The 288,358-nt window shown below is 44.6% G+C and overlaps 1 protein-coding gene across 1 annotated transcript; it reads right to left on the bottom strand.

The window, feature by feature from the left end:
* Nucleotides 1–59,289: 59,289 nt before the first annotated feature.
* Nucleotides 59,290–204,697, bottom strand: CHRM2 (cholinergic receptor muscarinic 2). Its single transcript, XM_035127737.3, has 4 exons — nucleotides 204,458–204,697; nucleotides 203,418–203,576; nucleotides 174,784–174,922; nucleotides 59,290–61,776 (listed from the first exon to the last, which is right to left on the bottom strand). The coding sequence occupies exon 4, from the start codon at nucleotides 61,734–61,736 to the stop codon at nucleotides 60,330–60,332; it is 1,407 nt and encodes a 468-aa protein (XP_034983628.3). The 5' UTR covers nucleotides 61,737–61,776; nucleotides 174,784–174,922; nucleotides 203,418–203,576; nucleotides 204,458–204,697; the 3' UTR covers nucleotides 59,290–60,329.
* Nucleotides 204,698–288,358: the final 83,661 nt, after the last annotated feature.

Raw genomic sequence — 288,358 nt, forward strand, 5'->3', positions numbered from 1 at the left:
GAACCAATTACACCTCGGGTTAAGTACGCTTCAAGTTGAGTACTCCGCGGACACGTCTGGAACAGATTAATCCACTTTCCATTACTTTCAGTGGGAAAGTTCGCTTCAGGTTAAGTGCGCTTCAGGTTAAGTACAGACTTCCGGAACCAATTGTGTACTTAAACCGAGGTACCACTGTAGTCTGTTTATACCCCACCCATCTGGCTGGGTTGACAGTGGGTGAGTGCTGATGTTGATCATCTTTGTCCTTAAGCAATATCTGCACCCAAATCCCTATGCCAGTCTTCCTCGACTTGCAGCCCTCCAGATGTTTTCGACTACAAGTCCCATCATCCCCAGGCAGCATGGTGAATGGTCAAGGCTGATGGCAGATGTAGTTAGCAGCATCTGGAAAACACCTGGTTGGGGAATGCTTCTCTATGCAAGGCAAGCTCCAGGACTTAAAAGGCATAGACACATTGCCTTGTTGCTTTTGGCCAAAAGTCCATTGAGCCCAGTTCACTGTCTCCGTTAGTGGTCAGCTAGCTACTCCCTGGGAGCTCACAAGCCGGACATGACTGGGGGCATTTGTCCCTTCTGTGACACGGCATGGCTTCCCTCTTATTGAAAGTAAATCTTGCCACAACTTCTCTGTGCTATATTGACTTCCGCAGACCTGTCAGTTTTCTTCTATTGAAATATTGATGATGGCTGGCATTTCAGAACAAAACAACAGAGTTCCACATAAGCAGACCTACCTTGCCTGAAATAAACTTCAGTGGATCTCCCCCCCCCCCCCGCTCTGCCACCAGAGTCTTTGAGAGGGTTTCTGGACGACACTTTCAAAGGAGGTGTCTCTCCTCTCAGATACTGAGTGTTATGAAGGTGGAGGGAGTACCTTTGTCCTTGAAAGCTACCCCAAAGATACCCTCAAAGGTTCTTAAGAATGCACAAATGTTCGCAATCCTTCTAGCTCGGTATATATTTCTTTGAAGCCTTTTTAACCTTACCTTTCAGCCACAAAGGGCTCTCATAGCAGTTAAGGAAGATCGGTGATAAGACAGCCCTTTACCTTGGGTTCACAAACTAAGAGGCACATGGCACAAAAGGAAAAGGGATTGGGAGGGATGAAGAAAAAAAAGAAGAAAATTCAGGCACCAGTTCTTACTTATGCTAGTTATTATGCTGCTATGGAAAACTGTTCAAGGAGAGGAAGAGACAAAAGGTGCTGTTCTCTCAGCAGAGCTGATTCCGTGGCCCAGCTTCCCTTCTCTCCCTCATCTTGCTCCAGCAATTGCCATCTTGAACCATATGATAGCAGTACTCAGTTCATGTTGCTAGTCCCCAGGGCCTGGTAAGTAATGGCACATTGTCTCTGAATAGAGAGCTATTGTGGAGAGTTGTTCTGACGGATATAGCATCTGTGTCGTTATTATTTTTCTCACAGAGTGCTACCGTAGTAGCCACCCCAAAATGTTGCAAACACCACAAGCATGAGTTTTCCTCCTGCACCCACAGTCTGGTTACAAAAGGCTTTCTTCACTTTTCATAAATTTAAGCAGGGCCGGCCCAGAAGATTTTGCCGCCTGAGGCAAAATGGAAAGTGTCATCTCTTGGTACCAGTGCTGCCTCCTTTGAAGCTTCCAGCCACGTCCTCTTCCCTCACAACAATACCTTTCTTAGGCTCTGGTTAGTGGCCCTGAGTTTTCAAATGTGCATTTAAAAATGGGTGTTTTTAAAATTATTTTTCCAGCCTCTTCACATTCCGTACTTACAGGTATCATTCTAAGGCAAATTTCTTCGACCTGCTGCCTTGGTCAATCTTGCTGGATTGCAACTCCCAACATCATTGAACTATGTCTATATGTCTCTGGGGCTGATGGGAGTTGTAGTCCATTGTGGGGGGAGCATCAGGTGGAGGAGACTTGTTCCCGATACTCATGTCATCAAATATCTTGCACTTTCCTCGTGCGACGACCCAAAACAAATCGATGCCAATGCATAATTTCAACAGCTTTTAGTGTTTGTTGATGGCTCTGTAAGTGCCCCCATGCTACTGGGCTTGTGCTCATGCTTAGACCGCGGAGAAATCTTTTAAGTGGCTGTCAAGGTGTGTTTCTGTTTACAAAAGCAACTCCCAGGGACATTTCGACATTACACAGGGCAAGCAAGCTGAGACTTTCACCACATCAATAAGTCATTGTCCCAAAGGATATTTGTGCCTCACATTGTTCTGTCTATAAGAAAGAAATCCTCTAACTTTAGCTTCATTGACACAATCCTGTTTTAAGCACTGACAACCACCCAACACACACACACACACACACACACACACACGGAGAGCATATAGTGCTGTACACAACTTCTGAGGAAAGATGATTTAACACAATCTAGAGAAACTTCGGAGGAAAGATGGTTTAACACAGTCTAGAGAAAGCTTTGCAAGGTAATTGGTTTGAGAACAACACATGTCTCTGGTGAGTCCCCATAATATGGAATATCTCATTGCATTGCAATGCAATCTCTGTGGCAACCCCCCTTTTTTTTCAGGGAATGGGCAGTGGTGGCGGAAAGCAGCTTCTATTTATATAAAAACGTTTGGTTTTTCTGACTGTCCCAAGTCATTTTGATGGCCCAAAGAGCTGTAATGTGTGATCTAAGGGTCAAATGAAATGTGATACTTAATGAGACTTTTTTTTAAAATGCAAATAGCATCTGCCTGGGGTGGGAACGATCACAGAGATTGCAGCAGGTGTTGCTGGGGGAGAGACCTCCCATCCTGCGATCCTGATGAAAACCGTTTCTCCAAAGCTGCTTTTTTGTATTGGGAGGGAACCTTCCATTAGTGCCAGTGGCAGCTTCCCTCCCAATGCAAATAGCAGCTTTCGATGAGTGATTTCATACCCTGATTGCAGCAGGACAGAAAAGGGTTAACCCCACCACCCCCACTACCACCTCTCTGCTGTAATCCCAGCAATTGCTGTCTCTTCTCCAGGAAGAACTATTTGCATTTAAAACCAAAATGAAATGATTATATTAAATCAAAATATTGATTTACGTACTTAGCATGGCTACTCTGGTCCTAAGGGGTGTCACCCAAAATCCCTTTACAGTGTTCCCAGGTGACACCTTTTGGGACCAAACTAGTTATGCTAGTAAATTCATTTCTTGATTTAATGTAACCAGGACTCCCCCCCCCCCCCAGCCAGAACTTGTCAGAACTCAGTTCTGGCACCTGTCAGATGGACACCATTCCCTTATAAGAGAACAAGAGAGGTATCTATGGTGAGTTCCAGCATCTCTTTTTCTAGAAAAATAGCATTGAATGTAACCATTCTGCTTTCCCAGAATCCCTTGCAGTGTTTCTAGGAAGGCTCCACCCTAGGTCTTTTTCAGACGTGAATTGGTTCTCAGATTTGGACTCAGAGAAGTCAAGTTGCAATGAATGTGTGGAAGGGGAATGTCTGCTCATTTTTGCTCCCAACCCTGGTATACAGGGCCGGCCCTATGGCCAGGCTGGGTGGTGCAGGGTGCCAGGGTACTGGACCGCCAGGGGGGGCGCCGCACTGGGAAACGAGGCGGGGGGCCACCGGAGGGATCTGTCGCACCACGGCGCCAGGTATGCTTAAGATGGCCCTGCCCTGGTACATCCATGTGATTGTCTGTACAGAGCCTGTTTCAGGCATTAGCTCACCCTGTGTGCATGGCTATGCACTGAGAGAGAGAGAGAAAGAAGACCCTGCCCCTTGTTTCCAAACACAATTATCATGCAATGCCCAGTTACACTCTCGTGGCTTTCCAAAGAGGGAACCATCCATCTGTACTCATGTAGGTTCTTTCATGTGATCGGGAGCCACAACCCTCAGCACTCCCAGTCACTTTATCTTCACAACAGCCCTGAGAGGTAGGTTGGGCTGAGAGTGAGCAGCTTGCCCAGGGTCACCCAGTGAACTTTGTGGCTGGGCGGGGATTTGAACACTCTAAGCATTAAACCACTCATTGGCTCTCAAACTCCAACAGCCTTTGCTTAACTCGCTTGTCATAATATACATTTCTGAACTGTAGGAGAACAAATTTCTCGATTGTCTCTGCAGAGACTACAGAGTCTTAAACATCTTCCATCTGCGCATATATCAATACACATACATAATCCTACTAATAAAGGAACACACAGCATGGTCTGTTTGCAGAGAGGGAGAGGGCGAGAAGAAAGAAACCTTTCCCAAAGGCAGCTGCTAGCAGATGTGCAACTAGATCCTATGCATGCATTCATTCAGAAGCAATTCTGCCATAGGTCCAAACTAGATTTGACATCAAATGTGTCTTCGCATTTGCATTTAGCATGCACATTTTGAATACATAAGTAAGTAAGTAAGTAAGTAGGTAGGTAGGTAAGCAACCACTGTGTGTGTGTGTGTGTGTGTGTGTGTGCTGGTAATTATTGGCATCTCAGTTCTTAGCAATGGGTGGGCAGAGTGGAGGTTTAACCCTTTCCTCCCTGCTGAAATCCTGACAAAAAAAATCTCTCCTCTGTAGATGCAATTTGCATCGGGACAGAATCTCCCACTGGCACCTATGGGAGCTTTCTTCTCAAGACAAACAGCAGGTTTGGAACAGCAGTTTTCTTTGAGGCTCTCAGCAGGGTTGGAAACAGTTGAACTTCACCTCCCCGCCTGCTGATTTCTTTCTAATGATCCGTTGCACCCACCAGTGACTGTCATTTGCATATATATATTTTTTTAAAAGGTGTGGACTTGAATTCATTGGGACTTACTTTCCTGTAAATGTATAGAGATATCGAGGAAGTCAAAACTTGAAGGAAGAGGAGGAGGAGGAGGAGAATAGCAGCCAAGTTCCCAGGTTTGCCCTCCTTGCCATTTGCCCCCAGAGGGGAAGTGATGGTGAAGGATCAGCTGTGCTGTCAACAGGACTTCTTTTTCTTCACTATCTCCTCCCTTCTGAGAGCAAATGGTAAGCAGAGCAAACCTGCCTGCCCTGAAAATACCTGCCTTTTGCAGTGACTGCTAGTAGAAGACAATCTTTGCTACCTTCTCCAGCATTTCAGAAGAGATGGAAGCAGATTCAGTTCTGTATGTTTCGCCATTCAGAAGCTAAGGAGTGAAGCTTACCTTCTGCACAGTCGAAGGTGTTTTAATCTTTACAAAGACCGTCACAGACATTTGCTCCTATAATTTAAGCAATTACAATATTAACCAGAGTATATTGATCGAAAACCTGCTCATGTTGTCTGGCTGGAATTTCTTTTTTTATTTTTAAGGCATGGTGCCTTAGCTTAGACTCCTACTGTGCCCCACGGGCGAGCTAACCTGCTTCTCAGCCTGAATGCTTGCAGGGTCCCAGGAAGAGCCCTGGTTTCCCAGTTTGCCTCTCTCCACTTGCTATCAGTGCTATGCGTCTTGCTGCCTGGCAGCCTTTAAGGGCAGAGTGAGGCAGGGGACACACACAAGCTTCTAATGATAAGGGCTGCTTTGTCTGTGGGCAGTTTAGTGGGTGGCCTGGTTGGGTGCCATTGCTGCTCTCTGCTTGCTTATCAGCTCTGCTTCTAATATAAGCAAGCCTTCTGGCCTCTCAACAGGAGAATAAAAGGCTCTGGAATAGTGGCTGTGACAGAAAACAGTCCGCAAGCACAGATCGAGATTGCTGAAGGGCAGAGAAAGCAAGGGGAGACGACTGGAAGAAAATTCTGCAGCACCAAGCATCAAACAAGGAGGTTGCTAGTTATGTATCACCCCAAAGAGGTCCTAGGTTTTCCAGTGGGGTGTAGTGGTTAAGAGCGGTAGACTCGTAATCTGGTGAACTGGGTTCGCTTCCCCGCTCCTCCACATGCAGCTGCTGGGTGACCTTGGGCTAGTCACACTTCTCTGAAGTCTCTCAGCCCCACTCACCTCACAGAGTGTTTGTTGTGGGGAAGGAAGGAAAAGGAGACCGTTAACCACTTTGAGACTCCTTAAGGGGAGTGAAAGGCTGGGTATCAAGTCCAAGCTCCTCCTCCTTCTCCTCCTTCTCCTCCTCCTCTTCTTCGTTTGCATCAAAATTGCACCTCCTTCTTTATATGATGCAAATTTTGAAATATTTACTATATGTTACATTGGTGCTTCCTAAAGTTGGTGGTACCACCACATTGAGCGGTGGGATTTCCTTGGATGACTACGAAGCAAGGAACACTGGATGTGTAAATGATTACCAGACTTTGAAAAGCTGGTAGCACTGGATCAAGTTCATTAATTTTGTTGAATTTTAACTGTATTTTGAATAAATGTGCAATAGTTACTGATTTTGAATTTTAAAGGGTTATTATCTCTTTACTGGGTCATGCAAACCACTACTCTGAATAATGCTTTTTATAGCATAGGAATCACTGGAGACAGGTTTATGGAACCATACATTATCTCATCAATGGTACATCAGTCCTATAAGGTAAGCCAATATTGTTATTTTCGTTTTTCAGCTGGCTGGATGTGTGTGCAAATAAAGGTAAGAGAGCAATGGGGTTTCCCCCTCCAAATTGTGCTTTGCATTCACCTGTGTCTCCTGCTTCCTTAATATTGGCGAAGCAGCAAAAGGATATCACTAAAGAAAATAAGCCTTAGCACACATTTGTGCAGGAAATACAATTTATTTCCAATGTGTGAATGTCACCTTCCTGCTGCAGCGCACACTGTTTTGACAATTCTGGCCTTTACAAATTACTAGTTGTGGTGAGAAGGAAAACTGTAGATCGTTCTTAAGTCAGAAAATTCTTCAAAAATCTTATACAAAACTGCAATGCAGCCAACATCATCATTAAAATAAAACTAAAGCGGGCAAAATGCCCTCCCAATTTGCCAAGGCCATTTGCAGCCTGCAAAATTGGGGTAACATTTTGGCTTTTGGGGAGGGGGGGAGTGAAATTAGCATTAAAGGGGATAAATGTTCCTTCCCACTTCCCACAGCCACACTTGCCTTTGCTGCTGGAGACACTTCCATACCTCTTCAATCAATCAATTAAATCTTTATTACGGTCATAGACCAGCGTAAGTAGGGTGGAGTACAATCATTTAGAATCTATAAAACATTTTGGAAAGGTATATATATATATGAATATGATGTCTACTATCCTCTCTGGTTTAAAACCAGAGCCAACACTATTCTCCACCATTCTCTCCTGCTCCTCCTTGTGCCTTCACTGCTGCAGTAGCATCATCCCATACTTGGGGAGGTGGGGAGCCTGGGAAATCAAATATTCCCATGGCACCTCAATCCTTAGTATGGAGTCAGTGTTGCATTTCCCAGGGTTCCTGCTACTTCCAGGACAGCATTGTGGGCACTAGGAAGGAAGGAAGCCTTACACAGAGGCCTCTTAGCAAGTTGACTCTATAACCCCGCCCCCCCGGCAGAGCTCCAGCCTGCCTTGCTACTAGGAAATATTTTTGGGGAATGAGATGGTGAGGCTGGGTTGAGGAGCTCACAGGGGGTCCACCCAGGCTATGGCATGGTGTGGAAAGAAGCGTTCACATCCTGCATTGTTCCCACTAGCAACTTCATTAGGAGTCTGGCAGTGTCTGAATTCAAAATTCGATCAAACTATTTTCCACTGTGGGGAAATAGAGTTTGCAGAGCCCAGCCAACTTCATTAGTGCAAAATAAGGCCGCTGCAGAGAGCTAGCGGAGAATCTAGGCTCCGCCTTGGAAAATGAACTCAGCAGGGCTTCAGGAAAAGGAACTCTGTGTTCTTTGGACCCCTTCATGCAGTTCTTTGGCCTGAATTTCTACAGCATGGGGATTACTTTTCACCAGCATGAGACAAAGGGTGGGGTGGCTATTTTTTTCTCCTTTTTGCTGGTTTGCCTCATGAACCATAGCCCATAAAATCCTGGACGGTCTTTGCTGCCAAGTAAAGATGAGCTTATAAATGAACAGGGAGGGGGGAAGATTGATGGGGAAAAGGCTGGAAACATTCAACCTGCACCATGAAATAAACTCTGCATTTTCAATTATTCTCTTGCATAAACATGCCACGACAGGCAAAGCAAGTCTGGCGGCCTTATCAAAGGGAATTTGGAATTTGAGTTTGCAGTCATCCTCCCTGTGATACCATCGCAAGAGGCCCCCAGACTGTCTTCGGCTATCAAGGAAATAAACATATACTTTAAATAAATGCTTCGGCTCTGTTCCGAGAAAGTCGCCTTCAGGAGATATGTGTGTTTTCTGCAGTCACTCAGTGCTGCCAATCGCTTCTCTGGCCTACCTGAGGAATGATGGGAAAACTTTCAAAAACATTATTTTCACCCATTCCTTCACAGTAGGGATAGAAATATTCTTGGACTTGCTTCTCTTTATTGCGTTTCTTAACAATTAATGTCTTCGCCATAAGGTCCCAGAGCAGATGACAACCTTATAAAAACACAACATTTAGCTCAGTATTGCCTCCACTGACTAGCAGCAGCTCTCCGGGTTTTTTTCAGGCAGGGAATGTTTCTAGTCCCATCTAGAGTTGCCGGGGATTGAACCTGGGACCTTCTGCGTGCAAAGCAGATGCTCTGCCACTGAGCTATGGCCCTTCCCCTTGGATGGGACAATCCTCATCTATACAGTGGTACCTCGACTTACAAAGACGATCCGCGGCTGTCTTCGTAAGTCAAGGTTTTCGGATGTTGAAGCGCGTGGTCAGCGCATGTGCGAAGCACGATTTCATGCTTCTGTGCATGCACCAACCGCGCGCGTGGTGAAAAGACTTCCAGGGTTGTCGACTTCGGAAGTCGAAACCTCCGGAAGCCGAAGCGTTCGGATGTCGAGGTATGACTGTACCACCCTGAGCTCCTTGGAAGAAGGGGGGAAATAATCACATTGCTGTTTACTCTGTCTGCCAGTGGCTCTCCAGTGCCTTTGGAATGTGAGTTGTCAAGAGTATGAAGCAGAGACCTTTTTGCAGTGGTGACTGGTGCTCCTTGGGACAGGTAGGGTGGAAGGCAAAGAAACCAATAGAAGATGGAGCCAGAGCCAATGACTAAGGACTCATCAACACTAAACATTTAAAATGGTATCCTACTACTTCAAACAGGGATCCAGGTGGCGCTGTGGGCTAAACCACTGAGCCTAGGGCTTGCTGATCAGAAGGTCGGCGGTTCGAATCCCTGGGACGGGGTGAGCTCCCGTTGCTTGGTCCCAGCTCCTGCCAACCTAGCAGTTCGAAAGCACGTCAAAATGTGGCTTCCGGTTGACCGCGCCATCTTTGCTCAGACGGGGGTCCGATCAGCGGAGCGGACCTCGGCGCTTCAGAGGTGGAGGGAATTGCTCCAGCGAAGCAAAACCTCCTTAAAAGCCCCAAATCGAGCTTTTTGGGGACGGATTTTGCCTGGCGGCGCCAAAAGCGGGCTCTCTCCTCCCCGGATCGGCTTTGTTTAAGCCCCCGAGAGCGAGGAGGTGAACCGCGGCGGACAGGCTGACACTGCTGCTCTGAGAGCGTGAAGCTGCGAGTCTGGGAAGTGGAGGCGGCCAATTCTTCCAAGAATAATTAGCAAATGAATAGACTGTGAGTAATTTGGATTGTTTGGAATTTAAATTAAGGCAATTTGGATTTGGGAGAGAGGGGGAAAAGAGGAAGCCACCCCCCCCCACGGTAACATAAGAGACAGTAAACAGAAACCCGAAGCCGTAAACAGAAGATCTTAACTTAAAAGGATCCCTCAAAGGCATCAAAGAGAATCTCCCCTAAATGCAGGGTGAAAGGGGAGAGAGACTGTGGTTGTGAGTGCCCTGCAGCAAGAGGTAAAGACTAAGAAAAACCTTTCTTTTCCTCGGGAGCCGGCAGCCCAGACAACCCAGTGAGTTGATCAGGATTTATAAGTCAATTTTTATTTCACTGTATTTCAGAACTTTGTGGAAATTCTTTTTTGGTTTAAATGTTTGTGAAATGTGAGTTCGAACTTTATTGTCAATAAGACTTGAAGAATGCAGCCAGCTTGTTAAAATGGAGTCGAGAAAATAAACTGTGATCATATTCCACCCCACGTGACAAGTTTTGACCTTGGCAGGATTGAACTATGTCAACAAAAAAGTGTTCCCCTGAGTTCCAGCGGTCTGTTTTGACCTTAATGTGGGAAACAAGAATAGAACTATGTCAAGAGGAGACAAAACGGCAAGAGTTACAGCAAAAATTTCAGATGGTGATGGCAGAATATGATTTTCTAGAAGATGAAGCTTTTGAAACTGAAAAAGATGAATGTGAGAATGACAATGATGGTGACTGTGATTTGGAAGAAAAAGATGAAGATGAGGACTGTGATGATTCAACACAAAATGAAGCACACCACGAAAAAAATGATGACTTTACTCTACAAAAAGTTGGATGGAGTGCCCTGCATTTGAGGGGGGCACGATTGGTATTACTGGAACTCCAGAACACCCACAGGGAAGAAGGAAAAAATATGCAGAGAAGAGAAGAAATTCAGGGGTCTTGTATGGTGGCCTGGATGGCAAAAGACTATAAACAGGGGGTGGGGTGAAGGGAAAGTGATGTTGTGATTATAAGGATGGATTAACAGGTTTATAACTGGTCTGCTGATTATGGAATTTGCTGGATTGGGGGGGTGGAGCCGGTAATCGGGGATGTAAGGTTAAATTGAGAATAGTTATAGTTTTAAAAGTGAATGGATTTTGGAAAAATGTGAAAATATGGAGGCTTATAGAGGGAGTAAAAATTAGGCACGGGAAGATAAAATGGGAGTTTGATTTTTCAGTGATTTGAACATTAGGTGAAAATGATAATAATTGATTTATAAGTTGTATAAGATATAAAGGTGTATTTTTATAAAGTAAGAAACTGTTAAAGATGATAAAAAAGGGATGAAAACCGGGGAAGGGGGGGGAGGGGAAGCCCACAAAATATGGTTTTACAATTATGAATGTAAGAAAAAAAAATTCTGTTTTGTACTGTTCTTTTTCTCTTTTTTTGCTCTTTCTTTTTTCTCTTTTTTCCTATTTTAATTTTTTTCTTTTTTTGGTATGACAATAGATGGTTGGATGGATGTCCTCCTGCGTACTGCCCTGGTTTGCTGGAGCTCCCTGGTGGCAGGGGGGGGGCTTTGGGGTCAGGGGAGGAGGACAGAAATCCAAGCATAAAATGGACCATCTCTGACTGTTCACCTACATGAGATACTTCTGTGGCAGGGGAGGATCCATGTGGGTGGGTGGGAAGGAGGTGGAAAAGGTGTTTATGTATGTACCGTTTCCTTTTTTTTGCTGTTTGTAAAATTAATAAAAAGTATGTTTTAAAAAAAAATGAAAGCACGTCAAAATGCAAGTAGATAAATAGGAACTGCTACAGCGGGAAGGAAAACGGCGTTTCCATGTGCTGCTCTGGTTTGCCAGAAGCGGCTTTGTCATGCTGGCCACATGACCTGGAAGCTGTACGCCGGCTCCCTCGGCCAATAATGCAAGATGAGCGTGCAACTCCAGAGTCGGTCACGACTGGACCTAATGGTCAGGGGTCCCTTTACCTTTACCTTTACCACTTCAAACAGTCATGACTTCCCCCAAAGAATAACAGGGGCCGTAGTTGGTTAAGGGTGCCGAGACCCCTGTTTCTCCTCACAGAGCTGCAATTCTCACAGTGGTTTAACAGTCAATGTCTCTTCCCAGTGCTTTTTCCCCCTGGGGGGATGCAGGGCTACTCCTAAACATTTTGTGAATCTAACAGGAGAAGAAACTATTTTATTATTATTATTATTTTAATTAGTTTCTTCTCTAGCACGGTGGATCGTCAGTTCTGTTAAGTAGCATGGTGAATGGTCAGCTCCATTGCTGCCCCTGATGGAGGCCACATTTTCTGTCACGGTGTTTCCTGAGTCTCAGACAGAAGTGAGCGTTTAATGTGTGAAATAGGAGTTGGAAGTTTAGCACTTCCAATGTGGAAGTTACTGTGAGCTGTCAGCTGTGTAATATGAGGTAATGCATGTTCTTCATACTTTTGTCCATTACTGTATTTATTTTTCATGATTTGAACAATAAAATAGTGATTTTATTGAGTCAAAATGAGAGTGCCCCTAGACATTTTTTTTAAAAGAAAAAAAGCAGTCTCTTCTCATGGAACTCTGCAAAATGTAAGCCGAGGGATACAAATGCAACAACACATCTAGTCCAATATCCTGCTCTCACAGTGGCCAGATGAGTTTGGGAAGCACAAATGTAGGGCCTGAGCTCAATAGCATCTCTCTCCACTTGTGATTCCCAGCAGCTAGCATTCAGAGACTTATTTCCTCTGATAGTGGAGGCAGAACATAGCCATTGTGGTTGGTTGCTCTTGTCTTCTCCTTCATGAACAAATTTGCCCAGTCCTCTTTTGAAGTCATCCAAGTCGATGAGCATTTTTCCTTATTGCAATAGCATATTCCATAGTTCATCAATGTGCTGTGTTCCAGCACTGATCTTCATTGGATGGCCCCAAATTCTTCTATTATGAGAGATGGAGAGGAAGCATCTCTATTGGTTTGTGCCATGGCTGCATTGAAAAGGACAAGAGCTGCAGAAGACCTTTGGGACAGAAAGGTCCCCAGCAGTGACTGCAAGAAGCAAGTATTTTCCTGCAAGCATGTTTTCCGAGCACTTGTGAATTGCCAGAGAGTATGCTTGTACTCGATTGTTAGGTTGCTTATAAATGTGTTCTATACCAGTCTTCAGTTAAATCTCTCAAGTCACTGTAGAAAAAAAATCATAGCAACAACAAATACACATATAACACACTGGAAAGTTAAAATTAAAATAAAACAGCAGGAGCACCAATTGAAAACAAAGCAGTAAAATTGAAAAATGGCAGCTGAAAACAGCCAAAAATAACAACAGAAGAGATAAAATTGTAATCAAGGCAACTTAGAACACAATCCTTTGGTCCCTGGGAGAATGTTCCATGGGACATGGGATTTTTCAGATCTTCCTCTCCAAGGGCGAGGAGAGAGAGAGAGGTCTGCTCTTCGGGATGGAGATCTGATACTGTAAGCCTCCCTATCTGTGAGTGCAGAAATGTCAGCAGCTAGTACTTCTGTCAGAATGTCAGAATTCAGACGTTGGAGGGGACAAATAGAAGGAGTCCCAAGGAAGCTTAGGGATCCACCTCTGATTCTGTGATGTACAGATGGGGGGAAATTCAGTTCAGTTCACATTTTAACTCAAAGCTTCCTAACATGCACTTTCTGAGACAATATGCACATCCTTTGGGGTATTAGTCCCATTGTCCTTGGTGAGAAAACAATGCTCATGTATATTGTTATTTGCACATTCCAAAATAATATGCCAATGGAGACACAGCTCTCTTTTCAAAGGGTTAGGGAAAAATGACACTCCTTCCTTTCCACTCTGCGGGAACAAGCCCTATCACACTTGGAATCGGGTGCTTTTACTACCTTCAATTCTGCCTTCCTTGACCTGGTAGGATTGCTCTGTTGCATCAGGGGTGGAGAACCTCTGGCCTGTGGATGAAACATGGCTTTGCCGTCTCCCCATTGGACTCATGAAGCTGTTTTCAGCAAGCCATGTCCACCTGCCACACACCTGATGTCACACATGTAAGGGGCACATCTGTGCTTTACAGAGGACTGCCCTCTGTTTGAAGGCTCTAGGATTCCTGATCACATGGAGATTCTAAATCCATACAGCTGGACACTTGCACTTCAGAGCTTCCTTTGAAGGACCATATCTCAGAGAGTTGAGCACCTGCTTTGCCTGTAGATGGTTCAATCCCTTCCATTTCCCAAGTAGGGCTAAGACCACTTTTTGAAACCCTGGAGAGTATCATGCAGCTTCCTAAGCTCATAACATGTGAAACTCAGGAATGGAGCTGGAAGCCATGGGGACACTGGGGGCAGGGTGCAAAAATAGCAAGTCTTGAGTCTGTTTTAGCTTTTGGAGCAAATCTGTACAAATATGGGGTACTTTGGGATCCAGTTTTAAGGTTTTGCCTGGTCCTCGCTCTACAGAAGTGCACAAGTAGTCTGAAAAACAAACTGTTCTTTACAACTGTGTGAGCCCAACAATAAAATTTTACTATGGCGCTCCTGTTTTATTGCCAAGGGAGTGATCATGAACTCTAGAGAAAGAGAAATAAAGAGAGAGAGAAAGATCAGCTGGCTCCTGGGCATTGGTGATGAGATGCAGTCAACCTCTCTACTTATTTTTGAAACAAATTCCAGTTCAGCTTGGCTGTAGGAGCAAAAGTTTCCAAGCTCGGGAGCAATTTTCAATAGTTAAGCTGGCTGAGCTATCGAGGACTTTAACAATTCAAGAAACACGAGGCATCTAGTGAACATAGAACACCTGTGTTTGTCGAAATGTGACCAACAGCCACCTGTCTCTGAATCACCACAACAGCTACTCACTTTGGGTTTTTGTAAAGCAAACAGTCTAATTTGTCAGTGCCTAAATGATATTGAGCGTCAGAACAACTTGGCCAGAATAATTTTTTTTTGCCCATGGTAGGACTATTTTCCACCTTCCCCTTTCGACTCTCTGGCACCCTAACTGCATAACCTAGCAATTCTAAAATATAGATACACTTTTACTCTCGCAAGATTTAATGTGTTGGCCTCGGCTGTACTTGAGGGACAATTCCAACAGATTCACATGGAAAACGCTTATGTCCCTGTGGAGATGGCAGTACCAAATCAGTGGCGCATGCCCTTCTGGCTTGCACTCTTTAAAAAGACTTGAAGAATGAGATTATCACCCCTCTTTTATTGTCCATTCCGGGTCACCCAACCACTGCCACAGTGTCCTTTCTCTTGGCAGATCAAGATGAGCAGATGACAGCAAAGGTTGCAAAGTTTCTAGCTGGGGCAATCAGAATAAGACCCACTATTTGACTATTGATTCAGAACCCTAAAATGTATTTTATATAATTGACTTTTTGTTTCTATTCTTTGTATATTGTACTGTTGTTTTATTGCTATGGCCGATGGCTGACGCAAATAAAGATTCATTCATTCATTCTCTGAAGACAATGGAGGAGTGCGCCTTTCTGGGTGAGGTGAGGGCAAGTTGTTGGAATGTATCCAAATGAAACTGCTGAACAGTCAAAAAAAAAAAAAAAAACCAACATTGAGCCACTGAGAAAACATTGCTGAGCTGGAGTTGTTATTAGATTACAGGGACAACCCCACTGTGCATTGAGAGACACCCCCCTTTTTTTTGAACCCTCTCAAACGCATGGCTTGTTCCTTGCTGAGGATAACTGTGTGGACTCACCTGATTGGAGAGTGGTGGGTCATGATCTGGATCAGATCATGAGTCCACTTCAGAACCCACAGTCCTGAAGATCCCTTTATGAGGTGGTTCAAGGGCTGCAGCACTGCCTCTCCTTTTAACCCGTTCCCTCTTTAAAAAAGCTCCAAAATGTGTCATCTGTCTGGCGAGGGCCTGGAGCAGCTATTGCATGAGAGTCCTTACCCCTGCACACTAGGGCTTAATAAAAGAGCAAGTCCTCCTGGCAGCAACAGCGATTGATGGTGTTCTGTCACTCTCAGAGAGAATTGGAAGAAGAAGAATAAATTTCTAGTTGCCTTTAAATGTCACCAAGATGCATGTCCCCTCCTGACTTCACCCACCTGAACTGGGTCAATGAAAAACCTCCCAAAACATCTAAAACCAAGTTTGCAATATAGTGGAGAGCATATGGCATAATAGGCTGTTGATATAATATGTTCCTGTTATGAGCCGATGTTTCTGCATAGCCATCAAAGGCATACATTGTGCCAATTTGCAGTCGCTTACAATGAGTTTCATCTATTCACTTTTCTGTGATGTGCCACCAATTGTTTTTTTAAGTAAAAAACAACAACTCTTTTTTATAATAATAATAAAAAAACCAGCCACAGAATGTTACGTTAGGAGATTCTGTTACAGTGCTTTGTCAGATGGCAAATAAATTATTTGTGCATACCCACTTTCATTATTCAGAAACGAGAGCAGTCTGCATCAATAGAGCAATTGGAAAGAATGGCTGCAGCCCTGTGGTTTTGACTGGGCAGAGAATCTGAGCAGGTGGGACCTAAGACTGGATTGGGCAGCATAATGGAACTTTATCCTTACAGCTAATCCACCTGGAAAAGAAATTGGAGGCACTGTCAGCAGGATTGCATTGTCGCTCCCAGCTGCGAACATAATTAACAGCTTAACTTCCCAGGCATCCTGGCATGTGTTGCTAGCGCTAAACTAATTTTAAAGGGCCTTATTCCATGGTGGGCACAGGAGCCTTAACAAAATAAAAAATTAAACATGATTCTTGCCTCTCCCAGCTCTACTCAACTTATTCCCTCTTGTCTCCTTTCTCAAGCTCTATTATTCTTACACATGCAGGAAGGGATAACGATAATGTTATTATTTATACCCCGCCCAATTATCTGGGTTTCCCCAGCCAGTCTGGGCAGTTCCCAGCAGAATAGTAAAAACACGATAAAACATCAAACATGAAATAACTTCCCTAAACAGGGCTGCTTTCCTAAACTGGACTGGCAAGTGTGGCGGCGATTCAAGGAGAATCAATACTATATTTTGGAAAGAATACATGTTCATATATAGCTGCATTGTTTAATACTTTCTGGATGTCCAATGGCCATATTATAAAGCAGTTGTGTATTCTATGTTGTAAATGTTATAAAACTTAAAAACTTCCAAGGAAGCAGAGTCTACAACTTCCCAAGGAAGTCTGTTCCATCTGTTAAAGTATTCTTGAATCCTGAGTCTATCTTCAGCGGCATCGGCTACCCCTCCCAGTTTGGTGTCACCTGCAAATTTGATGAGCATCCTCTCAATATCTTCATCCAAGTTGTTTATAAAGTTGTTGAGTGAATCACAACTCATTATGATTATTAGGTAATCAAAATAATGAGGGGTGTAGTTTTCTCCTTTCCTAGCTTAGAAAATGCAATGTGTCGAATCAAGACGCTGATTAAAAAGAAATAAATCTCACCAATACTTCAATTGATAATTTAGTTCTTTATATATTCAGTGTCAATAACTATCTAGGATGATGCAGAGTATGGCTTTCTGATTATTCACCAATGTATGGGCAATGGGTCCCCTTCATGGATCACTGCCTTGTCATGGTGAAGGGGCTTGAATAACTCCAAGAAGCTATGAGCTATGCTGCGCAGGGCCACCCAAGATGGACAGGTCATAGTGGAGAGTTTAGACTAAATGTGATCTACCTGGAGAAGGAACTGGCAAACCACTCCAGTATTTTGCCAAGAAAACTCCATGGACATAAAAAAGGAGAAGCTTTGAGAAGAAAGTGAGAGTTTCCAAGGCATGCTCTGGTTCATGGGGTCATGGAGAGTCGAACACGACTAAAATGGGCAATGGGTGCATATAACATTGATCCTAAAAAACACACTACACTGCCTGCCTATGTGTTATTGGCCCCAAATCAAAGCGCTGCTTGTAATATTTTAGTAGGGGTGGAGGAGAAATAGGATTTGGTTCACATTTTAACCAGAGACTATCTAATTCATACTTTTTGAACCAATATGCAAACTGAAACACAGCTACCCTTAAAAATCCACATTTCTCTAAATGTGCACTGCAGTTCTCCAGCCAAACAACAGGTACAAAAAAATCATATATATATTGGTGAAGAAAAATACTTTGTAATGGGGGAAATTGTTTGCAAAAAAAGTGTGTATTTGACAAAGCTGCATAAAAATGTATTCGTTAGGAGAAATTCACACTAAAATGTTGGTGAATTTTCAAGAGAACCCCTGCCCTCCACAAAAGAAAAACAAAATCTGCAGAAATGTGGAGAGGTGTGTAAAAGTTTGGAAAAATGAGAAATGCGGAGAACTGAAATTGACAGATTTCCCCATCGTTTTCCACATGGACAGCTTGAATCCCAAGTATCTTTCCAGAGTGCCCTCCTCCCAAAGTGGGCAATTTTATCCTCAAGACTGACAGCTGTATTTTATGTGTCCCACAGCTCTGGCACACTGGTTAACTCTTACCTTTTGATTCCTGGCTCACCTCTGACAGCTACATTCAGCTCAACCTTGACATTTAAGGACAGGCATGTAAGCAAGGCAACTCCCAGAATACTAATGAATTTAAGGAGTTTACAAAAACAATATCCCATCTGAAGCACATTTCCATTACAGTGGCCCCCCTCGCCCTTTTTTTTTTGCACTCTGCCTCTTACAGCTCATTCCTATTTAATCTGGAAATGGATTAGTTAATGAGGTGGTAGAATCAATTACAAAACACAGAGTGAGGCACATGAAGGTTCCTAGCAAATATTTGTTGAGCTCAGACTGTTTCCCAAGCGGTGAACAGAACAGTCAGCATTGCCACAGCCATTTCCTAGACTGGGGGCTTTCAAATCTGCCTCACCTTAGCCCAGGAAAGAACTGGCGAAGCCTTCTTATATGAGAATAAAATAGCGTAACTTGTGACTGCCACTGTTGGACTCTGCGTCGGGATAAACCAATCAAATGGGAGAGGATTTAATCAGTGGGAGAAAAATTACGTTCAGTTCACATTTAAAGGCAAATCCATGTCTATGTAAGCAGGCATAGTTTTCCATTCTGCCCTGTATTGATCCCACGCAGCACTGCTTCCATTACATTGCCGTTTGTCTTCTGCCATAAAACTGCATTATCCATCTGGCTGTTCTCTGTGGCAATATTAAGTTACTTACAAAAATTACTTTGTCGTTACATTTTTCCGTCCCATTCATTTCAATGCAAAAGAAATGCAAGGCAAACAGGGGCAGGAGGTGTAATCAAATGCATAACATTTGCGGACTGAAAGCAACAACAGCAAGTACTGATCACAGAGTCACTGGATTGATTTCCATTCCAGACATGGGACGAAGAAGCAAATTTCAATGATTTCCACTCCTGTTTTCTGCTTTCACTAGCATTCTCCAACATCCTTCATAGTCCTCTTCCCAGCAATATGGATCAAAACATGCCAACTGTAGTCTTCTGGCAAGTGCTTTGCTGAACAAGCGCCTGTGAGATGCCAACACAGTTTGAAAAGCTGGCGATAGACAGAGCCTAATGACCCTTTGGGGATAGGCTGTCAGGCCTCCAGAGAATTGCAAGCTGCTTCCATATCTTTGTTTCCATCTCCTGTGCTGGAGACCAATTGATCCTGTACCATACACCTTCACTTCAACCATTTGGGGGAATTCTGGGGCTTCATCAGAAATTGTTGAGACTGGGGCTTCATCAGAAAATGTTGAGACTGAAAACAATTCCAGGAGTTTCCAAGAAATGTGATTAGCCTTATAGAAGCTCTTTACTTTCTTCAACATTACCGGATGTTTTGCCTACAAAACAATCCAGTAACTATTTTTGAACACCATGTTGGGAAAACCTTTTGTGGCAACTGCACATGATTAACATTTGGAGGTGGAGAGACCTGGCTTAGTTTTTTCTCCTAGGAGATTAATTTAAGTGGTACCTATATTAATAAATACTAATGATTAGAAACCACCTCACCTCAAAGACTAAATCTGGAGGAGGAGCAGACACTAAAAACATCTCAAATATTGGAAGCTGCCTCCTCACTCCGAGTCAGACCATTGGTCCATCTAGCTAAATGTTACCCACACTGACTGGCAGTGGCTGTCCAGAGTTTCAGACATGGGGCATTCCCAGCCATGGGGCATTCCCAGCCATGGGGCATTCCCAGCCAGGGATTGAACCTGGGACCTTCTGCAGGAAAAGCAGAATCTCTGCCACTGGCTTACAGCCTTTCCCATAGAGCTGGAGTACTTGGTCGAAGGGGTTTGCTGGGAAGTAGGTGAGCTGCCTGCCTGCTGCTTCATAGGATCCTATCCCAGTTCCTTGTCAAGATTGAAAACTCTTAGCATTTATTTCTTCTGAGATTAAACCTCAGATCAAAAGGGATGCATGCTTACATATGGCATCTTGCTCTAACCATCTTGTGAGGGACGAGGGATACAGGGAAGTCCCTCCCATCTTAAGTTCCAGCCCATCACCAAGCGCTGGAGAGAGTAAGGAGAGCTCTGCCTCCAGCGGAGAGTCAGGAAGTGGTGTCCGAGGCTCAGGCAGGGTTGTGGAGCCCATGCCTCAGGTGGGACAGGAAGTTGGACGCACGGGGGGGAGGCCAATCCCCCCAACTCCCGAATTGCGACGCAAACGTAGGGGGAAGAGGTTGGGTCTGCCAAAGTTGTGGTGCTGGAAGAAAACGCGCCAATCGCCATTCGGGAGTTCTGACACCTCACCTTAAGGATGCATTTTTACTGCTCCGAACACTGTAAATAATCAGCACTTAATAAAAGCCTTAAAAGACCATGCTGGAGTCGTTACTCTAGAGTAGCCATACCAGGGCCTCTGACAGCAACTCCCGAATCTTTTTTTGGCTACTTTGGAGTGCAGCGATGAGCGCTCAAGAGGCTGAGCATTGGAGGCTGGAGGCCGAAGCAGCGAAGCAGGAGCTACAGAACCTCACAGCGCACGCACAGCAGCAATTGCATGCCGCTCAGGAGGAAGCGCGAGGGGCGCAGGAGGAGCTGAACAAGCTGGTGGACCAGGTGAGGACAAAAGAGGAGACTGAGAAACAGCTAAGGGTGATGGTATTAGACCTGCAGAAAAAGTTGGAAGAGGAGAAAGCCGCTAGGGGTGGGGGGGCACCCCAGCCGCAGCTAGTCCAAGTGAGAAGGGGACAGAGCCTAGTCACCAAGTTCAGCGGAGACCCGAGGGAGTACCTCGGATTCGAGACAGAAATAAATTATGCGCTGGAATTGCATGCAGCAGAATTCCCAGATGACGCGCACAGAGTCTACTTTATCATAGAGCATTTGACGGGGGCCGCCCGGGAATGGGTAAGACCGCTCATCGCGCAAAAAAATCCTTGCATGAAGAACGCAACTTTATTTCTAGAAGCTTTAAAATTAATGTACGCTAGCGACAGTGAAATGGAGGCCACTAAACAGGAGCTTCATGACCTAACACAAGGAAAATCGACAGTTAGGGACTACTGGGCGAAATTCACCATGCTGGTGCACAAACTGGGGTGGGATCTGAACAGTGAGCCAGTGAAATCAGCCTTCTACCTGGGTTTGCATGCAGACGTTAAGGATGAGCTGGCAAGAGGTCCTAGACCGCAGACTATGGATCAGCTCAGCAAAGCGGCGCTAGCGGTGGGGGTGAGACAGGAATCCAGATGGTATGACAAACAAGCGACGCGCGCAGCAAAGCCTTGGTTCCCACGCTCTCAGGACAGACCACATCACCAAACCCCACCCCAGGGACCGCCCCCAGACCCGCCCAGACCAAGCCCAGAGCCAGAACCGATGGAGATCGGGGGAGCGCGCGCGCGGGCTTTTCAAACCCCGGCGGCGCCAAGACGCAAGGAGGGAAGAGGCGGGAATTGCTTTCTCTGCAACTCACCCCGGCATCGCGTCAGAGACTGCCCTCATCGCAGAGAGTGGCAAGGAAAGGCGGGAACGGTTGTACCTCCCCCCACTGACGTAGCACCACAGCAGGGAAACGAGACAGCCTGGCTGCAGGAGACAAGGGGCAGCAGCCAGGCACAGTCAGCAGTGAACAGCCCCAGCCCGCCCACCCGCACAGAGAGGAGCAGAGCCAGCCCACCCCTCCCAGAGCAGGAGTGGTTCTAGAAGTCACGCTGACGCTCCCAAATGGCTATCCCCTGACAGTCCTCGCCTTAATTGACAGTGGTGCCTCAGCCAACTTCTTCTCGAGAAACTTTGCAGAAGAGCACCAGATCCAACTTTTGCAGCTGGATTTTCCCCTGCATGTGGCCACCATTGATGGCAGAGAGTTGCTGGGAGGGGCCATCACTCATCAACCCCCCCCCATGAGAATGACAGTGGGAAGGCACTCAGAGACACTGGCTTTCAACGTCACGACCATCTCAGACCCCCCCATCGTTTTGGGAATGAGCTGGCTGGCGCGCCACGACCCCTCCATAAGTTGGCACCAGAGATGCATCACGTTTGGGTCGGACTTTTGTCTGGAACATTGCATGCAGCACCAACCAGGGGAGGGGCCTCCGATAGCCACGGTGGCCACCATGCACGTCAAAGGGGGTGAGGCGATACCCAAGCCGTACTGGGACCTGCAGGAGGTCTTCAGCGAAGCGGAGTCCGACCACCTACCTCCACACAGGCCTTTTGACTGCCAGATCAACCTGGTGCCTGGGGCAACGATACCCCCAGCCAAGCTGTACGCCATGTCAGACCAGGAACTGGAGGATCTGCGCGCTTTCATCGACAAGAACCTCAAGCGGGGGTTCATCAGAGAAAGCAAGGCAGCAGGGGGCAGCCCGGTCTTCTGGGTGGACAAGAAAGACACGCAACAGCGCCGTCTGGTGGTGGATTTTAGACGGCTGAATTCAGTGACAGAGCCAGTGGCTTTCCCCATGCCCAGAGTGGATGATCTTCTGACAGCGGCACGCAGGGGCAAGATTTTCACCAAGCTAGACCTAAGAGGGGCGTACAACTTGATCAGGATCCGGGAGGGCGATGAATGGAAAACCACGATGTTCACGCCTCTGGGCTCTTTTGAATATCTGGTGATGCCCTTCGGGTTGCAAGGGGGCTCAGCCTGCTTCCAGGCCTTCATGCACCACGTCCTGGGGTCCCTCCTCTTCAAGAACTGCTTGGTCTTTCTGGATGACATCCTTATCTATTCCAATGACCCAGTGCAGCATGTGAAGGATGTCAGGGAGGTGTTGCAGCGCCTGAAGGACAACCACCTGTATGTGAAGCTGGAGAAGTGCAAGTTTCACACCAAGGAGGTGGACTTCCTGGGCTACAAGCTGTCAGACAAGGGGCTTGCGATGGACAAGGACAAGGTGCAGACCATCCTGGACTGGCACAGCCCCAGGACGCGCAAAGATGCCCAACGCCTACTAGGCTTCGCTAACTTCTACAGGAAGTTCATCAAGAACTTCTCTCGTGTCACGGCTCCCATCACCGACTGCCTGAGAGGCAAGCAGAAGTTCAGGTGGACACCAGAGGCACAAGCAGCGTTCGAAAGCCTCAAGAGGGTATTCGCTTCAGACCAGCACCTGTTCCACGTGGTGCAGGATGCGCCCCTACGCCTGGAGACAGATGCTTCTGATAAAGCTGTGGGAGCGATTCTGTTGCAACGGGACGCCAACAGAGAGTGGAGACCCTGTGCCTTCTTCTCCAGGAAGCTGACCCAGCCTGAACGCAACTACACAGTGTTTGATAGGGAACTTCTCGCGATCCACGCTGCATTCCAGCACTGGCGACACTTCCTGGTGGGCGCCAAGCACCCCATCCAGGTGTGCACAGACCACAAGAACCTGGAGTTCTGGAGAACGGCCAGGGTGCTCAACCAGCGGCAGATACGGTGGGCAGAGTTCTTCTCGAACTTCAACTTCTCCATCCACTACATCCCGGGGGAGCAGAACGTCAGGGCGGATGCCCTCTCCCGCAAGCCAGAGTATATGGAGGAGGAGTTGCCACCAGCACCCAGGCACGTTTTCCCCCCATCTGCATGGTCATGCGGTGCAGCAGTGGTGAGCGAGGCAGAACTCACAGCACTGACGGCAGCGGATGACTTTGCCACCCGCATCTTCAGAGACCTGAGAGGGGGGAGGGAGCAGGCCAAAGACTTTGAGGAAAGGAGGGGTTTGCTTTTTTACAGGGGAGCCCTGTACCTCCCAACCAAACAGCTGAGAGGTAAGGTTCTCAAGCAGATGCACGACAACCCAACGGCGGGTCATTTCGGAAGGGACAAAACCACTCACCTAGTCATGAGACACTTCTGGTGGCCAGGGGTGCGGGAGGATGTTCGGGATTATGTCAGGGGATGTGACACCTGCCAGCGAGCAAAGGTGGTCAAAGCGCCACCAGCAGGTTTGCTGGAGCCATTAGCCACACCGCACAGGCCGTGGGAAGTAGTGTCCATGGACTTCATCACAGACCTGCCGTCGTCCAGGGGCAAGACCGCAGTGTTGGTGGTGGTGGACCTCATGTCCAAAATGTGCCACTTTATACCGTGTGCCAGGGCGGTCTCGGCAGAAGAGACGGCCAAACGGTTTGTGGACCACGTATTCCGACTGCATGGATTGCCTTTAAGAGTTATTTCGGATCGTGGCCGCCAATTTGTTTCCAGGTTCTGGCGACGGCTAATGAACCTCCTGCAGGTGGAGGTCAGCTTGTCGACGGCTCGGCACCCGCAGACCAATGGACAGGCGGAGCGGGTCAACGCCATTCTGCAGCAGTACCTGAGATGTTACGTCAGCCAGAGGCAAACGGACTGGGTGGATCGCCTGCCACTAGCAGAATTTGCCTACAACAATGCGGTGCACGTCTCCACAGGGGTGTCGCCCTTTAAGGCCAACTACGGGCGCGACCTCAGATCTTTCCCGGAGAGGGAGGGGGAGGAGGAGGAAGAGGGCCCACAGGCAGAGGATTGGGCAGAGGACCTGGAGACGGTGCACCAGCAGCTCAGAGAACACTTGGAGAGGGCCAAGGAAGCGTACAAGAAGGGGGCAGATCGCCACAGGCGGCCGGGAGAGGTCATCAGGGTGGGGGACAAGGTTTGGTTATCCTCGGAAGGTCTTCCCACCAGGGGGCGATGCAAAAAGTTAGCACCCAGGAGGCTGGGCCCCTTCACGGTCACGCAACAGGTCAACCCGGTAGCCTTCAGGCTAGCACTGCCGGAGGACATGAGAGTGCACCCAGTGTTTCATAGATCACTGCTGTCGCCGTACAGGGAAAGTACCAGGTTCAGGGACAGCGATCAACCTCCAGAGGGAGGGGGGGAGACGGGAAACGCCCGACAGCTCAATGAGGCAACTGAGATTTTAGACTCAAGGAGAGGGGTGAGAGGGCTGGAGTACCTAATAGCATGGGAGGATACTCCGCCATCCCACAATGAGTGGATACCGGCCACGGAAGTACCTGAGGAATTTTTAGTGGAAGAGTTCCACGCCCTGTTCCCCCACAGGCCCAAGCCCTGGCACATGGAAAGGGAGGGAGAGGGGGAGGAGCAGGAGGAAGGGATAGCAGGCAGCAGCTCCCCATGGAGATGGGAAGCGGAATTTGAGGACACGGAAGAAGAGGTGTGGGTTTCACCGAGGTCGACGACGTCAGAGGCAGGAGAGGACTGGCAGAACATTTTTACTCCCACCAGCTCTGATGCCACTGACTTCTTGGGATTTCCGTCTTCTCAGGGGGAAGGAGAGAGATCGCAGGATTGGGGGGAAATTTTCACACCCACAGGCTCGGATGCCACTGACTTCTTGGGATTTCACTCGTCCCCAGCAAGCAGAGAGCCACTAGGGAGGGGGAGAGAGGAGCCTGGGAGGGGGGTGGATGTGAGGGACGAGGGATACAGGGAAGTCCCTCCCATCTTAAGTTCCAGCCCATCACCAAGCGCTGGAGAGAGTAAGGAGAGCTCTGCCTCCAGCGGAGAGTCAGGAAGTGGTGTCCGAGGCTCAGGCAGGGTTGTGGAGCCCATGCCTCAGGTGGGACAGGAAGTTGGACGCACGGGGGGGAGGCCAATCCCCCCAACTCCCGAATTGCGACGCAAACGTAGGGGGAAGAGGTTGGGTCTGCCAAAGTTGTGGTGCTGGAAGAAAACGCGCCAATCGCCATTCGGGAGTTCTGACACCTCACCTTAAGGATGCATTTTTATTGCTCTGAACACTGTAAATAATCAGCACTTAATAAAAGCCTTAAAAGACCATGCTGGAGTCGTTACTCTAGAGTAGCCATACCAGGGCCTCTGACACATCTCATACAACCTTAAAATGGTAATGTGACTATTTCATGATGATAAGCAGTTCTACCGAAATAGGACCAACCACCACACTTTCCAAACATGTTTTTCGATGCTGGTCCATGGCTGCTTATTTGTCCAATCTCTGTTAATTTTTCAGCTATAGGTCATTTGACTGAAAGCCTATCTGGATGCACTTGGCAGGCAGCTGTTCAGCTCTGCCCCCAAAGGGGAAAGCTGTTAACAAATATATGAGAGCCATAAATTGCCTAAGACTCTTTTGCACACCTCTGGCACAAAACAAGCATCAAAGAAACTCTCCACACAAAAGGGAAGAGTGAAAGAACTTCTCATCCACTCCTCCAGTTCCTCCTCAGATCAGTCCTTCATTGTCTGATAGAAAAGGGAGCAGAAGGAACTGTGAAAGATGGAGCATCCGGCATCTTAGATTACAAGGAACCTTGACATAGCTGCTTCCCTTATCACTGTACTGAACTGCCCTCAAGGCCCCAATTTGAATTAGCCTTTTCAGAAGCTGGGAGCAGGAAGCTAGCTAAACGTGGCAGCTTGACAGCATTGGCCCATTTTGTATTGTACAGCTATCTCTCTCCATTAAGGCTAGTGTCATTCTGTCTATTTTTCTGCTTTGACTGGCATTGTCTAGGGGTGGGGGAACAACACTCTCTTCCTTGTAGTCCATTTAAGTCTCCCGCTGGTAAATTTGGAACACTCCATGGAGAAAGATGATAGGCACTCGATGCCTGTATGTGTACACTGTGTTGCTGGAAACGGAATGTAATTGTCTGTCCAAACTTGATGCCCTTTCAGCTATTTTGGACTATGACTCTCAACATCACAGGCCATGCTGGCTAGAACTGATGGAAGTTGCAGTCCAAAACATCTGGAAAATACCAGGTTGGATAAGGGTGGTCTAGAGACTCACCTGAATCGGGATGCTGAAAATTTTGCTTGCTAAGTCAAAAATATGGCCAATGTTAAAAATGAGTTGGGAACAAATATGGAGATTTTTGAGGGCTCATTTGTGTTAGGATTCCTGCTCCGTGTTTGCAGTCGTGAGATTGTTGCCCAACACATGACGGTGTATGTTTTTATTCCAGAGAGTGGGAAGTGACGGAGACAGGATGTTTTGGTATTACTGTGTTCCATGAAGTCAGACTATTGTCCTTTGTTCTCTCTCTCTTTGCTGTCTGATGAGAAAGAGGAAGGAGCTAAGTCAGAATGCTCTGAGTGTATTTATGTAAATAAAAGTAGATTAGCCAAAATGCTGTGCTACTGAGTTCTGTTACGCAAACTGAATACTCTGCGAATCCCTAAGTGTGCTGATGTTTCCTGGTACCAGTTGCTGTGACGTTCAGGCTGAAGAAAGCTTTTGAAGCTCTCGAACGATTGACCAGGAGGGAGAGAACATGCCAGTCAGGCATGTGTCTCTACCAGAGTCCTACAAGAGTGTAGGACGATCCTGATAATTTGTAGCTTGAGTTATTTCCAAAATGGGTCAACACCATGGCAGTTCTAAGACTAAGATCTATATATGGGTCCAAGAAAGAGGAGGAACAGGTTATGGTCGGGTTGGACACACTAATGACATTTCTCCAGTTTGGGTGACATGAATTCCTGCCATCAGACCTTCAGCTCATGTATCTTGTATATTTTTCCAGGTTCTTATTTCCCCCACCCCAATATAGAAATCACTCTGACAATGGAGATGAGTCTTTCAAACGAATCCCTTTTGGTTTAGCAATGCCTGGTTTATTTCAAACAAAGCTGTGTAAGACGTCTTTGGAATCTGACAGGTCGTAACAACTGAGGCTCGGCAGAAAGGTTGAGAAGATATAAACATCTGGCTGTGTCAGCATTCTGCTTAGCACTCATTGGAAGCCAACCAAGTGAAGGGTTAAAGCTGTTCCTACTGAATTTTGCTTAAACTGAAAGCGTGGGTGGAAATTTAGTTGTCAATTTAGATTAAGGCAAAATCAAGAATTCTAAGGGAAGCTAAATGAGTTCTTATGAAACTAGTGAAAGTTCTTGGGAATGGGCCTTTTCCTAAAAACTAGTGATATAGGAAGATATGGAGGAACCACATTTGGAATACTGTGTTCTGGTCGCCTCAAACAAAAAGGTTATTGTAGAGTTGGGAAAGGTTCAGAAAAGGGCAACAAAAATGGTGAAGTGGATGGAGCTACTCCTCTGCAATGAAAGATTGTAGCATAGGCACCTGTTCCTTTGATATGGCTCTTCAGGTCTTTACGCTGAGGTCTTTCCCATCACTTGCCACATGATCCTTCCAGTCTTTGCTCTACCATTTAAGTACAATTAAGAACACAAGGCAAGCCTGCTGGATCAAGCCAAGAACTGACTAAGTGGCCAACCAGATGCCTATGGGAAGGCTGCAAGCAAGATTTGAGTGCAGCATCATTCTCCCTATTCCCAGCAAGGAAGTGTCCTGTTGGTATGCTGGTCTGATTTGCCTCCACTGGGGCTGTATGGCTGCTGACCGTTGACTGCATGATGGGGAGCAGGATGAACTTGTCTTGTTAGAGAGCTTCCGAGAGTCCTTCTTCTTCTTCTTTGGTGCCAAGTAAAATTGTCTTCCATTAACACGGTTTTAACAATGGGTCCGTAAGTGACTGTGGAGGCCAATTCTGGATCCACATGTCCTTCCACGGTTGGGACACTGGTTTCCGGGTGGGAGTTGATCACGGTGTGGATTTGCCAACCGTGCCTTCCTCTTAGCATGTTTCTCCCTTGCGTCATGAGTTCGAGTGTCTTCAAAGCCCATGGCACCTTTGGTAAAGCCTGTTCTCCAATTGGAGTCCTCAAAGGCAAGTGTTTTCCAATTGTTGGTTTTTACTATATTTTCAATCGTTTTTTATGACCGCTAGGTGGTGACCCTACTGGGCGCAGTAATCCAGTCAGGGGAAAAGGGAGGCAGACTATGTTTAGGGCAGCTTTTCTAGCCCCTCCTCCTTTCCAGGGTGAGCAGAGTGGATCCTAAAAAGGGCTGCTCAGTCATGGATACAGCTGCCGAGCTGCTCAAATGCCTCATTCCTTGAGTCAGAATGACTGATTTGTATCCACCGCCAAAGTGCCGGTTCATGACTAGGGGCTTCCAGATTTCACGATCATGCCCCCGTTACCATTTGCGATCGCCATGGGACTTTGGGGGTTTGGGGTGGGTTTTTGGAAGACGCCTGTGCATGAATTTGTTTTATGTGTGTAGATCAGTCCACGATGACCAACGCACAGTCTTCACAGTAAGACTCTGCTCCAATGGCATGAGTAGTCACAATAACCAGTATATTCTTATCTGCTGCAGCTTTCATCCGCCTTCACAGCCATTGTAACATACCGTTTGTTATCATCTGCCTGTTCTGCTGTTGAGGACTTCTTGGATCATTCTTTGTCTAGCTCCGACTCTTTGTCCTTACTGCTTTGGGTGACCCTATTGGGAGTATGAGATTCCCGACGGTTTCACTCACAAGTCTCATAGGAGCATGCAAACCCACTCACCATGACAAGGTGATGATCCAGCACAGAAGGTTGACAGAGCATTCTGCTTATGTTCTAGAACAGCTACACAAATTCACTTAAAAAGTTCAGTCAGTTCCTGATAGTAGAAGTATTCTGATGTGCTTCTGCATATAACTCAATTGAGAGAAGGCAAAATCTGATTACTGTCGTGATCTCATTTTCCCCAACTCCCCCTACATGGAAGAATATACCCTGGACACAATGGTAGCAGCTTGTTGATGATCCGTAACTCCGTGAACAAGCTGCAAAACACTGATTCATCACCAAAGAACTGGAGAGCATGGCCTCAGTCATTAACATTTCGTTTTGTTCCCTTTGCTGACACCATCTGATCGCAATCTTGGTGAAAAACTGACCTCTCCTAATGGTGCACCTGCAAGGAGATAAAACCCTTTTATGAGACCTCATAATTCTCACTAGAACATTATGGGCTTTTCTTTCGATTTTTTTTTAAAGCAAGCAAGGGTTGTACAAATTGCTCCCACAAAAAATAAATCAGGAGATAAGAACCAAAAGCAGATGTTTTAATAGTTGAGCCAGTGAATTTCCGTCCTGGTTTATGAGTCATTTGGGCAGACCAGGCACCCAAAAGTGTCCACCTATGGTGTTAATGAAATCCAAAAGTTGCAAACTCTTACAATAAATTATACATAATATACAATGGCTTATTTTCAAGACTACAAGACTGGGAGTTGATACCCTCCGCCAATGCCCAGGGGAAAATAGAGATGCTCCTGGGTATACACAGGATTACCCATTGGGCTCTCATCTTCACAAGTACACACTGCTGAACTTTGCTTTGGGGGATGTTGGGGACCTGGCTTGGGCCAATGCTCATAGGATACACGATATATAATTGAGGATGCCATGTGTCAGGGACCATGCTGAGGAGGGCTGCACTGAGGAAGAATGGTGGGAGCCACCCCCTCCTCCTGATCCTAAATCTTCCCAGAAGCAGGAGGACAGTATAGATTTGGCACAGTGGTTTGCAGAGGGGCTTAGTTCAGAAGGCAGAAGCTGGGAAATACTGGGTGGGGAACAGCTAGCAGAAGAAACCCTAGAAGAGAGAGAGAGAGTCAACAGATTCACAGTCTCCAGATAGCATCCACCACCACCCCTTCCCCAAAGTCAAAGAGAGCTCAGAAAGTGTCAGAACAGAAAGCACAGAGGCTACAAACTCAACACAGGAGTGTGATGTAGATTAATAAGGACGGAGGGGGGAGGGACCTTCATTCGGAGCACCACCACCCTGGGTAGACGCTTTCTGTTGTCTTGCACTGTGTTTATTAAAGAAACTAACTGGTTAAGAATTCCCTTTCGTTTGATCTGATAATAATAATAATAATAATAATAATAATAATAATAATAATAATATATTATTATTTATACCCCGTCCATCTGGCTGGGTTTCCCCAGCCACTCTGGGCGGCTTCCAACAGAAAATAAAATAAAATAATCTATTAAACATCGAAAGCCTCCCTAAACAGGGCTGCCTTCAGATATCAATGACGGCTAGGGGGGAAGTTCTCAAGGATAGGAGGTGGAGAACTTTCCTATCCCAGCATTCATTAGTGCATGAGATGAATGGAGGCAGAGAGGGAAGCCCATTGATCACACCACAATCCCTTTTTGCAACTTATTTATTTACTCAGAAGTGTAAACAAATCTGAGAAGCATCGTTAAGATAACAAATATAAATTAATCAGCCCTAGGACGTTATCCTCCTGCAGTCATTCCTTGCAACAGCATAGATAACACCAAGAGCATAGATAACTCCAGTAGAGAAGGCGATGGGCCACATTTGTCTCCTGACAAGCCATGGCTAGATCACCCTGGGAGTTCCATATATTGATTCACAGAAGATGTTCAGTCACTTCATTAATATCTTGTTAATATTGTGGTAGTTTACTGCTGAGGCGGGGCTTTTTTTTTACTTGTATAATTTTTACGAGCTCGTTTCAATTTTCTTGCAGGGCTTTCAGGCACTCATCAGAGTAATAGCCTAATCAATATTCATTCTTTTTACAATTATTAATATTAATTACCCAATTTGTGGGTTAATGGGGGGGAAATGTAGAAAGCAATTTCAAAAGATTCTCGGTGTATTTTTGCTTTGGTTTAGGGGATATTGAGAACAAGGTTCTTTTTCGGCTGAACTCCACATTTTTCTTCTTTGCTGCGCTCCGCTTGACTTTACATTTTAAACTAGGGGTTCCCAAGCTATGGTCCTTGGACCACCGATGGTCTAAAAGCTCCACTCAGGTGGTGCACAGCATGTCCGTGTGGAGAGTGGTGGAAGCAGTGGCTGTGAATGACAGTTGCTGTGGTGCTCTGTCGCTTTAACAAACTGGCAATTTGCCTCCAAGGTGAGAGGGATGGATTGTAGGTAGGGGCGGGGTGGGGGTGGGGGAAGAGGCAGGTCAAAGGAGCGGAAAGGATTAGGAGCCAGAAAGACAGAGTGAAAGGAAATGAATAAATAAAAGTAAACAAAAGAAGCAATGGAAATGCAATTCACTGAGATCCAGCACCGGGGGCCTTCTGGCAGTTGCCTCACTGCGAGAAGCAAAGCTACAGGAAACTGGGCAGAGGGCCTTCTCGGTAGTGGCACCCGCCCTGTGGAACGCCCTCCCATCGGAGGCCAAGGAGATAAACAACTACCTGACATTTAGAAAACATTTTTTCTTTCTTTATTCCTATGTGTATGAGTTAACACGGCCGTCTTAAGCATGCCCGGCGCCCTGGCGCCATGGTGCGACGGATCCCTCCGGTGCCCCGCCCCCCGTCTCCCAGCATGGCGGGCGGGCTGGCGCAGCTGCATTGCGCCACCCAGCCTGTCGTAGGGCCGACCTGCTGCCCCCTGTTGCAACGCCCCTGCTCGCGGCGGAGGCAGCCCCAGGCACAGCGGTGCCCCTGGTGGCCTGGCGCCCTGGAACCCCGCACCACCAGGGGCGGGCCTAGAGCCGGCCCTGTGAGTTAAAATGTATGTGAATTCTTTTAAAATACTTTTTTGTACTTTTGTATACTTTTAAATAATTTTCAATAAAGAATATTTTTTTTTAAAAAAAGACCTCAGCAATTTTCAAGTGCTCGGGGGGGGGGGGGGAGAGAGAGAGAGAGAGAGAGAGAGAGAGAGAGAGAGAGAGAGAGAGAGAGAGAGAGAGAAAGTTGGCATTACGGTAAAACATTGTTTGGGTTTTTTGTTTTGTTTTGTTTTAATTCATGTCAGTTGTGTTGCTTTATTTTTGTGTTGCCTTCTCGGTAGTGGCGCCCGCCCTGTGGAACGCCCTCCCGTCAGATGTCAAAGAGAAAAACAGCTACCAGATTTTTAGAAGACATCTGAAGGCAGCCCTGTTTAGAGAGACTTTTAATCTTTAATTGATTATTTTATTCTTCTGTTGGAAGCCGCCCAGAGTGGCTGGGGAAACCCAGCCAGATGGCTGGGGTATAAATAATAAATTATTATTATTATTATTATTATTTATTTCAAGGACTTCCAGGCAGCCTTTCAGCTGACACTTCCATGGTAGCTAAGAAAGGAATAATAAGATATTTTAAAGCAAATGAACGACAATTGTATGGATCCTGCACACCCTTCTTCACAACAACTCTGTGGTGTAGGTTATGCTGAGATCTAGATTTATATGCCACTTGATTATAAAGAGAACTTCTGAGTCGTTTACAAAAAAACAACAACATTAGTTAATGAGGATTTGAACTCAGATCTTCCAGTTTTAAATCTAATACTATAACCATGTTTGCATGATATTAATATATAAGAAATGGTATGTTGTGTGTGTTTGTGTGTGTACACACACACACACACACACACACACACACACACACACTTTCATTTGATGGATGTCTATTTTCAAAAATTGCTTTTTAACCTTATAATGATTTTTTTTACATGCTATTCATGAAGAGTTTCTTTATACGACATTCAGTTTTGCAATTATAAATATTTTTAAATGGTAGATTTTCCTGATGGTCAAACTGTACTGCATGAGAAATTACTCCATACCCCATGCGTTTTGCTCCTCTCCCAGTCATTTTCGGGGGGTTCCTCCCTTTTTTGTTTCCATACTCACTCTCTGTTCTTGGGAACCATTTGTCTGAAAGAAACATTCTGAATAAGTAAAATGTGCCTTGGATTTAGCAACATGCTTCCTTTAACATCCTGGTATGCCCTCCCATAAAGGAACAGCAGGAGAAACCTAACTTCCTCTGCTTCGTGATATCAAGCATTCCCCCTTGAGATGTTTGCCTTTGACATCATACACCAGTTTTATTTGCTTCTTGTACTCGAGTTTGCTTTGCTCCAACCTCAATGCCTTTTTCCCAGGAAGAAGAAGGAGAGTTTGGGAACTTTAACTTCTTTCTTTGTTTGATCTTCATCCAAGCTTTAATCTCTGGATCAATTATGAATTGCAGCAAGCCAGAAGCAGAATTAGTGCAATGGATGTGGGTTGCGGTGATGGAGAGGGCAGGGGGCACACAGAGATAGACAAAAAGAGAAAAATAATTTGGTTAAACATGCATAATTTCCTAGCACTCATTCACCCAGGCATTATATTGGAGTACTGTGTCCAGTTCTGGGCACCACAGTTCAAGAAGGATACTGACAAGCTGGAACGTGTCCAGAAGAGGGCAACCAAAATGGTCAAAGGCCTGGAAATGATGCCTTATGAGGAACGGCTTAAGGAGCTGGGTATGTTTAGCCTGGAGAAGAGAAGGTTAAGGGGTGATATGATAGCCATGTTCAAATATATAAAAGGATGTCATATAGAGGAGGGAGAAAGGTGGTTTTCTGCTGCTCCAGAGAAGCGGACACGGAGCAATGGATTCAAACTACAAGAAAGAAGATTCCACCTAAACATTAGGAAGAACTTCCTGACAGTAAGAGCTGTTCGGCAGTTGAATTTGCTACCAAGGCGTGTGGTGGAGTCTCCTTCTTTGGAGGTTTTTAAGCAGAGGCTTGACAGGCATATGTCAGGAATGCTTTGATGGTGTTTCCTGCTTGGCAGGGGGTTGGACTGGATGGCACTTGTGGTCTCTTCCAACTCTATGATTCTATGGTTCTATGATTCTATATTAAATTCATCTGTCCAAGGATTTCTCTTTCTAGTCAATGTAATTCAGATATAATTTAGTAGGTAAAGGTAAAAAGGTAAAGGACCCCCGGACGGTTAAGTCCAATCAAAGGCGACTATGGGATGTGACACTCAACTCACTTCAGGCTGAGGGAGCCGGCGTTTGTCCCCAGACAGCTTTCAAGGTCAAGTGGCCAGCATGACTAAACCACATCTGCTGCAACAGAACACTGTGATGGAAACCAGAGCACACAGGAACGCTGTTTACCTTCCCGCCACAGTGGTACCTATTTATCTACTTGCACTGGTGTGCTTTCGAACTGCTAGGTTGGCAGGAGCTAGGACAGAGCAACGGGAGCTCACCCCGTCATGGGGATTCAAACCTCCAACCTTCCCATCAGCAAACCCAAGAGGCTCAGTGGTTCAGACCACAGTGCCACCTCCGTCCCTCTATATAATTTGGTAAACAAAAGAAGGGAAAGTGAGGCATGTTGCAATGCTGTGAAAACAGAGGTGCATCTGGCAATTTCATAATATAACTCCTGGTGAATGGTAAAAACACACTTCTTTACCCTGGCTTTTGACATTTGAACTGTATATTTTTTAGGAGACACCTTATTTCTGTGATTGCGGGTTGTTTTATATGGTTTTTAATATTGTATTTTAGTGTTGTAACCCACCCGAGGAATTTAGGATAGATAATAACAATAACTGCCTATACTTCCAGCAAAATATACCCAACTTCTTCAAGTTTTCTCTGCAGGACGTGGTCTCCAGGTCACTATATTTTGCCTATCTTCTTTTCTAATATGTAGCTATCATTGAATGTAACTCCTTTTCTCCCAATAAAGGGTAGCCGGCAACTTTAGTTGTGCATCCAGGCATTCAACTCTGGCAGTTTCCATGGCAACCCATCAAACTGTCACGCCAGTTTTCTAACATGCCATCATATCACAAATTCTGGATAGGCTGCTATGCATAAAATTCATCTTGCCATGCTCTTTATATATATATTTTTTATTTCTCTCCAAAGTCCCCAAAGACGCACTGTTTGCAGAATGGAGACATAATACACTTATTCCATTGAACTCAAACTTCTATAGACAGAAAAATAAAAGCTGCTGCATTGTTATACAACATTATTCAGAGACACAGTGTCAGCAATTCAGCAAAGGCAAGTGACAGCTGCATGATGGGTAATTGCACCCAGATCCCATAAGTTCCCAGGAATGAGAATATGGCTCCTCCTTGTGGAGAGATTTTCGTTTCTGAGGAACATTGATGATTGTAGACTGGTAGCAGCCATTAATTTTTAACTGCAGGTTAAACATCTCAGGTTGTGGGCTGTTCAAAACTACAATTATCAGTATCATATCCTCAGGAAAGATATGAGTTTTCTGGTTAGGAAAAGTAGGGTTTTTTTTTCCCCCAGCCAGAGCTCACTAGAGCTCACCTCTGGCACCTCTCAGGTGGGTGCCATTGCCATTCTAAGAGAAAAAGGGAGAAGTTTGTGGTGAGCCCCAGCACCTATTACTATTATTTTTAGAAAAATACCACCGGGTATAAAGAGGCCTACTCAGACTTGCTGCTGAATACCACCTTAAAGCAAAAACTTTTCCTCAGACTGCAACATCTGACAGTATTTTGAGGAAAGTTTTAAAATTAAATAGTAATTAATTAATTAATTAATTAATTAATAATAATAATAGAAGATTAATAATAAAAGAATAATATTAGAAGATTAGGCCATTCAATTGCAGTGCATCTACCCAGAGTAGAACTTAGCCCCCATCTGCAGTAATCATTGAAAGCAGTATCATACCACTTTAAACAGGGATGGCTTTCCCCCCAAAGAAACTGGGAACTGTAGTTTCTAAAGGGTGTTGAGAGCTGTTAGGAGCGATTGTCTGAGCTCGAAGCACCCACTGAAGCAGGCAGGCAGCGGCAGGTCTGACCACCGGTTCAACACTTTATTGATCATGGCCTTCCTGGCTTAAGGTGGGCAATAGCTAACCAGCGAGACACGATGATCTCTCCCACCAACAAGGGCAACCTGTAGCACTCATGCCTTACAACAATCAGGTTGAACCTATAACTCACAACTGCTGCCTGTTGTTTTTGCTGCATTGCAATGCTAAAGTGACCTCTCTGGAGCACAAGCCTGGAAAGTGTGTATGAAGGTCCTGGGCTGCAGATGAGTGTTTGTGTGGCAGAATCCGATGGTCATAGAATTGTAGAGTTGGAAAGGATCTTGAAGGTTATCCAGCCCAACTCCCTGCAATGCAGGAAACTTTTGCCCAACGTGGAACTCGAACATACAACCCTGAGTTTGAGAGTCTCATGCTCTGCCAACTAAGCCATCTCAGTTCATCATGCACATAGAAAAGTATAAGTCAAGCATGGTGTAGTGGTTAAGAGTGGTGAACTTGTAATCTGGTGAACCGGGTTCGCTTCCCCGCTCCTCCACATGCAGCTGCCGGGTGACCTTTGGCTAGTCGCACTTCTTTGAAGTCTCTCAGCCCCCCTCACCTCACAGAGTGTTTGTTGTAGGGGAGGAAGGGAAAGGAGAATGTTAGCCGCTTTGAGACTCCTTAAGGGGAGTGAAAGGCGAAATATCAAGTCCAAACTCCTCCTCCTCCTCTCCTCTCCTCCTCTTCTTCTTCCTTAGTCTTCAGTCTGACATTTTAGATCTCTGTGTGTCTTTTCGTGGATGAGTTTTCCCTTCAGTCTAAAGCAGTACAAAGCCAGACACAGATTTATTCCTTTATATGAAGCCTTGTTCAGGTGTTTGCCAAGAACATGTGGAGGAAAGGGCAGTCTCACGATCCCGGAATAGAGCATCAATCCAGACACACAGTCGGAGGCTGCAGAAGCGCAAGTTAAGGAGCTGTACAAAGTTCAGGGTTCTGAGGCTGCACCTGGGGGTCACTGCACCTGAGGTCATCCAGCAGGAGCCACAGTAGGTCTGGAATTAATTTGGATTCAAGTGGCACATTATCCTGCAGTGATTGGGACACTTTCATAATGGCTTCCAGGGGGATCCCGTTTAGGCAGGGCAGGGCAGCTTTTCCTCAGTGGAAAAGTGTGTGCAAGGACATCACTCACATACCTTTAGATTGTGCTGAAGGGTGGATTTCAGCTGGTGGCAAAAACTGCAGCTGATTGAATCGGTGTGCACCTGCTGAAATCCCCTTCCCTCCAGCACACCTGTGGGATCCCTGTTCTCCTTTGCATTTGACCTGCTCCTTGCCACACCATGCCGTTCAGCGCTAATTTCGTGCTAATGGCGCCATTAAATTGCAATTGATATGAAAATGTTATCCACTTAATCTTAATTGAAAATCCACCGGAAATGTTGCCGGTTCTAAATAGCACTTGATGATCACAAATTGCATGTGGAGGGCATCAGCAGTAAATACTGCTGGTCACCCTCAAAGTGTGCATGAATTAGAACTTTTCTCAATTTATTTTACTGAATGGCATGGGCTGTAATCCTGACCCCACTTACCTGGCAGGAACTGCCAATGGATTCAGTACAATCATCTCATAAGAGTATAAGGAGAGCCTGCTGGATCCCATCAAGTCTAGCATCCTGTTCTCAAAGCATCCACAGGTTACCTATCTCTGAACTCATAATGGTCTCATGTCGTATGTTCAACATTACTCCTGTCAAAGGGATTGCCTGGATTCAATTTCAGTTATCTTGGCTTCAGAAACACCCCCCCCCCCAGTTATAATGGATAGTGGTTACTGAGAGCACAATCTGAGTTAAATAAAGTAGAGCAGTGTGTGATCAGCTTATAGATAGAAAATGATGATGATGATGATGATGATGATGATGATGATGATGATGATTTTATCATTTATATATAGATCTCATACATTTATCCGATCAAAATAGGGACGTCCCCTTTTGTAATGATAATTTTACTATTTATACACCGCACATATTACTGGGTTGCTCCAGCCATTCTTGGCGGCTTCCAGCACATATAAAAACATAATAAAACATCAGACATTAAAAACTATTTATTGATTGCTGAATTATGTCATTTAACCTTCAACCAGAGTAGGGACATTCTGGAAACTTGTAGAATGGTCCCAGGACCGGATTCAACACTTGGCATCATTGGGCAATATTTGGGACCTCAGCATGTTGGCAGGGTCCACCATTGAAGCTTGCTCTTTCATTATTTTTGCCTGGTCCAAGCATTTTCATGTCCCACAACTCCCCCCGATCTAGCATTGCTCCATGATATTTGGGGGGAATCAAAATAGGAGCTAGACATGGCTGTCCAGACCAGCCAGGCAACTCAGTCAGGGCTCCCAATGGAGGACAGTGCCCCCTAGGGCATGGAGTCAACCTTCGAACCGACCCTGGTAGGACTCTGCTGAGATATGACAGCTCGGTTATAAGAATGGACTTGTGTGTTCCTTGCTCAGTTGATTTCCGAAAGTGCAGTGCGCCAAGCCTGCTTCTGTTTGCCTTTAAATGCAGCCAAACAGCCTTAATTGCTTTCTGCCAGTCGACTTGAGCATGAGTGTTTTTAAAAACCCATTTCCCTCTGCCAGTGGAACGCCGTTCTGTTGGGAATATTTCTGCCTTGGTTTACGAAGCCTCTTGTATTTTTTTGCTCAGTAATAATTAATGGTGTTGATGTTCGCTTCCCTGTGTTGTCTCAACCTCTTAGAGAAATGAAAAACAAACTTGGAAGAGTAGGAAACTAAATTATGGCAGAATCTGTACTCTGTGGTGGGGAGCAAAGAAAGGGGGGATTGGAACAATCTGTCATTCTTCCCCATAGCAAGAAAGACCCGCAGGAGACTCTGGAGATGGTGAGATCTCAGTGACAGATGAGTGAAAAGCGTTTAAGGGTGAGTTCCTGCACTTCTGGGAAGCTTGTGAGAAGCTAAATTCTGTGATAGGCTCAGCACTTTTTTCCCTCCAGGGGGTACTCAAGGATACGCAGCACCAGCATCTTTTAGTTGTGGTTGTTGTGGCACTTACTGTAACAACTTCATGGTGAGTACTGGGCCCTATTTTTTCTAGAAAAAAGCACTACATATATTGTCACAGAAGGGTGTTGGCTACTCCCGAGTAAGCACTCCCCACATCCTCTGGATTTTCAGAGTTTTATTGTACATGCTATATACAGTGGTGAGATGTCTCAAACCATGTCTGCTCTGCATGGGGCAGAAGCCCGCAATGGCGTCTCGCAGGCTCTGACGCCCCTTTTAAGACTGGGCATCCACCCCCCCTCCTTGCTCTACGGGTCCTCCGTGGTCCCAAACCAGGCTCCTGAGGTGCCTTTCTACGTACCTCCTCCCTTCCAGCCCCTGCTGAAGCTAGCTCCGCCCCTGCTTCCCTGCTCCCAGCCTGGAGCTGAGCCTCCAGGACTCTGCAGAGCCCTGGACCCTTCTTTACCACTTCCTGTTCCTGGTTTTCCCTCCCAGACTTGCTGCTCTCGCTGCTGCTCTCCCAGCTGGTAGAAGTAAGCAGAGTGGGCTGCTCTCTGCAAGCCCTCTCTCTTACATATACTAATAGAGATTTTCTATTTTGAAGAGCTCACTGGAAGAGCATCTGCTTTGCATAAAGAAGGTGCCAAGTTCAACCCCTAGCCTCTCCAGGGCCACAGTCATGTCATACATTTAAAGCACGATGGCACTACTTAAAACAGTCATGGCTTCCCCCAAACAATCCTGGGAGTTGTAGTTGGTTAAAGGTGCTGAGAGTTGTTAGCAGATCCCACCTCTCCTCAAAGTTCCCTAGGAAAGGGAATGTTAAACCACTCTGGAACATATGCATTTTATGCATCTGTTTACGTGCTGGTGATATATTTGGGAAACCTGTATATCTTTATAATAGGTGTATTATATTATAGCTATAACAATACATGTAATAATGTGTGTTATAGGCATATGCTAAAGCATACAATAGGCAAGAATTGCTTTTATTTTCACCAAAGCTGGTTTTTAATAAAAACCACTTCTCATTGAGATCAAGGAACAATATGGAAATATGGGGGTGTCAAGGCTCTGGCAAGGCTTCGGGGAATTATGATCCCTCCCCCGGTAGCAGTAAAAAGGCAGATAACCAAAAGGAGTTCTTACCACGTCATTTATTCAGTATTCACAGAGAGCAACAAAGGAACGCTGTCTCTATAATGATGGTGTTGCTCCAAGTAAAGTCCCACCCCTTCAGTCTCTCCTAACGTACATCACCCCTGCACAGGCTGGTCAGTGCTTTCTGCCTCTGAGATTTCTGTTCTGCTATTCGCACAGTCAGTCTGGTTTTGGGGAGGGGGGGTCAGGAATGCTTTCAAGAGACACTGAGTCTGTTAACTGCCTCTCCCCTGATGCTTCTCCTTCCTCCTGCTCCCCCAATATTCCCCAGCTTTTTCCTTTGCCAGCCTCTGAACTATGCCCTTCAGCAAACCACTGTTCCAAATCTATACTGTCCTGCTCTTCCCGGGAAGGTGCAGAGAAAGGTGGGGGCGCCCACCATTCCCCCTCAGTCCAGCCCCTGATGGCGCGCGGGGGGGGGGGGATTATGCAGATAAGCTAGACATGGAGATTTTCAGATCATTCCTTCCATGCATTGGGTTTTGCATTTGTGGGACCTATTCGAGCAATTCTGTTCTTCGTGGACATCTGGGAATATTAGAAGGGCATACAAAAGATGCTCTCTCACCCTTCACCATCTTTAGAGAACAGATCTGCAAACAGGTAGGACCTGTTGTTCCCCTAGGTTGATAAATTTCTTAGTCACAAACAGGCACCTCACCTTCAAAGTAAAAGCAGCCTGTTGATATTCCAGCATTTCCGATTGATAATGGTAACACATCCCCGTGTCTCTGAGCAACTGACAACCATGACATTTTGAAGAGGCAAGAGATTGGACCTCACAATGTTTTATCTGACCTCTGCTTTGAAAGTCAATCTTGGAGAAATCTGTCTAGGTATGTTTTGCAAATGGTTCCAGGGGAAGTTGCTGCTGTTCTTGTTATATAAATTCATTATATATATATATACTCCTCCTTTTTTGAAAAGCACTAAAATGGTTCTTGTGTAATGCAACAATCAAGCGTGTTGGATTTGGATGTGGCAAACCAGAGAGGCCTTCCATCTTTCACTTCAGGCAGCAAAAGTCCTGAAGAATGTGTTTGACATGAAGCTATGTGTTTGACATGAAGCTATGTCAGGACATAGCTTAGCACCCGTATAATCCTTCACAAGACACAGCACACAGCACACACACACACATACCCCACTTGAATGGCAATGCTCATTAACTTGGGGAGGTGAGGTGGCCCCTCAAATATTTTATTGGGGGGGCCCCGAAGGAGTTGGCCCCTATGAGTTGGCTGCTATGCTCAGCACCCCTTAAGGTGAATAATTGTGGAGGAACATACAGACCTGCTAGGTTGACAGTAGCTGGTTCAATACTGTTTTGGGGGTGCACAGGAATATAAGAAGCATTGGTCCATCAAGCTAAGTACTGTCTGCCTGGGCAGTAGTTCCCAATGGTTTGCTTCCAGTCCTATCTAGAGATGACAGAGATTGCTGGGGATGGCAACCAGGGCCGGCTTTAGCATATGCACCCAGTGCCCCCAAATTTAGTTTAGCCGCCCCCAAATTAACTTCTATTGAGCTTTTTTTTAGGGAGGGTGAACTCAAAGTTGAGTTTTTTTGGGGGGGGCGGGAATCGCTCACCTGTAACAACGACGCAGCAGAAAAAAAGCTGCTTTTCCCGACTCATCGGGAATATTTTATGCTACGGAGTAACAGAGCGGTGGAGGAGGGGCGTGGGGACTTTGGCTCCATTGCTTTTCACTGCCGCCAATAGAGAGGAACCGGTTTACAGTAGGTATACATTTGCCACCCCCCCCCAGGATTCAGCACCCGGGTGCCCCACACCCCTTGCACCCCCAGGTAAAGATGGCCCTGATGGCAACACATCAAAGGTATAAACCAGGATGCCATCTTCCAGTTTTTGCTGTGCTCTCATGAGAAAAAAAAGGGGTACCCTAGTTTTTCCAGGGTGGTTGACAGGTATGGAATTGAACCTGAGACCTTCTGTGTATGCTGACCTCCCTGCCACCTCTCCCCCATGGTCAGCAATAGTGGCCCTCCTGCCAGAAAGCTAGTGCAGCAGCTATGCCCCACCTGGTGAGCCTCTTCTGCTCCTGACCCTATTCTGTGCCAGCCTTTCATGGTTTTGCCTGGCTGGAATGTGCTCTGGTAATGCTTCATGCCTGCCAAAATGAAGGAGGAAAAGTGTTTTCTCCCTCTCCCTCTCCCTCTCCCTCTCCCTCCCCCCCTCTCTCTCTCTCTGTGTGTGTGTGTGTGGACATCTGACTGCTGTGCATAGCTGCCAAGTTATCCCTTTTTTACAGGGATTTCCCCTTATGCTGAATAGGCTTCCTCGCGAGAAAAGGGAAAACTTGGCAGCTATGCTGCTGTGTGACTAGAATGCAGCCCACCGTGCACTATTAAAAGTCATTTTTGCTGCTGGGCCCCCTTTTGCCTCTGAGATGTGGCCACCAGAAGGTTGCTTATGAAGGAATGTGGCCCTCAGGCTGAAAAACTGATCCCCTATCTCTGCCCCAAATATGCTTCCAATAGTTTGCTCGACTGTCCCCATTCATAAGTTACTGGGCTTTGGAGGAGAAAATAGAATAAAGCACTGCTATTGCTATTTCAGCTTTCCCCGGAAGCGGTTCTTGTTGGTGGTGTCTTCTCCACAAGGGCACTGACGTATCGCCCTCTTCTTCAAGGACAGGCAGGGAAACCTGGGAACCCCCTTTGGGATTGCTTCCTGATTGTAATCTGCCAATTGCGGGGAAAGGAAGCATGTTGGCAAAGCAGAAAGCAGGCTAGCCGAAAGCTTTCCCAACTTATCCATTGTATTGGGAGGCAGATGCGTTCTGACAGCCGGTTTGCTGGAGGGAGGGAAAGACAGGCAGGAAACTATCGCAGCACCTAGCCAAGAGATTTTCAAAGAGTGGCAGAATTGCATTTGATGTTGTTTTGGGTTCTGGCATGTCCAGCTCCAGAAGAAAAGGTATAAGAATGTGGGGAGAGGCCTGCTGGATCAGGTGAAAGGTCCATTCTAGCATAGGCGCCTGGGTGGCATAGTGGTTAGAGTGTTGGACCTGGGAGACCAGGGTTCAAATCCCCACTCATTCATGAAACTCACTGGACGACCTTGAGTCAATCACAATTTCTCAGTCCAACCTGCTTCACAGGGTTGTTGTGAGGATAAAATGGGAAGGAAGAGAGCCATAGTTTCTTCACAATTTTGCAACATATGATCAAGCCATGTGGCTCTAATGTATGACCATTTCCCCTTTTGTCTAAATCAGGAAAGCATGGCCATTGACTTCAGAGCAATCCACAATATCAGACTATGGCTTGTTGTTGGCTTCAGAGTTGGTGGATGAAGAGAAAATGGCTTGGTGAGCCAGATCAGACCTCTCTGGTCAGGAGGTTAACTACTCTCTGTTTTAGAAGAATTTACTATTTACTATTCCTAATTTAGGGCATGAATTGGTTTCATAACAAATAAAAACGACACCCCTCTACAATGGATTTAAATGGAAACAAATGTGTCCAGTATGGACAACTAAGACTTAATAGGGAGGGTGTGTGTGTTATTGTTTTGTTGTTTCTGTTATTGTTATTGTTTTGTTGTTTCTGTTTTATCTGTGCATTTGTTCTTTCATCTCATGTTTTTATCTTGCGAACTGCTCTGGGATCTTTATATAAATCTCATAAGTAAAGAAATAAATTCATTTGGGTTCTCTTTTCAGCCTTCCAGTATTAGCTGTCGAACAAAATTTGTCCTTCTATAAATGTCTGCCTTTCCATAACTTCAGCAGTGGTCTTCGTTGAATATCAGTTTCCCATTCCTGAGACGTGTGCCACTTCTTCATTTCAGGAACTTATTTCATGATGTTTGGCAGAATTGCTGTAATTACTGGTGTATGTCACACGATATCATAAGATGCCACAACAGCTCTAGTATCTAATACAGTTATTAAGGGATGTGTCACAACATCATTCGTCTTTGTCTTTGAAACTTTCCCTCCTCCACTGGATCTACTGTAGCTTGAAATTGCATAAGTCCAAGCAACATATATGATATATGATATGCATTGCATAAATAGGGTGAGGGAATTCATAAAGCAGAACTTGGACATGATAAAATGAGTGCACAGCCATTGCAATGTGTTTGCTCATGTTGGCTTAGCCAATCTTAACGCCCTGCTTGGGGCTTAACACACTACTCAGCACTTGTGTGTGTTAATTGCATTCCCACAATTAACATCACATTGGGCCTGATGATTAGCTACACTTTTCTAGTTGCTCAGGTTTTTGCCGGGTGGCGCTGTGGTCTAAACCATGGGCTTGCTGATCGGAAGGTTGGCGGTTTGAATCCGCGTGACGGAGTGAGCTCCTGTTGCTCTGTCCCAGCTCCTGCCAACCTAGCAGTTCAAAAGACTGCCAGTGCAAGTAGATAAATAGGTACCACTGTGGCGGGAAGGTAAATGACATTTCCATGCGCTCTGGTTTCCGTCACGGTGTTCCGTTGTGCCAGAAACGGTTTAGTCATGCTGGCCACATGACCCGGAAAGCTGTCTGTGGACAAACGCCGGCTCCCTCAGTCTGAAAGTGAGATGAGCGCCGCAACCCATAGTCACCTTTGACTGGACGTAACTGTTGGGGGTCCTTTACCTTTTTACCTTACCTGCACATGGCCTTAGACACCTGCATTATGGGCATAATATCACTGGCATCCCTTACAAGGTTGTTGTGAGAATTACTGATACATGTTTCAAAAAGTCTTAACACTAAAAAAAAAAGTTATATAACTGATAAGCATTATGATGATATAGTTGAAACTATTGGAAAAATCTAACCCTCGCCCCCAACGTAAGCCATAAGTATTATTATGGCACAGCTGACAGTGTAAGAAAACTCTAACCAAATGCAGTGTCATAATTAATAAAGTGCTCATTAAATAAAGCTGAGCTTTTAAAGGTTTTATGATTGCTTAATGGAGGGTACTAAAGCAAAGCCAGTCAAAGGCATCAAGCAATTGAAATGTGAATATGCATGAATCTTCATCCATATTAATTCAGCAGCGTGCTCCTGTCAAGGCACACCTCGCGGATTCTGCACCAGCAGATTTTCAAGATAATCCGATGGCAACTTGTTTTATTATCGGATTGTCTGCTTAAGACAACAAAATTCCCGAGAGATTCCTAAGGGGACATATCTTTGGTTCTTTGTGGTATCTGAATAATTCAAAGTAAGATGTACAGAAGAGAGAAAGGGAAAGAATGTGTAATGTTTCTCAGGGCGTTGCTTGTCGGTAAGTATTAATTAAAGGAAATGATTTAAAGCAATGTGAAAAGAAATCAGGGCCCTTTGCCCCCCCCTTTCTGTTTATGGGAAAAAAGAATAAAACTCTGAAGAGAATGAAAATGTGTGTGTGTGTTTGTGTGCAAGCAAAGGCCGAAACTCAGTGGTAGAGCAATTGCTTTGCAGAAAGTCCCAGCTCAATCCCAGCTTCTCCGAAAATAAGACACTGTCTTATATTTATTTTTCCTTAAAAAAACAGCCACACAGTGGCTTATTTTCAGGGGATGTCTTATTTTTTATTACATGTCCAGCCTAGCCTCTTCCTTGGCAGCCTCCAGAACTGCGCCTATCACTATGTCTTATTTTGGGGGTATGGCTTATATTGCGCAAATGCTTAGAAATCCTGCTACGGCTTATATAATGGGTATGTGCTTCCAGCAGGAGAAGTAGAGCATAGCCATTGTGCCTAGTAACCATTAGAGGTGCCAGCACTTGTCGGTAAAGGGGCAGGACTCAGCTATACAGGGACAGATGCTCAGGAGTCATAGCTGTCAAGTTCTCCCTTTTTTAAGGGAAATTCCCTTATGCTGAATAGGCTCCCTTGCGAGAAAAGGGAAAACTTGACAGCTATGTCAGGAGTGCAGCTGTTAGAGGAATGAGACGCTGCAACTGATGGGTGGAATTTGGAGGGACCATCCTGTTCATGTGTAAGGGGGAGGGCTTATAGGGAACAGCTCCCCCCCCCTCATCAGGTCGAGTTCCTCTCAGAGCAGTAAGTCCAGTAGTGGATCAAAGAGCCTCAACACCGAGTAGAGAAGGAGGCAGGTGGGGAGGAAATGACGGGAGAGCAATCAGAAGGACGGCCCTCCCCCCCCGACGCCTGAATTGAGGCGCACGGCACCCCATAGGACGAGGGGGAGGCGCTTTGGGGTTCCCAAGCTGTTATGTTGGACACGAAACAGAAAGAAGCCATTGCGAGGTTCTGACTCAGACTGAGCAGACATGTTTTCCAGACACTTTGCACTGTAAATAGAATGCACAATTAAAAAACACCTTAAAGACAAGCAGGTGTGGAGCGTCGTTACTCAAGAGTAGACGCAAGAACCTCTGGCATCATGTAAATCGGCCTCCCTCATCCTGGCATCCTGCATCAACTCTGCTGAGTTTTCAGTGCCCCCAGGAAATGTATTTGCTCACCCAGGCCTTGTCTGGTGATTGATGCATCTGCCATTGAGAAACATCTGGTTGCTGTGGCTGTTGCTGCTTTAATGGGATTTATCAGATTTCAGCAGACTGTGTATTATGTGTTGCAAACCATCTTGGATATATATATATATATATATATATATATATATATATATATATGGGATTTGAATGAGTGGTGTGGGCTTTTCTCCTGCCATTCCAGAAGCTCTTTGATACATCCTCAAAATTTCTGTTTTCCTTTGAAAATGGCTTCATTCATTTCCCCTCTGCCTATACTGAAGAATCCATTCGGTTGAGGACCTTCCCATGATTATTTTTGATATCACATTCAAATGTGAATATTTCAGCTCTGCATCTCTGGAAAAGGCTCCTGAGTCTGTTGGCAACCTCGCCATCCTTTGAAGAGGTGCTCTGTTTGGGGAATAGTCTTTTCGTTCTTACCTTAGAAGCGTATGATAATAAAGACGAGCTCATCCTTGAAGAACTGCTCCTGGTTAAAATGAATCGTCCTCCCACATCTTTGAGAATGGCTTCTGGCAACAATGAGCAAGTTGAGGGTGGGCAGTCGAGGGTGGGGGAGGGAGGGGTGCACTCTGGAAATGTCAGAAATAGGCTCCGTCTTGTGATATTTTAATGAGGCCGAGGCTTATGGTAATCAAGAAATTCCCTGCTCTGGAAAGGAAAGGGGTTTTATGTTAATCTGTTTTGACACCAATTGTTTTTTCCAGTGTGAAGTGATGGATCTTTTGCAGAATTGTGTGAGGGCAGCTGCAGAGAGTGGCACTTTACTCACAAGACCTGGAGGCTTGCTAGATTTATTTGGGGGTGGGGGAGAGAAGGGAATATAATAACAGAGCAAATATATCTATTTCTATTAACTGCAGAATGATTTCACAGGCGCTTCCTTTTTCCTAATTAATTTCCTGCACTTCATTGCCTCAAGCTTGCTTTCTAGGAACTCCAACTCCCCTCAGCCCTTGTCAGCATGGCCAATGGTCAAGATAGTTTATCGACATCTGGAAGTCACCAAGCTGGAGAAGCTGGTTTTAGGGTGTGCCAGGGACGCAAGCTTTCTATGGGGTCATTTTTTTGGCAAAGCCTCTTATTTGCTCCTGAAGTAGCTCAGTTGGGTAGAGCATGGTGCTGATAATGCTAAGGTTCGATCCCTGTATGGGACAGCTACATAGCCCTGCATTGCAGAGGGTTGGACTAGATGATTCTCTGGGGTCATCCAACCCTATGATTCTATGAAATTTCAGAATGGTTACATCCTCCACTTACGTGTGTGTGCTTTCTGATTGGTTAACTTGACGAGTGACAATCTACATAAACCAGTAATAGATTGCATTGTTTTTAGGCACACCCTCCTTGGTGTCCTCCAGGCAAAGGAGCAGTTGCAACTTCAATTGTTGAGGAAACATATAAAGATATAGTCAACCATCTGGCTAGAATGCTTTTTGTTTCTTGTAGCAGAGCAGGTGGCAGGCAGCACGGATGGGCTGGTCTGTCCATTCCAGTTGCTGATTTCATAGCTGCCAAGTTATCCCTTTTTTAAGGGATTTTCCCTTATGCTGAATAGGCTTCCTCGCGAGAAAAGGGAAAACTTGGCAGCTATGTGATTTCCCTCCCAGTCTTCAAGTTCAGTTCTCCACATGTTTACAACACTTGGTAGTTTGTTTGTTTGTTTTAAAAAAAAGTTATCTTGAATTTTAGTGCAAATGCCTCTGTATAGACACATTTTTTGTGGGCAATTTTGTAAACCCCTTAGATGTTTTATCACAATCAAGCAATATATAGATTTTCTTAAATAAATAAAATAAACACATTTTGCCTAACACATTCATCTTTGTAAAACAATTTCCCCAAATACAATGCATTGGTTGTTTTCACTAATGGATGCATTATTATTATTATTATTATTATTATTATTATTATTATTATGCACACATTTAGACCAGTGTCTGCATTTTTAGCTGGAAAAGTGCATTGCAAAATTTGAAGAAGTGCAAATTTCAAAGATGGCTATGTTTCTGTTCACATATTGTTTTGGAGAGTGCAAACTAGGGAGGATTGCCTTTAAAAGGTCGGATTTCTTCTCCTTCCCTAATGGGTGGCAAACAAGTCTTGAAAGTTCCTGCTTCATAGGGGAAGGGAGTGACAGAGCTGGACTTGCCTCCTTGAATACGAATGATGGTCAGAGGCACTTCTCTGTGCAACAGGCAGAGGGAGCTCTTCCCTATCTCTGAGTCTTCTCGCCAAGGTTTAATTTGAGTTCAGCTGAGCTGGCAAAACCACCCAGAGGGGGAAAAAAGGTCTATTGGTCATTTTATCACTTTGCCATCCATTTTACCTCACATCAGGTGCCAATGTGCGGTAAAATGTATGGTAAAATGTAAACGAGGGTACACATGGTATGGATTGGAATGTCGTGATTAGTAGGGACCCAGGTTCAAATCCCCACTCCGCCAAGAAGTTCACCAGGTAACATTAATTCACATCCTAACCTACCTCACAAGCTTGTTGTGAAGATTAAAAGGAACTGAGAAGAGTCATGTGGGCCATCCTAAGACTACAACTCCCATCATCCCCGGCCATTGAACATGTTGGCCGAGGCTGATGGGAGTTGGAGACCAACAGCATTGAGAGGGCCACAGGCTCCCCCTCCCTGCCTTAGAACAACGAAAAGCTGATTGCTTTGCCCCCAAGCCTTTCTCCCTTGAAAACTCTGATGTGCGATGTATCTTTGCATATCCATTATTCTTTGTCACTCGTGTGAATAATGCAAAGCAGGGTCAGGAGGCGCCATGCATTGAAACCAGAGGCTGCCACTTATTCCCCCTTCAGGGCTCTGTCATATTAGCCAAGCCAATCAGATTAGCAGCCCCCCCTCCTTTGTATGGCTCATATCATTTCAGGTTAGTATTCATGAGCAGTAATATTATTGGAAAGTGACTTTCATAGCATATTAGCTAACGCGAATGCTAATGCAGACTGATGGAGGAGAGCTAATGTGAACGGGCTGTCAGGCTGCATTAGTACTGCTAATGCCATTCCTAACTCAGGTTAGATGGGCCATGAGTGATGAGCAACTGGCCACATTTCACTGTAAGCTTCACCTGTACAAAAAGGATGGTCAGGGAGGGTCAATGGTGAGTTCCCCTTCTCAAAGAAAAACCCATTGAGAATTCTCTGCTTGTTTCTCTCTCTTTTTTCCAGATCAGTACTTCAGAAGGAGGTGCTCTCTTCTCTTCACTGACTTCTGTGGTTTTCAGACTTTTTGCTTTCAGGGAATGCTTTCTGCTAGGGCTGTGTCAAGCCTCCAACCCCAGTACTACAAAATCCCTTTCTCTCCTCCACTTATGAACCAGACAGGCACTGCCTCGGTTGTCTTTTTGGCTCCTATAAAAAACAACAACTTCTTTTTCCAACAAGCCTTTTAAATGGAATTGTTTTAAATTGTTAAAGAAAAGGGTGCATACATCAAAAATAGAATTGCTACCAAATTTCGCTTGACTGGCAATTCAAGATGACTTTGGTGGGTGCTACTAAACACACACACACACACACACACAGAGAGAGAGAGAGAGAGAGAGAGAGAGAGAGAGAGAGAGAGAGAGAGAGAGATGAAGATTTTGAACGGAGCTAAAACAATCCCATTCAGATCAGAGCAAATTCTCAGGGGGCAGTGTTTGCATATCCCCAACTGAGCTAAATTTCACCTAAAGTGAACGAGTTTGTTGGATTTGCTTTGCCCGAAACATCAGTAGGGATTTCAAAGGAAGGGATTTTGTAGAGTGGATTGCTTAATCCAATCAAAATAAATGTAGCTTTTAAACCTTTTGAATCAAGCTTCCACGCTCAGTTGCTAATGTTACCCTTGGACAAAGGTTCTGCTTCCCTCCAATTTGTTCTGTGACCTTTTGCATCCATTTTTAAAAGAGCGAACAGCAAAGAATCTGTTGAAAGGACTGAGCAACGAAATAAATAAAACAGAGCAAATATATATATATTACCAGAGAGAAATGGCTCTTCTCCCTCCCTCTCCCCATTAGCTGCTGATCATATCACAGATCACGCACATACAACTTATGTGTGCCCTGATCCTGCACAAAAGTGAGAATGCATGTTTGACCATTCTCCTTCTGCCTCTCCATTAATTCACAGTTATCTTAGGCTGCATAAACCTTTAGAATAAGTGTGTGTCAACCTGTAGAATCCTTTTTGAGCTGAAAGCTGGCAAGATTGATAGGGAGAAAAGAAGCAAAGACCATCCCTGTTGCAGGCTAGTGGGATTCCTTCACTTTATATTGTACAGTAAAGTAGACTCAGAATGGATGGTTCTGTACACAATCAGTGTTCCTTTCCATTTTGCCAGGATAGTTCTCACATGTCATGAACCCAAGATAGTTACACTAAACTTTCCAACAATGGAAAGTTGGGCTTCCCCTGAAGTTCTAGTCTAGTAGTATACAGGCAGGAGACCATCCTCTGGTTGGAGAAGGTCCAGTAAGCTTTGCATCCCCTTCCTGGGGAGGTGTTTCCCATAATAACCATGTGACTTCAAGCATGCAAGAAGACAAGCCACAGACCCAGACCAGGGAGACAGCTGAGAACACGTGGCCCTCCAGATCTTGTAGGACTACAGCTCCCATCCTCTGTGATCAATGGCCATGATGGCTAGGACATATGGGAATTGGACACAAAGTATCCATCCCTATCCTTGAGTATGGCATACAACAGTTAAGTCATTGCAGAGATGTAGTTATAGCCACCAATGTGGATGAAGTGGAAAGAGGTTTAGACAAATCCATAGAGGGTATAAATGCCTATTGGCTGCGGTGATTATGTTATACCTCCATTGTCCAGGGCAGTATGCCTCTATCTCCCATGTGCTGGTGGGAATCACTAGTGGGGAGAGTGAGGTTGCTTATGTGGTGTGGCTCACTGTGGTCTGGTTTATGTAGGTTACTGTGGGAGGCTGGGGAACCGGTTGATAACCAAGTCTCTTAACCAAGAAGTTAGACTAGATAGCTGTCTGCTGCACCGCTTTCCAGCTCTGTGATTCTGTGGCCTCCCTGTAGTGCTCACAGAAGGAAACTCGGCCTCTTCTGCAGTGACTTATCTCTAAAATTGTTTGCACACATGGAGAACTGAGTCCAGTGCTGAATTACAGGAATGGCTTGTGAGCTCTCTTCTCCAGATAAAGTGTGTTATCATTTGAGTTGAGACTATGGATCTCATGCAGCAGAAGTAATTTCTCCAGGGACCATTGAGTTGGTACAAAGACAAGCTGTGCATTCTTTCTCTCTCTCTCTCTTAATTTTCAGAGTATACTGATTTCACATCTCACAATACAGTGGACAAATAAGCAGAGGTACCACATACAAAAACATTTTTATTAGTATATTTTGCTTCTTAATGCAATGCTCAAACTAGGAATACAACTTGGCAGAAGTACATACACATATATTGCATGTAGATTTTTGTGTGTGTGTCTCCAAAATATTTCAGATTCTCTTCGATTCAGCCCTACATGAGGTTTCTTATGTTGAAGCCCTGGCCTCTTAATGGGTCGCAGCTCCACATATCCTGCATAGTGCATCTTAACATCACTAATGCTGAGTCCTGTGATCTTCTCTCCCGTACCCTCCACCTTGGATGGATGGCAACATTATGTACAGATTCTCAGAGGTATCTCTCTCCATCATGCTTCACTTTCTCTGCATGAATACAGTGTAAATTATATGTATATCTATACAGATTATATAAATATATATCTATAATATATATATGTATATATGTATATTACGATGGTTGGGCTTTGCAAGGTCAACCATAACATTTGTGCTTATCTTATTTCTATGAGATCAAAGATATCGCATCATCAAGGATGCAGCCCGGACCCAGCAGCCTTGCCAATAATGGTCTTAATTCAGGTCATTATCTTCCTTGCCGTCAGTGTCCACACATCCTTTATGAGTAATGCACTCTCTCATTCTTACAGTAGTTTTTAAGACAAGAATTCTAGCCTTTGTAAAGGAACAGCAGGATTATTATTTTTTGGAAAAGAAAAGGAAAAGTGAAAACCCAAAACACAACCCAAAAGATCTCAGGAAGGATTGCACCGTTCCTCGTACATATAGTTTGAAGAGTAATCAGACATTCATTGTAGCTTTATTTACATTGTAACTCAAAAGTTCAACAATATTACAGGTGTTGTATTATATCTGTACATAGCCAAGTGATGGTTGGGTCATGTCAAAACACGTCACTGGTAGGTATTTACAGATGGTATTTAGCCTCTAGCGCAACACTGTCCTCCTCAATATGGCACCAGTAGTTACAGATAAATTGTTGAAAGTCCATTTATTAATGACCCTTGGCAGCCCCTTACTAACACTATTATGCAGTTCGGTACAGGATGGCCAATCTTTGGGGTGCAACTGTAAAGATGGCATGGAACCACCTGTGGCATCCAAACATCCTGTATCCTCCCAGACGATACGGTGGGGGGGCATAAAGGAATTTGCCTGCTGTCACTCTCGAGTTTTGTCCCTTTGGCAGGGCTGGGAAAACACAGTTGGATCCCCCATTTCTCAACTTTCTATTTCCAGTAATTAAACATCATTTGGTCAAAGTGTGAGTACATCAAACACATGATAAGGTACATTTCTCCACAATGGATACTGGGATCAGAACTTTCCCAACATGTAAGGTTTTTCATACCACATTCTTGCCTGTGATCATATGAAACAACATCCCTTTTTTGTCTTGAGGATGGTGAGCACCTGCAGTTACTTATTGCTGGCTATGGCGAGGGGTGGGGAGGGGAGGGAAGAGCCCACTCTGGAACATGGTTCTTCCCGTAACCAACAATGGGAAACCATGTGTTCACTCTGTTCATGCTTGTTTCATTATTCCACCAGGATATTGGCTGCCAGGAGGTGTGTCCCCCCCCCTCTCCCATGTGATTTGGAAGGCTGTCTCCATGATTAGGAGAGCATCTCACATTGTCCAACTGAGCCATAATCATGCCAGAAAAGCCTTTTACTATAGGGGGTACCATGGGAGCATCCCTTCATGTGAATCGTGCAGCATCCGGCTGCCCAGATGTTCTGTCTTCCCAATGCCCATCCCACCAACAGGATGACACAAAAACTAGGCCTTTGTCACATTGAATCCAGTAGAATTAAACTGCTTTAGGTAGAAGTGAATAATTTTGTACAAAAAGGCCTATTCTTTTAGCAACTTGAGGGGCATGCAAGATGTGGGTTTGGAATTGTATCTAGAGTAGATCCACTGAAATAACTGGGCCTAAGTTAGACATGTTCATTAATTTCAATGGGGCTATTCCGAATAGGCCCAGTATTGGAGACAATTTCTTTTCTTAAAGAGGTAGAGCAGGCATCCCCAAACTTCGGCCCTCCAGATGTTTTGGACTACAATTCCCATAATCCCCGACCACTGGTCCTGTTAGCTAGGGATCATGGGAGTTGTAGGCCAAAACATCTGGAGGGCCGCAGGTTGGGGATGCCTTCAAGAGCCTCCTCCCAATTCATACCCACCCAAGCCCCACCCTAGTGGCTGGTCACCCACCCACCAACACATAAAGTTTGTAGGGGTGGGACATGGTGCTGAGAAAAGGACTGGGCTGTGTGGCTGCAATGTTGCCCTCTTAATGCCCCCACAGTGCCTCTAGACCCTGTTGCAAGTGTGTTCACACATTACATTCAACAAGTGTACGGTCTGTACACAGATGTGTACACAGACCGTTTGGCTGTCACAACGCTCTTCACTTGTGATGTTTCATGAGTGTGTAGCCCGTGTACACAACCACTGAGCTGTACAAATCAAAAAGAGTGCACTCTCACACAAACACTTGGGCATGGGTAGAGACAGCTTATACGTGTGTTCATTGTATTGTCTGAACAAGCCTAGAGGAATGCTGTGTCAGGGACAGAATCCAAAGCCAATGAAAGGAAGATAATGGCTGCTATTATAGCCCTCAGCTGCAGTGGCCCCAGGCCTCGCCCAAACATGTTATGTGCCAATGCCAGCCCTGTGCTGGAGAAAAGAGTTTCTTCACATTTCTGCAATATGCTTTCTGCTTTAGAAATGGCAGCTATGTGAACACTCAGCCTGAAAAGGATTTTACTATCTTGCTACATATATAACTGAGTTCAGGTACAGTTGAAAGCTCTTGGCTTCTTGAATAGGGCCAACCTCAGAGGACCTTAGATGTGACACTGAAGTAGGCAAAGGGGCTGAGGACAAGAAGCACAATTGTGTCACATTTCACATTTCTACTTTTCTCTCTCTCCCTTTATAGCATCTGAATCAGAAACTTGCACATATATCCCTCAGGGGAAAGATGCATTGTTTTTGCATCTCCTCACAGATTTATATAGCTGTTGCCTGGGAGTTAAAAAGAAGAAAAATGGGACCAGGAGCTGCCGACTTTTGAATTTGCCTGTTGCCATTAATTAAACATCAGTTTGATCTGTAGAAGTTTACAGGTGACCCCATTTATCTCCATCCAATGAAAAGCTTCAGCTTGATTTCTGATATATGTCTTATGTGGCCACCTTGTCTCATTAATGCAGTTACTTTATCTCACAAAACACTTTTGATCTCCAAATAGAATCATCAGAGAAACAGATGGGTGGAAGGCATATGCTATAGGTAGGTGTTCTTCAACCTTGAGGCCCCAGGTGTTGTTGGACTTCAACTCCCATCACTCCCAGCCAGCTCAGCCAATAGTCAAGTATGATGGGACCTCTAGTCCAACAACACCTGAGGACCCAAGGTTGCGCACAATGCTATAGATCGGTACTGAATGGGAAGCATTCTTGCAAGTGACCCTTTCAGAGTGATTTAGGTGCTCACAAATTATTCCTGATATGATACTGTCTTGTTGGTGACAGCAGCAATAGGTGCAGTGGGAGCACTGATTTGACCTCCCACCACCAGTGTCACTGCCGTGTACTGGGAGAGAGAGGGAAGAGCTAGTGATGAGGTTAGTGCGATGCAAACACATCAGCAGGAAAGTCAAGTTGGATCTGTTGGTGTATCTGCAGCACACTGACCTCACCCCTACTCCTCTTGGTGACGGGAGGTCAGGTAAATTCCACCTTTCTACTGACCACAGCTGGTTGGTCACCATTCAAGAATGATTGGTAGAGAACATCAGTAGTACATCCTCTCTTGGCAACATAGCCTAGGAATAACCTACTTGTTTTCTCCATACAAATCTCATTTGGGAAAATCATAGGCCTGCCGATCCTTCCTTCTATGAGTAAGGATAATTGATAGCTTAACCTCTCAATTTTTGCCTTGTTTGCATGCATGGAAAAGGATGCAATGCAAAGGGGTGCAGGATCCTTTCTCATTGTGTGTGGTTCTGTTGATTCGGCAAACAGAGGTAGGGTTTATTATTGCTGTCAATGATTCTATCATCTCTCTTACTGCAGAGCCCAGTCAAAAGCTGCAGCAAATTGGAACACGTAATTGGCTTTGTCAATCTGCTAAGCAGAAAGGAGTCAGGTGACAAATGGGAAGCTCAAAGGCACCATTTTTTTATATAAAAAAAGAGAAGGAATTGCATTTATATCCAACAGAAGCAGACTTCAAAAGGGGAGATGTCATGATGTGAATGCCAAGGGACCATGTAGGTCTGAGACAACAAGGAAAGTCATGAGAAATTGAGCAATCCCCTTAGAGATTCCCAATGACTTAATCTTTACTTGAAAGGTGAAATCATTAAGTAGTCAGGAGGGATTTGTTTCAATGGTTCTGCTCTTATTGATTCCCAGCCCCACCCACCATAAGGAATTAAAAATCTATCAGTTTTCAAAGACAGAGGGAGAGAAGCATGAATCCTTAAAGGGTGAATAGTTTTGAGTGATAGACAAGGGAAGAGTATTGTATTGGATTAGTATTGTACAAATATATGATACACCCATTCATTGTGTATATCTGCAGTTTTTCTGTCTCATATGAGCAGTGTGTGATGGAGGGCGAATGCAGTTTCTACATGCTCAAAATTTAAAAGGTAATATGGCTAACTTAGGTCCATTGATTTTCAATGGGTCTACTCTGAGTATGGTTTAGTTAGAAACAACTCAATAGTCTTAAGTAAATCCATTGATTTCAGTGGGTCTACTCTCACTATGACTAAAGTTGGAGACAAACCTATGACTGACACGGATATGATGGGACACGTATGAAAATATAATTTATTTTCTGAATCACAGAAAATAACCTCCCTCTGATAATATATATCATAGGGATGTTGAGAACAAAGCAAGGGAAGAGAAAAATAAGGCAAAGTAAGAAGCTGATAGAACTTTAATTCAAAAATTTTCCTTGTAAAGATGAACCCCACAGTCCTTAGTTTCTTATCTTTTAGGCATCAGCTTCCAAGCGTTTTGATTCTTCCAGGCATCTGCATTGTTTGTACTTCAAAGCAGGATTGGGAAGAATTGAATTATTGAGGCATTTACTCTGTTGTTTTGATTGCTATTTCAGCAATTGCTAGGAGGAGGGATAAGGCAGTAGGGAGGTTGTTGCGGTGCAAACACGCTGGCAGAGCCAATCTGGTGCTCCTGCCAATACATTTGCACTACACCTACCTCACTGCTGCCTTGCTCCTCTCCCTGATGGTAAGCAATAGCAACCCACCTTCTGGGGAGGCGTAGCAGCTCTGTCACTCCTGGAATAGTTGCTTCTGCATTTGCTTATGTGCATATACCTTTGGGTAACCCCAGTAGCTAGGGTGATCAGTTAGGCATCCCCGAAGAAGAGGCAATGCATCATCAAAAAAGAATACAAAGGAGGACTCTAATCTACATAAAATTTGCATGTGTTAATTTATATCCATAGGTACAAATGTAGAAAGAATCACTATAAATAGAAATATACTACATCTCACCATAGCAGGGAAGACTAAAAACATGTGACTTGCGTGCCTGCTCAGTCTGCTGCCCCAGTGGCTACCTAGTGGCCTTTGCTGCTCTCAAATAGCAATTGATGCAAATGGAACTTCTGTGAATTTCACAGCACATTTTATAAGATGTGTGTAATAAATAAAAATCCTCTCTCTCTCTCTCTGGCTTGAAAAAAAATGAACCACTGCTGAGTGCTTGCAGAACAAACCTATCATAGCTTTACTGATCTGGTCCCCAAATATCACCCAGTGAATATGGAATTTTTGTGTTCCCTTTTCTCTTGCCTACTAAGCATTCTATAAGTCTTATTGCAATGCAACAGAGGCCTAGTTTTGGCTGAGGTGGTAAGTGTTGATTCAGGCTGCACTGTTTTAGATGTTTGGGGTTTATGTGATTGAATACTCCTCTGTTTAAAACTGAATTCCTTCTACTTATAACATCAGATAGAAGACAATGCTAGAATCCTTTTTGACATGTCAGTTTTCTACAACTGCATTCAGAAGTCACATCCAAATAATTGTTTGGAGGAAGAGGAGCAAGCCTTGTCTTCGTGTGTTCCCTCCTGCCTCCTTGTATGCCCACCTTTGTCAATTCACAGGATATCTGAAGCGATAAAATGTGGTTTGAATGATTCTTCCAAATCAGGATTTGCAAACAATGTTTTGAATATTGTCTGCAATCCTGGTATGGAGGAATCTTTCATACTACAGTTTGCTGTTTCAGATGACACAGGCAATGTTTGTTTCACAAAATCTATTAAGCGGTGAATGCGAGGGGAGCAGGTGGGAGTATGAACATAAGTGGCTAATTTCTAAGAGTCCAAACTAGATGTAGTCAATGTCGTACCTCCAGATGTTGCTGGACTCCATCATCCCCAGCCAGTATGATCAATGGTCAGGAATGATGGGAGTTGTAGTCCAACAATATCTAGAGGACACCATGATGGCTGGGTACATGGCTCCAAACCATGGTTTGGAGAATCAGTGAATGTTTCATCTGAACACAACCTATGTGTAGGGATCCCACCCCCCGAATGGATGACCTACCCACCCCACAACTTGGGATCTAAAGTGATACAGCACAGTGACAGGTATACCACATCGGTTATTGAAAACTTGGGCTTGTAAACAAAGCCTACAAGGTGTGGTGCCTCAATGAAAAAGCTACTATTTTGAAATCTTACTTTTGAAGACTATATACTGAGATAACCAATCAATTTATTTGTTTAGTGAACTTCAAACAGTTGGTGTTTCGTATCTCCCAAGTTTGGGGGTGGGCAGGGAGAGGAAGCTGCACAAAGGTAGTTTTTGGAAACAAAAAACTTACGAAGATTTATTTGCTTAATGAGCAGGAAACATAAAATTAAGAGGTGAGATGGATGGGCAAAACTCAATGGGGACCATTTTTCTTTCTGAAGTGCACAGCCTAAAGAGACTCATTGGGATGTTTTGCCATCTCACAGACCAAACTGACTGGGCTGCAAATACCCCAATGCTCCATTTTCAAAAGCCTTTGGCTAGTCACTGTGGTTCGCCAAATGACAAATGGGCCACTTGGTTCCATTTTCCCATTTCTTTTGACTGCCCATCAGTGCTATGTGAAGTCTGACCCAGTTCAAAAGGAAGAATCAATTACCATGTGGCACCCGTTAACCAATCACGGCTTCCAGTGGTTGCAACCTAGCCAAATCCCAGCACTTTTAAGATGGAGCAAGTGTAGCATGTGCTTTTAAAAGCCTGGCTGAAACCATGCCCTTTATGAGGTAATATACTAATTTTTTTTTTCTGATGCAGATTCAAGCAGCAGGAGAGAGGTAAATAATTAATAGTAACATCCATCAAATCCCACCACTTTTTAAAATTATGGAATCTGTTGAGCTGATTGGATTGTTCCGTGTCTCTCTCTTCCAGTCATTGAAACATTCCATATAGGAAGGGTATTGTTGAACGATTCCCCACCACCACCACCTCTGTTTTCAAATGAACATACACACAGACAAATAAAACTGGCAACTGCCAGGCCAGAAGAACTGACAAAGACACAACCCTCAGTGGGGTTGTCCTTCTCACTGAGCTGTCAGTGCTTTCGTACAGATCCCTTTCAGATGAAGCAAACCTAAACGGGCTTCACACAAGAGAACTCTTCCCCAAAGAAGAATGGATTCAAAAGCCCTTCTGCATGAGACTACCAGAGATCTGGGCATGTTGCCTCAAGTTCTTATCCTCAGCTGGCCTGCCCACCCTTTCCTGCCTCCTAGTGATTCACTGAGAGAAAAGTGGTGATCTCTGAAGTGTAGTTGTCGGAGATGGAGCACATGTCCCCCCACCCCCACCCCACCCCATCAGTATTATGTGCCCTATAGCCTTCTTGGTTTCATCCTAGAGCATAAAGTGCTGTGGCATAGTTTTATAAAACTTTGAACTTCCTTCTCCCTTCCCCACACCCCGCTTATCACTGTTTTACCTTGTAGCTCCTATGTTCTTGTAATGACACATAAGGAGGTGCTTAAAGGTTTTCTTGAAGGTAGCATTGCAGAGCGCATAGCAGGCAGGATTGATGGTGCTATTGATATAGCACAGCCAGTAACCAATTGTCCATACTGTGTTGGGGATGCAAGATGCACAGAAGCTGTTGATGAGGACCATGACATTGTATGGTGTCCAGGTAATGATGAAGGCCAGGAGAATAGCCAATATAGTCCTGGTCACCTTTTTCTCCCTGGAAGGAGGTGTCTTCTTTTTGGCAGGCTGCTTAGTCATCTTGACAATCTTACGTGCTACAATGTTCTGCTTCTCATCTCCATTTTGCCCATCGGGACCTACAATCTCCACGGTCGTGTTGGTAGAACCAGAACAGTCACCTTTCGGGGACTTTGTGAGTATCCTAATACATGTCAATTTGGAGTTCTCCACTTTGGCGTTGACTTGGGAGACAGAAGCCCTGGTCTCCTCTTTGATGGGTTCATCATCTTTCACATTGGAAGCCACAGCGCTGAGAGAGGTGGAGTCATTAGAACTTTCCTTCTCCTCTGCAGCAACACAATTTTCCATCCCTGATTCCCCAGTGGCTTTACCATTCTGAATTTTGCCATGTTCTACCCCATCTTCATTAGTTGGAACATTGTTATTGTTTGGTTTTACTATTTTACCTTGGACCAAGCTTGGAGAAACCGGATCCTGGTTTTGCCCACCCCCCTTTTTGTCTTTTTTAATCCTGCTCTTACTGGCGCGAGATATTTGCCAGTAAAGAATAGTCATGATGATAACAGGCAGGTAGAAAGCGGCAATCGCTGTGCCAAAGGTGACGGCTGCGTTGGACAGGAACTGAATATAGCATTCCCCGTCGGGGACAGTCCTTTCCCCTACAATGAACTGCCAAAAAAGAATTGCGGGTGCCCACAAGATGAAGGACAGCACCCAGGCCGCGGCGATCATCATACCTGCCATCTTAGTGGTCCGCTTGACAGGGTAAGTCAGAGGCTTGGTGACACAAAAATATCGGTCAAAACTGATAATGAGAAGGTTCATGACGGAGGCGTTGCTGACCACATAGTCAAGCGCCAACCACAAGTCACAAACCACAGGTCCAAGCGGCCAATAGCCAATCACAGTGTAAAGTGTGTACAGGTTCATGGAGAAGACACCGATGATCAAGTCCGCACATGCCAAGCTGAAAAGAAAGTAATTGTTGACAGTCTGCAGGTGCCTGTTGACTTTAATGGACACCATCACCAGGATGTTCCCAATGATGGTCACGAGACTGAGGGAGCCAGCCACTAGGATGATGAATACTACCTCAACTGTTTTATAAGGACTCCCCAGGGGCATCACATCCTCCAAATAGCTTATGTTCGTCGAGTTATTCATGTCTGCGTCTAGCAAACTGGTAGATAAATATCACTTAAGCCTGCAGAGGAAAGAAAAAGAAAACAAAGATGGTGAGACAGTTGATGGAATTTCTGGCAAATGGAGCTCAAGGAAAGGTGAGACGCAAAGGAAGGAAAATCCCAAGGGAAATTCAGGAGGCCTGAGTTTCATCAATCAATGCTCAAGTTAAATGTTTTATCTTACATTGATCATAATGGGACTCTGGACTGTTTACTTTCCCCTGGATTATGCCTAAAGATGCTAAATATGAATTAAGTTATTTAGGGGAAAGAACAAAAGGGATAATGTTAAAATGAACACACACACGGAAACGTATTATTAAAAGAATGTACATGTTTATTTCAAAACTCTGAAGTGTGGCCTCTTCCTTGTAATGGTGTAGCTGTAGGGGAAGTTTGGTAATGGCATGAGGAGGAAGGTGGCTCAGTTAAAGACCAAATTTAAGACACCTGCTGCCCTCTTAGTGTATCAGGTAAGACTCCTTCTGGAGATGTACAAAACTCTTGAGAGACATGTCGGAGGAAAATCCTTTTATCCCTCTGCAAATTTGCATTCAAATACCCTGAACTGTCCCTTGACCCTGCCTTGTTTTGCCGTTGCTGGCAGGCTCTCCTTCCATTGGGAACATGCTTTGGAAGATGTCACTTCTGCCTTGTACATGCAGACAGACAGTAGCCTGTCTGACCAAAATGTAGAAGCACTACTCTGCCAGTGCATCTGTGCAGCCGGTGTTACAAAAACACCAAATAAATGCGATTTTTCAGTTGACTTGCCTAGGATCCAGGACAAAGCACCACCTTTCAGAAATTCCTGGCAATGTCCAAGAAAACCAGCACATCTGGCAGCCCTACACTGTCTCAAGCCTTCTAGTGACACTGCTGCCAAAAGGCTGTTGCTGTGACTCCACCCTGCAGGGTGAGCTGCTCCTGATGAGAACTCTTCTTCTGTTCTATCCTTGTTGACTTCTGCCTGCCTTGCAGAAGGTAAAGATCCTCTTCTACATTAAAAAACAACAACAACCAATATAGCACCCTAGGGGACAGGCTAACCCAAGACATGTTGCTAATGATCACTCACCCCACTCCATCAAACATAGTACCCAAGAGTAGCTAAATTATTTTAACACCTGAAGTAGAAAATCTGGCAAGTACCTCTCCCACTCCCTGGCAGAAAGCATACAGTAATAATAAATCACATAGCCAATTGCTGCCCTTTCCACAACACTCAAAATCAACTGCCTGAGGTGGCCACCTCACTGTGCCTAATGATAGGGATGGCGCTGGAGAATGCAAGCGCTAAAAATGTCTCGCTGGAATATTTCCGTGAAGTAGCCATCCTTTGCTTCTGACCTGATTTCTCGCCAACCGCACTCCCATTCCTGACTAGTACATGACAAAAGGAAAGGGAAAACTCATCCGTCTGGGCGTAAGCACAGCAAAGTGACTTCATTTTGCATACCACGGGAGTGAGAAAATTGTCTTGTGCTCCTAACCTGATGACAAGCACATTCCATCTCTCGCCACATGAATCATACATTTTCACTGCCTATTTTGCCTTTTTGAGATAGTGGTAACAAAGGAGAAAGACAAAATGACACACACACACACAGAGAGAGGGGGGGCAAGGGGGAAATAATGTGTGTTTCTCAAGGATGTAGATGGATCAGATCAGGCCAATGGTTTATCTAGTCTAGCATCCTGCTTCTACAGTGACCAAGCAGGTGCCTCTGGGAAACCCAAAACCACAACAGCACTCTCCTGTCTTGCGATTTCCAGAAGCTATTATTCAAAGGCATACTTGCCTGTGAAAGTGGAGGTAGAAAATAGCCATCATGACAAATAGCCATTGACAGACTTCTCCTCCCTGAATTTGTCCCATCCTCTTTTAAGCCCATCCAAGTTGGTGGCCATCACTACTTCTCATGGCAGCAAATTCCATAGCTTAATTTTGCACTATGTGAAGAAGTCTTTTCTTTTGACTGTCCAGAACCATCCAGCATCCAGCTTCACTGGATCCCTCAAAGTTCCAGTGTTAGGAAGGGGAAATACCTTCCTGTGCAGATTGTTCAACATACAAGGCATGGGAAAATGTACTCCATGTCCCTATAAATTGCATGGAAAGTATGATATTAGAAATGTATATTTAGTGATGCTACCAGGGCAAGACTGGGGCAGATGTCCACAAAGCAGAATGAGCATTAGGGCTTACAAATGCAGCAGGGCTGGTTTATCCATTAGCATCTAAAAGATAAGGGAGTGTAAGTTCATTAAGTCTATAATAGGGATTGGGGAGAAATTTGGCACTTTTTGCCTTTTAACGAGTAACAAGCTTAATTTGTACTTCTCAAACCAATATGCAAAACTGAACTATTGCTGTACGTAGGTTTTATATTGTTTTTTTATCTTATATTTTGGAAATGTACACCCAGGTTTATTTGTTTTTCCTTTAATTTTTTTGCCCCCCCCCGAGAGTGGGACTCTAAGCTATAACTTGTACATAAATCCGGCACTGGACCTACCCCTAATCTGGGATCGAAATGGAGTGATCGCTCTGATCTCCTCTAAGGCCTGCAAGCAGGACGAAAGCACTACAGCACTTTCAGAAACATTACTGTCTCCAACATTCTGTATTTCTATGGATGGGTGTATAGCCGTAGCTACCCTTTGTGCTCCTTCAGGTTCCTACCCCGTTTTCCTAGCTTCCTGTCACCTAGAATTTCCTGCAGGATCCATAACATCGACGGCATTTTCTGACTACCCTAATGATAGGATTTTTTTTAAGAGCACAGCAAAGAAACTTTTGTGCATGCTTTGAAGCAGCAAATGATGATTCACAGTTGTGTAACATTAGCTGAACAAATGTACATTATGCCTCTGGTGAGAACGGAAATAATGCCAAATAAAAATATCCCCCTGAGAGCAGCAGAAGCTGGTTTATTAATGGATGGCTGTGGTCTGCCTCCCTGTTACCTGCCTTTATTCCAGCCTGAGGAATTGCACGGCACTTAATTACTGCTGGCTCACTGCTGTTCTAATTGTCTGGAACTGGTTAAATGAATGACTTAAGCACAAATTACTCTAGATCAAAGTTGCCCTTCTGAGCAATTTCAACACCGCTAGCCTGACAATCAGCTATTTATCCATATAGTAGTGGGAAATGTGTTTTGAAATATGGACTGAGGGTGCTCTGGTATTTGCTTAAGGGTTGTGGGATTGGTCGCTCACAACACCTCACAGTATATGCTAGGGCATTGTTTTCCAAACTTGGGTCTCCAGCTGTTGTTGGACTACAACTCCCATCATCTCCTAGCTAGCAGGACCAGTGGTCAGGGGTTATGGGAATTGTAGTCCAAAAACAGCTGGAGACACAAGTTTGGGGAACACTGTCTAGGGAAAGAGAGCATTAGGCCCAGGAGTTAAATGTAGCCATCTTGGCCTCTCCACCAGGACTTTGGGCCATGCCGCCTCTCCCAGTATACCATAGTAACTCACCTGCCAGCAGGCTATCCCAGTGACTCTGCTCTACCTGGTGAGCCATTTCTGATAATCACATCTTGTAAACCAGCACATTGGGGGAGAGAGAACTCTGTCTCTCTGGTAGTACAAATTTGTTTTAATGGAGCAATTCCTCTCCTGCAGTCTGATGTGATACAGGCCACATTCACACAATACATTTAAAGCACTAAGATATGAAATTAAACAGTCATGGTTTGCCCAAAGGATCCTGGGAGCTATAGTTCGTTAAGGGTGGTGTGAGTTGATAGGAGCAGTGCTTTTTTCCTAAAATAAATAAATAAAAATAAAAATGTTTAGGGGTACTCTCATTTTCCTACCCATATTGAAATATTGCCCCCCAATGAGGCCAAACTTAGATTCACAAAATGTTTAGGGGTATGCATACCCCTGTGTCCCTCCTAGAAAAAAAAGCACTGATTAGGACACCCCCAGAGTGTGTGATTTCTCGAGTTTCTTGGGAAGAGGGATCAAATGTTAAACCAGTGTGAGAACTGCAACCAGCGGCGGAGCTTCATGCTCTGCCACCGGGGGCAGAAAGCAGGTGGGCTGCCCCCAGGGACGTGGCGTGTGTTTTGGGGGCGGGGCGGGGCATGCGTTTTGGGGGCGGGCCGCGCCGCGCACAGGGGCGGGGTGGGCAGCTGCAATGGCGCCCCTGGGATCGCGCCGCCCGGGGCGCGCCACCCCCACCACCCCTAGCTTCCTATGCCCCTGACTGCAGCTGTGTAGGAGGTATAGGACTCTCCTAACAACTCTCAGCATCCTTAACAAACTTCAGTTCCCAGGATCCTTTGGGAGGAAGCCGTGCCTGTTTAATGTGGTATCATAGCACTTTCAATGCATGGCGGGAATGTGGCTATAGCCTGTGTCAGTCTGTATGTGTAAAACAGTTCAGCTGTTGGCAAGTGGGAAAGAGGCAAGTGACATATGCTGCTGGAAGTGACTAAATGCCAGAAGATTCAGGAGAGCTCCTTCCCATGGCACATGGTTAAACAATGGAATTTGCTTTCACAAGATGGCCCACCAACTTGGATGGCCTTGACAATATAGGGGAGACAATATAGGGGAGGTAGGTTTATCAATGGCTGATAGCCACAGGGGGCTAGGTTCTGTCTCTACTTTTGGAGGCAATATGCCTCTGAATACAAGTAGCTGGAAAACCCAACTGGGGAATAGCTATTGAACTCAGGTCCTGCTTGTGGGCTTCCCCGTGGGCATCTGTTTGGCCACTGTGAAAACAGGATGCTGAACTGGATCGACTCTTGGCCTGATCCAACAGGGCTGTTCTTATGTTAAATGAATGAGAATTCAGAAAATAAATGTTCCAAGAGGATCAGAATTCTGAAACAGGAGGAGGCTGTGCAATTGTAGAATTGTGATTATAAATCTGGAAGCCACCGGAGCTGTCACTTAAAACGGAAGGGAGAAGCCTTTGTTCTCCTCCTCATGTCCTCTGCTCATTTTCTGTGTAGCATTTCACCTGACACTTCCTTCAGCTGCTAAGGCAAGAGCCAGCAAAACGAAAGGGCAAGTGAACTGCTTTCCAAGAGAAGCTCTGTCCATTTCCCCATTTGCATCTCAAAGAGAAGAGTGACAGGGAAATGCTCAAGAAACGAATGATAAGAACAACCGAGAAGCAGAAAATGCTATTGTACCCGCTGGGATCATTTGAGGATAAATCCTGGATCAGAAAGTCTATAGTTATTGCTAGCCCAAGCTAGCTTGAACATGGAAGCATGGTTTACATATATTTTAAGTATAAGAACAATCAAGGCATTCTGTCACTAGGCTTGTTGGGAAGGCAGAAGGGATGGTGAGCATGGAGAACTTGAGGTTTAGTTTAGTTTGTTATTCCCAACTTTGAAGCTGGGACACAGCTGAACTTACTTCTGATATAGCATCCACTGGATTGGGCTGCTCTTCTGAATCAAACAGCGCTTTAAAACACCAGAGTGGAAGAGTGTAAAGTTCTAGGCAGCAGTTTGGAGGAAAGTGGACCAGAAAAAAAATCATAGAGTAGGGGTTACATGAGGTCATCCAGGCCTCTTTATCTGTCCCTTGGAAGTCTCTTTAGGCCACACCCTCTATCATCATCCTGCTGCATAAACTCATTGAATGCTTTTGCCTGGCTGGAAAGCGTATTTGAACCTCTTGCCTGCCTAGATGGAAAGATGTGGGTGTGGGTGGGTGAGTAGAAACCTCTGGCTTGTGTGTAGCAGGAGCACAGGGTATTGAACAAAGATCATCACATCAATTGCACATTTTTGCCTGTGACCCCACTTCCCATTGGCACGAAGCTCCCATAAGGTTGCCCATAGAAGGAAATGCAACCCTCAGGCTGAAAAACACCGTCTCCCTATTCCTTGTTACAGGTAGGTAGCCGTGTTGGTCTGGGTCGAAGTAAAATAAAAGGAATTTCCCTATTCCTTGCCATAGAGTCTTACAAATGAAACAGGCAAAATCATACAGTGGTTCCCTCAAAGTATGAAGTACTCGACTTACAAAATTTCGAGTTATGAATAAAAAAATGGCCTCACGCTTATGTTTTTTTCAACATCTGAAAGGAAAACCATTGCAGTTTAGCTGGGGTTTTTCCGACTTACAAATTTTAGATGCAGTTTACTTGACTTACGAATTTTTCTGTTTCCAATGTATTCCTAGGGGAAACCACTTTTTTCGACTTACAGACTTTTCGACCTACGAATGTGCATTCGGAACGGATTAAATTCGTAAGTCGAGGGACCACTGTATTTGATTGCCAGACCGGTGTGGATCAGCTCTCTGCGGGGGGCAAATGGTGAGGCAAATCAGGTGATTCAGGGAACTCCCTCCCTGCCAAAGTGCAATGTCAACAGTCCACACCCCAAGCAGCAGCCGATGGCCTGGTGAGGTTGCAGTGCTCACTTGACCTCTGTCCACCTGACCTCTGAGTCACTGCAGTCAATGTCAGGACTTTGAACAGGAGGGGCACAACAGTGGTGAGGCCAGGACACTGCAATGTGCTGGCAGGGGCCCCAGATTGCAAGGACTAGTGTCAGCCCCCATGTGCTGCTGCTGGGTGCACATGATGGGCTGTTTCTTGCTATGCTTCAAGGCACTATCTGCTTGTGTATGTGCATGTTTGTGTGTGTTGATGGGTGTTTCAGAGTTCCAGACTTAGGCTCTGAAATCCATCACCAACGGCATACTTTCCTTAAGCAGCCTTACCATGCATATGTGTGGTTAAATGAAGGTTCTCTGTAAGCACCCATCCCTGTAATGATCCAAAGCAACTGGCACTGTGGGTTAAACCACAGAGCCTAGGGCTTGCTGATCAGAAGGTCGGCGGTTCGAATCCCCGTGACGGGGTGAGCTCCTGTTGCTTGGTCCCAGCTCCTGTCAACCTAGCAGTTTGAAAGCACATCAAAGTGCAAGTAGATAAATAGGTGCCACTACAGCGGGAAGGTAAACGGCGTTTCCGTGCGCTGCTCTGGTTCGCCAGAAGCGGCTTTGTCATGCTGGCCACCTGACCTGGAAGCTGTACGCCGGCTCTCTCAGCCAATAAAGCGAGATGAGCACCGCAACCCCAGAGTTGGTCACGACTGGACCTAATGGTCAGGGGTCCCTCTATCTATCTATCTATCTATCTATCTATCTATCATCTATCTATCTATCCATACACACACACACACACACACAGAGAGAGAGAGAGAGAGAGAGAGAGAGAGAGAGAGAGAGAGAGAGAGAGAGAGATGGAACAATTCCAGATTCCAAGGATAGCATGCCTGAATAATCAGTCTCTTCATAGTCAACGTTCTTTTGCTGCCAAATAGGAAATTGATCCCAAACACCCCATTACCTCTGAGCTATTTATTCCTATGATTTAAGGAATAGGGAAATTATTTAAGCTACCCACAAACTCCCAGGGACAGGCTGAAAAGCAAAAATAAAAATAAAAAAATGCAAAAGCAAATTTGGATTGCTGACTCAAGCTGATAGCTATTTCAGTTTTCAATGCATGATGCATTCACACAATGGAAGGTATATTTAACAGCTGAAGGAGCTATAGATCACTGGTTATTTTCCTTGATTTTCTTTTAAGCACAACCTTTCAATGGCTTCAAGGCTGTTTTGCAAGAAATAGCTGTTCCAAGGAATGACAAACGAAGGCAAGTGAGAGTTACAACTAAATGCTGCATTGCAGAGTGCCCCTGTTTGGCTGTACCCTATTCCAGAAATTTGAGAGAAATTTGATTCAGTTCATTTAAAGCTGACTTTATCAAATTCACACGTTTTGAAACAATGTAAGAAGCAAATCACAGCCAGTCTTCAAACTTCACACTAATCTGAATTTTGTGAGGCCGTTCTCCAGCTAAGCTGTGCTTACAAGAATGCATATATTGCGTGGAAAGGTGCATAAAAAGAAACATATTAGTGAAAGTAGTATATAAAAATGCACCGTATGCTTGCAAGACATGCCTGCAAAATGAGTACTTTAGCCAAAAGTGCATACAAAATATGTGTTTATTAGGAGAAATTTGGACTAAAATGGTGAAGAATTTTCATGAGGATTTTTTGTTTAATCACAAACTGCTGCAGGAATGAGGAGAACTGAAGTGAAGGTAGGAAACATGAGAAACTGAGAAAAATAAAATTAACAGTTCCTTCCATCCCTCTTCCAGAATTTTCCTTTCCATACACCCCTCCTTTATGATTTTTCATCCTGCAGTCTATCAATGAATGAAACTGCATTTATCAAATGAGAGATAAAATTCCAGTGAAATTCTCATGGTTGGCCTATAGACTGAGTTCACCCTACCTTCAAGATGGCTGGGAGATTTTGCGAGTGCCCTTTCTTTCATCCTGTAAATCCTATTTCTGGTAATCTGCACTTTATAGCCTTCCTGGGTGTCCACACTTCCTGAATGACACACACAGTAGAGCTTTTCTGTAAGTTTAGGAAGCAGGGGAGGCTATCTCTCATGCTCTTGACAGCTGTTAGGGTTTTGTTTTGGTTTTTTTTTAAAGTCTTATTTTACTTTTACATACATCAAAGTGAGAATATTCGAAGAATCTCCTTTAACAACAAAATCTGCAGGTGCCCCAATCTCAGGTGCTTAGCCTTCAGCTTCATCCATTTCAGTTAAAGCTTAGGAGACCTAATGAAGTAGCAGAACATCCAAGTGTCCCTATTTTCCAGGGGCGGTTCTGGATTTACAGAAGCCGTCCCAGTTTCTCATTTGATCCCAAAATGTTCCCCCTTTCCTTAGGACATCCCTATTTTCATCAGAGAAATGTTGGAGGGTAATTCCTCCTAGGGGTCTTTTTGAGATCAAGAAAAGCAGACAGCGACAGAAGTTGCAGAGTGTTGAATAGGAAGAAAAATAAACCCATCACCCTCAATCATAAGGTCAGCTCTACCCTATGCCCACAGAAATTCTATAGTCTCTCCTGTAAACAAGGCAGAAAAGCAGAAGTGTCTTTTGCAGAGGAAGAAAACTTTCAAGAAACTGGAGATCGCGTGTTAGCCTAGTACTAGCTGGAACCTCGTGGCCATTACAACTGATACTTCCTCTAGCCAGTGCTTCCCCCCCCTAAAAAGATGTTTAGGGGTACTCTCATTTTCCTATTCATATTGAAATACCTCCCCCTCAATGAGGCCAAACTTAGGTTCACAAAATGTTTAGGGATATCCGTACCCCTGCGTCCCCTCAGAAAAAAGCACCACCTTTAGCAAACCTTTTCTAAAATGGTAGTCAAATTTGCCCACTCCCATCTCTACTGACGCCCTACACAATCTTCATTAGCTATCCCTAACACTCCACTCCACCCCGCCCCAGTCTCCCCTGTCTTGATTATGAAATGCAGGACTAATTCACACCTACACAATGTCTTATTACTTGATGGCTTACAGGGAAATAATATATGCAAGCTTCCTCTATTGCATAAATATTGTACCTGATTTGTCACTGGATGAAATGAAAGCTCTAGCTGTGAAGACTGATTCGCACATGCAAATCATTCCCCGACGCAACATTCAGTAAGTGAATATATGAGACACCCTGTCCGTTACAAATAATCTAGGCTAGGACTGTGTGATTTTGAGTGCTCTACAAAGCAGCAGTCATTGGAATAAATGTGCTTGAGAGTAGAAATGGGTAACAACTGTTTTAATTTCACCATGAATTTTCATCACTGACATCTCATCACTGGAAGACTTCTCGCTCAGCTTTGCTCAGATGGTTGTGTGAAATTACTCCATGAAAAAACTTGGCATTAGCCTATCTTTGCTCCATGTTGGTTTTACATGTGTGAATTTGGAACTCCGTTATGTTCCGTTTCCACATTAATATACAGTTAACTCACAACTTAAGCTTATTTAACATATGTGGTCACAGCTTTATGCATGTTGCGAAAAAAAATGTTAAATTTAAAATGATGCAAAAATGGTGTACACAGGGCGGGAGTGGTGGGAGAATAGGGGAGATTGGAGGAGGGGACAGCCAGCAGCCTTCATGAGAGTGCTTTGGTACAGAAGAGGCAGTTGGAGAAGGTAATTGGAGAATGGGCAAATCAGAAGAAGAAGAAGAAGAAGAAGAAGAAGAAGAAGAAGAAGAAGAAGAAGAAGAAGAAGAAGAAGAAGAAGAAGCATAAACACCAACAACTGGGAAACACTGGCCTGCAAGCACTCCAATTGGAGAATAGCAAAGGTGTTGTGGGCTTTGAAGAAGCACAAACTCCAGACAAAAGGGAGAAACAATATAAGAGGAATGCATGTTTGGCAAATCCTCACTGTGATCAACTCCCACCCAGTCCCCACTGTGGAAGGACGTGTGGATCCAGAATTGGCCTCCACAGTAGCTTACGGACACAACGGTTAAGACAGTATTTATGGAAGACAATCTTACTCAGCTATGCAAGGAGGAGGAGGAGGAGGAGGAGATGTGCAGAATAGTTTGGAGAGACATCAAAGGAGGTTGGAGCGTTGGAGAGGTGGTTATACCAGCAAGTGCTGTTTTTTATGGTTTATAGGGGATTTCTGGCTTTACGTGATTTTGCTTATATGTGCAATGACCAGGAACATAATCCCCATGTAAGTTGTGAGTTACTTATATTATTTTTTAAAAAATCCCAAACCAGAAATATTCATATTTGGAGACTATTAACATATGTATTTTGTCTCAATGCACACATTTCTAGATGTATTCTCCCCCCCCCAAAAAAAAACCCCCACAATTTTTAATGCATTTGGTAGATTGTTTTGATCCAAGAAATGCATTGCAAAATTCAGATAAATACAAAAACCTAAAGGATAATTACATTTCAATCCATGTTATTAGTTGAAGAGGTGCTTAGAAATGCAGACCCAAGAAAATCCTTCTCCGTCCCTAGCAAGAATTACTGGGTTGATATGAAGTCCTTGGGGTGGTTGATCTGGAATAGCCATGAATTTCACACACAAATCTTTGGTTGATGTTGCCTGTATTCCTTGAGTAAGAGAGCATATATGAGTGAATTAAGTCTTAATTTTTCTGATGACACCTTAGACTAGAAGGCTATTGGAGGCATGGCTTTGCCAATTTTTAAGAAAGACCCTCAGTGGGGTTTCTGAGTTTCATTAAAGGGCCTCTATCTTTTCCCCAAAATCTGAGCTACAGTTATGGAAAATCCATAACTACAGATCCTCCAGAATGAAACTTAGTACTTGCCCATTGGACCAGGAATAGGGAACCTGTGTCCTCCCAGATTTTGTTGGACTCCCAATTCTCATGAGTCCCAAGCAGCCTGGCCAATGACCTGCAATGGACCTTACTGAGACCCTATGCTCTTCTTCTGCTATAGATCTACATTTTCCTGGAATCGCTATAGTCTGAAACACCTCAGGCCCACAGAGACACATCAATATTCATATCACAATGTATCTGTGCATATAGTTTTTAAAATTCACAACAGTGACTCCATTATTAATAAAGCCTTAAAACACCATGGGTATGTCACATTTCATAAGCAATCTGTACCTGTTTTAATCACAGAGGCAGCGGCTGCAATCAAATTGAATTTTAACTTCACCACATATTTAAAACATCCCAGCAGGACTAATGCTAAGCATGACACAAGCATGGGATCATTAGCCTTTGGATTTGGGCTAGCAAGCGTAACGGTACTAGTGGTCTGCTGGTGACTCATTAAATATGTTTTCTCTATGAACCAGACAGTCACAGCTTTCCGAATAAAGTAGCTGTAGAGAATGAGATGGGTTGTTTCTGATCTCATACACAGCGGCATGCACAGGTATAAAAAGTCGAGACATTTCTCCCCATGAGCAGCTAGCCTCAGGCACTTCCTGCTACGGCTGTGTATATTTAAGAGAGGCATTCCAGGGGTTAGAAAAATCAATAATTGGCTGGCCCACCTTGTATCTTGTTTGTCTGCAGTAATAACTTGTATGTGCTTATTAGCACCGAGGAACGGGCTAGCAATGGCTCACTTGAGAATTGCTGCCAAAAAGAAATCCGATTTTTCCAATGGGTTTTTTCTCCAATCTGTTCCATCAAAATAGGCCAGCCATTCATTTCCCTTTTGACAGATCCCTCCCCCCTCCAATATTTAGCACATGTCTGCATTATTATTTTTTAAGTTCTTTGTTTTGTTTAATAGCATATAGCAGATGTCTTGGTTTAACATATGCAATGTTTGCGGATCTGAAACGCAAAGCACAAGACAGGACAGAGTTGGAAAATAGGCACCCTATGAAAAGGATCACCGGTGACCAGGGCGGCATTCACATGGCAGTTGTTGTTCCACTTCTCCAACATTTCCTTAACTGTTAATTTCCATATTATATTTGAGTTTTTACATGATATAAAAGCCGCTTCTGGAAACCTAACAGAATGTAGTAGAAGTGCCCGATTCTGTGTTAGTTTGTTCCAGAAATAACCTGTTTGCAACCCCATCAACCCAGAAAATTAGTGGAAATAAAATGACGGAATTTGGGGCAGTATACCAGCATGCAGTTCTTTCTTACCATTTTCACAGGTGTATCAAGGAAGAACAGAAGTACACTTGTGCAGGTGTGTGTGTGTGTGGGGGGAAGTAGGGACCTTTCCAATGACATTCACTGTTGTGCCCCACCACACAACCACTGGTGTGAATGAAATCTAGCGTGACCTGATGGTATATTGAACAAAAAGCCAAAGATCCATAATGCAAGCAGTTAACGCAGTGTGAAAGGAATGTCAGAAGATGAGACAGAAGTGCTAGCACTATAATCCACAATGCTCCCACAACACCTCTCCCACCCACATTTGAATACACACCCGCTGTGCATTATGGCCTCAGAGGTGATGGACAACCTTCCACATCATCATTTTTGCAGGAGGTTAACAGGACCTGGTCAGTGGTGGAATTCGGGCTTTCAAATTTCAGCGGTGCCCTGTGTGATGCTAAAATTTGGTGACCCTCCCCCCTCCCACTTCTTGCCTTCCACGCAGCAGTTCAAGATGCTCCATGTGGAAAGACTTGTCCAACTTATTTATTTTCCCTCGGGTGTCACTCTGCACATCCAGTTCTGTGCTAGGGCATCTAACTACATGGGGTGCAGCAAGCAACGTCTCTTTTTTTTTGGGGGGGGAGAGATAAAATTATGTGTTTCCCCATCCCCCAGAGAAAAATTAGATTGGGAGCGCAGCATGCAGGAATGGGGAGTTCAATATTTCCACTCCAGTGTGATCCAAAAGAATAATAACAATTTTAAAAATCTCCCCCAAGGCAAGTGGATCCAGTGAGGATCCACTACATCACTATTTGCATGGGGGGAGGGGAGTGATCATGGCAGGGTAAGGACTCATTGAACCACCCATCCTTTCCTGCATGCTACGGTCCCAATCCAAGTTACCCCTGAACTTGGACTTTATTTACACAAATAACCCGGATGTTGCTGTGTACGTGACACTGAATTTGGGCTTCCTCAAAGCCTCGGTCTGAGCATGTCCTTAAATGGTCTCTTTGAACTACTTTTACTTTTATAATGTAAAAAGACCCATTCATTATATGTAACTGTAGGCCTGCTGAGATAACATCCTCCACAGCTACATCTTGTTAAAAAGAGAGAGAGAAAAGCTCTGGCTCGAAAGAACAACAGTTGCTCCTCATTCATATTTAACCACTGCAATTCTCTTTTCAAAATGTGTTGGGAAGTTGTGCGGCTCCTTAAAACTGGAAGCATGCCAAGTAGTTAGGCAAAGCTTTGCTTTGTTTGGGAAAGATGCAAATGGCTTAAAATAAGAAGAAATCGCTTTGGAGATTCACATGGGTTGTAAAGCCAGTCTCTCTGTCTGTGGCTGAGTATACTCAATACATTTAAAGCACATGATCCCTTCCAAAGAATCCTGGGAACTGTAGCTTGTTGAGGGTGCTGGGAACTAAAGCTCTGTGAGAGGTAAAATAAAGACCCCAGGATTCTTTGGGGGAAGAAATGCACTTGAGATGTGCTTCTTATGTACAGTGTGTAGTAGCTGTTAGGGTTAGAAGCAATTGAGTTGCATCAGCAGGAGCTGGCTGAGGGACTTACACATAGAGTCATACCAAGACTTAAACAAATGCTTGGTTTAATGGAGAAAGTAAAAATAACAAAAATTAAATTAGGCTTACACAAAACACCCACACAACCAAACCACCCACCAAGAGCACACTGGGAAACCGCTCAGCACAGAGGCAACACACAACACCCCTGATATACCCTGCATCATCAGCTTCACAGCAACACCTGTCGAGCTGCTCCACAGCTGCAGAACTCCAATCACTAGATCTTTCCTGACTCTTAAAGGTACAGTGAAACAATAATGACACTTTTACACAATCATTCAACAGTAGCTTCACTCTCCTGTTTTTTCTTACCTTTCGGTGACCTCCAAATGAGACTGCAGAACTAATTCCTGATTTCTAGATGGAGTCGTTTGCTGAACTGCTAACTTATTTCCACCAGGAAGAAGAAGAAGAAGAAGAAGAAGAAGAAGAAGAAGAAGAAGAAGAAGAAGAAGAAGAAGAAGAAGAAGAAGAAGAAGAAGAAGAAGAAGAAGAAGAAGAGGAGGAGTTTGGATTTGATATCCCGCTTTATCACTACCCGAAGGAGTCTCAAAGCGGCTAACATTCTCCTTTCCCTTCCTCCCCCACAACAAACACTCTGTGAGGTGAGTGGGGCTGAGAGACTTCAGAGAAGTGTAACTAGCCCAAGGTCACCCAGCAGCTGCATGTGGAGGAGCGGAGATGCGAACCCAGTTCCCCAGATTACAAGTCTACCGCTCTTAACCACTACACCACACTGGAGATGATGATGATGATGATGATGATTGCTATTAAATTCATTTTAAAAAATACAAATAATACAATAAAACAAAAGAATAACAAAAAGGCAAAGGACAAAAGAGAAACAAACAAACAAAAGAATATAAATAAAATTACAGATATAATCCCACCACCCACTCTTGACTCTCCTCCACCACATCCCGATTTCTGTTATCTATTATATTAAATCTTAACACTGCATTCCTTATCTGAATTATCTTCATATCACATTTTAGACATCATTCTTCTTATAAATTCTACAGTCTTAATCTATACATATCAACATATTAATTTGTGAGCAGTCTTTATCCATATAATCTTCAAAGCATTTCCACTGTAGCCTTAACTTTTGGTTTGTCTGTAACCTTATGGCTGCTGTTAGTTTTGCCAATTGTATATAATCACTTATTTTACATATCCACTCCTCTTTGGAGGGAATTATTTCACTTTTCCATTTACTGGCTAATACTGTTCTGGTAGCTGCTGTAGCGTACAGAAAAATGACTTCCTTTTCTTGTGGAATCTCCCTCCCCAATAAACCCAATAGGTAAGCCTCGGGTTTCTTTTCTATGGGGCTCCTAAACATCTTTTTTATTTCTTCATGTATGATATCCCAGAATGGTTTCACCTTTCCGCAGCCCCACCAGACACGGAACATGGTCCCTTCCAATTCTTGACACTTCCAACATAGGTTGGATTTTAATTTGTAAATTTTAGCTAATTTAGATGGTGTCAAATACCATCTGAAAAAACATTTTCATGAAATTCTCTTTAATCGTATAACAGGCGGTAAACTTTATGTCCACCCACCAGAGTTTCCCCCACTGTTCCAGATATATCGTATGCCCAATGTCCTGAGCCCATCTGATCATAGTTTCCCCAGGAGAGATTATCTTAAGGGTGTAAATTCTATGGGGCACAAACCTGACTCTTTGGCCTTTGCAAAAGCATAAAGCACCAATCAACAGCAAACAGCCATGATGGAATGATGGCTGAAGCTACTGAGCTGATGACAAAATACTACTAGTATTCATTTTATTTTATGTATTTATAATTATCTAGGAAAACCAATTAGTTATGTAGTACCCCATCTGCCATTTGGTCCAGAATTTTGACACCTCTTTCTACATCTCATTCTGGACATGTAGAACATCTGTACACTCCAGATAGTTAGCTCTTGGGGTGGAGGGACCTTAGTTCAGTGGTAGACACCTATTTTGCATGCAAAAGGTTCCAGCTTCAATCCCTGGCATCTTCAGGTAAGTTACCTAAAACCTTGGACAGGTGCTGTCCATCAGCAACACTGAGCTATATGGATCAATGGCTCGACTTGGTTTATGGCAGCTTCCTTTGCTCCGAGAAGAGGCAGTGCCCCTTTTTAATGTCCAAAGTTGCACCACTGCCCAGGAGAAGAACATGGGCATATTTACTGTGATCTCACAACCCCTTGCATCTGAAACTGAACAAAGCCTTGGCAATGCTGCATCCATTTGCAAGCTGTCACAGACCTCGGCAAGGGGTGCAATGCCATTGATGAAGCCTAGCCTGTGACTGATGTTGCTGCTCAGCACTCTTGCCCTGCGCCGAGGACTTCAAAGAAGTGCTTGAAAAGAAAATATTTGCAAAAAGATAGCATGTGTGCTCCATTTCTTCCCTTCCTCTCATGATAAAATCAGCCTCCAAAACATTGGCATAAGAGAACCCCAGTGTGTTTCTTTTCTTGCCATTGGAAGAAAGTGAAAAAGAATTTGGCAGTGTGTGTGTGTGTGAGAGAGAAACCACTTTCAGACATCTTAAAATGATGTATTTTAAAAAGAGCTCCCAATCCGAATGTGCAGACATCCCTTTGCTACTCTGATGACCCACTGACACAGTAGTCTTCAACATTTTCAGGCCCTGATCCCCCTTTAACCTAAACATTTGAGGACCTATTCCTTTTTTTCTCTCCACCTTATATTTTCATGATACCTTAGATTGGACTGTGATTTGGTGATCTGCAGCAGCAAAACCTAACTCTTTCATCTGCCCCACCTGCAATAAAACATGTCTCTCCACAGCCACAGCAGGCACTCTGACCCTCCAATGGTTTGATTTTACCCCTGAAGGCACACTCTTCCATTGTCTCCCGAGACAGACGGATGCTGCAAATAGCAACAAATATTTAGGTTGTAGGGCCTATCTCACCAATTGAAAATCAATGCATTGATATACAGATACTGTGAAGTTTGGCTGATCATTTCCCCCTTTACTTTACTACATACCCAATATGTGAAGGGACAGCATGAGTGATCTTGTGACTCACAGGTAAGAGTGAGCTGCAGTTCTCACAATTGCAGAGACTGAAACAATGGACAATGTTGACATGCGAATTGCTGCTCACAAGATCCAGAATTTTTCACACGGTACGTTTCTCCCAAGTCTGAGGAACATTAGAGGGAAAACGGATTGTGTGAACGAGCCATAAGGAAAATGAGAATATGATTAAATGAACAATTTAATTTCGCTTGCTTTACAATTCGTCATTGTCAAAGCACAGAGAAGGTGGAGCCGGAGTTCCCACGGGGAAATGAATATACCAACTTAGTTGATTTTGTGTCTGCTCCCGGCAGTGCCAAGACATCACAGATGTTACAGAATTGTTATAGCAGCTCTTGCTTTGATTGAGAATTTTGTGGGGCCCCTTAAGCTTCTGGTATAAAGTGGCATAAAACAAAAATGCTAGAAAGTGACCAAAAGCCTTACCCCTAAGCCAGATGCAAACAAAAGCTAGTGTAAATATGGGAGATCGTTTCCTAGCAAGTAACCTCTAATAGAGATCTAAGGGGGTGGATGCTGACAGGATCTAAGCTAAGACAGGACAGATGCTGATACAAGGTGAATCTTGCGCCCAAGATGGTGGAGCGTATCCTAAGCTCAGAGTCATAGGGGAGCTGGAAGGAGCTGGTGCTTTTGCACTTAGGTTTTGCTTACGAGTATCACACAGGCAAGCAGTTGATCAGATGGTCCTTCGGCCTAATCCAGCAAGAATTTCTTATGCTTTTTAAACAAACAAACTTGTTCCCACTTTGGAAAAGTGCCTCCTTTCAGTGATTTTATTAGTTTTCTTGGGGGAGCAGTGCTACAGAGCCTAGGCACCAGGTCGCCCCCAAAGCTTTAGTCAGCAGCTCCATGTTGAGACTAATTTCAGCCTCAGTTGGTCTCATCTCCAGAGCCATTCCATTCCACCCTCCTCAAGAGATCCCTTCTCTTTCCTAGAAATACTGAAATGACAAGCTGAACACGAGCAGCTGCTTGCTAACATCACTTTTAGGGTTGTCGTCCTCCTGGTGGTTTCCTCACATTATTTATTGAAAAGCACTTCTATAAATAAATCAGCAATGACAACATGGTGGGTGGCGGTGCTCGCCTGACTGGAGTAGCTCCACCAAAGGTCAGGTGAGTACCATCACCCTACGCCACCATACATTAGGTAAAGGTAAATGGACCCCTGATCTTTAGGTCCAGTCGTGACTGACTCTGGGGTTGCGGCACTCATCTTGCATTATTGGCCGAGGGAGCCGGCGTACAGCTTCCAGGTCATATGGCCAGCATGACAAAGCCGCTTCTGGCGAACCAGAGCAGCACACGGAAATGCCGTTTACCTATTTATCTACTTGCACTTTGAAGTGCTTTCGAACTGCTAGGTTGGCAGGAGCTGGGACTAAGCAACGGGAGCTCACCCCGTCGTGGGGATTCGAACCGCTGACCTTCTGATCGGCAAGCCCTAGGCTCAGTGGCTTAAACCACACTGCCACCCGCATCCCCACCATACATTACTGCGCTCTCTCTCTCTCTCTCTCTCTCTCTCTCTCTCTCTCTCTCTCTCTCTCTCCCCACACACACACACACACACATACCTCGATTTAAGTACACTTCATTTGAGTACTTTCAGTTTAAGTACTCTGTGGACCCACCTGGAACGGATTAATCCACTTTCCATTACTTTCAATGCGAAAGTTCGCTTCAGGTTCAGTACGCTTCAGGTTAAGTACAAACTTCCGGAACCAATTGTGTACCTAAACTGAGGTACCACTGTGTGTGTGTGTGTGTGTGTGTGTGTGTGTGTGTGTTGTATCCCCAAACAATATAGCAAAATAACATAAAGAATTAGAATGGTATAATAAAAAGAGGAAGGGGCAAAAAGAAGAAAATACAAAAAACAGGGTCCTATCTTTATGTCAGAGAAAACAGCCTGGACATCTTTGCAAGGCACCTGAACCAATTAAGAGATGATGCCTCGGTCCAGTATAAATGGCCTCGGTCCAGTATACCTGAAGGAGCGTCTCCACCCCCATCGTTCTGCCCAGACACTGAGGTCCAGCACCGAGGGCCTTCTGACGGTTCCCTCGTTGCGAGAAGCCAAGTTGCAGGGAACCAGGCAGAGGGCCTTCACGGTGGTGGCGCCTGCCCTGTGGAACGCCCTCCCATCAGACGTCAAAGAGAAAAACAGCTACCAGATTTTTAGAAGACATCTGAAGGCAGCCCTATTTAGGGAGGCTTTTAATGTTTAATAGATTATTTTATTTCATTTTTCTGTTGTAAGCTGCCCAGAGTGGCTGGGGAAACCCAGCCAGATGGGCAGGGTATAAATAAATTATTATTATTATTATTATTATTATTATTATTATTATTATTCACATCTGTATGTAAAGGAAGTCCGCTCACCTTTTCCCCGTGGGCAGCCGGGTCCCAATAACATTCCAAATCAGGGGCTGCCTCCCCCTTGTCAGGCCAGCTGGGGGACTGGTCATGGGCTAGGACCATGTCACAGCCCCTACGGGGACCCCCTCGGGGTGCCCCTATTTGATGTAAGTCATAGGGCACCCCCTATCGGTGGTTTACCCTTAAGTGGACTTCCTGCAGATGGGCAGGAGTCAAGATATAGCATGGCTCCACCCCGATGCCTAAGCCAAACTGCTCACATCTGTAACCAATAAAGTTGTGGCCTATTTGTTCTCCTGGGAACTTTGGGGCACAGGTGCCTTGGCACGCAATTACTTTTTGAAGGTTGAGAAAATCAGTGTGGCCTATACCTTCCTTCCCCTAACTACCAGGATTTCTGAATGATGATTTCCACAGAGCTCCATTACAATGATCCAGAAACTCTGCAAGTGTTTGTAGGCATAAAATTCAAATTGACCAGCTGTGTTTTGATTGCCGACTCCCATTGTTTGAGGCTAGATGCTCAATGAAGTATCAGGAGGGGAGTTCTGTTCTATGACAGCACTACAAATTTGGGATTGGGGGTTTTCAATAGCCCATCTGGGTTTTTTGAACGAGATGGAGAGAATGCAGACTGAGAGAGGTGTGAGAATATGTAAGACTGCAGTCAAGAAAGAACTCACTGTTCTTGCTAGGTTTATAACCAGAAAAGTTTTCCAAGCAGCTGTTAGTGCCGAATTCAACGCAGCAGGGACGTGACAGCTAAATCCAAATCAAGTGGGAAGCAATATTTTTATCTTCTGTGTGAAGATTATATATAACACCTAACAAGGCCTGGTGATACTCACGCTAAACACTGTTCCCATATTAGTGTCTATCATGGCTGAAATGTCCATAACTTCTATTATGGAATAGTGATTGGATGTCCAGTTCCAACATAGGAACATGGGAAGTGAGTCAGATAAATGGTCTGTCTAGCTTAGTACTATCAAAACTCACTGACAGCAACCTGTTCTCATGTTGCCATCCTCTAGACCTCTCATAGGGCCTCAGAAGAAGGAAAGGCAAATCTGAGGAATCCTTAAGATGACTTGATAGCATCTTATACGACTCCTTCTGGCCACTCCTGCAGCCAAGCTGGTGTTAAATGTATTGCTCTGATTTCCTTTGGATCACATCAGTGAGGCCGAGAGGTGGGGGGGGGGTCTTGTCATCTGGGCAGCCTGGGACCTCCATGCACACTGCCCAGGCTTCCACCCCAGGGAGGTCACTTTGGTGCTGCTAACCCAGTAAAAAAAACAACACAGGAGGCAGCAGTTAGGAGTTACCGGTTTCTGCAGCCACAGCAGGCGCTGTGATTCTCCAGCAGTCTGACTTCACCCCTAGAGGCACACTCCATTGTCTCTCAAGACAGATGGATGCCAACAACACAATGGTGTGCACTTTTGTCTTTCCATATTGTAAACTGCCCTGTGATCCAAAGATGGAGGGTGGTATAGAAATTTAATTAATGACGAGGACAACAATAATAAAAGGTCCTGCAATTGTTTCTTTAGCATTGCCAAATAGAGGCCATAGAATTCAGTCTAGCTCTGTCAGATAAGTGGACCAGGTCAACATAGATGAGGAAATGAACATGTTAGCAACATAGGAAGCTATCTGCTATTGAATCCTTCTAGCTCAGTTTTCTCTGCACTGACTGGCAGTGGCTATCCAGGTTTTCAGACAGTGGCTCTCCCAGCTGTACCTGCAGAGGCTGAGAATTGAATCTGGGACCTTCTGCATGCCAAGCAGGTGTTCTCCCATAATATTATGCTTCATGACTGGGTCTCTCATGTGTTGCCTTCCTTCTTAGGCTGAGTTATATTAAGCAAGGGGTATAATAACCCACCCCCAAGAGGCACCCACATTCCAGCATAGCTGCCAAGTTATCCCTTTTTTTAAGGGAATTTCCCTTATGCTGAATAGGCTTCCTCGCGAGAAAAGGGAAAACTTGGCAGCTATGCATTCCAGTAATGGATGAGGCAATGTCTCTGTATGTATTTTGGGCAGCACATTTTACATTTGCAAAGTCATTTGCCATTCTCAGTGAAGAAAGGCACTAAATGAGTATCTTTGTAAATAATAAAGAACTGGATAATTAGACTGTAAACAATATTATTATTCACACACGCACGAGGAAGAGACGGAGCCAAGGATTAATACTCAGACATTTTAATTTGCCTAATATTACAAACTAGCATAGCACAATCACAGCAAGCCAGGAAGTTCCCGGTTCAGATTGGCACCAATTATATCCAAAGGCTTCACTTCGTCCATTAGATGCCTCTTGGGGGTGAGCTGTTATACCAGTTGCTTAATAACTCAGAGGCCGTAAGAATACGAATGAACTGGTCTTAAAGTGAAGCATATCTTCAGCCAGGTAGCATAATCTGATCTTGTCTTTGCCAACTGCTCTGGGAAGCTTGTAATACATAATATGAAGCTGCACCATTTGCATAAGGACTTCTGCTTGTGCAAAGGAACTTCCCCTTCCTCTCTTCCTTCACCCCCCCAAATCTGCTCTGGGTTCTCTCCCAGCCCTCTGGAGCAGATTTTTCTTCTTTTTGGGGTGGGGGTGGGGTAACAGGGAATGCCCAGGAAAAAGAGAAGGGAAGTTCCACTGCATCAGCAGTTTCTGAGATGCTCTACATATTGAAAAAATAATATATATACGATAAGAATAATATATGAGATAACTGGGTATTGAAACTTGCTTAATCTAAATCATATATCCCAGTTTTACAGCGGCCCTTTAAAGTACGCTTCACGCAGAGTATACGCAGTCAGAAGTTGACCTGGCTAAGAAAACACCTCCAAGAGCGTAGGGAATTATCTCCTTTATATGAAACCCCTTACTAGCTGCACACTTGTAAAAGTATGCAGATGAAAATACAAACTGTTGGGTTTCTTTAACTGAAAAACAAACTGAATCTAAAGAGACTTTAAACTAAAGATAAATGCTTTCTCTCTTAGCAATGTTATCTACCCACTTCCCAAACCTCCCACAAAACTCCCACAAAACTACCCAAGAATTAACAGCAAACTAGCATTATAACCAAGCAATTCTCATACTAAGATTCAACTTGGAATCTCTTAAACTGAGAACAACTGAGAGAGTGATCTACTTAGAGATGAATCAAACTGAAAGATCTAACTAAGAGATGCAGAAAGCTTTCTGGCAGAGCCTTTATATACAAGAAGCAGAGCCCACGCCTGTGGGCAATTAACAGAAATCATCTGCACCTGTTTCTCTTAAACAGACAGTATTTACATTAGACCGGCTCTAAAGTAACTTGACTATTCAAAAAATCCAACACTACGTCTTTCCAAATTGGCTCATTATTTGGGAAGGTATTAGATCTGTTAAAACAAGACTCTGTGTCATCCCTGTGCACTATAATGAGGAACTTTAAAACAGGACTAACTTTCCCCTTTGTGCAGAAGTGGGTGAAATTTGCAGGCATAGTATGGCTTAACAATATCAAAAGCAACACGATGGCCAGAAACAATTACAATTTTTTCCTGGACTTTACCCGGCAGAGAACAAGCTGTGAAGCTTTGTAACCAGCAATGTCCAATATCGATGTCCAACTCTGAACTCCGCTGAACAGGGTTTCCGGATAGCAACTACTGTATCGTTTAATTCTTCATCAGCCAGTTAGTTCAACAAACAGTCATAAGTACAACGATATGTAATTTCTTCATTAACCAATCTTTTTTTCCAAATAGATATAATCTACATGAGAATGAAAATTACTCTGGAACAGTGTTCATGTGATTATTCCCCCCCTGCACATGAACACACACACATACACATGCTGTGGGATATAAAACACAGGAGCAGTCAAGCACAACATCCCTAGAGAGAATATACAAAGGGGATGTGTGTGTCAGCCAATGAGAACTTCTTTTTAGCTCCTGAGCTGACACATGGCTTCCCATGTGCTCTTACTTGCAAAATGTGAGCACTAGGCCCGGCCACCATTTTCTGTTCCTCTTCTTCTTTTTCATCGAGTTTTTGAAGAAGCAACATCTTAGTTAGAAATCCTCTCTCAGCTTTCAGCCGAGAGAGGACAATGGAGCCCACTTCTTAAGAGTAGACTCCGCATGTATATATGTCTTTATAAGCTAATCTGCCTTTTCTGGGATCTGGTTGTGAACAGAAATGATTATGTGAGTAAACTGTGTTTATACTTTAAGATCACTGCGTCATGTCTTATTTTTAAGAGGGAGCAAGGGGGAAATATACCAGGAATATATATATTATCGTAGAGGTTCTAGTGAGCCTGATGCAAACGCTATTGCTGCTGCGTGTGTTTTAAAAGGGAATGTAAACTCGTAAAAAGTTTGTGAACTTGTTAACGCAAGTTGGGATAGGATATTATAAATAATATAACCTTTCCCGCATCTCTGAACATCCCCACACATGCACACACCCCTCCACTCTGGCTCAAGGTGTTTCCCTAGTCAGCTCAGATTCGTTGAAAGAAAGAAAGAAAGAAAGAAAGAGAAAGAAATCAGTGACTGCTTACCAAAAATACCATTTTTAAAAGCATTTAAGTCTGCAGCATGACTTGGGGCTTTAGAGAATCCACTGAGTCTAGACTAATCTCTTGGTGTTGTTTAGCTAATTTTAAAAACATTTTATTTTGGGTACCACCAGAAGGATCTCAAGGTGGGTGCAACTTTTGAGAATAATACAAAGGTCACTAATTAAACACGCTGTGTTCCAAAGCAGTGCCATATAAAGGATCCTGGAATATACATGCAAATTTGTCGCTCCAAAATCAATGAAGCCCTGCAGCGTCTCTATAGCATGTCGGCGTTATGAGTCTCTCCTTAAGAGCTGTGCAGCAGGAAAGAACTAATACAAAAAAAACCCGTGTTCCTATCAAAGCTTTGCTGAAGCCTGCCCAACTATCTAAGGCAGGGGTGGGAAATGCGGCCCTCCATGCCTCCCACCATTGGGACTTCCACCCCAGGCCACCCACCTCTCCCCAGGCCACACCCCTCACTGGTCCAGCTTCACAAGCTGGGTGGTTTTGCCTGGCTCAGAGTCTCCTGGAATTCTGACTATTCCTCTTCCTTTTCTGGATGGAGGATAAAGAGGGGTGCATGTAGAAACTGTACAAGACCCCTCCTAGTGGTGCAACAATAAACCGCCAGCACATCTGCAATGCCAAGCAGGTTGCGGTATGGTTTCAAATTGGAGGGGGTGGGGACAATGTTTTCAGATTTCTGCATTGCAGAAACCAGAAGACCTTTGAGGTCTCTTCCAATGCTATGATTCTATGAAAGATAAGATTTGCATTTGTTTCTCTGCCCACTTTTGCCTTTGGCCATGCAACTGGGGAGCATTTTCAGTTTAGGGCCACATTGGGCAACCTTCTGGGGGATGCACACTAATAGTAGGTATGGCCAGAGGCAAAAATGGGTGTGGGCAATGGATGTGATCCTATCTCAGTAGCCTATATTCCAGCCATATAAAAGCCAGAGGTATAAAAATACACACACCTTCATCTTCCCTCCAGGTAAGCCAGAGGCTTTATCTCTTTTCAAGGACACAATTCCATCCAGGCAAAAGCACTCGAGGAGGGTGCAGAGCAGGGCTGGTGAGTGGGGTGGCTTGGTGAGGGGGCATAGTCTGGGGAAACCCCAAGGGCCAAGCAGGGAGACACATCTGTTCCCTAGAGCAGAGGGTCCCCATCCCTGCATTCGACGTGGTCAATGAAACCAATCCAAGGTGGGCCATGAAGATCATGACCAGCACCTGTATTGTGCCAACCTCAGCATCTCTTGGTCCCTCTCCCTCTTGGGTAAGCAGCAGCCACTTCGCTGCCACCCGTTCCCACAAACCAGTCCTGAACATGACATAAGAATGCAAGTAAAGCCTTGCAGGGTTCATTTAGTCCAGCTCCTGTTCCCACTGCAGCCAAGCAGATGGACATGGGAAGCCAGCAAGCAGGAAATGATCACTCACACTTTACATTGTGGGTGCCCTTTGCAGGACCGCGCATGGTGCTACAGTTCCCAGGTAGCTTACTGGCAAACAGGGGCTGGCTTACCTCTCAGTGTTAATTTTTGGAGGTTCACGCCCAGCCTCAGTAATCAAGTTTCTTGCTGGGAGGTGGGGCCAGCCCCATTTATAAATAGAGGGTGGAACTGACAATAGCCAGGAAGTCGGCTCTGGAGATTCACCCTCCCTACCCTCCCTTTGTTTAATGTTTCTTGTTTGCAGGTTAACTTTTTTTCTTCCTGTTTAGCAGGCACTGCTACGGTCTTTGACTGGTTGCTGTTGAAGGACCGGGAATAAATTTCCCTGCATTGGCAGGTTTTGTCTTCCCCGTAGCAATTTGTCACAACTTTGGCAGTTATAGCCTTGGGTGGAATCCTTTAGTCTTTTCTTCCCTATCTGGGGTGTGTGTGATGTGTTGACACCCCCCCCCTGCAGCGGCGATTCCACGGTCCCCCTCTTAAAGAGGTTATATATATGGGTGTCACTGGCCATACACTGAACGGTCATCAGTGAACTACCCTGCATGCGAGGATATGGGCACCCCCATATCCTATTTGCCCTGATGAGCCCCAGTTCCCCCCGGCTGGGGGGCTGGGAGGGGTACACACCCAAGGCCCAAGCCAAGGTCTTCCTACATTCAGAAGTTTAATAAAGTTGTGGCCTAATTTTAATTCCATATAACGTCAGAGTCTTTATTCCTGGGGCTGTCGCCGCCTGGTCACGCAATCAATGCACATTACAGAGGCAGGAGGTTGTGGAAGGAGAATGCAAGCCTGAGAAATGGCCCGGTGGCCAAACTTGTGGCATCGGAACCTGGTCCTTGTGAAAGTGCAATTCCACACATTAACATTGCAATCCTATGCATGCTTCCTTGTAAATGTGTCCCATAGGACACAGCAGACTTGGGTCCCACATGAGTGTACAGCCAATTGGGTTGGGGGGGGATTAGGCCTGGCACCCTCAGCCTGCATTCCCCTGCCCAACCTGGTTACATGGAAGAGGCAGGACAGGGAAAGAGAACTGCCTCAGATTGCCTATGATCTTTTGGATTCTCTCTGCTAAGCGGAAATGGCAGCACTGTCAGGGCAGTAGGCCCTCTGCTGGTCTTGGGGTGCTGGCAAAAAATGCCCAACCTTGCTACCTTCTGCAAGTGTATCCTAGGTAGACAAATATTTAAGGGAAATACCCAGGCTTCTAAATGAGAAGTGCATGCCCTTTATTTTTAAATGGTGCTCCAGAACAAACCCGCTCCCAGGCCCCACCTCTAGATTTAGAAATGTGCAGCAATTCTGCAACAGCAATTGGCGTTTCGAAGCACACAGGGAGATACCATTTCTTAAAATGCATTAGGGCCATTCTGAAAGATAAAGGAGAAAACAGGCGCTGAGAAAGGCATAAGGAAAGATAAGAGGATTCATTTAATACAGCAGCACTGGGCTAAAACCCGGATCAAAGTCTTCAAGCTATACAGTAATGTCGGCATGAGCCTCATGGTACGGGGCCAAGGATGGCATTAAATAAAAGGTGATTCATTCCTAGCATCCCTCCTGTCTTTCATCTTTATGAGCCGAACAGTAAGGGACTCTTTATGCCCTGTATCTTTGTTCAATGAAACTGTAAATAAGCAGGAGCTAAACTCCAGCTGTAATAACAAAAGCTGGCAAGAATTTAACAAGCCAGCTCTGGCTTTTTGCTTTCTTTTTTGCTTTAAAACAAACAAACAAAATCAAGAACAGTTTGCTTTTTTATTATTTCTTGCAATAATCTAAATGCTCATTCTTTGTGTGGGTCTCATGCAAATGGTACAGGCCCTGGCTTCCACGTTTGGGTCTTTAAACACTGCCTTGGAAGGCAGCTTTGGGTAGCCATTCAGCCCATGACTGTGACTGTCCAGAAAGGGAAAAGGCTGCAGATGAATGGTAAGAGCACTGAATTTTTCTCTTCCCTTTGATAGTTTTCTCTCTCACACTAATTGATGGAAAGTGATCAGAACATTAAGCTGGTCCCAATCAAGGTCATTTAGTGAACTTCATGGTCATGCAGGGATGTGAATCAACATCTCCCCAGCTTGCTAATAGCTGCACCATTTTTTTTACATTTCACTATTTAAGGATTGTCAATAGGGACCCAGGTGGCGCTGTGGTTAAACCACTGAGCCTAGGGCTTGCTGATCAGAAGGTCGGCGGTTCGAATCCCTGTGACGGGGTGAGCTCCCGTTGCTTGGTCCCAGCTCCTGCCAACCTAGCAGTTCGAAAGCATGTCAAAATGCAAGTAGATAAATAGGTACCACTCTGGCGGGAAGGTAAACGGTGTTTCCATGTGCTGCTCTGGTTTGCCAGAAGCGGCTTTGTCATGCTGGCCACATGACCTGGAAGCTATACGCCGGCTCCCTCGGCCAATAATGCGAGATGAGCGTGCAACCCCAGAGTCGGTCATGACTGGACCTAATGGTCAGGGGTCCCTTTACCTTTTTAATTGGGTATTATGCAATGCAATGCTCCTCACTGTTGCATTTGTGTGTAATTATTATATTATATTATATTATTTAAAATATAGAGGCACTGCCTCTATTGGGCTGCACCAATGGGTTCTATTTGAAGCATTCCCACACTTCAGAATTTACTGCTATGCCAGTGGCATTTTATTATTACAATCTCTAAGCTGCTGCTTTGAGAACCATTGGATTGAAAGGCAAGTCATAAATCTTCCACATATGTACATACATAAGTAATATCTCCAGATATTGCCATTACACTTTACATTAGGGAGCAATTGAACTTTTGCTGTGGGAGCCTCCTTGCTGAAGTAGTTTAGTACCAATACTGACCTTCACTCCAACCTTCCTCATATTTTAAAATATAATCGGAAATTAACTTTCTAGTTCTCCACCAGGTTTTATTGGTTCCACTGTGAATAATCAAAGCATCAAACAAACAGAGGAAAATATAATCTACTCTTTTTTCTTTTTAGTTTTAAACAGTTTAAGTGTGATGGCACTGAACTGTATTATCCCAGATGAAAGAGGAAGCTACGTAAGTAAGGCTACTTCTAGATGACCTGTTTATTGAGCATTCATCCTGATAGGTTTGCACCAGGTTCGCAGCTGATGCAGTTAGATGGTGCTGGCTGTTTATTGAGCAGCCATTCAGAGACCCGGGAGAACTGCTGTCAGTCAGTGTCAGTAACACCAAACTAGTCCGACTCCCCTAGAAGGCAGCTCTTCGTGTTCCTGAGATCTACCAGAATGCACTTTCCCAAGGACCTCCTCCAACCTGGAACCTCTGAGAACGATTTAAGCAAGGGGCTCATGCAAAGTTATTCAGTCCCCTAATCCCTGAGAACAAATACCCTTTTCATTCTACTCATCTTAAGGGCTGCCCTTTGTCCACTTCCATTGCTCATTATGTAGAACTAGGGAGGGAGGGAGAGAGAAATGACAAACTAGCAAATCTTACACATACGTATATACAGAAATGAGTGGAATAAACTGCACGGTAATAGCATTTCATAAAGCTGCCCAGCCAGCCAGCTCCCCTGGTGAGATGCTTTTTATTATGTTCAGCTCCAAGTGTCATTTCCCTAATGCTGCCCATACATCTTGCGCTGGGTTACAATTCTAATCTATATTCACCTGCTCTCCTCTCCTCGGTAAAGAGGCACGGAGGTGGCGCAGCTACTTGCAAATGAAGTGTGTCATAAAACTGCATGGGCTCCTTTGCAATTTACTCTCCTGGCTTTTGTCCTGTTGTTCTCCGGGGCTGCGGTGGACAGCAGGCAGCTGCAATAATGCATCCTTCATCTCCGCTGCTTGCTTAGCTCCGTTCAGTGTTTGTGTGGTTTTGGCTTGCTGCTCCTAAATGTACCTGCGGGAAAGATGCCAGTCTTTGGAGATCCCACTGTGTGCCACTAGACAAGGTTTCCTTTCAGCAGAAAGTTGAGCGCTCCACTTTGTGGTGCACAAGCAGAGAAGGAAAAATAAGCAAATTGAGCCGGCCCACTCAAACGCCAAGGAATGTGGATGGCTAGGGTTTTGGTCACAGGGATGTCCCACAATGCAAGGTTGGCGCTAAAGGTTGTCACTGCAGTTTCTGGTGTCAGTGCGCTAGAAGTAAATAATAATAACAATTCTTATTCTTATTATACAGGTATAATGCCCTATACCTGTAGATCTCAGTGTTGGGATTTCATTCCTCCCGTTGCTGGATATGTGATTGTTTTCATCACATGTCTGTGTTGACATTCCATACTGTTGGAGTCATGAGAATGGAAGTTCAGTTACACTGTTCCGTTATGTTGTACCATTGCTTTTCTGTTCTCTTGGAGATGAAGAAGGAGAGAGGAGCCATGATTTCCTTTGTTCTGTTTTATACATAATAAAGTAGCTTAGAAACCCACACCTCCAATGCCTAGCTACTGCTTGGACTCTGTTTTTGTATTGCGTGCATATATCTTCAGATATATGTCGCAGGAGCGCATCAGGAAAGAAGAGTGGCGAATCATCCTGAGGGTCGCTTGTGGGGGAGAACGCAGCTGCCTGGTGTTTTCTAAGTTGGTGCAAGAAGCCAAGCGAGGTCCACCTCCATGTACCCAGGCACCAACACTCAGAGTGGTTCACAACATTAAAAATGCACATGTGTCATAGCTGCCAAGTTTTCCCTTTTCTCGCGAGGAAGCCTATTCAGCATAAGGGAAAATCCCTTAAAAAAAGGGATAACTTGGCAGCTATGACATGTGTATAGGATTACTTTGCCCAGGGATCATAATTGATGTTTTCTCCCCATGGAGTTCCAGATCATTTGCTGGCATTCAACCCCACAACAGCATAATCCTTCCAACACAAAGTGGAAAGCGGGTGGGTGGAACAGTCCATTATACTTCAGATCCCATGATGGGCAGAAGGAACAAGCCAGCCACCATGAAAATGCTTTAATTATAGACTTAATCTGAGAGATGGCACAGGTGATGAACAAAAACAAAAAGCATTTCTTCTTTTGCTGGATAAAATGATTAGAGACAGGGTGTGCCTAAATGTCAGCTGTCCAGGTGTCAGCATAAAGAGTGGTCTTCCAAGTATATCTTCAAACCCCAAACCAGACTAGATGCCATTTGTACAATTCATGAAATGGCGAGGGCTGCGTTTAGAAAGCCAATTTCAGGTGTGGTGTGTGCTCATCCAGACGGTAACCTTGTGGACTTTAAACACTTATCCCTCCTTCAGTTTCAGTATGGATCGGAGTTACTGCACCTGCCATTTGCACCTGAAGAAAAGGTCTCCATTGGTGCCCATGGAAGCTTTACTTCTAATGTAAATAGCAGGTGTGAGGGCCTCCATCTGGAATGGAACCACAGGGGCAGGGGGGAGGAAGTGAGGAAGTCACCCTGTTCCTTGATCTCTTTGTAGATCAGGTCCCCTGCGCCTGCTATTTACTTTTTAAAATCCACGCACACCAGTGTTTCTTGGCCCATGCATGAGCTTCCTTGTGATCACTGCCAGAAACAGAATGTTCAACCAGACACAGCATGATACCTGGTCTGCACAAATATTTCATCACAACCTGTATGGCTTTCAGAAGAGGACTGCAGTAGGTCCCCAGCCATGAAGACTATGCTCTCTCGCCACTGTGCCTCTGAACACCAGTTGCTGGGAATCACAAGTGCATCAACATCTTCCTGTGGGTTTTGCTTTTATTTTAGAGAAAGAAAAGAACCCAGGGGAATGCCTATGGAAACATGGAGGGGGTCACCCACCCACCAAAATAAACATCGTTCAAGTCTTAAGAAATAAAGTGATTAAAATGCATCCCACAGAAATGTTCTCATAAGCCTGGTTTGACAAATCCCAATACAGATAGTACAATAGGCTTTTTAAAAAAGATAATGCCCTGGCTGCTTAGTTTGCTAGCTGTTAGGTTATGGCAGCATAATCTCAAACTGTTGCCTTCCAGCTGTTTTGGACTATAACTCCCATCAGCCCCAGCCAACGTGGTTGAGGTGTCTGTGGCCAAGGCAGTTGTAGTCCAAAACAGCTGGAGAAGGCTTCCATAACCTGTGGCCCTTGAGATAGTGATGGACCACAAGTCCCACCATCCCTGCCACATTATTAATAATAGTGGTGGTGGTGATGATTTTATTTAAGGCAGCTAACCAGAAGATTATCGTGAAATCAGCAGGGTTATCAAACAAAACAATGGACCCACCTGCAGCAAGAATCCATCACAATGTCAGAAATGCATTCAGCATTAGCCCCATGTTATCTCAATATGGTTATTGATCCAAGAGGTCGCAAAAGCATAGATTAAGTGCTTACTCTCCAAAATAGGGAGCAGGCATATATAGTTATATCGTTTGCAAGACTAATCTAGAAAAGGGCTTCCACACCATGGCAGAACATTTTTGTAGATTAATCAAAAGTGTTTTAATAAATGCATTGAGTCTATCAGAAACAGTTGTGATGGAAACAATGGGCTGCATCTAGGTGAAGGAACTTGAAATTAGGTCCCACTGAAAATAATTTGGGCATTCGTCATAAATTAATTCCCACTGCAGTGTGTGTATCCAACTCAACTGTTTTGAAAAGGGTTTGTTTTGAGTTGGTGCAAGTATGGGCAAATTCACACCACAGATTTAAAGCATATTCAGTGCAAATTCTAAAAGCAACTGACTTTCCCCAACGAAGCACGGGATCTCTGGTTGGCTATTGTAGCTCTGTGAGGGAGAAACTACAGTTCCCAGGATTCTTTGGGGCAAGTCGTGTCCTTTAAAGGTGTGCTGGGTGTGCTTTTCAATCTATGGTCTGGATCTGCTTTCATAGCATGTGGCATTTCAGAAGAGGCATCCCCTTGTGCGAGAGAGTGAAACAGAGATGCCTCTTCTAAGATGGTGTTTGACATCTGCAGTATTTATAAGCTCTTTAATTTTTTTAAAAGGTTACCCTACGTGGGGATACTTAGTCAGTTTAAAGGGGTCTTAACCAATTAATAAAATAAAGGAAAAATACATTCTACTGTAGTTGGTTCTTTCTTTGCCATCTCCAAAAATCACTTTTCAATCTGCTGAGGGCTTTCACACTTATCAAGAAAGCTGGCCTATTTATGCTGATTGCTAGCACTGTCACAATTATAAGCAGAATCACTGGGCTGGTTGAACACAGGGGTCCTGCAGCTAGGGGATCGGAGGAGATGGGAAAGGGAATTTTTTTTTCGATTTGGTTTTCCAAATGCAACATTAAGATGTCAAGGCTGGATCAGTCAGGCTGCAAATGCCAGAACCACCAGTCTGGAGAGCACAATGACCTGTACTCAAAGATTTATTTTTTGATTAGGGTTTCAGCCAACATCCTTTCCTGATGTTATCGAGGCACATGGAGAAATAACCACACAGAGACATCTTCTTTTCTAAATTGGAATTGACCTTGCAATCAGCAATATGACCCCAAGCGCAGCAGTCTAGTGTATTAGCCGCTGCGAGCCAGTTTGGTGCAATGCCAGAAGGTGGACTTTGATGTGTGAATCCCTCGGGCAACTTGTTGCTCAGCGATGTAGCTTACTGGGGAGCTGCAAAAGGGATCAAGGGTCAGCATTGTTGGGAAGAGTGGGGATGAGAAAGAGCCTTTTTGGTGCTTGTGCATTGGAACTCCCCTCTCTGTATAGACACAACATTTTAGTCTAGAAACAAGGTATCATCTGCGGCTTGGATAGCTCACTTGGTTGGGATGTCCTGCTGGTAATGCCAAGGTTGCAGGTTCGATACCCGCATGGGGCAGCTGCATATTCCAACTCTATAATTCTGTGGTTCTATGGCAAGTGGTCCTGGTGGAACTTACACCTGCCCAATGACATTATGGGTTGGCATTTTTCAAGATCACAATCCTCGCTTCATCCTACACTCACCTGGGGCATATGAAGGGAGGCAAACATGTGACTAACTTAATCCTGGGTATGATTTCGAACTGTATATTAAGTAACCACACTCACTTTTGTGATCATCAGAATCTAGAATCAATCTCTAGACAGGAAGCTGTATGTTGAAGATGAGCATGAATGAATCCTGGTTGTAGCACCAAAATTGTCATTTTTAAATCAGACAAAGTAGTGTGTATGTTGCCTGAGATTCATTTGGCCCTCTCTTTATTGCTCTTCTGGTGCAAGGCAAAGACATTTTCATTCAGATAAGAATTCAGGCTCTCAGGAGAGTCATAAAAACCCACCTTTTTCACTGCATGGAATTGCTCTTTGCTTTGTAGGATCAGGGATAATTTTTTTGTCTGCATTTGAGCAATTTTATTTGGGTTCAGCTGAACATTCTTTTAAATTAACTAGCTTTTACTATAAGCATTTATTGTGATTACATTACACATGGACCATGCAAGCTGCCCTGAGAGGGCTTTTGCTCTGAAAGGTGGTCTTAATATATTTTAAATAATGAAATAATCCCATGTTCTTCTTCCCCAGATGAGGTTGAACTATGACTCCCATCATCTCTATTCAGTTTAAAGGTAAAGGTACCCCTGACTGTTAGGTCCAGTCGCGGACGACTCTGGGGTTGTGGTGCTCATCTCGCTTTAATGGCCGAGGGAGCCAGCATTTGTCCGCAGACAGCTTCCAGGTCATGTGGCCAGCATGACTATCCTGCTTCTGGTGAGCCAGAGCAGCGCACGGAAACACTGTTTACCTTCCCACCGGAGCGGTACCTATTTATCTACTTACACTTTGACGTGCTTTCGAACTGCTAGGTTGGCAGGAGCATGGACTGAGCAATGGGAGATCACCCCGTTGTGGGGATTCGAACCGCCGACCTTCTGATCGGCAAGCCCTAGGCTCAGTGGTTTAGACCACAGCGCCAGGTTCTATCCAGTTTAGCCAGATGTAATTCAACAACATCTGGGTACCCAAATCTGAAGATTAGGAAAGGATCAATAATGAATCTTGTTTCCTTGTGGCAGTCCTGGCATTTTCAGGGAAGTTGGTGATTATGCGATAGCCTTCCTGGCTACTGGTTCCCCACATTCCCAACAGCTCTCACCGCACGTCAGCCTATGGTAGCTGTCCCTCAACCTCTAAGCATCAGAGAATATGTATAAAAGTACTCAACTTAAGCAAGCTTTCCCGAGCATAACAGCTGGATCCAATATTCATTTCTCTGTGCACTCTAACCACTATGCCGCTAGTATATGAAAGGTATGCAGGTACCTAGTGCCTCTGAGAAACATTGCTGGCCAGATTCAGAACTGCTTTCGCCTCCATCAAAACTTCACTGTAGGCAAAATCAAGTCGCCGCTCAATTTACCCTAAATTTCAGCAGCTCAGAGGGCAAAGAAAAGACTGTCATCAATGTCCAGGGTATGCCACAGTCTTGAGCTCCTTTGCCCTCTGAGCTACCCAGATGCCCTAATTCATTCAGATGCCGACGTTACGCACCACTTCCAAAACTAATGGCCGAGGGAGGTGGGCTGTCAACCGAGAGTCATTAAACCTATACCGCCTCCTAATTGAATTGCTAAAAATCAAATTAGGGAGGCCTAGTCGATATACTTCATCTCACTTCAACCTTACTACCCATTCTCTGTGTTGTTGATCTTATTTTTTTGGTAAAGTGTTTTCATTTTCTCAGACGCACTTCTAATCTCTGACCCTATTAACATGGTTTCTCTTGAGCAGTTATTTGCATTAGACTGAAAATCAACCAAGTAAGTTTGATTAAAAAATATAAAAAAACACCCGCAGCTTAGCTTCTGAGCAACCCAATACATACTAAGCAGGAAAGGAACATGCAATAACACCCCCCACACCCCCATAAAGCTCTCTTCTTTTTCTGGAAGTAAAAGGGAAGGGACTTTCTTTGTTTGTTTGTTTTTTGTTAAACGCTCGGGCTGGTTAATTGTAATGTTATGTTATCACTCAACCTAAAATTTAAACGGGGGGGGGATTAATTTACTTTAAGTATAACAGGCGGGAAATCAGAATAGAAAAACCAAGGCTATTAGAGAGTACAAAATTTTACTGTGGATCCTTGCAGAACATTTCTGTAACTAGTGGAATAGTTAGGCATTTTTTGTTCGTTTGCTAAAAAGTTATAGATGGCTTTACATGAAACAAACAATCTAAGTGGTATGCAATAAAACCCATACAGCTTCCTAACTGAATTGCTAAAAATCAAATTAGGGAAGTCTGGTTGCTATACTTCATCTCACTTCAATTCTTTTACCCATTCTCCAGGGTTTTAGACAAGAATTTTCCCCAGACACCAGGATTTGACCCTGGGACCTTTTGCAATGAACCTGATGTTCCACCACTGAGCTATAGTTACCACTGGTACTTATTTCTGGGTGATAATTACTTCTGATTAATATGTAGGATTGCACTGTAAATCTCTATCGCTCTTGACACACACACCGATACAGTTCAGCCACATACATTTATTCCCTGCTGGTGTTACAAAATTTGCTTTATTTTAAGTCAAACCCAATTACACCACACACACACACGCATGCATATATCTATATCTATCTATATATAGATATATATTCACTGCAATAATTACAGGGCTGAGAATTTCAGGTGCTGTTCATTCAATTCGAAGGCTCCTGTTGCACCTGGGGAAACACTGGGAAGGCCAGCTTTAGTTTTTTAAAACAACCCTGACAAAAATCTTCCCGAGGAGTGGGCAGTGGAGAGTTAAATAATGTCAAACAAATTCTTAACTAAAAATAAAAATAAAAACCTTCCAGTAGCACCTTAGAGACCAACTAAGTTTGTCATTGGTGTGAGCTTTCGTGTGCATGCATACTTCTTCAGATACACAGATGCACACGAAAGCTCTTACCAATGACAAACTTAGTTGGTCTCTACGGTGTTACTGGAAGGATTTTTTTTATTTTGTTTCGACTACGGCAGACCAACACGGCTACCTACCTGTAAATAGTTAAATGACTTTTTTAAAAAAAAGAGCTAGGCATTGTCTGACGCTTTCAGCTATATTTTGCAGTCAGGTTTGTTTTTTAAAAAAATCAGATAGTGTAGGTGGGTGTTGCTATGACTAGTTTGATGGCCCACCCCTGCACTACGAACATGTTTCACTGATAGATGCTGGCATATAGTCAGGTGTTTAGACTGCTGGAATTTTTTCACATCACTGTTTCAATTAGAATGCACTAGCAGATCTTTAACTAGGCACAGAACACCATTACTTCCGCTAAGGGCAAATTTGGTGCCGCTCTCAGGACAGATGGAATATAGATGTATTATTGTTAGCGTTACTATTATTATCATTATCTAGGAGGAGGAGAAACGGAGTGTCACACAATGCTTCTTTGAATACATCCCCAGGGTTGATTTGTTGCATTAGTTCAGGCATCCCCAAACTGCGGCCCTCCAGATATTTTGGCCTACAACTCCCATGATCCCTAGCTAACAGGACCAGTGGTCAGGGATGATGGGAATTGTAGTCCAGAACATCTGGAGGGCCGAAGTTTGGGGATGCCTGCATTAGTTCTTCCGAGGAACCCCAAGAGGGGCAAGTTTGCAGAAGAAGTTTGCAACGTTATTTGGCCAAAAAAGGGTGAGCATTAGATTCAAGTAAATACGGTAAGTTAGGTGGGGAGAGTTACAAACAGACTAAAACTATATGGAGAGATATTGTTTAAAATCCAGGTGAATATTAATCTTGCTTCTCGTGGTAGGTTCCTCCCTTACATGGCTTCCTACAAATAGGAAAACAAAACCTTTGCTTAGGAAGGTTCCCCTATTAAGTGCTTCTAAATTTTGTTGGGGGGAAAGAACCAAATTTCATTAGCATTCCACCCCAAAACGGAATGAGTTCAGAGTCCTGCGAGTTTCAATTACTTTCCAGTAACTCGGTTCATGACCTCTCAACAGCTTTCAATGGAAAGGTTTTAACCTTGAGCTAGAGAACCATGGGAGGCTCTCATAGCAGATTTCTGCAGAAAGTCAAACAGGTGAATGGAGAAAGACAGGTGATGGTTTTACCTATAAGCCACCTGACTGTCTCAGGAAGGCTATTAACTTTTCGCCATCTGATAGGAAGCAACAAGGTGAGGACAGGCCAAATGATTGAGGAAGACAATATTAAACACATCATAAACCTGGACAGCTCTGAGCAGACAATGTGTGGAGATATGAAGAGTCATCCTGCCTCTCTGAATCTATCACAGTGATTTCCCCAAACTGCCGAGTTTTGTCATCCTGTTCTGCTCTGCATTTCATATCAATGGTCAGGGGCGAGGAAAAGAAAGGCAGGATTTTCACCTCTAGTGCTAAGTATTTGACCCAGCTTTAGTGGAGGGGGTACTTTCGAGGTTGTAGGGGAGGGGAGCCCTCCCCAAATATTGTATTATTTGGGGGTACTCTGGGGCAGGGGAAAGTGTAGCCTACTTGCTTTTTTACAAGGATTCTAAGGGTCCTTGAGGAGCTGGATGATGTAGGGAAGATCTCTGTGTGTGAGCTAACCTTTGCAGGAAGGAAGTCTGAGGAACTGAGGCAGATATCGGTGATGAAAGAGGAAGTTCCGGACCTAAAAGACAAAATAAAAATGGACAAATTGCCATGTTTGGAGGGCATCCACCTGTTGCTAGAAGGTTGACAACTCTGGGCAACCTGGGAGGGGGCACCGAGCGGAACTTTGCACCCCAGCGCCACTTATGCTTAAGACAGCCCTGAGAAAGAATGTGTGCAATCTATGGCTTTTATTATGTACTGACTCCTGAACCACCCTCCTAGTGACAAGAAATCAGTAGAATACGGACACTATGCTGCATCTTATTTACATGGCATCTCCACGGGAGCAACCTAACCAAGGAAGGTTGCTTCTTAAGGAAATGACAGAATATCACTTGGGTCCTCTGTGTATTCTCATGCAACTTCAAAGAAAACAACTAAGCTGGCTTTGGGTACAGTGAGCTGCTCCCTCCTGAGGCAGTGACGAAGAACATCCTAACTGTTTGAAACAAGGCAGCTGCCAGCCGCGCTCCAAGAAGCAATAAGCATTGCACTGTATCCATGACTGACTTAGTTTAATGTTCTAGGTCATAGCCTGCTTTCACAGGCAAGGTTGTGTGTTTGAAGATCTAATTATACTCTTTCTCTTGGAATATTTGCTCTAACCTGATAACAGAGCTCTAATTTGTTTCTAAAAGCTAGGGGTGGCTGTTCCAGCCAATTTATATTTGAGAAAGATTGTGAAATGGTTTTGTTGTGGTGGTGGTTTTTTAAAAAATGGGTACCCTTTTGAGGAGACCTGTGGTGTTGTCTTCTTGCTGGAGGCTGATGTGACTTGAGTGACAGTGTGGAGAACTAAACCAGAGGCAAGAACGAGGCTAAAACTTTGCGTCTACATTGTTCTAAGTTTATCTCAATCTACATTTGCCTTCACCAACCTGGCTCCCCTGTGACATTTTGCTCTATAATTACCATCAGCTCCACCCAACAGTGGAGCTTTCCACATTTACAAGAGACCTCTGGATCAGAAGGATGTGGTGTTTATTTCAGAGATCAGATGTGCTTTTGCATTAAATCCATATTATAGGGATCTGGTTCCCTCTTGTTCTTTGTCATCCAGTTGTTGCTAGTTTTACTTCCTGGATTTTCAAAACAATTCTGAGAAGGAGAATAATAGCAACACCGAATTCAAAATTTGTCATAAAATCAAAGAATTGTAGAGTTGGAAGGAACCACAATGATCACCTAGTCCAGCCCCCTACAATGCAGGAATCATTCACCCAATGTGGGGCTTTAACCCACAACCCTGAGATTAAGAGTCTCATGCTGGTTACTGAATACTTCACACATGGCAGAAGCTGCTAGACTTTCCATGCCTTAAGCAGGGCATTTTGACAGCCTACATGAAAGGCAAGCTGCTTCCCCACTTCTCTCCATTACATGTACAGAAGCTAAATGAACTGGAAATTAAATCTTACATCAATACTACCAGTGGGATAGAGTCCCTTGCCACACCTGAGGGCAGCAGAGTGGTTATGGGGAATGCATGACAGACTGCATAGCAAACATCCCTTATCTTCCCAACTGAAGGGCATGACTAGGAGACTCAAGAAGCATAGCTGGGGGGCTCCAATCACTGTCCACACCCAGCAGCTTTCACCTGTGGCTGTCTCCTCACTCTGCCTATGGGTAGAGCTGGCCATGCTTACACACATCACACACCTCCTGGTTTTTCTTTCTTGCCTTAAAATTCCATCCACTCCTTCAAGAACAGAAATAACAAAGTCAATGACAAGAACAATTCAACAGTGGCCTGAGGACAACGTTGGAATCACATCCCAGAGTGGCTATACGGCACCCCTCCGAAATCAAAGGTCACTGTTGAAAACCTTGCTCCACGGCTCCCCTGCCCGCTAACAAGGATACAACAGAGGATATTTCTAATCTAGACAGGCAACTCAATTAAAATCCTCTTCCCTTGATAAATGTACATGTGATTAGGGCTCGTTGGGAAAGCCGTCCTTCAGGCTGCACTAAAAGAGACGTTGTCTGGATATTGATGGGGAGGACACGCAGCATAGCTAATGAATGTCTTGTCTTTTCTCCTTTGGAAAGAGATCTGAAAGAGGGCTAAAAAGCAGGGAGGGAAGGCTTGCAGAGCTGGGATTTGGAAGCAACCTCAAAGTTAGTGGGCTATCCAGGCTCTGTTCAAAACCTGCTAATGAGAGAGAGTCCACCAATCTTCCAAGACAGTCTGCTCCATTGTGAAGCAGTTCCTTCTAGAGTTGAGTTCAAATTATCTCAGAATTCGAACCCGTCGCCTTGGGTTCTACCCTCTAGAGCAATAGAAAACAAATTCACTTCATCGCCCTTGATGATTCAGATTCAGATTTATTGCGGCTATAAGCCCACACAATCAAACATACATCGAATCATAAAACACAAACCATATATCAGAAAAAAACATAAACATAAAACATCTGTAAGAATTTACACCACAGCCATTTGGGTGCACACAGATATATATATATATATAATTGCTGAAAGAAAATAGAATAAAATAATATGTAGAACTTTCAATAATCATACAGCATTCCAGTCCGTCTCTTATGAGAGAGGACTGAGATTAATAACTTTGCTACCTGCAGAGTTCTATGGGGGTCATTATCTTGTAGGGTAAGTGCCCCTGGATTATTGGGTTCAGTATATTCGTCCCAGCCGCACTATACAAAGGGCAATTGAACATTATATGCCGGAGGGGTTCTGTCGACTTATTGTCGCAAACACATAAGGCGGAGGCTTGGCCTTTAGTAAATCTATGCCTCAAAACATTTGAGGGCTCCACCCACCCGATTGGCGAGGGAGTCTGGGGCGCACTCATAGGCTCCTGCGCCGGGCTCCCACAATTAATGGGGGGGAATAGGGGGAGGGGGGCAACCTCATGGTCCAGCCGCCGGTCACTCGGGCTCTCCCACCTCCCCAACAGCGAGGCCAGAGACTCCGGCACGCCAAGTGTTTTTAGGAGCTTCTCAGCAGCGTGCCAATCGCCATCTTTGCTCCGCCCATTGTCCACCCTTGATGATTAAATGGGATTCAAGGCATACCACCACCTGATTTGGTTTTTAGTTTAATTTTTGTTTTCTGATCTCATACAATGGCTCTTCCTGTGGCTTCCTTATTTGGGATGATGCAAAACAAGCTGAATCACCACCTGACACCCCCAGGACTTGCTGTGGGCTGGAGTCCTGACCTCATGACATCATTTTCAAAAGTTCTGCAGACAGAGCATTTTGAAACTGGTGGCCTTTATGCTTTCTAAAAAGACATAATTATTTTTTTAATACAAAAAAACACCACCCACCTTGTTTTTATTTCCTCCCGTACCTGTTACGAGGCAATCAATGTCTGTCAGCTGAAGTTGTCATCTTTCAGAGAGACAAACAGTGCAGCACAGCCAGGCATTCTTACAAGGCTTGACCTCATTCATCACACACCTTATTATGGCAGACCAATGGTCCTCCTTGCTAGCCGATGAATACAAATCAGTTTATACCGTTATAACATTCTCCTTGGGAAATCTTTGAGAGGCTGAGGGATGCCCAAAACCCATAACCTGATTGTGCTCTGCATAATGGTACCACTCCTTTTCTGCAGCTGCTATCTATTTGCAGGTAGCTCAGGCTATCCTTCTAGGCAGCATTTCGTTGAGCAGCCAAGTAAAATATTCTGGCACAGGTCTTTGAGTAAATGGAAGTATCAGCCAAATGTGCAAGCAGGAGGTCAAGAACCAGCAACCCCTGGCCAAAAGGAAGCTCTTTTCCACACAGCGTATAAATTATGGAATTGGTTCCAGCAAGATGTGGTGATGGCCACCAACTTGGATAGCATTAAAAGTGGGTTGGGCAAATTCATGGCAGATAAATTTATCAGTGGCTGCTACCCATGGTGGCTATGTTGCACCCTCACTGTTGGCAGGGCAAACTTTGGTAATAGGGCACCCTGATAAGGGCAAATTTTGGCACCCTCTCCAATATTTCTTATTTTCATGCCCTCCCCCCTCTCCCCTTCTGTTCTGTGCCCCCTCGGCTCAGTGCCCTGTGCAGGGGAACCACCTGCACTGCCCTCAATCTGGTGTTGCTGTCAGAGAGAGTTTGCCTCCGAACAACAGTTGCCATTCAACACAAGTAGGAAGAGTGCTGTTGCACTGATGTCCTGCTTGCTTGCTCCCCACAGGTTGGTCACTGTGAAAACAGTGATGGTTGAAGTGATGGACCTTTGGCTTAATCCAGTGGTTTCCTCTGTGTGTTCAAATGCACTCCTGTCAATTGGAAAACTGTATTGTGAAAGGAATAGGAGTTGTGGCTAATATGTGCATGGGCTGGGAAGGAGTGGGGTCATCCATCCCCTTCCCAAAAGTGGCCTCCAGCTAATGTGATTGCTGTCCAGGTAATGTAGAGTTAGACACATCTGCTATTCCCCAGGGTTAAAATGGAGTCGAGAAAATAAACTGTGATCATATTCCACCCCACATGACAAGTTTTGACCTTGGCAGGATTGAATTATGTCAACAAAAAAGTGTTCCCCTGAGTTCCAGCGGTCTGTTTTGACCTTAATGTGGGAAACAAGAATAGAGCTATGTCAAGAGGAGACACAACGGCAAGAGTTACAGGAAAAATTTCAGATGGTGATGGCAGAATATGATTTTTTAGGAGATGAAGCTTTTGACACTGAAAAAGATGAATGTGAGAATGACAATGATGATGACTGTGATTTGGAAGGAAAAGATGAAGATGAGGACTGTGATGATTCAACACAAAATGAAGCACACCACGAAAAAAATGATGACTTTACTCTACAAAAAGTTGGATGGAGTGCCCCGCTTTTGAGGGGGGCACGATTGGTATTATTGGAACTCCAGAACGCCCACAGGGAAGAAGGAAAAAATATGCAGAGAAGAGAAGAAATTCAGGGGCCCTGTATGGTGGCCTGGATGGCAAAAGACTGTAAACAGGGGGTGGGGTGAAGGGAAAGTGATGTTGTGATTACATGGATGGATTAACAGGTTTATAACTGGTCTGCTGATTATGGAATTTGCTGGATTGGGGGGGGGGTGGAGCCAGTAATCGGGGATGTAAGGTTAAATTGAGAATAGTTATAGTTTTAAAAGTGAATGGATTTTGGAAAATGTGAAAATATGGAGGCTTATAGAGGGAGAAAAAATTAGGCACGGGAAGATAAAATGGGAGTTTGATTTTTCAGTGATTTGAAGCTGTATAAGATACAAAGGTGTATTTCTATAAAGTAAGAAACTGTTGCAGATGATAAAAAAGGGATGAAAACCGGGGAAGGGGGGGGAGGGGAAGCCCACAAAATATGGTTTTACAATCATGAATGTAAGAAAAAATTTTCTGTTTTGTATTGTTTTTTTTCTCTTTTTTTGCCCTTTCTTTTTTTTCTTTTTTCCTATTTCTATTTTTCTCTTTTTTTTTGGTATGACAATAGATGGTTGGATGGATGGCCTCCTGCGTACTGCCCTGGTTTGCTGGAGCTCCCTGGTGGCAGGGGGGGGGGCTTTGGGGTCAGGGGAGGGGGAGGAGGACAGAAATCCAAGCATAAAATGGAACATCTCTGACTGTTCACATACATGGGATACTTCTGTGGCAGGGGAGGATCCATGTGGGTGGGTAGGAAGGAGGTGGAAAAGGTGTTTATGTATGTACCGTTTTTTTTGTTTTTTTTTGTATTCTGTAAAATTAATAAAAAGTATGTTTAAAAAAAACATCTGCTATTCCCCAGGATTTCTGTAAATCCCTGCCAGTGATGGGCCATAGCTTAGTGGCAGAGCATTCGCCTTGTACATAGAAGGTCCCAGGTTCAATCCCCAGCACCTCCAGGTATTTTTGTGAAAATACTCCTGTATGAAACACTGGACAGGTGCTGCCAGGCAGTGCAGACAACACTGCTATGGTCTGATCTGGTGTAAGACGTTTTCCTGTTCTCCAACATTTTGCTTACTTGATTGAGCAAAGGATGTAAAAAGACAAATATAACCAGATCTAGGAAAGTGTGTGTGTAAAGAGAGAGGGGAAGAGCAAACCTCAGCATGCATAGGTTAGTAAATAAGTTAACTAGCCCTGCAGACAAGCGAGAAATCTGCATCACTATGAGTCCTTGCAGCTGCATTTTTATTGGAACACTTTGTATTCCAGACACATCTCTGAATCTTTTCCCAACCAGAAAGACACAGCTTAAAAGCCTCTCCTTTAATGACATCTCATTTGGGGAGAGACAGGGACTTCTTCAACAGAGATGAAATCGCCCATGCATAAGGTCCAATAAAGTGCTGTTGGGTTTGTTTGTTTTGTTTTTTAAAAGTAACAATTTCCCCATAACAATATAATACAAAAGATTAACAGCAATGTTCTGTTAGCAAATACACGGCAACGAGCGCACTCAAGTATGCTGAATGCCAACTAGTGCATTATGGGTTCACTTGAATGTACAGACAGGGCCATCGTGGGGTGGTGGTGGTACATGAATTGAGCCCTGTGCTGTGAAAGGAGGAGCTGTGCACAGCCCTAGGCAACCGCAGTCAGCATTCTTGCTGCTTGGCCAGCCCTGACATCTCCTATGCAACCAGCATGACACTTCATCTCCAGCCTTCTTGGAAAGTGAAAGGCCTCTGCTGGTGCCACTGCTACAAAAGGAAAAAGAATTAGATAAGGGCCGAGACAGAGGCAGCTGAGACAATGAAAAAGGCAGGATGGTGGCGGCATCCTTGAGGTTTGCAGAGTGCAATACATAAACACTAAGCAAAAGCCTTATTAAAACATTTATTTTATGATGGAAGGAATATTCATTGCAATTTGCGAAATGCAATTTTCATCCAACTATTACATTTTGTATCAGCATAAGCAGATTACTCTAATGCTCACAACCACTTAGAAACAGTTAATGGCTCAGGGATGGGGCTGATCAGTTCCTGCCTGACCCTCTATGCTGTTTCTGCTCAGGTATTCAATCCCAGGTTTTTTCCGCAGATGGCATAAAACAGTGCTCTTCAGTCTTGGCTCCCCATATGTTGTTGGGCTACGGGTTCCATCATCCCCAACCAGCTGAACCAATGGTGAGGGATGGTGGGAGTTGTAGTATAATAACACTCTGGGACCAAGGTTGCAGAACAATGACATAAAACTATAGTCAAAATGCTTGTAAAGGAAACAATCATTTTCTCCTTAATACTTTCATTGTCCCAAATCCCTGCATCATTCATGTGACCTGCAAATGTTCTGACAGACCTCAGCAGACACCATCACAGCCATCATAATCTACAAGAATCATCTGAAAATATAGGTAGCAGGAGGCTAGAAGAAGCAGCCTTGGGAGGTGGATACAAAAAATGGGGTGGAATAGGGGAAGGGAGCAAAAGAAACAGAAGGGATTGAGAAAAATGTAGGTCCACCACCACATTAAAGCTTTTCCCCGAAGAGCTGCTCTAGTGATTATAACTGGCAAAATATCAAATCTTAAAAACTTCTGAAGTTTCAATTCACTTTTTGATTACGCTCTAGCCAGAAGCACCGTGGCTCCTTGCTTTTTTCATATTCAGGAAGAAAGACTGAGGTTGTTTTGCACTGAATGCGTGAGCAGAGAATCACTAATTATTCACCCCATCTGACTTTTTAAAAACTCCACCTTTTCATTGTTCATTTAAAGCTGATGAAAGTATAAAAGCAAGACATTGGATACTAAAAAGGACCGAGTTGAGTATAACAATGAAATGGAATAGAAGTTGGAATAATCTAATTCTGTTCTTCACCTAATTCTGAGAGCCAGTGTGTGCAGTGGTTAGAGTGTTGGAATAGGACCTGGGAGACCTGAGTTCCAATCCCCTCTCAGCTTTCTGCCAGTCACCAACTCTCAGCCTAGCCTACCTCACAAAGTTGTTGTGGGGATTATATAGAGAAGGGGAGAAACATGCATGGCACCTTGAAGTCCTTGAAAAAAGGTGGGGTAAAAAAATGTGATAAATAGATAAATAAACAATGTTCCCACTGGGCCATCATGAAAATCGATATGTGTGCATTCTCCCCCTGCCCGCCAGGTCTTGCTCATATATATATACAAACAAACAAACAAAAAAGACGAAAAGTAATATTGCCCACAATTTGGCAGCACAATTTGAATTTTGGTCCAGCAATAGTGATGGAGAAGTTCTGTTTTTGTTCCTATTTTAACCAGATCCTACCTAAACTGCACTTTCCAAAACAAAATGCATCTATCATTCCAAATTCGCTTTTGTCTGAATTTTGCAATGCCGTTCTCCAACTCAAATATATATACAAATGTGCGCGTAAAATGCATATTTAAACAAAAAATAGCGTTCAAAAATACATTTTATTCCTGAATAATGACTCTCAAAACTGTGTATATTAGAAGAAATCACACAAATTTCCAAGAAGACTTTTTAACTGCAAAAAATAAAAATAAAAAATCAAACTGATGCAGAAATGAGATAGACTGAAGATTTGGAAGCGGGGGGAGCAGAAATGGAGAGAACTAACAGATTTCTCTCTCCTACCTGAAACAATGGTGATTTGTGTGATATGGAGTGGGGGAGACTTAAAACTCACCTACATTCTGAATGTTCTCTGAAATGATTTTAAATTATAGAGAAACTTGATCTAAACTCTTTCCAGTTCACATTTCCACAAGTTAGCTTTCCGAAACGCATGACGAGAGGAGATCTGGAGCTAACCAAATACGATTCCATTTGCAAGATTAAGACTTCTGGGAAATATAATCAGAAGCAACCATTACTCAACTGGAAGCTTGAAAAGAGGCGAGGCAGAAAGGAGACCTGCAAGCAATAGTGGGCATTAATTGGATGCAGGTTTTTCTGTGTGCTAGAGTGGCATCGGAAGAAAGGCGTAATTGTCAACCACAATGCGGAGAAACATTTTATCATGGAGAAGAAAGGCGATCGCACATCTTGCCATAATCACACTGATGAGGCAACATAGAGAGAAGCACATTCATTTCGAGGTGCCTCACACAAAGGTGTAGACAAAGATACGGCATTTAAAAGAGACATTGGAGATAAGATAAATAGATGGCTGGATGATGGAGCCAAAAGGACATGGCGCACCATCTGCAATTACCAAATGTGGCAATATTAAGGAAGAAGGAGGGTTTGCTTTTGCCTGACAAAAAGGGCATACAAATGAGATGAAATTAAGATGGGGTAAATGTAGCTTGAGTGCCTACTTGCAGCTGTAGTAATAGCGAAGGTATTTTTCTCCAAGGGAAGGGAGGGAACTCCACTTCCCACAGACATTTAGAACCAGAGTATAAAGGAATGAATTGAGGGGGGGGGGAGAAATGTGCCAAAGAGACTCATGGTCTAATAAGTGTCTCCCCGCCTTTTTGTCATTATGATCCTCATAGGGGATTTTACAGCACTTTCATCAAATCATAGAGTTGAGGGTCATCTAGTCCAACCAAAAGATGGTTGTGCATCTTTTAAGCATGCAGAAGCTCCCTGGTTCAAGCCCCAGGAAGAGAAGATGAATACCCTGCCTCAGACCCTGGCGAGCCAGTGGCAGTCAGTGTAAACAATACTGAGATATATGGACCAATGATCTGACTTGGTATAAATCAGTTGTGGAGTCTGCTGTTTAGGACTTATTTTCTTCTTCTTCTTGAATATATTGTAAGGGAATTGGACAGGGACAGCAACCCTGTGACCGTACAGACAGTGTTGGACTGCAGCTCCTATCATGTCTGAGCAAGGCTGGCTGGGGTTGATGGGAATTGGAGTCCAATAACATCGGGAAAGCCACAGCAGGCTCCTCGCCCCTGGTCTCAGATGAGAATTTGTGCCAAGTGGTAGCTCAGTTTTAAGGGTTCAGTATCTGACTTCAATGTGGGACAAGAAGCTACAGTTAGAACTGGATATGGATCAACCGATTGGTTCAAAATTGGGAAAGGATTACGACAAGGTTGTATATTGTCTCCCTGCTTATTTAACTTATATGCAGAATTCATAATGCGAAAGGCTGGACTAGATGAATCCCAAGCTGTAATTAAGATTGCCGGAAGAAATATCAACAACCTCAGATATGCAGATGACACAACCTTGATGGCAGAAAGTGAGGAGGAATTAAAGAACCTTTTAATGAGGGTGAAAGAGGAGAGTGCAAAATATGGTCTGAAGCTCAACATCAAAAAAACCAAGATCATGGTCACTGGTCCCATCACCTCCTGGCAAATAGAAGGGGAAGAAATGGAGGAAGTGAGAGATTTTACTTTCTTGGGCTCCTTGATCACTGCAGATGGTGACAGCAGTCACGAAACTAAAAGACGCCTGCTTCTTGGGAGAAAAGCAATGACAAACCTAGACAGCATCTTAAAAAGCAGAGACATCACCTTGCCTACAAAGGTCCGTATAGTTAAAGCTATGGTTTTCCCAGTAGTGGTGTATGGAAGTGAGAGCTGGACCATAAAGAAGGCTGATCACCGAAGAATGGATGCTTTTGAATTTTGGTGCTGGAGGAGACTCTTGAGAGTCCCATGGACTGCAAGAAGATCAAACCTATCCATTCTGAAGGAAATCAGCCCTGAGTTCTCACTGGAAGGACAGATCCTGAAGCTGAGGCTCCAATACTTTGGCCACCTCATGAGAAGAGAAGACTCCCTGGAAAAGTCCCAGGTGTTGGGAAAGATTGAGGGCACAAGGAGAAGGGGACGACAGAGGACGAGATGGTTGGACAGTGTTCTCGAAGCTACGAACATGAGTTTGACCAAACTGCAGGAGGCAGTGGAAGACAGGAGTGCCTGGCGTGCTATGGTCCATGGGGTCACGAAGAGTCGGACACAACTAAATGACTAAACAACAACAAATCTGACTTCAATATGGGAGGATGAGCTATGCAGATTATTCTCTCTCTCTCTCTCTCTCTCTCTCTCTCTCTCTCTCTCTCTCTCTCTCTCCACACACACACACACACACACACACACACACACTTAAGTTAATAACATACGTAAACACACATATTCTGTCATATTCTTAGGCCATGTTCTTCAATCCAGCTCAGAGAAAGAGGAGGCAGTGCCTTCGAAACCATCACTTCCCAGTCCTAGACCATCCAGGCCAGAGGGTGTGCCTATGCCCAACTCTTCCAGCTCAGAGGACGCCTCACGTCAGAGTTATTTGAACTTTTCGTGTTGGTGGCACACTTTTTAGACATGCATCATCTCGCAACACAGTAATTCAGTTTTACTAGCAAACTGGAGGTTGAACTAACCCTTTTCCAGCCCTGGGAGGAGCGCAGGGAGAGTACATGCGACACACCCACGCACTGCAGTCAGCACGCTAACATGTTGCGACACACGGTTTGGAAAACTCTGCCTCGCCTAGACAGCTTTCACCACCTCCATGCTGTAAGAGCCAGCAGGTGCATAATAAGATAGCCCTTGAAAGAACAAATACTGTAGCTCCTTAAAGGCAGTGGGAGTAACAGGAAGTATCAGGTTGGCCAGGCTTTAAAAAACCTCAGAAGGCCTCAGCACCCTGCTTGCGGTGCCATTAAGGTTACATTGGGAGCAGGCTGCTGAGGCAACAGCACCATCTGAGAGAGGCTTTGCAGGCCCTGAGTCACAAGGAGCTCTCTGGGACCTGGGCTCCTAGACTCTTATTTGGTCTACACTGTGTCAAGTCTTAACAACTTTGCTTGAAATGTGAGTGCCCTGGGCTCTCCCTGACACATGCACTCGCACACACAGGATGGCAGCCAAGGGATAGACAGAACCCTCTCTTAATGGGAGTTCTCAAAAGTGACAAAAAGAATAATTTCAGAAAGGAGAATGTCTTGTTATTGTGATGTAGATGGCCTGTTGCTTTTTTGTTTTAGGGTGTTGCTGTAATCTGCTCTGCAATTTATTTCTTTATTTAAAAAATGAAGAGTGGAATGTAAATGTTTAAAATAAACGATTCGTTTATTTATTGGTAAATCAAGCATGTGCCAACACTTATAATAAACAACTCAGATAAAGCACCAGTTTACTCCTTATCTAAAGCTTAGCTCGTAACAACTTATTTCTTGCCCAAAGAATCCTGAATTGTAACACCACAATAGCAACTGCCCTATAGGAAAGTCTGCAGCTCAGCGACAGAGCATCTGCTTGGCATGCACAAGGTCCTAGGCTCATTCCCTGGCATCTTCAAGTAAGAGATATCCCTGCCTGAACCTTTGGAGAGCTGCTGCTAGCCAGTGTTGACCATGATGTGTGGGGTGGACAAGTGCTCTGATCCAGTATAAGGCAGTTTCCTATGTCCCCAACACAGTACAAGATGAATGGCAGCATCTTCTTCCAAGTCTAGGACATCATTTGTTGATTTATTTGAACAATTAATGTACCAGTTAACTACAATAGCCTCCACAAGTGGTTGCAAAGATACAATATACAAAATATTTTTTAAAAAACCACTTGAAACTATAAAATCAACATCAATTTAAAATGCTTGTTGGAATAATAAAAAGAAGCATTCAGTAGGCGCTGGAAGTTCTGTAAGGAGCAGGGTCTGTCTGACCCTCAGCTGAAAGGAAATTCCATAAAACTAAATCCTTAATACTTAACAGAGTGCTGCTGGCATATACGAATTATGCATCTGAGCCATGGGAGATCATAAACAATGACTACCAAAAAGACCTGTGAATGAGCAGGGATATAAGGGATTAAAGGTAAAGGTATCCCTGACCATTAGGTCCAGTCGCAGACAACTCTGGGGTTGCGGTGCTCATCTCGCTTTATTGGCTGAGGGAGCTGGCATACAGCTTCCAGGTCATGTGGCCAGCATGACTAAGCTGCTTCTGGCGAACCAGAGCAGCGCACGGAAATGCCGTTTACCTTTCTGCCGGAGCGGTACCTATTTATCTACTTGCACTTTGATGTGTTTTCGAACTGCTAGGTTGGCAGGAGCTGGGACCGAACAATGGGAGCTCACCCCGTCGCGGGGAATCGTACTGCCGACCTTCTGATCGGCAAGCCCTAGGCTCTGTGGTTTAACCTACATCACCACCCACGCCCCCTGATGGGAATATAAGGGATTGTTGTTGTTGTTGTTTAGTCATTTAGTCGTGTCCGACTCTTCGTGACCCCATGGACCATAGTACTCCAGGCATTCCTGTCTTGCACTGCCTCTTCATGGATCAATTGTCTTGCACTGCCCCTTCATGGATCAATGCCTTGTCGTGGCGAAGGGGCTTGAATAACTCAGAGAAGCTATGAGCTATGCCATGCAGGGCCACCCAAGATGGACAGGTCATAGTGGAGAGTTTTGACTAAACGTGATCCACCTGGAGAAGGAACTGGCAAGCCACTCCAGTATCCCTGCCAAGAAAACTCCATGGACAAAGACAACAGGCATATATAAGGGATTAGGTGGTCCTAATAGTAACAGTATTATTATGACCTGATAGCCTGCGGTAGGTGAGACTCACCATGGCTGCAAAGGCCCAGTTTCCTTGTGTTGCCAAGCTCTCTCCACAAGTCCCCTTTGAAAAAAAGTTCTTTTCTCTCAGCCAGAGCCTAGTTTGCCATCTGCCTCTCTCCCTTACTCCCCACCCCTCAAGTCCACATTCTCTGCCTCTTATCTTTTATCCCATTTCCTGATTTAACACTAGAAAAGAAAGGAGTGTTAAGTCAGACATTCAATGTGAGGAAATCAGTTCAGGATGGATTTATTTTAAAATAGATTTAACCTTACAGCTGGTTCAAGTTTAAAAATTCACTTTGACATATTTGCTCACAGTTGCTGACAAAAGGAAAAAAGGACGACTTTGTGCTTGAGTATTTTTGGAAGAAAGAGATGGGCACTTTTTGGTTCCGCATCTTTTCCTCCCCCATCAAAGATGTTCGAAGGATTCGAGCAAAACCAAGCTCAAGTAGGGGGTGGGAGGCAGAGCAGTGGTAGAGCACACATCTTCACATGAAGAAGGTCACAGGTTCAATCTCTGGCATCTCCAGGGTAAGACCCTGCCTGAAACCATGGAGATCTGCTGCTAGTCAGTGAGGGCCATACTGAGCAGTGGCATAGCATGGGGGAGGCAGAGGGGGCAGTGGTGACGGGTGCAAAATTATTAGGGGATGCAAAATGTCAAAAGAAAAAATTCTGGCACTTCCCAGCCTACTGCTGTCCTCTTCCATGCTGTGATTTCTGACTCCTCGGATTCAGAAAGTACCCCTTTTAAAAGAAACAAGCCATTGCAGGGACTCACTACAAACAAACAAAGAAGCAAGCCGACAGTTTGCTTTGCTTTTCCACCCGCTTCCAATTTTAGGGTTCTTATGGACCAAGTTTGGGAACTGTAAACTTGGTCCATTTAAGAGCCATGTGGGATCACCAAGCCCCACCTAGCAAAACTTCTAGTTCAGCATCCCTTTCTCGGTAGACAATTGTATGCCTATCAAGCAGGACCTGAGTGATCTCCCCATCTGTGATTCCCAGAGAATGGAATCCAGAGATATGCTGCCTTTAACACCTGAGGTAGAATATTCATAGCCTTATTCTCTGTGAATTTCTCAAATCCTCTTTTCAAATGACCAAATTGTTTTACTTCGTTTTAACTTCGCATTTTAGGTGACTATGGAATCTGTGTGCTATTTCGTGTTCTACTTGAAATGTTCTTGTTCTCTTCTATATCTAACAAATAATAAACAAAACAGTCCTGTTCAGGCACTCGGAATATACAACAGTGGCTGATGGTGCCCATTAGAAGACGAAGTGGTAGGCTGGAAGGCAAGGATACAGTGGAACCTCGGTTCTCGAACCGCTCCGTTCCTGAACATTTCAGCTCCCGAACACCGAAGTAAGTGTTACGGTTTTCAGACGTTCCTCAGAACCCGAACATCTGATGCGGCTTCTGATCTGCAAAAAGCCTAGCTGTCAGCCGTGCCTCAGAATTTGAACGTTTCCGAAGTCGAACATCCTTCCGGAACAGATTACATTCGACTTCCAAGGTTCCACCTGTAACAACATTAATTGGCAACAGAGCCAATGGAAAGGCTGAGCCAACTAGTTCCAGTTTTGTCCCCATCTTTCTCCCTGCTTAGTTCCCAAAACTGAAAAACTGAGACTAAGGAAGAGAAAACTGACAGGCAGTGCTACTCCCAAGATTAGTTGTAAGTAAGAATCATAGAATCATAGAGTTGGAAGAGGCCACAAGGGCCATCCAGTCCAACCCCCTGCCAAGCAGGAAACACCATCAAAGCATTCCTGACATATGCCTGTCAAGCCTCTGCTTAAAGACCTCCAAAGAAGGAGACTCCACCACACTCCTTGGTAGCAAATTCCACTGCCGAACAGCTCTTACTGTCAGGAAGTTCTTCCTAATGTTTAGGTGGAATCTTCTTTCTTCTGGTTTGAATCCATTGCTCCGTGTCCGCTTCTCTGGAGCAGCAGAAAACAACCTTTCTCCCTCCTCTATATGACATCCTTTTATATATTTGAACATGGCTATCATATCACCCCTTAACCTTCTCTTCTCAAGGCTAAACATACCCAGCTCTCTAAGCCATTCCTCATAAGGCATCGTTTCCAGGCCTTTGACCATTTTGGTTGCCCTCTTCTGGACACGTTCCAGTTTGTCAGTATCCTTCTTGAACTGTGGTGCCCAGAACTGGACATAGTACTCCAGGTGAGGTCTGACCAGAGCGGAATACAGTGGTACTATTACTTCCCTTGATCTAGATGCTATACTCCTATTGATGCAGCCCAGAATTACATTGGCTTTTTTAGCTGCTGCATCACAATGTTGACTCATGTCAAGTTTGTGGTCTACCAAGACTCCTAGATCCTTTTCACATGTACTGTTAGAGAGCATGGGGTGGTTGAGGTTGGTGCCCAAGCATCCCATTTGCCTTAATGGACCAGCATGAATCAGGCTGGTCTGATTCAGGTTTTGTGTTCTTATCTCCCCCTACCCATAGGATTGCTTTGGCTATATGTCTTTTTTTCAGGGGGAGGGGATCATATAAAGAGAATAAAAGGAAAGAGGAGGTTCAACTCATTTTACTCCCCATTTTGAAACCACTCCACTTTGCTGCTGTAAGAGGTGTGTGTATATGTGGAAGCAGGAAATCTTAGGATGGGAAGCGGATACTTTAAAGGGCTCTCTTGAAAATAAATTATTAGCAATTGAAAGAAAGATCATATATACCCTCCCTGTACGCATCTTGGCTATTGAAACATAATCAGAGTCCCTGAAAAATGAAGTGGTATGATACGAAGCCCATTGTACATTAGCCCTACACTACAGTTTGAACACCAGGCTTCACGCTTATTGCAAAAGCAATTTCTTTCTGGAGATTTAAAATCTTGAGTTAAACTGTGGGGGCAGAGGTTACAATGGCTGGTCTCTTTGTGCAGCTTTCAACACAATGGAGCACTGATTGTGGCTTTTTGGAACACTACCATAATACAGATAAGAAAAAGAAGAAACTGGGTTTTAGAGGATTGTAATGTTTGCTAGAAAGGAAGGAAGGAGCTTGGTCTATTTTGACATGACGGAGATTGCAAAGACTGTTGCAAAAGCAATCCAAGTTATCAATCATGAATGAAACATCAAAACTTCCAATTACTTCAACAAGGACCCAAATCACCCTGGTGATTTTTGCTTACATTTCATTCTACCAACAGAGATGGTATTTGTAATGCTTGCTAATTTTTGAATAAGGTATTGTAGTTATAGGCACATCAACACAACAACAAAACAGTGGAACTTTGTTCGGAAAGGGGAAAAAACCCAAACCAATGGCAGCTTCAGTCCCTATAAAAGGGAGAATATGTAGTAATAAATTCAATGACCATGTAGGTTGTTCACACCAATGACCAGGTGGGATTTTAGTTATGCTTGGCAATGTGCATCGCCATCCTTAGAATGAGAGGAAGGTGTGCATCATTGCGGAACCAATGCAATAAAAGGATACACTGAAAAGTTAACTGGATTTGACCAGTGTCAGTGTCCTTTGGGACTGGTAAAGAAGAAGGCAGGAAGCCAACATAGGTGGCACCAACAACAGGCTGAACCAACTAATCCTAGTTTCGCCCCTGGCCTCCTCACTGCTGAATTCTACAAATGCAACCCTGAGCCTAAGAAGGAGGAAGCTGATAACCAGGTCAGGGTGGCAGGAGCTATGTAAAAAGAGAGGCAGGTGGACCAGCCTCTGCTGGATTTGATTTGGCCCACTGCCCAATGCAAAGCTGCAACTCGTCTTGGATTAATCAAAGAAGTATATTTAATCTGTACTACCTCAGATAACTGCTGTGTTGAACCAACAGCAGAGTCAAAATGTATTCGGCTAAATCTCATATTTCCAAGACATAAGAAAAGTCCTGCTGGATTAGGCCAAAAGCCAATCCAGTCTAGCATCGAGTTTTCACAGTGGCCAATGAGATAGATACCCATGCAGTTCTTCTAATGGAAAAAGGGGAGGCAATGTTTCCTGATTTCTCCCTCTACTTTGCAGTCCCCAGTGCCCTCTGGAAATCGACTCCCATACCTCCCCAGCACAAGGTGGAAGGAGGGGTGCTGCAGAGAGAGTGGTGTGCTGGCAGAAATTGCTTCCCCTTCGCTTTTTTTAGTGGAGGGGTCTCCTGGACCCACAAGGACCAGGATACCAAGTGAATTCCACCCATAGCTGAGCACAGGATGTGCCTGAGATGAAGGACCAGGTGAGGCATCTTCCCCAGGACTAGCAGTTGAGACTTATTTCAACAATGGTAGCAGGATAGTATTTTCCACTGCATTGAGGCAGAGGGCTAGTTTACGAAGTCCAGAGGACCAGCCATGTAGGAGAGCAGGAACTGAACGTATACTGAGTCAGACCACTGGACCATATAGCTCAGTATTGTCTATGCTGATCAGCAATGGCTCTCCGGAGTTTCAGGCAGGGGTCACTCCCAGCCGTACCTGGAGATGCCAGGAAGTCTGTTCACCTTTTATCTGATGTACAGCGTTGCAGCCTGTCAACTGAGCCTCAACAGTTTTCCAGCGTAAGGGGAGATACACTGCCTCCCCACCCCCTACGTCATGGCCGGCTATGTCATCTGTGCTGGGGACAGCCCCAGCCAATCTACTGCCAGGGTGGGTGTGGCCATGGGCCATTTAATATTGGCACGGCTGGCCGGCTCCCTCTTCCTTGCCTACCTAGTAGCAATCGTCACAACTTTTGTGAGGTTAGGCACTGGGTAAGCCAGGCACCCTCAACCTTTGGCCCTCCAGATGTTTGGGACTACAATTCCCATCATCCCTGACCACTGGTCCTGTTAGCTAGGGATGGTGGGAATTGTAGTCCCAAACTTCTGGAAGACCGGAGTTTGCCTATGCCTGGGGTAAGCCTTTGTTCGGTTGGAAGGGAGGTTGTTGTCTTCTCCTGCCCCTCCTGAGTAAAGGTATCCTGTTAAAGGGATCTGGGCTGTGAAAACTGTCCGAAGCCTGGGCATGGGCTAGGGCCATGTCACAGCCCCTACGGGGACCCCTCAGGGTGACGCCACTATCTGATTTAAGTTATAGGACACCCCCAATCTGTGGTTTACCCTTCTGTGGACTCCCTGCAGACAGGCAGCAGTCAAGAGATAGCCTGGCTTCACCCCAATGCCTAAGCCAAACCGCTCACATCTGTAACCCATAAAGTTGTGACCTATTTGAACCCATAAACCAAAATACTCCATGTCAGTGTGATTTATTGTTCTCCTGGGAACTTTGTGGCTCGGGTGCCTTGGCATGCAATTGAACTTGGGGCCTCCTGCATATAGCATGCACAGCTTCATCTTCCACCTGAAAGAAATGGTCACTGGGTTTGGCAGGAACTGGGGCTCCTGCAGCTGTTTCCCCCTCCTGGCATCTGCCACCTGAGACAATCTTCTTGCTTTGTAAAATGGTGGGGTCGGCCCTGATGAAGCACACTGAGGGATTTGCTCTCCTGCTTTTAAACTGCTAATGATATCCACCACTTTCTTTATTTGAAGTGTGGGGATCTGCTGGAGCTTGTGGGGAAAATCTGTTAGACAACGGCATCCTGGGGATGATGTATGGAAGCGTACAATGATTTTCTCCTCTCCCAGGCTTGCGATTTTTCATGTCCACGTCAAGATGCCCCAGGCAAGCAGACCAATAATCTCAGAACACAAGGGGCTACCAACCTGCTATATACACCACAAACTTCTGAGGGCTTAGAGGAGGCCTAGAAATTTGTGCAGCTCAATCAAGATGGCGTTCTCCCCATTTCCCCAACCACAGCAACTGTCAGCTACAAGATCATGATGGATTTTCTGGCCTGGGTAGTTGGCAGCATAGCTGGGCTATTAATAACATCTGTCTTTGCAGCTGCAATGTATTAAGGGCTCTTCTGTCGCTAAAATGGTCTTGCCACCACTACCTTCCTTCATATCTCATCATAAAAATGATATCAAGCATTATCGGGATGTGTCACTTTCGAGAAAAACAAACATTAATTACGTTAGTGGGTCGAGTTAGGAGAACAAGACAACTGGGCCAGGATGATCTCCCTGTTTTCATTAGGAAAAAGCCAACGGCACCAACCAAATTTGGAAAATCAAGGACAGATAATAGAAAGTACTTCTTCATGCAGCGCACATCTAAACTATAGAGCTTGCTCCTGCAGGAAGCAATGGAGGACAACATCTTGGGTGGCTTTAAAAGGTAAAGGTAAAGGGGGGACCCCTGACCATTAGGTCCAGTCGTGACCGACTCTGGGGTTGCGTGCTCATCTCGCATTATTGGCCGAGGGAGCCGGCGTATAGCTTCCAGGTCATGTGACCAGCATGACAAAGCCGCTTCTGTCAAACCAGAGCAGCACATGGAAACGCTGTTTACCTTCCCGCTGTAGCGGTTCCTATTTATCTACTTGCATTTTGACGTGCTTTCGAACTGCTAGGTTGGCAGGAGCTGCGACCAAGCAACGGGAGCTCACCCCGTCACAGGGATTCGAACCGCCGACCTTCTGATCAGCAAGCCCTAGGCTCGGTGGTTTAACCACAGCGCCACCTGGGTCCGGCTTTAAAAGAGGATTAGGCAAATTCATGGAGGATAAGGCTTTCAATACCTGCTAGCTATGATGGCTCAGCTCTGCCTCCACACCTGGAGGCAGCAAGGCTTCTGAATCCCACTTGCTGCAAACTGCAGGAGGGGGCAGTTCTCCCCTGTGTCCTACTCGAGGCTTTCCCACAGGCATCTGGCTGGCCTCTGTGAGAGGGCAGAGTCTGCAAAGTCAGGCATGTGACTCACAGAACAGAGAACCAGCCAAGCCCTGCTAGATATCCTTTTACTTGTGTAGTGATGATGATATGTGCTGATGTTGGTATAGGGGTGGTTATACACAGATCCTGCTTTCAAAACTACGTGCATCTGCAAAAGGTTTTCGGTGGCCATACTGCTTCCTGCCCAAGCAGCGCACGTCTCATAACTTCCCACCGAAGTCCTGCAACATTTCATACCACTGATGTTCTGGCATTGCTGTTTCTGTCTATCTTTTGCAGCACTACAGGGCAAGATGGCAATAATGTGGAAAGCATCATGCAGCAACTAGTAAAATGGGGTGGGCAAAGGATTCCTGCATCTGGAGGGTTTCACTAGATGACCCAACATGGTCCCTTCCAACTCTACAACTCTATGCCCAATATAAATCCACCACTAACATGCTATCATTGTGTCAGCGGTATGCCACAGAAGACACCCACACAAAACCAGACTAGAGGTACCCACTGTGATCGCAAAGTACTGCCAGCGACAAGCCTGAGTCTTGCATAATTGCAGAGCAGCTCATGGCAGGATGGCTGGGAGACTGAACGGAGCAAAGGGGGGTGCGAAGAGGCCCTCCGGGCCTCAGAGCAAAATGTGGCGATGCAGCATGTTTCTGACCCTGTGTCACCGCAGCTTCCTCCACCACCACCATCATTGTGACAAAATGCTAAAGCGCTCTCTCTCTCTCTCTCTCTCTCTCTCTCTCTCTCTCTCTCTCTCTCTCTCTCTCTCTCTCTCTCTCTCTCTCTCTCTTTTTCCCTGCCCATCTTTGCAAGCCCAGCCAGGTGGCTGAAAACAGAAGCTTTTGGCTTTCCTTCTCTGTTCGTCAACACAAACAATAAAGCCCCAGTGATTAGAATTTAGCTAGCAATTGCGCTGATGGCATCAGAATAATACCCAGCTCATTCTTTTGGAGAGTATAATAGCTCTGCATTGCTAACAATAGTAAAAAATGTTTTTTTAAAAAAATGGGTTTGGTCAGTCAATGGAGTGGAAATCTCTCAAGGACATGCAAATCCTGTGTAGTAAGAAAAAGCTGGCTCCGTCCCCCTCCTTATTTCCCCCCTTTTTGTGCTTGGCTCTGATTTTCAACCAGAAGCTAATATTTGGGGACAAGGAAGGTTGTCAAATTGGCTCTGTTTAAGATTATGAGAGGCTCTTAACCATAATTGGCAGAGCTCTTGGAATCCCTTGGTTCAGAGGGGGGGGTGATGGGAATACCACTCTGAGAATGCTACCCGCCTCTCCCAAAGGCCACTGACTGGGGTTCCCCCTCCGCTGACCCTGCCCTTAAATCTGTTGCTAAATTGGCAGAGGAGGCAAACTGTGGCTTCTCCCAACCCATTTTCTCTAATGATTGGGAAAGGACAAATAAGGGGGATTCCCCTCCCCCAGTTTGAAATCTCGTGCAGCATTATGAACTTGACCCCAGATGCCTCTGCATTTGGGTTCAGCTGTTGATACTGTTCCTGCTGCTGCTGCTGCTGCTGCTAGCCGGCTCTCCCTGCCAATTCCACAGCAAGCTTACCCTTGTGAAACGCAACCACCAGCATGGAGGGCTCACAGGAGACAACGGAAGCATGTAGGACCTTTCCTAGTCTAGATGTTCTTCAGAATGTGCAGGAGTGTCAACTCCTATCAAAGTGCTTGGAAGCAATCCTATGTCATGCGTCCTACTTTACAAAGGGCTATCCTCTGCTTGGAAGACTGTGTGGTCCAAGTTTGGTTTGAAGATGAATCAGCAACAAGAAGGGAGAGCAGCAGGAGCTCATTTAGATGGAAATATGCCTGCTCTGGTTTGCCAGAAGCAGCTTAGTCAAGCTGTACGCCGGCTCCCTCGGCCAATAAAGCGAGATGAACACTGCAACCCTAGAGTCAGTCACGACTGGACCTAATGGCCAGGGGTCCCTTTACCTTTCTGCCTGCCTGCCTATTTGGTACCTTTTCATATTTTCCACTTTTCTCCTGCTAGTAATTTCTCTCTGGTTTCGTTGCATTGTTTCATTAGGGTGGGCAATTGCGTTTCATAATGGGATGAGAAGCGACAGCAGTGATGCTAGCAGAACACAAAAAGAGTTCTCCCAGATCAGGGCCAAGGCCCATCCAGCCCAGCATTCTGCTCCCAAAGTGGCCAGCCAGATGCCCCTATGAGTAGTCCAAGAGCAGGACATGGAGCCACCAGCAAACTCTGACCCATGTCCCCCGTGGTAATCAGAGGCATTCTGCATCCAACATTGGAAGTAAAATAAGCCAGGATGACAGGTAGCCATTGATAGCTTTACCCTCTTATCATCTAGCTTGGACAAAGCCTTCTGGTCATATGAATGAAGTGCCCCTAAAATGAACTGAACTCATCTGCTGCTAAGCTTATGGCGTAAGCTTACCACTTGCTAAACGCTGCTTCTGCTGCCATTTGTGAATGGGCCTAAAAAGGGGCGGAATGACAAGGATGAGGTTACGTTGCATGAGTTACTACCTTCGTGCCAACTCTGGCTTAGTAGCTTGCAATCTACTCTAGCGTTTCTCAACCGCTGTTCCACGGCACGCTAGTGTGCCGCGAGACGCTGGCTGGTGTGCCGCGACGAGAAGGGCGATTTGGGGAGAAGGGCAATCCCCAAAGCGAAGAAGACCTCAGGCCTGGCAGCTAGGCCTCTTCCCCACTCGCACCCCGCGCCGTCTCCTAGCAACCGGCCGTCGGCGGCGCTGATTGACCGGCACGGCTCCCGCCGCCATTTTCAAACGGCTTTTTTTCTTTTTTTGCCGAGGCGGCCGGGCGGCCCTCCTCCCTCAGCCACCGCCATTAACCATTCTCATCCCGGGCTTAAGCGGAGGTGAGTCTGGTCTCGCCCGGCATGGAGAGCGGCCCTTTGGCTGAGAAGCCCCCTCTGAGGAGGGAGGGGAGGCGGCGTCAGCAGCAGCAGCAAGCGGCAAGGGCCGCTGCCACCGCGAGGGGAGCGCCTGTGAGGCGCAGCGACGGCGGCGCGCTTCTATTCGAGACCCCCGGAGGGGCCCGGCAGGCCTCCTCCTCCTCCTCCTCCTCAACCGCCTCCTCCTGCGGGCGGTAAGTGCCCCCTCCCACCCCTGCCCTGGGTCCTTAGGGTGAGGGGCGGGTGACGAATAAATTCATGGTAATAGGAATAATAGTAATTGATGAGGGGGGGCAGGCGGTGTGAGGTGCTGGGGGTGTTGACCCCCTCCCCAATATTATTCGCTTCAAAAGTAAGAGCCTTCAGCCCCCTACCCGTCACAGGGACGATCCAATTGCATCGCCACCACCACAATCATTATTGATTACAGTACTATTGAACCCCAGGCCCAGTTTTCTCCCCGAAAAGGGGAGGGCGGCACAGAGCTGGTGTGCCTCGTGATTTTTTTCATGGAACAAGTGTGCCATGGCCCAAAAAAGGTTGAGAAACACTGATCTACTCTTCACTGCTGGGGTGTTTGTGAGATGAAGGAAGGGAGAGCAACCAAGAGACAGAATGAACACAGCAATGTGCGGTTGCACATTTGCAGGGATGTTTAGCAAATATACTGAGCATGCAAAGCATAGTGCCCAACCACCCAGAATGGGAAGCTGATGGATAGTTTCTCATGGGAGATCTGGGTAAAGAAACAATGATTTGAATGTGCTATAAACATGCAACACCAGATGGTGCTAGAGAGTAGGAAATATTTTAACACCATTTTCCATAGGGTTTTCCCCCCTCTCTTTTGTTATAATGGTCTAATTTTGGACTTATTTATAGCAGTTTTTTCCTCCTCCACCCCTGGAGATGCAGAGAAGACTGGCTAAGGTCTATAAGGAAGAGGAAATGCTGGGTGAAACTCAAACAGGAGTGGGACCTCTATGTTGAGAGACCAGAGGCAGGGCTGGGATAGATTTAGGGAGCCAGTCTGGATAATATCCCAGGCCTGTGATCTTGAGATCTGTGAGTTTTAGACTCTAGTAATGCCCTTAGCCTTAGACACCAAAGTTGCCTTACATCCAGCAGTACCTGTCTCCTGCGAGCACTTCTGATATTCCCAACATAATCAGAGGCACCGTTAGGTAATTTTAGACCCTGGGCTTAATGGTCTCATGAGGGACCCCTTGTTCTGTGTAGCCCTGCTGCATTTGGGAGATCAGATCAGAATGTTTATTCGGCTTTACGCCCATCATAAAACACAACACAACAAAATAAATAAAATAAAACAGCGGACTCGTTCAAGCCACAAATAATATAACACAATTCACAGCTCACAAGGACAAATATTAATAATTAAAAAGGAAAAGTTTAAGATTATGATTAAAAAAAATTAGGCACTACGCTAAAATCAATATCTGATGTCATTATAGAAAATTCTTATAACTATAAATAATCTGCTAACATTCCATTCTGTCTCTTGTACGAGAGGACGGCTGTTAGGAAATTAGCAACCTGTAGAGTAATATAAGGATCCACATCTTGAAGAACCCAGGCAAGCTGTAGGTCAACTGGTTTGTCAGCCATAGGCTGGATTATGGAATTTAGTATACTAGCATGAGCCGAGCTGTACATAGGGCAGATAAACATAACATGGTGTGGAGATTCAGATGTTTTAATTTCACAAGCACACATTGAAGAGACTTGGCCCTTAGTAAATCTATGTCTCAGCACGTTTGTTGGAAAAACATTGAACCTAGCTTTAATGAAGGCATATCGGTGAGATGCGGCCGTAAGCGATGTTAAATAGGACGGAGCACGGTAAATAGGGGTTATGCCGAAATTTAACGGCAAGCATACTCCACCACCAGCTAAGAAATTTTGGTATAGCTCCACATCATCCAGCCTTTGATTTATACACCTTTTTGCCGCATTTAGATCCAGTTTGATCTGCTGCATTTGGGAGCCCCCCTGCGCATCCTTACAGGCCCCAAAGTCCCACCCTGATGGCACCACTGAACACGATACAAGGGTTCCTAAGACTATGTATTGAGGAGGAGCTTCTTTGAAAGGCACAAGGTCTATCCTCAATCTGGCATTTTGCACAAAACAGCCTGGGCTCCTTCAAGGAATAAATAAAGTCTCCGTAATATATTTGCCATGCTGTTTGCTAAGCCCCCATGGCCTCAAAGCAGTAGAATGTTGAAAGGAGCCATTTGATCAGTCCATTATGGCACATAATGTTTATATCACAACTCATCAGGCACCAGCTGCAATGAATTACCCTGCAAAGCAAGATCCATATGCTGCAAAATGCTATAAACAATGTGTGTGTGTGTGTGTGTGTGTGTGTGTGTGTGTGTGTGTGTGTGTACGTCTGCTAGCAGACAGAAGGGAGATATAGGAACCTATACAAATGTGTTATTTTAGTGCTGAGCCAAATCCAAATGGACAAGGGGAAAAATAAGGAAAAAATAAAATATTTGAAGTTGCCCTTGGACTCACAGCTGTCCATGAAGGCGCAGGTCAATTCTGTGTCCAGGGAAGCTGTTTACCAGCTCCATCTGGTACACAGGCTGAGACCCTATCTGCCCATGGACTATCTCACCAGAGTGGTGCATGCTTTAGTTATCTCTTGCTTGGACTACTGCAATGCATCAGAATGTGGCAGCTAGATTGATGACTGGGAGCTGAGACCACATAACACCAGTCCTGAAAGGTCTACATTGGCTCCCAGTATGTTTCTGGGCACAATTCAAAGTGTTGGTGCTGACCTTTAAAGCCCTAAATGGCCTCAGTCCAGTATACCTGAAGGAGCATCTCCATCCCCATCATTCTGCCCGGACACTGAGGTCCAGTGCCGAGGGCCTTCTGGCGGTTCCCTCGCTGTGAGAAGCAAAGCTACAGGGAACCAGGCAAAGGGCCTTCTCGGTAGTGGCACCTGCCCTGTAGAACCCCATCCCATCAGATGTCAAAGAGAAAAACAACTACCAGACTTTTAGAAGACATCTGAAGGCAGCCCTGTTTAGGGAAGCTATTAATGTTTGACACACTGTTGTATGTTAAATATTTGTTGGAAGCTGCCCAGAGTGGCTGGGGAAACCCAGCCAGATGAGTGGGGTATAAATAATAAATTGTTGCTGTTGTTGTTTGTTTGTTTGTTTCGCTTTGCAGTGTATACGGTATATTCTGCAACATGTTAAAAACAGCCCAATCAGAATAGCCCCCACAATATTCCACAAGCACTTGCAAGAGTTCTTCGATGCTAATCAGCAGAAGGATTTCCAGGTTTTAAAGAAGAAACTTTTGGCCCCTCTAGACTTTCATGTGTCCACCTGGTATAATCTGCAACATGCAATTGAGGGAATAATAGTGCATGAGTGGTGGATTTATATTGGACTGCCCATATATCATTCTGCTTTATTGTTCTATGAAGACACCCACCCACCCCAATGCTACTACACTATTGTTATCTAGTTTAAAATGTGCCATCCCCATCCCAGGTTAGTTCCTACAACATAACTGGTGTGTCTGTTATGTCATCACTTTGTAATCACTGAATAACATGAAGGGAATTATTTGCAAATCCCAGCCCCCATCAAAGCTGATCTTTACATGTATTTATTTATCATGGGAGAAGTGAGAATGGGAATTTATAATGGGAAGTGAGAATTTATAATGGGAAGTGAGAGCTGGACCATAAAGAAGGCTGATCGCCGAAGAATGGATGCTTTTGAATTATGGTGCTGGAGGAGACTCTTGAGAGTCCCATGGACTGCAAGAAGATCAAACCTATCCATTCTGAAGGAAATCAGCCCTGAGTGCTCACTGGAAGGACAGATCCTGAAGCTGAGGCTCCAATACTTTGGCCACCTCATGAGAAGAGAAGACTCCCTGGAAAAGACCCTGATGTTGGGAAAGATTGAGGGCACTAGGAGAAGGGGACGACAGAGGACGAGATGGCTGGATAGTGTTCTCAAAGCCACCAACATGAGTCTGACCAAACTGCGGGAGGCAGTGGAAGACAGGAGTGCCTGGCGTGCTATGGTCCATGGGGTCACAAAGAGTCGGACACGACTAAACGACTAAACGACAACAATTTATAATGGGGTTTTTGAGGTTGCTTTTCTGGGCAGATGACTATCCAAAACAGCTTACAATTAAAAACAATAAAAGGACACACAGAGACACACTTAAGCAAACACGTGTTGTTGTTTTTAACAGAGCAGGAAAGAATATAATTAAACGAGACCCGTCATCTATTACTGTGCATGAGTAAGGGGGCACACTAACTTTACTCTTTCTGGGCCCCATTGAACGCCAAGCAATTTTGAGGTGGCACAAGGCAAAAAGGACTCCTGGTATGCCCACTCCCTGAATATTTGTGAACTGAAGTGCCAATTGCTTCAGCATGGGCTCTTACCATTGCAAGCATCCGCTCAGCAGTATGCTAATGAAGCACTCCAGAGTGACTAATACACTAACACCACTCTGTGTGGTTAGCACCCTCTCTCCTTTCCCAGTCATTACAGGCAATTTGAAGAGCTCAGAGAAACAAATGGCCACTCAGCTGCCCGTCCTTTATGGATTTTCGCAGCGCAGGGAATGTCACTCACAAAATATTGAGCCAGCGACCATGTAATTCTAAGTAATTGCACAATCCTGTCACAATGAATACGGGAGAATACAAACATATTGTCTACGGGAGTCAGAGTCTAACCCCATCCATCCCCTATCCTGCCTGTTCTTCAAGGGATAAAAGAAAGGAAGAAATGGACATCTTTGGGAAAGAAAAATACTCAGAAGATCCTCCATCTTAAAGGGAATGCTGGTGTAAGGCTGGTCGCAGGAGGACAATAGTTTAGTGCACAGAGATGGGATATGTGTCTTGTAATTTCAAGGCTCTTCCTCACGTTTATCCTTCTCCCCACAAACAAACAAACAGATATCAGTCCCCAAAGACAACACTAACCAAACTTTCTCCCCGAGGCTTCATCCTGCACATTGAATAGCTGCAAGAATGCTTCCCCCCCCCCTAGGGATAGAGGAGGGTTTAAATCAGTGCAAATTTTGTTCACTCCAACCTAATTTGCACCTCCCAGGAGAGGGAATACATGGGTTAGAACAAAATTACTCTTTGGATTTTGTATTTCTCCAAATTTTGCGACACGGTGCTCAGTTAAAAAGAAACAAAAATAGCACAAGAAAAAATGCATTCAGGGATTGAGATAAAACATATAATTATTATGTGTTTGTGATCAACTACATATTTAAATAAATGTTGTTACCAAAATCAACCAATTTCCAAAAAACGGAACTCATGTCATAGACAATTCAGCATTTCTTACTGCCTCTGTTTTGTCACGGGCAGCAGCTCTGAGAAAACTCAATTTCTTATCCAGGATGAAACAGAATACAGGTACATGGGTCAGTGTGTCTGGCTGTTAACTAGGAGGTTGATGGTTTGAGCCCACCCAGGGATAGCTATGGGATGGACTCCCGCATTGCAGGGGGTTGGACTAGATAACTCTCAGGATTGCTTCCAACTCTACAATTCTACGATTCTAAAATGCCAGCTAGTAAACAGGTCACTCCATCACTGTCCTCCCCAAATATCCATGGCTCACAATGGCTACAGTCCAAAACTGAGTTAGAGAGTATTGAAGCCCTTTGGCACCCATTTCTTTACAAACATCATCCCACTCTGACCAAACAAAGCAGCCTTGGTCCAGTATACCTGAAGGAGCGTCTCCACCCACATCGTTCAGCCCGGACACTGAGGTCCAGTTCCGAGGGCCTTCTGGTGGTTCCCTCCCTGCGAGAAGTGAGGTTACAGGGAACCAGGCAGAGGGCCTTCACAGTAGTGGCGCCTGCCCTGTGGAACGCCCTCCCTTCAGATGTCAAGGAAATAAACAACTATCTGACTTTTAGAAGCTATCCTACTTTTAAAAGACATCTGAAGGAAGCCCTGTTTAGGGAAGTTTTTAATGTTTGATGTTTTATTGTGCTTGTAACTCTGTTGAGAGCCACCCAGAGTGGCTGGGGAAACCCAGCCAGGTGGGCAGGGAATAAATAAATAATATCTCACATAACAGCTAATAACATATATTTAACACAACAAAATGCATTAATTAATTACCAGTGGGAAATGACGTTACATACGGAAAATATCACCCTTTTCATCTTAATTGCTCTTATTCGAAACAATCTGATACCTGAGTTGCAAATACATTTCAGTTGTTTAACTGCTGTCCTTCTCAATACCATTTTTATTCCATTTTTGGCCTTGCTGTTTTCATTTTCCCTCACTGCTGATCAATATGCATCCAAGTAAGTTCTGCTCAGGGTAGACCCACTGACCCTAAGCTAGTTTCAATGGGTATACTCTGAGTATGACTATTAATACTATTTATAAAAACAATTATCCCACCCTTCACCCAAAGATCCCAGGGCGGTTTGCAAGAGAAAAATACAAAATAAGAATCTAAAATATCACAATAAAACAAAAACAAAGCTAACATTGGATACAACCTGATGATTTTTGTAATAACCCATGTGATTTCATGGCTGTCACCTCTGTCAAGATGACATCACCATGTACCCAAACAACATTGGATGTGTTGTCATCACCATGAATTGGACATGCTAATGGCTGATAACAGTAGAAGTGGATGAATCTGCCAACTTCACTTTCTCATTTTTTTCCAATATTAAGTCCAGTTCACCACATTTCGGCATCAATTTGCATTTTTAAAAGTCCAAATTCAACGTATTTATATGTCTACAGTAACAAATTAACAAAGCCAGCAAATTCAAGCGACAATCCCCAACTGGAAAATGGCAATCAGGAGATTAAAAGCCCCCACATTCGGATGAGAAGATAACCTTTTTGAGACACTTCCACCAACATGTCATTTCAGCTCTATCTATATCCCACACATTTCAGTTAAACTGGTAATGGTATCAAAGCATTGTAATTAACAATTGTGGGGAACAGGGAGAGGAAACTGTCACCTAAGTAGACAAACTCAATGGTCTAGTTCTCATTGACATGCTAAACCTGTCTCTGGGCCTTACTACTTCCAACTGCAGGGTGGGCAGAGCTAATTAAATCCTCTTCTATACCCAAAAAACCCACAAAGAAACCAACCCATCTACACAGAAAACTAGATGTCTGGGCAGCCTTCCGCAATCTGTAGTCCTCCAGATGTTTGGACTTCAACCCCCATTATCCCTTGCCATTAACCATGTTGGCTGGGGCTGATGGGAGTAGCAGGTTGGAGAAGACTGTTTTAGAGAGAAGGGTTCTAATTTAGTCTTTCTCCCGACAGTTTTCTACATGCAATAGTTTGTTTACGTAATGTTTAAGGTTACATGAGCCTCATCATTGAATTCTGATGTGGTGGTACCCATACACACTTCCCCCCACCAGTGAGAACTAGGCCACTGATTTACAGACCAACATTCTGGTAATAGCAAATATCGTGAAGGAACATCACATGCTACAGCGACAGTCCTTGTCCTTCTGTTGTCCTCTTCTAGTTGAGAGAATATGGATGCTTTGCATGATGACAGCCTGAAGACTTGTTTTGCTCCTTTGACTCTCGGCAATGTGGATAGAAAGAACGGAATCCCAATAGCTTCAGTACAGAGCAGAGAAATTACCTGGAGGTAGGCAGGTGCAGAGAGCCCATTTGGTTTCTGCTGCTCGTGAACAGCTCAACAGCATGGAGTCCTCCAGGTTGGTGTTTCTCTATAATCTTGACCCACCTGGAGATCCATGGTGTCGAGTCATGAACGTATCACACCAGTGTTGACTTCCAAGGCGACCTGGGACTCTTGAGTTCCTCTTCACACCAAAGAAATGAAGATTTGACCGTTTGACTCCCAGTCTTCTGAATCCACTCCGGCTTTCACACAAACACTGCAATCTTATGCACACTTACCTGAGAGTAAGTCCCATTCAACTAAGTGGGATCTACTTCAGTGTAAACATGGCTAAGATTGGGCTGAAAGAAGCTCAACAAGAGGAGTCCTAATCAGGGTTGTGGAGCACACCAGTTATTTAAATATGTCCAGAAACATATGACATGATATATAGGTTATACCTTTAAAAACAAACACTGTAGTTAGGTGGGTGGTTAGCTTCAAAATGACGCCAAAGAAATGACACTTACTGGACCTTTCATATATATATATATATATATATATATATATATATATATTTGTATTTCCCATTTTCTTTTATTTGCATCTGCCTGTTAATTATTTTCATAACTATGCCCAGTACAGCAGTTGACAATGTGCCACCTATGAAAGATCTCAGCAAATATTCCCTTAAAAATCCACAATTCACGAGAGACTGCTTGCTCTTCCCCCTCAAGTCCTGTTTGCACTGACTCAGGCTGTGTTACATTGAACACACACACCAAAACATGACCAGGAACAAGACTAAAAGGAGGGACCCTCGGTGAGAAGTTAACAAACACACCCTAAAATATGCCTTGCCCTAAACTTGTAGTACGGACTTGAATGGACAGACAGCAGGTCAAAGAGGACTGTGGGTGGGTGGCAGATTGGCTGGCACTATGAACCTCCCCTACCCTGTGAATGTCCCATCTAGAAATATAAGACTACATCTAGAAATATGGCTGCACCACCTAACACTGTTGTCCTGCTCCAAGGGCCTTCTGGTGGTTTCTTCACTGCAAGAAGTGAGGTTACAGGGAACCAGGCAGAGGGCCTTCTCGGTAGTGGCACCCTCCCTGTGGAATGCCCTCCCTTCAGATGTCAAGGAAATAAACAACTATCTGACTTTTAGAAGACATCTGAAGGCAACCCTGTTTAGGGAAGTTTTTAATGTTTGATGTTTTATTGTGTTTTTAATATTCTGTTGGGAGCCGCCCAAGTGGCTGGGGAAACCCAGCCAGATGGGCGTGGTATAAATACTATTATTATTATTATTATTACTACTACTACTACTACTACTACTACAAGGAAGTCTGGCTACAAGGTGACTCTCACCCTCCATTTAGTCTGGCTATTTGCACACATAACATTTTTCTGATATGGTATTTTTCTCAATGAGATGGGTTTCCCCATTCCTATAGTAATCTTGTGGCTGTCTGTGTGTGTGATGTGGCCATCAACACTGTGCTATGCAACCACACATTTTCATTCTATCCATGTCATCGATGCTATACATGGTACCCTCAACAACATAGGAACAGCTGCAGATAACATGCAAACTGGGCCTCAGAGTTTGTGCTCTAGGAAAACAGCAGCACCCTAAATGGATACCTTGTAAGCTTTGACTTACAAAGGTCAATGCAAGAGATACAATGTTTTTAATGAGAAATCATTCAAGAGAATATGGCTTAGTTGAACACCTTCCATTTTGTGGCCATTTGCCTTGAACATGCAATGACTGAAACCACTTTTCCTTTACAGCGGGCACCAAAATGCACAGCACAGTTGTTTTATCCGTCTCACAGAAGATTATGCCGGGACACACACAAAAAGCTTAACGTCACATTATCTCTCTACATGCTTAGAAGCTCTCAGATGAAACGATGCAATGTAATGGGATCTTGGTGGTTGCCTTTGGAGTGGGATCCTTGATGAAAGAATGTATTTCTGTGAACGGGCATTATCCCCAGGTGAACACATTTACCCCGTGGAACAGTTCTGTTTAACCTTCAGGGTACAGCGCTCATAAGAAGAATTGGATTCTTCTTTCAGGTGAGGCCTCAAGAAGAGCGGGATTGCATTCAATTCACCGGAAACAACCCCTAGAGACATGGTTCATTGCAATGGTCTCCTGGAGGCAGACATTTCTCCTTGCTTCCTCCTTGCTCCAGGATTAGGCAGTTACGGTTTGCTTCTTAATCCACCCATTAAATGAATGTCACTGCATTTTAGAGGGAGACCGATGATGCCTCACAGAAAATGCTAAAAATATTTCGTTTCCTAAAGGGAAATTCTGCTCCTCTTATCAGATATTTTTAGATAACTTCTCTCCCTTGGTATTGTATTGCTACGGACATTTGCTCAAAGGCAGCTTGCGGGTTGAAGTTTGGGGGGTATAAGGCATCCATATGTGAATACCTTATTAGGATCCTCATGACTGATCAGTGGGTACAGCATCTGCTTTGCATGCAGAACAACCTTGGTTTAATCCCTGGGATTAAACCCCTAGAAGGACTGGGAATGCCCCCTGAGGAGCCATGGCTGGTCAGTGTGGACAATGCTGAGTTAGGTGGACCAGTGATCTGATTCAGTATAAGGTAGCTTCCTATATTCTTACAATGGAATGAGCATTTCTTTCCAAGATGGCACTGAATAGAGCAGCCTGATCCAGTTGAGATTTGGGGACTGATCCACATGCTCAAAACTGGAAGCACTGAAAAGAGGATCGTGCTAATAACACAAAGAAATGGAACAGGATCAGGATGACACTCTGTTCATCTGATGAATTGGACTCCAGCCCACAAAAGCTCAAACCACAATAAATTTTGTTAGCATTTATGCGGCCACATGACTCTTTAGTACATTTAACAGATGATTCCAAATGCTTTTTTCCCTCCAAAATGCCTTCTCTGTGGGATATCATGCAACAGTTAAATGAACACAACACTGCATTCCTTTTAAATTATCCACTTGTGGAAAGGCACCCATGTCTGGAGACAGATGCCTCTGTGTTGCGCATCATTGGTTTAAAAAACATTGACACTGCCTGTTGCATTCAGCTTAGGGTGACAAAAAAGGAAATCCATCACTGGGGGCAGGGAGGACAAAAGATGAAATGGATTTGCATAGAATTTGCATATGCCAATTTGCACGTATAGATGCAAATTTAGAAATGATTGCTATAATTTAGATAGAAATGCATCTTACCAGAAGAAGACCATGACCAGGTGACCTGTGTTGCTTGCTCAGTCTGCTGTCTAGGTGTCAAGTGTTGGTGGGCAATTTCAAGGTGCCTGCTACTCTCCTTTCTTTGGGTTTTTTTTTAAAAAAATCTGGATTTGGACAGCCCTTCGACAGAGGATGTACTCAAACAGAGAAATGTCCTCTATAAAACACAACACAACAGCACCCTATTTGGGAACCTCTATCTATCCATCTGTCAATCGCACAATTGTTTCTCACCTTTCCACCAATACAGGCCTCCAAAGGTGGTTCACAAAAGTTAGCTAACTTGACCATGAAGACGGCAGTTACAGGAGGCGTGGGGCTTCTCCTCTCCTGGACCCATCTCTCTTAACATAAAGCTGCTATCTCTCCCACTCCACAGTGATCTCCAGAAAACCCTGGGGTTGGGGCCACTCTCGGTCTCTCACACTTCTCATGCTGTCCATTAGGGTTAGTTGAGAAATCAGCACCGGTCCTATCATTAGGCAGAGTGAGGCTACCATCTCAGACATTCAGCAGCAGTGGCAGCTTCCTTCCAACCAATCCTTCCCAAGCCCTCTGGCCATTTCACTCTGCAGGGGGCCAGTGTGTACCTTGTAGCCTCTAAAGCCAGTGGTTCTCAAAGCATGTGGCATGCCACACTGGTGTGGCAGGAGAGGATGGCAAGTGTGGCAGAAAGATTCAAGAACAATCAATATTATATTTTGGGAATAATTCGGGTTTTTACAAAGCTACATTGTTTTATGCTTTCTGGGTGCCCCGTGATCATATTATAAAGTAGTTGTGTTCAGTGTTACAAATCTAGCGCTGCTAGGAGTTCTTTCTTTTAGTTTTCCAATGTATTTTTCATCAATAAAAAAATTGGTGTGGCGTAAGCAAATTATTCTGAAGTGCGGCCCAGGGAAAAAAGTTTGAGAACCACTGCTAAGTTCTAGTTACAGGTAGGTAGCCGTGTTGGTCTGAGTCAAAGCAAAATAAAAAAATTCCTTCAGTAGCACCTTAAAGTTAACCTTCTGCCCTCTAGTGCAATGAAAGACACTGTCTCACTGCCTGGGTGGGGGCAAAATTCACACGCCAGTCCATGGAATGTAGGGTAGGGTGTACCCTTTGCCTCAGGCAGAAAAATGTCTTGGGCCATACCTGTGAGAAATGATTCCTTGATCCTGTTATGATCCTCTATAATCATAAAACCAGGGCATGTAATGGCTTCTTTAGATCTATTGCATGGCTGCTCCCAGCACATGCTAATTAATTCATCAGCTGCCAAAAGGAGCATTGATTGATTTGCTTGCCCGTTGCCACAAAGCCATCCAGACATGTCTGGTTTGGTCTATAGCACATGCTTCATGCAAACAACACTAGTACATTCAAACATAATCTCCTCTTCTGCATTGGCCAACACTCTCTTTATCAGTAAATGCCAGACATTACCTGCTAGCACTGAAAGTCTCAACATTTGCCAACCACAGCCACATCAGAGTGGTCAATATTGGACTAGACAGGCAAATGGTGTATAACTGTGGGTTCCAAAACCAGGTTCCAATGGTGAATAATGTCTAGGAGAAGAGAAATGCTGTTGATTTCCTTGCAACGTGTGGTTTTTGACGAAAAGCTGCCCCCACATCAAACATATATATTTTGACACAAAAATCAAAATATATTAATGCTTGGCTCAACTCTAGTGAAAAATCCATTGTACAGCCTCTTTGAATAAACCCTTAGCTTCCCTGAAGCTTTATGGCAGGCACATCCAACAGGTAGATCATGATCCACCAGTAGATCACTGGACATCTGTGGTAGATCACTGGTAGATCATTGGCTCACCTGAAAAAAGCTCAACAACTTTAACCTGAACCCCTCAAAAGGGGCTAGATTTTAACTGGCAGATCACAGTCTCTTGGGAGTTTGCCACCTCTGCTTTATGGCTTACGATAGGAGCCTTGCTTCATTTCTGCATCACTGAACCCTACACCTGAGTCTCTACATGCACCACATCCTTTTGGGGGGTAGCCCGGTGGAGGCTGCATACTGGTGGCAGTGGGTGGGGCTTGAACCAGGGCTGGGAGGGGTTAAGACCAGTAGTGAGCAGGGCAGAAGGCAAAAGTGAGCTTGGCCTCTTCATTTTTTCATCTCTCATTTTGCAGCACCTTCCATGTCCCTGTGCTCTCCACCTCTCATCCCCTCCCTTGTCAAATGAATAAGAATAAGCCAAGAGAGCCCGCCTCAGGTTTAGATGACACTGGTGGCATCTCACTAAAGCAGAGGTGGGGAACCTGTGGCTTCCAGATGTTGCTGGAATATAGTTCCCATCTGTCAGGACAGAAGAATTCCCCCACTCCCCTCCTGATGGTTTCAAGGAGTCAGGAAGAAACAAGATGGTTTTAATTATGATGTATTCAGTCTCTCATGATAACAGACAAGAATTCACGTCTTGCCGCCATAATGACGTTGCTCACTCTGACTCTTCCCCCTTCCCTCTTTCCCAGCAACACCTGCTTCTGCAGAGTCTTCCCTTGGACAAATTCCTCTGCACACACTGCTCTTGTATCCTTAAAGACCTTTGCATTTGAGGGGAAGGTGGGTCACCTATTCTTTCTAATGAAGTGTCCACAACCTGCCCCATTTCTGTTCCTGCTTGTGTTAAATCCTCATAACTAGGCCGTTCGCCAGTTTATCTTGCTCCTGGCTTGGCTGTAAATCAACACTCCCTCCCTCTTCCCTGTTAGCGGCAGGAGAAGGGGGAGATGATCTCACTCACTCACCAGCCTCTGCATTCCAATCCCTGACACCACCATTGATGGCCCTTGGGCAGGCTGGTTATGGATGATGGGAGTGGGAGTCCAACAGAATCTGGGATGGGGGCACATTTCAGTACATGGAAACTCAAAAGCAGAAGACAAGTAGCCTTTGGCATTACATCACTTCCCTACAAGCTCTATTAAAAGGGAGGACCTTTGAAACTCCAGTCTAAGGGCCTGATGATCAACTCAGAAGCATACAGGCAGCCCAACCTAGATTTCACTGCCTGAGAAAAAGAAATAGGCATGCCAGAAATTCTGCAGAGAGCTAGGCATGGGATTTTGTAACACGTGAAGACTCTCTCGAATTCAGCAACATGGACATCTGGTGGACCTAATGTCCTGTCTGTGCAAGAAGATCTTCAACTGAGGCCCTTACATGAGTGTTGTCACTTCCTGGAATTGCTTTATGTTTGCACAAAGGGCTCAGTGGAGGAGCATCTGCTTTGCATGCAGAAGGTCCCAGGTTCAATCCCTAGCCTCTCTTAAGCAGGTCTGGGAGAGAAATTGGACCATAATGCTGGAGAGTCACTGCCAGTCTGTGTGTAGGCAATGCAGACAGAGCAATGGTCTAACTCAGAATAAACCAGCTTCCCATGTTTCTAAAGAAGAGGGCCTTTTCTGTGGTGGTGCCCCGTTTTGTGGCGAAGGGTGATTTATTTTTTTGCATTTTGCTGCTGAAGTTGTACACCACTCTGGAGTCTGCAAAGACCTCCTCGGTGTAAAGAAGGTCATGTACACTGGGAGAAGGAAATGCATATCCTAGATATGGAAATGGTTTTCGAAAGCTCTAAGGATGCAAGAATTGCCGTATTGGATCAGATGAACTGATCCATCTTGCTCTGTCATCCTGCCTCCCGGGAGCAGGCAGAGAGATGCTTCAGGAAGATCCGCAAACCAATCATGATGGCACAATCGATTCTCTGCCACTAACTGCCAGCTTCTGGCTATCAGAGGTATTTATATCCAAGTCATCTTGGCTGAAATAATGGAGCTATTTTGAAGAGTGCCCAGTGAACAGTTGCCTAATGAACGGTGACAAGAGTAGCCGAAGCAGACCCGTGGGAGAAATGAAGAATAAATAATAAAGCAGTGTCCAATCTATCAGCTAAATTGTACCTAAAGTGAGCGGTTTTTAACATTTTTCTCCCTATGAAGCATCAGCAAGAACCTGATGGATTTATTGAATCGCAGCAGAATGGATTGATTGCCTTCCATCCATTTCCAAGAGGCAAAACAGCACCTGGGAAACGCTGTCAGAGTTCAACGCCAGCACATTTGGAAGAGGAGTTCCTCCTATCAGATAGCAGCTGAAAGATTTTATTTTGCTTTTTAAGGCTGAAATGCATGTGCTGTTCCCTTCGTCCGCCTCCCTTTTTTATTTCCCTTGGACTCCCCTATCTCCTTCAGGAGCTGCAAGCGAGCACTTCAAATATTGCTGCGACAAGATTCCCTATCGCAGAAGAAAGGTAATTTGTGCTACTTTCAGTCACTTTCACTTAGATCTTGTCACTGTAATAGTATATTAGCCTCAAATGCACCAGCTGAGGCATATTGCTCAGAATTCCCTGCCTAGGGATGACACAGCAAAACAGAGAGAGAGAGAAGGAGAGGCTCGCCACTGAAAAGCCACAGAGCTTGCTTCCTTTGCCAATGGAACTTATATTTCTTTTCCTTGGTTCTGGTGGTATTAAATAACTCCACAGCTGTGGCTGGGGTGTCTCCCCATGTCTCTCCTCCCCCACATATGTGTACATATGTGTAAATGTGCGTACACACACACAAAAGTTTACATAGAAAGCCACACAATTCCGTGGTAGCCAACTGAAGTTTATGCTGTAGCTTAAGAGGCACGTCCAACAGGTAGATTGTGATCTACCAGTAGATCAGTGGACATTCTGTGGTAGATCACTGGTAGATAGTGGCTCCCCTTGAAGAAGCTCAACAACTTGGGCTCCCCTAAAAAAAAGCTCAACATCTTTGACCTGAAAACCCCCCCCCCAAACAGGGCTTTCCCTCCTAAAAAAAGTTCAGTAACTTTGACCTGAACCCCTAAAAAATGGGCCTTCCTCCATCCATCCTAAAAAAACCTCAACAACTTTACTTTGACCTGAAACCCCCCCCCCAGTAGATCACTGTCAGTTTTTAACTCGGTGAGTAGATTGCAGTCTCTTGGGAGTTGACCACCTCAGTAGCATAATAGCTTAACAGATTTGGTTTAATAATAAATAATGGTTTAAGTGAATTGCTCACTTCAGCCTGTTTGGATAGCCATCACGTGTATCCTGCCCAATGCTCTGTGGCTTCCTTCTCAAAAAGAAATGGAAATATCATAGTAATCCTGGGGACCAAATCTATGATGTAGGCTTCTGTAGAACAACTATAGGTGTTTATTTAATCAACAGTAATAGCTAGAAGATAGCACTGATGGCTGAATATGACTACAACAGACACAATTGACTTCTCCTCTTTATGTTTGTATCAGCACTAATTCTCACAAGGAAAGCCACACTATAAAAGGCTGATACACCCCTCCACCCCCCCAAACCTTCAAGGCAGACTATGAACTATTTCGTGATGCAGTTTCGATGTGCAAAAAGTACACACACACACACACACACACACACACACACACACACACACACTTGTTTTGCATCAAGAATGCTGAGAAAATTCATACAATTTAAATTCCTTTGGGGAAGCTGCACAAAATGAGACATAATTGACCTATGACACCAGTAACATTGAAGTGGGACTGCAGAGTTCACCCTTGCACTTGGGAAGTTGAGGACAGCAAGAGAAGCACAAAACAATCCAATATCTAGATCACTTCCTATGTGCCTACCTCCACCCAACTGGTCATAGAAAACCAATGGATCCACACATCTTTGAACCTTAAGAATCTGTTTACTTGTTTTGTTTTCAAAAGTTTGCAGTATCTATGTCTCAGCTTTAAGTTCTTGAGTCTGCTGAAGGCTCAGCCAACTCCAATTGTATTCTGGCTCTTTGTTTCTGAGGAATATTGAACTAATGAGAAGTCACTGAAACTTGAAGGGCTTTTCGTTGTGCTGAGTCGCATTCATTGTCTCCTCCTGTCAAAACCCGAGACGATTTCTCTAAGGGCGAGCCTTGGTTTTGAAGGCCAGCAAGAGACATGGCTGCTCCAAGTCCTAAAGGAGACAGCAGATAGTACTGTTCATTTTAAGCACTGCCCAACTGGCTGCCTTGTCATTTTACAAAATCTGCATCAGATGCTATTATTCAAAGTACATTGTGACGGAATTACTTGGCACTGATCATTGGACTGTACATTCTTTTCTCAATACAGGCAGGTAGAAAGGATCGTGATAGGAACTAAATGCTAGCAGGGAGGGGGGGTTGCAAAGGTTTATGATCATTGCAAAAAGACTTCAATCCAAGATCCTCCTAGAATATTTGGGCACTTCCAGATGGAGAGTTTTGGAAGTGTCAAATATGCTGAATCAGAATACATCAGAGCTTCTGGCTATGTGAGGCCTATGCCAGTCTCCTTGCTCACTGATGGCAGTCCACACCGACTAGTAGGAAACAGTCAATTCAGCCACTGTGGTCCCAAAAGGATGTGATACTCAGTGCCTCTTCCAGGGTAGCCCCATCAGCTCTCGCTCACACTCTGAGCTATCGTAGATGGTATATCAAATGTGGGATGGGGATGGGGTGTGTGTGAATTCAGTATGGTCCACATTGAAATGCAAATGTAATGAATTTGAAATTCCTGAAGCAATAAACCAATGCAATGCAGCTACCCTTCAAAATTCATTTTCGTGATGCAATGCTCCATCAAAAAGCTGACCAAAATAAATGGGTTTATTAGGGGAATGAGAGCACCAGAATGCATATATTAATGGAAATAACATTTTAAATGTAATTATCTTAGGCAAAATTACATACAAAATGTATACATTAGGGAAAATGCTGATAATTTTCAAGAGATTTTTTTTTTAAAAAAATGTTGAGATGTTGTGAACTAAACTTAAGATTTGGAAAATGAGAAACTGATACAAACCAAAACTGAGGGATTTGACCATCACTGTGTGTGATTCCATTTCATATATTTGATGGTGGTTATAGTAGGGATTATATATATATATATATATATATATATATATATATATATAGTCAAGAGATCTGATTAATGTTGGCAATGAGATGAGCAAGGATGTAATTACCTCTTTCTACATGCACTGTGGTTCTGATGAAACTTTTCCACAAGCTCCTTCCTTAAATTCCCTTATCCCTAGCTGCAAATGAAGCCACACCCAGGGGCTATTTTGCCTTCAAGGGAGCCTTCCACCTGCCTTGGCTTCTTCCAAGCCAAGGTTGCTTGACTTTGGGGAAGGTGGTAACAGGTGGCATTGCAGAAGCAGGGAGTGAGTGCCAAATTGACATGGTTTCAGCTTGCAGAGAACTGGATGCGACTCAACTTGGGACTGGTTTATTTGAATGGGGAGGTTTCCATTTTGCACTGCCACCTCTTGAAGACTCTTGGGGACTAAAATTTACACACACACACACAGGATTCTTGTGAATCTGACAGCTGCAAGACACCTGTGCTGGAAGTTTGATCCTATGACCCACGATACACAAGATGATGCAAAGGAACTCAATCAATACATCACATCCTACGTTCCGTGGTTAGGACATTGCAAATACACATTGACCACAGGGAATAAGCAGATGGTGCAATGCATGAATAGGTTGTTGAAGGAATAAGTGCTTGTTACAGCCACTGGGCACACAGCAGTTCACTATCTCTAGCTCTCTAGAGCAATTTGCTTGTTCTCTGCAAAATACCAGTTTTCTAGAGTAAACAAGATCTCTGGCTGTTAGGGTGGCAAAGGATCCTTTAGCTATGTGAACTGTGTGAGGCGCTACTAAAAACTGACTTCTCTGGGGGGTTGAGGAGAGATATAGACAGTAGCTGGGACATTTCTTACTTGTTCCAATCATCTCAGCAAGAGCTAGGCTCAGATGCTGCGAGACGACAATGCAGATGCTGCTGTATTTAACTATCTCACTCTTTGCGCCGAATGTGGGGTTTTGTTGCTAGCATCAAGAAATCATGGGATGATTCATGTGCAATCGCTAAAGAACTTCCAATGGGGGGGGGGGGAATATACGATTACATGCTTGGCAATAGTGCTATATAAAAGCTCTAAGTGTGTTGAAAAATGGGTTGAATACAGAGAGGGAATTCTAGCCATTAAATCACTCTGTTGTTACACAATGTGCATGGTATACAGCTCTAGGATGCTGTTATGCAGGCATGAGGGACCTGTGTTGCAGGTGATCTGAGGTGCAAGGAAGGAATTCAGTCCTATGATCGTGGAAGAAAATAATGTGGGGGAGAGCAAGAAATTGTGGGAACAAAATGGCAGAGAGAGAGAGAGAAGACAGCAATTCTCCAGTTGCTCAAGCTGTGCCCACTTTTGTCACTGCCCACCTTCAATCTGGGTCTGACCACCACCAGATGAGTCCCCCCCCCTTGGTCAATAGCCCCTTAAAAAGTAAAAGGTCCTGCACCCCTGCTCTTTAGGTTTTGTGTTTAACCATAATTCTGTATGCGCTTACAGGGCAGTAAGTCCCACTGACTATATTGGGACTTCTTCGAGCCTCAAGATCATTAGTAATGGAAAACAGTAGACACCTTGTTCTCCATTTGTCTGAGCCTCACATAGCTGATTCATACCTGTCCTGACATTGCTGGATGCCTCATTAAAGATGTGCAAGCTCTCATTTCGGCTCTTTTCTTAAATGGGATGAATGTGTAAGTATTTCGAATCAAGGCAGTTCGACTCACAATGGCTGCAACTATTTTGAGCCAGGGAGAGGGGGGGGGGGGAAACCCCACCTTATTCCAAGCTATTATTTTTGGCTATCAACAGCATCCGTGCTCATCACTCAATGAATTGCACCTGCGCGAGCGAGTGGCCTCTGTTGAAAAGTGCTCTGCCTCTGCTTTGAAACAATGTGTGTGGAGACAGAAGCTCAGTCTGTTGTGCCCAGGCTGTGAGGGCTATTTCGCAAATGATGCAGCAGCAATTGAGTGGTGACTGTAAAGGCTGAGAAGTGACCTACTGCCTTTGCAGTCTGCCCAGCAATGTCAAAAGGTCTCCCTTTACGGAGACCTGCACCTTGTTGCACGTTTACTGACAATTGGGAATCTGGTGAACACCTGCCTGTTCTGCTGGGCTTCCTGAAGAGGTTTATTATTTACTTGTAGATCAAGAACAGGGCCATACAGCACCTGAGCTTCCAGTTTCAGGTCAAAGGCTCCCACTTGCTGGTGATTTGTTCTATATTTTATTTCATTTACTTATTCCCTACCCTTTAGGCAAGGCCACTGACCCTCTCTCAGGCAGAATGAATATCCCCCCTCCCCAATTTGGTATCTACAGTCACATGTGGGATATTGAGTATGCCATTTTGTTTGGGGAAGGAGAGCATCAGGGCTGTTTTTCAGCTGGAACTCACTGGAACTCAGTTCCGGCACCTCTCAGGTGGGCGCCATTGCCATTACACTGGTACCTCGCAAGACGAATGCCCTGCAAGACGAATGCATCTTGGCGATTCTATGGGTGACTCGCAAGACGAATTCATTTTGCGAATCGCAGTTTCCCATAGGAATGCATTGAAATTTAATTAATGCGTTCCTATGGGCAAATGCAGACCAGGGGATCTCCCATCCTATCCTGGCTCAGACCTGTTTAGCTTCAGCAAAGTGGTGGTCTCTCATATCCATCCTCTGGGATGGATAATGTCATTCTAGGGACGTTTGGAGGAGAAACCAGGTGGTGCTTGGAACTCTGTTCCAGCTGCCAGTGCTGGGGGATATGGCAGCTTTAACACCATAAAGAGAGAGAGAGAAAATGCTGCTGCCAAGACTGGAAGGGGCACTATTTTTAAAACTGTAAAAAAGAAACAGGAGGGGGTGGGGGGGTGGCAGGGCACAGTCATGGTAAGCACTCCCTTCACCAATAAACAATTTGCAACATTTTGGCCCCCCCGTCTCAAAAATCACACACACCCTCCTCTTTCCTCCTCCTCCTCCTCCTTTCGAGGAGAGGGCTGAAATGACTGTCACAGTTTGTAAAATCCACAAAACTGGGCAAACACAGCCCAGCACTAATGCAGAATGGCATTATTCCATTCAGTTTTCGCTAGGGGATCTCAGGAAACTGCCTTATACCAAGTAAGGCCAATTGGTCCATCCAGCTCACAAATGTTTCTGTTGACTGACAGAAGCGCTCTCCTGACTGGGAGGAGATATTTGCCAGTCCTACCTGGGCTGAACCATCAACTTCTTCTCTACCACTTGGCTATGGTCCACACCTGCAATGGGACTGGCCCTCCTTGACGGCTAATGCTGCTTATTATAAAAAAGAGCCTTTACTCTGATTGTTTTGTTTTCATTATTGAGAAGGGGTGGGGAAAGTGGAAAGGTAATAGATTATAGATATATGATAGATAGACAGACAGACAGATGACAGACAGACAGACACAGACAGGAGGCTGGTCCATTAGGGCAAATAGCTCAATGCCCTATCAATCTTTCACCCAGCCCCCAGCTTCCTGTTTTCCTTCTTACATCTAGTCCAGGCATTAGTTGTCAGGTGACTTCCTCTTGGGCTGCATTTACACATCAGCTTGTTCAACTTCTCTAATGTTTCCCTAACTGCTATTTTTTTGCATTGTATTTGAGCTTTCAAACAATGTTATAACCATTTCTGGAAAAAACTAATGGAAAATAGTGCAGGTTTACTGCTCGTTTCTGTGTTATGTGACCTTTTGTTATTTGATCCCAGAAAAATCCACTTGTAGCCACCTGAACCCTCAAAATAGTGGGGGTGAAATGACAAAGTTTGGGGTGGAATACTAGCATGTAGTTCTTTCCTGCCATTTTCCTGAACAGAAGCACATGTGTATAGAAAGCACGGTAGCAATGTTGAATAAGCAATGTTCTCCAATGACACTCATTGTATCACATCGTGCCCACTGGTGTGGATGGAATTTAGCACAACAAGCCAGTATATTGGTTCACAAGCCACAGTTCCGTAACACAGCAGGTACTGTAGTTTAAAAGGAATTTCAAAAAACCCCAGGAAAACTAATGCAATATTCCACATGTCTGAATGCCCCTGTCATGGACTGGCAGTACGCTGATGAGTGTGCATTGAGAGAATTGGGGCTGGAGTTTGACTCGAGAGAGGGGGGCAGTGGTGTGTGGCAGCCCTGTACCAACAACGAAGCATTCCTTTGGCTGGGGAGCACCCTCGACAGCACCCTTAGCCTCAGGGTTGCCAGTCTATAACTCAGCGTGGAGCAGCAGGATTAGTCGTCTCTGCCTGCCGTTGCCTCTGGGTCCACTCCCTGTTGCCCTCTCTGCCTTCTGCCCTACCAGTGCCAGCGCACAACAGCCAACACTGCGCAGATAGAGATACGGTTATAGCTTTGTTGAGCCAGCAGGCACGCGGCTCAGATCTGCTCAGCGGAAATGCATGCCAAAAGGTCACAGCAGCATTGCCACAGTTGGAGTCTTATTTAGTGCCTGTGGTGAGATAAACATGTTGCATGGCATAGCAATGGCACACGGTCCTTGCTCATAGGTCTTGCAATCCACCGCGGAGCTCATTTGCATATTTCTTCTCTGCGTACCATCTGTCGCTGCATGGCATCCTACTCTGGTGACTCAGATGGGCAAAGCTGGTTTGGGAGGCGGAGCTTGGAACATCATCATCTCTCTCTCTCTCTCTCTCTCCTCCCCCCCCCCTTTTCCTCCTGTTCTGAGTCAGGATCTAGTTGAAAGCGATCAGCCCCTTGTGCAATGAGGTGGGCATCGATCAACAAGAAGACCTGACTATATCTAGGTGTGATCATATGGTGAGGGGGTGGGTGGAATTCTCCTGTGGCAACGTGGCCCTCTAACAGGTACAGCCTGTTTAGTGTCGATCGAGGGGGAAGATCCATGTGCCCTCAGTATCTTTATAGGAAAATGCTTTATTTTATTTTATTTTATTACATGAAGCCTGTAGCTCTTCCCTCTCCATCTGCTCCTTACCCTTATTACGAGATGTCAGATTGCTTGGGCAGCAGGACACAGAGTGCGTCTCAAGCACTGCTTGTAACATGGAACTGGGGAGAAGCCTCTCCAAATGAGAGACACACGTCACACAGAGGTCTGTGCACAGAAAGAACACAGCCCCACACACCTGTCGTTCTATTAATACGAGGTAAGTGATTCCCAGAAGGGAGCACAGATTAGTTTTTATGTAGATGAGCATTTAAAATGTTTGCTTCTCCCACTATGTGCACCTGCAGCCTAATATGGTACCGTCTTGGAATAACTGTGCCACATGGAGGAGGGCTGTAATGCAGGAGTGGGACCCCTGAGGCCAGTGATCCAAATGTGACCCTCTATGCTTCTCTAACCAGTGTTCAGGATTCCTCCCAGGCCACATCCCCTCCCCATCCATACCCTCCTGGCTGGAATGAGTCAACGAACTCAAAGCTTCCTGTGAGTGAGTGCAGACACTAGCCAATTATACTAAGGTCCAATTCACATTCATGCTGACAATGTCTCTGGCCCTACGCTCCACTTGAATGTGGCCCTCAAAAGGTTCCCCAGAAGGGAATGTGGCCCTTGGGCTGAAATATGTTCCTCCTCTCTTCTCTAACTCTTCCCGTCTTTAATAATATTGTATGTGATTCCAACAGAATGAAGGGAGAGCAACAAACAGAAATAAACATTTAAGGATTGTTAACAATCACAGAGAAATGTTGTAAATGTTCAAAAAAATAATAATCAGAGCCACACACACACACACACACACACACACACACACACACGTATATATGTATGTATATAGATGTATATAGATGGTAGATAGATAGATAGATAGATAGATAGATAGATAGATAGATAGATAGATTATCTAACATCTATCTATCATCTATCTATCTATCTATCTATCTATCTATCTATCTATCTATCTATCTATCTATTTGGGGACATTTGCAAAATTCATTTGGGATTGTCATTTCACACTGGTGGTGATGGTGTTGGAAATTGACATGCACCTAATTTTAAACATTTGCTGCAGCATATATAATTGAAGATGCAGTCGCTATGGAAAGTGTTGAGAAAATACTCTCATTTTTTTAATCTGTGCTGTGCAATTACCATTCCCAAGCTATATGAAAAATCCTAAGCAACCTAAAGAGACTGCAGACATAAGCACGTTTATATGAATACAAATGGCAATGAAATCAATGGGATGCACTGCTATATATTTTTTTAAAAAAAATGTGGTTAGGATTGGATTGTGTATCTTTCTTCAACACCCCTGCAAACCTACAGAAATAGCTTACTATCTGTAGTGTCACACATAAATTATTATGCACTCCCCAGTTCATATTTTATGAAGGAGTTTTTTTTCTATTTTAAGCAGGTGTTAATGCTAGCTTATCTTCACACTTGGCTGTATCATATGCTGAGAGAGAAAAAAATGTAGCTGTAAAGACATTGTAGACTGTAGAGCAGCAAGCAAATTCACAAGACGGTTGCAGTGGTATGCTATATGGAATAGCTAACCCTACGGCATGGGTTTTCTAACTGTGTTTCCACCCCTTGCAAACTTCTTGGGAGTTCCAGAAGCATCCTCTGTCCCCATCTCAGGCTACACTTGCAATGGAATGTGGGATGTCTTGTAGGAGGCAATGGAGAGGTGAAAGTGAGAGTGAACCCCAATAGGCTTGGTCAGTGCCCTGCAGAGCTGAGTAAGTGCTGAAGAACAAGTGGAGGCTGGTCCATTAGAAGGAAGAGGTCATTGCCCCATCAACCTCAGTTCGTACTCAGATTATTCCTCTTCGTCTCAGTAAAGGCTTCTTTTCAGAGGAAACTCACAGGAACTCAGTTCTGGCACCTCTCAGCTGGGCACCATTGCCATTCTAAGAGAATGAGGGAGGGAGGTGTTCACGGTGAGTTCCAGCACCTCTTTTTCTAGAAAAATAGCACTGGTCCCAGGGTTTTACATCTAGAACTCAGCAGAGGGGAAGTTGGGGACCAATCTAGAATCAGTTGGCTCTGCTTTTCATTGGCTCAGGCTCCACTTATGGTTGGCTTCTCTGCCTTTCTGCCTCACCCACTACTGCCTGGAGAATGTTCCACAGAATCTTCTGCAACGTATTTCGGTGCACCTGGAAGATGTTCAGAGGACAAGTCACCTGAAAAGATTTAGCTGAAGGCAGATGCAAGGAAACAGATTTGCACAGGCTTCCTTAATCACGATCCGCAACTGAGCACTGCCCCGAGTTACCGGAAAGACAACCGTACCAACCTCACAGCCGCATAATTCCAAAAGTATCATATCACCCTCAGCTAGTGTTATTCTAATACTGTGTTCTCTTGGAGTGCTGCCTTGCAGAGATTCCGACAGTGGAATGAGAAACTTAGCAGGAACCTCAGTACATGGAACATGTTCAGCAAAGGGTCTATACCATGGAGGAGCCAAAATACTGCACATATCATACTCTCCATGCTTTACTTCCCAATGAAATGCAGTCACGAGTCCTGTAATATGTCAGGGGAGAGGCTGTAGGTCAGCGGCAGAGACATGCATTGCATGCAGAAGGTTTCCCTGGAATCACCCTGGCATCTCGAAGTAGGACTGGGGAACACCTCTCTGTGAAACCTCGCTTGTCAATGCAGACAATATTCAACTAGATGGACCAACGATCTGACATAGCATGAGAAAGCTTCCTATGTCACCCTGGGTACTTCTTGTAGCATCAAGATACAGCATTGGCTTCCTCTATGACAACATCATCTACCTGCTTCTACACAGACATCGACTTGGAAATAATCTCCATTCTTTTCAATGGAACTTAATATACCACCGTTAAACCTGTAGCATCTGGCAAATGATCACCTGTGTAACAAATAGTTAAAAGCAGCACTCAAAGCAATGGAACATTGAGAGCAGCTGGGATTTTTGCTGCTCTTCCCTTATGGCTCTGTAGCTCTGTAGCAGTGACAGCTCTTTAACCCCACTTAAGAAGAAGGTTTGACCTGCGTGTATACTAAGCGATGGTAAATATTAACTAATGTTTAGAAAGCAACTGGAAACCTTGGCTTATGAGCAACCTTTAACTAAAGCTAATAAATCCTACATAATACTAAACCATGGGCTCATACATAATGCTAAACCACAATTTAGCATTATGTGCAAACCAGGCCACTACCGGTATGTGTTTTCATTAAAACACTAGTGTCATTCAGCCCGTTAAGTAAATGGGCGCTAGCCGGGCGGGAACAGAGGGGAAGCCCTGGGACTGCACAGGCGTCGCCTCCGTCGCCACCTCCACCGACGAGGATGTACATTGAGGGCCCCAGGCTCCCCCTGGGTGGTTTGGTGTGGCGGCGGGCGGGCGGTGTGTGTGTGTGTGTGTGAGAGAGAGAGAGAGAGAGAGAGAGAGAGAGAGAAAGAGAGAGAGAGAGAGAGAGAGAGAGAGAGAGAGAGAGAGAGAGAGAGAGAGAGAAGCAAGCGGGGCTTCTCCGGGACGCGCTGCCTGCGCGAGCTAAGGGAAAAAGAAGCAACCATGAGAGGGGAAAGTTGCGGCTGTGCTTCCCTCCAGTCGAGCGGGGAGTGGCGGCCAGCGCTTGAAGGGTGGGAGGGCGAGGGAGGGAAGGAGGCAGGCAGGAGGTCCGACATGGGGCAACTTCCCCTTCCCCTCAGAGTCGGACTCCCCCCCTGCCCAAACCGTCGCCAATTTCCCTCACAATTTTGTCTCCTTTCCTCTTCGGACACTACCCCCCTTCTCATAACTCCACCTTTCTTTACTTTTTCTTGAGGGGGGAATCCCCAATGGTGCCTTCCATTATGTCCTCTCAACACCGTTCAGGGTGGTGGGGAGAGCGCGCATGTGTGTGCGTCCAGTCTCTGCGTCCAATCCCTGTGTCCGTGGGGCACATGTGCAGTAGCGCAAACCCAGGGACACAGGGACTGGACGCAGAGACACTTGCACTTTTTGGGGGGAAGCCGCCCAGAGTGGCTGGGGGAACCCGGCCAGATGGGCGGGGTATAAATAATATATTATTATTATTATTATTATTATTATTATTATTATTATTATTATTATTATATAGGATAATTGCTTGGTCTGTGGTTGGAACTGTTGTATTTCTCTGTACAGTCGTACCTCGGGTTACGACCACCTCGGTTTGCGAACAATTCGGGTTACGAACTGCGCAACCCCGGAAGTGTTTTCGCCACACACACGTGCGCAGAAGCGGCGTGCGCGGTTTGCGCATGCGCAAAATGGCGCTTCGGGTCGCGTTCGGGTTACAAACTTTTCGGGTTACGAACTGCGATCCGGAACGGATCATGTTCGTAACCCGAGGTATTACTGGACTTCTTCCCATTAGTCCCCTCTGCCAGTATAAATATGTGCACTGAGCTTGGAAATTATCCAAAGTTACTCCTGCCACAGTGAGACAGTCATGAAGATGTGCCCCTCTCAGAACATAGATGCACGACACTTCCTTAGAAGGAATACTGCAAATTTTATTGAAAATCTTTCCCTTAACACCCCTCCAGGTGTTTTACCTGGCCCTTCAAATTCCCTTGGAATTTCATCCTGGGCAAAAATCCAAGAGAAAGTTAGAAATGCATCTATACCCCTGAGAAATTTTGCCAATCTCACTGAAATTATTTTATTAACTTCCTCCGAAGCTCTCACTGATGTTTCACTGGAGCAATTCCTTCCAAATTAGCTTTGGAAGGGATTCAGACGCAACTCGATTTCACATTGCTCTCCCCCCCCCCCTGCTCACCAAGGGAAGAGATGACCTTTTCTCTCATCTTTTTTACAAGCAAACAGCTAAAGATGTTTCCTCAGCAGCCACCGATGGTTGGAAGAGGGTTCTTCAAAGGCTTTTAAAGTCTGGCGGGTTACCGCTATTTAAAAGTACTGCACACAAAAGGAAAATATCAGCAGGCTTAGGGGAACCCCCAAGTTTTGCAGGAAGGTTTGCAAAAGATATATTGGAGGCCTTTTTTCAGAGGTGTAGATGAAAAAACAACAACATAGAATTGAGCTGCTCTTCTGGTACTTGTACAATGTATGGATATTGCTCGTGTAAGCCAGAATGTTAAAGAGAAGCTCAATATACATTCTACTTGATGTGGAGTATTATGTACCTGAATTATGCATTTAAAGCCCTATCACAACAGTCACAGCTTCCCAGAGTCAGGGGAACTGCAGTTTGTAAAGGGTGCTGAGAGTTGTTAGGAGAGCTCTTTTCTGCTCCCAGAGCTACAATTTATAGTTCCTTTGGGGGGGGGAATAGACTGTTAAACCACTCTGGGAATTGTAGCGCTGTTAGGGGAATAAGCGTCTCCTAACCACTCTCAGAACCCTTAACAAATTAGGCATTTGCTGGTGTGTCCCCAATAGATTTATTGGATTGCAATAAATTCGCTTTATCACATTTGTCTTCCCAAATCACTAGGCTCCGTGGGAAATTAACGTCACATCTTAATGATGTACCCGAAGAGGCTTAGCAAACAGCTTTTGCATCCCTGCCTTGGATGTATAGAATCATAGAATCATAGAGTTGGAAGAGACCACAAGGGCCATCCAGTCCAACCCCCTGCCAAATGGGTATTACAGCACTATTATTTAAACAGCAGAACAAAACACAAATTAATGAGAACGGCCTTAGCATACATATTCAAAATGATCAAGAACATCAACAGACTGATTAATGAATCCTTAATTCAAGAGTGTGTACAGATTTCAAGCTTGTGGGATCTACTTTGGTTTTTAAAGGTAAAAAAAGGGTAAAGGTTCCCTGACGACTCTGGGGTTACGGCGCTCATCTCGCTTTACTGGCCGAGGGAACCGGCGTTTGTCAGCAGACAGTTTTTCCGGGTCATGTGGCCAGCATGACTAAACCGCTTCTGGCACAACGGGACATCGAAACCAGAGCAGCACAGGGAAACGCCATTTACCTTCCCACTGGAGCAGTACCTATTTATCTTCTTGCACTTTTTTGGCATGCTTTCAAACTGCTAGGTTGGCAGGAGCTGGGACCGAACAACAGGAGCTCACTCCGCCATGGGGATCCGAACCACCAACCTTCTGATCGACAAGCCTGAGAGGCTCAGTGGTTTAGACCACAGCACCACCCGCATCCCACTTTGGTTTTTACTGCAGCCCAAATATCCACCAACCACATACTGGTACCAGAGACATAGAAATAAAGAATTCTGAACCCAGAAATATTTCTTGAGTATCAGAACGGAACTGAATTTGCATCCATTCCATGCACAAATCCATTCTTTGTTATCCATTCTCCTTCCACATTTTCATAATTTCAGCAATATAATAGGGAGAGACATCATTTTGTTGTTGCTGTTGTTAAACAGTCAAAAGTCAGAAATCAGCTAGAGGACTATCAGTATATCTGGATTTACATTTTGCCCACCCCTCTCTTCGGTGATATCTAACTTTACTAGTAATTTCGATTTTGTCTTGTTATTTCTGTTGCTATGGTTTAATATGATTTGCAAATGGATTATCCAGTCTGATGATGTTTACTCAGAAGTAAGTCTCACCGAATTTAATAGACATACTTCCAGTTAAGTGCATGCAGGGAATTATAACTTTAGTGCAGTCCTCAATTGACCAAATGTGTTAATATGGGATGTGTTGATGGGACAATTAGAATAATGATTCTTCCTCGATTTAAGTTTTGCTGGCCTGAACTAGATTGTTAATGAACTGCCTTGGAACAGTGTTACATTTTATTAAGCATTATTTTCTTCTCATACATCACTCTGATGTTGTGAGCCAGTTTGGACATTCTTTAGATTGAAAAAGTGCCGTTCTAACAAACCAATCAGTGTGGGAAACTGACATCACCCTTTCTTTACCAAAAGAGTGAAAGAGGTAAACCTGTAATGCAGATTGCAATGCAATGCATTTCTGCTCAGAGGTTTGATGCCTATGCACCTCTGCACAGAAGTAAACCTCACTCAGGGCTTTCTCTGTGGTGGCTCCCAGGTTGTGGAATGACCTCCCCTCTGAGTTGTGTCTTCCATCACCACTGCATGATTCTCGTTGCTTTGTCTTTGGTTGAATGAGTTGCCTGCCCTCCTCCTGCAATGCTGTTTTTTATTGCCTTTGGGTGTGTGGGTGTGGGTGTGTTAATTTGGCCATTCCCCCGAGAAAAAAGTTTTATTTCACGACTTGAATATAAATTGTGCTTGGTTTAATTGTAACATTTTTGTATCTCACCTTGGGACCATTCAGTTAAGTATAAAATGCAACTAAATACTCCCAGGTAAGCATGCAGGATTGCGGCCTCAAATTTCCTGGGGGAAATACTGCTTCTGGAGAAGCATTATGCTATTTTGAAAACTAAACAAACTCTAACCCTAGAGGGGTGGATGGGTGTTGCCCTGATTCCAGCAGCGTATTTAGCGACATCTCAGTGAAACTTTGCATATTCATTTGAAAGGGGAAGAAGACGAGAAAGGAGGCAGGGAAAGAAAAGATACAGAGAGAAGATTTTGCACATTTCAGATTGGGGGGAAAGAATAGGATTTTTTATAGGTGGCAACTGCAATAACCTATCAGACTGAAACATATATATTTTGGATCTGGGCTGCATTTCTCAGCTTTCATTTCCCTGCTCTAAAAAGAAAAGAAGGGGGGGGCAGCTTGAGAATGCAGAATAGCAGTTCTTACTACTGTTAACGTGGAGAGGCTTTTCTTGCCCACGCACAGCTGATGGCGTCATTACTGACTTGCAGAAACTCCCCTGCAATTTATTGCTGCCATCCACCATCAGCAATTGTAATGAATGCCAAATGTGGATTAGTTTGCAAAGTGATTTACTGTCCTCGGGTGCTCTTCTGCAAAACAGGTGGGGCCTGAAGGAAAGGTAGCTAACAGTGCCATCTGGTCCACGCTTACACAAAATTAGATCCCATGGGGTTTGGTAAAGCTAGAGAGGATGGATATATATATATATATATATATATATATATATATATATATATATATATATGCTTGGATTAGGTGACCTCTGAGGTCTTGTCCAGCTGTCTGGTTCTATTCAGTTATGCCTAATATATGTGCTGTGTGAACGTGTAGGATGGATCAGGCCAAAAGCCCATCTAGTCTAGCACCCTGCTCTCACATATGCCAAGGAGATACGGTGCCTATGGGAAAGCACACAACAGCACTCTCACACCCAGCCACCCTGGAAAGCACAGGGCATCCCATTTTCTCTCGTGAGAGAAAATGGCTGGCATGATCTTGTGTGATTTCAGGCTGTATTCCCCCCCCCCCCGAGCTTGGTATGCAAAAAAAGAAGAAGAAAATGAAAAAGTGAGTTTGGGGGAGGGCATTATCTTGTGCGAGTCACGTGACTCACGTGGGAGTGTGGACCCAGAAAATGGTGTCCCAGATTTGGACTGTGTCATGTTTCCCCTCCTCTCTTGTGGTTTCTATTCTGAAGTATACTGTCTCCAACAGTGGGAGCAGAGCACAGCATACACTCCAACATTTCTCCAATGAAAATAGGGACATCCCATTCTGTAATGATAATTTTATTATTTATACGCCACACATCTTACTGGGTTGCCCCAGCCACTGTGGGCAGCTTCCAACATATATTAAAACATAATAAAACATTAAACATTTTTTAAAATCCTTATACAGAATTGCCTTCAGATGGCTCGGGGGTTGGATAACTCCATATCATTGATTGAATTTATATACTGCCCTATCCCCGGAGGTCTCAGGGTGACTCACAGAATAAAATCAAAATATAAAACCACAAAATACATAATCAAAATAAAAACAACAACAACAACCAGGTCGGGGAAAGCTAGTCTAATAGCAGTGTGTTTTCAGATGTAGTCACATACTGGAAACATGGAACTCTTACCAGATTGCAAAAAAACCCCCCAAAAATCACCTGGGCCACACTAAGATTTGGTATTCAAAATACCTGGGGACATATTAGCATCGTCAGTGGATACTAACTAGCCGCTGCTCTCCAGCATTTCAGCTGGGAATATTCCCCAGACTTAACTGTAAATGTCAGGGATATTACTTGGGACCTTTTGCATGCAACGCATATGCTTCACCATACCCTCCAACATTGCTCCAATGAAAATAAGGGCATCCTAAGGAAAAGTGAGAAGAGAAGACTCCCTGGGAAAGACCCTGATGTTGGGAAAGATGGAGGGCACAAGGAGAAGGGGACGACAGAGGACGAGATGGTTGGACAGTGTTCTCGAAGCCACCAACATGAGTCTGACCAAACTGTGGGAGGCAGTGGAAGACAGGAGTGCCTGGCGTGCTCTGGTCCATGGGGTCACAAAGAGTCGGAAACGACTAAACAACTAAACAACAACAAGGAAAAGTGGGACATTTCAGGATCTTGGTCCTGTCTAGGTACCTGAAGGAGCATCTTCACCCCCACTGTTCAGCCCGAACACTGAGATCCAGCGCCGAGGGCCTTCTGGCAGTTCCCTCATTGCGAGAAGTGAGGCTACAGGGAACCAGACAGAGGGCCTTCTCGGTAGCAGGACCCGCCCTGTGGAACGCCCTTCCATCAGATGTCAAGGAAATAAGCAGCTATCCTAATTTTAAAAGACATCTGAAGGCAGCCCTGTTTAGGGAAGCTTTTAATATTTAATGCTGTATTGTTTTAATATTCAATTGGGAGCCGCCCAGAGTGGCTGGGGAGACTCGGCCAGATGGGTGGGGTATAAATAATAAATTGTTGTTGTTGTTGTTTGTTGTTGTTGTTATATTATCAAAACCAGAACAGCTTCTCTAAATCAGAGATGTCCCTGGAAAATAGGAACACTTGGAGGGTCTGGTGCAGCCATCAGGGCAAATAGCCACAGATGACATTACCTCTCATGAATAAGTGAGAGGTACCTCCCTTTCTGACCTTGATGCCTGGCCCTGTTGTGGCATGCCATACTGGCATCTCCATACAGGGCTTGAGAAGGATCCTGCCTGGAGAACTGCTGCCGGTTTGAATTGGATGGACGAATGGTCTGATTCTGTTCAAGGCAGTTTCTGAGGTTTCTTGACTTGATCCCCATTTATCATCCGATAAGGGGAATCTGGGTGGTTGGAGCTACATTGGTACCTGGAAAGATATCAAAGGGCAGAGGCTCCCTGCTGGAGCAGAACGTAGGAAACAGAAGGCCAGAGGAGACATCTGTCACAAATCAAAAAACTGGTAGTGAGAATGAGCAGAGGAAAGAGAGGCAGTTTGCCAGGAGCTGCAGAAGAGAGAAGAAGTGAAGTTCACATATTGATCTGAATTAACTAGCAAGCCTTGGGCTGTTGGCCCCTAGTCAGGAGATTAATACCTATGAGTTATTAGCTGTAGTATTGATAACTCTTGGAATGGCTGGGCAGTTGTAAATTTCTACAGCGCAAGAATAGTCCAGCTTGATTACTAGGCATGAATCTTTTCAGGCAGCTCCATTTCTCTCTGTCCAGGAATTAATTAATTGTGGCAAGCTTCAGTGGGGTGTCCTCTGGGAACAATGGGTTGCATTCAGAGCTAGCCCTACTCAGAGTAGACTCATTGAAATTAATGGCCCTGGAGAACTTTCATTCCATTAAGTTAATTTTACTACGCTGAGTAAAATTAAGTTGTGTACTTTCCTTTCCCCCTTAGTTTTGTATAGGACTGTTTTATTTCTGCCCTGGACATTACTCTATTTCCCATGTGTTAAATTCAGTTACCTTGTTTGTATTGTTTAGTATAATGTTCCATATAACCTTGTATGGATTTATTGTCTGCATTTATTGGAATTATGATTATTTTAATTGCTCTCAGTGTGGTTCCCCCTCCCCATTGTTACATTTATCACTGTTCAATTGGTATATTATGAGTAGGAATGGGGGAAGAGATTCAATTCAGTTTGCATCTAAGCCCCATTCTGTGCCCACTAAGCACAGGACGCCTTTGCCCAGTGGTGCTGTAGCCCATAGATTGCAGCAAAAGGGCATTCAATTTCGTTGTACTATTTAAAGTACAATGACAATAAAGTATCTATCTATCTACTGGGCAAGGTTTTGCCCAGCATCTTCTCTGTGTGATGGTCTCATGGGAAAAAATATGTCCCATGAGCCCTAGGGAAAGCCTATACAAGACTGCATCCCCTGGAACTCACAGCCATTTTGCTTTGAGAGCTGCCCACCCATCCACCCTTAAGCTAGAGCCTTCACTGAGCAATTCTGGGTCATTGGTTGACAGAGCCAGAAAGGATTCCCGCCCCCCCCCCGCCCTCTCTCAACATGATTGACACTCGGTTGGGGTCCCCCCCCCCACTTTCCTTCAGTGAAATTATGGCTTTCCTTTGTTAGGTGGAAGAACATTGTTTGTATGAGGGTGGAAATGGCATTGGTCAGGATCAACACAGTATAGGGGGGGCCCATAAGGGGCCTGAGGGGAGGATCGACCATGGCAAACCCGAGTGTTCGGTATCTGCCTGGTTGGAATCTGGACCCTGGTCCCCCAGTGAGACTTTGCTTGCTTGGCCTGCACTACAGCAAAGTTCAACATTGGCTGACTCCCGCCGAACAGGTTTGGAGCGATCCAAACCCAGCGGATCCATTCCATCAACATGGGGCTTGTGGAATAATGAACTGATTGTGGGACCCAATGCCATGCCAACCTTAGCCCTGCCTGCTGCTGTCAATATTTATTATTATTATTATTATTATTATTATTATTATTATTATTATTAAGATTTGGCCTGATTTTCCCCATCACCGTTGTACAGTCTGGCTATTTTGCTGCTCTCATGAGTCACATAATGTATCTGTCTGGGCAAAAGAGAACCTACTTTATTTGCACTTTCTGAAACCAGATGTGGACTGAAATACAGCCATCCTTCAAAATTCACACATGCACAAATTTTGTAATGCAGATCTCTAGCCAAATAATGAATACACACACAAACTCAAAAATCTTTTTTTGGGGGGGGGGGGAGTGAGTTTGCATAAAACACATAGATTAGTGGAAACAGCATACCAAATGCATTCTATAGGGGAGAACTGCTTTGCAAAAATGTGTATATTGGAGGAAATTGCATTGAAAAATATATATAGTAGGAGAATTTGATACCAAAATGCTGGTGGAATGAATTTCATGAGAACTTGTTCTTAAAACGCCACACACAAACTGGTATGGAAATCTGGAGAACCGAGAAATGACATATTTGAACATCCCTACCCAGGTGGTGCTGTGGGTTAAACCACAGAGTCTAGGGCTTGCTGATCAGAAGGTCAGCGGTTTGAATCCCTGCAACGGGGTGAGCTCCCGTTGCTCGGTCCCAGCTCCTGCCAACCTAGCAGTTCGAAAGCACATCAAAAGTGCAAGTAGATAAATAGGGACCACTCCGGCGGGAAGGTAAATGGCGTTTCCGTGTGCTGCTCTGGTTCGCCAGATGCAGCTTTGTCATGCTGGCCACATGACCCGGAAGCTGTCTGCTGACAAACGCCAGCTCCCTTGGCCTATAGAGCGAGATGAGCGCCGCAACCCCAGAGTCAGACACGACTGGACCTGATGGTCAGGGGCCCCTTTACCTTTACCTTACTTGTGAGCCACTTTCAGCTCATTTTTGTGGAAAAGTGGCAAACAAATTGACGAATTCTCTCTGTGCAAGAGGCAAAACTAAGCCTGGGAGAAGAGAAGTGAGGTGGAAGGAATGCTTGACAATGAATACAATTGGAACCGAGTCTCGTTTTCTAAATATAGGGACAGACAAATCTGTAATGCATAGGAAAACAAAATAAACATTGACAGAGCTGGCTCTAGGCTTGCCTCAGGCTCAGGGTTTTGCTCAGGGGTGCTTAGACCTCTGAGGATTTGAACAGTGGAGAAGTGAAAAAGAAAAAGAAAAAAAGCTTTGGGTCTCCCTGATGCTCAATATCTTAACTGGGAAGGTAGAACCCACTGCAAATAGAGGTCTTATTTTCCAAGGGATGGCATTGAAGACCTGAGCATTTAAATAGTAGTGCCTACATTCTACTCTTTTAAATAGCCATCAGTGTCAATATGTCCCCGACGATCAGGTTGCAAAAAGCTCAAACGACAACACCAAAAATGGAAAGGAGGAGCAGAAGAAAGAGGAAAGTGTGCATGCAAAAAGCCATGGCTTCTGGCGAACAGAAAAAGGGAACGAAGGGAGCTGTCAACATTTACATGGTAAAGATTAGTCAATTGCAGCAAACAGGAGAACAAAGATAACCTCTAGCCTTTATAGGGACTGCTCAAAGAAGTGCAGAGAGAGACATAATCCAAGAGGCATGAAATCACAGAGATGGAAACAAGCAGTGAACAAGAGGATGCCAGCTGTATAGAGGACACTGGCCTTCTTCGGGGGAGAGGGTGGATGGATGAGCCACTCCCCCCAACAAGGTTTGATAGAGAGGGAAATAAATGAGTCTGTTCCACTAAAACTCCAAAGACAATGCTGGCAACCAGAATAGCATCCTCATGTATGTTGAGGGGCCTAGTCTGTGTATATGGCCCCAAGCAGCTTGACAAGACCCCCACCATCTTAGGATTTGTGGCTTCTGAAATGTTATGGAAGTAGCAACAGCAGAGCATGGACATCCCAGGGAACTCTAGTCCTGGGCTATTTCCGGAATGGACCCAAGACCCAACAGTAGCTTCTGAGTCCACTCCAACTGAAATGCTGGTGTGAATATTGTTTATGGATCCAGACTCCTGTCTCCTGACACTTAGCTGTTTGTAGTGTTGGCAAATCCACTACTCCATTTTCCCAGGTTAACTCAGAAAAGAGAAAGTATTAAAAAAAGGAACCACAGGGAAATAATTCGGCTCATTTTCTGAGCCGAACAGAGGCTCTTCGATCACTCATCCAACCCATTGGCCCATTCTCACTTTCCTTTCACCATACAGTCGTACCTTGAACCCCAAACGCCTTGGTACTCAGACATTTTGTCTCCTGAATGCCACAAACCAGGAAGTTGAGTGTTCCAGTTTGCGAACTTGTTTTGGAACCCGAACGTCCGACGGGGCTTCCGCAGCCTCCAATTGGCTGAAAGAGCTTCCTGCAGCCAATCAGAAGCCACGTTTTGGTTTCTGAACATTTTGGAAGTCGAACGGACTTCCGGAATGGATTCCATTCGACTTCCAAGGTACAACTGTACTCCTCGGTGGCAGCCAGAACAGTGGGTCTCCTCATTTGGTGCAATCACTCCATGCACCAGTGCAGTGGAGCAAAAAAGCTTTTCTATACCAAGCCAGAACATTGATCCATCTAGTCAGTGTTTCTCGAACTTGAGTCTCCAGCTGTTTTTGGACTACAACTCCCATCGTCTCTAGCTAGCAAGATCAGTGGTCAGGGAGAAATCTATGGGAGAAATCTGTTTTTCTTTACGTTTTAATGACAAACTACATAATCCACACTTCTCTATCTAACACACAAAGCAAAACAAAAAACAAAAAACCCACGATTATACTTCAAAGCCCACACTTTTGTGAAGCAAACCTCCAACTAAATGACATGTGCAAATATAAAAGTTCCTGCTCAATACAGCACCAGTCCATCTTGAACAAACTGCCAAATTCTGTGTATAAATCTGTTTAAAGCCCATTTCCCCTCTGTTCTTGTCTGTGATTTTCCCAACACAAAATTAAATCATCTTAAGATTTATTTTTTTAAGGCGGGGAAGAAATTTGATTCAGTTCACAATTAAAGGCAAATTTAACTAATTTGCACTCCCCAAAGCAATATGTGAACCTAAACGCCGCCATTCTACGAAATTCACACTTCCCTAAATTTTGTAATGCAGTTGTCTAATCAAAAATGGATATATTAGAGAAGATTGTGCCTAAAAAGGCATACATGTGTAAAAATAATGTACAAAAATGCATTGTGGCAATGAGAATTGCTTGCAAAATTAATCAAAATGGCATAAAAATGTATGCATTAGGGGGAAATTGCACTGAAATACTGATGATGCTTTGATATATTTTTAAAATGAAAATTGTTGACAAAATGTAGAGAACTATATTGAAGAACTGAGAAACTCAGAGAAACCAAATTGACAGATTTGCCCATGCCTAGCCATAAAATGCCACCTAAATACTTCCTGCCACTCAAGGTAGATGAATATGGAAAAAATTATCACTGTGGAAAGAGTGGGGGGTGATCAAGTCTCTTGGCACATCCTCCTTTTCTGCTCCCAATGTGGGGTGTGTCCCAGCTGCCAATTCCTCAGCCCCCTCCTATGCATGGGCAGTAGGGCAAGAGGAGCTTCGCAGGTGGTATGTTTCATTTAGATCTCTATTTTCCAATCATGCCCGTTGTTCTCTTCGCTACAGTGAGAGGATAGCTGGAGATGTTTTAAAATTACAGGAAAAGGGCAACAATCAAGAGGCTGACTCTTTGTATCACCGAGTGGGTTTTCGGCAGGCATATTTAGCTGGCCTGAACCCAAAAGGAAAAACATAGTAAAGAAGATTGCTTGTGTAGGAGTGTAAGCCATGGTGTGTGTGTGTGTGTGTGTGTGTGTGTGTGTGTGTGTGTGTGTGTGTGATGCATCCTCCCAGAGACCCTATAATGATTTCCCTTCAGCTGATGCCAGAAAAATAGACTGCAAGAATAAGCTGCTGTTTCAAGAAGCAAGGCATTCTTTTCAGAACTTTATCTCCCCTCTTCTAGGGGTGTGCCACATTCTACCTCCCACCTGCATTTAGTTATGCTATTCATTTTCATCGTTATAAGGTTCGTTAGTCATTTCTTTGCTTTCCATCAGATTCGTTCTCAAAACAGATTTGGAATTCTGTCATTCCTTTTCCATTACTTCCATTCATTCATTGTTTCCCATGGCTTTCAAGGTGAGACTCGGACCATTTTCTGCTGCCTATAAGGGTTACCATCCAACTGGCACGACATTTCCAGGCATTCTAGTATTCCTTCATAAGGTCAGAACTGCCAAATTTTCGACAATTTGGCAGAGGCGGCCCCATTTTAGAGGCAATTGAAATGGTACAATATACTTTCTAATAGCTCACCACTGCTATATATGACCTAGCTGAACTTTTCTTGCTTGTGCACTCCAGCTGACACTCATTAACTAACATTAGCTGCTTTGCAACCTGTGGTACAACCCTGGCAGAGACATTCACAACCTGTAGGAGATTATACTATATGTTCCTACTCACTGATTCTCCTCCTACCTAGAATCAACAAATGTTTGGCTTCTGCTCTCCCAGAAATGCCTCCATCAGCAGTCAAGTCACCTGATCATTTTCTAGCCGTTATGAAGAATGATGAAAATACTGGTCACTGATTTTCTTAGCTGTGATTCCTGCATTGCAAGGGGGTTGGACTAGATGACCCTCGGGGTCCCTTTCAACTCTACAATTCTATGGTTGTACGCTCCTTTGATTCTGTGCTTTTCTTCCTCTTCTCACACATGCTTTTCTTCATTTTATATCATGTTCTTTAGACTATAAGTCATCATTATAGAATGCCAGGCACATTGAGACCTTTGGCAGAGAAGCAAATGTATCAATTTAGATTTTAGAGAGAGAGAGAGAGCGCTCACTTTTCTATTAAAATAAGACTCAATGTGGCTTACAGCACAAAACTAAAATCCAATACACAACAGCTATATAAAATACTGATTGCAATATAAAACACTGTATTACATATCCAATACAAAACAGGTGAAGTGCTGTTGAATAAGATGAATAAGATATTCCAGTTGCTGTTTCTCTTGCTATCCTCTGCAGAACCAAGGCTCCAGGACTCTGGCCCAGATCCTGCACAAGACCCCCCTAAAGTGCTCTTTTCCCTCCAGTATCGACCCAAAGGCACTAGCCCTCGGCAGCCATGGAGATTAACTACCTATATCTGTAGTGATACCATGCATGCACAGATACCACATATGCCTGTTTTCTTATTTTATGTAATTGCTGTAATTGTAATTGCTTCTGGGTCTTGTGGTATGAGATGGGACATATGGGGGGGTCGGACCACTTTTGCTCACTTGATAAACCTTGTTTATGTTGACTTTGCCTCTCTCTCCCTCTTCTGTCTCACACCTGAAATTGAAACCGGAGGATTTTTGCAAGTGATAAAATACAGGCACACATACACCCTGTTATAAAAGAATTAGGGACTGCTGGGAGGATAGCAACAGAACAGCAAGACAGATTGAAGAACAAACGGTTGTACTTATTATTTCTAGACAACAACCTGGAGAAAATCAACTGCTTACGAAGACTGCCTCATTTGTTAAATGGGAATGTAATCATGGGCGCTCCCTGACTTTACAGAGAAAGTGGGGAAAGAAATAAACAAAGCTTATTCATTACTATATGACCCAGGTGGTGCTTTGTCATGCTGGCCACATGACCTGGAAGCTGTACGCCGGCTCCCTCGGCCAATAATGCAAGATGAGCGCGCAACCCCATAGTCGGTCACGACTGGACCTAATGGTCAGGGGTCCCTTTACCCTTTACCTTATTCATTACTATAAGGGAGAAGTAGGGAGGAGAAATATGCTTCTGATATCTTGATGGCTTTCGGCAAGAACTAAATCGGTCCACACTGGGATGACTTGGATCTTAGATCTAAATCCTGGATCCTTCACAAATCAGATTCAAGAAACCATGCAATCCTTCCCCCCCCCCAAAAAAGAATCCACTCAGGTGTTCAAAAACATGTGTAGAGGTTCAAATCGTGCAATGCACGTGAAAATAGTCAAAGGAAAGATTGTGGTCACATTCAGCTAAACGTGGTCAGACTGTCCCTGCAGACCTTTATGCTCAATGTACAAATATTTAGGAGAGAAAGGGAGGCAGTACATCTGGGGACATTAAGGACAAGGGTCTGCATACAAGCTCTGGTGCCTCTACACAGTAGCCCTCACATGTTATCCTGCATGATTGAACAGGCCTGTCCTCTGCCGGTAATACATTCTGCCACTACTGGCGCTCTCTCCATGCTCCCACCGTGCAGTGCACAAGAAATGACTATGGTGCAAAGAGACAAGGTGGCAAGTGATATGCTAAGAACCAGAGGGTAAGCACGAAGTTGGCAGAGTGTAGTAGCAGACCTCTGGTCCTCAGCGGGGGCTGAAGTGGGAATGAAACCCCTAACACCTCCTGGAAGACCAGAGCTACCCCGGGGTCAGAATTGCAAACTTCATGTCTATCCTGTGACGACTGCAGCGCCCAATGGCGGCTTGTACATGTGAATGAGCCATCATAAATCTAACCTAGGGATAGAATGGTCATAGCTCATCCAGCACAATGGGCTTTCCGTGGAAACAGTTCACCTATTTGGATACAAGATATTAAGTGGAAGAAGTTGTGAAGTTTGATATGGAATTGACCCGGGAGGGGAGGGACGGGGAAGTCGGGGGCAAGATATTGTTAAAGATATTATCTTTCTTTTTATTCTTTTTTTCTTTTTGTGCTTTTTCTTTTGTTTTTCTTAATCTTTTTTTCTTCTTCTCTATTTTCTAAATTTTTGTATTTTTGCGCTGTATTTTTTATTGTAAAAAACCCTCAATAAATATAATTTAAAAAAAATTAAGTGGTGAAAGCAATAATGCACTGAGCTCTTTCCACCCGTGAGCATCCAGAGTTGCCACCTCCACCTTCCACTTGACCCCAGGTAGTCCAGCATCCTGTCTCCAGATGCCTACAGGAAGTCCACAGGCAGGACCTGAGTCCTACCACATTCTCCCCACTAGTGATACCCAGCCACTGGTTTACAGAGGCATATTGCCTCCAACAGTGGAGGAACAACATAGCCAGTATTGCTAATAGCCACTGGTCTGGCCCCAGAAATGTTGCTGTTGGACGCAAAGGACAAGATGGTACCACAATGGAACTGGCAGTTGAAGGTAACACTGGCATCCCTCGCTGAACCTGAGGCAGGATGGGGGAGGGGGCATTATAGGTCATGTAGCAACAGATGGAAATGGATGGGAGGTTCAAGATGAATCACCATAGACTGCTGCTGCTCCAAGCAGTCACCTCACTCTCTCTAATGGTAGCGCCAGTCAAACTCACAAAGGCTCAACCCCTTTCAGAGAAAGCAGAGAGCTGCTCGTGTATCTTTAGGTAAGTCATCAAGGCTGTACGCATTTAGGTGTGTGAACTGGAATATTCACAGCTCAGAAGTACCATGAGTGAATTTTGTATTTCTGTGATTCACATATTAGCTCATTAGTGGAAAAGGCACTAGAGCCCTGAAGAAAATTCTTATTTCTGCTCTTTTTGCTCATAATGTAACATCTGAATTGGCCCCAAGCCAATAGCCTGGAGAACGAATCTAAATCCCAGTATAATTATGAGAACATAAGAAATTGCCTTTTCTGAACCTAATGTAGGCCCATTTAGCCAATATTCTGTTTCAAACAATGGGGCAGCCAGAAGCCTCTGGCATGCTCACTCTGGGACTTCCCTCAGATTATGACTGCTTCTGAAGTTCTTCTCATCAGAATTCAGAGTTATGAATTGCTTCCGGAGGACAATGATTCTTTTGGAATCCTCTATTCTTTAAAAAAAAAATCTGAATTTTGTATGTACACAGGAAACTGCAAGCAGTTTACAGCAAAGATGGGGAACCTGGATATGCTTTTGGACTCCAGTTCCCACCATTCCCATCCAGCATGGCCAATGGCCAAGGATGATGGGAATTTCAGTCCAACTACATCTGGAAGGCAACAAGTCCCCCTTCTCTGGTTCCGAATTCTTTCCTATCTCCCTCTTCCATATTAAAGGTAAAGGGACTCCTGACCATTAGGTCCAGTCATGGACGACTCTGGGGTTGTGGCACTAATTTCGCTTTACTGGCCGAGGGAGCTGGCGTACAGCTTCCGGTACATGTGGACAGCATGACTAAGCCGCTTCTGGCGAACCAGAGCAGCACACGGAAACGGCATTTACCTTCCTGCCGGAGCGGTACCTATTTATCTACAGACACTTTGACATGCTTTTGAACTGCTAGGTTGGCAGGAGCAGGGACCAAACAACAGGAGCTCACCCCGTCACGGGGATTCAAACCGCCGACCTTCTGATCGGCAAGCCCTAGGCTCTGTGGTTTAACCCACAGCGCCACACAAATGGGCAAGGATAAAACATGAGCCTCCGCCACACCAGTGTTGATGTGATATAGTCGTACCAAGTTTCTCTTGGTGTTTGATGCTTTACCACCGGATAGAAGCACATGTGTGCAACGGTACAATAACCTTGATGCATCACTTCCATCTTGCAAAGAGGGGGAAGGAGGAGAAAGAGAAAACCAATTCCAGAATGCAGGTTAGACACTTTCCTAGTGGAATGGTGTTGCAGGACCTTCCTAGTGCTGGTTCCCACTTTATGGAACTCCCAGCCGAGATCAGATTGTCCCCCCACAACCACCTCAAAACATTCTCATTTCATCAGGCATCCAGTTGTATGTGGCATACTGCTATGAAGGAAACAAATTGTTTGGTGCTGCATTTTTGAAGTTGGGGTTCATTTATTGCAATTTTAACCAAAGTTGGGTTATTTTTATAGATTGGATTTTAAAGGTGGTCATTACCTACCCTGGGAGGAGAGGCAGGGTATAAGCACTTCTAATAAATGAACAGCTAATCTAAAATTAGCTCGGTCCCAGCTCCTGCCAACCAAGCAGTTTGAAAGCACGTCAAAGTGCAAGTAGATAAATAGGTACCACTACAGCGGGAAGGTAAACGGCGTTTCCGTGTGCTGCTCTGGTTCGCCAGAAGTGGCTTTGTCATGGTGGCCACATGACCTGGAAGCTGTACGCCGGCTCCCTCGGCCAATAATGCGAGATGAGCGCCACAACCCCAGAGTCGGTCACGACTGGACCTAATGGTCAGGGGTCCCTTTACCTTTAATCTAAAATTACTATTTCACTTGCTGCTTTGGAATTTGATCTGTTCAGGATCACTCATGCTTTGGCTGAAGAGTACAGTGTTGTACACATGAGGTCACCCAACCTTTTGGATCCATGAGCACATTTGCAAAGCGGATCAACGGACACAGACCCCACGCAAATCTTGCAGCCATATACATGCCACAACCTATTCCATGGGCCAAAACAGAATATTTCTTGCAAGGATTGCAGGGGTGGGCAGCAGGGACCCTACGGGCACCAGGTAAGGCCACAGTGAGCACACGTGTGCCCACGGGCACCATGTTGGTGACCACTGCCTTATACTGTCTCCATAGCTTAGAACACAATGTTAACGCAGCGCAGTAGGCAGACCTGGAGGAAACAGTCACAATCTTCTGGCTCACCCCATCTTAGAAGAAGTGTGCATGCACATCCTATCTGAAGAAGTGTGCATGCACACGAAAGCTCATACCAAAATAAAAACTTAGTTGGTCTTTAAGGTGCTACTGAAGGAATTTTTTTATTTTACTCCCATCTTAGACAGGGAGAGAAGCTGAATTGGGGGGGGGGGTGCACAAGACACTATCAACCCTGAGCAGAGGAAGAGTGATGAGATTTTTTATATTAAAAAAAAAACCTTAAAAGGTGGTGGTGGGAAGGATGGATTGCTTTTATTTTCAGGACAAGACCTGCACCAGCCAGCAGCTGGAAAATAAAAACAACTTGTGACAGGCAATAACCTGTTTCAGCAGCAAAGCAGCCATTGTAATGAAGCCACAATCACTCTTCAGATCTCTCGTGGTCTCACGTCTTTCTTCTCTTCTCTGAGAAACTGACACTTCCAATCTATTGTAGATCTCTTGTTCCTGAGCAGGGAGTTATGCTCCTGAAGCTTTTGTGTGTGCATGTTTTCTAGACGAGGAGTCAACTCAGGGTGGCCATTTAAGCATTGTTGGGGGGAAAGAGGACAAAAACTGACATGGATTTGCAGGAAACGTACACACAACAATTTAGACACAGAGTGACACATTTAGGAATCATTACTACAGGCAGGATCCAGCAAAGTGCTTCCCCAGTGCAAGAATTTCTGTTTGTTCACCATAACGTCCCCTCCATCTTTTCCCCATGTGTGCCCCCTTGCTTTTCCCAAATCTTTTCCCAAATTATAGAATCACTATAATTTTCAAAAGAAATATAATACATCTCCCCATAGTGGTCAAGGCTGTGATCAGGTGAGTCATCTCCCTTTGGCTTTCCCTTCTAGGAGAACCTCATCATTAGATAGGGTTGCCATTTCCTGGACATAGCCAGGATTTGGCCGCAGTAAACAGTGTCCGGGCGGGAATCACTGACATCTCCGGGAAATCTGGACGCATGGCAACCAATGTCAGAAGTGTATATTATGGCAAATGTCCTTAAAAATAGCTCAAAAACTTCACTTTTTGAAATATGGCAACCCTACATGAGAGTTGACTTGGATGGGACAGCCCTTCAAATAGAGGACTCCTTCAAACAGAAGACTGTCCTGTGTCAAGTAAGACACACAACCAGCCTAAGTCAAGCTTTGACTCACACATGGGCAACACTGAAAAAAAGGAGGAGACTTTGGAATAAACACCAGCCAGGCTTTGGTGCAACAACCATCAAAAGCAACAAGTTACTTGTGCCAGTCGCAAGAATGGCCGCTTTTCAGCCCCCCAACAAACACTTCAAGCATTTTTTTATCCGCAGGGATAGGTCAGACACATAGCAGGAAGCATTGCAATCCATTTCCAAACTTACATGGGAGTAAGTCTCACTGAACAGAATGAGGCTTCTGAATAGGCATGCGCAAGTTGACATTATGAGTCTTGAAAATGCGCCCCCTGGGTCTTGTGCACGCTAGTGTGAATCAGCCTGTGAACCTTAAAATGGGGCAATATTGATGTACATTCCAATATTGTGTTATTCTGAAACCTCTTAGAAGAAGCAACAGTGGACTATTTAATTTTGCGCTCGCCCATGAAAATGATCCACTAAGACACCCTCCTCCCATCATAGCTTGGACAAGAGATTCTTTTTAAAAAGGGGGGGAGCCAAGTGTATTTTCATTAATCAGACAGAGGTTTGCCAAGATTCTCAACATGCCATTGTTCAGTTTCCAGGTAGACATTTTGAAAACAATCTTTCTGTGCAGCATTTTTCTTTTTTCTTTTTAATTCCCAGAAATGGTACAGCAAATGAAAACTGCAACTTGGGGACATCACACACCCTCTTTTTGTTCTCAGAACAATCAGATGACAAGCCAAGAAGTCTGGATGTATAGGAAGGTAAATCGATTTTATCTGATTTCTGTACCAAACACCTGGGCCACAAAGAAAGCTTTGTGTATTTCAACACTTCAAACAACTAAAACACTTCAAACAACTAAAGTTAGGCTGGTAAAAAGCTATAACCATTGCTTATTTTTTTTCTAGCAGAGTACAGTAGATGTGTTATTCTGCAGCCCTCAGACAATAGTGTCTTACAGCACTTTTACAAAATACATGAAGTGTCACAGGCAAGCATCTATCTTATCAGATCTCAGAAAGCTCATTTATCTTAGAACGAATATTAATTTTGAATATTTGAGTTGAATAATAATGCTGCTCTATATTCTACATTTCATATCTGTGGTAGACATTTATATATATTTTTTAAAAAATTAAAACATTTAATCAAATTTACAAAATCTTCAAACTAACTACATAGTTTGTTACAAAACATCCTTTTTAAAAGACCTCTGAAACAAAAATGATAACACTTTAAGTATTTCAGCTTATGTAAATGTAAGCAAGGGATGAAATTAATGATAATGATATAACCAAATACCTTGCACAGGATTAAGCCTATCAAGCATATGAGCTTATTGAAGCCAGGTTTATTATATTCCTCCCCCTTAGGATTAAAAGAAAAGCCCTTTGTTTGACAGAAGAGTGAAAGTGCATACACATTTATTCATGCACCAAAAAGAATGGAAGGCGCAAGTTAACACGGCTGTCTTAATGTAAACCAGCTATGTGGACCAGCAGTGGTGCTTCAAATGTTGCTTGACTGCAACTCGTGTCAGACCCAGTTAGCATGGTCAGTGGCCAGAGATGAAGAGACACTTGGAGGTAGTGTACACAGGTTCTCCATCTCCGATATAAGCAGTAAATGTGTTCCATAGTCTCACATGTTATGCTCGCTTACAATGTGGACCTCATCTTCACTATGCCTTAAAAGCGGTATCATGCCACTTTAAGCGGTCATGGCTCCCCACAAAAGAATCCTGGGAACTGTTGTTTATTGAAAGTGCAGTGGTGTCTCTAGTTATGAACTTAATTTGTTCTGGAGGTCCATTCTTAACCTGAAACTGTTCTCGCTAGAGGCATGCTTTCGCTAATGGGGCCTCTTGCTGCTGCGGTGCCGCCACACGATTTCCATTCTCACCTGGGGCAAAGTTCTCAACTCGAGGTAACTCTTCCAGGTTAGCGGAGTTTGTAACCTGAAGCATTTGTAACCTGAGGCGTTTGTAACTCAAGGTACCACTGCACTGAGAGCTGTTAGGAGAACCCCATTCCCTTCACAGTTCCTGGAGTTCCCTGGGAAGAGGGCTTGACTGTTTAACCACTTGAGACCCCACCTCCAGGCGCCCAGATTCTGGTAAATGGAATAGTTGGCCTTGGAAGGAAGCCTGTAGGTCCCACCACCCCGAGCAACAAACCTAAGGCCCTCCCCATCACATTAAAAGTGCTTGTGAGTGATCACCATATCCCTATCTAACTGTCTTACACACAGACACACAGACACACAGACACACACACACACACAAACACTGGTGATGGCCAACCTCAAGCTGTTTAGATGCCCCCAACACAGCACTCACAAACAGTTACAAGCCCCTATTAAGCGACAATGTAAAGTAGAAACCCAGAGAAAAGTCACACCAGTCTGTTTGTCAGGCAAAATGAAATGAAACCCTACTCATTCCAGTGCAACTGGTTCACTCTTGTCAGCAGCCTGATATCACAACAACATCAGGCAACTTGTTTTGCCCCACACAGACAATCAGCTGATTGTCAGGACTTGCAAGTCTCTTTTGACCAAGCTGCATCTTTACCTGCTTCACACCTGACATCATATATGAGGGCTGTGGCTTAGCCAAAACAGCTACATGGGTCAAATAAGGGCTCCTGGCAGGCTTCAATCAGCCTTTGGGTCCAGAGGTTTCCCCACTTCTGGTCTAGCATAAATCAAAACTAGTAGCAACCAGAAAATGTATTATTTCATGCACCACACTTTGCATATAATTAAGTACCAAACAAACTAATACATGCAATCATGGGCTGAGTTTGAAGTTTTTTATGTTGAATTTTTCATTTTCAACAAGAGGTCCAAGAAGTATGAAAATTATGTGAAAACTGATTATGTGAACACCCTCTGTCCTGGACCTGACACACTGCAAAGGAGGGGTAGCGTCGCAATTTTGTAAGCTCCCCAGTTGCCAGGGAAAGTAATTTAGCCCCTGAGAGGCTATCAGGGCCACTCCCCAAACCTCCAAATCAAAAGTTCAGACAGCCTCTCTTTATATAAATTGTGAGAGTCAGTCCACCCATGTGAAGTGGTAACAGCAACACCCACCCACCCACCCACTGTCACATGTGCATGGAGGGCTTACAAAAGCATTTCCCACTCCTAAACCAAAAAGCGATAGAAAGCAAGAGATGATTGTACATAAGGCAGAGTATCCCAATCCTTCTGGAGCTTAAGAAAATGGGTGGGGTATGTTAAGAACATAATCGGAGCTTGTTGGATCAGGCCAAAGGCCCGTCCAGGCCAGCATTCCTGTTCTCACAGTGGCCAGCCAGCAGGGGCGGAGGAAGGGGGGTGCAGTGGGAGCGGGCCGCACCCGGGTGTCACGACTGAGAGGAGTGACAAAATGCTGGGCGGCACTCACCGCGGGGCCTGCAGCGTGCCCGAGCCACACATGTCTCCTGGGCATACCTGCCAAGTTGCTGTCAGAGAAATAAGGGACCGGGCCGGAAATAATAGACCGGAAGTAGCGCTGCCGCCATTTTGGAACTGGGCGGAGCATGCTCAGAAGTGACTTTTGATGCTGCTCTGCCCAGTTCCAAAATGGCTGCAGTGCGACTTCTGGCGCCGCCACGCCAGAATAAACCGGGGGGAAACAAAAAAATCCATTTTTTCAGCTAGGAACAGCTGGAAAAACAGGGATTTCCCGGGGAGTGACGTGGTGGCTTGGGCACCCACAGGCTCCACACTGCCCCAAACGGTCTGTCCGCTGACTCCCCCTCAGCTGTAGGGTGGCTGAGGGGGAGGAGGCAGGCAATCTCCTTGGGGGCCCCGCCGAGCGTCCTGTAGCTGGCCTCGCCCCCAGGCACCCAATTGGCTTGCTCCGCCACTGCCAGCCAGATACCTGTCGGAAGTCCAAGCACAAGAGCAGCCCCCCCACCCCATGGTTTGCTGCTACTGGTCTCCGGTAGCATTACTGTCTCCAGCCATGGATTCATTTGCTATGGAAGAATATGAGGAAGGAAAGGAGCTCCAAGCCATAACTTAGGTCAGGAGTCACCAGCATCAAACCAGTTAGGTACACATGCACCCACAAAGGTATTGGCCTGTGCCCACAGCTGTAGTCCCTTCTGCTGCTCCTCTCACTGAAATTAGGCATGCAAGAAGCATTCATTCTTTTGTAGCCAGTAGAAAAGGTTCTGGTGTGTTTGACATGGTGGGTGGGTCGGTGTCTGCTAGCCACAGAAGTCTCTCCACTTTGCAAATGTGTCTGTATGCTAAAAAAAAGGTTGGCAACCTCTGAAGTTAACGTTGCATGATCTGGCTGCAAGGATCCATTATTTGCTCAGATCTGGATATAAAATACGTTGCTAAATAAATTTTTGACTACTTTGAAACTCACCCCCCCCCTCCGCTCCTCCGCTGCCAGATTTGTGAGGATAACTCACTGACCCTTGCTAATTGGCTAAAATACATTTTTTACTTAATAGGCTTTCCATAACGCAGAGGCTTTTATTGAGTTTTCTGTTGTTAAATATCCCCTCCCCCCCCTCTCTCTCTGTGGGAGAAGTATTAGCTTCTGATTTCTGAGTCCATAAAGGAAAGATTAAAGTCCAATGGTGGCTTAGAGGTCAGTCTGGCTGACATACAGATCTGGATATATTGTGAGTTATTAACTGGATAGTAAGTTAGGACAGGAAATGGGTGAGGTAATCAGATCTCTGCTGTTGACCTTCTTTGTAACTCTGATCAAACTTTGAACTTCTTCAGCATAAAACTTTTAAGGTACTGTAGCAGCGGGAAGTATGAGATAGACAATACGCTCAGCTTTCAGACTAGACATAGACATTTATTTGTGTTTACATTGCAGCATGGCATAACATCCTGTCCTGAGTGAATCCTTTATCTGGCCTTCCCAAACCTGATGCCCTCGAGATGCTTTGGACTACGACTCCCACCATCCCTGACCATTGGTTATGCTTGGACTGATGGAATTTGTAGTCCAATAATATTTGGAGGGCACCAGCTTGGGGGAAACTGCCTTAATGTGTTAGAAACACTTCATGGCGAACAAGTCAGATATAAAGAATGCTTGGTATCCTAGATGTACACACACATCGAGAATGAACAGGGAATACCTAGGCTGCCTTGTCATTGAATTTTTCAAAGAAGTCGACACAGAAATGGAAGACAAACATGCATGGTTACAGAAGATACCCACCAATGTTTTGAGAGAATAAAGCTTAATCAATGGCCAACTTGGCTGAAGAGCAAGGGGAGTGACCAGAACCTTAAAAATATTTTTTGGGGTGGAGAAATCTCCTGAAACACAGTCATCTTCCTCAATTTACATTTGCCATTTAATACCAAGATACTCTACTAGAAGAAAGCTAACTGGTTGGTCTGGACTCAGACCCACAATAAGGCCTATCCATGGGATGTTTCGTAGAGCGTCACCACCAAGCTCTGAGAGGCAGTGTGGTGTAGTGGTTAAGAGCAGTAGACTTGTAATTTGTAAGCTTTGAGAGTCCTTAGGGTAGTGATAAAGCGGGATATCAAATCCAAAACTCTACTACAGGGTAACCAACCCCAGCAATAAAGGAAATCTCGTGAACATCAATAGGTCAGAGCAGATTAATTGTACATTAAGGGCAATCCACAGCAAAACTTCTGGGTTAGAGCTGCTGTCTTAATCTGAACAACAAGGTGACTCTGCTACTGTTCCCCATCTCACCTTCTTTCAGCCCTGCCTCTGCCTGACTACACCAAGTCCTGTCATGTTCTTGCACTTCCGGAACTTGGACTAGATGAGCCTTGCGGTCCCTTCCAACGCTACAATTCTATAATTCTATGTTCTCAGGCACATGGATGTTGAGAAAGGAACAGGTTTGAAGCACTAGCTCAGAGAGGGAAAAGAGCCATGCTTGGAGTGGGAGGAAAGAGATGAGGAAGTGGGGTTTTCCCCACAAAAGCCAAATCTATGTAGCCCAGTACAGTAAGTTAGCTAAATCATTAGATGATTCTTTAAAAATGTCATTTCTTAATGCTGCAGCCCAGCGATGGCACTTTGCAGCAGTGCTCAGTGGGAGGAAGAAAGCTCATTAATTAACAAAACAACCAAAAACAAATATATTGGGTGAACCGTGAAGGGGGGGGAGGTGAGCCATCAAAATAAGTAATTGATTTTTGCCTTATTTACTCTCATCATCTTCCATTGCTACTTAATCATAATTTCTCCTTCCTTGGCTATGGGAAAGAAATGTGACATAACGAAAGAAAACGCTGTCCTCGAGACTGCTGCAGTGAGATGTTCTTTTAAAAGCCAGGAATGCACTCCTGGGAGTTCCCAGTTACGTTTTCTGCCACCTTGTATTAACCCCCCCCCCCCCCGAACAACGCGCCAAGCCAGCCAGCCCTCAAAGAAGGGCAGCAAGAATTCAAGCGAATGGGGAAGCGATTCATCTTTATTCATCCCACTTGCCTAGTTAGAATCAAAGAGGAACTTAAAGCTTCCTTTACCTTTGGAGACTTGGGTTCAATGTTCGGTGCTCTAGCCGCTTGTCAGGTGTAACATTAGCGTCTTCTAAGCCAACCGGAGGCATGAAGGGAATGCAGCTCTCCTGCAATGCCACATCGCCTGTTTTCCTGATGCCATCACCTGTAGCAAAGTGGGGAAAGGTAGAATTTAAGAATCCTTCCAGATGGATTATGTTTGTATGTGCGTATTCTGCAACATACCATTGATACAATAATTTGAGGCTTTTTAGTTTAGAGGAAGGGACGTGGGTGGCGCTGTGGGTTAAGCCACAGAGCCTAGGGCTTGCCGATCAGAAGGTCGGCGGTTCGAATCCCCGCGACGGGGTGAGCTCCCGTTGCTGGGTCCCAGTTCCTGCCAACCTAGCAGTGCGAAAGCACCTCAAAGTGCAAGTAGATAAATAGGTACCACTCAGGGCAGTCTTGAGCAGGTTGCGCGCCCTGGTGCTGAGGGGCGGAGATCGCTCCGGCGCCCCTGCCCTCGCAGGGTGCAGCATGGCTTCCACGCGGCTTTGCCGCGCAGAGCCCAGTATACCGGCCCTGCGCCACCAGGACTCTACCTAGAGCCAGCCCTCGTACCACTCCAGCGGGAAGGTAAACGGCGTTTCCGTGCACTGCTCTGGTTCGTCACAAGCGGCTTAGTCATGCTGGCCACATGACCTGGAAGCTGTACGTCGGCTCCCTCAGCCAATAACGCGAGATGATCACTGCAACCCCAGAGTCGGTCACGACTGGACCTAATGACCAGGGGTCCCTTTACTTTTACCTTAGTTTAGAGAAAAGGCAAGTAAGAGATGGGTGACATGGTGGAAGTTTATAAAATTATGTGGCATGGAGAAAGTGGGCAGATTTCCCCCCCCCTATCATTAGACAAGAAATTGGGGATATCCAATGAAGACAAATACATGAAGATTCAGGACAGACAAAATAAAATACTTCTTCACACATAGCCGAACGATGGAACTTGCTCTCAGAAGAGGCAGTGATGGCCACCATAGTGGATTTCCTGTTAGGCCCATTATCAGTGTGGACAGAGTTGGAGGTTTTTAAGCAAAGGTTGCATGGCCATCTTTTATAGAATCATAGAGCTGCAGAGTTGGAAGGATCCACAAAGGTCATTTAGTCCAACCCCCTGCAGAGCAGGAACCCTTTTTGCCCAATGTGGGGCTCAAACCCACGACCCTGAGATTAAGGACTCAGCTAGGTAAAGGTAAAGGGACCCCTGACCATTAGGTCCAGTCGTGACCGACTCTGGGGTTGCGCGCTCATCTCGCATTATTGGCCGAGGGAGCCGGCGTATAGCTTCCAGGTCATGTGGCCAGCATGACTAAGCCGCTTCTGGCGAACCAGAGCAGCACATGGAAACACCGTTTACCTTCCCACTATAGCGGTTCCTATTTATCTACTTGCATTTTGACGTGCTTTCGAACTGCTAGGTTGGCGGGAGCTGGGACCAAGCAAAGGGAGCTCACCCCGTCACAGGGATTTGTACCGTCGACCTTCTGACCACAGCGCCACCTGGGTCCCTCACCTGGGACTCAGCTATACAGCTGCAAATAAAACATTTTAAATGTGCTGCAAAGTTCAACATGCAAACGTGACACAAGATGGCAACAGTGAGCTATGCAAAAATCAGTGTATTTTTCAAAACGTTTTTTTTAAAAAAAGCATTTTCACAGCGCTTTTTATATGTGTGTAGATTCCACCGAAGAGTCTCATGCTCTACTGACTGAACTATCCAGCTGTTCATGGATGCTTCAATTGAGATTCCTGCCTGGGCTTGGACTGAAGACCCCCGGGGTCCCTTCCAACTCTACAATCCTATGATTCTGTGAAAAGCAGGACAATGCACACATACATTTGTCATATAAAAAATACAGAGATTCAACAGGTAGCTATGGTTCATGCACCAACTAGGAATGTCCACTCCACAACTCTTGCCTCTCTTTCTGATTCATAGGGCTCTCCCCTCATCTTACCCACAGACCCTCTGCCCAGGCCCCCCTTGGCAGCCTCTCAGAGAGTTTTTTGCCTGGCTAGAATGTGTTAGTGAACTCTGTTAATGCCTCTTGCTCACCTGGACAAAAGATAAAGAGGGAAGAGTATAGAAACTAGCATACTGTACAAAGGTGACATCTACATATGTTGATCTGCCCACTTTTGCCTCTGATCCTACTCGCCACTGGCATGTGGCCCCCAGAAGGTTGCCCAGGAGGAACTGTGGCCCTTCAGCCGGCAAAGGTTACCGAACCCGGCAAAAGAATGCTTGACAAGGTTCCCAATTAAAATATTTCACATTCACCGAGAAGAACTATTATATCATTTTTACAAGCCAGCAACATGACTCTTTGCACTGTGCTGCTGTTCCCTTTTGTTCATTCCAATGCTGTATGAATCATACCCAAGTTATGGTAAAACAAGGTCTTGTTCCTTTCCTCCCCCACCCCCTAAGGAGGAAGATGTTAACCTTTGCCAGCCGCTGAAGTGCAGTCCCGTAAGTTATACATCCATTCGTCTCTACAGGGCGATTTGAAAAAAATCACACCATTTTTCACTCCTGGGTCCAGCTCTTCAATTTGCTCAAGATGGAATATGGAGGAACTTGTTTTAGGAAATAATGAATAAATCACACAGCCTAACTTTTCGTCCCCTTTCCAATGCTCCATTTCAGCTTCTCGATATAGTTTTGAGAAAACTGCCAAGACCTTCCAAAAGAACAGTTTGTTTCTTTTCTAATTCGCAATGGGCTGTGATGGCATTTTTGCCGACCTTCTGGAAAATCTCTGACTTGTCCGTGAAACCCACCCAAACCATTACAAGTGGATATTATGTTAACTTAAGCATGGTGGCCCTGACCCACAATTTGAGGATGAAACAGAGCTACAAAAAAAAAAAAAAAGGAGGGATGTGCAAAGTCTCATCAGTTTTATCTGAAAGCAGCTCAGGAATATTTTTACTTTAAAAACAAACAAACAACTCCTGCTGCCAAACAAGCTCTGATTTTTCCTCCCAAGAATTTTAAATTGATTCCTAAATTGCCCATCAACAATATATTGGTAACAGTTGGGGCCAATTGAACATTGAGCAGGGGTGGTTCCCATTGTGATGTAGCACTTAGAGCACTGGACTAGGATCTGGGAATCCAGGGTTTGAATCCCTATTTAGCCATGATGCTCACATGGTGATCTTGCTGTCTCTCGGCCTAACCTGCCTCACAGAGTTCTTATGAAGATAAAATGGTAGGGGAGGGGGGAAGAACCCTGTATGCCACCCTGAGCTCCTTGGAAGAAAGGTGTGCTTTAAAAGTAATAAATAAAGACTGCTCTGTGAATAAACTTAGTTGGTCTTTAAGGTGCTACTGAAGGAATTTTTTAATTTTGCTTCGACTCAGACCAACACGGCTACCTACCTGTAACTGCTCTGTGAAGAAATAGCTTAAGTCAGCTTGATTCTCCCATTCTGCAAAGTGCACTGCCCCACTATAAATACCGGCAAATAAACAGCATAATACAGACCATCTATACCAGGCATCCCCAAACTTTGGCCCTCCAGATGTTTTGGACTACAATTCCCATCTTCCCCGACCACTGGTCCTGTTAGCTAGGGATCATGGGAGTTGTAGGCCAAAACATCTGGAGGGCTGCAGTTTGGGGATGCCTGGTCTATACAGATTGTATATATTGGCTTTGGCATTCCCCCACCCCATTTTTTAATTATGCAATGTTAATCAGACTTAAGGCGCTGAGTTACATGACCTTCGATCCAAAGGTGAGAACAAATAGCTGAGCAACTGCCAAAAAGCAAATAAATGACACCGAGAAACTGTTCCAGAGGAACACACGGTCTCTCCCACACAAATGTGATTGCTGGGCGTACACATTCCCACAATCTGCATGAAGGGGTGACACATGGCAGCAGAAGAAAAGACATTTGTTGACTCAAACATGCAGCATAAACAGGCAGGGGGACAAGGAGGAGAAGGGATTACCGGTAAATCTCCCAAGGTGAATTGCAACCTTCTAATCTGCATGTTGCTGTTGAACCGATGAAGAGTCTTTCCAGACGGTTGCCTCCAATGCAACTTTAAAAGAATAGAAAAGCTACAAATTCAGTTCTCATGGGGAAGACACCATGTGGCATAGTGCAGCACGGTGGTTGAAGTGTCGGGCTAGGACCTGGGAGACAACCCTGTGAAGAAGGTTAGGTTGAGAGGCAGCAACTGGTCCAATGTTCCCCAGTGAGTTTCATCACGGCCGAGTGCAGATTTGAACCCTGGCCTTCTAGGTCCTAGACCAACACTCTAACCACAACTTCAATGGCAACAACTCCTACTCAATGTTCAGTTGACCCTAACTGTAGCCAATATATTGTTGATGGGAGAAATACTGGTAAAGATGTCCCAGGTTCATATCCCCATTCAGTTCCAGCCCCTCTCAAGTGGGTTCAGGCATCTCTCAGGTGGGTGCCATTGGCATCCTTAAGAGAACGAGGGAGTTGTTCACGGTGAGATTCAGCACCTCTTTTTCTAGAAAAATAACACTGCCTGGGACCAATTGACCCTCCCTCAGCCTAAACAACCTCTTAGGGTTGCCCTGAGCAGTGCTTTGTGCTTCTCTCTCTCTCTCTCTCTCTCTCTCTCTCTCTCTCTCTCTCTCTCTCTCTCTCTCTCTCTCTCTCTCTCTCTCTAGTTTAGCAGTACTCTCATTTTCCTACTCATATTGAAATGCTGCCCCTCAATGAGGCCAAACTTAGATTCACAAAATGTTTAGGGGTATGCATACCCCTGTGTCGCCCCAGAAAAAAAGCACTGGTTGTGAGGATACGTTAGGAAGAGGGAGGACCACCGCGAGTTCTTCGGAGGAAAGGTAACAAATAATCAAATAGAATAGATATTAATTAAATAAATAATTGTGGCAAACAAATCTTCTATATATTGATCTATATATCGAAATCTGACATCGATATATATATATATATATATATATATATATATATATATATATATATATATACATATATATACATACTAGCCATGTCCGTTGGTTTCCACTTGTCACTGAAACCACTTGAGCAATAGCGATGGAATTTGGACACAACGTCACATGCCACTATGCGAGTGTTCCTAGCTACATGGGATATACAAATGTGCAAGCTAAAACCCAATTTTTAGGACCTAAAAAGTCAGCCAGGAGACCCTGTCGAGCATGCTGGGGAAAGAACCAGGTTACAAAACATCGCCCTCTAGTAGCGGCTATACTGGTACTGCAGCTACAAAACCTTCACCCTCTATCGGCAGCTACACTGGTACTGCAGCTAGAAAGCCTTCCCTCTCCACAGCACCTCAGCTCGCCTTTACAGACTAGGCCGAATGAAAGCGGGGACTCGCCTGGGTGGGGGTTGGGGGGAGGAGGGGGTGGGATATGTCATGGGTCGGGACAGGGTGGGGGGGAATCACAGGGATGAGCCGGGGGTGGGGGGAGGAGGGGGCGGGATAGCTCATGGGTTGGGACACGGTGGGGCCACTCACAGGGATGACCCAGGGGGTGGGGGGAAGAGGGGACGGGATACATCATGGATCAGGACAGGGGGGGAATCACAGGGATGAGCCACAGCAATGTGTGGCCGGGCCAGCTAGTGTGTGTGTGTGTGTGTGTGTCTGAAGCTGCATCTCACACCACGTCCTCTTCCTGCAAGTATCCTCCTGTTGTGTTTATTTGGCAACCATTGCTTTGTATGCAAATTCAATCCCTGGCAACTCCAGGTAGGACTGAGAGACAACCTGTCTGAAACCCTGGAGAGCCTCTGCCAGTCAGTGTAAGTTATACTGAGCTAGATGGACCACCTGGTCTGATTCAGTGTAAGCCAACTTTCTATGTTCCCCACAAGGAAAAATGGGTTTCTTTAAGGTAGGAAAACAGTCTGCAGCTCATGTGTGTGCTCCACATGAATCAGGTCTTGTATCCCAACCCTTGAATTTGACCGAGTTTCCATTGAAATGCAATCTTCCTAATTCATACTTTAAAAAACCCCAAAACCCACAGGAACCAAAACACGGTCATTCTTTGCAATGTTCATTCCTGTGAATTATTGCAATGCAGTAGTCCAGCTAAGTAATGATTGTGAAGATGTAGCCATTCTTTGAAGTGTTTATTAAAATGCACACATGCATGAAAGTAACATGCAATTGTGCATCACAGCAAGGAAAACAGGTTTGCAAAGAGGCGCAGATTAGGTAAAACTGCATGGTAAATGATGAATGTTAGGCAAAAATTGCACTGAAATGCTGCTGAATTTTCACGAAGGCTTTGCAAACAGATGTGGAAATGTGGTGAACTGAGCTTAAGACTAGGGAAATGAGAAAGGGAGAGAGAGAGAAACTGACAGATTCACCTATCCCTATTATTGGAACAGCATGGCAGGCCTTGGACCTTAGGGACCTGGTGCCAGTCAGAATGGACAAGGAGACAATACTGAGCTAGACAGACCAATGTTCTGACTCAGCAGAAGGCAGCCTCTTGTGTAGGGGACCTACAGGCAGCTGGGGGTGGCAGAGTTGCTAAGAGAGAGCAGATTTTGTGAAACTGATGAAGCTTTGTGAAACTGATGAAGCTTACCCCCACCCCCACCCCCCAAATACGCCACAAATGTGTGCATTGTACAATCACAGCAGGGGAAGCACAGCCTTTCAAATAAAATAATAAGAAAGAAAAAGGTTCATCGCATGATGGGGACATTGTCAGAGGGGGTAAGGACACATTTTTGTTGGTAATGCTCAATTTTCTTGCTATCAGTTGGAAGGTCAAGAGATCAGGGCACCTCCACCTCTTGCTGCATGTTGATGGATTTGAGGTCACAGGGCAGATAAAACATTTGGAAGTTCCTCTTGAAAGAGCTTTCTTCTCTCATGCTATGACTTCTCTGCTAGAGTCCTCTTAAGCTCCCTCCCAGTGGATGAGCCTTGGCAAATTACGTTTGTTTTAATGAAAACTGAACAGAGAGCCCTTCCAGTCTTCTCCCTCCCTAACGACAGCTAAACAGGTCAGTTATCATTAATGTCAGAAGCATACTGGACGCCCAGCTCTGGTGTTACCTATAAGATTCTCCTCTCCGTCTTCCCTGTTCCCATGCGAAAAGAAGAGAAAAGGACTTCTAAGTGTTTGTGAAGATAGGGAGGGTGGTCACAAGTGAGGTGCCCGGTTTATTTTCTTGCCACAGAGGCTCAAGTGCCAGCCCTCAGTTGACAGTGTCAGGTTAAATATAGCGCACAGATTGACTTCGGCCTCCCCTTTAATGTCACTCTGACAGCTTTAGCCAGCTCTGAATGCATCATTAAAGCCATATAAGCGGACATACTGGTAGCAAAGGATGCCGCTGGGACAGAGACGGAGAATTGCCAGGCAATGAGTAAGGGAAGTAAGAGAACAAAAAAAAAAATCAGACCCCCTTTTTTGCATCCCCGCCCCCAAATACTTCCCTCCCCAGTCCCGTTTGATTGAAGTATAGGCTAGCGATGTCACCAAATGCTGTCTTTCCTGGCTCAGAAATAAGGTGTCTCGTTGGCTCCATAAAGCTTGCCCCAAATAAAAGGCAAGCATCCCCACCCTGGAAGGTCTTCCCTGCCTTAGATTTCAATCCAACCCAATGAAGAGGTAATGCCCTTCCCAGTGGAGGCTGGCCCAATAAGGCAGATACTGTATGACACTGCTCCAGTAACCATCTTCCCTCACCAAGCCCTCAATTGCCTGCCTTTTTATTTAGCTAAAATTATAGGGGGTGGCACTGCCTGCCAATTTCCTCCTCCCTAGTTTCAGAGTCAGCCTTTGTAGAGGAGGAGGGTGGGGACAAAACTAAGAATCAGCTGACACTACCTGTCATTGGCTGTACCTCTGCCTGTCATTGGCCCTGGCTCCACCTTTGATTCACTCCAGCTCCACCTGCTATTAGATTCTGTTGGCTCCACCTCTGCCTGCTGTTAGCTCTACCTACTGCTGACTTCCCTGCCTTCCACCCCATCATTCCCAATAAGTACCAGCCACTGCTGGTTCTCCCTGCAGTCAGCCTCCAAACCTTTCCCACCCCGTCTCAAATACTTTCCTTGGTGCTCGAGAAGTAACAGGATGGCGTGGGGGCAGAAGAGATGCTTCTCTCTCCTCCCATCTCGGGCTTTTGTTTGAAAAAAGAACCTCAAGGACGAAGAAGTGCGAGAGTGAGTCCTTGCAGGCAGGTGGGTGGTAAACAAGACACGACAGGGCTTCAACTCTATGATGAAACCCTTTTGAATTCTGCACTGTTATAAACCAAGACAAGAATACTTCTTCAGCCTGATCAGCTGTACACATAGAGCCTATGTGCAAATACCCTCTTAGTTGTGCATTATTAATTCTCCTTCTAGCTACAGCAAAGGGCACGTAGATATGGAGGGCTTTCTTTCTTTCTTTCTTTCTTTCTTTCTCTCTCTCTCTCTCTCTCTCTCTCTCTCTCTCTCTCTCTCTCTCTCTCTCTTCTCTCTCTCCAGCTCTCCAGGGGCGCAGCCAGGATCAAAACTAGGGGGGGGGGGCAAGCCATGGTCGTTCAGGGGCGGGGCCAAGGCATGGGAGGGGACACGAAGTGGAAATATGGGTGGGGCTACAGGGCCAGCGGGCCCGACGACATCGTGGCGGCGGCGGCCACCTTGTGCTTCTGGGGCTGGCAGCGGCGGCGGCTACCCTGCTTGGCTGGAGAGGACGAGAGGGTCGGGCAGGCGAGAGGGGGTGGCAGGGTGGGCGAGGGCGAGGCAAGGCACGGCCACAGTCACGACGGCTCTGAGGCATTGCTGCATGTCAGCATAATATTTCAACTATGTCGTGGGTTCAAGCCCCACCATGGGAAAAAATTGGACTAGATGACCCTTGTGGTCCCTTCCGACTACAATTCTATGATTCTATTGATATATTACCATAGCATATGCATCATTCTGCTTTCTTGAATTGTCCTACTCCTAGGCATACCAGCCAATTCCTAGAGGCCTAGGTGCCCCCCCCCCAATTACTGGCAAATACCGTATTTGAAAGAGTCATCCCCCCATGTTGATAGGCTTTCTATGTGGGGCTTATCTGCCCCCCCCCCCAGTATTTTATTAAGGATGGAAGAGGGAGAGAAGGAAGGAATTATTGCAGCTAAGGGTGAATGTAAAACTTGGAGGGTGATTGCGAGCCTATCAAATGATGTAAACTGTTCTACAATTCATTCATTATTATATCACCCACATCTCTCTAAGAGGGTGAAAGAGAAGGTCAGTTCTGGGGGTCAGATAGGCATGGAGGGATCTGTCCATTTCAGGTTTTCATTTTCTCAACCTTAGGTTTGGCACCAGGTGTCTCTGGATCAGTTTATTTCCTTTCTCTTTCGAAAGCCTGTCCCAAAATTCATACAGACTGGGGCCAGCCATACTCTCTCATCAGCCTACCTTACCTCACAGGGTTGTTCTAAGGTTAAACTGCTGGGGGGAGAGGGAGCAGATCATCAGGATCAAAAGTGGATCTGCAATAAATTAAGCTGGTATGATGAGCTTGGCCTTGGGCAATGCCTAAAGCCACTGCCCAGGTTCCTTTGCTGACATCGCCACAACATACTGCATAACATTGGTACTTCCAGGACAATTGAGACCATAAATATGTTGCTGCATTTCTTCATTCAATTTGTTTGTTTGTTTGTTTGTTTGTTTGTTTGAAGGATATTGACAAGCTGGAACAAATGCAGAGGAAGGCAACCAAGATGATCAAGGGTCTGGAAACTGAGCTTTACGAGAAAGACTTGAAGGAACTGGGTAATAAGTTTAGCTTGGAAAAGAGGAGACTGAGAGGAGATAGGATTGTTGTTTAGTCGTTTAGTCGTGTCCGGCTCTTCGTGACCCCATGGACCATAGCACGCCAGGCACTCCTGTCCTGCACCGCCTCCCGCAGTTTGGTCAAACTCTATGTTCGTAGCTTCGAGAACACTGTCCAACCATCTCGTCCTCTGTCGTCCCCTTCTCCTAGTGCCCTCAATCTTTCCCAACATCAGGGTCTTTTCCAAGGATTCTTCTCTTCTCATGAGGTGGCCAAAGTATTGGAGCCCCAGCTTCACGATCTGTCCTTCCAGTGAGCACTCAGGGCTGATTTCCTTCAGAATGGATAGGTTTGATCTTCTTGCAGTCCATGGGACTCTCGAGAGTCTCCTCCAGCACCATAATTCAAAAGCATCCATTCTTCGGCGATCGGCCTTCTTTATGGTCCAGCTCTCACTTCCATACATAACTACTGGGAAAACCATAGCTTTAACTATATGGACCTTTGTAGGCAAGGTGATGTCTCTGCTTTTTAAGATGCTGTCTAGGTTTGTCATTGCTTTTCTCCCAAGAAGCAGGCGTCTTTTAATTTTGTGACTGCTGTCACCATCTGCAGTGATCAAGGAGCCCAAGAAAGTAAAATCTCTCACTGCCTTCATTTCTTCCCCTTCTATTTGCCAGGAGGTGATGGGACCAGTGCCATGATCTTGGTTTTTTTGATGTTGAGCTTCAGACCATAGGGAGATAGGATAGCCATCTTCAAATATCTTAAGGGCTATCACATGGAAGAGGCAGCATGCTTGATTTCTCCTGCTCTTGAGGGTAGGACTCGAGGCAATGGCTTCACGTTGCAAGAAAGGAGATTCTGACAACATTCAGAAGAAAGAACAACAACTACTTTCTGACAGTAAGAGCTGTTTGGCAGTGGAACAGACTCCCACGAGAGCTGGTGGACTCTCCTTCCTTGGAGGTTGTTGCTATCTGACATGGATGCTTCAGCTGAGATTCTTGCATTGCAGGGGGTTGGACTAGATGGCCCTTGGATCCCTTCCAACTCTAAGATTCTATGATTCTATCATTTATATCCCGCCTTTCCCCCAGACTGGAACTCAAAGCATATTGCACCAATTAAAACAATGCAGATAACATACAAAAAAGCTGATAGCATACAGAAGGTCATCATTAAAAAGCAAATAGAATTAAAACAAAATAACAAACAAATATATCAAAATACAGATAATAAAAGCAGCACAGCACTATACAGTCATACCTCGGTTTAAGTACGCTTCGGTTTGAGTACTTTCAGTTTAAGTACTCCGCGGACCTGTCTGGAACGGATTAATCCACTTTCCATTACTTTCAATTGGAAAGTTCGCTTCAGGTTAAGTACAGACTTCTGGAACCAATTGTGTACTTAAACCAAGATACCACTGTACTTTCCTTTTAAAAAAGGCCTGTCAGAAAAGAACACTCTTCACCCACCAGTGGAAGGACAAGGAAACGGCCCATCAAGCTTCCCTAGGGAGGGAGTACCAAAGTCCACAGGCAGCCACCGAGAAGGCCCTCTCCTGCTTCCCCACCAAACCTGCCTCTAAGGGTGGTCAGAGAGAGAAAAATGCTTCCCCTGAAGATTCCCAGAGGCTGGGCAGGTTTACATGGGATAATATGGTCTTTCAGATAGCCTTGGCCTAAGCTGTATAGGGTTGATAGGTCATAGTAATAATGCATGAAAGGAAGGAAGGAGAAAAACGCAATAAAAAATGGTGGGCATCCTTAAGGATGGTGGAGAAACAGAAAGAAAAGTAAGGATTATTTGCATCTTGGCACAAAGCAGAGGATGTGGAAGGGCTATCTATACCCTTCCGCCTTCTTTTAAAAATACACTCACTGATAGCTATTGAGGTGTCCAAGAGGAGGTGATGGAGAAATCTGGGAAACTAAACAAGCAACCATGTCACAAGTCCTAGATGGGACAGCCAAGAATGCCAAAGGAATTCAGAAATGAAGTAGCCAAGCCTGATAAGAAAGCTGTGCTGTCTAGATCATTTGGAACAGGCTCGGATGGCAGAGACCGGGTAGTTTTCAAAAGAAAAGAAAAGTAAAAGCCACCAGCTATTTAGCACAAGGAATTGCCAGGCAGGACCTGCATCAAAATATAAAGGAAGCTGCCTTAAACAAAGTCTGCTCAATTGGTCCATCTAGTTCAGTATAGCCCCCACTGACTGGCAGCAACTGTCCAGGATTCAGGGCAGGAGACTTTTCCCAGCCCTATCTGGAGATGCTAGGGATTGAACCTGGGACCTTCTGCATGCAAAGCAGCTGTTCTACCACCGACCTATGCTCTGGTTCACAGCTTCAACCAGCCGCACATTCTTTCAGGAGACCAAAGTGGGATTTTTGTTGTTGTTCTGCTATTGTTGAGCAGCCCCAAAGCCAGCATACCTTCTGCTTGTGCATCAATGTAGCGTCATTTCAGCTACATAAAGTTTAGCAAACAGAGAAAGAGCTCATAGCATACAGGATAGCATAGTTGAAGACCTGGCTACCTAAAGTGGCTGATATAGCGAAGAATGTGACAAGAGTCAATTGGACGTGTTTATTCATTGCACTTGGTACGCTGTCATTTCTAAAGGTGCTCATGAAATTCTCACCATCCAAATCTCTCTCTGATTTTGGGGCTTTGATTTACCTGAACTTGGTGTGAAATATGCAGTGCTCAAATCACAGATGAGTCAGAGGGAGATTCCTCCTGCACTTATTGTGACGTTTCTCACACTGGTTGAGAAGGTAACCAGGAAGTCATGATTTGACTAAATTGTGGGGCGGGGCAAGCAGAAGGCGAGGTTATTGAGTTTTATTAAGTGGCCCCTCCCTCTGCCCCAATAACTGGAGACTTTACAGCACAATCTTAACTATGTCTACTTAAATCCTGTTAAATGTAATGGGGCTTATTCTCTCTCTTTTTTTAAAAAAATAATTTTATTCATTTTATAAGAACAATACCAACAAAATACAAACAATGCTGACACAGTCAAACAACACAAAATTCTTATATCTTCTTAACACTATCCTTTAACATCATCGGATGACTTCCCTCAATCTCTTCCTTCTGGAATTCATTTCTCTCTCCTCATTGACAGTTCCTTATGTAGCATTATCTATACCTATATTCTTATCCTCTTCTAATTTTCTTTAAAATAACATTATTTACTTTTAACTTTCTATCTTATATAATATAACTCCTAACACAACCACCTTTCATTAATTCCTTGATAACATTCTCTCTTTTAAAATCATATTCTATTTTATATAATCTAGCTCCTAGCTCAATATCGAAAACTCTAGTAATGCGGCCTACTCTCAAGGTTTAGGATAGCAGCTTTAAACAACTATTTAAGCAGTTGTTGCCCCATAATTAGGTTCTGAAGTAGGAAGGATCTCAACCGGGAACTTAAAAGTGCTGTCTTTTGCTTGCTGATTTTCATTTGAAGGGATTGTCTAATCTTTGGGGGGCATTTACATATTTAGTCTTTGATTGGGGGTGTTTTGCCCATGGGGGGGAGGCATTGCCTAATTTTGTCCACTCTTCACTTATTTTGGGGGGAGGTTGGTGTTTCGTCTATTGTTTTAGGGGGGCACTATTAGCATCACCAGATTTTCTTGTGTGAAATGGGTATTCTGTGGTGCCTACAGGGATTTCTCAAATTCCCAAATGCACCTCTGGGCCAAAAAGGTTGGGGACCACATGGTCACATTATCAGGGGGATAGTTTAAGAATACGCGACAAAAAAAGATGAAAGGCACTGAGGATATGTGGAGGGGAGAGAGAATGCACCCTCATGGAAATAAAATGTTAATCAGTGATCTGTTTAAACCAAGGGTGAGCAGATTTGTGGGTTGCAGAATCTCCAATAAAGCAATACAAGGGATGGCCAAGTCTGTCAATTTTAATTCTCTCAGTTTCTTGTTTTCCCAGCCTTGAGATTCAGCGGGGTTTACTCCTAGGCGAGTGACGTTGGCATTGCGGCCTTATTTATTTATTTCAGTCATGTATCTTCTACCCATCTGCCGAAAGGCACATAGCCCAATATAACCACATAAAATTTTAAACGCACAATAAAAAAGAAGCAATTAAGAACATTAGAGGACGTTACAGCAACACCAACAAAAGGGGGGAGAAGATAATTGTTATCACAATGGGGAACCAATAAAACTTGCAATATGGGAAGGACAAAGATATTAAAGCGGGAGAACTAATTAAAAGTCTGGGTAAATAAAAGTTGTACACATCATTTGGAAAGTCTTCAAGGATGGGCTTAGATTGGCTCTTCAGGGATCGCCTTTCCGATACCAGAAAGGGTGTCATCTCAGTTTTCAGCATGGTGACAAGAATTCTGACAAGACTTAAAGCCACCTTAGAGTGTTTGTGTGGTGCCTTAGTAGGGTTGCCAGACTCAATAGTGGACAGGACTTCTGTGCCTTTAATTGCCCTGCTCTCTTTTGAATCTGGAAACCTTAAAGAGAAACCAGCAGGCCCTTTGCTTGGAAATTAAACAAAGGGTCTGCTGGTTTCTCTTTAACACACATTCTCCCTTCCTGCTGCCGTGCGCTCTCCCTGGGTGGAGTTGAGGGGCGGGCCAGCGAGGTGACGCTTGTGACGCCCCTCGCTGGCCCGCCCCTCTACTCCACCCAGGGAGAGTGCGCACCGCAGCTGGAAGAGAGAGAGCACGTCGGCCAAGGGAGCAAGCCGGTCCCGGCAGCCACCCGGCAAAAACCTCGCTTGGGCTTGCTCAACCAACGCACGTTCTCCCTTCCTGCTGCGGTGCGCGCTCTCCCTGGACGGAGGTGAGGAGCGGGTCAGCGAGGGGTGTCACGCCCGCACGGCGTGACATCACGACGCTGCGGAGCGGCGCCCCGCCCAGGTGTCAAAGCACCCCTGCTTTGAGCAGTTCAACAGTCAAGCCTTCTTCACAGGGGACTCTGAGAATTGTAGCTTAGGGAGAGGGGTAAAATAGGGTCGCCATATTTCTGAAAGTAAAAACCAGGATGCCCCCTAAAGTTGTTGAGCATTTCTGCCTTTGGAATCCCAGTAACGTCTGGGGAAATCCAGACATATGGCAGCCCTAGAACAACTCTCAGCACCCTTAACAAACTACAGCTCCCAGAATTCTTTGAGGAAAGCCATTCATCCCTACTGGAAGCCATTGTCCATTTGGAGTCTACTTTTTTCCTCCATCTCACAATCAAAAGAAAACATTCCTAGCAGGTGTATACATGCAGGGGAAAGTGCGGAGGGGGGGAATCTTAAGACCCAGCTTTCATATCTTTTGTAACTGAGCTCTTTGGTAACAGTGCACGTGTGTGTGTGTGTGTGTGTGTGTGTGTGTGTGTGTGTGTGTGTGTGTTCTCTCTCACTCACTCACTCACTCACACACACACGAATACTGCATATGTAGGTCATCATATAAAGGAAGATAAAAATGTTTTTGGGGGGGTTGACTTCAGTCAAGCTACCGTGCTTGGGATTAATCAATAGCATTAAGAGGTTCCCGTCAGGCATTTTTAAAGGGGGGAAAAAGCAAAGGAAACACAAAGCTGGAAAAAAAAATGAGTCAGAGGGATAAAAAAAGAACTCAGTGGTCAAGTTCATTGAAAGGGAACGGATGTGCAAGAATGAACAGCAGTTGCCAAAGGAGGTTGATGTTCTTGAAAAGCTCTTCTAGAATATAAGGTAATTTATCCAGGGGTAGTAAATGCATTCCCATAATTACAAATTCTGATGAGCAGTAGTTATGCTTGCAGATTTCTACTTTTTGGGGGGGAGGTTTTTAAACAGAGGTTGGACAGCTATCTTTCATGGATGCTTCAGTTGAGATCCCTGCATTGCAGGGGGTTGGACTAGAATGAACCTTTCCAACTCTGCAATTCTATGATTCTATTACTTGTACCAATCAAAGGGGTTTGAGGTGCATTTATTCTAGGAAACCAATTAGTTGCAGGAGATCTACCAATACAGCAGGCCTGGACAAACTAGGAGTCATCAAGCAAGTCTTCCCCAATCCAGGCCCGGCTCTAGGTGCAGTCCCGGTGGTGCGGGGCTGGCAGGGGGGCCGCTGCGTGCCAAAGCCGCGCGGAAGCCATGCTGCGCATTGCGAGGGCGGGGTCACCAGAGCGATCTCCGCGCCTCAGCGCCAGGGCGCCCGACCTGCCTGAGATGGCCCTGCCCAACCTGATGCCTCCAGATGTTTTGAACTGTCATTTCCATCATTCCTATGCACTATAAAATGAGCTGTTGTGTGCATAGGTGTTAATGGTTGGGGTGGTTACAAATTTGTCCATAAAACATCTGGTACTAAAAAAGCACAACACCCGATTGATGCTTACAGTTTCAGAGAAAATTTGGAAAGTCCATCTGGACTTCCCTGTTTTGACAGCGTAACAACCCATGTATGGTATGTGCACAGAATGTGGCTCTGTAGTTATGAAAAAGTGACACTCAAAATGTATGAACTGGCAGAATGGGTAGGTTATCCCTCCTATTGTCTCCAAAAATGACTGACTTCCTTGCAAATCTCTCTCACATACTCTCTCTCTCTCTCTCTCTCTCTCTCTCACACACACACACACACACAGAGAGAGAGAGAGAGAGAGAGAGAGAGAGAGAGAGAGAGAGAGAGAGAGAGAGAGAGAGAGAGAGAAATCAGTGGTGTGCTTATGGTAACTTAGACTCCAGATTTTTAAATGGTCTTGCATTGCCTTATCTTTTTCAGAAGTAGTGTGTCTCACTTCACTTCAAAATGTGATAAAAACAACCCCTCTGCTGAGCTACATCGTGGATGTCTCCCTGCCAAAATCCTACTCTGAGTGCAACATGACAAGCATGATCAACAGAGGCTGTTGAGCCAAAGCTCTAATGCTGGGGAATGAGCGAGGGCCAATACACTGAGTTTTAATCCTGGGAAGATGAATGCTCTCTGGGTAGGTGGTTCTTGTGTCCAGATGATAGGCCAGTTGGCTTTTCTCAGTGGGGTTGCACTCCCTCTAAAGGAGCATGCACATAGCTGCTGTGTACTCCTGGACCCATTTGTCATTAGAGGCCCAAGTGACCTCTGTGGCTAGGAATAGCCTTATAGGGATCATGAGAACCTGGCCTCTGTAGTCCACACAGTGGTAACCTTGTGGCATACCTGCCAAGTCTCCCGCTGAAAAATGCGGGAACAGCAGCGGCGCGGAACCGGAGGTTGCGTAGAAGCAACTTCCGGGGCCGCTCTGCCCATGTGTGGGCACCGGAAATAGAGCAGAGCTACACTGGAAGGTGCTTCTACGCATGCCCGGCAGCCATCTTGGTGGTGGCCACATGGCGGTGGCCAATTTGGTGACGGCTGCCTCCATGCGGCCACCACCAAGATGGCCGCCGGGCATGCGTAGAAGCGACGTCCGGTGCTGCTCTGCCCTATTTCCGGTGCCCACACATGGGCAGAGCAGCACCCAAAATGGAGGCTCCCTGGCAGGTCGGAAATCCGGGGGATTTCCGGGATTTTTCTCCATTCGGGAGAACAGTGGGAAACGGATTAAAATCCGGGGGTTTCCCGCGAAAAATGGGATACTTGGCAGCTAAGCCTTGTGGCTGAATTAATGTTAATGCACTCTATGTGAGGCTGCCCCTGGACCTGGCCTGGAGGCTCCAGCAGAATTCAGCAGCTAGTTGATGTGGGCAGATGTTCAGCAGCATATCACTACCTCTGTTAAAACATCTGCTCTGGCTGCCCATAGACTATGAGGCCACATCTGAAGCCCTTGCATTGATATCCAAAGTCCTGAAAAACTTGTGCTCAGATTACTCGCCTGAACCCTTATATCCCAGCCATGTCACAGATGATGGAGACTCAACTGGCCTGAACCAGAAGTCTGCTATATAGTGTCACAGGTACCATACTGTGGATGACTCTTCCATCAGAGATTCAGCAGGCATCCTTGCTTTAGACTTCCAGGCGTCTCTTGAAGACTTTATGGTGGCAGACTTATGCAGTTGTTTAATTTCTTCTTGAGGAGCCAGTCATTTTAATGATTTTTGGGTACTGTTTTTAATGGGGGTTTTTTTGAAAAAAATGTTTTTGTGTTGCTAGACACTTCCCCGATATTTTATGAGAGGACAGTATATAAAGACTTCTACAGGTCAAAAAAAACACCAAATAAATCCTACACATATCTGCTCAGAAGAAAATTCAACTGAGATTTTACTCGATTTGACTTGAGAGTAAATCCCCTTACTGGGTTTTGTTCTCTAGTCAATGCATATAGGATTGCAGTCTTACAGTCCAACTGTAACCTTATCCACTTGCTAATTGGAGTATAAAATTTTATCTATGTATTTAATGATTACATTAGGGCTGCAATGTTCGATCAACTGATTGATCTCAGGCATCCCCAAACTGTAGCCCTCCAGATGTTTTGGCCTACAACTCCCACGATCCCTAGCTAACAGGACTAGTGGTCAGGGATGATGGGAATTGTAGTCCAAAACATCTGGAGGGCCGCAGTTTGGGGATGCCTGGATCAGATCCATAGCTGCCAAGTTATCCCTTTTTTTTCAGGGATTTTCCATTATGCTGAACAGGCTTCCTCGCGAGAAAAGGGAAAACTTGGCAGCTATGATCAGATCAATCAGTTAAAAAACTTTTAATTGACAGTGATGTCACACACACACACACACACACACACACACATTTGGTGAAAGTGCTTTTAAAAACTGAAGATAGCAATCGCCCCCAGCACTTTTTTTGACAAAGAAGGAGGAATGTTTCTTCTTAAGTGATACCTTCCTGACTCATGAATATATCATTTAAAGTCCTATCCTATACATGTATGCTCAGAAATAAGCATCATGGAGTTCAATGGGACTCATTCCTATATAAGTACACTTCTTGTTTCAGAAATATTGCTTTTACTCATATAGTAATATACAGTATGTCAATTGAACTATCTGTTCAAATCCATCAACTAAAAGTCATATAATCAATAGTGTAAAGTGTCATTCAGTGGGCAACAGCCTTAAATTCTATAACAACTATGGCTGTTGCTATATAAAAACATTGGATTGTTTCCAATGCTGGCCTTACTCAGAGTAGACCTTCATTTAAATTAATGAAACTAAGTTACAGCCATATCCAAGAACTTCAATGGGTCTAGAACAGGCTTCCTCAGCCTCGGGCCCTCCAGATGTTTTTGGCCTACAACTCCCATGATCCCTAGCTAGCAGGACCAGTGGTCAGGGAACATCTGGAGGGCCAAGGTTGAGGAAGCCTGTTCTAGAAAAACTGTGGATTCAGTCCATCAGTTCCCTGTTGTTGTTTTTACTTACTGCCATATCAGGGTCTCATTGGTGTGTGTCATTGTTAGCAAAAGGTGATTTATAAATAGATAGCTAGATTCATAGTTAAAATGTTTCACATCTCAGGATTCCTTACAACAACTCTGTGCAGCAGGCCAGAGTTTATGTCCTGAAATTTAGTTTATGAGCAAAGAGTTCTGAGCTGTTGGCTTATCTAAGGCAGACTACTGAGTTCAAGGACTGGGTGAAGTTTGAAATATGGGCTTCCTGGATCACTCGCAACTCAATGCTCTTTGCAATTACACGCCAGCCACTAATTTATTTCACATATTTATAGACCAATCTCTCTGCCAAATGGCACCCGGAGAGGCACGCAACATTAAACAGCATGATTTTATATTTATTTTATTTTATTTTATTTTAAAAAAAAACCCACACATAAACAATCCTAGAAGCAGAAAGATCCAGCTGGACTAAAGCTACCATAAATACATCTGTGATGGGCTAAAAAACATGGCCTGGCCCCATGTGACATCCCAAGAGACATTTGTCACCTGTCAAAGAGAGATCAGCAAGGGAAGAAGCCAAGCAGATATGGCCAGGATTCACATTATGTGACGTGGGCACTAGCTCTGAGAAAGCGGCGGTGTGTGTCCTCACCAACCTCACTTGGACAAAGGACCGGGTGCAAAGCAGCACATCTCTAGATTGAAGAATCAGAGCTGGCATCAGAAGTCAGCATTGTTGGGCCCCTGCCAAGAACTGCTACTTGGTAGAGGGTCCAATACTAGCATCCGGAGCCTCCTGCTGCTCCTTCTCCTTAGAATCATAGAGTTGGAAGAGACCACAAGGGCCATCCAGTCCAACCCCCTGCCAAGCAGGAAACACCATCAAAGCATTCCTGACATATGGCTGTCAAGCCTCCGCTTAAAGACCTCCAAAGAAGGAGACTCCACCACACTCCATGGCAGCAAATTCCACTGTCGAACAGCTCTTACTGTCAGGAAGTTCTTCCTAATGTTTAGGTGGAATCTTCTTTCTTGTAGCTTGAATCCATTGCTCCGTGTCCGCTTCTCTGGAGCAGCAGAAAACAACCTTTCACCCTCTTCTATACGACATCCTATTATATATTTGAACATGGCTATCGTATCACCCCTTAACCTTCTTGTTGCTGCCTGTTCACTTGCTCTCTCCAGGTGAGCAACAAGAGGAGCTGTAACCTCCCACAAACTTAGTCCTGTACCCTTGGAGAGGTAGTACGTGTGTGTGTGTGTGTGTGTGTGTGTGTGCATAATGCCCTCCAAAGGACTCACTCAAAGCAGCTGAAAAAATATAGACGAAATTGTGAAAATCACAGCAATTCCAATGTTAAATCGATTCCCAAATCCTAAAAATCAGCGTCAACAGAGGAGCACAGGAAGTAATACCAAGTCAGACCACTGGTCCATTTATTGCCATCATCAACTCCAGGATTTCAGGCAGGGATCAGTCCTAGCTCTACCTTGAGATGCCAGGCGTTGAACCTGGAACGTGTTCCACATGCAAAATAGCTCAGTTGGTTAAAGGGTGATGCTGATAAAGCCAAGGTTGCAGGTTTGATCCCTGTATGGGTCAGCTGCATATTCCTGCATTGCAGGGGGTTGGACTAGATGGTACTCAGGGCCCCTCCAACTCTACAATTATATGGTTCTAAGTGCTCTTCTGCTGAGCTTGGGTCCCTAAGAAAAGAGGGGGCAATGGGAAAAGGTGACCAGCCTGCAAAGGTGAGCAACCCTTGATCTGGGACCCTTGATAGCAATAAACATCCCATTGGGTTGCTCTTGGAATGGGGCCAGAAAGGAAAGTGAAGTGGCAGCGACAAGAGTGGAGAGGAGGAGAATTGGAGCACACCTAGGGAGGGCGGAGATCATCTTGTACAAGAGACCCCCCAGAACCTAGAACTGGCATTTTTAGAGCATCCGCTACCCTTGGGGATTGCAAAGCAGACATTCCCATTAGCCCTGCACACACTGCAGAATTTAAGTCGCTTCCCCGAAATGACACTCGCCGAGTGGCCTAGGTAATCCAATCTCACCGGGCTGCTAAAGCCCATGGGGCATTTAGAGGTTATGTGGAGCAGGAGCACTAAAAGCCAGAATGCAGTCACCCTTACCGAAAGGCTAGTGTAGCTGACGTTCTCGGAACAGCAAGCCCAAAGGCTATAGATGTGTCACTGAAAGGAAGGGGAGTGATGTCTCCATAAACCATGAGATGGAGGCATTCAGGTACTTAAGGAGGAAGAGATTGTGGGATACGTAGCTCCATAAAAGAAGAGCAAGGGACCTTACATCACTATCCCCACTAATAGCAGACTCAGTGCCGACAGGACTGGAGATAAAACAGGGCCACTGAGAACTAATAAGGAGAAATCAGCATGTTCTGGGAATGCTGGCTTTTTTGAAGCAGTACGGGGGGGGGGGGGAACCCAAGGAGGAATCACCCACCGCAGAGCAGCCTGGTGAAGATTAAGCATATTTGGTCCAGAATCAAAGGAATGTTATGTCCATTGCAAATGAATGATGTAAAACTGAAGGAGGGAGAAAGGGATTTGGCCTGTCTGAACCCTTAATCAGTGCTGGCTGGCACCTTTTGGGACTGGTAGGGTGGGAGTGCTAAAGATATTAGTTTAATATGCATAAAATGTAATTGTTTCAATGTTTGAATTTAAAACACTATGCAGAGAGGTTTCCATCAGGCAAGAGGTTTGCCTCTGGCAAATGCGGCTGGATATTTCCATTTTAGTGTTTAGACTAATTGATGGCTCATCACCGGAAACCAGAGCTGGCAATATCTCTTCAGGAAAGTGAAACCGGAGTGATGAACAAGCATAGCATCTCCCTCTGGGACCAGAGAGAGGAAAGTTTATTGAACTGCACCAAGGACTATAAAGAAGATGGGACCACATTGCTTGTTTAAGAGCAATGAGCTATTTTGTATTTTGCAAAGTTTATTTGTAACTATCTTTAGGCTGTTCCCAGTAAAGCTTTGGAAATCTTTATTGTGGTGGAAAGCAAATTCATTGTGTACTCGACACAAGGTCCAAATCAAGGAACCCACTTGCAGCAACTTTAACCGACAGGCCTGCAGTAGCTGGAACCATGGCCAACGGCAGACAGATCCCCCACCCCAACTGGCAGTAAGCAAGAAGACAAACAGGTGGGTGCAAACTGAGGTTGGTGGGGCAGCCTCAGCTGCATATAATATTGCTCCTCCCCCCCCATTTATATCCCACCTTTTCTCCAAAGAGCTCAAGACTGTGTACATGGTTCTGCCCCTCCTCATTTAATACCTGCATCAACCCTACGAGGCTGCTTAGACTGAGAGGCAGTGATTTGCCCAGTGAGCTTCACCATGGCCAAGGTGGTATTTGAACCCTGGTCTCCCAGGCCCTAGTCCTTCCCTCTAACCACCACACCACACTGGAGGCATTGGTGGCTAGTTGCAACCCTGAATCCCATGAGTGAGCAAAGATTTTCTGCCACATTTTGTTGCGGCTCCCGCTTTGTTATATTCCTCTCGCAGGAGGCTTTGGCTGTCCGTTGCAGCAATGCTATGTTTCACTTGCAGTTTTGAGTGTTCTCCCATGGGTAAGCTGGAGAAACAGAAAGGCTGCCCATTTCTCCCTATGCAACCACCCAGGTGTGTTTCGTTAACAGCAGAAATGATGCCCTTCATATCTGCTATCTGGATTTCTGTCTTATCCTGTGTCTTCGAGCTGTCTCGGTACATTGAGCATTGCACAACAGCAGCAAGTTTTATTTGGAAAACCTCATTTACCTAGATGAGGGTGAGTGTCTCTGAAAGTCTCAGATGCTTCTGCTGTGTCTCCTCAAAAAGTGAAATTAAAAAGGAAACCAAATATATATATGTTTTCCTAAAAGACCTCTTATTATTTGAGAGAGCGGTTGGATGCAGTTTTACTATGTACGGAGAGAGAGATTTTAAGCTGCCTGCAGTTTTTGCATGCCAAGCTGTAAACAACAAAGAAACAATTTCTGATGCAAATCTGCAATCACATTGGCCAATACTCACTCACATACCAAAGTGTTTTTTTTTCTCTCTCCCCCTCCCCCCCTCTCTCCCCCCTTTCCACCTGCTTATTATTGAGGGACTCAGGAAGCGATTGAAGTCTGCCCCAAAATACATGGGCATCCCAATGTCCTAGGGTGTGTTCACATTACTGCTCTTGAGCACATCAAAGTTTTTGTTTTTGGTGCATTTCACAGCCCTTTCTCCCCTAGCAGTTCACATCAGCATAGCTTCATTAGTGTCAGATTCATTTCTGTTGGTGTGCAGACCAGGGGGGCATTGACAGGGTGGCATGTCTTGACCCTATACCAGTGATGGTGAACCTATGACACACGTGTCAGACGTGACACGCAGAGCCCTCGCTGCTGGCACACGCCCCATTGGACCATTTGTTGTTGTTGTTGCTGCTGGTAGCCAGAGATTGGTTTTTTCTGTGCTGTTTTTTCTGGTGCTTTGGCAGACGATGATTGGGTGTAACAGCATTCATTTTTTAACCCGTTCTGTGCTGTTTTTTTGTTTTTTGGTGCTTTGGTGCTTTGGCAGACTATGTCAGTGCTGTGTGTTAGTTTTAGCGAAGGTATTATTCTTCATTTATTTCTGTTCTCTTTTCCCCAAAACAATGCACAGCAGCTTTGGGGCATCCCCCCCAAAAAAGCAAAGCAACTTTTGCACTTCCCCCAAAAAACCTCCAAAACTTTGGTCAGCAGCTCCCCCCAAAAAGCTCAACAACTCTGGGCACTTTGTGATAAATAAGAGGTTTTTTGGTTTGGTTTGGTTAAATAATTAGTTTTTGGTTTATTAAATACAGTTATATATTACAATTATACATTTTGTTATTTAAACTATGAATATCACGAAATTATGGGTTTTTTCTCGAAGTGACACACCACCTGAGTTATGCTCGGTTTTTTGGTGAATTTTGACACACCAAGCTTAAAAGGTTGCCCATCACTGCCCTATACTAAGGTGTCCACACCTTGGCTAGAGAGGAACTAGGAACGGCTCAAGGACTCCAGCTGGTGTGAAACTGGTTTGAGAAACAATGCCTCAAACGGTGGTATTTTATAATGAAACGCAGGATCCATATGCATTTTGGATAACTGCCACATGAATGCAGATTTTAAAAAACCAGCATTGTGAGTGCACATTAATGGAACTGTGACTACGGGCTTAGACTTTTGTGTGTTTCAGCAGCAAAAAGGAGGAAGAAGACCAAGGGAGACAGAAACAGAAACATTTCAGAATAAAGCTGAAAGCCACAGTAGGCAAACATAAATAAAAAGTGTTTCACACTGAAGAGCTTCCCCCTCCTGATGTCTCTTGGAGACCTCGCTGTGATCCACATGCTAGTTTCAAAGGTTCCATTAGGAAGAAAGTGTTGTTTCGCTACAGTGGGATGCTGATTAATTAGGCTCCAAATGAGTGATTCTTTGATTTACTGCAACCAGGTTCCCCATTAAGCAGGGAGAGGGGGTGGAAGCTCCACAGCAGCATTTAATTTGAGGGCTACCCCCACCCCCAGAACCTCAAGACATCTTCAGAGGGAAACAGCTTTCTGATGACGAACAGAGGATAAATAAAACTTCTTTGCAGCGACGAGGAGCATTTCCCCCCCCCCATTATTATTTTAGGAACCAGCCACTCCTTCTTCCAACACATACAACAGCTTCCTGGGCTGAGGGCTGCTTTGGCATTTGGAACAAATGGACTATTTTTTTCTCTCCCCCATCTTGCAAATGTGCTGAAGGTTTTCAGTTTGTGCAACAGCAGCTGCAGCGTGGAAAAAGTGGGAGGATTTCTCTAACATGAAAGGGACAGGGGATGAAATATTAACCACACTGCCCCATAGCAGAATCCCCTAAGTGTGGGAGTGCCCAAATGGTAGAAACTGGGACCTATTAGTAGATCTTCAAATGGTCAGCAGTAGATCTGCAAGGGGGGGTAGTAGGAGATCTACTGGGAGATCTCTGAGTGGTTTGCAGTGAAAGCTTCAAGGATTATAGGTTGGGATCTATTGGTAGACCTAAGGTTAGTTTGCAGTAGATATACAACAACAACAACAACACACACAGAGAGAGACACACACACACAGACACACACACACACCTCCCTATACTACGCTGATTAGATTAAGGAATCTTGTGATGCGGAAAACCAGGAGTGAGTTTTCTGTGACAAGATTGTGAGCTCTGTACTGCTACTGATGAGTGGACAAGCAGAATACAGTAGTACATTCCTGGTTGGAACATTTTCCATTTTCCATCAGTACCCCAAAATTTCACCAAAGATATTTTAAAAAAAAACCGAAACTCTTTGCATCAGGAGAAATGGACTGGCTCGCCCATGGCCTCGGAATGGGCATGGATTAAAGGATTAAAGGATTTTCATCTACCACATTTAAAGGTACATGCCTTCAAAACTGCATGCACACTAGGGCAGAGGGAATGTACTCTAGGCAAGAAGACTCTCTCTAAGAAATATGGGAGAAACCCGCAAATGGCATAGCTGCTCAACATTAATCAATGTTTCACTGACAAGGAGCCTCAAAGAAATAGAAATAATTTCCTTAGCTGAATTAAATCTGAAATCAGACACAAGGGGGGAGACCTGGTCTATGCCTTCTTGCTCTGGAAGGCACTCTGGTTCCTTTGCCCCCTCTCCTCAGCTCTGTGTGATGGTGCATCATAAGAGGAAGCACATGATTACAGTCCTCGAGCCTATTATCCCAGAGCAAGTGCCTTTTAAATTTGTATGCAAGTGGTGGGTGATCTGTATTGGGGTGGGTAAGGGCCATAGCTGAGTATCAGAGCATCTGCTTTGCATGCAGAAGGTCCCTGGTCCAAACCCTGGCACGTCCAGAAAGGTCTGGGGAAAGACCCCTGCCTGAAATCCTGTAAAACCACTGCCAGCCAGCGTAGATTATATTGTGCTAGGTGGACCAGCAGTCTTATTGGATACTGGGCAGTATCCTACGGAATGACCTTACAAAGGCAGATGGGAGAAAGGAGTCAAGTTTCCTCTAGACACAGAATTCCATCTCTTTCCATTCTCCCACCTGCAATTCCCCCAGATACCCCATGGAACCTGAGAAGCTTCCCCTGCCCCCCCCCTCAGTAAACCACGCAGTGGTGCAGTAGATTACGGACAAGCAGGGACAAAGTGCCACCACTTATTTAAGAGCAGAGACAACGACGAAGTCTCTTGGGGTGCTAATTTCCAACCCCCTGCATGCCAAATAAAGTCTCCCCCCCCCAAAAAAAGTGAAATGTACCAAACAGAGGGAAATGTAGATTATTAGCATGCATAGCTACATGTTTAAACCGCCACTATTGCTTTGAAAGATCCCAAGATCTCTTTATGAGGACCAACTAAAAGTGTTACAAAGTAGTAAGCAACCTTTTGAGCTTATCACAACTCTTCATCAGGCTGAATGTTAGGCAAAGTGGGAGCAGGGGAAGAATAAATAAAACTGCCTCAGCATTGAAACCATCATGTCAGCATTTAGGCAAAAGTTTGTTTTTGTCCTAATATCTTAGAAGAGACATGGGTGCAGGAGCTCGGTCCTGGGGATCTACACTTCAGAATTTACCACTATGCCGCTGTCCTTATGCTTTTCTAAGCCTTTGCCAATCCACCCTTTAGAAGTATACTTGGCATACGTAAATGTCATCCATAAAAGAGGAGCTTTTGGTTGTAGCCTGTAGAGTGGTCCAGAGACTTTGTCCCTTCCTTCTTTCCAAAGATACATCTCTGGTCCTACTGACTGTCACCCACTGTCTCTCCCCCCCCCCCCCTGCAGAGAGGTTTCTCCTCTTAAACTCCATTAGTGTCGTATGAATCTCATCCCGTACAGTCTTTCTGCTAAAGGTTAGGAAGCGCTAAAGCTGCCTTAGCAGGTGGTGGGTCTCTCCTTTGCTTATCTAAGCAAAGGCTGGATGGTCATCTGTCAGGGATGCTGTAGTAACACCCTGCATTGCAGATCCTGCATTGAGCAGGGGTTGGGATAGATGACCTCTGAGGTCCCTTCAACCTAGGCTTCTACCTATTTGTTTCGCAAGCAAAACTACTTGCATGGGCAAATTCAACCCAGACGGAAAATAGGCTTGCTTAAAAAGTGATCCCAGGTGAAAAAGGGGGAAACCCACTACCACAAAAATTATATTTTTCTGACAATGCAGTGATAGCACAGTCTCCTGTGGTTGGCTACTCTTCCTCCACTCCACTGAGTTCTGCACCTGATTTTCCTACTGGGAACATATGAAGCTGCCTTAGAGTGACTCTAACCATTGGTTCTCCTACCCTTTTTGCTGTCTACTTGAACTGGAAGTGGCTGTTCGGGAACTGGGACTGAGGCTCTTTCCCAGCCATTCCCAGCCAGTAACTGATGGTACTAAGAACTGGACCCGGGATCTTCTGCATGCAAAATATGTACTCTACCATGGACCTTTCCTACAAATACTACAATCCTAAATAGGTCTACTCAGAAGCAAGTCCAACTGACTTTGTTGAGGCTTAGTCTCATATAAGGAGGTATAGGGCCACATCCTCAATTGTGCTCATCTAGAACTCAAGAACCCTTGCTTAGAATGCCAGGCAAACTATGAGTACAATTTGTCTGACATGAAGTGCTTTTAATGCAGTGGTCCTAAAATGTACAAACTAAACTTACTAGTAGGAAGAAAATTCCAGCACTTACTTCCAAATATTCGCAAATTGGATCTGGCTGAACAGTCTTACCAATGGGATCAAGGAGGTTGGGAAGTGTTTAATACCCGCCAAGCTGCATTGTTCCCATTCCATCATCCTGTTCTTCTCCTTCTCCAGTCTTGTAATCTTCCCCTGATAAGGGACCACCCCTCCTTTTTTCAGACCACCATGATCCCAAACTTTGCCCTTTCAGCAATCCATTTTTTGAAATAAAATACACAAAGCATATTCCTCGGCCTTCCTGCCTGCGTCTGTGAGACAGGACTCAACGGAGCAAGCCCCTTGAGTTAATTGACACCGACTCCCGAGTAAGTAGATACAGGATTGCAACGTAAGTCCCACAAGGCAAAAGAACTTGGCAGAGATGGCGCAAACTCTAGTCCGCAAAGCTTATGCCATAATAAATCTGCTGGGCTTTAAAATGCTACAACTATTTACCGCCACCCTTCCTATTTTGGAGCTGCTCCAGCCTACCGTTCATAAGGAATGCATTATTTTGAGGAGATTCAAACTGCTCTTGTTTCATGTAGAAATAGCCCTGTTTCACCAGACGATTGAACCTGGAAAGATTTCTAAAGTCAAGCCTCCAGTCCTCATGAATTCGGAAACAGGAAGAGGGTGGGGAGCATAAGGGCTTAGGAGATAAATGCAAGATAAACAGTAGATAAATCGCAAGAACTTTTTTTCAGGGGGGAAATCTCCTCCTACCTGTAATCCAGTTTCAAGAAGTTTCATTCCTTTTCCACACTGTTGCAGATTTTCAGCAAATCGGGAAGTCCACAGAAAGCTGGGAGCGAGACGGTGAAGGAAGGCGACGGCGGCAGAGTCAGAATCCAGCGGTAGCCTCAGTATCTTGTTCTTCCATATCTTTCCAAGGGGGGGGGGGAGGATGAAAAACACATTAGTTGGGGCTGTAGAGGAGGTGGGGAGAGACGAGCGCTGGCTGCAGTCCTAGGCATGCCGGCTTGCGTGAGCAAACCTAAATGAACTCAGTGGCTCTTTCCCTCAGAGTAAGCCGTATGTGCACAGGATCTTGCTGCATAGCTAGAAAGCGAGGAAAGCCGCTAGCTCATCATGCCACAGACAACAACCACCACTCGATCCTCAGCTTACCTGAGCCAGTATTTAAACCCCACAAACGCTGGAAGCCTGTCTCCAATAAGCATCTATATAGGACTCGCCCTCGGATCCCCCGTCTTAGTTTAAGCGACGGGCTCGGATTCCCACCCCGCTTTACGAACTCGAACTCACAGCTCGATGCACACGACAGCTTCGCCCGAAGACTTTGCTCCCAGTTCCAAGCGAAGCCCTCGCCTTTACACCAGCCTTGTGGGTAGCGCTGTGTGTGCGCGCGCCAAGCTAAGCCACCCGAGGACCTGTCTTCCTCAAACCCGAGGCATCTCGCCTTGCCATCAGCCAAAAAAAAAAAAAAAAAAAAAACCCGCCGGCCGCGGGGCAGCAGCTACCCACGCACCCAGCTCTCGAATTGGCGTCGCTCGTTGCAGCCCCACTCCGAATTGAAAACGCTTTCCAAAGGCACACAACACCACCACCACCCCTAGCTATGAGAGACTTGGAAAATTCAGACATGATCAACCCAAATAGCAGGAGTCCCTTATGCAGAAATAATAAGGACGATAATGACAAATGATAAATAAATAATAAATGACTATTATGATGCTTGTCTCCCGGATTCCTCCCCCTTCCCTTCCCCCAAAGTTCCCCACGAACAGGAGACGCGCTTCCACCTTGGCAGGAGAGCGAGAGCCCAGGCGGTGACCCCGTCGAGGATCTCGCCTCCTCGGCATGGGAGTTGCGGGCGGAGCTCCGGAGCGGCGGCTGCCGGCTGGCCAGCTTCGCCCGGGCTTGGCTGTTTTCGACTGCGCGCCAGTCGCGGCGCTCGGAGGCGGAGTGCGAAGGGGAAGGGGACGGAGACGCGGAGCGAGCAAGCAGACGGCAGGCGCTGGCGTGCGGGGCGCTTTTCTCTCCCGCGGACGGGATTAGACGCGGCTCCTCCAATGGCCGTGGCGCAGCTCGCTGATTCGGCGCCACTTCCGAAGGGAAGCGCGGGGGGGGGGGGGTTGGCTTTTCAGCTGCAGCAGCACCGTCCGCCACCCCCATTTAAACACCCAAACAAAAACAGGGGAAGCGCGCGCGGGGGGGGGGGAATCTCAGATTTTCACACCGAAGATCCATTTTGTTTCTCTTTGCTTCTTTGGACCTGTTCACCGCCTCCCCAAGAAAGTGCTGCTCCTCCAGATTTCCTGACACCTTGACCCGTTTTCAAGGGGCGCATGATAGAGGTGTATGAAATTTTGTACAGTCTGCGGAGAAAGCGGATAGAGGCAAGTTTACCTCCCTCTCTCAGAACGCCAGAACTCCTGGACATCCTATGTAGCTGAATGTGGGAAGATTCAGAGCAGGGAAAATGAACTCTTCACCCCAAGGTAGTTAAACTATGGACATCACTCCCGCAGGAGCAGTGATGAATAGGATGCTGGACCAGATGGACCTTGGGCCTGATCCAGCAGGGCTCTTCTTATGTTCTTACATCCTGAGCATGTGCAGAGTTCTTATTCATTTCTTTAAAAATATTTATAAACTGGCCCTTCATGCATGCAGATACAAGGACGGGGTGATAGAAATAAAACACTCATGCAGCAGCAACAGAAACAGAGGCAGAGGAAAACATTAAGCAGATGAGGTTCAGAATTACCACCAAAACTCTAAAAAAAAAAGTATTCTGGCAAACAAACCTGGTGCCAAAATGACAGCCGTGCCATTTGGGGTGGTGAGGCGGGTATAGAGCATTCCACAACCCAGATAGCACTACAGAGAAGGCTCGCTCCAGTAGATCAAACCTTCCGCAGCCTGGTGTTCTTCTGGCTTGTGGGGGCTTCAACTTGCATCAGCCTCTGCCAGTGTGGTTGGGGAAGTCTGCCTTAAATGATGGAAACTTGGAAAAGGCCCCCTCTGGTGACCTTAAGGCATGGGCAGGCTGCTTTGCCAATCAGGTATTTGGGTTCCAAGCCATTTGAGGTTTAAAACAGAGCTTGAATTGTGGCCCAAAAGTCCTAGCTCCCTATGCTGTTCAGAGTTCTTGTCTGCAACCCTATGCACAACAAACATTCTTACTGTACCTTTCACACAAATGCTCTGGTTGGTACCTTCCTCAACTCCAGTGCCTTCAGCTGCAGGGAGACCTAGCTCACAAAGTGTCTCTGTCCTACCGACAAAGTATCTGGGTGAGTTAAATACCAAGCTAGTTTAGCAGCAGCAGCTTGAAGAGGCCAAGGCACACTATTGCAATGCTCAGTTCCTTGACCTTAACCCAACCTAAGTTATTCCACACAACTTTATAGAGTTGGAAGGGACCTCAAGGATCATCTAGTCCAACCCATTGCAATGCAGAAATGTTTTGCAAAACATGGAGCTCAAACCCACAACCCGGAGATTAAGAGTCCCACACTCTTTGCATTACTTTGCAATTTCATGATGACGCTTTAAAAACGTTGCGAGCCACCTTGATTCCCAAACTTGGGAGAAAAAGGATATAAATATATTAAATAAATATAAATAAAACTGAGCTGAGCTGTGCAACTCTTGAGCATGCATAGCCTTGTGTCCTGCTGCAATTTTGAGTTGGGTTACACCCAAAAGTTTTCCTGCATACCCTGAGGGCCTTTATCACGGGAACACACTTACTTTTGCATCACCATTTCCTTATTTTGCAAGCCAGTGTGCCCACAAACAAACAAACACACACACACACACGCCTGGTTTGCTAACAGTAAGCTATTACCCAACCAAGAGGCTTCCATTTAAGCAGCCCAAACTCTATAGGAGGAACAGAGCAGGGTGTACTGGAGGTGGTGTCACTCTGCATGTCACAGAGGACACTGAGTCCAGCAAGCTAGAAATCCCCAAAGGGGTAGACTTCTCCATAGAATATGGTTACCAGATTTTTTTTCAATGAATCTGGGGACACTTGATGATGATGATGATGATGATGAGTAGCAACAGGGAGTCAGTAGGGGGGATGGTGAGGCAAAAGACCCTGGGCCCAAGCACACATGCATATTGTATAAAGGTGCAAAGCCCTTCTTTCACATCCTGTGAAACACAAATGCGCAGATTTTTTTAAAAAACAAACAAACTGGGCAACGCCCGCGACTCCTGAGCCTCCCCTGATCAGTCAAAACAAAGGGGGAAGAGGGCAGGAGATCTGTACCGCCGGACGTCCCCGTTCCCCTTTGGCAGTGGCGGTGGCAGTGGCAGGCAGCAGCCCAGAGCCAACGTGGCCCTGGCTAGCTTCAGGAGCTGCTCGCTGCCATGGCGCCCGTTGCGCACAAGACACACCATATGGGGACTTCTGGTGAGGAAAAATGGTGGGCGCCATGGCAGCAAGCAGGGCCAACTGAGCTACCAGGTAGGCTCCGGGCTGCTGAGGCTGCCACTGCCATGTTTCCCGGGGGCGAATTTGCAAATCTGGGAACGTTCTGAGGATGGAATTTGTCCAGGGACAGATTTGCAAATCTGGGGACTGCCCCCGGGAACTGGGGACGTCTGGTAACCCTACCATAGAATTGTTGTGGGTGGTGATACCAGGACCCAAGACAAATGTGCTATCCTTCCCCTAATCTTAGAATCATAGAATCATAGAGTTGGAAGAGACCACAAGGGCCATCCAGTCCAACCCCCTGCCAAGCAGGAAAATCTTAAATGCTTGGAGATCTTGAGATTAAGAATGAAATCAATGACGCATCCAAAATAGGAAAGTTTGTAGTAATGGGTGAACTACCCTTGTGTAACCTATGATGGTTCTGATAATGAGTTTTTAACCTTGAATACTGAACTTAGAATATTTACATAGTGGGCAAATGCAATGTCTTTATTTCATTGATCAAGTTGGCAAAGTCTGCCAGAAAATCATGGTAGACTGTAGGAGTAAATCTGCTTTGGTAAAATGAAAGTGTTGGACTTTCCAGACCAGTTCCAAGCAATTTAACACCTCTTTAGACATGATATATAACAATCATATTTCAACACACAAATGAATCTGATGGTCTGCCCCTTTGCGATTCTCTTTTGTTCCTTTTAATCAGGAAATCTATTCACATACGGAATCCTTTGGATTTTGTTGCTGCAGGATGGCACAATGTGGAGATTCTGAACAATGATTAATTAAATTCAAAGGAATATGTACAGAGCCAATATTTCTTTGAATCGTAGCTGGTGATGTCCAACAATTGAAGATCACACATTGCTTGTGGGTACCCAGAGCCACAGGTCATCATCAACCAAATAATTTTTGCTGGTTCCTCTGCCCTGAACATGCACAGAATTAGTTTTGAAGCAGCATTTTAAGTAAGATCATTAAGTAGAACAAACACAATCCACATTACACACCTGTCCTCTAAGTCTTTGTCTAGTCCCCTTTCAAAGCAATCTAAACTGGTGGCTTAAATAAATAAATAAATAAATAAATAAATAAATAAATAAATATTTATACCCCACACATCTGGCTGTGTTTCTCAAGCCACTCTGGGCAGCTCCCAACAGAATATTAAAAACACAATAAAACATCAAACATTAAAAACTTCCCTAAACAGGGCTGCCTTCAGATGACTTCTAAAAGTGAGATAGTTGTTTATTTCTTTGACATCTGATGGGAGGGCGTTCCACAGGGTGGGTGCCACTACCGAGAAGGCCCTCTGCCTGGTTCCCTGTAACCTCACTTCTCACAGGGAGGGAACCAGCAGAAGACCCTTGGAGCTGGAACTCGGTGTCCGGGCTAAATGATGGGGGTGGAGACACTCCTTCAGGTATACTGGGCTGAGGCAGTTTTTTCTTGTGCCTGTGGTTTCCATTAAATATATTACTGTATGTGGAAAATCATACTCTGTTCAGTCTATCCTGAATCATCTCCCAATCAATTTTATTCATTTACTTAAGACGTTTCTATTAAACAATGCTTTTTCATAGCAGCTTGCAAGCATAATTAAAGCAATATAACACTTAAAAAACCCAATTACAAAACCAAAAGCAGCTACAGTTTAAAAGCCCAGCACACACTTCTTACGCGGAAAACAACAGATTGAAACACACACACAAACACATTTTTAAAATATTATTTTAAAAGCTAAAAGAGGGGTTGTACATATTTCAGTTTGAAAAGAGTGCCAGAGATATGGGGCCACCACTGAAAAGAGCCCGTGTCTCTAGTGCCCACAAGTCTGATGAACCTTTGCCCTTGTCAGTCATTTGGCCTTGGAGAGTGCGAGATATAAGGGTGAATGTAAAGCAGAATAATGAATCTAAAAACAAGAACATCTTCCTAATTTGGTGGGAAATACCTGTTTTGATGAAGAAATGCAAACTTCAAAGAGCCAGATGCCAAGTGACATTTTAAGACATGATAGGTCATGTCCAATCCTAAAAAATGCTTACTCAAAAGTAACTCTGAGTTCACTAGTATCTAGTGTGGTGGTGGTGATGATGGAAGAGGGAAGCGTGACATTGAAGGTGCTCACATGTTACCTTCAATGCATATTTAATCTGTGAACCTGTATGCACAAATAGCATACAGGTGTCTAAATCAATAAGTGTCCACTTTTCCACACAAGCCCTTGTACGTGTGTTCATTGCAATGTGTGAATAAGTCAAGAACTAGACCAGGACTGAGGAAGCTGTGGCCCTCTAGCTGCTATCGAACTCCATGTCCCATCAGCCAGCATGACCAATGGTCAATGGTGATGGGGTCCAACAACATCTGGAGGGCCATGGGTTGCTCGATAAGCAATGGCTTCATGGGAGGGGGCATTGAGCTAGATGCCCTTAATAGCCCCCCATCATAAGTGGACTGATGTGCTTACTACTGTCACCACAGTGATGGGAGAAAGAGTGTTATAGGGGGTCAGATGTGCCCCCCCCCAGTGTGGGCTTTGGTCCTAGACCTTTGGTCTGATTCAGCTAGGTTTTTCCTATAGAATATTTGACCCCCTCTGGGTAGAGAGAAGTGTGGGGAATAACATGTTATTGCTCCTTAATCCAGTAGAGGCTTTTTTTGAAAACCCTTCCTCATGCTGAAATATTCATGAAGCCTGCCTTTTTGGCACCCCGACAAACGAATTAGGGTGAGGAGATCCATTCTGGCAAACAACAGTTAATTCTCCTTGGGTGAAAACCATTCCGTTTTAATTAATAGTCATTAGACTGAAAGAAGCTTTTACTTGGCTTTGGGGAATTGGCCATTTTGGCAGAGGAGCGAGCTAGATATAAACATAAAGCATTTGTTGCCTTGGTTTGGTCTACTCTCACTTTTTTATGGCATGGTATTGGAAATAAAACTGACTCCCAAGAATCCCCTCCATTGAATTACATTTATTTAGAGCACGCAGGGGCTGTGGAGACCTTGCATAGCTTCACAGCTTGAATGGAGCCTCCATTTGAAGGGCAAACATGAAGAGGGATGCTGCTAGATAAAGAAATAGTGAGCTTCATTTGAATCGGAGATGGCCGGCAAGTGGCCCGTAAACTTCTTGCCTCCATCTTTTGACAGAAATCACCACCTTACATCAGGGAAAGGGTACATGGTGGTGGTGGGAAATGCTACTCTTGAGTAGACCACCACTATGGTGGCAATGCGATATATCTATATCGCAGAAGGGATAAAATGAATTTAGTTTGTCCAATGTGTTAGATCTGGGATGGTGGAATGCTGGCTCCTGGGCCAAATGATGTCCTCTTCTGAGTTTCCTCAGAATTGTCACCAGACCACCTCCACTCTGTCCCTAAGTCACATCCCTCACTTTCACACCTACTCACCCCATGTCTTTAAACTCTGATAATGCTTATTGTTTGTCTGCATGCTGTGTGTGTGTGTGTGTGTGTGTGTGTGTGTGTGTGTGTGTGTGTGTGAGAGAGAGAGAGAGAGAGAGAGAGAGAGAGAGAGAGAGAGAGAGAGAGAGAGACTATGTGTGGAAAGTAGCCTACTGTACAAAGGTAAAAAAATTACATTCATTGTTGTGCCTTCTTTTGTCTCTTGCCCCACCCATCTCTTGGAAGGTTGCCTCTAAAGGAAGGCATCCCTTGAGCTGCAAATGGTGATCCACCCTCATCTTAGATCTTTGAGAGGGAATCAGCATATTGCACCCCAACAATCCCATCCAAAACTTACCTTCCCTGAAGCAAGTCTTCTCAATCTGGATGGCATTAGCTCAAGTAAACATGCTAGAAGATCTGCAGATTTATTTTTAATCTAGTTGATTACTTGTACCTGGAAATAATGCTATATAGATATTTTTTTCTTCTCCAGGGAGGTAAGCTTATTTCACTTGCTAGGCTTACTTCTGAGCACCCACACATAAGATTGCAATGCAGATGTCTGAAATGAGAGGTGCTGTACAACATTGCATCTCCCAACCCATGAAGCTGCACACTTTATGACTTTGGAAAGCTATCCTGCCCCAGATACAAGCAGTGGAAACTTGTATCATGAACTGGCAGGAGGATGGGGAGGAGGAAGAGGATCCTGGCAAGGGGTGTAGCTGGGACTGGGACACACCGGGTCAAGCAGGGGATGGAGAAGGAAGTACTCACAGGGTGACGGAGGATGGCCAAGGGAATGGGGGTCAGTGCACAGGAACCAGAGCAGCAGGACCTATCACCAGAGCCGAGGGGCTCTGGTATCCTCAAATATGGTGGGCTCTGAGGCATAGGGAGCAGCAGGAGACTGAGGCAAGCAAGGGCCCATAGCCCAGCTCCCTAGATGGCCAGGTGAGGCTTGCTAGCTCTGGGAGGAGGTGTGTGATTCTTCAGCTACAGTAGGCTTGGAACAGGTGAGAATCACATGCTTCATCAAGCCCAAATGGGGCAATCAGCATGCAAAGTACAAAAGGGAAGCAGAGCTGAAGTGCAGTTGAGCAACTGCCCATATTGTTGGACCTCTGCTTGGATGCTTTGGGTTTGACTGTGTTTCATAGCTGCTAGATAGGACTTGGCTTTACCCTGGATTGTGTTTCCTGACCTTTGGATTTTAGACTTTGCTTGTGTGGCTTGACCATTGACCACTGGACTTGGTATACTACTGACTTGCTGCAAGATAGGCCAACAACTTAAGACTCTAGGAAGAATATTTTGTATGGGCTTAGATACAAACTCTTGTAGGGCTTCAAGATGCAGTACTGAGATCCTGTCATCTTGAAGCCACAGCCTTCCAAAAATGCAGGAATATAGGAAACTGCCTTCTATCACTGGTCCATCTAGCTCAACATTGCCTGCACTGACTGGCAGCACCTTTCTAGGTTTTCCTTGCCCTAACTGGAGATGCCAGGGACTGAACCAGGGGCCTTCCTCATGCTAAAGACGTACTGCACTGCTGAGCTGCCATCCTTTGCCAATATGCCACATCATGCCTCATCCGCACCAAATTCCATCCAGACTTTTGCCTGTGCCATGTTACCGTGTATCACAAAACGACAACCATTTTGGATTTAATTATGCTCTTTGCTACAGAGCATTTTCACACATGAATCGTAAAAAGCACTTCAATGATGATCTGGAACAGTTTGCTTACTTGCAGTATTTTTTGTTTGCCATAACTCAATGGCAGAGCACCTGCTTTGCATGCAAGGAGGTGCAATTTCAGCATTTCTAGTTAGAGCTGGGAACCAGCCTGAAACCCTGGAGAGCCAATGGCAGTCAGTGTAGACCAGGGGTGGGCTGATTTCAGGTTTGTTGGATCTAGCTAGTTTTTTTTTTTTACTAAAACTGAGATCTACCAACCGGAACCAGGTACAGATACACTTCAGATTAAAGAACTGTGTATGGGTGGCTGGCAATATATTAGTAAGGGTTTTTGGTTCTCAATGCCAACAGCAAAACAAAAAGGACATTTCTCCCCTTTAGGTAGGCTGCTGAAATGAAGACAGCTTGGATTAACCAGGAGTAGACATTTGTGTGAAACTTCAGTTCTGTTACACAAAAGTTCCTAGGCTCAATAAGCAGGAAGAACCACCCTGTTATTTAGTTTGAACTGCATGTCTTTTGTGGGTCCAGGACCCAGGTGGCGCTGTGGTCAAACCACTGAGCCTAGGGCTTGCTGATCAGAAGGTCGGCGGTTCGAATCCCTGTGACGGGGTGAGCTCCCGTTGCTTGGTCCCAGCTCCTGCCAACCTAGCAGTTCGAAAGCACGTCAAAATGCAAGTAGATAAATAGGAACCGCTACAGCGGGAAGGTAAACGGCGTTTCCATGTGCTGCTCTGGTTTGCCAGAAGCGGCTTTGTCATACTGGCCACATGACCTGGAAACTATACGCTGGCTCCCTCGGCCAATAATGCAAGATGAGCGTGCAACCCCAGAGTCGGTCATGACTGGACCTAATGGTCAGGGGTCCCTTTACCTTTACCTTTATCTACCTTTTGCTCACTGCTGGTGTAGTTAATACTGAGCCACATTGACTAATAGTCTGATCTGGTGCAGTATATGGCAGCTTCCAATATTCTCAAGTTTTTCCTGACTCAAGCTGTCTCCACCCAGCCAGTATGATGTAATAGAGTATCAGACTAGGACCTGTGAGTCCACGGTTCAAATCTCCCACTCCACCATGATGTGCAAAGGGGTGTCCCAGCCTCTCAACCTAACCTACCTCAGAGGGTTGTTGTGAATTGGAGGAAAAGAACAAGGTGTGCCACCTTGAATTCCTTGGGGGTGGGGGGAAGGTAGGATATAAATGCAATTAGAAATACATAATAGAAAGCACACACACCTGTCTAACTGGGATGCTTGGGGAACAGTTGTATGGTAATAATAGCACACTTTTCAGTACAGTACATCTGTTCACAGGTGGCATGTAAAGCACAGTATGTTCGCAATGGAAGCTAACTCTATTTCCCTCTCAAACCTTCAAGCATTTTTTAAAAAATATATATGCTTTTGAACTTTCAGAACGGTACTGCAATTCATCCCAATAGCGGAAGACTTGCCCTTTCCTGTATCTTTTCCAGATCTGTGATATGATATCCTTCCCCCCCCCCACTTTATTTTTTAGATGGGACATCCAGAACTGTAGCAGGCAGACAGAATGAGAAGTACAGCTCCAAATGAGCATTGGCAGCTGTAGTGTTTTGTGTAAGGAGACACAAGGATGTGATCAATAAGACTAGACAGCCCAATCTTATGCTCCGCTGTGCCATAGGCATGCTGCCTAAGATGTCTTGCTAGCTTCCCACTCACTCTGGCACTGGAAGACAACTATAGCTAGGTACCAGTAGCCAGTAAATGGCTTTGCAAAAAGTGTATATTAGGCAAAAATACATGATGTGTATTAGGAGAAATCTGCACCAAAATGCTGATGGATTTCCATTAAGATTTGTTTTAAAAATAAATAAATTGCAAACTGATGTGGAGAGCTGGATTTAAGACTGGGGAAATGAGAATATGAAAGAAACCGCAGTACTCATTCATCCTCCAAAGTAAATCTGTTTATGATCAGTCATGCACTACAATCCTATGCATGTCTCACTCCCAGGTAAACATTCTGTAGCCTTGTAATCCTATGTGTGTTTACTTGGAAGCAAGTTTCTCTGTGCTCAGTGGTGCTTACTCACTAACAAGTGTGTTACCTTCGCAGACAGCAGCTTTAGAGCAGGCATCCCCAAACTGCGGCCCTCCAGATGTTTTGGCCTACAACTCCCATGATCCCTAGCTAACAGGACCACTGGTCAGGGATGATGGGAATTATAGTCCAAACATCTGGAGGGCCAAAACATCTGGAGGATGCCTGCTTCAGAGTATGATCCCATACATGCTTATTTAGAAGGAAATTTCACTGTGCTCCATGCTGATAGTGATTTCTCAAATTTATATATTGCCCTTCACCCAACGATCACAGGGCAGTTTACAACATAAAAACACAGAATGCGTCACATAATAAAAATGAAACAATACCCCCCCCATAAGCTTTGCTTCCCCATATGATTGCAGTCTTAGATTTTGAAATTTAGCAGAGAAGGAATAAATGTTTGCTGCTCTGTCCTCCTTTGGGAGAGACTGGGCAGTCAGTGTGAGTAAAGAGTAGACCGCACTTCACCCATGTGAAAAAGCCCCTCGGATGTTGTTGGACTACAACTCCCATCAGGCACAGCTAGTACATCTGATGGCAGTTGCCAATCCAGCAACATCTGGAGGGCACCAGGTTGGCAAAGGCTGGAGTAGACCTTGCGGACATAGAGTTGATACTTTGTGGTGTCTCTGTAACCTGCCAGTCCAGCTCTTGTTCCACTGCCATCTCCCAGCAATAGGCTGCAGTCTTCCTCTTGGAAGAGTCACCACTCCGGCAATTGTTCAGGGATAGGTTCTCAGCTATCTAGAAGTTAACAGAACCACAGTCCTTGCTAGCAAGCGGGTCAAATCAGCCATGGTATTCTTCTGGAGCAGCTGTCCAAGTTAGGGATGGGTGGCACTGCTTTGTCCTGCTTGGATGGTCATTTCCAGAAGATGATGTTTGGGGCGTTCTCTTCAGCCCCATGGAGTTTCTCAGAGTTTGATTTTATCCCCCCTATGCTGTTTAACAGCCGCATGAAACTGCTCAGCGGGGTCATCTGGAGGTCTGGAGCACATTGCCAGCAATATGCTGATGATGACACACAGCTCCACTTCTCCTTTGCACTTGCACGTGAAGCAGTGGATGTGCTGAACCATAGTCTTGCCCTGGTAGTGAGAGCCAATATCTGAAGTTCAATCCAGATAAGACTGCTAGTGGGTGGTTCCCTAGACCAGATGGATGGGAGGCTGCCTACTCATCATGGGGTTATAGTCCCTCTGAAGAAGCTGGTACGCAGTGTGGGGATGCACCTGGTTCCATTGCTGTCATTTGAGGCTTGAGTGGCCTTGTTGGTGTGGAGTACCTTCCATCAGGTGTGCCACTATCTGGACAGGGATAGCCAAACTTCTGTTGTCTATGTTCTGTTAACCTCTAGGTTACAAGTATGCTACACATATGTGAGGCTGCCTCTGAAGACAGTTTGGAAACCTCAGCTGGTTCAGAATTCAGCGACCAGGTTGCTCGCCAGTACAAATTGGTTTGAGCATATAATGCCAATCCTGGCCCAACTGCACTGCCAGTTGGCTTCTGGCCTCAATTCAATATACCGGTTTTGACCTATAAAGCCTTGAACCAACCTGGACCCTGCATACATCACCTGAGGCTCTTCATGGGCTTCTTCTGTGAGAGGTCCAGAGCTTGGCAGCATGAGAACAGGCCTTTTCTGCAGTGACTCTCCACTTGTGGAATGCCTTCCCAAGGGAGGCTCACCTGGTACCTTTGTTAAATGCTTTTGCCTGGTGCCTAAAGATATATCTACTCCCAGGCCTTTCATTAATTAAATAAGCTATCCCCTAGATTGTGTGGGTGTGGCAGGGTATTGATTTTGTTTGCTATTGTGGCATGTATTTATGTGTTTATATTGAGAGAGCGAGGACATGCTTGGTAATAAGCATCAGAGCTGAAATCGGAAGAGAACAATTGTGGTGTCCTGGCTGGAGTGAAAAATGAGACATGCAAAAAGCCGCATGCTGTAGTCCTAAGGAAATTGCCATTTTTTGGGGGGGGGGGTTTCTTAATGTGCTTTCTAGAGCTACGTTTAGCATTGCATCTAGCTTGAAACATATTGCTAGACCTTAAAGATGCTAGTTTTAAAATGAAAAGAAATATGAGACCACAGACTTTTAAAGCCATCTAACTCTTGACTTCATCGTCCAATTTCTGGACTTTGCAGTACTTTTGTTTGTTTTCCATTAGAGCACATGTGAGCTCCTTTGCTGTAGCATTCATATCAGAAGCAATTAGGAATTGTGTTGTATTAGTAAGCCATTTCTGCAGATCTCTCCCTCCCTCCCTCTTTTTCTTTCTCTGACATCCTGTGGCTCTCTGGTAAACAACGTTCTTTTAAATCTGGTATAACATCTGTCATCAGCAAACTCATTTTATTTTTTTTAGAACAGAAAGTGCGCAGGACTCTTGAAAGCTCTCCTGGAGCTGATAGAGGGGAGTAGCTAAAGCTGCAATCCTATGCATGCTAATTTGGGAGTAAATCCCACTGAACTCACTTATGAATATACAAGCATGAGGATTGCACTGCAACAGTCTGATCTATGAATCAGGTAATGCCTGGTTTTTGTTGCCCCCCCCCCCGCATGCATTAAGAGGCTTTAGGCAAGTTACTCTCTCTTAACCTCAGTTTTCTACCTGCAATAAGGAGATAATCACAGTTAAAACACATGCCTTCCCTCAATGAATTTTGGGAACTGTAGTTCACACACACAAAGCTATGATGAATAATTATTACAATCATCATTCTGTGCAAGCCTCAGCCAAATGATATTATCCTTGCACAGCATTCCTAGATTCTGGTGATGCTTGTTCTGGAGAAACTCCCAGGAGAGTGCAACTCTAGGGCCACCCGTGACCATGAGCCCAATGTCACCCCCAAGAGCTTTCCCTGGGGCCCTCACAGCTTCTGTACCTCATCCCCACTCACTGCTCCCTTTATCATGAGGTGGCAAATCTAGCTATGTTTCGCCCCTGCCCCCCTTCCTGGAAAGCACATAGAGCAGAATAAGGAAGTTGAAAGAGTGACACGCTTTCTCACATCTTCTTTCAACTCTACGTGCTTTCGATGGCTCGGTTCAGCACCTGAGTAGCTGGGCAGAAAGCAAAATGACTGAGAGGGAAGTAGGGGTGGAAGGGGAAAGGGAGCAATTTGGGAGATTGGGGGAGGTAGATTGAGTGACTAGGGATAGGGGGAGAAAGTGGAGTAGGAGCATCCTTGGATCCAGTAAAATGGAGCCTCTTGAAATTTCATATTCCCCCCCCCCTAGGGTTGTCCACTCTTACGAAGTCCACCAAATTATAGATTACATTCGTTCAATTTGATGACCTTTTGCGGGGGGGGGGGGTAAGTATATTTATTCAAATGCAAAAGGGTCTTTTTAATTACACTGGACCCAACTTTTACCCAGACCCTATGGGAAAGCAAATAATCTGTGGTGCCCACCTCACTCTCAAAATATCCAAATGTGCTCCACAAGATTGGTGGCTCCTGGTGTAAGGTTATCTTTCTATAGACCAGGCATCCCCAAACTTCAGATGTTTTGGGACTACAATTCCCATCATCCCTGACCACTGGAGTTTTAGTCCCAAAACATTTGGAGGGCCGAGTTTGGGGATGCCTGCTATAGACACTTGATTGAGTGTATACCCCACAGGACATTCTTCTGCATAAATGTCAATGATTCTGTGTTATGTAAGCCAAAGAAGGTGAAGGAAAGTGATGGTTTGAATCCAAGGAGCTATGAGTGGAAGGAAAATAAATGCCAGCGGTGTTCCACAAGTTCTTGCACCAGAACTTACATCAGAGTAATTTCAAGCAGTGCTATAAAATTATCTAGAATCTGATGTTTCTGTGGGCGCAGGTAGAAGAACATTTCTGGGTCTGGTTTCATTCTTCTGTAGCCTACGCTGCTTCCAGACATCCTGTTTACTCAGCATTTATTCTGATTTGTCTACCCAAATCAATGTTTGTGGGGAGAGTCCCAAGGGCCAGATGAGAGAGGCTTAGAGAGCCACATTCAGCCCCAAGACTTGAGGTTCTTCACCCCTCTTCTAGATGAAGTGAACTTAAAATGCCAAACCGCACATGCTCAGTGTATGATTAGGGTTGGCAAGCTGTGTTTTTGTCTTGCATATCAGGATTGCTGAAGCAGTTGTAAAGCATGAAATGAGAGGGTTTGAGGGGGAAGAGAAATGTCAGTTGTGTGCTTTGCAGTTGGAATAATATGCATGGCAATCTAAATCCCTTGTAAGACTGTTAAGTCCAGGTCTAGAATTATCTAGTAACACCACTCTGCCTTCTGCATGAATAATAATAATAATAATAATAATAATAATAATAATAATAATAATAATGTATACCTTTGGCTCAAACCACTTGACTCTGATAGTTTAAAAAGCCAGAGCTTGTGCTAGAACTGGCGTCCCCAAACTGTGGCCCTCCAGATGTTTTGGCCTACAACTCCCATGATCCCTAGCTAACAGGACCAGTGGTCGGGGAAGATAGGAATTGTAGTCCAAAACATCTGGAGGGCCAAAGTTTGGGGATGCCTTTATTATGGTATGTGGGTGAGAACTCAGATTCAGAAATCTATGACCAGCACACAAACAGTCAGAAGGCAAAGCCCACATTTGAACACGGAGCACGGAAGCCCACAATCTTGGGCACACTTGCTTGGAGATAAGCTCTCATGAACAAAGTGGGATTTGCTTCTGAGTAAACATGGTTATGGTTGGGCAGTAATGCATTATGCTGAAACAGTTGTCTGCTGAGCCTATTTTCACTGACTCCAATAGTCTAGACCTACGTACTAGGTGTTAAGTTTCCCTGTCCACAGAACTCAGTTGGAGTCACTCCCAAGAAAAATTGTGTTGGATTGTGAGCATGACTAAACCCCTTACTAGTCCTAAACCCCTTACTTGGAAGAAAGTTCTTTTGCAGGTATATGCAGCTTGTGTACCATCAGACATAAGGATGCCACCCGCCAAGAGCCTTTTTTAAGGTGACACATAAGGGGCACAATAAGCCTATTTGTTTGGCTGCTGTCTCAGACAGGCAAGTCGTAATATTTGGTGGATGTTCAGACTTTGCTGGGTACCAAATTGTGCATTGTGTATTTTAAGACTAGCCTTAAAGGATGCCTCTCCGTTCCCTGTTAAGGAACTGATCAAATAAAGAAACAGCAGTGACAAAATGTTAGACGATGAGCCCGTAGGTGACGTTAATTCATAAACAAATCATTACAGAATTGCTTTCAGTGCTGTTATCATCATTATTAGTATAATAGCACAGCACCATTCATTGGAATGCTCCAAGGGACATCCAAGACGCTCAGATAATTGAATGCTCAGTTAAATGAGGAAGGTTCTTTTCCTAACACATGTATTGGCCCTAGTCTAAAGCATGGAGAGTTCAAGATGGATTTTAATAACTCTGCACCTAAAAAATTATGGACACTTTTGCACAGTGCTAGTTCAATTATAAGAGCAGTTTTTAGACCAGCAACTATAACTCATGAATGTCTTTTCATGCAGTATAGAAGCCAATTTCAAACTGAATGCACATTCTAGGCTGCCAGAAGATTTTCATTTGAATCCCCGATGCAGGAAATGAAAAAAGCCAATGTAAGCATCATTTGTGGGAATGGCATGAAAGTTCCAGGCAACAGACATTTGGATAACTGGGCAATTTCTGCAGCGTATTACCATTTAAACACTATTTTGTGGCAGTATCTTCAACAGCAGCAAAGCAACTTAGTCTCGTTTAGAAACACATCAGGAGCATCGGAAGACTGAATTTCCCACCTGAAAGGTAGTAGCTGCAGCATTTGAAGGCTTATCCATGGTGTGGACTTAAACTAATTTAATAGTTACATTCTTTTGACTAGGGAACTTGGTGAACTGTAATGCTGTCAGGGCATGGAGAGGAAACCTATAGCTCTCCAGATTTTTCTAGGCTAAAACTTCCACTGGTTATCCAGTTGGTGCTGATGAAATCCAGTAAAATATGAAGGACCACTGGTCGTCATTCTTGTTTTAGAAGGAGCAGAGAATTATGGGTGTCCTTACCAAATGACTACTTCAAGAAGTCTTGGGTGAAATATTGATGTATGTGTATGTGGTATGTGCACTTTTGAAGTGCAAATATGTCATTCCTATATTCCCTAGAAAAACATGAGAGCCCTGTGAAAAGCTCTGGTGAATCTGGAGAGATTTGGAACGTGACTAGGATGGTACTAAAAAAAATAAATCCCCTTCCACAGTGGGTCTTGCCTTCATTGTAGGAAGACCTACCCCAGAAACTGTGACTCTGCAACCTGCCTCGGGGCTGTTGGGAAGTGGATCTGGGTAAAAGAAGTGGAGCTGCTGAGCTATTGTCATGGATCGCAGCTCAGTAGTACATAGCATGCTTTCATTGGTGCAGCAAAGGATCTAGGGGTCTTAGCAGACCACAAGCTTAACATGAGCGAACATTCTGATGCAGCAGCAAAAGAAATAGCTAGTGCTATTCTAGGCTGCTTCAGCAGAAGTATGGTGTTCTGATCAATGGAAGTAATAGTCCCGGTCTATTCTTCCTTGATCAGACCACACCTGGAGTACTGTGTCCAGATCTGGGTGCCACAATTTAAGAATGCTATTGACAAACTGGGATGTGTGCAGAGGGGGGCAATCAAGATGACAAAGGGTCTGGAAACTAAGGTTTATGAGGAGCAGTTGAGGGGGAATGGGTATGTTTAGCTTGGTAAAGAGGAGACTAAGGGGAGATGTGATAGCCAAATAGCTAAAGGGCTGTCAAATGTAAGATGGAGCAAGCTTATTTCCCTCTGCTGTGGATGGTAGGACCTGAGCCGATGGTTTCAAGTTACAAGAAAGGAGACTCCCAAGTAAACACCAGGAAGATCTTTCTGATGGTGGGCTCTGCTTCCTTGGGGGTTTTTAAGCAGAGGTTGGATGGTCATCTGTCATGGGTGCTTTAGCTGTGATTACTTCATTGCAGGGGGTTGGACTAGATGACCCTCCTGGTCCCTTCCAACTCTAAAATTCTATGATTCTAGGAACATATTGAAAGTTAACCTTGCTGCATCTGGGGACCTTCCTGCTCAGCAGGACCTGGGCATCTGCCCACAGCATGCTTCATATGCAGGAACACCCAGCTGTTGCAATTGAACGGGACTTACTCACAGGTAAATGTGTTCAAGACTTGAGCCTAGTAAACTCATGATGGTTCTGATTCACTTAAACAGCAATAACTCAGACTGGCTCCTCCGGTTTGGTTGCAGGCTTGGGAGACCCTGGAGGGAGAGCCATGGCCCCTTCAATTAGACACAACCAAAGATCTGACTTGGTATAAGGTAACTTCGTATGCTCATGTGTGTGCATAGCCTTGATAAACCTCTGCGGTACCTTCCAAGGTAAGAAATAGCTGCTGGTTTTGAATTGGCAATGCTGGCTGATTCCATTTCCCCAGCCTTAGAAATCAAACCAATCCGTTTGATCTGAGATTTACTTAAAAACAACAACTTTGCTACCAAAGAAAATTAGAGGTATGTATAAAAAGGGAAGTGCAGCAGGGGCAAAAATGTAGCTGATTCAAGGGCGTCCGAATGACCATAAAACTCTGGAAATGGTCCCTCGATCTGAATGCCTGGAGCTCTTGACTGCAAAACCCCAGAGCAACCAAGGCAGCACTATTAAGGCTATCTAACCGGAACGTAAGCACGATCTATTGGAGGGAGAGATATTTAATAGAGTTTCTGACTAGAGCTTAGCCAGGGAATGACAGTCACCATCTCTCTCTCCCTCTCCCCCCCCCCAAGAGCTGTCCCATCTGACCTTCCCAGAAGTGTTTTCTCAAGACCTCTGCAATAACTGTTCTGAAGGCATCCCTGATAGGCACCCACAGGGGCACAGAGACGCGTTTCTGGAGCACTGCTGTACTAGGGAGGCTGCTCAGAAAACATTTTCCTACATTATGGTGGGGGGCTGGAGCTTGCCGGTTAATATTTTGTCTGCCCACATCAACCATGCCACGCTTCTAACTCCCCTGTCCGTCCCGTCCCCCGATTTTACTGTATAGCTGTAACTAAATCTCAATGCCTGATCCCATCAGTACAGAGAACCCCACCATTGGGTTTAACTTCTTTGTTGCATCTAATTCCAGCCCCTGCTGGTTTCCATCTTTCATGCTTTGGCTGCACTTCACTCCACTCCTCCTATGCATAATAACCCCCTCCTGCAAGGCTGGGGGAATAAAAATGCTATATAGAAGTTAACCACCCTATTTTTGCTTCTTCTTTTTTCTATCACTGCGTTGAAGGCTGCAATCCTATGCACACTTACCTGGGAATAACCTTCACTGAACACAGTGAAATTTACTTCTGAGTAAATGTGGAAAGGATTGCATTGTCCATGAATATTGTCCTTACATCAACTGCGGTGCTTTTTGCACCTGTGTTGCATTTGCTTTGCAGCTGGATCCATACTCAATGCTTCCATTGAGTGGAATCCAATAGTATGGATCTATACTATTCAATGCTTAGAACAGACCCATCAAAATCAACCCGGACTTAACAGACTTGTTTTCCCAGAATTTCAGAATTCCCACTGAATTCAATGGGATTTGCTCTCAGATAAATGGGTATTGCAGCCTCAGTTATTCATAACTATCTTAAAGTCCCATTGATTTCAATGGGTCTACTATAAACATAACTAAGGCTATGTACACACTGCTGTTTGCTGCACTCCCAACGATGGTTTAGGAAGTTGTGTGTGAACATAGGACAGGATGGTGGCCACAATCTACACCTATCCTGTTGTTTCTTATGAAATACTGCATTTTGATGCATCTCTCTCCCCCGAAAAAAACCCAGCTTCAATCCAAATGAAGAAAAAGAATGACCTAGCTGTATTTTAACGTCTACACAGCCTAAGATTGCAATACTAACCCCCATGTACTTGTGAGTAAGTATCATTGCATTCAACGGGGATTACTTCTGAGTAGAAATGTTTAGGGTTGCCCTGTGAATTTGGATCCAATCCTTGATATTGGCTTTGGCTTCTAGCACTTCCCTTTCCTTCCTTTACTATGCATAACTCATTCAAAGCACCAAACTCCCACTTTGATTTAAACTTCTGCATCTATTTTATTGTACTCCCCTTCATGAATAAACATCAGCAATGACAAACTTCTTTGCCATCCGTTCTCCTCTCTCCCTTCACAGCCTTCCGATCTTCATGCATCTCAGTACCTCCACTGCCTCTCACTCTCCCAGCGCCAGCCCTCCTTGGGAAAGATCCTTCTGTGGGCTCCTCCACACATGCACTTCAACACTTGACAAGTTCAGCATGTGTGAAAGAGCCTTCTCAGAGTACACATCCAGATGGAGAGACTTTCCACATTTATCTATCTACTTAAAAAGGTGTACCCTGCTTTTCACTATATGTCTCAAATGGCTGACAGAAAGAAAGAAAGAGAGAGAATGTAAATGAAAGAGAAAATAGAACCATTAGAAATATTACAAAATAATCCCCCCATCGTCCCTGCAGCCTAGCTAACTCACACGTCTGGTTGCCTCCAGTACTGAGTACATCAATTGACTGGAAAATTAAGTCAGGGTTGGGGACCCAAGAGGGGTGGCCCCCTTGATGTTGCACACCTCCCAATGTTCCCTGATCATTACCCATGCTAGCTCTGTGGGCTGATGGAAACTGGCAACCAGCTACAACGGAATTAAGCTATTTACATGGAAGGTAGCCAGATGCAGAACAGAGCTTCTGCACCTTCAATAGCCTTGTCGCAGAAGAGGGTCTTTCACCGGCGGGACAAGCCATCCCTGGGAACTCCCCTCTTTTCCGAGGAGACTATTAAAGGGGTAGGACCCCCGTCCTCTTCTCCCACCCCATGTCAATGCTGGCCATACAGAGCCTGCACTACCGAAGTGTGAGCGTATGTCAAGTTCGGGGCAGAGACGAGATTCGTCGTCCAATGTGCGCAATGAAAATAATCTACTGTACATTAACGCGGATGGGAACAAAAGACGAACGAGCCAGACGTTCTTTGAAAAGCAGCGGGTGAAACGGCGAAATGACCTACCTTGGAAAGACAGAGGCGCGCGCTGGGCTAGCTGCGGGTCCATATCGGGCTGTCCGTTGGAGAAGCAGAAAGTGCCCGAACCCCAACCTGGAAGGGGCCCTAGGCCATCGCCTGAGGGGGAAGTGGGGTGCGCTGAATCAGGGGGTGCATTCAGTCAAGCCGCTGTTCAGAAAAGCGCCCCATCAGTCTCTTTCGCTGCCCAGCCGAGAGCCGCTCAGGGCGCCCTCCAAACCTGCTCCTCGCTGGTGGAGACGCGGCGTTGTTTTCCTCCAAATCTTTCCAGAGGCGTTCGACGCGGCATTAGTACTCGAGAGCCTGGCGCTCTTCTCCACACCCCCTACTCCACCCCCCACCCCGATGACGGCTGTTGGCGAGACCCTTGAGTGCCTGGCAGCCCCCAGCGCGCCAGCAGAACGATCGGAACCAGATTGTTAGTGATGGAAGTGACAAGCCGGTCGCAGCTTTCGGAGAGGAGGACTTCGCGAATGTCTCGCATTTCTTCGGGAAATCTTTTGCTTTGCAGAACCCAAACATAAGCAAACACACACGCGCAGATCAGGGGTGACATAGGAACAATAGCTGTGGGTGAGATCGCCCCATCGTGTAAAACGAGACCGTTCCAATGTGGTCAAGCGATCTGGCCGAAGGGGAAGTCCGCTAGGATGCAATCCTATGCACGTTTACCTACGAGTAAGCACCGCGGAATGCAGTGGGGACTTGATTCCGAGTAAACGTGACTGAGACGGGGTTTTGCACAACTGCCGCCCCATCTCCGTTTACTTGGTAGGAGTGACTAGGACCAAATGGGCTAAGCCAGGCGGATTTCCGTGTTTATGCATGCACACGTTCTCTTAAATTGTGGATCTGGTTATTAACATGCACGCAGTTCTTCCCCCCAAAAAGCAAAATGTGCGTGGGGGTGAGTAGGCAGGTGGGTTGGAAGCCCAAGGGAAGAGGTTTCCCCTTCACAGGTCACTCGAGAGTGGGGCGTGAAGGTTTTGGTTAGACATAGCTCTGTGAGCAAGCAAGGTGTTTGTGCAGCCTGACAGATTGTGGCCGGCTGCCTCGGTACACTCGGTATTTCATGACATACTCAAACATCACGGGGACTGAAGTGAGCGCGAAGGGTCGCATACGCTGAGAATGACCCCGAGGACCCTTGTGGATTTAGTCGCAAAGCATATTTACAGAGGCTGAGATAGCAGCCCTTTCGATAAACAGAATTTTCCATGGATTTACTGCGAGTGGGCTTGGAAGTTCTCTTAGCAAGAGGCTATGCCCTCTCCAAAATCCTCCGATGAATATACAGCTGGGGAAAGGGTGTGTGTGTGTGTGTGTGTGTGTGTGTGTGTGTGTGTGTGTGAAAGGAACACATTTACGACATGCATTTGCAAGAGTTTAATACACAATCAGTTTCCCGCGGTTGTTGTAACTCCAGTTGCACCTAAATTCCTTGCTTTTGGAAAGAGGCCAGCAGTTTAACAGTGTAATAATTACCGGATTTATTGAGCAGGTTACTGCGTGTAGAAGCGCAGCCGCATATGACCTAAACTCCGGCGAATGTGAATGCCAAGGCTCAAAGTCAAACAGAGGCAATGAACGTAAAACGTCTTCCTATCCCCCCCCCCCCCCCGCGATCGGGAAAACTTTCACGGAGCAATTTCAGCACGCTGGACAGCTCCACGCCTCCCTCCCTTGGCTCCTAGCTTGGAAGGTGCCCTAAAAGAACAGTTCCTCAAGGATTTTAGCAGTATGTATCTTTCAAAGTCTTTATCTTGCTCGTCATTATTGTTTATAGGGGACAAACTATGGTTTCCCTGTGAGTTGTTTCCACATAGATATGAGCTTATTCCCCCCCCCTTGAGGTTGATGAACTTGGATCCCATCTCCCTTTTCTCCTCCCTCACACTATCTGGCCACTTCATCAGTACTAGTTCAGAGAAGGATATTGCTTTTCAAATTCTCCAAACCCTTCTTAACTTCAGAAGCTCTATTTGTCTATGGGAAAAGGATAAATAAGTTAATCTGGTCAGACACGCTGAATTAAGGATCAGGCAGTGTTTGCAACCTCTCAGGACATGTGTGTGTGTGTGTGTGTGTGTGTGTGTGTGTGTGTGGAGAGAGAGAGAGAGAGGCAATCGACAGGAACAGTCATTTCAGCATCCCCAGGAATCATCTAAGTACCTGGTGTACATGCTTGAGATACTTTAGGAGAAATTACTCGCCAACTTTGTCCCATTGTGCTCAAAATCAGGACAGCCATTTCCCATCCTTTCAATGTTGGCATAAAGGGAGTGAGGATTCTACTCTGCATTAATGGTTTTATCAGCACTGGAGAGAGGATGGTAGTTCATCTGGATAACTTCATACTGGATACCCAGAGCATTTGGTGTGTGGCACTGGATGCCAGAATGGTTAAGAATTGCTTTGATGGTTGTAGGGTTATAGGAGTGGCACTAGTAATTTGAGATAACCAGTAATTTCAAATATCATGATTGAGATGCTTAGCATTCCTTTCCCCTTCCTCTCTCTCAGCATATTTATAGCTGTGTATGTGTATACACACACACACACACACACACACACACACACACACACACCAATTAGTCATGATTGGAAAATTGGTACTGTGGACTTTCACTGGAAATGCTATTCTTTTTCTTGAAGTACCATTACATTTCCTTTATTCTTATTTCTTACTTTTCTTTCCATCTCTGTTACCATATACAATTTCTCCTTTATTTTCCACAAAGCAGAGCATTTAAATGAGCAGTAATTATGGTGGTTATTAAATCAGATTTTTGTTGTTGAAGAAGAAGAATGCTCTCTTAATGCATGGGGAGATGTGTGTTCTAGACCCTAATAACCTGGGAAAACATAGTTAAGACTAAAAGAGGAAGTATCAAGGATACTTAGCTTGCAAAAACCTCACCTCATAAACTAAATATAGCCTGGGGGTCAACTGAGGGGGGGGATATACTAACTTAAATGGGAAGATCCATTGACAGCTTTGAAGCACTAACAATGAATACTACCCTTTACATTCATACCTCTAGCCTTTTTCTCTTTGGACACAGCTGCATATAGCCTTTAATGAAAAATCAGTACAGTTTCTTTTTAAATGGTTTACTGAAACAAAGGCTCTGCTCTGCTCTGCTCTGCTCCTAGAATACTGGTTGTTTGCACAGTGCAAGGATTAAAAAGGCTTACCTGTACATGCTTGCTGATCCCTTTCAAGGAAGGGCCAATGTTGATTTATAGAGCATGCATAGCTCAGTTGGTTGAAGCATGGTGCTGATAATGCCAAGGTTGCAGGTTCAATCCTTGTATAGTACAACTGCATATTCCTGCACTGCAGGGGGTTGGACTAGATGATCCTCAGGGTCTCTTTCAACTCTACAATTCTATAGTTATATCACTTGGGGATGTCAGACTTACTGAAGGCCTAGTGTGGGAGGTTGATGCCAATTACAGATGAATTGCACTGGGTCTGGTGGAATAGTAGAATATTGGTCAGCAGAATATTGGTCACTCACCTCCCCTATTAGTAAGTGGGTATACCATGTGCTGGGGTGGGGTGGGGTGGGAAGATACCAAATATAAGATGGGGGAGCTTCTAGGTGCACAGAAATATTTTTTTTAAGCCTAATACATTCTTCAAGTGCATTCTCAGATAGGAATGGACAAATCTGTCAACTGCAGTTCTCTTAGTTTCTCATTTTTTCTCCCAGTCCTAAATTCAGCTGTCCACATTTTCAAATCAGCTTGCAATTTTCCTCATGAAAATTGGCCAGCATTTTGATGCAAATTTCTCTGAATAAACACATTTTTGTATGCAATTTTGCCTAATTTACACATCCACGCAAGCAATTTCCCCCAATATAATGTGTTTTTGAATGTTATTTTCAACAATAAATGCATTTTATGCATAATTTACCCTCACATATGCATTTGTGTACGCATCGCTTGGCTGGAGAACTGCATTGCAAAATTTGAAGAAGTGCAAATTTCAATCGGTGCTTGTTTCCAAAAGTGCACATTTGGTAGATCCAAAAGTGTTTCCAAAAGTGCACATTTGGTAGATCCACCTTTAAATGCAAACTGAATTAATCACTCCACCCCCATGCATCTCTACTCTCAGACACAACCAACTCTGCTGCAAAAGAATCTTCATTGGTATGTAAAACATGTGATAGTGGCAGCGCATTACTCCCATCTTATCATCCATTGCATCACAGACCACTCCACCATGCTGGGTGAATCAGTAGTGCTTTGCCAGTTCTCATTTAAATAGCTGGCACTGGAATTGCATCGAAAGTCCCCCAAAATGAAATAAAATATGCCTTTCAAAATAGATGGAAGGATACCAAAGAAAACACTAGAATGCCATTGTTTGGATTGCATGGATTTTCTAGAGAACCAGAGTATGTGAGAAATGTCACTTCTGGTGCAAATGACTAGAGTGGAGATAAGACGATAGAGACTTTATCATACAATCAGCTGTGGAAATGAAGGTAACTTACATACAAAAAGCAAGACTATTTACAAAGTCTGGGAAATGGCCAATGTAAAGTAGGGTATCAAAGTGTGTACCAGCAAAAGCCTTGACAGAATAGAACGGGGGGGGGGGAGGCATTGCAAAAGAAATCAGATTCATTATGGAAATGAGAACAACAAGACACATGCTGAACAGAACTCACATTCATCAAGTAGAAATCATAATGTAAAAAAAAACCACACACACAACCACAGCAGCATGACAGTTTAAAAGCTGAGCATGAGCAAGCAATACTCCTTTATTTATTTATTTATTTATTTATTTATTTATTTTGTCCCTCCAAAGGGAGAGGATCCCTACAGAGTACGAAATACATAATCAATTTTGATACAGGTCAATACTGTTCAGACAAATGTCTGGGAAGTGTGACAATCGTTACATAAACTGCTCTCATAATGGGGAGATTCCTGTATAATAGGGTGTTCAAGGGGATTATTATTTTTGCTTCTGTTTTCAACGAAGTGTCTTAACTGGTGAGTATCATTTTCTAGAATGTTTTCAAGATAGCATTTTTCAGTGTAACAGTCTGCTTTCTTTCATATCAATTTACAAAGCTCTCCTTGGACATGTCGTATATTGTTTTCAAATGCATGGAATAGCGTATCATGATAGGAATCCTATAGCCTGTGGACAGATGTGTGTTTTAGATAATGCCGGCACAGCTGTAGCTGGAGATAGCTGAGAAGTGAAAACACATTCACAGTCCAATACAAGACATAGCTACTTAGAAGCTAGTCCCATTCAGTTCCATGAGACTTAATAGATGATTGCAGCTCTAAGTCTTGACCACCCATGCTGGGTCCATTATTTACTACTGCCTCCTCCTCTGACTCTGGGGTGCTCTGAGGCAGCTGTGGTACTGATCAATGGAGCCACTGGTAAGACTGATATCAAGTATACGGTGGCCTCTGACCACAGTGAACACTTCTAGGCACCCCTTAGCCATTTTAATTCCCCACAATGCTATGGAGCTACCATTTGACAGTCAAGGAAAATGTCAGTGCAATACATGATATAGGGAAACAGGCTAGCTATCCTTGTAAAATAAAGTGAGAGGTAGATTGCATAAAGCAATAAAATTCATCTTTTGGGGTGGGGGTGGGGGTTATGCTAATCCACTGGATGTTCTGCTCTGCAAAGCTCAGAGAGAATCTTTAAGGACAGGGTACATTGCACAGGTTTCTCAGTTTCATGGAGGAGCCTATGCAACAGGGGTGGGCAACCTTTTTGAAGCTGAGGACAGTAACACAGGGAAGTTCATAGCTGCCTAAGCATAGAGCGCCATTCACTGTTTCTACTGACTACCAGGACAGGTCCAGATTCAGCGAGCAGATCCAGCAAATAACAATTCCCCTGCTCCCTGTTCATCTGTTTAGTGACCATGGCTTGGGAGTAAAAGTAGGGGGTGGCTTGTTTTTCTTATCAAGCTTCACCTATAAATCTTGCCCTTCTCTGACAAAAGGAGGAAAACTAGAAAGACAAATCTGGGAAAGGCAATTTATATCCCCTTTTCACCCAGTCCATAAATGCTACTGTTGATATTAGCTTTCCTTATACGGTTGTAAGCATTGCTTGCATTGCTGATAAAACTGTGTTTTATCAATATTTTTCATATGCAGTACACACACACACACACACACACACACAGCTTAGAAAGTTTTTCAATTATATATATATATATATATATATATATATATATATATATATATATATATATATATATACACACACACACACACACACAGGTATATGATTATTACAGAAATGATTTGAAATGCCTTGAAGAGATCTAATGGCTTTGCAAATTCCCCACCTTTATTGAAATCTAGCCTGTTTCTTTCCAGAAGAGCGGAAATCTATCTCAAACAGGAGTTTCACAACTCATTTTCCCCCCTATCTCCTTTTCACTATCCACAGTTTTGTGTAATTAGGTTGCATTAAAAGTACATTGCTGATGCAGGTAACCCTTCAGGCATAAGATATATGCAACCTTTCTGGTATTACTTGATGAAACTGGCTCTAAAATGCTACCTAAATTCAGAACTCTCCCTCCAGCAATACATCACCTGAATTATTTTACAAAGCTAGGAAGGGCCTCCCTTGAAGAGGCTGACAACTGCTTACAAGCTCCAAAACTGGGTAAGGGGACTCTGAAGGGAATTGGTAAACAGAAAGAAGCTATGGAACACTTAAACACCACATGGCTTGAATATGCCAATGTGGTGGACATGAATGTGCCAGTCTTTTAATATGGGGTGGTGGTGATTGTCTACTGTATTTAATGGTTTTTGTTTTTTATGTATTTAATGGTATTTGTTTTTTTTAATTCTAGGCAATTTTTGGGCTTTAATTGAAATGTTTATATATTTATTAGCTGCTTTGTTAATTATTATGATTAAGAGGCAGGATACAAATATACAAAACAAAGAACCCAATCAACCTCTGATGCTGGACCTGAGCATTCACAAAAAGTCATAGATCCAGCCTTGTTTATATTCCACATTTCAACCTGGGAATGGGCTCTCATGGCGATCTATATAAATACTGTAAAATAAATGCCACTGGAAGATCACTGAAGCATAACGTGGAACGTGACAATAACAATGACCCTGGGTTGCCTAATTATGTGCAGACAGGATATTGAGTGATTGTCACTGAAAAGCCATTCGGACTCGAGCCTGCTTATGGCACATTTTTCATTATATTGTAGAATGATAGTGAAAGTGAAACCTCATACATGTCTACCTGATTTCAGTAGCATAAATCCCAATTGATTTCGTTCAGCTCACTCCCAGGTAAGGTAAGGAGGCACAGGGCTGCAGCCTGAGACATAGATCCAGTCAAGCATTTCTCCATCCTGCCAAGTTATCAGAACAAGCCATACTGTGCATCATGCCATGGACCAAAGATAGACTTTGAACATTCCCAATGAGGGAAAGGAAGTTTCCATTGTCCACACTGCTGCAAAATTCAGAGAGGGACTTGTGTCTATGTAAAATGGTTATGGTAAGTTGGACCAAAACCCCATGACTTCTTACTATTTGCCATCCTGCCAGTGGCTGTCCAGCAACATCTGGAAACCACAGCCTGTGCATCATTTCATCCTAATTCCCTTTTGATGTTGCAGAGGAAGTGAGAAAAATTTACAGTTAAAAACCTTTTAACTAGGTATTATCACTTGATAATCAGCTTACTAATTAAATGTAGATAAGTGCATATTAGCAACCCCCCCTTTGTATAAGTGTATTGGGGAGGGGAGTTCTTCAAATTTAAGGCAGACCAGCATTTATTGATGATAAGTGGGGGGGGGGGAGTGAACCGGACTCATTGTTAGAAGGAAAGGTCATGAGTGGCTTTTTTTTTTAAATGTCTTTTTAATTTGTGTTGTTGGGCTGTTGACCCATATTTAATATACTGAATATGCGAAGCTTTCTGCCCTGTGTTTAACATCAATACGAAAAGGTCGTTTTAAATATTTTCCTTTGTTGTCTGTAAGTGTAACATACCAGAACAAAAAAGCTGTGCAAAAAAAATGTAGTGCATTCTCAATTTGGTGAGAACTGAAGCAGGGCAGGTTTTGTGCATCATTGACTTGGGATCCACCTGCTGCAAGCATGTGGCCCCCAAGAGCTTACTCAGGAGATAATGTGGCCCTTGATTGGATAAATGTTACCAAATGTCTTAAGGAGGTAGCCTAGATGTAAAGACAGAATTCCAATGTTAGCTTTGCAACAATACCCATACCAGTATTTACAGAGATACCATGGCAGCAGGAGGTCTTGCGGGAGAGAATCAGTTGGTGAGATGGAGGCAGGGTCAGATCAAGCTGGTAAAGGCCAGTCAAAGCTGGCAAAGTTATGGGATGCTAAGTTAGGTAAAAGTCTGTTCAAAAGTTTTCTTATGTGAAGGGCAGAAGGAAAGAGCCCTTGAACAGCTCCAATATGAGCCTTATTGTCTCCTACTTCGGTAGTTAGAGAAAGAACATAAGACATTGAGATAGTGGGGAGCTAAATCCAACTGAAGCTTTATGCAAGTTGGCAAGCTGTGTAGTGTGTTTGATTTCATCACCATCAACCCAACTGGCTTCACTACCATCAACTCAATGAAGAGTCATTACCTGCTTTCATAGATGGCTGGCTTTTACAAGGTTGGGAAGATGGAGGTATGTCTCCATCTGTGTCTCCTCCCTGTCAACGGAGAAGAGAAGGGTTAAATCCTGCAGGGAAGACACTTGCAAAGGAGAGCCCTGAACCCTGAAGGATTGAATCCTCTGCTCAGCTGCAGGGTCTGCCTCCTCAGGGCATTATCTGCAGGGAACATGCAGGCAAAGCAGACCCTGCAGCTTTCCCACCCAATGCCCATGCCCTCTGACAAATCACTCAGGGCTGCCCAAACCAGGGCAATCCAGAGCTGTCTCAACCCAAATTGGACCAAGCCAGGATTCCTCTGCACTATCTCAGTTCCGTTTGGAATTCAAGCTTTGGCCAAATCAGATGCAAAGCCCCAGTAAGAACATAAGAAGATTGCTGCTGGAGGTCCACCATAATCTTGCAGTGGCAAACCAGATCTCTATGGGACACATAGCTTGCTACCTGGCATGACACCAGAGAGAGAGATGGCTCTTGTGGTTGCTGGCTTTATCCTCCTTGGCTAAGTTGGCAGCCATCACTATATTTTGTGGGAGGCAAGTCTGAAGTCTAATTATGTGCTATGTAACCCCCCCCCCCAGTTTACCAGGCACAGAGTTCTTCTATACAGCCAGTTCTTTTTATTTATTATATTCATATCCCTACCTTTGTTCCATCAGACTCAAGGCAGGATTCCCAGGTGGTCTCCCATCCAAGAACTGACCAGCCCCAGACCTGCTTAGCTTAGGAGAGATTGCTGAATTATGTGCCTTGAGACCATGCCCTGGGACCATGCTTTATTTGCATTGCTTTGCTTGCCTTTTTCACAGCGCTGGGCTCTACACTTTTCATTCAGCTTCAGAATACCGAAGCAATAACTGAGAACATGGATAATTGAGGAAGAAGTGTAGCCTGTGCCTTTGTTCCACTCTTGTCAGCGGGTATTTCCCCCACAGAAATGCTTCCTTTGTACATATTTTATACACACATCTTTCACTCCAATTAATTTGTTCCTGAGCTTGAGCATCTTTCCAAACTTTGTATATTATACTCAATGCTTCATTGATGACAGGCCCTTCAGCTTCTTATTGACATTAAAGGAAGATATTTGAAAAGATTCTGACAAGTCCTAAGCAATAAGAAGTAATCCCTGGAGGTGGGGTGGGGAGAGGAAGTCCAATTACTAGTTCCAGGTAATTTTTCAAGCTTTTTTTTCCTAACCATGCCAGTGGGGGGAAACATCAGTGTGACAGAGCAAAAGGTTAAGGGTGCTATTCAACTAGGTTTTACTCAGAAATGAATGGTTCTAAGTTAGCTTTCTTCATTAATTTCAACTGTTGAAGCTTAGCTGAATACCATCCTAAATCTGTTGCTTTCTGCTGTAGGATGTTCCAAAACAAATGGCTTCTACATCCACACATGAGGTCTTAATACACTTGCTAAGGAACTCCATGCAAGCCGGGGGGTCTCTGGGTTACTTCAGTGCCTACATGCAAGTTGAAGATTTACAGTGGAACCTCGGTTTATGAACACCTCGGTTTACGAACTTTCAGTTTACGAACACCGCGGACCCATCTGGAATGGATTAATCCACTTTCCATTACTTTCAATGGGAAAGTTTGCTTCAGTTTATGAACGCTTCAGTTTATGAACAGACTTCCGGAACCAATTGTGTTCATAAACTGAGGTACCACTGTATTAGACTGTAAACATGGAAACAAAATCTGCCTGCCCTAGTTCTTTGGCAGAATTTTGCACTACCCAGTGTCTACCTGAAGGGATGGTTCTCATGCTACTTTCTCTATGTGGATACATCTGGTTGGTCACTGGGAGAGCAGGATGCTGGACTAGATAGGCCATTGAACTGATCTAGGAGGTTTTTCTTATGTTCTGGCATATATCCAGACATGAGATATAAGCAGATTGTTTTGAGGGCGCAGGAAGCTGTAAGATCTATCAGGAGATCGTGTGTGCCTCACAGGACTCTCAGAATCCCAGTTTAGAATGCTGGCAGGGTTAGGTTCTCAGCAGCTAGAGAAGCTGCAGGAAGTAGGAAAGACTAGTTGGACTAACATCTGTAGCCCCGAGAGAAGGCCACCTCAGTGTCACAGTTCTGGGGGTGGGAAGGAAAAACAGTAGGCCAGGAAATCAGTCAGGAGGCAGATGTGGAGGACAACAGGAAGACATCAAAGAAGCAGATCCAGAAGCTGTTTGGAATCACAGAGTCTTTCCCACCCACAATTGCAAAGCGACATATACCCATTGCATAGTAACATAGGAAATTACCTTATACTGAGTCAGATCATTGGTCCATCTCCCTCAGTATTGCCTACATGGACTGGCAGTGGAATAAGGAGTAAAGCTTACTCCTTAAACAAAACCCCAACATTAAGTTCTACCGGGTTGTTACTGAGCAAAATCAAACCTTTCACTGGAATCTGATAAAGTGCTGGTACATTGAGCAGGTTTTTCAGCATGGCATGGACTAACGTTGCTCACCAGATTAACACAGGCATCCATATCTGCCTCCCAAAAAATAAATAAATGTATAGCATAGGTCTACAAGAATCTGAGCACAAAAAATAGCTTGTGAAGAAGCTATTGAATTCGTCATATTAAAACGAGGCAGTGAATATTCATCATAAAATGTACTCTATTTGAAAATTAATGAGAGGTTTGGGTTGTGTTTTTTTTCACATTAGTTGTAGCCTTCAGCTCTTCCTGATGAATGTGTTTGCATCATCACGCTGAGAGTGGCCCCACCGGTTACCCTGCCATTGTCCAGTTAATAAAGCCCCTTTGAGTGTGAGGATGCGCAGGTGCAGCAAGGTGTTTCATGGCTCCAAATGTAGATGGGGAGATCAGAATCCAGCTTGCGACAGAAGGAGACTTCTCCATGCCTACCTGCTCCCGTCTCCCTGTGAGCTGAGCCAGCCGACTGAACTGCATTTGCTTTAGGGCTCTAACTGTAAAACGACTCTCCCTTGCCACTGGAAACCACTCCAGCGACATCAGCTGCATGAGCGCTTTATTGGCCACACAGAGATTTCAGAGGCATTAGCACAGAATAAGACCTCACTAACTTTGTTTAATCACTCCCAGGATCCTCTCAATTCATGCCAAGGAAAGGAGAGTAATGAATCACTTCTATTTATGTAATGTTTATTACCGGGAGAAAGAAATCAGTGAATCTGGTTTTGGATCTGGTTTTGGTGGTGGTGAGTGGATCCAGAAAATAGGTTGGAGGCATTCAGCCATTACCGTAGATTCTCCCCAGCCACATTGGATGATATCCAGACTCCTCCATGGTCCAGAAGAAATCTGAAGTGGGTGTTTTCTACAGCTGATGTTCCCAGAATCACTTACTTGGTTTTATTCATTTATTATGGCATTTATACCCTACCTTTCCTCCAATGAACTCAAGGTGGTATACAGGATTCTCCCCCAAATTTATCAGCACAGCAGCCCTGTGAGCTAGGTTAGGCTGAAAGGCAGTGAATAGTCCAGGGTGACCAGTGAGCTTCACAGTTGTGTGGGGATTTGAAACCTGATCTCCCAGGACTAGGTCGCAGCCCAGGTAGGGCTGGGAGAGATTTCCTTTCTGAAACCCTGGAGAGCAACTGTCAGTGTAGACAGGTCTGAGCTAGATGGACCAGTGGGTCTGATAAGGCAACTTCCTATAGGAACCGATTCTCTATTGTATGTAAGGCTTCCAGAGATGTGAATGCTGGCCCTCTGACTTCAGAGAACTAGAGTGTTTCCTTAAACATTTCACCCTTCAATGCCTTATCACTGAACCAAAGGTTTCTCAAAATTGGGTAGACTCCCCTCACCTCAAAAAATGAATTGGGGTGGATCAAATTTGATGATGGTCAATGGCTATTCAGAGTTAATCCAATCTGAAATTCAACATGACTTGCAAGGTCCTCTAGGCTCATGATCTCATCAGCTGCTATACCCAAAAGCCACTCTTTACCTTTTGTCCACTGAGAACTCTGTCTGCTGTACCCCCTTCCTAAATGTTCAGAGGAGAGATTGTAGCAATAGTACGACTTCTGACCCTGAGTGCCACTCCTGGTGTCCTCAGGCACTGCTATCCATGTCTGCAGCAGTGTCCAGGGCCTGAATCCTACAGAGCTGGTGGGGTGTTAACCCCAAAAGACAAAAATTCTAATTCATGCTTAGAGAAGTCTCCCCATTGAATGCATTAACCATAACAGCATGGCCATAAAGATGGGGTCTGGAGGAGGCAGGGGGCAGGGCTAAGTGTTCAGCCTTCTACACATGAGTAATGCACGAACAGGGCTTATATGCTATTTGCCTCTAGGATTGCTGGCTTTTGAACTGGCACCTGAAACTGTTCTTTTAACATATGTTTGATCTGCAGACATTAGCAGTGTTTCTATGCCAGGAAACACCGCTGCTCAAAGCACAGAAGCAGGGCAGGCTTGTTGGTTTTCTCATCAGTTGGCAACCCTGTTTACTTTGGAGCCTTGCTCCTGCCTCCTCCAGCAACAAGCCAGTTTGCAACTCTAAAAGTTGTAAGCATCAGCTTCTTTCATTTCTTTCTTTTTTTAAAAAAACAACAACACAACTCTGTACTAATATTTACTAATTAATCTTTCATTGGGATTAAGTAAAGTATTTAGCAAGCTGGTATGCTTTAGTTTATCCTACTTTGTAGATAACAGGGGAAAACAGATAAAATATGTTAACTAAGGCTTCCTGACTTGCACATCCTAGCCCATTAGTCCCCATTTTCTTGCCAGATAACAGTTAGCTACACATAGCGCTGAATCTCCATTAAAGGCCCTCTTCTACGAGAAAACCTTTCACCCAAACAGATCACGCTAACAGATTGCAAAGGTTTCTGTGACACTTCTGTTTAATGTTTAGTTAAAGGGTCGTTCCACTAGGCAACCAACTGGCTGCTCAGGCAGGTAGCTGAAAGGCCATCCAACATCATATTAGCCACCCGCCCTGTGGAACACCCTCCCATCAGGTGTCAAAGAGCTAATGCCAACCGGAGTCTAAAGCCCTGTAAAAGCCATGCTAGACTGTTCTTGGAAATGTTGCCTTCATCAGGGGCTGCAGACACATTAGGGAAACTTAGTAGGAGAAAAGTACAAAAGGAGAGAAATGGGTTCTCCAACCCAGACAGTAGCACATCAGTTCTGTGCTGAACCTTGGCAATATTGATCGTTTCCAAAGAATATGGCTCTCCCATGGCAAGCCAAAGAGGTTCAGATTGTCCTTAGAATCCAGGCAACCTGGAAGAGCTGCCAGTCAGAGTAGGCAATACTGGGCTGGAGGGACATAATTGTCTGACCTAGGATAAGGAAGCTGCTTGTGCAACTTTGAGACAAAATCCTGTAAAGGGTTGTCAGGTGTTCAAAATGCCATTCATAAAGAGTTGGAATAAGTAGTGGATAGAGCCAGGGGTGTTCTGAAAAACTGATACCAAGTACCGAGGGCCTTCTGGCGGTTCCCTCGTTGCGAGAAGCCAAGTTGCAGGGAACCAGGCAGGGGGCCTTCTCGGGGGTGGCACCTGCCCTGTGGAACACCCTCCCATCAGATGTCAAAAACAGCTACCAGATTTTTAGAAGACATCTGAAGGCAGCCCTGTTTAGGGAGGCTTTTAATGTTTAATATATTATATTATTTCATTGCATTTTTCTGTTGGAAGCTGCCCAGAGTGGCTGGGGAAACCCAGCCAGATGGGCGGGGTATAAATATATTATTATTATTATTATTATTATTATTATTATTATTATTATTATTATTATTATATTGTCTCTACTGAAGCAGACCACTGTCCCAGTAGACAATGTCTTATTGCCCCAGGTTCCCTATCCCTCAGATGATTCCCACTTGCATGCCCCACCTCCAATGTATTCATTATGAAATAGCAAATGCACTTCAGAGGGCATGAGAGATTCAAAATACTGTCTTGTTTATAGGGATTATTTTCAGATGTTACTGACCATCCATGTGTAGAAGATGTCTGGAGGAATGAAATGTCAAGATCTGCTTCAACTGATAGGAAAAACAACAACTCTTAAGTCTCTCCACGTACTGCAGAAGCTCTCAGATTGGGTGCAAGAAAGAGGAGGGTTTGGGTCACACACACACACACACACACACACACACACACACACACAGTATCATAATTGCTATATAACTTTGGGATTCAGTGAAACCGGTTTGATTCCTGTAACCTGTACTCCTCTTAAAAACATTCTCTTTATGCCAGATCTATGGATCTGAAGAGCAATGCAGCTCCCACAGACAAAAGCAAAGGAAGAAATGCTACAATTACTAAGTCATCTTTTTCAGGTTGGCTCAGGGCTAAAGTGAAATATAGGCTTTGGAGACAAAGAGGGTCCTCATTGCGCTGATGTGAGTGTATCCATGAATAGAAACAAGAAATGTGTACCTTTGTTCTCAAGGATCTAATTCATATTTTCTAAAAGAGGAAATGGATTAAAGTTCCATAGAAATTAAGTCAGATTTTCCATTTTATTTATTTATTATTTATTAAAAGTGTGCATGGTTTAGGCTGCAATTCATAGTGTTGCGCACACCCCAATCTCCAAGCATTGAGAGACCCCAGGGGTGCCAGCACTTACCCAAGGGTCGGTTTCATAGAAATAAATGTCATTGGAGACTGTGATGACTTAGGATATAGGATTTTATTTACACATGTACACAACCTGAGCATAAGATGGAAGGGCTCACAGCATTGAAACTCCCGCCCACTAATTAGCAGATAAACAAAACCTCCACCTCCTCCCTAGCCCAGTACCATTCACAGCAATCTAAAATCTGCCCCTTTCACCTCCCAAACTCAACCAAAGGTCAGCTGCTGCAAATCAGTGGTGGTTGGATGTCCTATCTTATCAAAGCAACATAGGATATGCTCCGCCTAAGGCTGCACAGTTGCCCATCAAATGGGGGGAGGGGGAAGCACATACTAAACTATCTAAGTGAAACTGATGATATTTTAAAGTGCTTAGCTTTGAATGCGTGAAGGAAATAATGGGGGGGTGCTTTGTAATTGACTGTTTAAAGTTTAACTTTCTATGTAATGTCAGAGTAAAGGTTCTTAGCTTGTCTTATAAGCACTCAAGGACCTTGTTGGAAACCTTGCATTTGAATAGGGCTGGCTCTAGGTAGACCCCTGGTGGCGCAGGGCGCCAGGGTGCCGGGCCGGTAGGATGGGCGCTGCGCGGCGAAGCCGTGCAGAAACCATGCTGCGCCCTGCGAGGGCAGGGGCGCCGGAGCGATCTCCGCCTCTCAGCACCAGGGCGCGCGACCTGCTCGAGACTGCCCTGCATTTGAACAAAGATTGTTAGCTTGGATTTGTGCCATATGTACGGCTGGTGCCAATTGACAAACACAAAAGAGAACCAATGCATGCATGCACCTTATTTTGATTCGTTTGTTGGTTAGAATCATAGAGTTGGAAGGGACCCCAAGGGTCATCTAGTCCAACTGCCTGCATAGCAGGCAAGTTATAGAGATGTATAAAAATATGCTGTTGTTGTTGTTTAGTCATGTTCGACTCTTCGTGACCTCATGGACCAGAGCACGCCAGGCACTCCTGTCTTTCACTGGCTCCCGCAGTTTGGTCAAACTCATGTTCGTAGCTTCGAGAACACTGTCCAACCATCTCAACCTCTGTCGTCCCCTTCTCCTTGTGCCCTCCATCTTTCCCAACATCAGGGTCTTTTCCAGAGAGTCTTCTCTCGTGTGGCAATGTCACTCCTTCCCGAGAAATAAAGACACAAGACACAGGAATTAAGTTATAAATGGGTGGTTAAGGCCACAAGTTTATTGATTACGGATGATGAGCGGTATTGGCTTAGGTGTTGGAACCTATCAACTATATCCGACTCCAACCCGTGTGTTGAAGTCCGTGAGAAGTTAACCACCAGTAAGGAGTCCGTGAGAAGTTAACCACCTTACGGCCCTGGCGTCTCCAGGCTCTGGACCAAGCCCCACACCCGGAATCCTTTAACGGATTACTTCTCCAATTCTGGGCAGTTGATGACGTAACTTGCCCCTCCTTCATCTTGTTATGCAAATTTCCAACGCCTAACCGCCAAACCAAAGTTGTGATGAATTGCTATGAGGAAGGCGAAAAACCCATCTCGGCTAGCCCAAGTGGGAAAAATCATACCCAGTCCCTGACTAACCAGGCAACCAACTGACGTCCATAGCAGCGTCCCCTAGCCTAAAGGGTGGGTGGGCGGGTGAGTTGTTCGCTCCGGCGAACAGGGAGGTGAAAGAGACTGGGTTCCCACCTGCAGGGGGCTTTCAACTGCCGAACCCCGCCCCCGGCTGACCTTATTGGTCAGCCCGGGGATGACACAGGCGGGAACCATCCATCGCGCAGGGGCTGAGCTCTCAGCCCCTACGTGATGGTTCAGTCAGGACGCCCACAACCCCACCTCCGTTGAATGTGGAAGTGGCTTTCTCATGAGGTTGCCAAAGCATTGGAGCCTCAGCTTCAGGATCTGTCCTTCCAGTGAGCACTTGGGGCTGATTTCCTTCAGAATGGATAGGTTTGATCTTCTTGCAGTCCATGGGACTCTCAAGAGTCTCCTCCAGCACCATAATTCAAAAGCATCCATTCTTTGGAGATCAGCCTTCTTTACGGTCCATATCTCACTTCCATGCATCACTACTGGGAAAACCATAGCTTTAACGTATAAAAGTACAGATATATATAAAAGTTCTGGAGACCCTTTGCTCAGTGCAGTTCCTTTCAGACTTGCTTCAGTCTTACTGAGCAGTCTAAAATAAATCAGGGTGCTTACTGGGTGCTGTAGATTCCTTGGCCTTTTATTCAAGATTCCTACCTGGAAAATGAACTTCTTGAATGGATTCTCATGACAGATGGATTATGCCCACACTTGTTAAAAGAAATGTACATTCCTATGCATGTTTCTCCTATGCCCAACTGAGTTCAGGAGGGCTTGCTCCCAAGTAAGTAAGCCGAGGACTGCAGCCGTAATTGTACCACTGCTCTCTATTTAGCAGGTCTTTGAAAGATGCTTAGTATTTTCTGTCTAGCCTTGAGAACAAAAACTTGAAATGAAAAGCAGACACTGTCATTAATTGGATTAACTTCTGAGAAACTCAGAAGCAGAAGGTCCAGTTCCCATCTTTAGCATTACCGAAGAATGGCTCTATGGACTGCACAGAAATGATTTTTTTAAAAAAAGTTTAGAGTGTTCTGTTATTAGATCAAAAGATTATTATAATTAATGCTGGGTAATTACTGTAAAAAATGTTTATATTCAGCTATTTAGACATATTCCTGAACCTCTTTTTGAAAAGATTATTTGAAAGGATTCGTTTCCTGTTTTATTCATTCCCCACTCCCCCGGTGAGTAATTTATTTTTTGTAAGGGTATTTGCAGAACAGAAAAATCATCGCAATGAAGTCCACACAATGTAGGACTAGAATTATTTATACTGGTATCTTGAAATCTCTTTAATTGCAGGTTCATGTGTTCTAACCCCCTTTTAAAACCATCCAGTATTACAACCACATAAACGGAAAGCAGCAAGAAAATAACCCAGTGCAGGCTGTATCCAATAGAACCAACAATTGTTAAAAAAGAGAGGGAAAGGACACAAGGAAAGAGGCTGCTCTAAACTCTTGGAGCGACGAGTTCCATAAATGGGGTGGACCATAGATTAAGTCCTTTCACTCATTTCCACCAACCATCGATCCAATGGCAACAACATATGCCAGAGGACTATGTAAATCCATCTGAATGGATGATCAGATTCACAAGGGAGGGGACAACCCCTTTGGACAGCTTGGTGCCAAGCCAGAAAGGGTTTTAAAGGTAAGGTGGTGAAGGACAAGGTCGAAAGATGGTGATTTACCTGTCATCTGGCACAGATATAGCCAACATTATGCCATTGTTAGCATCTGTGCTCTGGGGTGTCAGGAAGTATGGCAATGGGCGAGAGAAAGCCGAGTAAAGGGGGGCTTGTAGCTTTGCTAATATTTTGAAAATGATCCTCGGCAGCAGAGCAAAAATAAATCATGTTGTTTCTATACCCTCAAAACAAATAATTTCCATTCCCCTTCTGAGCTGTTCAGTAATAGTACATAATTATTCTCTTGATTGCTCACTTCAGAAATTGTCACTGCTTGGAATATAGCAAATATTCCCCCAGGTAATGGGATTAAGCCTGAAATGATTTTCTTAACTGTGTCACACATAGAGTTTCTTAAATTCCATATTTGTTCAGGGTGTTTTTTCAGATCTTTCTGCAGAACCAGAGTACATTCCCAGGAATAAAACACTTCCAACTATTGCATGCTGCTCAAAAAAGAAAAAAAAATGCTTTAGTTATTATTATTATTATTATTATTATTATTATTATTTATTACAGCCCTTTACAGCCAGATACTGTGAATGATTATTCAGAAGCAAATTCAAGAGAGATTAAAGGGACATACTCCCCAGGAAGTGTGCAATAGATCACAGCTTGAATCTGAGAATTCTCCTCCTGCAACTCCATATTGGTATATTGGGGAAAAAATATTTTTAAAGCTTTTGTAAATGCATGTATATTATTAGGAGCAATGATACAAGATCCAGTCTTCCCAAAGGAGTGTGGAGATTGAGTGGGTGGAAGGGAGAAGGAGCACAGAGAAAGACTGCAGAGATCGGGCAGGTGGGTGGGAGAAAGAGTGTGAAGAAAGAAAAGAGATTGGGTGGTCAGAATGCTGTGGAGTGTGTGTCACAATTTGCCCTCCCAAAATGTTGGAATACGTGTGAAGGGAATTTTAGTATACCAATGTCTGCTTCAGATTCTTGTGGAATCCATTGGAACTGGTAGGGCAGAAGGCAGGGAACCCAAGACTAGGTGGAGCCACAGCCAACGACAGGCAGAGCCAACATATTCTAACTTTGTCCCAATTCCCCTACAAGGGTACCACTGAGAAGGAGGAGGAGGTCACTGATGAGCAGGTCTACTCACCGGAGGGCAGATGATTGACAGCAAGTTGAGGAGAAGCTGAAGTTGGTGGAGCAGTGTCCCATTTTCCCTAATGGGTCAAATTCCTCTGGGGAGAGAGAAAGAGAGAGAGAGAGAGAGAGAAGGAAGCCCAGACCTTCTTTACTAGTTGCTGGGAACCACAGGAGAAGAGAGTGCTCTTGTGGTCAAAACCTGCTTAGAGGTTTCCCACAAGGATCTGGTTGGCCACTGTGAGAAGAGGATGCTAGACTAGATGGGCCAGTGGTCCGACTCAGCAAGTTCGTCTTATGTTCACACACACTTTGAAATTCTGTAAGAAAGCACTGCGGGAAAGCATCTCTCATGTGGCTGAGTTTGATTATAGAGGGGTTTTCATTATTTATCCATTCCTCCAAGCAATTAATGCTTTCGACTCTGGCATATTTCAAACTCTGCCTAACTTTATATGGCGATATAGACGAGTCCAATATGGGTGGAAGCATATCCACCACCTACAGATGCCATGTAGTTAGAAGTGGGATTTCACATCTGGGAGGGCCCTTGCCCATTCCCCACTTAAGGTATTGGTAGCTTACCGTTTCTTGAAATCCTAGCAGGCTTATCTCTGCCTTGCAGTTTCTTGCTCCACACACAGTTTTATTTTCAGCCTGAAATAATTAAGTTTTTTTAAGAAAATAAAAATAAAAATCAGGCACTCCCCTATATTAGAAAGCACCCAACAGTGTGTCCATGGCAACAGCAAATAAATAAATATATACGGCAGCAGGCATTTGCAGAGTTGGGTCTGCATCTTCTGTTCGTTTGTTTTAGAAACAACTTTTTTTTCTATGAAAACAGGGCAGATTAATAATGCCACCCTTTTCCGCAACATACAAATCGCACCAAGAACAACAAGCGAAGTCCATAGAAGAAAAGTTTGCAAACAATTAAATGTGTGCCTCGGGGAAGTCGACATGCAGGTCCTTGAGTAATGGAGCTGGAGGGGGAATGTAGAGGAGCAAATAATTAAAACTGAGAATTGTTATTTTTGCAAGGTAATAAATGGAGATGCCGGCAGCAGGAGAGACATGGGGAAAACATGGGGGAGCTTCCTCTGTTTTGCAGTTGGCCCTTCATTATCAACCAGCCTGTATTTCACTCTACATTTTACCAGATGCTGGAAGCCACAGGAGGAGAGAGGGCTCTTGTGCTCTGATCCTGCTTGCCAGTTTCCCACAGGCATCTGGTTGGCCACTGTGAGAACAGGATCCTGGACTAGATGGGCCACTGGTCTGATCCAGCAGGCTCCTCTTACATTCTGATGCTCCCTCATGCTATGTGGCATTTCATGGTAGGGCCTGTTTACAAGATGGAGACAAATTAGGACCCCCATCGGACACTTAACTAGAAAGTTGAGCAAAATCTCCTCTAATGTTGAAGCAAAACAGTTTGTGGAATATCAAAAGGGTTGGGTCAAATGTTAGCATTTGATTATTGTCCTTCCGTTTTGAACACCCAAATGGAAATTATGCTGAAGTACAGTCATCCAGTCTGTAAAGGATGACTGCAACAATTTCAGTGCATTGTTGGGTATGAGTAATTAAAAAAGGTAAAGGGACCCCTGACCATTAGGTCCAGTCGTGACCGACTCTGGGGTTACGCGCTCATCTCGCATTATTGGCCGAGGGAGCCAGCGTACAGCTGCCAGGTCATGTGGGACATGGTAATTGATTGAAAATGTCCACTTCTCTGCATCTGCCAGGAGCCTGTTTTCCCTAAAAAGAAGCTCAGTGCTAGATTTTCTGCTTTGCATGGAGAGGGCCCCCAAGTTCCATTCTGAGCATCTCCTGGTGGAGCTGGACCCCTTTCTAAAACTCTGGAGAGCCGGTGCCAGTCAGATAATACTGAGCTAGATGGACCAATGGTCTGACTCAGCTTAAGATAGTTTCCTATGTTCCTAAGCTCTGAGCAATCCACATTATATGGATTTATTTGATGCATTTATATACCACTTAATGATTAGCATTTCTACGCCATGTACATAAAAGCAACCCACAGAAAATGGGACAAGAAAAAATATCATAAAACCAAACACTTCCTTAAATGCCTGCTGAAACATGGAAGTCTTAAGTCACGTACCTGAAGTTCAGCAAGGAAGGAGCTTGCCTAATCTCACTTGAAATGGAGGACCACAGACTTAGGTCCGCTATGCTGAATGGAGGGCCTCTAGCCATTATGAACTATGCATCTGAGCCTTGGGGGACCACCAACAGAGACTTCCTCAGTGGCTGGACCAGGATATAAGGGAAGAGATGGCCCTTAAGAGATCCTGGACACAGGTTGCTAATGGCCTTGTAAATTGATACAAGAGCCTTGAACCTGGCCAGGTAACATGCAGGCAGCCAGAGCACACTTTTAAGCATTGGAGTGATGCCCGGGTGGTAGTCTGTCCTCATCAACAGTCTAGTTGCTGCATTCTTCATCCAATAAATTTTGAGCGAAGTCAACCATGTTTCAGTAAGACTCACAGATAAGACTTCATTAAAACAGCAATGCGGAGCGTTCACTGAGCTGCGTTCTGGGCTTCTTCAGCTTCTCAACAGTACTCAGTATCTTTTCAGCAGCTCAGAGATAGGTGGAAAAACAACAACTCCGTTACGCCTATTTGCAGGTGAGGCTGGACGTTTTGGACCAAGGAAGGCACATTATGCATTGGCGCACATTGCATCAAGACTGAGCCATGCTGGGATAGATAAGTCAGCCCTGACCTGTCTTCAGCCTCTTCAGTCTCTGGCCAGCACCCATCCCATCACTTCTAAGCTTCAAACTTGATTAGCCTATCAAGGATCATTGGTTTGTCTGTTTGGCCTTGTGCTCAAATTGACTGGAAAGCATAAGTGTTTCCCTTGAAAATACCTCTTCTGTATTGTGAACCATTGGAGCAGCAATTCGTGAGGGTGGTGGTGGTTCAATTGACTGCTTTTGCCTTTCAACAATAATGCAGGTTAGAATAACCCAGTCAATGGTTTGGGGCAGGCTAGCATGTTTTTGGCTGGGGAAGAATGGAGGATGGCCATGCTCCTTGCATTTGGAGTGCACATGCATTCATCTGTGGTGCTCTATCAAGACTATCCATGCATATGTCTGCACATGAGTACTGGTGAAACACCACACAAAAAGAATCTAAATGTACTTGGGTAATATGATAATATCAAGTCTGTTTTTTTCCTTAGTTTTACAGCAACACATAGATGCACAGGTGTGTGTGTGTGTGTGTGTGTGTGAGAGAGAGAGAGAGAGAGAGAGAGAGAGAGAGAACGCAAAACAGCACCAATGTACTGAAAGAACAAAAATCTGTGGTAAACTCTGCATGTGCAAAGTTTGGAAATAACAAGGAAGAGGATTCCAAACTTTGGGTGACATCTGGCTAAGTGATATTCAGAGCTGACTCATTGGGTTGTATCTAATGTTAGTCAGACTCAGAGCTGAGCCTTTGGAATCAATGAACATGACTAATTTAGGACCATTAATTTTAATGGGTCTACTCTGAGTAGGATTTATTTTTACAGAATCAACTAAAGTTAATGTCGTTTATTTCAGTGGGACTGCTCTGAATGTGATTAACATTGGATATTCCCTATTGAGCTTCTACTTTGGCAACAAGGTCTCATAATTTGGAAGATCCCAAATCCTGGGGAAAATTCATATTACTGGAATTTCAAACACAACTGTAATTTAAATAGTAAGGCTACAATGCCACTTATTTGAGAAAAGTCCCATTAAACTTAGTAGGTGTGTATAGGATTACACTTTATTATGACAATCTGCAGCATTTGCTTATCATAGAATTGTAGAGTTGGAAGTGACCCTAAGCGTTGTCTAGTTCAACCCCCTGCAATGCAGGAATCTCAACTATGGAATCATCCATGACCAATGGCCACCCAGGCTCTGCTTAAAAACCTCCAAGGAAGGAGAGTCCACCCCCTCTCATGGGAGTCTATTCCGCTGTTGAACAGTGTCAGAAAGTTCTACCTGATGTTCAGCTGGAATCTCCCATCCTGCAACCCGAATCCATTGGCTCAGATCCTAGCCCCGGAGCAGGAGGAAGCAAGCTTGCTCCATCCTCCATCTGAAAACCCTCCTGACACTCAAAAGTGTTCAAAGATTAACATGATATCCCCCCCCCAAAAAAAACCCCAACAATACTTCCCTGATGTATAACATGCAACTGATAACCATTCCCTGTTACTGTTTCATAGTGTATACTGGATTGTTCCTTTTCTCAAATTATTGGTACATGTGCATCATACCCATTCTTTTTTACAAGGTTCTGTGCAATGACAAAAGGTTCTTGATTCTGACCAATTTAAGTCAGCCCCATTCATTTAAACCAGGCTCAGCCATCTCACAGATTCATTAGAATTTCTGTGCTCTCTCTAACAATAAGAGATGTCCAGCCACTCTGTGAACTTATGCTGTCCTTTTTCTTTCCCTTAAAATTGCTCCAACATTTCACCTTCAAATGTCACCTGAGATAACATTCAGTGGGAACTTTATTAAAAGAGGCTCCTTTTTAGCATATTTATATATAACACCTAGTTTTATTTCATCTGGTTGGTATGTAACCTCATTTGCAATAAAACAATAATCACTAACACATTGTGTCCAGGCCCTGCCTATGTTTACATAGGAAGTGTCATTTGATTTGATCTTTAAGTATTTCACCCCAGTTGCTATAGTACCTATTCATATTTTACATAAACCATATTTTTATTTTTGCTCCTGCCTGTGTCTACAAGATGGACTGCTTGTCCCCCAAGGAACGCACCTATCAGATAAGGGAGGAAATAAGCATTCCGGAAGACTTATGCAAGCAAGTTGCTCTGCAAAATGAGATGCCACAGGCTTGGCCATTATAAAGGGAAGTGATTCCAAGAAAGGACAGATTATGCCAGGTGGGATCTTGGAGATATGAACTTACACATATTCACCCATTCATCAACCAAATACTGAAATTGAGATGTCTTCAAGAGAGAGAGAGAGAGATGCCCTTCACCATAAAAATGCTGCCAAATTTGATGAGGCCTACGTCAAAAACCCAGGGACGCAGGTGGCGTTGTGGTCTGAGCTCCCGTTCCTCGGTCCCAGCTCCTGCCAAACTAGCAGTTCGAAAGCATGCCAGAAAGTGCAAGTAGATAAATAGGTACCACTCCGGTGGGAAGGTAAATGGCATTTCCGTGTGCTGCTCTGGTTTCGCTAGTCATGCTGGCCACATGACCCGGAAAAACTGTCTGCAGACAAACACCGGCTCCCTCGGCCTCTAAAGCGAGATGAGCACCACAACCCCAGAGTTGTCCGTGACTGGACTTAACTGTCAGGAGTCCTTTACCTTTACCTTTAAGTCAAAACCCATGCTGAATTAAAACCAAATAATAATAATAATAATAATAATAATAATAATAATAATAATAATACAATAAAACAATAGAATGGGGAAAACCAGAGATCTGTTCAGATCTGTTCAAGAAAATTGATCTCTGAACCAGAGATCTGTTCAAGAAAATTGGAGACATGAAAGGAACATTTCGTACAAAGATTACCATAATCAAGGACAAAAGTGGTAAGGACCTAACAGAAGCAGAAGACATCAAGAAGAGGTGGCAAGAATACACAGAGGAATTATACCAGAAAGATATGGAGGTCTCGTACACCCCAGGTAGTGTGGTTGCTGACCTTGAGCCAGACATCTTGGAGAGTGAAGTCAAATGGGCCTTAGAAAGCACTGCTAATAACAAGGCCAGTGGAAGTGATGATATTCCAGCTGAACTATTTAAAATTTTAAAAGATGATGCTGTTAAGGTGCTACACCCAATATGCCAGCAAGTTTGGAAAACTCAGCAATGGCCAGAGGATTGGAGAAGATCAGTCTACATCCCAATTCCAAAGAAGGGCAGTGCCAAAGAATGCTCCAACTACCGCACAATTGCGCTCATTTCACACGCTAGCAAGGTTATGCTTAAAATTCTACAAGGCAGGCTTAGGCAGTATGTGGACCGAGAACTCCCAGAAGTGCAAGCTGGATTTCGAAAGGGCAGAGGAACCAGAGACCAAATAGCAAACATGCGCTGGATTATGGAGAAAGCTAGAGAGTTCCAGAAAAACGTCTACTTCTGCTTCATTGACTATGCAAAAGCCTTTGACTGTGTCGACCACAGCAAACTATGGCAAGTTCTTAAAGAAATGGGAGTGCCTGATCACCTCATCTGTCTCCTGAGAAATCTCTATGTGGGACAAGAAGCTACAGTTAGAACTGGATATGGAACAACTGAGTGGTTCAAAATTGGGAAAGGAGTACGACAAGGTTGTATATTGTCTCCCTGCTTATTTAACTTATATGCAGAATTCATCATGCGAAAGGCTGGACTAGATGAATCCCAAGCCGGAATTAAGATTGCCGGAAGAAATATCAACAACCTCAGATATGCAGATGACACAACCTTGATGGCAGAAAGCGAGGAGGAATTAAAGAACCTTTTAATGAGGGTGAAAGAGGAGAGCGCAAAATATGGTCTGAAGCTCAACATCAAAAAAACCAAGATCATGGCCACTGGTCCCATCACCTCCTGGCAAATAGAAGGGGAAGAAATGGAGGCAGTGAGAGATTTCACCTTCTTGGGCTCCTTGATCACTGCAGATGGTGACAGCAGTCACGAAATTAAAAGACGCCTGCTTCTTGGGAGAAAAGCAATGACAAACCTAGACAGCATCTTAAAAAGCAGAGACATCACCTTGCCGACAAAGGTCCGTATAGTTAAAGCTATGGTTTTCCCAGTAGTGATGTATGGAAGTGAGAGCTGGACCATAAAGAAGGCTGATCGCCGAAAAATTGATGCTTTTGAATTGTGCTGCTGGAGGAGACTCTTGAGATTCCCATGGACTGCAAGAAGATCAAACCTATCCATTCTGAAGGAAATCAGCCCTGAGTGCTCCCTGGAAGGACAGATCGTGAAGCTGAGGCTCCAATACTTTGGCCACCTCATGAGAAGAGAAGAATCCTTGGAAAAGACCCTGATGTTGGGAAAGATTGAGGGCACTAGGAGAAGGGGACGACAGAGGACAAGATGGTTGGACAGTGTTCTCGAAGCTACGAACATGAGTTTGACCAAACTGCGGGAGGCAGTGCAAGACAGGAGTGCCTGGCGTGCTATGGTCCATGGGGTCACGAAGAGTCGGACACGACTAAACGACTAAACAACAACAACAACAACAATAACAAATAAATAAATAATTTATGTCACACCTTAAAAACTTCCCTAAACAGGGCTGCCTTCAGATGTCTTCTAAATGTCAGGTAGTTGTTTATCTCTTTGACATCTGATGGGAGGGCATTCCACAGGGTGGGCGTCACTGCCAAGAAGGCCCTCTGCCTGGTTCCCTGTAGCTTTGTTTCTAGCAGTGGGGGAACCACCAAAAGGCTAGTGGCGCTGGACCTCAGTGTCCAGACAGAACAATGGGGTATACTGGGCCGAGGCCATTTATAATCACAGCAATACGAATTAATGCTTTCCAGAGGGAACGCCTGTTAGACTGTTGCAGTAAACATAACAAGGAGTTTTGTGGCACCTTAAAGCCTAATGCATTTCAACGACCTCAGCCCAGGATACCTGAAGGAGCGTCTCCACCCCCATCGCTCTGCCCGGACACTGAGGTCCAGTGCCGAGGGCCTTCTGGCGGTTCCCTTGCTGCGAGAAGCCAAGTTACAGGGAACCAGGCAGAGGGCCTTCTCGGTAGTGGCGCCAGCCCTGTGGAACACCCTCCCACCAGATGTCAAGGAGATAAAAAACTATCTTTTAGAATACATCTGAAGGCAGCCCAGTTTGGAGAAGTTTTTAATGTTGGATGTTTTATCGTGTTTTTAATTTCCTGTTGGAAGCCACCCAGAGTGGCTGGGGGAGGCCTGGCCAGATGGGCAGGGTATAAGTAAGTAAGTAAGTAACAATAATAATAATACTAATAATATGGCTTACACTTTCATAGACTAGAGCCCACTTTATCTGCATGAGGTCCTCAGCTGTCAGATGTACTTCATACATGGGTGCAAACTAAGGAAATGTAAAGGCTGGAGTTAAAAGGTAATAGAACGCATAAGTGTTTGCAGCAATACTGTGATTCAGCCAGAGCTTGCATGTATGCAAAATTACCTTTCATGTCGGCAGGAACTGGCAATGACCCAGTCATCATAGCACTGCTGAGAAAAGTGACAATATAATTAGAGCTTGGATGTATGCAAACTGAGCCCGGTGACACTCAGGTTCAGCAGGTGATAAGAGAAAAGGTGATAGCAGAATAATCTTTGCGCTGCCGAGTAAATTAATACCTGCAGTGGGACTGGAATCACTGTCCCTCTTCAGACCCAAATGATTAGATCTGAACTCTTTGACCACCTGCACTCCAGTAGTTTCTCAGTAGAGTTTCCATCTGAAGTTCCTTTAAATGGCCATGTCAAGATTAGTCACAGAGTGGCCTTTTAGGCTGAAATGTTTGACTCCTGGTTTCTGAGTATTGACAGATTAGTGTGCATATATTCTTTTATGCAGGACTGGCTGATTTGTCCTATGGGGGACGGGTTTGTTGCAGGGTCTGCTCCCTTTGCTTGTGAAAAGTAGTAACATTTTGCAAAATTACCGTGTTTCTCATATTATAAGACATGTCTTATATTTATTTTTTCCTCAAAAAAACACACTATGGCTTATTTTCAAGGGATGTCTTATTTTTTTCCTCCTCCTCCTGCCGCGGCCGGCATTGCTGCTGCGCCTATCACTATGTCTTATTTTCGGGGTATGGCTTATATTCCTTGAATGCTTAAAAATCCTGCTATGGCTTATTTTATGGGTATGTCTTAAAATATGAGAAACAGGGTATTTTATACTGCTTTACTTACTTATTTGCTTGTTGAATTTTGTACTCTTCCCATTCATCCATTCAGCTTGGAGTGGCAAACACCAAAACATAAAAACAGCTCAATTTAAAAGAAAACAAAAAAACATTTTCCAACACTTCTAAAAACAATGTAACACTTCTAAAAACAATGTAACACAATGTAAAAAGCCATTAGTTTTTAGATAAGCATTTGAACAAGGCTGCTATGATGGCCAGTATCTCTCAGGCATCAAATGGCTAAGTAACTTAAAAAAATTCCTCCTGAAACAGAGGTGACAGATGACAGAAACAGACACAGCTCATCAGAGAAGCTGTTCCTCAAACAGGGAACACCCACCGAGAAGGCCCTGTAATGGGTCATCACCAAATGGGCAACAGCCAGAGGGTCACCTCTGTCAACCATAGGGCCTTAGATGGCTGATATTGGGGGAGGATCTCTTTTATGTACTTGGATCTGGAGTTACAGTGGTACCTTGGTTTAAGAACAGCCCTGTTTACGAACGATTCGGTTTATGAACTCTGCAAAACCGGAAGTAGTGTCCTGGTTTGCGAACTTTACCTCGGTCTAAAAACAGAATCCAAACAGTGGAAGGGCACCAGTGGCAGGAGGCCTCATTAGGGAAAGCGTGGCTCGGTTTAAGAACAGTTTTGGTTTAAGAACGGACTTCCAGAATGGATTAAGTTCATAAACTGAGGTACTGTACTTCAAAAGAGTAGCCATGTAGACTTGTAGCTTAGCTGAACTGTATCTCAGAAGGGATTGTACTTAGATGAAGGGCCATAGCTCAGTAGTTGAGTTCATGCCTTGCACACAAAAGGTCTCTGGCTCAGATCCTGGGAGGACTGGGAGGTGTCAGGATTCGGCTCTAACTCTGAAGAGCCTCTAACAGTTGGTGTTAACAATACCGAGTTAGGTTGTGTACACCTCATGCTTTTAAAGCATATACACAGCCAAGATTCCAGGGCTCTATAGTTCTCCACTACAAAGATCTGCAATTCCCAGCACACTTACCAAGTCACAGTTCCCAGAATTCTTTGGGGCAAAAAAGTGCTTTAAATGTATGGCGTGTACGTAGTCTTACCATACACCATATTTTAAAGCACATTGTTTTGCCCAAAAGAATTCTGGGAACTGTGACTAGGTAAGTGTGCTAGTAATTGTAGGTCTTTGTAGTGGTTTAAGTTAGTATAAACCATTTCCGTATTGAGGGCTCTTTCATATGTTCCTTCTGTTTTCCTACAACCTCAGAATTGGCTCAATGTTTCAGCCCTCTCCATAAATTTGGTCCCCCACAATGGGTGCAGCAGGTGGTGGCTGTAGCATTTGAAAGCCCCTGTTCAAATGGGTTGACCTAAGCGCATACCTTCGTAGAAAGAAAACAGTATTTTCATTCAGGGAGGCAGAGGATCAGACACCTGGTTGTTGAGATGGAGAGGGGCCCTCATTACCCATGCCAATCACATCCCACCCTGCTGATAATTGCCAGAGAGTGCAAGAAGGTACCTGTAATCATAAAGTGAATTAAACATATAAATAAGGTTCGTGCTGGTAATTGCAAGCGAAATGAAAAGGAGTGAAACAGAAAGCGGAGACGAAAAGAGAGAGCTAAATGAGAATTTGATGAAAGACTTTGAAGAATCTTCTGTCTTAATTGATGAATTCTATTCAGAGTTATGCATTCATGGATAAGGAATTGACATGGGGCAAGGGACGGTGGGAATTGAAAGGCATATATTTAAGATTAAACACATATGCACACAAAGACACACTTAACCTGATGAGACAAAAATGAGTTTGCTTCACTGGTGTGTCCTGTTTCTTTTGTTTGGCTCGTAGAAAGAACTGCTTGTTACCAAATGACCTTCTCTGCCTTCTTTCTCCTTGATATAAGACTTTCAGACTGAGGCTGCAAGCCTAGCCCCACTTACCTGTGAGTAAGCACCACTGAATTCAGGAGGGCTTACTTCTGAATAAACACGATTAGGGCTGCACCTGTAGAGCTTCCTTGAACTCACTGGGGCTTATCTCCACATAGGCATTCATAGGATTGCATTGCAAGGCTGGAGTAAGACTGTTAGGTAGACTTCCATCTACACAACCATGCTTTGTATTGTCCCCCCCACAATCTGAAATAAGGACATGACCACTTTATTAACGACCTGCACAAGGACATGACTGACTGATTAATTCAATCCATGTGGACATCCTTACCTGAGAGTCAGATCATTGGCCACTCCAGCAAAGTACTGTCTATACTCTAAAGCCCTACCTGGAGATGCCAGGGATTGAACCAGGGACCTTATGAATGCAAAGCACTTGCTCTAATGTTGAGCTACAGCCCTTTCCTTGGACAGATGGGAGCAGTTTGCTCTGTCTCCTCCATGGGCAACACAACTCCAGCTCTGAGCACTGGATCAGAAGAAGGTGGCTTAAAACATGACAAGATTTACACAATTAAAAAAGTCACAAACAATATATAAAGGTAAAGGTAAAGGGACCCCTGACCATTAGGTCCAGTCGTGACCGACTCTGGGGTTGCGCGCTCATCTTGCATTATTGGCCGAGGGAGCCAGCGTACAGCTTCCAGGTCATGTGGCCAGCATGACAAAGCCGCTTCTGGCAAACCAGAACAGCACATGGAAACGCCATTTCCCTTCCCGCTGTAGCGGTCCCTATTTATCTACTTGCATTTTGATGTGCTTTCGAACTGCTAGGTTGGCAGGAGCTGGGACCGAGCAACAGGAGCTCACCCCGTCCCAGGGATTCGAACCACCGACCTTCTGATCAGCAAGCCCTAGGCTCAGTGGTTTAATCCACAGTGCCACCTGGGTCCCCAAACAATATATAAACCACATCAAAAAAATACACAACCAAATAGAAAACAATTTCCACATAAATCAAAATCTAAAACTAAGAATACAGCATTAATACAGTTTAAAATGACATAGGTAAAAAATAACAGCAATTTAAACAAAAAACAAAACGGAGCCCTCTCTGCCCAGCAGCAGTGGTGGCAGCAGTCCTTTATAGAGCCCATCAGGCCCCGCCCTGGACCAGGTGGTGAGTGGCAGGACTTCAGGTTTGTTTTGGAACACAGGGGCCCATAGAGCTACGAGTGGAAGAGCAGCCCATGCCTTGCTTGCACGGCGGAGGAATATTTTTGTAGAAACTTCAGCTTTTCTTAACATAGGCAAAAAGGTACTGTTGGCAGTGTTTACATAAATGATTACAAACTCTTTTTTATAAATGCTGTGATTCAAGGACTGGGGAAATATAAGCATTTTTCCCGTGACCTGCTTCCCAGAGTGAAGCAACGTTAAAAAAAAAGTGGGGAGGGGACGGAGCCCTGAGGCACCCCAGGGGTCCTAATGCTTGTCCCCCAACACCACTTTCTGGATACGGCCCAGGACTACAGAGCAGAACCACTGCATAACAGTGCCCCTAACTCCCAACCCTCCTAGAGCGTCCAGGAGGATATGTTAGCATTTGTAATGTTATTCCATTGGGATTCATCTCCCTTCCCTCTGTTCAGAAGGATGAAGCCTCCAGGTCCAAAAGGATGCTCTCCTTTCACCCCCTTTAGCCAAGAGAAAAAGAGAGGTAGGGGTAGCCAGCATCTCTTCACCTGGCAGTCAAGGTGACTGCCAGGGTAGCAAACTCTGCCCACACTACCTAGCCATTGCAATGAAGTCAGAATGTGAATCAGCCAAATGAACCCACCATATCCATGATTACAGGCGGTATGCACCAGGTTAGAAAAGACATTTCCCTCAGTAAATTATGGGAAACGCCACTCCCAATTCTACTCAGTCTCCTAATGCAGAGTCCCCCCCCCCAGAAGGTCTTCAATCTTGAGTTTCCAGATGTTCTTGGACTGCAGCTCCCATCATCCCCAACCGTTGGCTAAGATGGCTGGGGATGACGGGAACTGTAGTGCAGTAACACATGGGGACCCAGGGTCAAAGAACTCGGTCCTGATTGGGCGACTGGCTACTCCCATACTCACCAAAGAAAAGACTGATTTGTTGGGTGGTCTGGTTGTGCCACCCACAGCAAACAATAAAAGATTTTACCTTAATTAATAGCAACAAAAACCCCTTCTGTGTCATTCTCTCTCAGACTAACTGACCTCGCAGAGATAAAAAGACAATAAATGTCTCTCCCTATTAAGCAACCAGATTTGTAGGTTTTTTTTTTGCAGAGATCAACCAGAGTTTAACTGATAACCAAGGGTTGACATTAGAACATTTGCTGACATGCACCTAGAAATCAGCCCAAGTGTTCACTGTGCATGTGCAGAAAGGAAACACATTTTACATCCTGAGCTAAAGAAGGCATTCAGGGGAGGGAGGAAGCATTCTGAGCCAGACACATTTGTATTCCAAAGCAGATAATGATGAACTTGTGTGACGTCTCTTCGTTCCATTTCCTTCTCCCCCTGCCCTTCCCCACAATAGACCAAGGAGGAGAAGCCTGTTGCTGGGCTGGGCTGGGCTGGAGGATTTGATTTTCAGGTCTGGAGTGTCTTTATCACTAAAGTAAGAGTCCAGAAAAAGAGAGAGAAATAGATTAAGTGTGCACTGGAAAAGGATTTCTCGGAGCTCTGATGGGGATACAGGAGGATCAAAAGAAGCAGACAGCTGCAGAACCAGCCCAGCTTAGCGGGCTATTAAGAATACAAAACATATTTATTTTCATAGCTCCTTTCATACACATCTGCAGCCCAAAATGCCTCGCAAAATTAAACAATGCATGCTGGCTGGTGTTAGATGGTGTAAATTGCAGGAAGAGGGGGGGAAATGAGTCAAGCGGCTCGCAAACGCAGCATGGAGAATAGATTAAGCTCAGGCAGCCAACAAAAACTAATAAGAGTCAAATGAAGAGGTGAGGGCTGAAGAGTGAAGGAATGTTTTTCCATGGCAGAAGGAAGTTACCTGGGTCTTCTTTTTTCCTCCTTTTGAAGATGGGGACAACACTGGCCACCTCCAGTCTGCAGGGACCTCTCCTGTTCTCCAAGAGTTCTCAGTGATTATAGACAGAAGCTCTGAGACTACATCTGCAAGCTCTTTTATTACCCTTGGGTACAGCTCATCAGGCCCTGGGGATCTGAACTCAGTAGCTAGGTGGTCCCTTACCACCTCTTCCTGTCTTGGGCTGCAGCTCCCTCCTTACACCGTTTATTCTGTTATCACTAGGTTGGGCATTGCTTTCCTCCTGGGTGAAGACTGTGATGAAGTAGGTGTTGAGCAGTTCCGCCCTCTGTCTGTCACCCAATAGCATATCTCCATCTTCTCCACCCAGAGGACCTACCATTTGCTTGTTCTTCCTTTTGCTTTGAACATAGCTGAAGAAACCTTTTAAAATTATTTGTAACATCTCTTGCAAGCCTGAGCTTATTCTAAGATTTGGCCCACCTGACCTTCTCCCTGCAACTGGTGACTTCTAGTGCATATTCTTCCTTCCTACTTTCCCATTTCTTCCATTTCTCATAAATGCCCTTCTTAGGAACTTAAGAAGACCCTTCTGGATCAGGCCAATGGCCCAACCTGTTCTCAAAGTGGTCAACCAGATGTCCATGGGGAAACCTGCAAGCAGGACCCGATAGCAACAGCACTCTCCCTACTTGTGATTCCCAGCAACATGGAGCACATTGCCTTCAGCCCTGGAGATAGAGCATAGTAGCTACTGATCCTCCTGGAATCCTCTAGTCCTCTTTTTAAACATTTATTTGGCCACCAAGACACCTGTAGGGTACCTATTTGGGGGGAACTAGATGAATCCCAAGCCGGAATTAAGATTGCCGGAAGAAATATCAACAAACTCAGATATGCAGATGACACAACCTTGATGGCAGAAAGTGAGGAGGAATTAAAGAACCTTTTAATGAGGGTGAAAGAGGAGAGCGCAAAATGTGGTCTGAAGCTCAACATCAAAAAACCCAAGATCATGGCCACTGGTCCCATCACCTCCTGGCAAATAGAAGGGGAAGAAATGGAGGCAGTGAGAGATTTTACTTTCTTGGGCTCCTTGATCACTGCAGATGGTGACAGCAGTCACAAAATTAAAAGACGCCTGCTTCTTGGGAGAAAAGCAATGACAAACCTAGACAGCATCTTAAAAAGCAGAGACATCACCTTGCCGACAAAGGTCCGTATAGTTAAAGCTATGGTTTTCCCAGTAGTGATGTATGGAAGTGAGAGCTGGACCATAAAGAAGGCTGATCGCCGAAGAATTGATGCTTTTGAATTATGGTGCTGGAGGAGACTCTTGAGAGTCCCATGGGCTGCTAGAAGATCAAACCTATCCATTCTTAAGGAAATCAGCCCTGAGTGCTCCCTGGAAGGACAGATCGTGAAGCTGAGGCTCCAATACTTTGGCCACCTCATGAGAAGAGAAGAATCCTTGGGAAAGACCCTGATGTTGGGAAAGATTGAGGGCACTAGGAGAAGGGGACGACAGAGGACGAGATGGTTGGACAGTGTTCTCGAAGCTACGAACATGAGTTTGACCAAACTGCGGGAGGCAGTGCAAGACAGGTGTGCCTGGCGTGCTATGGTCCGTGGGGTCACGAAGAGTCGGACACGACTAAACGACTAAACAACAAAGGAGTGGATAATGCTGGGCTTGATGGGAAATCAATCTGATCCAATATAAGGTCACTTCCTACATTCCCCAGCCGTCAGATGCGGCATGGATTGGATAGATTCCTCCCTCCCATGGTTGAGAAAGGTCAGTGTCATCTGGAATACGTCAGAACAACACAAATTGCCTTTAACTGACCTAATGTGTTACATGGATTTCCACTTGTACTGATGTTTCAATTAGGTCTGTGTTTCTCAGGCATTTGATACCTTGGAACACTTGTTTTTGCAAGTAAGTGGTAAGGCAAGAATAACATGGGAAAACTAGGACCCCCCCTTTTTTGTTGGTAATTTTTATTAAATTTCCAAATTTGCAATTCCAAATAAACTTTAAAATACCCAGTGACTTCCCTTCTTATCTTTCCATGGTTCATTTTACTTATCACACATCACTGCATATTTTACTATAACAATTCAAATCAGTTTTACACTTCTACACCCATCAAAAATTATTTACTCTGTTGAATTTGTCTTAATACTGCCAGTGTTTTCAGCTGTATAGTTATTTATATAGTTATTTTCCATACAGTCAATAAATGTTTTCCACTCTTCTTTAAATGTATGTTCTTCTTGCTCTCTTATTTTAGATGTTAAATCTGCAAGTTCTGCATATTCTGTCATCTTAAATTGCTAATCCTCTTTGGTTGCGACCTCGCTCACTTTCCATTTGGAGGCTAACAAAACACAGGCCAAAATTGTTGCATACATAAATAAGCTTTTCTGACACATAGGAATTTCTGTCTGGGTCATTCCCAACAAAAATGACTTTGTTTTTTTAGGGAAAGTAGTTTTAAACATTTTTTTTCAATTCATTATAAATCATTTCCCAATACACTTTTACCTTTTAATATGTCCACCACATATGAAAAATTATTCCCTCTGCTTCTTTACACTTCCAACAAATATCTGATTCTGTTTTATAAATCTTAGCCAACCTGCTCAGAGTTAAATACCATCTATGAATCATTTCCAAATAGTTCTCTTTCAATGAATTGTTGTTTAGTCGTTTAGTCGTGTCCGACTCTTCGTGACCCCACGGACCATAGCACGCCAGGCACTCCTGTCTTGCACTGCCTCCCGCAGTTTGGTCAAACTCATGTTCGTAGCTTTGAGAACACTGTCCAACCATCTTGTCCTCTGTCGTCCCCTTCTCCTAGTGCCCTCAATCTTTCCCAACATCAGGGTCTTTTCCAAGGATTCTTCTCTTCTCATGAGGTGGCCAAAGTATTGGAGCCTCAGCTTCACGATCTGTCCTTCCAGGGAGCACTCAGGGCTGATTTCCTTCAGAATGGATAGGTTTGATCTTCTTGCAGTCCATGGGACCCTCAAGAGTCTCCTCCAGCACTGAAATATACTCGGAGTCAAGAGTGAATTTCATGCTCTTTATTCAGCTCATAGTCATCAAGGAGGAGAAGAGAAGACGAATGGCTCTTTTCCCAAAACCATCTGCTTATATACATTATTTACACAATGGGCCTTGCGTGATTGGCTACTTCAGGGCTACACCTGTGGGCCAATTATATTGTGGATTGACTTTTGCCTGCAGCCTGATTGGCTGCTCCTACAGGCCAATCAGGTAGCAGATTCACTTCTGCCAGCCGCCTGATTGGCTGCTCCAGCAGGCCAATCAGGTTGCGGATTCACTTCCACCTGGAGTTGGATTGGGTAGCTCCCGCTGATTCTGAATCCTATTGTTCTAGGATTCAGCTCAGTACATAACAAGCACCATAATTCAAAAGCATCAATTCTTCAGCGATCAGCCTTCTTTATGGTCCAGCTCTCACTTCCATACATCACTACTGGGAAAACCATAGCTTTAACTATACGGACCTTTGTCGGCAAGGTGGTGTCTCTGCTTTTTAAGATGCTGTCTAGGTTTGTCATTGCTTTTCTCCCAAGAAGCAGGCGTCTTTTAATTTCGTGACTGCTGTCACCATCTGCAGTGATCAAGGAGCCCAAGAAAGTAAAATCTCTCACTGCCTCCATTTCTTCCCCTTCTATTTGCCAGGAGGTGATGGGACCAGTGGCCATGATCTTGGGTTTTTTGATGTTGAGCTTCAGACCATATTTTGCGCTCTCCTCTTTCACCCTCATTAAAAGGTTCTTTAATTCCTCCTCGCTTTCTGCCATCAAGGTTGTGTCATCTGCATATCTGAGGTTGTTGATATTTCTTCCGGCAATCTTAATTCCGGCTTGGGATTCATCTAGTCCAGCCTTTCGCATGATGAATTCTGCATATAAGTTAAATAAGCAGGGAGACAATATACAACCTTGTCGTACTCCTTTCCCAATTTTGAACCAATCAGTTGTTCCATATCCAGTTCTAACTGTAGCTTCTTGTCCCACATAGAGATTTCTCAGGAGACAGATGAGGTGATCAGGCACTCCCATTTCTTTAAGAACTTGCCAAAGTTTGCTGTGGTCGACACAGTCAAAGGCTTTTGCATAGTCAATGAAGCAGAAGTAGACGTTTTTCTGGAAATACTATATATATTGGGGTATGTGCCTCTTTAATTGACCCTCCCAGCTTTTTGCAGTGCTGCTAGAGCCAGTCCCCTAGAATGAAATCAATGTTAATGTCTTCTGAGATGCTGGCATGTTCTTTTTAATTGATGTGCCCCCTTCCTTCCAACTCCTACCTCCCCCCCCACCCTCCTCCTCAGTTTTATTGCGTTCAGGTGGAGGGGGGGATTGATGAGCCAGTCAGACCCAATCAATTACTTTTGCTCCTTTCTGCAATAACTAAATTTAATAGTGCTTTGCTGGCACAGTTTAATTACTGGCACAAACACCCTAAAATCTGCAAGCAACATCTTGAATGACAGTGATGGAAAGCAGGTGGCCTGTCTGTGCTTAGCTCCAAGAGGCAAGGCACATTAGGTCAGCGCAAGCAAGCGATATGGGGAGGACCAGTGAGTATGAACACAATTCTCCCTCAGCTCCTCAACCTGGTGCCTTCCAGCTGTTTTTTTGACTACAACTTCCATTGTCCATGATTATTGGCCATTTAGACTTTGTCTGATGAGAGCTGAAGTCTAAATATACCTGACAGGCCACGGGTTGCTTGTGGCTGACCGGAGCTTGCCGGATGTTTTACTTAGTCACTTTCTTAGCTAAGTTGGCTAGAAGGCGGTGCTGAAAATTTCAAGGTTGTGGGTTCGATTCACCTGCAAACTCCTGCATTTCCAAAGCACCACACACAGTGTTATTGGGACAGGCTAAGGGAGCAGCCAGCCCTTGTGCTCAGGTGATGCTTACGTGTTTCCTACGGGCATCTAGTTGGCCACTGTGAAAACAGGAGGCTGGACTAGGTGAGCTCCAGCAGGTCCCTCATATATTCTGATGTTATCACCCTACAAAACTACTCTAAATCTTTCAAAAATGCTCCAGCCTCCTTTCTTAGCTCATTTTCATGGAAGGCACAACTTCACTACAGTGCTTCTTCCTTCCATGCTGCAACCCACATGAAACACAGTAAAACATGCAAGTGAGTAATGTTAAGCAAATGCTCCCCACACTTGCGGTTTATTCTAATCATCACTGCATGATATGTGTGTTGTTTACATCATCGCCAATGTTTCTTTGTTTCTCAGAGACCTAGTCCCTCTTATACACAATATTAAAGGCTGGAAGTAGATCACTATGTGCGTAGTCTTGCCTCCAGTAATAATACCAGCTTCCGAAGTAGCCAAGCCCCTGCATAAGTTCTTTGTCTTATTAAGAACAGGAGACAGATTGCATTGTCACATGTGCCCTTTTCAAAATATCTCAGAGGATCTGTCCTTCTTCTATTTTTGGTATCACTTGAACAGCTAGGCATTAGAACTGAAGCTGAAGTAGAGACTGGAAGGTGCTAAGGATCTAGTCAGATGAAAGTAATGGGGATGGGAAACCCAAGATCAGCAGCCTGCTTGACCTATTCTATTGGGGGGGGGTATCCATTGCTAATCCTACCCTCAGCAGAGGCATTGAAAAGATTGAATATGACCAACTTAGGTCCATTGATTTCAATCAGTGGTATTCAACATTGGCCCTACTCAGTAAACCCATTGAACTCAATGGGCACAACTAACTTATGCACATAGATTTCAAGAGCTCTACTCTAATTAGGATTTCGTTAAATACATCCCAGTGAGTCTACTCTGAGTATACCTTAACCAGATTGGACACAATCTTTTATTTTATGTTATTCCTCATACACCCCAATTTTCTTCCATCATGGAACTCAGAATGTCTCCCACCCAGGAACTGATCAAACCCAGACCTGCTTAGCTTCAACAAGCTGGTGACCTCACAAGCCTTCAAACCATATCCTGTGATCCATTATAAAGACATCAAGCACCAAATTAGACCCACCATAGTCTACCTAATTCATCCACCTACCAAGCCAACCACAACATATATATGACTACAATGTTGTTTTCCATTTTTAAGGGGCAGCAGATTCTTTATGACTTCTCTGTTCATAGAATCATGGAATTGTAGAGTTGGAAAGAAAAACATTTACTTCTGTTTCATTGACTACACAAAAGCATTTGACTGTGTCTACCACAGCAAACTATGGCAAGTTCTTAAAGAAATGAGAGTGCCTGATCACCTCATCTGTCTCCTGAGAAATCTCTATGTGGGACAAGAAGCTACAGTTAGAACTGGATATGGAACAACTGATTGGTTCAAAATTGGGAAAGGAGTACGACAAGGCTGTATATTGTCTCCCTGCTTATTTAACTTATATGCAGAATTCATCATGCGAATGGCTGGACTGGATGAATCCCAAACTGGAATCAAGATTGCTGGAAGAAATATCAACAACCTCAGATATGTTGATGACACAACCTTGATAGCAGAAAGTGAGGAGGAATTAAAGAACGTTTTAATGAGGGTGAAAGAGGAGAGCGCAAAATATGGTCTGAAGCTCAACATTAAAAAAAACTAAGATCATGGCCACTGGTCCCATCACCTCCTGGCAAATAGAAGGGGAAGAAATGGAGGCAGTGAGAGATTTTACTTTCTTGGGCTCCTTGATCACTGCAGATGGTGACAGCAGTCACGAAATTAAAAGACGCCTGCTTCTTGGGAGAAAAGCAATGACAAACCTAGACAGCATCTTAAAAAGCAGAGACATCACCTTGCCGACAAAGGTCCGTATAGTTAATTAAAGCTATGGGTTTCCCAGTAGTGATGTATGGAAGTGAGAGCTGGACCATAAAGAAGGCTGATCGCCGAAGAACTGATGCTTTTGAATTATGGTGCTGGAGGAGACTCTTGAGAATCCCATGGACTGCAAGAAGATCAAATCTATCCATTCTGAAGGAAATCAGCCCTGAGTGCTCACTGGAAGGACAGGTCCTGAAGCTGAGGCTCCAATACTTTGGCCACCTCATGAGAAGAGAAGAATCCTTGGAAAAGACCCTGATGTTGGGAAAGATGGAGGGCACAAGGAGAAGGGGATGACAGAGGACGAGATGGTTGGACAGTGTTCTCGAAGCTACCAACATGAGTCTGACCAAACTGTGGGAGGCAGTGGAAGACAGGAGTGCCTGGCGTGCTCTGGTCCATGGGGTCACAAAGAGTCGGACACGACTAAACGACTAAACAACAACAGAGTTGGAAGGGATCCATGACAAATGACCATCCAACCTCTGCTTAAAAATCTCTACCATCTTCTGGAGGAGTCCATTGGAGTGTACACAGTTTTGAATGTTAAGAGGAAGCAGCGACAGAAGGTCTATGAGTTACATCCATTTTTCTGAACTTCCACTAGAGCTTCTGAAATCGTACCCCTTGTATTCTTCCCCATGCTAAAATGTGTGTGTTGACCACATGACTAGAACTTGCATATCTTACTTTGTACGTTACACAAAAAGTGCTGTTGTTGTTTAAAAAAGGAAGTTCATGTCATTTTGGGGGGTGAGCCATAGGCCAGGGTTAGAGTGCAGAGTTTGCATAGCATCTCCACTTACAAGGACCACTGACAGCTTACAGGGCTGATTGGGGGAAAGACCTCTGACTGGAACCTCAGAAAGCCTGTGCCAATCAAAGTAAATGGGTCAACGTGCTGACTCAGTATAAGCTACCTGCATGAATTCAACATCTTCCAGGAAAAGGTGCTGTAGAGACCAGGGTATTCATTTGCCAGTCACTGCATTCAGCCCACATCAGCAGAGAAACAGAGCAGCTGAAACGATGCTTCTTTATTGAACTCACTGATTGTTTAAAAGTTATGAGGGTTTGAAGCAAAGATGGGCTGGAGGTGGAATTGACAATTTTATATGATTTTGTGCTTGATCAGAACAGCTGTAAAGTGACAAAGTATAAGAACATCCAATAAACTTGCTTTTGCTCTGAATACTTATGCCTGAAGTAGAACCGATCAGAACATTTAAGGGGCCAGGTGGTACAATAAAAGTTACTTAGCCCTCACCATGCTTCTTGGTAACAACATTGCAAAGGCAGGCATAATTTAAAAAGAGGAGAAAACCTCTGCCCTCCCCAGATGTTGCTGGACTCCAGTTCCCATGACCCCCAGCCGGCATGGCCAATGGTCAAGGGTGATGGGAATTGTAAGCCAACAACATCTGGAGTCAGAGGCAGATTTAGAGGAGTGGTTCCACTGGGCACAGAGCCTTGAGGGCACCGCAACTATGATTTAGGGGGTCACTGAATTGTTGCATTGCCAGGGCACCACTGAAATTTGAGACCCCAAGGCAGAGCTGTAGCTACAGGGGGACTAGCCAGTTTTTTTGACCTGGGTGAAATAAAGCCTAGTTTCACCACTCCCCCAAGGTTCACCGCTACTGAAGTTGTCACAAGATCTCCATCTATGACTGAAAACTAGGAATTGACATTTCACCACACTGATGATCCTGTCCGCAGTTTGTTCAGCTGTGACAATTGCAGGTAATAGGTTTGATTCTATGAATTTATCTAATCCTCTTTTAAAGCCACCCAAGTTGGTGGCCATCACTGCCTCCTATGGGAAGAAGTCCTAAACCTTCCGACCTTCAGATTCATTGGATAAATCCTAGTTTAAATGAGAGAGGGGTAAAAACGTAGCTCTACCCACATGCCATGGCATGCATCATGTTATAATGCCCTTCAAGGCAGAAGCATTTGCATGTACTAGTACGCTGAATCAGTGTGCCTGATAGTCACAATCCATATGGGAACTTTGCTAACTCCCAGGCAAAATGGGCTACACCCAACACAGATGGCATGCCCTCTCTGGTGCAAAATATTGGTTCTATGAAGTACCTTCTCTCTTTTTTTCAGGAATTTCTTGTTCTCCTTCCTGTTATGTAACCATCCTGAGTTCCTGAGACTGTAGAGGGGATTCAAAGCAAGTACTGCCAGTTCATAGCTAATGCCCTTAACCACAAAGCAGTTATTGTTTTGTTATCTCTTTATATATGTTGGAAGCGGCCCAGAGTGACTGGGGCAACCCAGTCAGATGGGTGGGGTACAAATGAATTATTATTATTATTCCTGCTAATATGAAGTGAGTGGTTATCAATGACTTATCCCAACACTTTGTGGGTTTTTAGTTTGTGTGTGTGTGTGTGTGTGTGTGTGTGTGTGTTTTAAAAAATACACATAGAAATGAAATCAGTGTGATCTTCATTGAAATAAATGGAGGCTGCACACAGCATGGCTCAAGGGACAATAGCTCCCATGGTTCCTGTTGTTACTATTTTACTTGGAGTCCTGAGTGCTACCTATTTAACATTCATCATAGTTCTATACAATGGGCTCCCGCTGCTATCCGCACTGCTGCATTTAGCAAGGAAAATGCAGGAAGCACTGGAGGAAAAATGAATAAGCAAAATCTGCCAGATGTAGCAATCTGAGAAGGGAATCACAAAGCCTGGGGTAGCATTTACCAGACTCCTGGTGATTCCACATTGTCATTCAACATTAGCCCTGTCCCTGGTCCAGGGTGGGCTAGTATTCCCCAGGTTGACCCAAGATGGGTCAGCCTGATGCCCTCTGAATCAGGGCCACAGGGTGTGTTGGGGCAGCTGTGCACAGCCCCAGCAACTATCCTGTTTAGGGAAGCTTTTAATGTTTAACTGACTATTGTATTTTAATATTTTGTTGGAAGCCACCCAGAGTGGCTGGGGACAGTGGCTGGGGACAGGGGCGTAGCGAGGCGGCGCGACACCTGGGGTGGCAAACTCCAGGTAGAAAGCCTGCTCAGCGCTGAGCAGGCTTTCTACCTGGAGTTTTGTAGCTGGAGGCGCGCGGCTTTGGAGGCACGGGGGCGGCGATACCCCACCATGGTAACAATGCATGCACAGCATCCTGCCCCCCACGCCCCCGCTTGCTCCGCCCCTGGCTGGGGAAACCCAGCCAGATGGGCGGGGTATAAATAATAAAATATTGTTATTGTTATTATTATTATTAATTGTTATCCTGCAAGCAAATCAGGATAAATGCTTGTGGTGGCATAACCACCCCACAAACAAAATGAATGCTCAATAAAGGCTAGACATAGGACTTATCCACACTTCCTCTTGTCTTGCTTTCCCTTGGGGGAAACCTTTCTTTAGCACTCAGTCAAAACAAAGAGCAATTCGTGTTTTCTCCAGATTGATGTTTGCTCTGATTTAGCACCAAAGAGCGTGCTTTCCTTGGGAAAGGAGTGGGACAAGGGGGAAACCGTTCACAAATATTCCTAGAAAGTGTGGGTCAAGGAGAAAACCACTCTGACTAGGCAAGGGACAAGCAATAGTGTGGACGAGCCCGTAGTCTCACCTCTGCATGTCTGTGCAAGCAAATCAGGATGAATGCTTAATACACAGGTAACTTAATTTGGAGCTGCCTCTGTAGCTCTTTAAATTTACCAGCTAGTGGAAATAGCAATGCACGGTAACTACTTTTAACAGAGCTAACTGCCATCCCCAAGGTCTGTGTGTGGCAATGATACAAACATGTCATCCTGCGAGAAAGGCAAGTGACAAAACAGGAACCCATTAAATCCTCAATTGGCTTATAATACAAAGCTAGTTAAACATAAGCGCTAAATGGAAGGGGGGAGGGAATCCCTTGGCAGAGCAGATTAAATGTTCAGTTCATTCATTCCACCCAACACCCCCCCCCCAACACATATGTCTGTAAATGGAACTGAAAATTGCCATGGTGGTTTCCCAGGGCTGTAATGAGCCATAACAATTGTGGCAACACAATAGGTTCTAAGGTTTCCCCCAAAAAGCAGCTAAACGAGAAAAGAGAAGAATTAGCTTTTGTTTAGCGGCTCGCTGGCCCCCTGCACTGTGATACCTGCTTCGGCAAATTTCAAAGGAAGGAAAAGGAAGATCACTGTGGGTTGATAATAGATTGCGCATCTGACCCCACCTTCTTGTCTCTTGAGGGCTCCTTTTCTTCCTGCTTATCAAGGACAAAGCCACATAGCTCGGCGCTATCTCTCTCTCTATCTGATTATCTCTCTGTCATGCCATAAAACCCAGTAAAAAGAGATGTAGGTGTTTTTGTGTTATGACAGATTGGAAATAAATAGAGCTGTGGTGTCCTATGCTCTGCTTGGGCACCTGAGTTCCTGTTTCCTGTTTGATTGTAGCCCTTTTCACCCATTCAGCCAAAACACATTATGTCCATTAAACCAGTAGGTGCATATTAGATCAGTACGGATCAATACGGAATTACTCAAGCATCGCTTTCACTTGTTGAAAAAAATGATGTTGATTGTGGGAACATACAGCCTAGCCCTGTCCAAACGGCTGTAGCATCCAACATTTCTGTGGACCACACATCCACTGGTAGGTATTGCATATAGTGGTTAAGGATTGGGAGGGGAGAGAGAGAGAGAGAGAGATCTGCTTCTGTTTACATTTAAAGGTGAACTGACCTAATTCACACTTTCCAAAGCAATACAAGGACCAAAATGCAGACATCCTTCGAAACACGCAATCCTCTGAATTTTAGAATGAATACCCTCCAACATTTCTCCCATGAAAACAGGGACATCCCATATCATAATGATACTTTTACTATTTATACCCCACACATCTTACTGGGTTGCCCCAGCCACTCTGGGCCTCTTCCAACACATATAAAAACATAATTAAACATTAAACGGGGGGCAGATAACTCCATACCCTCCAACATTTCTCCAATGAAAATAGGGACATACTAAGGAAAAGTGGGACATTCCAGGATCAAAGCAGAAACCAGGATGGCTTCTCCAAATCAGGGACATCCCTGGAAAATAGGGACGGTCTGAGAATGCAGTTCTCCAGCCAAGTAATGTACACACACAAAAAAAATGAATATCCTGGGGTAGATCATAAAAATACACATATTAGTGAAAACTAATACACACGCAAATAAAATAAAAATACACTCAAATGGACTATATTAGGGGAAAGTGCTCTGAATAAATGTGTACATTATGCATTATGAGTTTATTGGGTTAAATTTGCATCAAGATGTTGATGAATTTCCATGAATATTTTTTATTTTAAGAAAGTAGAATCACAGTTGAAAGGGACCTAGTCTATTGCAGCCCCCTGCAATGCAGGAATCGGGGCCGGCTCTAGGGGTAGGCTGGGTGGTGGCGCGCTGCGTGGAGCGTGCAACACCCGCCCACCAGGGCGGGGGCGTCGGAGTGATCTCCGCACCACGGCGCCAGGGCGCCCAACATGCTTGAGACAGCCCTGGCAGGAATCACAGCTAAATCCACAAACTAAATGCGGAAATGTGGAGAATGGAACTTATGCTTGGAAAAACGAGAAGCAGAGAGCACCCAAATTTGGGACACTCACCCATCCCTATCCACCAGCTGCACATTTAGTGAGTGTGAGACTCTTCTCATGACATAAAGCTCCTTTATACATGCTGAGAAAGAGGAATTATGCCAGGGCAGGATCATCTTCATGAGATGGAGCTCTTCCTGGGTACATGAGTAGGGCCCCTTCTGATACTTGCCATTGTAAGAGAGTATGGTCAATAAGATGCATGCATAGCTGCCAAGTCTCCCGTATTCCCCAGGAAACCCCCGTTTTTCCAGCTGTCCCCAGCCGAAAAAATGGATTTTTTTGTTTTTTCCCGGTTTATTCTGGCGCGGCGGCCATTTTGGAACTGGGCGGAGCATGTTCAGAAGCGACTTTTGATGCTGCTTTGCCCAGTTCCAAAATGGCTGCAGCGTGACTTCTGGTGCGGCAGCCATTTTGGAACAGGGCAGAGCAGCATCAAAAGTAGCTTTTGAGCATGCTCCGCCCAGTTCCAAAATGGCGGCAGCGCTACTTCCGGTCTGCTACTTCCGGTCCAGTCCCTTATTTCTCAGGCCGGAACTTGGCAGCTATGGATGCATGGCCAATAGAAAAAACAATACCACACCTCCCTCATCACGTGAGGGCAGTTCATGTCAGTCCCATTTGTTAACTAGGGAACTGTCCTATAGTTTCAGAGAAGGAAGAGGTGACAACAGCACCTTAGGCCTTGCAAAGTCTGCCCTGTGTCTCTGCCCTGTGTCTACTCTAGTTCCAAACATATGTGAACTGATAGAAGGTGATCTCAGAGCTGAAGAGATGGAAAGCACTGCCTGTAGGGGAAAGACTTCCAGAAGATGGACCCCAGAGGGGTAACTGTGCTGTGCCTTCAGACAATGAGAAGATTAGGACATGAGTCTCGTTTCCCTGAAAATGATGAGTGCACAGCTAGTCTAGCCTTGTCATTTTAATGGCCTGGAGCTGGAGCAAACAGCCTTAATGTATTGATAGTTTGGCACAAGAAGGAAACATTTTTCTCTTTCGTTTATTTAATGGCTTACAGATTAATTGAGTTTGAGGCAAGCTTGGACATTTTTCAGGTAATCTGGAGTGTATTAATTCACCAAATAGTGTCCCTGTGCAAGCTCATCCAAATGTGTGCATGTGTGCATGCCTATACAGTTAAATATTTTAAACAAACCTCAGCTCTTTGAAAGAGGAAGAGAAAAATACGCATGCCATTGATGCAGTAATCTCAGGAAAGAGGGGGAAATCATACGGGAGAAAACAATATACGTACTCCTTTAAATGTGCTGAAATCGTCATGGGGGTTCCTTTTGCAGTGTACTGTCAATCCTCAAAGCAATCTAGTAGCTGATTTAATGCATGTCCCATCTGAAACTCAGCACATCTTCCTGGTTCAACTCAATTTCCAGTGACTTTCCACAATACTATCTGCAGTGATCTAAACACCAGGGTGACATGTGCAAATCCACTGAAAAGGTCAGCTCCTGTTGACGTTGATAGATGTTATTTGGCATTAGGGGACAATTTCAAAGATGGGCAGATGGAAGGTAGTGTCACATGAACAGGTCCTGAGCTAAAATATCAGCCATATAGATTTCAAAATAGGAGTCAGAAAGCTGAGCTGGAGCCAAACTAGAAATACGAAAGCAGACTTTAAAAACAAAAACATGATTTGCATGTTTCCAACAAAAGAGTCGCTTATTTGATTCCATTCATGAATTGCATCCAAAGAGATATCTTTAACAATGAAGCATCAACAACTGAAAACATTTATAAAAACAATTTCATATATAAACAATTAAAATAATTCTTTTTTTAAAAAACCCAAAACAATTTGGAATCCAAAATAGATACAGAGTGGCTGAGCAAACACAGTAGGATGGGTGGGGTACAAATAATAAATTATTATTATTAAATTATTTTTAAAACTTGGATAAAGATCTCAGTTTAAAAGGTTTCAATAGGTAACAAAAAGCACCTGTCTGGTAGGTAATGCGGCAAAGCGCCACACTAAAGGCCTGATCCTAACATCATGCAGATGGGATACCCTGGTAAAAGGGTAGCTAATTGAAAGCCAGTGAAATTCTTTCAGCAGATTCATGATGGTGACTTGCGCTGTAAGTCTATGCAAGGTCTACTCAGAAGCAAGGCAGACTGTGTTCAGTGGGGTCTACTTTCAGCATACATAGGATTGCACTGTCAATCTGCAATCTCAAGTCTATTTACGAGAGAGGAAACCCAGCTGAAGAGAGTTTACTTCTGAGCAAACACACATAAGGTTGCACTCTTAGACTTGGCTATACAATATTTCTAGATCTCTCTCTTCCTCACTCCCAACTAAGGTCACCACTATCTCTTTATCTCACTTTACCCTCGTCAAAACTCTGCCAACGTCCTTGTTTCAAAATAAACTCTCTGGCTTTTCATTTACAACAAGGTATAATTCCCACTGCATGTTGCCTAAAGCAAAATCTCGAGGCACATTTACAGGTTCCCGCTCAGATAAAACATCTGAGGAATTTCAAGGGATGCAGGAAGTGTTTCAATGAGACCGGTTAGGATTGCATCTGGGGGATAGTTTTGTGTGTGTAGTTTCTGCTCTTATTTGAGGACAGGATCCAAAGGTGATGCTGGGTTCCTGTCTTGTCTGCATCAGGGGTGGGGAATGTCAGGACTGGGGGCCAAATGTGGCTCTTGAAGCCTCTCTAGCTAGCCCTGGGAAATCTCCCCAAGCCACAACCCTCCTTGGCCCTGCTTCACTTCCAAGTGCTTCCACTTGCTTGTGATGGTGTATCCTTTATTTTTGATCGTGACTCTTCCTTATCAGGATGGAAGATAGAGAGGGGTGTGTGAGCATGAATAGAAGCGGGCCTACTGTTCAAAAGCTGCTCCACCCACTTCTGTCTCTCTCCACGCCCACCTCTGTCATGTGGCCCTCAGAAGGTTGCCCAGAAGGAAATGTAGCCCTCAGGCTGAAAAAGGTTCCTGATCTCTGATCTATATAAGCCTGGTGGGGGAGGCTTTCAGTGGGCTGATAATATCCAGTTCTATGTCTCCTTTTCTTCTGGTTTCAAAGGGCATTGGAAGTCCAATTGGAAGCCCCCGTCGAAGCACATGGGAACCACAACCATGCTGAAGCTAAGCAGATCTGAGTCTGGTCAGTGTCTGGGAAACTGGGCTCAAAGAAGCATTTAGTTGTGTTTGGCTGAGATATTTGCGTGTGAAGACCTTTAAACCTCCCCCTTAAATAAATTCAGACAAGACTCAAATTTTGGTTTGGTTTGGTTTTTGGCAGAATTTAGGCCACAACTTTATTGATTACAGCAAGTGAGTTGCATAGGCTTTGGTTCGACTAGCTCCCTGCACTGTGGCAGGTAGCGCTGACCAGAGCTCCATCATAGGTCAGCCTAGGGTGAACACCTGGAATGGCAGAAAGAAGGGGACATGCTATGTCTACCACCCAGATGTCCCCCTGGACTCAGGCACGGGCACAACCCCTCTCAGGGTTGACCAAACCATTGAGTCCCTGGATTCCTTTAACGGAATACCCTTCACATAGGGATGGTGAGAGCGTTCCCCCATCCCTATCACCTGAACCAGAGCCTATCCGCAACCTTACAAGTTGTGACAATTTGCTACGCGGCAGGCAAAACCCAAGTGGCACCAGCCAAGTGGGGAAAATTCCTGCCGTGCCCCTGTCCCAATGACAGATGACACATGACGGCACAGCAAGGTCAAGCGCACAAGCCCTGAAAATAGGGAGAGGTGGGCGGGTGTTCCAATGCACTGACCAAGAGTGAAAGCTCGGGGTCATGTGCATTGGCATATATAGGTCCCTTGATCCATTTTAGCTAGCGTTCCCATTGGTCAGAATGAACCCAGCATCAAGGGACCTACCAATAGGGTGTTGTGGCTGCCCAATCGTACCCACCCACAACACAAGGGTTTGGTTGCCAGGTCTCACCACAGCATGTGCCCTCTTTAAGGGAGGACCCGATATGTTGGCCAGGACAGTTTTCCCCCTTTGCAAATATGCCCAGAGGTCCAAAAGGCTTGGTGAGCTCTGTGCTTTTTGAAATATCTCAGAAGGGCTCTTGAAGTACAGTCTTTCGCATTCATGAGAGGAAACAGCATTCTTTGAGTTATTTCAGTGGCCAACAGAACATGTTATTTAAGATATAATGATGCTGTCACTGAACAGAAATTGATGCCTGATCCTTCACCGAGTTTGTGTACTTCTCCTGCCAGCGTGGGTTATGTTTTCTCTGAAAATGAGGCTATGGCCTTATTTCTATGGAACACAAGGTCCTATATGACTTGTACTATTTAGCCTGAAGCTGTGGGTTGATCTTTTTCACTAGCTATACTTTCCCAAGGGAGCCAGAGTAGCACCTCTAACAACTATGGACCTGCTTGAATCTTAAGAGTAGACCTAACAAGGGAAGAAAGGACTATGACAATATTTTACTTCCATGCCCCTCTGTTCTGAATTCTTCTTCTATCACAGCAAAGCAAAAAATGTTTTCTGAGAATGACCTGAGATTTTCGAGGGTTTCTTGAAAGGCGCTGCAGGAAAAGAAAGCAAGGTCCATAGTGCATCGAGTAGCTAGCTTCAGCTCAGGTTTCCAGACTGTTTTAATCCAACTCTTAGAGACCCCCCCCTATATATTTACAGCAGCACCCCAATCCTTAAAACAGTGCAATGAAATGTCTAAGCCTTGGTTAATTGTTTTCTGCCGATAAAGCCTTGTGGTAAGAGGACTTAAGGAATTATCTCATTGCCAGTTCAATCCCTGCCAAGGGAGGGTTTTAGACATTTCTTTTGGTAAGAAAGCTTTCCTAAGCCTAAGAGGAACCAAGTGGAAAGCTCCCAAAAGCTAGTTTTAAGAGGCTGAATTTTTTTTGGGGGGGGGGGGAAGAGGCTGCGAGTTTAGACCCTTCTGTCCCAAGCCCTGGGTTGATCAGGATGGAAATCCTCTGCATTCAAAAATGGTTTCATTTCCATTTTCTGGTCTTAAGGGGAAAGAACAAAATATCGTTGGCTGAGGGAGTTTTCCTGTTTCTCCAGAAGAGATTTGGTGGGCTTTAAAGGTGTTCAGTGGAAACTAAAGTTCATTTCCTCAGTGTTAGAATAACTGTATTACAGTAAGTGCTTGGAATGAATTAGTTCAGTTCAACAAAGTTCACTGAATTTATTCAAAAATCTCTGAACTACACATGAAAGTAGATCCCATAACTGCCAGCTTAACTGAATGTGAATTAAGTTCATTTGGGGGTAGAATTTAGAATAATTTCTTTTATGTATGGTGTTTTTTAAAAAAACTTTTGAGAGCTTTTAGCTTAAAAAGCATCTGCAAGTAGGGCTATGGGTAACCCCTGTATGAAATCCTGGGGGGCCATGGCCAGTCAATGCAGACAATATTGAGCTAGATGAAACAATATCCTGCTATTTCTGTCATCTTTCCCTCTCCTTGCCACCCACCTGAAATTAGTCCATGGACTGCAACTTCCCCACCCCTTTATGCCATCACAGGTCATGACAGGGCCTTCTCAGTGGTGGTTCCCACTTGTGGAATGTCCTCCCTGCTGCGGTGCGTCAGTCTCATTCATTATCAAAATTCAGGGAGAATTTAAAAGCATTCCCTTTTACCCAAGCATTTAATGGCTGAAAGATACTGTTCCCAGCAATGTTGAAATCATTTGTCGTGAAGGTGTGTGCCAGTTTTAAAATGTCTTTAGATGTTCTTAGTTTGTTTGTGTGTGTTTTTAATACATTTTTATTTTATTTTTGATGGTGTTGCCTTTACTACTTCGTTGTCTCCCTGGACTCTTTTGGGAGGAACAGCAGAATAGGAATTTAATAAACCACCCTAACCACTGCGACCTTAGAGCCCCATCCTCCGATGCACTTTCTCAGAAGAGTGGCTCATCATATAATGCAATCAGGAAGAAAAATAGACCTACCTGCACCTGCTAGGAAAGGAAAATAAAAGTCACAGTGGCACATCGCTGATTTAGAGTCATGCTTGAGCAAAGACAAGAACAACTTAGTAAGGATTTAGCCAAGCATCTTTTATTTTCTGCTGGGTCATTTTCCTTTTGGACTCAGCAATGAGAAGAATTGTCTATTGATTTCGTGAATATTCACTGCATAGTGTTCAGCAAATTCTCACTTGCTGAGTCGTACTGTTAAAAAAAAGAGCTAATAGGGAAAAAGTAGTTGTTACAGGTAGGTAGCCGTGTTGGTCTGAGTCGAAGAAAAATAATAAAAAATTCATTCAGTAGCACCTTAAAGACCAACTAAGTTTTTATTTTGGTATGAGCTTTCGTGTGCATGCACACTTCTTCAGATACACTTGAAACAGAAGAGTCAGGCCCTTATGTATAAGAAAAAGTGTATAAGGGAAAAAGTAATTGGCACTGACTTGGTCTGTGTGTTTCACATTTCAAATTTTTAAAATAGGTATTCTGTGTAAGGTTACTGTATGGCACAATGCAATGAACCCTGCCTGAATATTTGTTCAGAATGAGACTTGTCGTTGAAGAAAACGAGTGGAAATCTTCTAAAATGTGTGAGATGGAAGGCAAAAGCTCCTCACCTCAGGAAATTATTCCTGCCTTCCCACCTGGCTTGCTTACATCACCCCACAGCCTCCAACTTGACCCACTTTTCATCGCATCCACCATCACTCTGCCCAGGGGTGGAGCTTCATGCTCCGGCACCGGGGGGCGGAGAGCAGGTGGGGGCAGGGCTGGTGTGTGTTCTGGGGGCAGGGCGGGGTGTGCATCCTGGGGGCGCTGCCTGCGGGGGCAGTGCACCCAGCGGGGGGGCAGCCACGATGGCACCCTGCCGGGATCGCGCTGCCGGGGCGGTGCGCTCCCCCTGCACTCCTCTTTCTCCACCAGTGACTCTGCCCCCCTTCTATCACCCACAACCCAGAATGCCTTTAATTTTCCCCTTCCTCCCCCCCCACTTTCAATACCTTTAATTCCTTCACAACCCTTGTCTTCAAAAGTGCCCTTTCCTCTGACCTCTTCACTTTAGCCGCATCTACACATTACACACTCTGTCTCTACACATGAACAAGTGTTTGTGCGCAGGAGTATACACTTGTTTGTTTCTGCAGCATGCAGGTACACCGACTGTACACTTGTGGGATGCAATGCGTGAACCCCTCCCTTTACCTCCTTTGATGAGAGACTTTTCACACTTAGGAGCTGGACTGAGCAAGCAGGCCAGCATGTTTTAGCAAACCAGCCTTTCGTTCACCAACTCCCCCCGTGAAAGAACATTTCAGCTATCTCATGTGAAATCATAATTATCCCCATGCCCTTTCAGAAAATGAACTTGGGCTTTGCTGTTCCATGGATGCAAGCAAGAGTCAACACTGCCATGCATTCGGAGTTCAGTTTGAAGCTTATGAAGTAAAGCTGAGCAAATAAGCCACAGCAAATAACACATTGTATGGATCTCTCTCTCTCTCTCGCCATATTATATCTACCAAAGACCTTATGGCTTTCTCGGAATTAATTTGTTCATCATAATTATTGGTGGAACGTGTTCCAGTGAATAGATCTCCATCTGCAGATAGATAGGATTTTTAATTTCAAGCATTCAGCTCAGGTAAGATAGCTGTTCCGACCAGAAGCACTTCATTATCCTTTTTTCTACTTTCTGTGACCAACATTTTCCTGGGGAAATACTAGGCTTTCTTCTTATCAATGCGAGTCCTACTGCGCTGTCACCATTATCACCATCACCACAGTGTTGACACATCATCAATATACAATCCTTATCCCAGGCACCTGAAGTATTTTTCATTAAAAATTTAATACAAGAAGTTGGAAGAATGATGGTTAACTCATAGCCTCATCTTCCATGCCTTCTTTCTCAGGAGTGCTTCCAAAATTCTCATTCAAATTTCTTCCAAGATCATGAAGTTCAGAATTACCTGATTTTCTTTCTGGTGAAAGTCATGTGTTAGGAATTCTCACTTTCCACCAGAATGAAGTCATGAGAGAGAATTTGGGATCTCTCCAGTGATGATAGATAGATAGATAGATAGATAGATAGATAGATAGATGATAGATGATAGATAGATAGATAGATAGATAGATAGATAGATAGATAGATAGATAGATATAGATGACAGACAGACAGACAGACAGACAGACAGACAGACACACACACAGAGAGCAATTGTACTTTGTTTTTGATTCAGTTAGTTCTTTTGATTTGTTGGTTTGTAGATCCTGTCTATTGTTATATTGTGAAGAAATATAACCCATTTTCATGACAGTTTGGTCTGTCATGTGTCTGCATTTTGCAGTACCTGGGGGATTGCAGATGGTATCGAGCCTGTGTGAAATTTCAAGCGGAGTTTGATGTTCCTCCTTAGGAAGACACTGGAGGCTTTCAGGGAAAGCCAAGAGCCTTTTGATGTCTGGCAACATTTCTTGGGGACGGTGATGGTTCTACACAACCCTTCCAAAATATAGAGAAATTTGTCCCTAAAATAAGAACTAGAAGCTGATGTCTTGTTAGCAAATGGACAATATTCTTTCCCAGGGATCCACTGAAGACCTGGAATGGTCTCTGACTGATTATTAAATGAGGGTCTCAACAGCCCCTTCTTCTCCATTTAAGGTTGAGATTGTGTTAATAGGTTTCTTTCTCTTCCTTAAGCAATATTCTATCTCCTCCAGCTCCTCTTAAATCAGAAGCTGCCTGTACCTAATCATTATATTCATCCTACAAACTGCCTTCCTTTCCTCTTGGTGTCATCCTATCTAAATGGGAAGAACCACTTGACATCTGCGCTCAACAACTCTGCATATCATGTACTCATGATGTAAACTCACTATTAGAGTCAATTCAGTACTTCTCACCTGCCAATTCAAAGCAATGCTAAAGTTGCTCATCCGAAATGCTCTTGCCTTCCTTTCAGAGAAACATTTATTCAGGATCTACATTCTGCAACTCTGCATTTACTAGAAAGAAAAGGCAATCCTGAATTGTAGAATTTGCTCCTGCCATAGTGTTGCATCCAGCATCCTTGTTGTACAACTGTACAGTATATGCATGCTTAGACCCTACCTCTGCTTTAAATTATATATTGCAATACATAAAATGTTGTGAAATATAATTTCGATCATGCATCCATATGCAAAAAGTCAATTAGGACTTAGGGAGCATTGCATCCACTAATTGGGTGTCCTTGGTTACTATTCTATTTTAAATAGAATGTCAAATGTGAAAATAAAATACTAGGTTGCTCCTCATCTTGGAATTTTAAAGCCCAATGACAGACTCCTTTTCTTCTGTAAAATAAAAAAAAATGTGTCTGGTGCATGTCCTTCAATGTCTGTTTCATAATATTAGTTACAGGTAGGTAGCCGTGTTGGTCTGACGTAGTCAAAACAAAATAAAAATAAATTCCTTCCAGCAGCACCTTAAAGACCAACTACGTTTTTATTTTGGTATGAGCTTTCGTGTGCATGCACACTTCTTCAGATACGTATGGCTGGAAGGAATTTTTTAATTTTGTTTCATAATATGTAAGGTTTGTCATCAATGCTACTTTCCAGGGGTGGGAATATGGGAGCAAGGCCGATCCTGTTCCGGAAGAAAGCTCCAAAGAGCAATTCATAGCCAGAGGATAAACCAGCAGGTAAAACTGTGGAGCAAGCCAGAAGTCAAGAAAAAACCATGAATATGGGAACCCATATGGTCAGACCTCACCTGGAGTACTGTGTCCAGTTCTGGGCAGCACAGTTCAAGAAGGATACTGACAAGCTGGAACGTGTCCAGAGGAGGGCAACCAAAATGGTCAAAGGCCTGGAAACGATGCCTTATGAGGAACGGCTTAGGGAGCTGTGTATGTTTAGCCTGGAGAAGAGAAGGTTAAGGGGTGATATGATAGCCATGTTCAAATATATAAAAGGATGTCATATAGAGGAGGGAGAAAGGTTGTTTTCTGCTGCTCCAGAGAAGCAGACAAGAAAGAAGATTCCCCCTAAACATTAGGAAGAACTTCCTGACAGTAAGAGCTGTTCGACAGTGGAATTTGCTACCAAGGAGTGTGGTGGAGTTTCTTTGGAGGTCTTTAAGCAGAGGCTTGACAGGCATATGTCAAGAATGCTTTGATGGTATTTCCTGCTTGGCAGGGGGTTGGACTGGATGGCCCTTGTGGTCTCTTCCAATTCTATGATTCTATGGAACCCAGGCAACTTGTGTTGGGACCTCCAATCCTAGACCAAGGATATCGGAAGCCATTGGCTCATCAGGGTTGCTGGTAGCATGCTGATCTACTGCAAGGGCCCTGTTCCCCATGCCCCTCCTCTGACAAGACCTCATATTCTAGGTCTTGGCAAGTCTGAACCCTGACAGGCTACTCCTTCCTGCCTAAGACGATACAATGTCCAGCCTAGGAGGACAGAGTGTATCCAGGGTCTGAAGGTGCTTCAGAACTAGTCACTTGCAGTTCAGATTTACACTACATGGGAAGCTGCACACAGGCCCCACAGCCCTTGAGACATGGATAGCATCTGGCAAGTGGGTGAATAGTCTGTGGACCTGGTCAGACATAGGCCTGTCACACTCACAGCCCTGCTCTTTGTGTGTAGCTAATCTCATGCCATCTGTGGACATATGGTTTTTAAAAAATCTTTTGCTCCTTCAAAAAACTGTGCTGGAGTGATTCTAGAAAAAGTTCCCCACATTGTCTTTCTTTCCTAGGGAAATATAGTGCTCCTCAACAACCATGCAACATTTAGCCTTAAGGACAGAATGGTTCGATAGTCTAATAGTGACTAAAGTCTGCTCTCTATTCTAACGGAATCAATAGTCACATCCTGAGCCTCCTCCTGCTACCCATAAAGCTGAGTTACTTGCTGCAAATGGAAATCTTTCCTAAAATGCCCTTGCGTTTTAATAAAGTGAAAGTGTCAGTGGGCCAGTGTTTAACGGGCATTAATCCAATTCCTGAATGGGAAAGTTGACAAAGCCTCAGCCAGCAAACAAACTGGATTAACAGCCCTGTCCGATACCGTTATCTTTGTGTCCCCGATTAGATCGGAGCTTGTTTGCTGTATAGATTCTTGCATATATGAAGAGGCGGATGGAGTGACATGCCCAGTGCATTATGCCTTTGCTGATTGGGCCCCTGTTGCTGCCTCATAACTTCAATGCTGCATTTAGTTTCTCTCTGGAATTCAGCAGATTGTCGGGGCATAGATTGGAAGGGGCTGAGGTGCACCAGCTAGTTGCATACCAAACGTCTTAAACGTCTTAAACTGGAGGGCCTTTTGTGGCAGTCGCTGCAACCGAGGTGCCTTATTCACTGCACCATCATGGCAGCTTGCCTCCTTTCTGCTGAGCTGAAGCTCGGGATTGATGAATCCATCAATTTTGATTTCTGCCTAATCTACACGTTTTTATTTTTGCAAGCTATTTTCCTTAATAGAACACACTTTGTACTTTATTTTCGCAAACTCATATGCACGCTTTGCCCCAATGTACACATTTTGTACAGCTTTTTCAGTTGGAGAACCATGCCACAAAATTTGGAGAAGGGTGGCCCTTTTGTGGATTGCATATTGTTTTGGGGAGAGTGGATTAATTTGGTTCACTTCCACAGCTCTGCCCCACCACAAACACTGTGATTCGTTCCCCCCCCTTCTGTCTTACTCAGTAGGATAGTCCTTGATTCCTGGAAAGAAAGGCAGTGATCAGTTGCTTTAAGCTGGAGACAAGTCAGTGTCAACAGGATAAAATTATGTGATTTGATCACAGCTGAATCCAGGCATTTGAAACTAGGACAGAGGTGCCAAACCCTGCTGTTTTCATACTATCAATTCTCTGCTTGCAAAAGTATTTATGCCAAGACACAAGGAAAGCGGCAAAATGTTTATGTGTAAAGGTGGGCATCTCATAGGTCTGAAGACAAGCACTGCAATAAACTTTTTTAAAGGTGTAATCATCACTTTGGGTAGGCTGTCTGATAATCTAGCAGAGAGCAGCCAGGGGGGCAGGGGGAATGACAGGGGACACTTGTGCATCACTGCACATTTCCTTAGGCATTAGTGAGCATTAACGAAACAATGCCTTTATTAAAATTGTTAGACCGCACAATACAGCCAAGAGAAAAATGCATTCAAAGCTCATTTGCTAACATAAAAGGATGAAGACAGTTAATCCCCTTGGCCATTTTTGGAGCTATAATGCATGTGTGATCAAAACAAATAGCTTTCCTCCCCTTTGGGATTATCCTGTGGAGCACTCCATTACAAGGCACCAGTACCTTCTCAAGAGCCTGATATGAGTGGCTGGGTTTTCAATAATTAGGATGAAGGGCAATGACTTTGCAAAAGCCCAACTTTGCAACTTATGTCATCATGTTAGAATAGTGAGATGATATAATTGGCTCCCATCAGAGGAGGTGTGCATTGGGGCTCAGTTGGGTTATCTTAACTATGGCCATTGCATGCAAAATCCAGATACGGATGGTGCATTAAAGCAGGGATACCCAAAATGACTCCCTGAAGATGTTATGGGACTTTGACTGTTATCATCCCTGATCTTGCATCAACATCTGGAGGGCCACATGTTCCCTATTCCTACTATAAAGGCATCTGAAAGGTATTAAAGTGTCTAATAGCCTCACTACTATTTTCCTTAAAAGTGAAGCAGGGAGATGGGGAAGAAAAGCAACCAAGGCTCCAAGAGGGACAGGTTTCATAGGCTAGATCCAGACCATAAATGGCCAAGCAATGGCCCACAAACCACATCTGGGTCCAAAGTAACTTTATTTTTTAATGGAATTTATACAAGTAAAATCCTAGAATCACTTTTCAGAGGTCCTATTCCTGATTTTCTTACAAAAGCATATTCCTTTCACAACCATAACGCAAACCCCTCTAGTATTAGCAATATTTTGCTAGAGAAGTCCCTACATCTAACACTGGTGTAGAGCTATCAGCTTTATACAGCTGTCACATTCGGAGCCTAAACGTGAATGAGCAAGAATATTGTCGAGCGAAGCCAGGCTTCGGACAAACAGTAGACGTCAGTAGAAGTTGGCCATTGATCTTCATGCCATAATTGTTTAGGGCAGTGAAATAGGGCAATGCATTATGATCACCGGCCATGTACAAGCATTAGTATCCATGAACAAGAGTCATAATAATAGTTTGAGATGTATCTTCTTAGAAATAATCACCTTTGTGTTGAATGGGACCTCTTCCCATACAAATGTGTATAAATCACAATTCTATTCAACAGAGGTCAGGAGCCTTAGGGCTGGGGGACCAAATGTGGCTCCAGGCCTGTCTATCTGGCCCTCCAGAGTCAGTGCAAGTCACATCCCTCACCAGCCTTCCTTTGCACTCTCCTTGGGTGTTTTTCTCTGGCTGGAATGTGCCACTGAACTCTGGTAATGCCTCTCGCTTGATTGGATAGAGAGGGATGTGTGTATGTGTGTAGAAATTAGTGATTGTACAAAGGTAAAATTTGCATTCATTGCTCTGCTCACTTTTGCCTCTGGCCCTCTCTGCCACTTGCATGTGGCTTCCAGAAAGTTTTCCAGAAGGGAATGTGGCCCTTGAGCTGGAAAAAAATTCCCCACTCCTGCTATACACCCAGTGCCAGATTTAGGTAAAGGTAAAGGGACCCCTGACCATTAGGTCCAGTCGTGACCGACTCTGGGGTTGCACGCTCATCTCGCATTATTGGCCGAGGGAGCCGGCGTATAGCTTCCAGGTCATGTGGCCAGCGTGACAAAGCCGCTTCTGGCGAACCAGAGCAGCACATGGAAACGCCGTTTACCTTCCCGCTGTAGCGGTTCCTATTTATCTACTTGCATTTTGAGGTGCTTTCGAACTGCTAGGTTGGCAGGAGCTGGGACCAAGCAATGGGAGCTCACCCCATCACAGGGATTCGAACCGCCGACCTTCTGATCAGCAAGCCCTAGGCTCAGTGGTTTAACCACAGCGCCACCTGGGTTTACATATTTACATATTTAAATATTTACAGATTTACATATAAGCTAAACAAGCTATGGTCCCCCACTCTCTTGGGGGACCATAGCTGTCAAGTTTTCCCTTTTCTCGTGAGGAAGTCTATTCAGCATAAGGGAATTCCCCTTTAAAAAAGGGAGAATATGACAGCTATGCTTGGGGCCCCTCAAAAATTTAAAAGTATTTCACTATTAATATACTTCTTAATTGTATTTGAGTTCAACAATTACTCTGATAAAATACATATTTTGTTAGGTGCAAATGGCTTTAGATACCTATTAGTTCCATAAATTACCATATAGCATATATTCAACACAAAAAAACAGCAACAATTTGTTGTTGACAAAGGGCAGCTGGACATATAAAGGTCCCCATTACCTTCAGTAGCTTAGGGCCTCATCAAACTTAAATCCAGCCTTGTATACACCTGAGAGTGAGCTCCATTCAATTCAGTGGGCAAAACAGTGGTTGTACCCCCTCCCCCCCCCAAAAAAAAGCTTGCATCAATTTTATACTAACTTAGTTCTCTTGGTTTCCCTCAAAGTAACCTGTGGGTTGTAGTTTGGTGACATTACTGTGAGCTTTCTGTTTGATCCCTCTTCCTTGGAACTACCACTCATGGTTAGCTGAACATTAAACCAATTTAAATGTGCAGAGTTTATGCCCCACTGATTGTGCCAGCCACCTTGTTCATCTGCCAGGAGTATAAGAGCAGTGGCGAGAGATTTCTTCAAGGATCCTTTAGGGTTAGAAATGCAGGTTAACTCAGAGAAAGTATTTACAGCATGATTGGCACGTCTCTTGTTCTTCGAAGGGACAGTGGTAAATTGGCTGACCCTTTCGCCCTTCACTAGCAATGCATTTTAAAGCAAACCTGCTCTGTGGTTTCCATGACATACTCATGCTTTCGGGCTTGTGGGGGACTCCCAAGTGGTGCATTTTTAAGCCATCGCACTGAGGATAATCAACCCTCTGAAACCAAGTCAGCTATTCATGTTTTGTTCTTTGGAACAACGGGAACAAGCGCATTGATGAGCCAACGGAACAATCAAAGGCAATACAACACTTTCATTTGAGTTGCTGTTGGTGGGGAAATAATTCAGCAACCGAGGCCAAATTATCTGCATCCAGGAGTGGAACAAAATGGCACATCATGGGTTGACTTGGCTTCCTGACGTGGGATTCATGATTTCTGATAACGTAGGCAGTTTGAATGGTTCACCCAAATACCCCCACATGCTCCTCCCACATAACCACATACTTCCAGCATTACGAGGCAGCACCTAAAGGATCCAGGTTGCAGTGGTTCCAAAGGTTTGGTTGATTGGTTGTAAGACATTTTGGGCTGCATTGGGCAGGATAAAGTGATGAGCAAATTTATTTATTTATTTATTTTAAAAAAATATGAAATGGCTTCAGCCAAACAAACAAATAATGTTTGCATTGTAGTGTAATTTAATTTAATAAATAGTAATAATAAATGATAGCTACAGATCCCATCAACTCGAGCAAGCCTGGCCCATGGAGGAGGAGTTCAGCAACATCTGGAGTGAATATTCCCTACTTATGCTTCAAACCCTAAATGCCTGAATACAGTGGTACCTCGGTTTATGAACACAATTGGTTCCGGAAGTCTGTTCATAAACTGAAGCGTTCATAAACTGAAGCAAACTTTCCCATTGAAAGTAATGGAAAGTGGATTAATCCGTTCCAGACGGGTCCACGGAGTACTCAACCTGAAGCGTACTTGTCACAGATGGGTGTTGGCTACTCCCGAGTAAGCACTCCACACATCCTCTGGATTTTCAGAGTTTTATTGTGCATGCTATATACAGTGGTGAGATGTCTCAAATCATGTCTGCTCTGCATGGGGCATAAGCCCACAATGGCGTCTCGTGGGCTCTGACCCCCCTTTTAAGACTGGGCATCCAAACGCCCCTCCTCCTTGCTCTATGGGTCCTCCGTGGTCCCAAAACAGGCTCCTGAGGTGCCGTTCTACTTACTCCCTCCTTTCCAGTCCCTGCTGAAGCTAGCTCCACCCCTGCTTCCCTTCTCGCAGCCTGGAGCTGAGCCTTCAGGACTCTGCAGAGCCCTGGACCATTCTTAACCCTTCCTGTTCCTGGTTTTCCCTCCCAGACTTGCTGCTGCTCTCCCATCTGATGGAAGTAAGCAGAGTGGGCTGCTCTCTGCAAGCCCTCTCTCTTACAGTACTTAACCCGAAGCATGGGTGTAATTGGTTCCGGAAGTCTGTTCATAAACTGAAGCGTTCATAAACTGAAGTGAACTTTCCCATTGAAAGTAATGGAAAGTGAATTAATCCGTTCCAGGTGGGTCCACGGCGTTCATAAACCGGAAATTCGTAAACCGAGGTGTTCATAAACCGAGGTTCCACTGTACAGCTATTTCTGTTCCTCTAAAAGATTGCTTCACATGCTACTTTTTCTCACACAGAAATAAACTTCTGCGTTCAACAAGTATGTACTTGTAACATTTTAATGGTATCATGAGAACCCACCTGGAGAGTTTTTTAGTCACTGGACTAAAGCATAAATTATAGAATGAGTGAACTAGGCAACTTTGGTACAATCTGTGTATCTCTCAGCCCATGTATCCACAGAGGAAATATGCTGTGCGCTGCTATTCAAACATACCCCAAACCTGCCACATTTTGCAAGCCTCTGATGAATCTTTTCATTGATATAGAGGGAACATGGAGTAGTGTAAGTCTTGGTAAGTCAGTATTAAGGATCTGCAAAATGAGCTTTGTGAAATTCCATTCACCTATCTCACAACCGTTCCTTTCCCAACGATATCTTGCAACTGTTGGGGCCAGCTGTCATCAAAGTGTGCACTTCAATTTCTTTTACTGCACACATTTTCTTCAGAGAGGAATGGAATGCATGAACAGCCACCTAATGCTAGCCTGAAAGGCCCACTCCATACTTAGAACAACTGCAGGAGAAATCTCTTTTTTTCCATTGAACCTCAGAACTACCTTGTGACTACATACCTTTTTTTTCTTTTTTCTTTTTTGAGATTAAAACCAGTCATTTAACAGCTTCTGCCCTTCTCACCGCATGGCAAATCTGAGTGCAGGAGTCTATAGGTGAATTTTTAAGCATTTGTATCTGAATAGTCATTGCTGAGATCACTGTTTCTCCGACTCTCTGCCTGTGTGGATAGCGTTATTACCTTGTTTTATCACTAGATGGCAGTAGACTTGTTGTATCTGGGTGGAGTCAGAAGTTTCTTCTGTGTTTTTTTAAGAAACACTTTATTGCCACTGTACCACTTGTTTACAGTGAGATTAAACGACCCCCCCCCCAATCTCTCAGTCCTTATTACACTCTGGGTGCTGTCGCACAACCACCAACCCCAAACGTCAGCTGCAATGTTGCTGTCTTCCATTCAGCAGCCTCACGGGCCATGTGTAGAAACTGTTCTTTAACCTGTTGGTGCGTCTTATCATGCTTCTACATCTCCTGCCCGAGGGCAGGAGATTTAAAAGGTGCTGGCCAGGGTGTGAGTCATCCCTGAGAATGTCCCTCGCTCTTCTGAGGCAACGGTCTCCCGCGATAACATCTAGCGGACTCAGGGGACAGCCCACGATATCGTGGGCTGTCTTCACCACCCTCCATAGGGACTCTCTATCCATGGCTGTCAAACCAGCATAACACACCGTAATGGAGTATGAGAGAACACTTTCTATTGTGGACCGAAAGAAGGAAATCATCAGTTGCTGTCCAGCCTTGTTCTTCCACAGGACCCTAAGGAAATGAAGTCTCTGTTGGGCCTTCCTAACCACCTGGGCTGTATTGAGCTTCCAAGTTAGGTCCTCACTAAGCTGGACTCCCCGGTATTTAAGGTATTAAGATGGACTTCCTGTTGGAGAGAGACAATAAAGCCCATGCCTAACGTCACG

This window comes from Zootoca vivipara, chromosome 9 (assembly GCF_965207765.1).
Source record: "Zootoca vivipara chromosome 9, rZooViv2.hap1.1, whole genome shotgun sequence".
Taxonomy (NCBI): domain Eukaryota; kingdom Metazoa; phylum Chordata; class Lepidosauria; order Squamata; family Lacertidae; genus Zootoca; species Zootoca vivipara.

What these genes read in the sequence shown, in the direction of transcription:
- CHRM2 (XM_035127737.3), bottom strand. Translation starts at nt 61,736, where the DNA reads ATGAATAACTCGACGAACATAAGCTATTTGGAGGATGTGATGCCCCTG.